Below are 286,486 nucleotides of genomic sequence, written 5' to 3'. Positions count from 1 at the left end.
AAACACTGCAGGATTTTTCCATGAAAAAACATACAAATAAAAAAATGCATCAAAATCACTTCAAAATTACAACACAGTTTTAGAAGTTGGACAACTTTAAAATATATTTATAATAAACAGGCATAATTAATATTCTCATATGGACTATTATATTGCCATTTATATTTTGCCTGCACTATTTGTCTCTGAAAGCAGCAAATCTCTCACTTGTCACTTGGTTCCCTGCATATCTACCTTTAATGTCTTTGCCATCATACTGCAATAAAAGTATCAGGGGTTCCTAAAGTCCCCAATCAATATCTCAGGCTTCATTACAGTAACTTAAAAAAATAGAGAGAAGCTCATGCCAGAGCCAGTGAATTTCTTGTCAAATTACATAGGCTACAATACTGTGCAAAAGTGCTGGGCCACCATACATTTCATGTTACCGGGAAAATGAGAAATAAATAGTGGCTTATTGAAATATACAAACAAAAATGGAATTACAATAAGTAAGGCAAAAACAGAGTTTTATAATTGTAACAAAGTCGATATTCTGTATGACCATCTTTATTCTCCAGCACAGCCTGAACTCTCTTAGGCAAACTTTCTTAAAATCTCTTTAAGTAGTTCTCAGCAATAGTTCTTCAGCATAACTTACAATAATTTATTTTGAGTGCTCCAGTAGATTTTCATAACGTACCAGCTGTGATCAGCTGACCTACTGCTCTTTGTGGATGTATGCACCTGAATTCAACCAGAAGTAAGCCAATGTTTCTTTAGTTTCTTTAGTCATTAGTCATTTTCCACACCGACAGTATACTTTTTATACTAGACTGGCACTGTTCACCAGTCACAGACTGTTTTTTTTCCATTTTTTTTTTTTTTTTACTTTAAATCCATCAGAGTGCAGCATACTAACCTGTTTATCCTACATTACCTGTAGATCATTTTCATGGAATCTTTAATTGACATAGTTAGTCTAGCTTAGTTTGTTTTGCAGCAGGTTTCATAATATGAAAAACATAATGTCACATGTATATATTTGATTTAAAAACATGAGGACTTACATGTAAGCTTGAAATTTCCAGTTTATCAAATCCCACCGAGAAGTCCTTACCTTTATGGAAACAGTCAAAACAAAGGAATGAACGGGACCATTTAACAACCAAGACAACCTAAAATACAAATACTGATACATGATATATACAAATAAACTAAAAGCACAAGCAAGTAGAACTAGTAAACATAACACAAACAACATATTAATGAGTAAACAAGACTCAAAACTCTATTAACAACAATCACTGTGGAAACGACCCTGGGACCATAGCAAACACACACAGTTTGTGTGTTTGCTGATGTTTATTGGGCTGATAGAAACGTTGCATTTTAAGTTGCCTGCATCTTTAACATCCTTTAACTTTAACGTCCCTTTATGTTCGCTACTCTTTTTTAGCGCTAGCTCAAATTCAAATACAAATTTTATTTGTCACAATCATACACAGTACGACATGTACATATTACTGTGCAATTTCCGAAAAGACAGAAGAAGAAAATGAAACTAAAATTAAATATCAAGTATAAATTTAAGTTAAAAATCACAGGTGTGCAAATCAGCAGTGTGCAGACCGAAACCGCAACAAACAAGTTTAACCCCTATTGGACACGATTGTGCCTCTTTAATCTCTTTTTATGCGAAATCCCCTGGTGATTAATAAACGAACAGGACTGCGTATCATGTGTTACTGTTTAGGCTTAAATCGGCTCGCAGTGACGTGAAATATTCCCAAATACGCACTAAACGTTTCTCTCCATCGTTTCGCCACTTCTTCCAAACTAAAACTTTTTCCTACTTTTTTTTTGTAAGAAATTTGATTGGGCAATCCAGTGTCAGTAATGAAAATGAAGAAACGGGCTGCTGCCTTTGCTTCCTGGTCGGTCCATAAGCCCGAAAGTGTGCCTGTCCACCAGGAAAATGCCCGGTATACCAGATTACCAGTCCAGCCCTGCCTCGGGCCGAGCAAGGTTAACATGTAGACTGAGAGTGTCGCCTTTCGGCTCAACTCTCGCTCCATCACGACAGACCGCTACTGATCGAGGTGGTCACTTTCAACCTAAGCACAAAACTTAAACACAGTTCATACTGTTATCTATTCTGTTGTCATTACAGTACTGTTTTACCTGCTTCTACTCAGTTGTTTGTCTCTGCAAATCTCTGACATCATCTCCGACTCTTTCGGGAGGATTTTCAAATCTTTCCAGCTGGAACCACCCACTTCACTGGAATCCTAGAAAGAAGTACAGCAGTCTTACAAACAACATACAAAAACATGATCAGGATAAGATGGCGGATACAAAAAATGCTTCACTGGAAATGGGACAGGGCCGTTTCTAACTTTTTTGAGGCCCTATACAAGATTCTGTTTGGCAGACTCTATTTTATAACATTACACAGGGGGGGTTACAATTCTTAAAGACATTGCTGTGGTGGTTGCTGTGGATGTTTTGGGTGAACTTGGCGTATACATTTCCTGTTTTAAGCTATCTGCCAAAGGGGGACTGCATTTCATTTCAGAGTAACAACAGTCTGCTATAACTTGAATTCAAACCCTATTTTATACTTTCACAAAAGGCCTGTTATTGACGTTTATAACACACACACACACACATAATTACACTCGTTGAAACTTTATCTCACCATGACAATGTAACTTCACTAAAACCTTTAAAATATGTGACATAAAAGAGAAAAATGGTGAAACTAATATATGATATAGACTCATTACATGCAAAGCGAGGTATTTCACGCCTTTATTTGTTACAATTTCGATGATTACAGCTTATAAAACCCCCAAATTCAAAATCGCAGAAAATTAGAATATTACATGAAATCAACACTTCAAAGACCAAGGAACTGGTTGTGAACTTCGGGAGGTCCAGACCATGTCCACTGCCGGTTCAGATAGAGGGAGAGGAGGTGGAGGTGGTCAGCACATACAAGTACCTCGGGCTGTCGGTGGACAACAAACTGGACTGGTCATGCAACACGCAGCACCTGTATAAAAAAGGCCAAAGCAAACTGTATTTCCTCAGGAGGCTGGCTCTGCGGTTGGCATGAAGCTGGACACTCTGGTGACAGTGACAGAGAAGAGGACATTGAAGAAACTGTTGGACATTACGGACAATGCTGGGCATCATCTGCACACGGTCATAAACAACCAGAGGAGACTGTTTAGTGACAGGTTGCTTCTCCCAAAGTCAAGGACCAACAGACTTAAAAACTCCTTTGTCCCACACGCCATTAAACTGTTTAACTCCTCGCTGGAGGGGAGAGGGAGGAGAAACAGGGGGACAATTGAGGGCGGGAATATCTAATCTGCAGTGCCCTTTTCACTGTGCAGTATTTTTCCATATTCAACGGTACAATAGACTCAAAATAGTTGAAATGTGCAATTCCCTGGTTATTCCTATTATCCTGTTTATCACTATTATATACTCTATATTTATATATGTGTATATCTGTATATATGATATATTTCTATTTCTGCTTACATTCTTTTGCAACTTCTGTCAGTGCTGTGCTACTGGAAACAGAATTTCCCAGAGGAACCCACCCAAGGGATTAATAAAGTTTTATCTAATCTAATCTAATCTAATCTAATCTAATCTAATCTAATCTAATCTAATCTAATCTCTAAATCAATAAAACAAGGATTTTAAATAGAAAAATGTCAGACCTCTGAAAAGTATAATCATACATATGTACTCAGTACTTAGTTTGGGTCCCCTTTTTTAAAAAAAAGGTAAATGGCCTATATTTGTATGACACTTTACTAGACCCTAAGGACCCCAAAGCGCTTTACACATCCAGTCATCTACCCATTGGTGATGGCAAGCTACATTGTAGCCACAGCTGCCCTGGGGCGCACTGACAGAGGCAAGGCTGCCAGACACTGGTGCCACCGGGCCCTCTTACCACCACCAGTAGGCAATGGGTCAAGTGTCTTGCCCAAGGACACAACGACTGGGACTGTCCAAGCTGGGGCTCGAACAGGCAACCTTCAGATTACAAGGCAAACTCCCAACTCTTGAGCCACGATCGCCAACAACTACTGGCTCAGTGCGCCGTGGTATGGATGCTATCAGCCTGTGGCACGGCTGAGGTGTTATGGAAGACCAGGATGCGTCAATAGCAGCCTTCAGCTCTTCTGCATTGTTCCGTCTCATGTCTCATCTTTCTCTTGGCAATGCCCCATAAACTCTCTATGGGGTTCAGGTCAGGCAAGTTTGTTGGCCAGTTGAGCACACTAATCCCTGTATGATATCTGTACCTGGGTGTTCACCTGAATAATAAACTGGACTGGAGCCACAACACTGATGCTCTTTACAGGAAGGGTCAGAGCAGACTCTACCTGCTGAGGTGGCTGGGGTCATTTGGAGTCCAGGGAGCGCTTTTAAAGACCTTCTATGACTCTGTGGTGGCATCTGTCATTTTTTACAGTGTGGTATGTTGGAGCAGCAGTTTATCGGCAACTGAGAGGAAGAGGTTTGATAAACTCATCAGGAAGGCCAGCTCTGTTCTGAGATGCACCCTGGACCCAGTGCAGGTGGTGGGAGACAGAAGGACAAAATAACATCTCTGATGGACAGAGTCTCCCACCCCATGCATGTAGATGTTGCTGAACTGCAGAGCTCCTTCAGTGACAGACTGCTGCATCATAGATGCATGAAGGAGCGTTTCCACAGGTCCTTCCTCCCTGCAGCTGTCAGACTGTACAATCTGAACTGCTCCCAACAAACATAGATGTTTACATCAATGCTTTAACTGCAATAAGTTAGTTAATTAACCAATTCGCACTACAACCTAGTTTGCCTCTTACCTGTAATTATTTTTATTTAATTTAATAACTGTACAGTACTCTCTGTTTATAGTAACCATTGTCCTTAATGTAAATATGTAAGAAAAATTGTGTATGTTTCTGTTCCGTGTCCTGTGTACTGTTTGTTTGTATATTTGTCTTTTTGGCTGCTGTTACAACCAAATTTCCCCTCGTGGGACAATTAAAGGATTATTCTATTCTATTCTATTCTATATCGCTGTATAACTACCTATATGATGACTTAGACTAATAATGCATGTTAGATAATAAAAGTTATGCATGAATTCAGCTAACACAATTATTTATTGCATATTTTCTTTGGATTTTCTACAATAACTTTATAAATAAATGCAAATCTCGTATTGTTACAGCTTTGAAATACAGAACTTTAAAACTTTCCCTCATGAAAGGTAATAACTCAGTCATCAAGACATATTTTATATGCAGTAAAAGACTGTCAAGATAATTCTGACTATAAAGTCAATGTATTAATGTGAATTTCCTTTGTCAAAACATGCTGCTGACAAAAGCTGAAAACATGACAACTCAATATAGTAAAGCTATGTGAACCCCCCCCCCCCCCCCCCCCCCAAACTTAAAGCAATGTGGTGAGTGACAAAAGGAATGTCATGTCACGCTATACATGGAGGGCAGAGTTGTGGAGCCAATATTGCAGGACTCAGGTGAGTAACTAGAGTTAAACCACAGCTTTATTGCTGGAAATCAAAGGAAAGGAAATTCAAGGAACTAGTGATGCTACGTCTGATACTGAAACCCCAAGACCTGTGTTGAGCAAGGGAGGCAAGTCCAAATGAAGTCCATGTCAAGGCCCTTATCAGGTTACAGAATATGGCATGACCAAACATAAATGAGGTCCCGTTTCACTGAAATGAGGGAACTCTTTATGTGATTCGATCTGTTGAAAATGCGGGAATTGATTTCTTGCTTAAACTGGATCCGAGGTGAAAAAAAGGCAAAAAAACATCAACTGTTAGGGAGCATTTTGGCACAATATCTCACAATGATAACATACATCTTTAATCAATCACAGATAGGCTTATTCAGGACATCATATGGGTATTCTGCAATTTGGTACATCTTTATGTTTCTATATCAACTGGCATGTAGCCCATATGTAATATCACAGCAGGGCTGCTGTACATTGAATAACCAGCAGATGTCAGTACTTCCAAATGAGCTGTTGAACGGGTCTTCATGTGATCTGGCTTTTGGCAAAGCAAAAAGGCAGATAACACGGCAAAAAGGCAAACTGTCATGAGAATTGGACATATTCTTGGAAATGCTAACTAAAGGAATACACAGGAAACCACCAAACAGACAGGACAGACACCTATAGGGAGGTTGCAAAAAAGAAAGAAGGAAACTAAGGACTTAAATAATCATTAGTTAATCGGGGAGATAGAACACACCAGGCAACACAGTTGAATTATATCACAATAACAAGACTAGGGCAACAGAATTGAAACACAATGCACACAGGACAAGAGACTACCAAAAGAAGACAGGACACAAACAGAGATAGACCCAGATTCCAGACACATAAACTTAAACACAGAGGGAAGGAGTAAACACAGACATGTGAATAACAGGAAGACCAGACAACCATAGAGACAGGGCACAGAGTAGATACGGAGACATGACCAGGGCCAATGATGAAGATAACTAAATATTGCAAACTAAGGAGAGATCAGGATATAAAAAGATTATAGTTTCATGTTTAGTTTGTAGTCTGTAAACTAGACACAAACCAAAGGTAAGTCAACACCGAAACAAAGACTGACACTTCACAGACCCAGAGAAACCATACAGGGGATATGACAAACTGGAGAAACTGAAGGTAAACAAGCACAAAGATGCTGAAAACAGGACATGGAGACAAGGACAGACTGGTCACAAAAAGAAGAACCAACATATAACAAGAAATCAAGAGCTATAACTATCAAACATAATATACTCAAGAACAAGAACATAAATACTTTCTGAATTTCAAGACAATTTATCCATAAAAAACTCAGAGTCAAAGGCAGCAGCTGAGTATAAACAATGAATTACAATCAATTACAAAGAAGGGACAATGGCAGCAAATAAACTGAGGGGAATAAGATATGACCAGAGATTACAGAATAAATCACAAATTGAAGTTAACCTTTACCTGGATTACTTAAGGACTTTATAAGTCACAGAATCAACAGTTTCCAAGAAGTTTGGTTTCTTAATTGCTGTTTGAGTGTGAATTAGAGAGTGGCTAGTGAAGTTAAAAAAACAAACAGAATGCAAAAAGTCATAGTTTGCTCCTAATAATCATTAATAAATAGAACGCATCAAAAAACAGGCGCCAGGCGCAGATTTTTACAGTCTTAGTTTCTGTTCTGGCAGGGGCTGTCTCTGGTGATGTCCACATGGATGGCAAGAACAGCATCTGGCACATGTTGGTGAAACATCACAGTACACTGGTGCAGCCATGGCAGCTATTTGACACACTGGATGGGAAAACCTGTTACACCACGCTGCTATGACACCCAGCCTAACGGAGGGTGGAGACTGCTGGATATCATTGGAGCATTTTGTGGAGGGGCTTCCGGGAGGATTGGCAGACTGGGTCAGATGTCACTGGCCAGCGAATCCAAGGGCCAGATATAATTGTAATCAGCCAGTGGGCACTATGTCTGCCACCCCTGCTCTACGCCTTTGACCATTTGATAAAAAATTATGGTCAAGCGGCCTGCCCTTCCGTATTTTGTAAAGATTATAAGTAGTTGTAAGTTGATCCATTTTTATAAGTTAACAGTTATATTGTGACTGATTATTGTCACCGTCCCTCTGTCCTTGCTGGCTGAACCTGCCATTTCTGTTTGTTTCCCTACATCCCGGAGCTCCCTGTCTCTCTCTCCCTTTTATGTGTGTTTCTGTGTTTGGCTGAGTCCTAGGTTTTGTACAGCGCTGGGGTCTGAGAGGTTCCCTCTCTGGAGACAGCCACACCTGCTGATGATCATACTCACCTGTTGCTGATGAACCGATCACAAGCGGTTGTTGATCAATGGTCATAACAATTTGCATATTAATGATTGTGTTATTGAGTTATTGTGCAAATGTACTATTTATAACAGGAGTCTCAAACTGCAGTCCTCGTCCTCAGACCTTTCCATGTGTCCCTGTTGCAACACACCTGAATACAATTAGTAGGTCATTAGCAAGAGTATAGAACTTGACTGCATGGTGAGGTGGCAATTCAGCCATTTGATTCATGTTAAAGCAGCTCATGAATGAATGAACATGTTGCAATAAAAGTACTTTCAGAAGTACTTTTTTCTAAACACCTACATTTACTTAAATTTACTTGAGTAGGGTTAGGGGTTGCCACTTCAGCATGCAGTCAAGTTCTATACTCTTGCTAATGACCTACTAATTGTATTCAGGTGTGTTGCAACAAGGACACATGGAAAAATGTTTCAGGACATCGGCCCTCGAGGACTGCCGTTTGAGACGTCTGGTTTATAAGGTTGGGGAAACCTGCAGTTTTCAGATGAACAGAATCAACTTATCATCAAAGTAAATTCAAATTTTTATAAACATTATAAGTGTTTATAAACTACCATGAGTATCAATTTTTTAGAAAGGTTTTAACAAAACTCAAGTAATGTCATCACTCAGAATATAAAGCATGAGCACGTTTTATCATGAGCATTCTGCAGAGGGTCTGTATACAGGTAACACCGATCAACCAATAATGAAGCAACTACAGTCTAAACAGTTTAAGGTTTGAGTTTCAAGTAGTTAGTTTTCCATTACTCATGACTCTGTTAAGACTACAGATGATCTTTAAATACATCAGATTTTTATAGTAATCTTACTTCCTCCACACAAGTTGACACACACAGACTTATAGTGAGACAAACAATTGTCTCTGTCTTGTGATGTAGTGGCATCACAGGGCCTGTTTTCAATAACCCTTCCCTCTTCACAACTGAGTATCTTCTTTTCAATCTCATGTGCTGATCAAAATCTCCACATTAAAATTAGTCATTACTGTTCGTCTTAAAATATGACAGATCGCATTTTGATTCTCTTTAAAAGCTTTAAATAGCTCTACAATTAGAATTAAAATCCATCTTTAACTTTAGAGTGTCTTTGTTTCCCAACATTTTTCATAATTTCCCCTTAATTATATTCATTAATGAAATGGAGTATGAATGTGTGTGAATGCTAGACAGAAAGCACTTAGAAGAAGGTGCTTGCGCGAATGGGTGTGAATGGGTGTGCAAGTCATGTTGTATAAAGTACTTTCAGTGATCCAGGAGACAAAGAAGACAAATGAAGATTTATTCTTGAAAAATAGGCTTACAGTATTGATACATCTGTTTAGAAAACAGGAAGTGGTGGGCTTACATTGCTACATGCTCAGTTAACATTTCTGGTATAAATCATCTATCACATGATAGCGCATCCTTTCAAGCATGAATACAAAGAGAAAGGATCATACTAGTTAATAAAAAAGGGTAGAAGCAATCTGCTGAAGAAAAAGCTTTTTTATATTACATTTTTGTGTGTTTTTTTTAAAACATTTTTCTAACATATTTTCCTGAAGCTGATATGCAAATGGAAAGCAGAATGTAACCATTTGCATTTGGTCCCATTCTTGATTTCATTTCATTGTCTGAAAAATAAGAAAATACAGGTTTGAAGTATATACGTGCGATTTTAAGTTCAAGCAAAGGAACAAGATACAGACACAGAAGGGAACAGGACTATTCTGTTTCTGTCCTTTGATCCAGTAGGCTGGAAGCCTTCAAAGATGTGAGGAATAACAAAGCACGAGACTCAAGGAACTTTCAAAAGTGACAAACAACTAAGAAGAAAAACAAAATGCATAATGTGTCTCTAACTCTACATCAGTTTCTAAGACTTTGTAAAATGAAGGGGAAGTGAAATCAACCACTGCAAAGAGGACTCCTGCAAACCTAATTCGACTCTTATGATCAGACTGTTTTACTTGTATTTAATTTTTATAATTTTAAAAAATATGATGAAATCAGGACTGTAAATAATGCTGAAAAGAGCTTTAACTTCAAGAGAAATGAAATTCAAGAGTAATAACATAAGTAATTAAGCAATAACATAATAAATGTGTCTTAAAGAAGCATTCATTTTTCATATCTCACCTTCAGCGTCTTCCCCTGATGAAACCACAGACAAACAAGAACAGAAAATGAGATATCATTTTAAATTTAGTATCAAAAACAACAAAGAAAAACAAATCTGCCCTGTTGCTTGAAATGACTGTGAGACCATTGAGGCATTTGTGCACGGAAAGTTCGTGGTGAAGTAAGTGGAGAACCAAAAATCCCTTTGGCCTTTAATCAGAATGGCTTGAATGATTTAATTTAATTAGAAATGTAATCTTGAAGACGTGTGTGGATGTACAATTCCAAAGATTTTGCAAAAAAAAAAGATACATGTGTATTTAATGCTCCAAACTGTAAAAACAAAAGAAAAGAAACATTTTTTTCTCACCTGCGAGATAATCTGGAAAGCCTGTTCCACATGCTGTGATAAATAAAAACAATATTGTTATCATATATGATGACAGGCTCAGAAACCAACTGCATCTGATCCAAAATATTTTTCTACTTACGTTCCTTCTTGATTTTGAAGCTCTGCAATGCGGTTTCTTAAACAGAACAAAAAAAACGTATATTAAAGAGCGTACTGTAGAACAGATGAGAGGAAAAATGTCTCCTCCTTGTTAACATAAAGCTTGATTCTCTATAAAATGACTCACTTGTATTTTTTTGCCATGAAAATGCAGAAGATGCCAAAGAGTAGAGCTGTACCAATCCCCACTACAGCAGGAATGATGATGAGATTATAGTTCTCAATACCTGGAAATAGACAGAATTTATGACATCATTAAGAATACATACAGTCATTGAAAGATACTTTTAACAGTGATGTTAACATTTTCTTAATCATGCAAAGTTAAGGTGAACCAAAATATTGGAAGTGAAGAACTGAAAGGATCTCACGTTTTACATTCAGTGTGAATTTTGAGGAGGATGTTTGCCCTCCATTAAAATCAGCTGTGCATGTCAGCTCTCTGTTGTCATCCTTCTCCTCAGGAATAAATGTCAGGATGGACTGTGTCTCCCAGTTGCCAGAATGAATTAGTCTATGGTACACAATGATCCTTTCTGTCTTCCAGTTCCATATAAGTGTAGGTACATGGGTTGGACAGGTGTGCATGACTGAACAGATGACAGTGTAGGGCTCTCCTTGAATGGCTGCCATTGGCTGAATCAATGTAGGCTCTGCAGGGTCAGCTGAAGATGAAAAAGGCAGACATACAGTAAGAGGCAAAGTGATTTAACAGAAAACTGGTATAGATATTTGGAATTGGAAGGTGGAAAGTCGGTGACATACTGATCATGTTCAACTCGACGCAGTCTTCAACAAAGGAGAACATGTCCGTTGTGGGTTCATTGTCTTCTCTTTTTACTAGTTCAACTCTGAAACAGAAAGGGCCATTGTCATGATCTTTAACTCCAGTTATTTCTAAGGTGCAGTTGTTCTGGCCCAGTTCTCCCAACATCTTTGTTCGGCGCTTAAAGTTGTCCTTAATCAGTGTAGCATCACTATGAAAGATGTTGTTTCCTTTAGTATCTGGTGTTTTTCCTTTATAGTGCCACATTGCTCTGAGTCTGGACGTGGGCAGGTTTCCTCCAGTATGGGAGAATGAACATGGTACCACAACACAGGATTCGACCAGAGCGTCAATGCTTTTTACAACATTGGCCTTCCATTCAGCACTGGACGCGGAGCTACAGATGACTGAAAGAGAATTAAGCGAATGTCACTTATAAAGGTATAGAGCACTTATAAAACAATTGTAAATAAAAAGCTGGCTCATTACCTGCAGAAATCAGACAAGTTATCATAAACTTTGCCTCTTTGTCCATGCTTCTCCTTTGCGTAACACACTGGAAAAATAAATGAACTGAACAAATTAGCTGTCAAAAATGAAGCAACTTGAAAAATATATTCATATGAAATTCAAATAATTAAGATTTTCATATGTATTACTATATATACTCTCTGTATTTTATCACTGCCTTGCCTCTGTCATTTATATTTTGCCTGTTTTATTTTTACTTGTATGCAGCAAATCGCTCACTACCCTCAGTAGTTCCTTATCTTTGTATATTTAAAGTCTTTTCCATTTAACATCAAACTGTAAGAAGTTATCAGGGGTTCTTAGAATCTTCAGTGACTATAAAATATATAAAAAAAATAGACATGACCAGGTCAGAGCTTCAAATCTGGCAGTATCTCTATGCATGCTTTGACATCATTCATTACTGTGAAATTCTTAGTAAGTTACATAAGCTACAGTATTGCACAACAGTCTTGAGCCACTGTTCATTTCTCTATATTTTACTAGGAAAATGAGAAATAAGTGCAGATATTTACTAAAATATTTACCAACACATGGAAATACAGCACATAAAGCAAAAATAAGTTTTTGCAATTCTAACAAACTTAAAGTTGATATTTGGTTTGAACACCTTTATTCTCCAACACAGCCTTTACTCGTTTATGCACACTTTCTTGTTATTTCACTAAGAAGTCTTAAGCAATAGTTCTCAAGGATTCTTGAAGGACACTGAATGCTTTCTTTTGTTCCTTCCTCTTTCAATGCCCATTTAGCCAATGTCCAAAGAAAAACTTTGAAAGACCTTCAGAGAACTATTTTTCAAGACTTGTTATCTAATAATCATATAATCATATAAATATCTTACCTGCTGTCTGGCTGATTTATATAAGGCTGGTTTATATAAGGCTACAAAACACTTGTGTTGTCTGTGTCTGAGTCTTTCAGATTTTTACTTTCAAATCCCCCTCAAAGGGACCACCCACTTGCCTCTGACTGCAGACAGAAGCACAGCCTTCTAATTGTTTTTTCTTTAATAAAATATGCTTTTCTTTGTGACATGTTAGTTAGTTTCAGTTCTCCATGAACACTTTATCTCACTACAATAATCTGTACCCTTTTTTCTTCCCAGTTGAACTAACAACACGTAAGATAGTGATATCTTAATATGATTCCATATTTTTTTCAAAATATTGTTTATTTGTAAAACACCAAAACATCTGTGGAGAATAGATCAGTGTGCCATGGAGCAAAGGCTCATTTCTGAGAAGTATTACCTGAAATTAATAAGGATACCAACATATTGCACATTACATTTAATATGTAACACATGGATTTTATTTTATATTTACCTTATCTAGGTTTTACTAAACTCTAAATTAATAAATAATAATGGGTGGGACAGTTATTGGTATGCACTATACTACCACACTAGTTTCAAATCCAGTGGCTGACCAGGGCCTTTGTGTGTACAGTGACATGCGCTCCGTGTTTCCTGTGTGACTTCTGCGCCTTTCTTCCACAATCTAAAGACCTGCATGTTAAGTTAATTGGTGATTTTAAAATTGACTTTAGGCGTGAATGTGAATGTGAGCTCAAATGGCTGTTTGTCTCTCTATGTTAGCCCTTTGATAGATGGGTGAACTGTGCAGTTTTCAGCCCACCTCTATCCCCCAATGGATGGAACAACAACAACAACAACAATAATAACAACAACAACAACAACAACAACAACAACAACAACAACAACAACAACAATAATAATAATAATAATAATAATAATAATAATAATAATAATAATAATAATAATAATAATAATAATAATAATATAGGGGCAGCACGGTGGCACGGTGGTTAGCACTGTTGCCGCACAGCAAGAAGGTCCTGAGTTCAATTCCACCATCAGGCCGGGGTCTTTCTGTGTGGAGTTTGCATGTTCTCCCCGTGTTTGCGTGGGTTCCCTCCGGGTACTCCGGCTTCCTCCCACCGTCCAAAGACATGCAGCTTGTGGGGATAGGTTAATTGGATAATCCAAATTGCCACTAGGTGTGAATGTGTGAGTGAGTGTGAGCGCGAATGGTTGTCTGTCCCTGTGTGTTGGCCCTGCGACAGACTGGCGACCTGTCCAGGGTGTACCCCGCCTCTCGCCCTATGACAGCTGGGATAGGCTCCAGCGCCCCCCGCGACCCTGAAAAGGATAAGCGAATGGATGGATGGATGGATGGATAATAATAATATAGTCAAAACGTTTCTGATAACTCTATCCATTTTGAGGAACCTAAATTTTATTGTCAGAGTGCAATTTTTACTAATTAAATGCAATTAACCAACTCATCATCATTTTACTTCCAGAAACAATAAACTTGTCAAACAGACACAAACGCAATTTACATTTTCACTTGTTTAGATTTAATTCAATGTCTACTTTAAAGATATATGTTGTATTTAACTTGTCTTTGTGCCATTTTGAAATGGCAGATTTGAACCAGTGAGCTATTTTTGATTTTAACAGCTCATTGTCTATGCACAGGAAGTGACTGGTTCACTGTGCAAGATCTAATCGTGGAATAAATGCACATGTTCTGTGTGGGTAAATTCGTAAAATCTGACAAAAGCAGGGCAGCTTCTTCCTGTGTTAAAGGAACAAAGTGCATTCAGGTACGTTTGAGGGTGCAATGATATTTTGAAAATATGCATGATGAAAATAAAATAACCTGGAATTAACTCAAAGGCAAAGGAGAAACTTGCCTGTTATCAGCAGATTATCCACCACTAAACATATGTAAATACAGTTTGTTGAGTTTCTTCTGCTGCTACAAGGTAAACAGTAATTTTCTATCTGATTTTAAAATAACTTTGACAACATCTGAACTAATAGTATAAAATGTATTAATAACTTACTATGCATTTTTTCTCATTTGTTGTGTTAAATGCTTGCTTCTGATAAGGCCATAGAGAAAGCAGAACAGAAAATTAGAAAGCGTGTTATCACAAATAAACACTCTATTTCTGGAAGCATGTGGGGAAATTACTGTGAGCCCAGTGATGCACTGGGGTGTGAAAGCTGAGGTTTAAATTCTCTCAGTTTTCAAAAACGGCTGCAGCACCCTAACCAAAGAGAGAATGACGTCAAGGTTGTTATTTTTAGTAAAGACAGATCTGTACGTCCTCACATCAACCCAAAGAAACAGTGGTATTCATCTATGAAAAAGTCCCATATGCTAAATGTAATCCATATATTACTGCATAAGTCACATACTCACAACACTGAAGCAACTGAGTGCACACTCAGAGAAAGACTATAAACTGACACTAAAAAAATATTTTGTAGCTTTGTAACCTCTGGAAGAAATCTTCTTTCATTCTTTTAATTTATTTCAGTATTGCCATAGAGTATTTATATTACATAAAAAGAAAAGGAACACATAGAACTAATTTGTCTTGATGCATGCTCAATCATCCAGGTAAGTAAATCCCAAAGGTTGATTCTGTTTATCTGGACATAACGTTTTCAGTGGGAGAAACGTTTAATCACTCATCCAAGTGACTTCTTCAGTCTCAGCTGACTGCAGGTTTCCCCAATCTTATAAACAGTACATTGCATAATAACTGAAACCAGCCCACTGAAGGAACAATGGGCTGGGAGGTCAGTTCCTTAACCTTAATTATGCACATTCTTATTACCATTGATCAACAACCACTGACCAAAACCCACTGATCAACGACCACTGATCAATGGCCATGAGTACCATTCACAGAGAGTTGGGGAATGGCTGCAATCACAGCATTGTAAGATGGTGAAAGATGTACCCTTAGGCCCCCTCCTCAATTCAGAGATGGTCTTTCCCTTTTCACGTAAATGGCCTCCTTGACTCCGCGCTCAAACCAGCGTTCCTTCCTGTCCTTCCTGGACCAATTTTTGGCGCAGCGTGTTTTGGGGTTTAAAAGCCACAGAGATGTGGTGTTTAGAAAAAATGTGTCTCAACTGCTCTGATACTCCTGACACATATGGGATCACTACAGGTTTTCGCTTGGGCAGCAGTTGTCCTTCTCTCCTGGATGAGCTTTCTTTAGGTGCCTTTCCAGCTTTGACAAAAGTCCAGCTGGGATAACCACATTTACTCAGGGCCTTCCTGATGTGCTGTTCTTCTGCCTCCCTGGCTGCTGTGTCAGTGGGGATGGTGTTCGCTCTGTGTTGTAGCATCCTAATGACACCCAGTTTGTGCTCCAGTGGATGATGAGAGTCAAACCTTAAATACTGATCCGTATGTGTAGGTTTACGGTACATGTCAGCTTTTAGATGTCCCCCATTACTGATGGAAATCTCACAGTCTAAGAAGGCTAACCTACCACTTTCATATCCTCCCTGGTGAATTTGATGTGTCGGTCCACCGAGTTAATGTAATCCTGGTTTGAGCGCGAAGTCAAGGAGGCCATTTACGTGAAAAGAGAAAGACCATCTCTGAATTGAGGAGGGGGCCTAATGGTACATCTTTCGCCATCTTACAATGCTGTGATTGTAGCCATTCCCCAACTCTCTGTGAATGGTACTCATGGCCATTGATCAGTGGTTGTTGATCAATGGTCATGGGAATGTGCATAATTAAGATTAAGGAACTGACCTCCCAGCCCATTGTTCCTTCAGTGGGCTGGTTTCAGTCATTATGCAAATGTACTGTTTATAAGATTGGGGAACCCTGCAGTCAGCTGAGACTGAAGAAGTCACTTGGATGAGTGATGAAACATTTCTCCCACAAAAATATTTAAATATTAGACAAAAATACTACGAAATGCTCTTTCTAAATGACAGAGCTTGTTATTAAGTGGAAAGAAAATTCAAAGCTACATGGCCCTGTGTGAAAAGTGATTGTCAACCTCTTAACCAGGTTGCTAAACCATTCACACACTTACACCTATAGGCAATTTAGAGTTACCAAATTACATAACCCCTCTAACTGCATGTCTTCAGAATGTGGGAAGGTCAGAGCACCTGAAGAGAACCCACGCAAACACAAGGGGAACATGCAAACTCCACACCCCGTCCCCCAGGGCATGAAGCAGGTATGGAGGAGATCCAGGCCCCAGACAGAGGCCCCAGAGTACAAGGACCCAAGGAGGACCACCAAAGGGGCAACCGTGCCACCCTCCTGGGAGAGGGGGTTGCAGTGACGTGCCCGCGGGCTCTGCCAGCAGCCAGCTGTGCCAGAGAGGACCGACCCCCGGGCCCAGAGGCCAGAAGCCTGAGGGCGCCCCACCCCCCAGAAGGGGCCCAGCTGGGCCAAAGACGCCAGGCCCCACCAAGCGGCCACCAGGAGTGAGCAGGTACATACATGAGCATCCAGCCCCAGACACCAAGAACCACCAATGCACCGACATCTGAGGGCATCAGCCACCGGCAGGGAGTATGGTGAGGGGAGATAGGTCTCCATACCTCGGAGAGCCAGAGATGTTCCCAGAGAGGTGGAGTCCAAGACCCAACCTGACATATAGACACAGACGAACAGGCGCACACAGACACAAACATGCATTCCCACACCCATATACACATAAGCAAATATTCGGCACTCACCCGATGTGGAGACAGACACAAATAGACAGTGTACCCAACAATCACACTCCCCAAAACATACTCTATATCTCAGGTCCAGGTACCCCTGCCCCCAGAGGGGCAAACCGTACCTAGACCCAAGAGATGTAACTAGGGCTGGGTATCGTCACTGATATCTAGAATCGATTCGATTCCGATTCACAAGGTCCTGAATCGATTTGATCCACAATTCGATTCAATTCGATTCAATTCGATTTGTATCTGGGAAATTTTGTCTCAGACAGTGAGAAATATTATAATTCAGATCAGTACATTTACATATTTTTGTATCTATAAAAAGGAAGCTGACACTTTCCAGACTTTATCAAAGCTGTAAGCATCACAGCAGATGCCTTTGTGTCAAAGTAGCTGAAGATAAAACACAGAAAAACATGAAGGTGATTTTCCTGGCCTGGGATTTTATAAAAATATTCTGCAGTACATCATAAACGAAAGACAACCATTAATCAACTTACAGTTACAGCAGTTTTATTAGAGACATGGCTAAGAGTTTTGCATTTTGTATCATTTTAAAAAGTTTAAATGTGTTCAGAAGCCTGTTGAACGGCAGAAATTAGGTTTTCTTTTCGGAAGTAAGTAAAAGGGAAAAAAAAAAAACATCAGTCGACAGCGCTGTAAATAACTGTAGTCTTGTGCGTAACAAGCAAGCGAATAATGCAGAAAACAGATTTCGGGGATAAACGGGAAACTGTTCTTGAAGTACAGAGAGAGAGAGAGAGCTGTGCATAAAGTGTGATTTTATTGTGGTTGGGCAAAATACATTTATATTAAAAAATCGATTCAGGATTTTAATGAATCGATATCACGTTATCCAAGCCCGAATGGATTTTAATCGATTAATCGATTATTAAAACCCACCCCTAGATGTAAGCCTTTTCCCTGGGGTGGAGGCAAGCAAACCGCCACCTTATCTTCAGTAGCAGGGAGGCCCTGCATCCCAGACCCCAATCTGACCACCAACACCTCCTCCCAGCCCCCCAGCCCCAACGGTTAACAGAGAACGGGGGTGAGAGAAGACCCCAAACTTCCCTCCGACCGCTCATATGTAGTGTTGCTGCGTGTTGTTCTAAAGTGCATTTAAAACAAAGGAGGGCATGGTGCTTCCTGCCAGAGAGCAGCACGGCTCCTCCCGAAAACCCTCAGTGTCTATATGCATTTAAGATTGAGGGTTGGTCACCAGCCCCAGAGGTGGGTTTGAATACACAGACCATCCTCTGGACACTGTATAACTTGTCCACCCCCAAGGCCCTGTATGTATGTGTTATGAGAGTATGAATATGAGTATGAGAAGACGATTTTTAACATTTCCCCTTTTGGAGAACAGTTATCAATGTCTGGCATATTTAGGTATATAGAACCAGATATTTTTGATAAACACTGACCCTGAATCATCACGTAGTTCTGCTGAAATAAGCTTTTCACTATTTTTCTCTAATAGTGTGTCTTTCATCCTGTTTCTCTCTGTGTTCGCTTCTATTTTCTGTCACCCCAACAAGTCATTGCAGATGACTGCCCACTCCAAAAGCCTGGTTCTTCTGGAGGTTTCATTTGGTTAAAAGTGTTTTTTCCTTACCACTGAAACAGATCAGATCCATGATAGTCTATACAACTGTCTATTTGTTCCAGTCTATACAACACATGAGGGACAGCTTGGCTGTGTTTGTCCCATATCTACTTCACATTGCACATACTTTACTGCTATTGGATCTAGAACAGAATGTAGACCCAGGAACATGGATGAATTTCAAGATGGCTGCTGAGATGAAAAGTTCAAAATAAGATTTAAAGACCTGATTTAAAGATTTAAAGCACTGATGTGCCCATCGGTGCACAGCTGGCAGCTGTGGCTACAACTGTAGTTTGCCTCCACCAGTGTGTGAATGTGAGAGTGAATGAATAGTGGAATTGTGAAGTGCTTTGGGTGCCTAGAAAAGCGCTATATAAATGCAATCCATTACGTGGCATGTCTCATTCCTTGGGGAAGACCATTCAGTTTCATCACTTTTTGACATCTATATTTCTCACCTTGCAGACTTGCAGTCACTCTCATCCTTGTCTTTAAACTGACTGTATGACTTCGGTTAAACAATACTGCTATAGCTCACCTGGTTGAGCAGGTGACCTGTTGTGAGCTACAAGTTGATGACCTCTGTTCTATCTAATACAGACAAAAAGGTTTCCATGAACTCCTCCTATTTCAAATCTTTGTCTATACTAAAATCATTGAGATTATCTGAGTAGAGAATCTTTTTGCTATCTTAAAGAAAATAAGGAGCAGCACATGCAAAGCTATTTATTTGTTGGGTCTCAACCCTGATTTGCACCAAGAATAGAAGGTAGAAAGGAGGAAAATATAGAATACCTCCTGCAAAACAGAGGGTAAACTGTGCAGGCAGGTATAGCTGCTTGTAATCTAACAGTGCAGGAACCTTTTGCGGGAAAGCAGGAGCAACAGAGAAAACACATACACATGTACAAGCAAATACCCACCTGTCATCCCACACACACAAACATCAGGCCACACAGGACGAGGATAGACTGAAGGGCCACAGCACTTCCCCACTTTTACAGACAGAGAGTACAGCAGACCTGAACAATGTTTGTATATTATTACTGCATCTGTTCTAAACATAAAATGAGCCAAAGGGAAGGAATTTGAGCTTGAAATAACAATAAATTGCATATGTCTGTGAAGGTTCTCAGTCATCCAGGTCATCGTAGTCAAAGGAGCTTGCAAAGAAAAGCGTCTGGACTTCTTTAAGTTACTTGAAGACGTTTCACCTCTCATCCGAGAGGCTTCTTCAGTAACGCCCACTCACACCCTGGGCCTTCTGACCTCAGGAATTCGCATGATAAGGTGGGGCCAGGTTTCACAATGAACTCACCCGAAACTCTGGCTGATTGGGACCCACACCCAGTTCCACACCTTGGCTCAGGCGATTAGAGGATCATCAGGGGGTCCTTTTGTCCCTCTGTGGGGGGACACTCCCACTAGGGTTATATCTGGGACTCTCCACCATTTGACCTTAGAACTGAAGAAGCCTCTCGGATGAGAGGTGAAACGTCTTCAAGTAACTTAAAGAAGTCCAGACGCTTTTCTTTGCAAGCTCCTTTGACAATAAATTGCATAATTATCCTTTTGGTAAACACTTAAAATGAGTGACTTGTAATGATGTTGTCCTATTACAGTGCCAAGCTAAAATTCAGTGAGCTCTTTAGAACAAGCCACTATTTCCTAAATACTTGTAAGATCCCATGGCAATGTGTTTAATTTTATGCACCTGTGGCAAACGGACTGAAAACACAACACATTTTTCATATGGTATATGTTTAAAGCAGCTGCATTGCATATTTTATCAACACTCTCACATGTTTTTTTTAATCCTGTGTCTGTACTAATATTTGTAGGTTACCAAATCATGCACAAACTGCTTTTCTGTGTAATCTGTCTTAACTGTGTCCTATTTAGAGTCCAACATGTCACTTCCCATCAAGATGAATTCTGCAAATATAGAAACAAAAAAAAAATACTGAGAAAAGCTAAATGACATTGAGAAATAAGAAGTGAAAATGTTACAAACACAACTAATGGCTAATCACCAGGGGAATGCCCGAGGTTAAATTTACTTAATTTTGTCTGTCTCTAGTAAAACCTTATCTTGATGCATTCTCAATCATCCAGGTAAATCCCAAAAGATTGATTCTGTTCATCTGGACTTAGCGTTTTCAGTGGGAGAAACGTTTTCGTCACTCATCAAAGTGACTTCTTCAGTCTCAGCTGACTGCAGGTTTCTCCAGATTTATAAACAGTACATTTGCACAATGACTGAAACTAGACCTGAAACAATCGCACAAGTCCTGCTGATTGGCTGAGGAAGAATAAAGTAGTCATGGCAAACCAATCACATGACCAATTTACAGTTTTTCCCAATTGTTTACACACAATTACTTATATTTCAGACACATGACTACAACATGTAACTGATGCACCAACTCCCTGAACCAATTTTGCAGACTACAAGCACAATTCCTGCTTTACTATGGAGGACCACAAGAGCCACGTGCATCTAAATAAAGAATTCTGTGTTGAAATAATGAATTGTAGAATAAATTCTCCATTTGTAAATTCATTTTCGAATTCCAATTTAATAAACTGATTTTTAAAATACTTTTTAAAAACTTCATTTCAAGAACATTTTTGAATTCCAATTTAATAAACTTCATTTCAAAAACCTTTTTCCAATTGCACTTCAATAAACTGCATTTCAAAATCCTTTTTTCAATTGCACTTTAATAAACTGCATTTCAAAATCCATTTCCCTTTCCTGTTCGCTCAGGGATTAACTTTTAGATTAGCTGTTGGATTAACAACTTAATTTTAAAAATCCTTCGGCTATTCAAATTAGCCACACCGTGGATGTAAGGAGCTCTCTGATTGGTTGGACAGACACAGACTGTCTGCGTGGATTTTTTAGCTCATAGCTTCGCCCTGCTAAGAAGCGTGTGTGCTTGTACAAAGGCCGTTCAGCCTCGGGATTTACATTCGGCTCGACACAGATATGTGAAGAATGAAGAGACCCTGCAGCGAAACGGAGAGCGCAACCTCTGAGTGCCTGTTTACGCAGTTTGACCACCTGTTGAAGGTAAGGTGCTAACATGGCTAACGTTAGCATCACCGCTTGTAGCCCCGTAATTTTAAGGTCATCTTAGCTTATGAAAATTTTACGCCGCAGCTGTACGAGCTAGCTACGTGTATTGTAAGCTGTTGTGCTCTTCACAATAGTGATGGGATTTCCGGCTCTTTTTGGAGAACCGGCTCTTTCGGCTTGGCTCACTAAAAAGAGCCGGCTCTTTCGGCTCCCAACCGGTTTTGTTGCTTTAATTAATTTATTATTAACAGTAATATAAAATTATGCACAAAAAGAATTACTAATGTAAAAAAAATATTTTTATATATGTTTATATATAAATATATGTGGTGGCCATCACCCTTGGGGGCATCTCCCATTTTGACCTCGGGACTTCCAGGTTATACTCGGCACAGATGTTCCTGTACACTATGGAACGCCATAGTGTACAGGCATTCCTGTACACATGGAACGCCACTTAGTTATGGCGTTCCATGTATGCCTTGCCTGCTAGCATCTTGCACCCTGCTGTTATGTGCTGGATTGTCTCTGGGGCATCTTTACACAGCCTGCACCTGGGGTCTTACCTGGTGTGATAGACCCCAGCCTCTATGGATCTTGTGCTCAGTGTTTGTTCCTGTGCTGCCATGATTAGTGCCTCCATGCTGTCTTTCAGTCCAGCTTTGTCCAGCCTTGGTATGTACCACCTCCGCTATCTCCCGGTGTACATACCGTGCATGGGCCTGTCCTTCCATTATGGTTCCTCGCCTTCCTCCTCTTTCTTGGGTTTCTGCTGCCTGAGGTATTCACTGAGCACGCTGTCAGTTGGGGCCATCTTCGTGATGTATCGTGGATGTTCCTTGTCTCATCCTGGACTGTGGTGCTGACACTCACCAGTCCCCGGCCTCCTTCCTTCCGCTTAGCATACAGCCTCAGGATACTGGACTTGGTGTGAAACCCTCCATGCATGGTAAGGAGCTTTCTTGTCTTTATGTCAGTGGCTTCTATCTCCTCCTTTGGCCAGCCTATTACCCCATCAGGGTACCTGATCACGGGCAGGGCGTAGGTGTTGATGGCCTGGATCTTGTTCTTACCGTTCAGCTGACTCCTCAGGACTTGCCTGACCCTCTGCAGGTACTTGGTGGTTGCAGCTTTCCTAGCGGCCTCTTCATGGTTCCCATTCGCCTGCGGGATCCCCAGGTACTTGTAACTGTCCTCTATGTCTGCAATGTCGCCTTCTGGTAGTTCGATCCCCTCAGTTCTGACTACCTTGCCTTGTTACCATCCGACTACACTTCTCCAGTCCGAACGACATTCCGATGTCATTGCTGTATATCCTGGTGGTGTGGATCAGTGAATCGATGTCTCGTTCACTCTTGGCATACAGCTTGATGTCATCCATGTACAGGAGGTGGCTGACAACTGCTCCATTCCGTAGTCGGTATCCGTAGCCAGTCTTATCAATGATTGCACTGAGGGGGTTAAGGTCTATGCAGAACAGCAGTGGGGACAGGGCATCTCCTTGGTAGATCCCGCACTTGATGGTGACTTGTGCTATGGGTTTGGAGTTGGCCTCTAGTGTTGTCCACCACATCCCCATTGAGTTCCTGATGAAGGCTCTCATGGTCCTGTTGATCTTTTACAATTCTAGGCATTCCAGGATCCAGGTGTGGGGCATTGAGCCATAGGCCTTCTTGTAGTCAATCCAGGCAGTGCACAGGTTGGTCAGTCTGGTCTTGCAGTCTCGGCTGACTGCTCAGTCTACCAGTAGCTGGTGTTTTGCGCCTCTGGTATTCTTGCCCATACCTTTCTGTGCCCCGCTCATGTATTGACCCATGTGCCTGTTCATCCTAGCCGCTATGATGCCTGACAGGAGCTTCCACGTGGTGCTGAGGCAGGTTATTGGTCGGTAGTTGGAGGGGACCGGTCCCTTCCGGGGGTTCTTGAGAATCAGGACTGTCCGGCCTTCGGTTAGCCATTCTGGGTGTCTCTCATCAACTAGCAGCTGGTTCATTTGTGCTGCCAGACGCTCGTGGAGTGCAGTAAGCTTTTTCAGCCAGTAGACTGGACCCTGTTCAGGGAGATCTCTATGGTCTGCCCTCAGATCCACTAGCCACTGAGCATTGCCGTTATGGGTTGCGTCCTTCTCCCATATGCTCTTCCAGTATTGTTCTGTCTCCAGCCTTGGTGGTGCTGTTCTCATATTGTTCCCCTGTCACTGAGAGTACACTTTGGCTGGTTCCGTGGAGAACAGCTGGTTTATTCTCCTGCCGTCTATCTCTCTGGTGTACCTCTTCAAGTGGCTGGCCAAGGCTGTGAGTTGTTGCTTGGCAGTTTCCAAGGCCTCAGATATGGACAGCTTTCTGTACTTCTTAGGCACCTTCTTCATTGTACCTTTCTGCAACTCCGATAGTTGGCTGACCTCCCTCCGTGCTAAAGAAAGAGAGACCTTTGAGATGTGAACGATTTGTGATGTTTAGTGTGTTTGCAGTGTGTATCTAGTGTGTAGTGTAGTCAATAGTTTTGTTTTGTGTGTCAGAACAATGAGGTGACTGGTCAATGTCACAGTTCCTGCCAAAAGGTTACTACAGGCAGACTGCAGTGTAAACGCTGTCTCCCGGTGAAAAAAACAGGAGGAGTGATACACCTCTCCTCCTCAGGCGTGCAGGTATCAGGCTTGTGATGTTCTCCTCTGTCTTATAGTGGACAGAAATTATTTTTTGGAGTTGCACACATAATTTGTGTGGCTAAGTAACTTGCTCAACACTGATGGTGACAGGAAGTGTGCTTAAATAGTGGAATTTATGAGCCGGTGAGGAGCAGGTGAGTTAACCAGCTGATCATTGAATATGTGAATGTGAATATCAGGCAAACATATGGAGACGCTGGGAAGGAGCACCTGTATGAAGAAACGTTTACCACTGACAGGGAAAAGAAAGAGAGAAAAATAAGACCCACACTGGGCTAAAGAGTTATTGATGATCACAATCTTTTTATTTTCTCCATTTTTTTCATTCATTCATTCATTTATTCATCATGTAGTGTGCATTTCATTCATCTTTTGAAAAAAATTTGTTTGTACAGTGGCTTTTTCTTTTCACAAGGATATTAACAGAAGTAGAGAGACAACGGCATCAATGTTTTTAGTCTTTACAACAAGAGTGAGTGTTGCTGATGTTTGACAATCAGTTGCCAAGCCCTTGGGATTTGTGATCATCGCCTTCTAAACAACATATTGCACAAATGGAGAAAAAACTGTGAGTCTTAGCCTTAAGTCACCAATAGGCAGATCCATAAACTGACTTATTATGAGATTTTGATCCAGTTTTACTCTGCACATCTGTTTTTATTATTACGGTAAGGTTATTTCATTCTGCACAGCTTTGCTGTCTTTATGGTAGTCAATGCAAGCACACATCCACATTAAAGCCACAGAACAGTCACGTTTTGTACTTATCACACATGACGCTACCCAGCGAATCAAGTCATTCCTTCAGAGTCGAAGTGCCATTGAGGAGACGAAACAAGGAATTCTGAAGTAGTAAGTGATATAAGAGGTTAAATGTTTTTGTGAGATTGTTACATTTGAAGTTTAGTTGAGGAAAAAGAAGAAAAGAGGGAAACTGAAACTACAACTTTTCCTTATGTCTTGTTTATTAAGTGATTTATTTGAAGACAACTTTCTCAAAAGTTCTATATTTTACTTTTGAATGCAAAAGGTACATTATTATTATTATTATTATTATTATTATTATTATTATTATTATTATTATTATTATTATTATCATTTTATCAAATAACCCTCCAGTTCATATAAATTAAATGATAAATGTTATTTAAATTGTTATTGAATTGTAGTTTCTTTCTTTGACTTGGCAGCCAGATGTTGAATAAATAAAGACATGGATTCAACGATTACTACTATTACTAACACCATTACTACCTCAAAATATACTGCATTGAATCATAATGCAGGTGAAACAGTAGAATATTCTGGACCTTTGTTTGGGCACATTTTCTCTGACTGGACAACTTTAAATCTTTATTGAATACACCTGTTAGGCACCCTTTCTCAACTCTGTCTGAATTGATTATTTTCTATAGTGACTGTATGAGTACATTTTGACCGTGTCTCAATTAGCCTGCAGTTTTTTGTGTTGCCCCCAGAGGTCAGAGTGGGTAACTAGGTCAGAGTATCTAATAGTAAAACAAAATGCACCCAAATATGGAAGACACAGAACAACAGAGACCCCTCCCAGCAATCTGCACAGACAAATCTGTTGCTACCACCTCGATATCTGCTTTCAGGGGTTTTTTTCTACATAGAGAAATAAACTGACTTTGTTTTCTATTCTGGTCGTTTGGTTTCTTCTTCTTTTCTTTTCCCCTTTTTTCCATTTGACAGGGAATCCAGTGCTAATCATCATCAGACCAGATTAGCTCATCATTATTCTCAAGAAAGAGTACTGAGTGAATGTTGCGTCTCAGATCAGCCAGGCAGCAGCTTTATCAGGTAAGTGAAAAAAAAGTCATCCTTTACAATATTATACACCTGTGTGTGGTGACACTAGTACTTAGATTTGATAAACATTCAGTAGATTTTTGTGTTCATTTTATAGGTTTTATCATACCTTTGAAATCAAAATAATGCACCTTAGCTGTTATGGGGTTTGTTTTTGTTTTGGGGGGGTTTCGTAAAGATTTGGGGTAATTGTAGTGATAACATATACAGTACAGCAGAGTGTATAAACATTATACAATAAATATGACTACACTACTGTGTCACAAAAATGTTAAAAATTATTTAGAAAGTTAAATATTAGTGTATATTGTGTGTAATCAAAATTGATTAACCTTAACACTATTAAGACCAAAAAAGAAAAACTAATTTAAAATGAACATAAAAAGAAGCCTAATGAACAGCAGAAAATTGCTTGGCTAGAAAGTGAAATATCCACTATGTTTGCTAACACGTTTGTCAGTCACTGCTTGGGGTTTTCAACCTCAGGTGAAAACTCGATAGGAGAGGCATTATGCGAAGACATGGCATTCATAGTTGTCAGTACTATTGAAATGTTGTATTCCCAAATGCTGAGTGGAACATTAATGTCAGTCTCAAGATACTTCAGAAAAAAATGTCTAACATGATTGTGATCCAAAAGAAACCGCAGCCATCCTGCAAAAGTTTTTAAGAGAAAATTAAAAAGAAAACTCTGACTTGGATGAGTATGTGCACAAAATTAAAACAGCCAACTGGCACAAAGAGTGATACACAATGTTTTATTCTTCAAATCTACACAAGACTGACATTCTATTCTTCCATTCAGAAATGTATTTAAAAAATGAAATAAAATTTTAACATTGGATTCTAAATAATGAAGGGTACGCCCTCTAGTGTTGCTTGAAGGTTTTGTTCCATGGCTGTATTTTTGGTATTGTCCGTTTTACCCATTTGTTTAAATTACACACATACATATAAGCAATATATGATACTTTTACTAAAATAATGCCATTATTTATTTGTGAAATATACTTTATTTACATTACACAGAGGGGAAATCCCTTTTCTACTGTGATGGCTCGTATTTGTCAGATAAAAAATGGTATAAATAATTATAAATAAATGTCTATTGGCATTAAGGCTGTTTGAACATCCACTTTGACAGCCATGGTTTATTTTGGTTATGATGATAAAATGTAGTGTTTTGATTTCTTTAGTCTCAATCAAACATCCCAACATTAGAGAAGAATGGCCAAGCAGAAAATTATGATGGGATTCTGTCTGCTTTTTGCAGGTAACATCACTGGTCAGCTATTTATTTCCAGTCTCTTTACGCTTAATGTGTATAATTAAATAATTTCCTTGTTATTTTCAAAATTCTCTTTCAGCCATCTGTAACTCCGTGTCAAGTGATGAATGGAAGGCCACTGTTGTAAAAAGCATTGATGCTCTTGTTACATCCTGTGTTGTGGTACCATGTTCATTCTCCCATACTGGAGGAAACCTTCCCACGTCCAGACTCAGAGGAATCTGGCATGAAAAAAATGACAAAAAAAGAAACATCTATCACGAGGATTATACACTGATTAAGGCCAGCTATAAGGGCCGAACAAGGCTGGTGGGAGAGCTGGGTCAGAACAACTGCACCTTAGAAATAACTGGAGTTAAAGATCATGACAACGGCCCTTTCTGTTTCAGAGTTGAACTAGTGCGAACAGAAAACAATGACCCTACCAAGGACATGTACTCCTTTGTTGAAGACTGCGTTGAGTTGAACATGATCAGTATGTCACCAACTTTCCATGACTTCAAACATCTATACCAGTATTCTGTTAAATCACTTTGCCTCTTACTTTATGTCTGACTTTTTCATTTTCAGCTGAGCCTCCAAAGCCTACATTGATCCAACCAAAGACAGCCACTCAAGGAGAGCCCTACACTGTCACCTGTTCAGTCATCCACACCTGCCCCACTCATGTTCCTAAACTCACATGGAATCTGGATAGTACAAAGGTCATTGTGCATCATAAAGATATTAAACATGGAAACTGGGAGACACAGTCCATCCTGACATTCATTCCTGAGGAGAAGGATGACAACAGCGAGATAACCTGCACTGCTGAATTTAATGGAGGGCAAACATCACCTGAAACTTTCACACTCCATGTAAAACGTGAGATATTTTTAATTAGTTGTTGAATTTTGTAATGTTGAATAGAAGTTATACTCTGCTTTAAAAATAAAACTATAAAACTAGTTTTACCCATATGGAAAAGAAATAGTAAAAACATATATGATTTACTCATGAAAGTGGCCACTTTCTCATTACTTTCATATATTTTTTTAGTAAGTATACAAAACATACAAGTTTCATTATATAATTTTTCAAGGGATCTTATATGTGTTTTCACTCTTGTATGCTTTTCATACAAGTTTCATACAAGACAGATAAAAACTTTATAAGATTTATATATATCTTTTCCATATGGGTAGTCTCATTTCTACTGTTGCAGCAAAAAAGAAGGGCACTAACACGACTATTTTTTTCAGGTGTAGAGAACTATAATCACATCATCATTCCCGCTGTGGTGGGGATTGGTACCACTGTGGCCTTTGTAATTGTCTGCATTTTCATGACTAAAAAATACAAGTGAGTAATACAATGTCATGTCGATCTTAACTGACAGCAAATATCTGATAGGCAAAACACCTTGAGGAAAAATAAGTATTTTATATTTATAAGGCATGTCTTCAGTTCTAATTTAAAACAATTATGGAATTTAACTTTTTGTGCACAGCATCTTAATTTGTGTGCTTCTTAATAAACAACTTTTTTTGTTAAAGGAAACGCATTGAAGAGCTTCAAAGTCGAGATGGCAGGTAAAAAAACAACACAGTGATTTTAAATGATTTCAAATGTATTCTTTCATTATCATAATGTAGTTTTCCCCAATTTTTAGCATGTGGAATCGGCTGTCGAGGATGTCTCGCAGGTGAGAAAATAGTATTTGTGGGAGAGGAAATAGAGGAAAAAAACAGCTGCCCTTACCCTCCAGTGTTGTTTTTTTTTTTAAAGGCTTAATGTGTCTTGCATTTTTGTCATATAAAATCACATGCTTAGCTTAGCTTTTTTGCTTAGCTCATTAGTACATTACAAAGAGAAACAAACGAGAGAAACAAACGCGTGCCACATTCCTGAGTAAGTCATCCTCCTAAGACCCAAAGAACCACTTTTGTCATCTGTGGAGGACATGAGCCTGAGACCTCTATGTAAAGGACCATTTCTGCAGATATTATGATTCTGTTGGTAAAAAAAAAGTCAAAAGGATTTTACTCAAAATTGTGGAAGGGGAGTCAAACTTGGAGCTTTAATGAAATGAGGCAGAGAAAGGCCAAACATTATAGCAGGAAGGTGAAACCTCAGAGCAAGACATATTAGCTTTTGTTTAGGAACAATATAATTGCACCCAGCATCTATAGTAAAACATGGTTTAATGTAGACCTCTGAATGCAAATTCACACATTACACCCCCGCTAAGGCCACAGATGGTTGATTCCCTTCATAGAGGCGACCTCTGTGGTAGCTGAGAAACAAAATCCCACCACTTCAGAGTAATAATACTTCTCATCAATAATGGACATCAGGTGTCATCATTTTGTCCCTCCTTAGAAGCTGTATGTCGCTATCTGAGCTTTTATCTTTTTGCTCTGTTATTTGTCCTTCCACCACCTCATCTGGATGACTAGGATGACTCTTCTTCTGCCTCACTCAGCCCTCTGTCACACCATCCATGGTCATTGTTAGTGCCATGGGTGACATGACTTAACAACCCAGGTTGAAGTGAGTGTTTGGCATGCAGAATGAACTTTATGTCTAGTACAGGGAACAAAATAAAAATAAAAATCATAATTTTGAAGAAAAAAAAGTAAAAATATGTAGCAATATATAACATGTTCCTTTCAACCACAATAGTTGAATTATCTAAAAATAATGTAAATATCAAAGATTTTTTCTTCTGGGTGTCAAGAGGATAAACACTTAACCATATTTATTTTTCATGTTGTAACTGTTAACTGAATTAACGAATAATTTAATTCGTGGAATCTCCAGGATTCGTTCTGGAGCAGGACCATCTCGTTCGGATCAAAGGCAAGAGTAATTCTAATGAATTTTAGTTCTCTGAATGCAGTAGATATTCTTAGTGTGTAGTTCTGTACAACCCCTTCCACAGTTCTGTAAAATGCTGCAGATGTTTGGCCTCACTGTAATTTGCATTTCTGTGCAGAAGTCCGAAGCCTTCTCTCATTTTTGATCAAATCTACACTTCTATTTATGTTTCTTAAAACATGCCTGTTTCTCTTCCTCTTTTTTGCGTACAAGGTCTATTTGGAGCAGATTTTCAAGGTAGGGTGTGAAAAAAACATTTATAGTGGCCAGCCTTGTCAGCTTCTTTTATAAGCGGTATATATATATATATACATATATAGAGAGATATAGATATAGATATATAATTTATTTGTATTTTTCAACAGAAGGCCTAAAGGGGACATAGTAGATTTTGGTCATAGGTAAATATGCTCTAAGTTCTTAAAGAAGAATTTGTCTATTGTATTTGTTTTTCTGACTGTCTAATTGTTGTGCAGTCCAAACAATGTGAATTCGAAATCCTGTGATAACCAGAAAGTCACAAAACCTCGTTTCCCATCTCCCAAAAGGTACTCATCTTCCTCCCCCTGAATTAACCATGTGGTAAACTGCAGGTGTTCATTTGCATTGTTCTAATGTTATTTTTCCTGTCTCCTTTGTATTGCTGCTGTTGCTAATGGCTCTTAGCCAGCCCAAATCTTACAATTACAAAGAGGTATTGTTAATTTGCCATCTATATGTTCCTCATAATTAAGTTCACTGATGCTATCATTATCTGTGACACTAACAAACTTCATCTCTCACAGGACCCTGATGAAGGTGATGACTACATTAATACTGCAGACCTCAACATCTATGGAAACATCTGAAAAACAAACAAAAAAAAGAAAAAAAAAGCCAACAATTAATGTTCTAATAAATTTAAATAAGCATAAAAAAATCTATGTGCACTCTTTATGATCACTTATCCTTGGGATTTCTCATGCATGTTTCTTGTGATGATGTCTTCTGTCCATTAATTACTATAATCCTGTAATTTATGTTGGTGTAGTGTAATAAATGCTTGTATCCATAATTCTGCAAAATAATATTTGTAAAAATGCTACTCATGTTTTGGCTGAATAAATCAACATGAACCTTTTTTTTGAATGACTTGAATGCTGTTTTGTTTGGCCCCAGGGTTTGGCTGAGGGAGTCCCTTTTTAAATCATCACTGCTTTTGTATATATGATGTAATTTCACCATGATTTCATATTAAATTACCTAGATTTTATAATTATTTTAATGTGCACATAGAAGGGAGCATAGAGAAAATTAATAAACAACAGTTGGCTGAAACAAGAGATACAAGAGATACTGAATGCCTTGGTGAAAATGTCAAAGAATGAATCAAACAGTCTAAGAGAGGAGTGAATGTTAAAATTAGAATCAAATCTTAGAGATTAAAATGCAGATTGTATCAACTATCCCCCCCAACAATTTCCAAACTAAGTTAAGCTAAACTAAACAGCTGCTGGCTCCAGTACTATATTTGTCTAACAGTTAGGATGGTATTTTTTTTTTTGTCTTACTCTGGGCAGTGTTATGACAAGATAACAAGATAACAAATGTAAGGTTCACCCACCACACCCCACCCCACCACAACCACAAACACCAGCACCACCATGCATCTGCACAAAGAAAACAAAACTGACTTCTAAAAATTTATGATCTTTCTCAGTTCCTTCAGTGCAAGCATAAAATTAGCCACTTCCTCCAACAATTATGAGAAGTTCCTCAAGTTACTCAAGAAGTTGGACTGACAAGTTTCACAAAGACAAGTCATACTTATCACCCTGAAGAGTTTAAAAGTGTAACTTATAAATTACTTATAAGTTACACTTATCGCATAAATCACACTTATCACACAAAGGGACATTTTGGGTTCTGGTCATATGTATTTATGAGCAAGAAAATTAAAAGACTTAATGTTTTTCTAACTGCACATTTGCACAATTGATTTTAAAAACCTTTTATCACAAGAAGGTCAGTGAGAAAGAGAACAAAGTGATAGTAACTGTAATTATTCAGTTATGCTTTTTTAAATTAAAATTAAACGCTTTTTAAATTCTGTTGTTTTGTTAAGAAAATAACCACAACTTTAATAGTTTATTCAACCTGACACACACCATTAGGTTTTAGAGCTTTTCCCCACTTGTGGGTGGAAAATCATACCCCCCGCCCACACTGGGTGCTTAAAAAGCTGCATTTTTAGTGTTACTTGTATCTTCATGACTATTCATCTGTGTTGGTAAGTAAATCACTATTTTTTTTTCTTTTTGCTGAAGTAATATAAACAGATGTCTTTTTTATTAGACAAAATTTGTTCAGAAAAAGAAACTCAGAATTGTAGTTTTAAAATGTAGCATTCTCCACTTCTCCATTTTACAAATGGGGGGGGGGGGGGGGGGGGGATTAATGTTATATAAAGAAAAAAAATTTCCCGTAGGATTGTTTATATATATAACAATTACCTTTTTTCTGGCGTGAAAACCTGTTCTGGTTTAATAGTCTTTCAGTCAGTAAGAAAATTGGTTGGGTGCTGACTATATCCATAATGCTTTCCAAGTATTACCCTCTTAAAACCTAATAAAACTCTTTTTTTGTTTAAGTGACCCTAGAAAACAATGCTGTACCTATTCCAGTCTGGAAAAACTCTGTAACAGTACCGTTTATATATTACTCGAAGACACCACTGTACCCCGATGCATACAGTAGTAGGGATGGGGCCATAATATAATAGAGATCAATCCCTTAATATTATATTATACTTAATTTTGGTGAAAATCAAGTGATGGTCAAGATCAAGGTCACACCAAACGTAAAAACTAGTAAAGACTTTATAATACATGCAATATCTTATGGATTGTATTCAAATATAACAAGAAATACTAAGCCTAGGGAGTCATGAGTACATGTATTGGCTAAGCATTTGATCTTGATCTTCATTGTTAGTGTCCAAGGTCAAAGTTGACCTTGAATTTTTTTTTTTCAAGAAACCACATCAAGTAATATTTCACATGGCAGAACGTGGAGAGAGTAACACAACACACATTTTATTTTTTCAATATGATACCCTATGACTTCACAAAGACAAGGTAACTGACTGATGTCATCATATTGTAATAAAAGCATCATAAAATGTCAAGGTTTTAGTAAGTTTTAATTTCATATATTTGTTTCAGGAATGCTATACCATTAATAAGATGTCTGGGTCTGGACCATTTTTCCTGTGCATCTATAGCCTAGGTATGGTCACTTCAATATATATATATATATATATATATATATATATACACATATACTCGTGTGTTTGTGTGTGTTTTATATTTCAGTTTCTCTCATTGCATCATGATTCTCTTGCAGGATATATTTTGTGCAGCTCCAGTGCTTGGCAGGTAACAATGCCAAGAAATATCAAAGGATTGTTGGGTTCCTGTCTTGTTATCCCTTGCAGTTATGATTACTATCAGTATCCACCTAGAAGACCAGATCGTGTAGTGTGGTATCAGTATGTGAGAAGAGGATATCCAATAGTATATGACTACTGGAACTGGAATGATGTGTTGGACATATTTAAAGGAAGAACACGTGTATATACTTCTTCACACCATCGGACATGTAGTCTGTTGATTGACCCAGTGACCTTGGCTGATCACAGTCAGAAGCTTTATCCCTGGGTGGATCCTGAAAATGTTGGATGGAGAACTTACCCTTTCTATGACACAACTGTAACAGTTGAAGTAGTGGGTAGGTCAATAATTTAAGATTTCACTATAAATTGATCACTATGTTGTTATATGATTATGTAAATCTTCACATTTTATGATTTAAGGCACAGCAGATCCACCGGTTATCGAGATCTTTGGAAACACGGTGGTTGGGCAGTCTGTAACAGTGCAATGCAGTGTTTACCACACTTGTCCCACTTATCCCCCAAGTCTGAGGCTCAACATCCCCCTGCAAAACGAATGTCTAACTCATAGCCGTCTATCTAATGGAAGATCCAAAACTATGGTGACAGCCACTCTGTTCATAGAGAAAGAATATCAAATTGTGGAGTGCTATGTGGAACACCGTGGTGGTCGCTCTGCATCAGCATCTAAAACCTTAACCTCAAATTGTAAGTGGTGAAAGTAAATTGCATTTTATCCTACGCCATCTTTGATATTTAACCATTTTTAATTGTATCCCAGGCTCCATTTCAAGGCTGATTGTCAGCTCTGCATCATATGAATTTCTGGAGAGAGATCAAAGTACAGTAACTTGCACTGTTTCATACACATGCTATCGAAATATTCCAACTCTGACATGGAATTATGGTAATATGCCAGCCTCCTCTGATACTAGCAAGTTATCAGGGGGGGCTCTGTGGAGGACTGTCTCCATACTGACATTTACAGCATCAGCTAATGATGATGGAAGATCGCTGATATGTTATGCACGTTTTGCTGGAGGTCAGACACGACGAGCAACCATCACTCTCCGGGTAAAGAGTAAGTACAAATATTTATTAAATTAAATTCATTAAATGTAACAGCTAACCATACACCCAAAACTCTTACAGCATTTATAGGATTGTCCTGCATTTGTTTTCTCTCACAAACTACATCTGCAATAAAAGTGATAATACCTAATCATAGTTTACATATATGCTTTTGAAATGTATTTCATAATAATGACAATAATAATAGGCAGATGACCAAGTTTTCCAGTGGTGCCTGCAGTCATTATCAGCAATTAAGCATTTTTTAACCATTCATGAATACTCAAATGCATATCTCAGAAACCCCCAAAAGTTGATTCTGTTCATCTGGACGTAGCCTTTTCAGTGGGAGGAACATTTCGTGACTTCTTCAGTGGCTCGTCACACAGAAGAGCTACCTCAAGGACTTCACGGTCTTTCATTTTGTAACGTATTCTGTTATGTTACTCAATGACAGTAGAATATTCTGAATAGTCTAAGGAGCTTGGAAAGAAAAGCATCTGGACTTCTTTGAGTTGCTTGAAGACGTTTCACCTCTCATCCGAGAAGCTTCTTCAGTTCTAAGGTTAAATGGTGGAGAGTCCCAGATTTAAACCCAGTGGGAGTTTCCCCCCAAAGAGGGCCAAAGGATTAATTAATTAATTAATTGATTAATTAATTGATTATAAAAATCAGTTGGAAACCCGTCTGGACCAGGGGCTTTTCCACTCTGAAGGGACGTTATTGCATTTTTAATTTCTTCCAGCGTCAGACTTTGTTCCAATTGTTCTTTCCAGTCAGAGTCAATTATAGGAATATTCAGATTGGCAAAAAAAGCGTTGAACTTATTTTGAGCTGGTGCTGAATCTCAGGAATATAATTTAGCATAAAACTCTCTAAAATAGTTGTTAATAGCTTGATGATCCTCAGTTGATGAGCCATCTGATGAGTTGTGAAATAACACGAGATGCTGCTTTTTGGCAGAGCTGGCTAGCTAATAATTTGAATGGTTTATCTCCCTCTTCGTACAATCTACTACGGGATTTCAAAATGAGTTTCTCTGCCTGGGTACTAGTTAATAGATCAATTTCAGTTTGTAAGTCCACTCTCCTCTTAATCAAATCAGGGGTCGGAGAGCCAGATATGAGTCCGTCCAGGTTCCTGATTTCTAAGGATAACTCCTCAATCTTCCTATACTTCTTCTTCTTCATATATGCAGAATGAGAGATAAATTGTCCCCGGAGATACGCTTTAAGCGTCTCCCAGAGGGTCGAAGCTGAGATGCCATCTGTCCTATTTACCTGTAGAAAAAAATCTATTTGTTCTGTAATGAACTTCACAAAGTCTGAATCAGCCAGTAAGAGTGGATCCAGCTGCCATTTCCGCTTTGTCCCCGGAGTCGGAAGAGTTACCTTAATACTAATCGGGGCATGATGAGAAATGATGATTGGATCATATTTACAGTCTGTAATAGCACTCAGTAAGTAGGGGTGAACCTGAAAAAAATCTATCCTAGAAAATGACTTATGCACATTAGAGTAAAGCGAATACTTCCTTTTAGTGGGATATTTAAATCAGCAAGGGTCTACAAGTTTATGTGCCTCTACAAATGACTGAATTGTTTGCACAGATTTAGACAGTCTTTGTCAAGATTGGGAAGAGCAATCCCAAACAGAATCCATTACCAGGTTGTAATCCCCAGACATAACCAAATGATAACTATCCAGATTGGGAATGGCGTTTGTTATCAACAGGGATATTATTATTAATATAGGCCAGCGCCACTGCAGGGTCGGGAAATCTCAAGCGTTTCCCGTTGTGTGTGAACTGCAGAGTGGCTGGGTAGAAGAGACCGAACTTGACCTTTGCAGTGTGGACCTTCCTTTTGGACTCAGGCTGCACGTCGTTTGTTGAGCTGTTCTGGGCTGTAGTCAGGAAATATGTGGAATCTCGATCCGTTGAATAGGAGCGGGCCCTTCTGTCTGGCGAGGCGTAGGATCAGCTCTCTGGTTTGGAAATGGTGGAGTCTGACAATGAACGGACGTGATCTGTTGTCACCATCTGCTGGTTTAGGAGCCAAATTTCTGTGGGCTCTATCCACCGATGGCGGCCTCTCGAAGTTGTTCTCCCCAAGCACATCAAAGAGTAGTTTGGCGATGAATTCTGTTGGTCGTGGGCCCTCCGTATTCTCTGGTATCCCCACAATGCATATATACTGCCGTCTGGTTTAGTTTTCCAAGTACGCCACCTTCTCTCTTAAAGCCTCTTTCTCTTTAACTAGCGAGGATTGGGAGGTCTCCATGCTGCTCAGTCTCTTGTCAACGTCATTCGTTCCTTCTTCCATGTCGGTAATTCGTTGGCCGTACCCACTCAGGATTGAATGCAGAGAAGCAATAGATGCCCAGTTCTCCTCCCGAAATGAGTCGATAGAGGCTTGTACCGCCGTAACTGCATTTGCTAGCGCGTCCATGCTGTTAGCTTCTGTTTCTGTACTGGTCGAGGAGTTTGAATCGCCCCTGCGCTGAGTAATAATTAAAAAAAAAAAAAAAAAAATATATATATATATATATATATATATATATATATATATATATTTTATATCCCACTGGTGTGGAATTACCAAAAATAGAGAGGGTACAGCCTAATATATGAAACAGGAAAAGACCTCCGTGTAATCCATTTATTTCAACAAAGTAATTGTATTCTGATTACCACCTTTGTAAACGGTAACTGTAACGGAATACAGTTACTCATATTTTGTATTTTAACCCTTTAAAGCCGGTCGGAGCGGGCATGCTCTGTTTTGCGTAACCATTTTTAAATCCCTGTAGAACCGGAACCATGTAAGCTAGCGCAATAATTTTTTTTTGCATAGGAAACCGGAGGAGTTGTACTTACATCTTATGCCCTCAGCTTGTCCTAGGTCACAGTTTCTTTCCACATAGCTTTGCAAAAATTGCATAAAAAGCACTTGGTGCAACAAAAACATGATATTCCAGAAACACGCTTTGCCGATCTGATCAGCTGTTCGTAACACTTCCTACATTGAAATAGACGTCAACGCGAACTATAGCATGTCCGCCATTACCTGCCCGAAAGCGGAAGTGATGATTTTTGCGGAAAATGTAGTTTTTACTTGCAGGCCTTATAAGCCTTTACTTGGTGTTTTTAAAAGTCATGTTTGACTTTATGCTTTTCTGAATAGTTTGTGGGATGCTTAGACCTTAAGTTGCACTGCTTTAAATAGTTTATTTTGATGCACATGCTGTTTTCTTTGCAAATTTGCATTATAGGATTTATTTTTTCTGCAGTATATAAAAATTGGTGTATCTCAAAAATAAAACTATGAAGACACTCAAAATAAATTTCCTGTTGTTGTAAACTATTTTTTGCAACTTTTTTGTATTTAAAGTTTTGAGGGATAAACCTCTTAAATTTCTCTAAGTAGAAATATATGTAAAAAACAAAACAAAAAACGATTTTCAATTTTTTTGTAGTTTATTGCACTTTTTTGCATGTTCTGTAGTTACTATGGACTTAATGCAAACATATTATTAAAATTTGGGCTATAATGGTTGTATTGATGTACAGCAACTTGAAATGCTCTGCAAAATGGCACTATAGCATGTAAAAATATAAAGTAAGCTCTGGCGGACTTGGTTCTATGGTAGGTCTTAAAGGGTTAAATATATAACGCCGGTACATGTATTCCGTTACTCCCCAACACTGCTCATGGTCATTGATTAGTGGTCTTTGACCAATGAGCTTTGATCAGTGGTTGTGGATCAATGGTCAGGGGAATTTACATATTAATGATCAAGGAACTGACCTCCCAGCCGATTGTTCATGCAGTGGTGCTAGTTTCAGTCATTATGTAAATGTTATGTTTATAAGATTGGGGAAACTTGCAGTCATCTGAGACTGAAGAAGTCACTTGGATGAGTGACAAAACGTTTCTCCCACTAAAGATGCTATGTCCAGGTAAACAGAATCAACTTTAGGGGATTTACTTACCTGGATGATTGAGCATGCATCAAGACATATTATAGAAATACAATGACTGACAGAGGACTTGCATCTATTATGATACTAGACCTGATGCAGAGACTGAATTGTAAGATTTTCAGGGTTAGAGGGAGTAATGTGCAAGTCCTGGCAATGTCAGTAGAAGCAAATAAGGAAGTGTATACAATGTGCCATTCAGCACATAAGTAATCAAATAGTTTCTTCAGCAGTGGTGGAGACCAAAACAGAAGTAAAATGACATGGAACATTTAGGGATACAAATACAAATAATGGAGGCTAATATTGTTCTCTGTCTTTGAGATGTATGAAAAGAAAACTTCCATCATGTTTCCCAGATTAACTCCAGATGCACTTGGGTTGTAATAATGTGATCACAAATGTTTTTCCGTTATTATTCCTCAAAGTTGCAAAGAGATGTTTTGTCTCAAGTTCATTTAATTTCAAACAGAGTGTGAGCCCTTTTTAATCGTTAGGCATAAAAGGCTGAGGGTATTGTTGTTGCTCCACCATTGAGGGCACTTGAGTTTGAGAATGCAATAACTCAAGAATTAAGTCATCTGGTTTAAGTTCAAAGGACAACTTTTGGAAAATCACCTGGGGTTTTCAAATTTATACCATACCTGCAACATCTAGGAGGCAGGGGTTAGCACTGGTGGCTGCCAATATTTATTTATTTTTTGTTAAGATCCAAAGTGCTTCAAAAGCTTCTTCTCTTTTACAGGAAACATACTCAATCTGGGTTGGTCCTTCACTGCTCCAGCCACCATAACTGGGTTGAAAGGGTCATGTTTCACCATTCCATGCAAATTCTCCTACAAAAATTCCCAGCCTAAAGACCTTCAAGTTATATGGTACTTGTATCAGAGGAATGAATACCCAGCTGTATACAACCAAGGAGGGAGAGTTATTAGAAAGTTTGATGGTCGAACAAGCTTGACTGGATCAGTGACTGAGAAGAACTGTAGTCTTAAGATTGAAAGGCTGGAGATGTCAGACAACCGTAACCGACTTTATCCATGGATAGATAAGAACACAATTACTTCCTACCACACCAAAGGTCACTCATTTTATGATGGATCTACTGAACTTATTGTTTCAGGTAAGCATTCATTAATTTCTTCAATTCAACTTTAATTCCATTGATAGACATCCAAGTTACTACAGAATGTAACCCTTACCATGACAAACTGAGTCCTCTCTGATTTATTTTTTATTTATTATTTATCTGTATTTTAGTTTTGTGCATGTATAATTTGATTTGCCTCAGCATATAAATTGTAGTTAGAATCTTTAGCTTTTTCCTGGCACAGTGTTGTCTAAACCCAATAAATGTATTTCAATAACACTTAAAACTACAATACTTATATCAAACCATTAAGAGAGACACATAAAATAATGTGAAGAAATATTTATTTTCAACTATCTGTATTTTTTTTCTTCCCTATCACTTTTAACTAAGTTTGTTTAATTGCGGTTATTACTTCCTGCAAATGACTCAAAAGTTGCTGTGTTGCTGTAGCTCTCAATTTTTGCTTTGAATTAACAGAACATGCACCAGAACCACAGTTGAGCATTATTGGTATCCTCAGAGTGGGAGAGCAGGGCACTGTGTCCTGCAGTGTGCAGCATACATGTTTCTCTGCTCCCCCAACCTTAACCCTAAAGGGTTTACCTGGAATTGATCAGAACATGGACAGTCTGGTATCTGAAGGGATTTGGGAAAGGAAAATTGTTCAAACTTGGACAGTAGAAGAAGAGCACCAGAGTGCAAGTTGTGCTGTTAACTACCCTGCGGGTCAGAGTGCCGAAAGGTTGATTCCACTGAATGCTGAATGTGAGTACCATGTAATATATTCAGTGTGCAATATATTTCATGTACTGAATTTAATGTGACATGAAAATGTAACATTTTCCATTTATATCTCAGGCTCCATTTCGCCATTGAATATAAGCTCTACATCAGATGAATTTCTTGAAGGGTATGATAGCAAAGTAACATGCACTGCTTTATACACATGTCACAAGAATACACCAACTCTCACATGGAACTATGGCAGTGTGGCAGCATCCACTAATACAGAAAAGGTTCCAGGGGAGACTCAGTGGAAGACTATCTCCATACTGTCATTTAAATCTTCACCCAGCGACAACGGGAGATCTGTTACCTGCTTTGCAAAATTCAAGGGGGGGCAAACACAAGAAGTGAGCATCAGGCTGCGGGTAAAGAGTAAGTGCAAATAGTAATTATCTTCATTTAAAAGCTCAGCCAGACAGACGAAAAGTTATTAGAGTAGATATATACCAGAAAAAAATGAATGTTGTTAGTGTGGTAGGAATGACCGTCATTCGGCAATGTGATTGCAAAGTCTTTATTTACAATGTGCTTTTAAGCAGCTTTTCAGTTCCCCATAACTTTACAGCTTATTCATCTTGCTGCTTCTGCTACTGCTGCTCTTCTCTTTCTTCCCTGGCCATGGCAGCTACGTCCATGTCTGTTTTGTCTGTTAAGATTTATTTTTAAGATTAAATAGTTCTTCAAAAGTTTGTTTGTTTGTTTTTTGCAGGAAACATACTCAGTCGGGGTTGGTCTTTCACTGCTCCAAGCACCATAACTGGGTTGAAGGGATCGTGTCTCATCATTCCATGTAAATTCTCCTACAAAAACTCACAGCCTAATGACCTTCAAATGATGTGGTACTTGTACCAAATCAATGGATTTCCAGCTGTATTCAAACAAGGAGGGAATGTTATTAGTAAGTTTGATGGTCGAACTAGTTTAATTGGATCAGTGGTGGAGCAGAACTGTAGTCTTAAGATTGAAAGGCTGGAGATGTCACACAACCATGACCGACTTTATCCATGGATAGATAAGAACGCAATTACTTCCTACCACACCAAAGGTCACTCATTTTATGATGGATCTACTGAACTTATTGTTTCAGGTAAGTGTCATTGAACTCCCATTTACAGTCACTTCAACTTAAATCCAAAAAATGATTACAGAAAGCTTGAGTCAGGACTTCACTTGTCACTACATTCAGTCATTTAAAATTTATTTTGTTGGTTTGTTGCTTTTCTATAAAAAAAAACAAACTAACAAATGTGCAGTAAAATATTCAGTATAACAGAGCAACCAATGCATTTAATTCCCACAAACTGGCTGTTAAACAAATACTACAATTATGTAAACATTCATATTTCTGTAACATAGAACTCAGAAGTTACTGTATCACTATAGCTCTTAAATATTTCTTATTCACAGAACATGCACCAGAACCAGAGCTAAATATTATTGGTACTCCCAGAGTGGGAGAGCAGGGCACTGTGTCCTGCAGTGTGCGCCACGCATGTATTTTTGCTCCCCCAACCGTAACCCTAAATGGTATACCTGGAAAAGACCGGATCACGGACACACTGGTATCTGATGGGATTTGGGAAAGGAGAGTAGAACAAGTTTGGGAAGTAAAGGAAGAGCACCAGAGTGTGACTTGTACTGTTAGCTACTCTGGGGGTCAGAAAGCCACCAAGGAAATTCTACTCAATGTTGAATGTAAGTTTAATGGGAGGTTTTACTTTAATTAAACAACAATTGCTATCATTAAGCTTCACTCTAACGTTTTTGCTCAGGTCCATTTCAGGAAATCACTATGAATGAACTACCAGGGGAGTTAACAGAGGGCATGGCGAAGAATGTCACTTGTTCTGTGATCTTTAAGTGCAGGAAAAACACACCAAGTGTCATCTGGAACTACAACAACATGCAAAGTTCATTAAACACCAAACAGACTCCCAACAATACATACACTATAGTGTCAAATCTAACTTTTATTCCCTCCCTAAGTGATGATGGTAAACTTTTGACTTGCACTGCTCAGTTTATTAGTGGGGAGTTCTCAACATCTGCAACTCTTACTGTAAAACGTGAGTTCCTACATGTCGCCCTCCTGATTGTTTGATACTTTACAAAATATACCTATTAGCTTTCTGTTGGAAAACTGATTTTGTTAAATTGGTAAAAAAAAATAAAAAATAAATAAAGCCAGCCGCCAATTAGCTCAGGTTAGCACATACACAAGAAGAAGAGGAAGCCATTAGCTTGACTAGAATTAAAGCTAGCGTGTTTGATTTGGGCATTATATATGAACATATAGCTGAGTCATAAGGTGGAAGTCACTGAGAAGGGAAAAGAGGGAGAAATACAAAACTTTTAGATAATGTATCCAGAAAGACATTTTACATGTGCATTAAAGTGCCAGACCTGTAATAGATGGGCAACTTGTCCAGGGTGTACCCCACTTTTCACCCTATGAGCGTAAATTGGATCAGCAGAAGAAAATTGAAGGATTGCTAGATGGATGAAAAGTGCCACAATACATTTGTAAAGAGAAAACTAGAAAGAAAAGTATAAAACTTGCCTCCATCTAGATTTAAATGATTGTCTCCATTATTGCCCAGGGACCAACAATTTTTATAACACTTTATAACTCTTATAACTGTTTCTATAAATCTGAACCAATAGGCTTATGGCTTACACCTTACATATGAGACCTACTTTCATCTAACTTTCCAAAAACACAAAAATACTCCCCCAGATGTTGAATTGTTATTAATTGGTTGTTATCATTTTCCCAGAATATGAGAGAGATCCATTTGAAAATTACAGTAAGTGCACTTGTCAGCACTCTCAAACTCTTTTTATTTTCATCATGTCACATCTCAAGAGGATTAATTTAAACCAGCATCTAACATTTTTCCCATTACAGCAACCTCTTCTTTGCCTGCCGACGTCCCTTTAAGATTTAGTGCCTTGATGCGCTCCTGTGTGGTGATTCCCTGCAGTTTCCAGTACAAAGAGGATGAACCGATGACCCGTGGCATCTGGTCCAAAAAAAGCGGAGACATTGTATTCCATAATGGCCAAAGCTATGTAATTGACCATTTTAAGGGCCGAACCAAAATGTTAGGAAATCTAAATGAGGGAAACTGCTCACTGGAGATTGACGACATCAAGCCCTTTGACAACGGACCCTTCTGTTTCTATGCAGAGAAAGGACATGAGACACATACATTCAACAACAGCTGTGTATTTATTATCATGAAAGGTTTGGAGTCCCACTGTAGATCACTGAAATGTGACAAACACATTGCTTTCTAAGTATCAAGTATAATCTTCTTTGTGTTTGTCATGCTCAGCTTCTCCAGAAAAACCATTGATGACCCCCGTTCCAAAAGAAGTTGACGCTGGTTCAACTATAACTGTTTCGTGTTCTGTTACACACACATGTTCATCACATCCTCCGGTCTTCTCATGGAGTGTCTCTTACCTCACCATTGAGGTCTCAGAGATCATGATGTCACGAGGCACCTGGCAGACAACTTCCACAATCACTTTTATTGTTACTGAAGGAGATGGAGTCAGAAACCTCACCTGTAACGCTATCTTTTGGCGTAACAGGGAACAAGCCCACACAGTCAGCTTAAATGTGAAGGGTTAGTAGACACACTTTATCTCTACTCTATATGTTATTGAAGTATTTCATCTGTTGAATTGTGTTTATTAACCTCAAATGTATCTACATCACCAGGATCACTGATGTACCAGTTTACAAGTGCTGCTCCAGTGGCCTTTCCAGTCTCATTTGTGGCTCTCATCATAATCACCTTAGCTGCAGTGTTTGCAGTGTTCATCTGGAGGAAAAGGTTGAGGAAATATAACATTAATTTATATCATATCATATTTCTGATATTGATTGCAGCTGTCTGTGTAACGATGTTACAATGTGTTGACTCTGAAGTTGAAAATTTTCTCCTCCAACCAAATATAGGAAACACACAGATGAATCACTGAAACCACCACCTCGACCAGAAAAAAGGCAAGTTATTTTAACATAAAAAGTGAATAATAATGACATAATTCAGTCATGAGTCAAGACCTCTCATCACAACTGAATACAGGAGTTTGCACTTTAAAGATGTTCTAAAATGATTCAAAAGAATCTAAAAGCATCCAGAGCCTGCTTCAACAACATATCCATATTAATTAAATGTAAATAGGTTTTATCAGTCATATCATATCTGACAGAGAAGAATGAAGTTGAGATGGTCGAATGAACTGCATGAGCAACATGATAAAAAAAGTCGATGGTTGCAATTGTTGTTTTAAACACCTGATGTCTATAAATGTGATGTTTGAGCTAATATTTGTAAAAGCATATGTGAAAAATGTCACTAATTTGTTAATAACTCTTACTTCTTATTTTTTTAACGTCTCCACCAAAACAACCCCGTAAATATTTCTCCCTGTAATTTCACAGAAGATCACTTTGGGATAGATTATCCAGGTAACCATTTTGAAGGATTCCTTTGTGACTGTTCACTTCATTGTATCATGTCATATGAAATAAAGTGACTCATGTGATTTATTGTGCATAGACTGTGCCTTGCATTTTAAAAAAACTGACTCCTAATTGTCTCACAAAACATTTAGGAGATACACTGATGACAGAGACAGACCACCAAGGCCAGAAAAAAGGTATATCATCAGTGTTCTGCAAACTGAAGAAATACAGTAAAACAAACCAACTAACAATGCTTTGCTTTCAAAATAGGAGGTCCATTTGGAGTCGATTTTCCCGGTAAGGAAAACAAAAAAAGCCTTCATTTGTAACCCTGATATGAATGCTTAACTGGAAATATCCTGTTGATTGTACTCTTAATAGAAAGGAAGAGGATCGCATGGCATGGCAACATGAGAGGAAGCCCAGGTGCTGTTGGATTTTGATTTTACAATTTTTTACTGTTAAAATTGTTTCTCCTTCTTTTTCTTAAGTAAAACTGCAGAAATGTCCTAAAGACCTATATGGCCTCTAACCACCTGCATTGAAATTCAGATAAAACTGAGGTTATTGAACACGTCCCTAAATTATTTAGAAATATTGTATCTAATCAGATGCTTAATCTGGATGGCATTACATTGACATTCAGTAACACTGTGAGGAATCTTGGAGTTGTTTTGACCAGGTTTTTGACCTTTCAATGTGCATATTAAAAAAAATTGTAGGATTGCTTTATTGTATTTACCTAATATCTCTTAATTTAGAAACATTCTGTCTCAGATGCTGAAAAACTAGTTCATACATATTTTACTTTTAGGATGGAGTATTGTAATTCATTGCAATTGGGCTCCCTGAAAAGCCTTCAGTTGATCCAAAATGTTGCAGCAAGAGTACTGACAGAGACTAGAAAGAGAGGGCATATTTCTCCCCTTTTGGCCTCTCTTCATGACCTCCCTGTTAATTCCAGAATTAAACTTAAACTCCTTCTCATGCCATTCACGGTCTTGAAGAATTAAGCTCCATCTTATCTGAAAAACCTCATAGTACCGTATAACCCCAAGAGAGCACTTTGCTCTCAGACTGTGGGCTTACTTGTGGTGCCTAGTATATTTTAAAGTAGAATGAGAGGCAGAGTCTTCAGCTTTCAGGCTCCTAATCCCAGTTTGGATTAAGAAGACACTCTTCCTACTTTTAAGATTAGTCTTAAAAGTTTCCATTTTAATAAAGCATATTGGTAGAGTGGGATTAGATGACCCTGAATCCTTCCCTAATTAAGCTGCAATAGACCAATCGGACTTCTTTTTCGTTGACCTTTTTTCACTCACTTTATGTTTATATGCCACACTATATTTAATTATTAGTTATTATTAATATCTGGCTCTCTTCCACAATGTGTCTTTTATCCTGTTTTCCTCCCTGCACCCCAACCTGTTAGTGATGGGTCGTTCGTGAACGAAATGGCTCTTAGAGCCGGCTCTTTGAAGTGAACAACGCGAGCCGGCTCCTTATTGGGAGCCGTGAGGTTTTTTTTTTCTTTCTCTCACCCTCTCTCTCGCCCTTTTTTCCGCTAAACTCCGCACGCGCGGCCTGTACTTTGCGCTGGACAGAGGGGGGAGGGGCGTTAGTTACACTCGCAGTAGCACAGGAACAGAGCCAGAGAGAAAGAGAGCGAGGGACAACAACGTCACATTAGAAAGGTATAGTAATCATCCACTATTTTCAGTTGCAGATGATAAAGGATTCAGAAATTATGCAGGCCCATATGACAGAGAATGTGCATCTTCTTTTTGTTTTAATATTTTAATTTATATTTAATTGTGTTGTGGTTTGCAGTGTTTTGTGTTGTTTCACGTTAAATTTCTTTAAAAGGAAAAAGCTGAAAATTTAAATAGTTAAAAGTTTAAAATGTAAATAGTTGTTTTTTGTATTATATGATTTATTTATTACATTTTATGTGGAGTGAATAAATAAAGTATATTTATGGTGGCCCTTAGAGACAAAGCACGTACAAACTCCAAAACACGTACAAACTCCTAAGCATGTACAAACTCCAAAACGCGTAAAAACTCAGAAGCACGTACAAACTCAGAATCACGTACAAAAGACAACAGAAGTGCTCCAGGATGCTAGGGCGCAGTGTTTGTTACCTAGTGGCTACACAAGCCAGGAAGTATCAACAACCGGATTTGGTGTGTGGTAGTAACAGGTAAATTAATTTTTTTTTTAATTATTTGAATAAATATGAGTGCTTGTCTATAAATACACAAACAATACACACATGCTTTCAATTGTGTAATTTAAGTGATCTAGGTAGCTCTGTTTTGGAAGTTCAGTTAACACTAGAAATGTGTTTTGGAGTTTGTACGTGCTTTTTGGAGTTTGTATATGCTTTAGAGTTTGTACGTGCTTTGTCTCTAGGGGCCATATATAAACATATATAAATAAAACCACCTTTTTTACATTAAGTTCAAGTTCAAGTTCAATCTTTATTGGCAGACTTCATGTCCATAAAAACAAGACAGAAACACCCCCCCCCCCCCCCCAAACACAAGGTATAAACCATTAAATATATATAAGTATATAAATAAGTATATAAAGCATTTGTAAAAATATAAAACCATAATATACATAAAACACAATTACTTAAAATAAATCAATAAATACACAAACACTTTAACCAGTGCTTTCTCAGACTGGATGAGTAACGGGAACCACTCACTGTCGGATCTGTAAGTGCTAAAATTATACTGTTACTCGAACCATCCAGTCGTTCTCTAAAATTGAACATTAACTTTCTTAAAAGTGCTTTAAAAGTCCAAACACCCACAGCTACAAACATCTGGCTGGCACTACCACTTCTAGGTATCCTGCAAAGGATTCTCATCGCATCATTATATGCAACATGCAACTTCAGCATGCTACATTGTTTGTAGGATGACCACAAGGGGGCAGTATATAGCGGTGTGCAATACGCTTTAAACAAAGCCACTTTAACTGGAAGTGAACAAAAGCTGAATTTGCGTGCAATAGTATTTGCCTGCACATAGAGCTTGCATCGTTGTCTGTACATGTCATCATCATCATTCATTTGCTCAGTAATAAAGTGACCGAGGTATTTCACCTTTTTATGAACTTCAAGAGTTTTTTGTGCCAGTTTAAACAAAGGGAAATTTAGCTGTTTATCCTGCTTGGTTCTACATATCAAAACAGCACTTTTAGCAGCATTGTACTCAATGTCATATTGCACACCATATTCAGTACAGACATTAAGAAGACCCTGTAATCCAGCACTGCTTGGACTAAAAACAACCAGGTCATCTGCATACATAAGATGATTTATCAATGTTTTACTTAATATACACCCAGTGTTACAGGCTGTCAGCTGTATGGACAAATCATCAACATATAAATTAAATAAAATTGGAGACAAAATCCCACCCTGTCTGACACCATTACTGACACCAAAGGGGGCAGAAATACTGCTTCCCCATTTAACCTGCATGTTCTGATGAGCGTACCAGTAAGAGAGAATCCTCACGATGTATTGAGGAACTCCCCGTGTCTTCAATTTATCAAAAAGTTTTCTGTGGTTCACTCGATCAAAAGCCTTAGAGGCATCAATGAAACACATGAGGACAGATTAATTTTTAGCCCTATACAAACTGACTATTTCCTTGAGTGCATATATGCACATGTCAGTGCCGTGCTTTGGTTTGAAGCCAAACTGATTATCCAGAGAAGAGATGAACACACTAACTCTGTCAAACAAGATTCTTTCTAACACCTTAGATAAAATACTGGCTAGTGCAATTGGCCTGTAATTATCCAAACAGCTCACTTTTGCAGCTTTGTCCTTCATAACTGGTACCAGTAAAATACACAGCATTGAGTCTGGTAATATGCCATGAATCATAAACCCAGTGAAACAGAGTGCTAAAAGAGGAGCTAGCCTTAAACTAGCATGTTTTAAATGTTCTGCAGTGATGTGATCCAAACCAGAAGCTTTATTATCAGACAACCTATGAATGGCTTCATATACTTCATGTGTCCCTACACTTATTGTGTCATTACTCATGTCAAGATTGTCCTCATATGGATCACTTTTTATACAGTTAAACAACGCACTGTAATGCTGTCTCCATAATGCTGCAATGTTATCTGCCCCAGAAACACCTTCAACAGTTGTAATTACATTAGTAATTCCTTTTCTGCATAATTTTATATTATTGTTAATGATTAAATAATTAAAGCAACAAAACAACCTGAAGAGCCGGTTCGGAGCCGGTTCGGAGCCGGCTCTTTTTAGTGAGCCGAGCCGAAAGAGCCGGATCTCTAAAAAGAGCCGGAAATCCCATCACTACAACCTGTTGCAGCAGATGGCTGCCCCTCCCTGAGCCTAGTTCTGCCAGCTGTTTCTTCCTGTTAAAAGAGTTTTTCTTTTTCCTCTGTTGCCAAGTGCTCGCTCTATTTTAGGTCTCTACTGTGCAATGTAAAGTGCCTAGAAGCAACTGTTCCTGTGATTTTGCACTGTTTAAATAGTAACTGAATTGAAGTGACTTGAACTGAATTGAATTCTTTCCTTTGTCTTGTCTTTTTCTTCGTCTTCTTATTATTATTATTATTTTCATTCTATAGGCAGTCATTTTGGAGCCGATTTTCAAGGTAGTATTTGTAGTTTTCTTGTTTGTTTTTATATAATTTTTAAAATTTCCCTATATAAAAGAAATATACATACACACATTAAGTAATATTTTAAAAAATGTTTATACATTCTGCAGACGCCAAGACCGCACTGCGTACATCAGTGTTGCCTATACGTAAGTATTCATAGCAGTACGACAACCGCCATAATGTCATAGTAAAAACAGTCATAAACTAACTTGTTATTTTCTTTAACTCCCATAGTAAAAACAGCAGTAATGTAACCTGTGGAGCTGTGTCCAAACCACGCTGTCCATCCCCGAAGGAGTGAGTTTTATTCATGCACTTTTTCTTTAAATGACATACCAATGTGTTTTATTTCTTTATGTTTGAACAACCTGCTTCCATTTCTATGTTGTTTGATACAGTAAGAGGAGACGACCATCCCCTTTCAACCCTGAGGTTAGTGGTGTTGCAGTGAATGACAAAATCCAAATCAACCAAATTTAAGACTTTTTTCATTAAATAACATTACAACATCCAGACTGATTCCCTTGCAGATTATTACTTAATCTGTTAAAAATGTTATACTTTCTCTAAAGTAATTTATTTTGTTATGCTTGATAACAATGCCAAGGTTAGTGTAAGGAACTTGAATTATTTATATGGATGATTTTTTTTTTTAAACAAATCCCTGCTAACTAGACTTTGATTTATTTAAAGTTAATTTAGTTTGTTTTGTTGTGTTTGGAAAAAAACAAAAAAGCTAATTATTTAAGAATCATTTTAGATTAAACCTAGATAAATTTTTACTCAAAATTCTTGCAGAATCAACTGTACGGCAACCTTTGACTTCTTCAAAGACATCCCAGAGACATCTTAATCTTTCAGGCTCATGTATCGCAAGTCTCCTGTTTCAAAGGTTATCATCTAGCTGAACAGTCATTATCAACTGCAAAAGACGCCTGTGGTGGCTTCTGTTATGAATACATGCTAATGCAAACTGTACTGTTGATGTTGATGCATGATATGTGGGGGAAAGTTCTTAATGATACTGCAGGATCTAATGTTTTTATAGTTTAACTTTCACTTGGCTTTCTTTAAATTTCATTTAATTCAGTCACTTACAAAATGATCTAGTAACTTGCTTTGCTTAAATCTTCTCACATGATAAACAGCAATAAACATGTTTTTTTTCTGATGTTGCCTCAGTTATTTGTACTGTTGAGTATTTTATTTTCAAAATTGCTCAGTTTCCAACTACTGTCTCACAGTCACTGTGAAAAAGAAAACGAAAAACCGAGAGTTCACATTTTAAGGCAGGCAAGAATAACAAACGTATTTTTATTCATTGTACGTCGCTCTGTTTGATCCCAAATAGACTAGACTACTAAAATTATTGCATAGTAATCATTTTTTTCGGTAAAAATACATTCTGAAAAAAATACATTTAATAAAACATATATTTACAAAACATGATTCACAATTAGACATAAATGTTTTATGAGAGGTGTGTTATAATTCAAAGATGCTCTACAAAAGCACAAATACATGTAGATTTGTTGGAGGGATACCCTGGTTGGTGGCACTGCACTTAATTGGTTTAGGTCTTATTTGGCCAATAGAACTTTCTCTGTCAGCTTTCTCAGTTCTGAATCATCTTCTCCTTCTCTGTCATGCAGCATCCCACAGGGCTCAATTTTAGGGCCACTGCTGTTTTTACTGTATTTATTGCCTGTGGGTTCCATCCTTAGAAGGCATGGGATCTCTTTTCATTGTTATGCCGATGACTGCCAAATTTATTTGCCACTGAAGCAGAAGGATGACATCTCCATAAAACCTCTCTTGACATGCCTAGATGACATTAAAGCTTGGTTGGCTCTAAACTTTTTACATTTTAATGACAAGAAAACAGAAGTGTTGGTGTTTGGACCTAGTGGTCCCTGTGAGTCCTCCTCTGTTGATTTGGGACCCCTGGAAGTTTATTTTAAACCTGTTGTTACTGACCTTGGTTTTAACTTGAACAGTGATTTTAAATTGGACAACCAAATCAGAGCAGTGCTGAAGTCCAGTTTTTATCATTTAAGGTAACTGGCAAGAGTGAAATCTTTTCTTTCTAGGCAGCACGTTCAAACAATGATCCATGCTTTTATTTCTTTCCATGTGGACTACTGTAACTCACTTTATGTGGGGGTCAGTCAGTCGCTGCTTTCACGTCTGCAGCTGGTTCAAAATGCAGCTGCATGACAGGAACTCATAAAAGAGAGGATAAAACCCCTGTGCTAGCCTCTCTGCACTAGCTGCCTGTGTCTTTTAGAGATCATTTTAAAATCCTCATGTTTGTTTTTAAATGCTTTCACAATCTTGCCCCGCCTTACCTCTCTGAGCTTCTTCATCTCCGCACACCCTGTCGGTCTCTCAGGTCAGCTGACCAGCTGCTCCTGGAGGTACCGAGATCCAGGAGGAAGCTCAGAGGGGACAGGGCCTTTTCTATCGTGGGTCCAAAATTATGGAATAATTTGCCCTTGAACATTAGAGAGGCCCCTTCACTGTCCACTTTTAAATCGCGTCTTAAAACCCACTTTTATTCTTTGTTTTTTAACCTCAGTGAGACTTATTTTCTCTTGTAATGAAATTAGTTATTTAATTAATTATTCTTTGCATCAAAAGCAGGGCAGAACTGGTAATATGACATTATGGGATTTTTCCTTGTGGGCTGGTGCAATTTTGGGCTGATGGGCCAGGAGGAAGGGATGCCGCGCACCAGACAGACAAGCATTGACAATCTCTTAATGTGATTGGCTCTCCACTCCATATATATATAGAGAGAGAGCTTTGCTCTCAAGGTTCTTTCTGTGAAGCTCTAACTGTTTAGCAGTGAGGAGTCCTGCATGACTAAGAAGTCCTTCGCAAGCTTCAGATGCAGGAAGAGCTGTATTGACTTTGATCGACAGCTTCTTGATGTGAGGAAAGCCATACAATAGATCCACACCTCCAGTGAATGGACATGAAAGGTACCTCTCCAGCTCCCCTGCTTCTGGCTTTCCTGACTGCATGGATCCATCATCTTCGTTGAATAGGCTGCTGTTTGTGCTGGCCTCATCCAGCTCTGTGTCTAGGTGATGTCTGATGAAGTGGAGACCAGTGGAAAGATGTAAGGTTTTCAAAAGAATTAGGTCTGGTCATTATGGTGCTGTATACACTGCCAAGCTGCAGATGTTTCTTTGGAGCTAGCCTCCAAAAGCTGGCCATACACTGTGTGATTTTTGGCCCATTTTGAGCCGATTTTTCAGTCGCGCAACCGTTTTGGGGATCGGCCTGTGTCTTGCCTTAATCGTGTGTGCATCGTGTAGTATACATGGGGTAACGAAAAGCAGTTAACACCTCACGACCAGCTCCCAATCATCAATCGTATGGTCGCATGATAATCAAACCTGTTTGAAATCCTGTCGACCCTCAACGCAGCCTCTCACACTGCGTACACACAAACACAGAAATGAAAGAGAAAAGGTGGAGCAGCACGGCAGTGCAGCGTGTGATCTGGACACAAGAGATGGAGGCACAACTTGTAGGATGAGGCAAGCTCATCCAAGTACGTAAGCGTAGAGCTGCCACCCAGGTAAAAGAAAAACAGAGCTATATCACGTTATAACGTGAAAAGTTTATTGTTCTAACATGTTCGTACAATATAATATTTATATTGTACGAATGTGATAATTATGTATATTGTACTAACATGATATTATATTGTTCAAACCTGAAAGGTATATTGTTAGAACAATATACTTTTCACGTTATAACGTGATATAGCTCTATTTTTCTTTTGCCTGGGTGGCAGCTCTACGCTTCCATATCCGAGGCTTTTCAATGTGGCCTCACAAAATTATCACGACTACAACAACCTTGAAAAGAGTTGGATGGACATTGCTGCTCAATCACAGCTGCCTGCTCAATGTTTTTCATTAGTAATTTAGCAAAGTTGATGTTGGTGGTGTGAGTCTGTAAGACAGAGAGAGGGAGAGCGAGGGACAGATTTTGTATGATAAGCTTCATGTTATGGACGCACAGTTTGAGCACTCAGGTCGCATCAGAGCATCAGGCCGTCTAGTGTGAGACCCTGCATCGTGACCTATGAACTTCTAACCCCTGTGATTCAATTGTACAGCTTGAGCAGGAGCTGAATAACGCGACTGAAAAAAATTGCAGTGTTTGCCCAGCTTAATGCAGACTGTTTAAACTAAACAAGCTGCTGTTTCACATAATAAACCCTGTTACCGCAGTATTGCCTTCTGTTTTAACAGTTAAAGCAGTAGAGACGAGCTGTTTGCATGTGCGTGGAACTCTAGCGTCATTAACCAGGCTAGCTGTTAGCTTATAGCTCACGCTAGCTAACCAGCGAGCAGTTAAAAAGACAGCTGAAGCTGCACAAAACACACACAAACTTAACTCACTACAACATAGCGCCGAAAATATGACTCGCAGCTCGAGCTCGACACAGCTGCTGTAACATAAGACTGACATTCAGCTAACCACAGCTAAAAAGATATTTAGAGAAAACTTACCGTTTCTTCAGGTTACGCTGAAAAGTTGGTTTGTTTTGGCTCTCAATGAAGACACCGACACTGAAGACATAGCTGTTCTTTTGTACTGCTTTTAAGCGAAACATTCTTTGTATGTGAGCAAAATGCTGTTCATCCTCTTCAGCTCTAGCGTAGACTCTGCCATGTTTTTATGTTTCTTCTTTCCGTGTGTCCGCTACTTTGAAATGCTTGCGCCGCTCTGCCCGCCACAGTTTCAAACTGGTCATGTGACTGCATGGCCACATCTCATTGGTAAAAAAGTTACTGGAAACTCTACTGGCGGCATGTTATCTAATGTGTTAAACGAATTTTTTCTTAAAGTAACGAGTCAAATTTTGCAAATGTAGCGGAGTAAAAGTACGGTTTCTTCTTCATAAATGTACTCAAGTAAAAGTAAAAAGTATCGTGCAAAAAAGGTATTTTAAAAGTAAATTTTTTTCAAAAACTTACTCAAGTAAATATAACGGAGTAAATGTAACTCGTTACTACCCACCTCTGTCAGGAGGATACATCATCTTTTCATTTGTATGCTGTTTCATCCTTTGTGTCCCCTTGTGAAGTCAGTCTTGTCAGTTTACTCAGTTGTCTGTGTTTAGTTAGTGTGTTTGGTCTTTGTGTTCTGCTACTTCCTGTTTTTTTTTCTTGGTGAGCTCATGCCCCTTGTGTGTTGTTTCCGGTGTTTTCTTTAATGTAGGTTTCAGTTCCCCCTTTATTATACTACCTTTGCAATCAGTCTCAATAAAAGGCATGTTTGCTGTTAAGCTCAATTCCTGTCTGCCGTGTTGTCCTGGATCTTCACTCACTGAATCTGCACATCTTGCACACTTTTGACAGAAGCGGATAATTAAATTTTCATATTTCACACATTCTGCAACTTGTGGGGACCAAATGAAAGTCCAGAGTTTGTGGATGTTGCAGATTCACCACCACATTTGAACCTGTGCAACTAACCTGCAAAGAAGGATTGCCACAGGTCACATGATAGGATGCAGCCTTTCTGCAAACAGTCACAGTCTGACTTGGACTGACTGCAGTTGCTTTTAGAGAGATTGTCAAACATTTGTAAAGTAATTGCTGTCAACTTATAAAGAAAGACAGATTGCTAACAGGGCTGGATTGCAACAAAAAATTGGCCCGGGCATTTTGACTAGAGACCGGCCCACCAGGTATTATAGGAAAAACCAAAAAGCCTTTGAATGAAAACAAACGCTGTTGTCACAGTGATGTACACTGTCTTGTTGGTATGTATCAGTAGTAATATACTGGCACTTTTTTTGCCCCCCCCCCCCCCACTTGCGTGTGCGCATGCGCGTTCAGGTGTGAAAAACACACCCTCTGGGCGGTAACGACTCCTCCTAGTGGGATGGCTTAGGTTATATAGGTATAAAAGTGATCCTTTCACATTCTAAGAGCATCACTGCCACGGCCTAAGGAGCACAGACACATCGCGCTAAGGACCCCACCGACTCATCGACCTAAGGAGCACAGAATACCATCTGTATCAACCATGACACCCAGCCAGGACATCGCCCATGCCTCAGCCGCTCTAGGTATGTCTACAGGAGTATGCAGCCGGGGTCCTCAACGTAAAAAGCAACGCTGTGAAAATGCCGTAGATGGGACTGTATTTAAGTTAGAATATCGCGGCGCTGAAGGGTATGTGTATACCATTAAATATACCGAAGGGACAGTTGTGCTTAGTGTAGATTGTGGCGAGGGATTGTTTTGGGGGGAACCCCAAAGCATGTCTACCAAAAACTGGAAGCTCTTCCGCACCGTAGTGTGTGCGGACCTGGACAATGTGGGCTTCCCAGAGGTGCTGTATGTTTCCCAGTGGAACAGTGCATCAGGCCCTGAGCTTTACAGGGTTGAGGCTGATCGTTTCAATCGCAACCCTGAAGACTTTATTTTTCTCAGTGTGTGTGATGACAGGGATAGTCTTATTGCTTCCAGAGGGCTTGAAAACTGGAGGTTAAATCCTGGAGAGGTTTGTCGCGTCTGTTTAGCCAGATTGACAACGCGATCAAGAGGGACAGACTCAACACTGCGTACGAGAGTATTAGCAAACGCCTTGTTTTTGACGATCTGGCGAGTTGTCCGAAGACTGGTTTGCCTGCTACCCTGTGCAAACCTAAAATCATAAGACCTTCCGACAACTAAACAATAAACTGGTAGGTTTAATGTGCGGGTGCGTGTGTGGGGTTGCGTGTGTATCTATGTGACAAATTAAGAGCTTGTGGTTTTCATTTTACAGAGCATGACACGCCGTCGTGGGACCTGTCAGAGTCACCATCAATAGGGCTGCTAATCCCGACCCCCCAGACTCCACCACCCTCACCATCATGCTCGCAGGACCCCCTCATATCAGACCTGTGGGAGGAAACTGTAATCGACATCAAACTCGCAACTCTCCACCTGTTGATGTTGGTGCTGAATGAGTTTCTACAAGAGACATGTTACGGATGCCAAACAGGCCACCCCAGTCAGGTGCAACACAGCTGCTTGCAGGAATTGTCTGAGTATTTCTTCGACACCTACTATGACGATGTGATGATAAGGCTCAAGACTGACCGATTCATCCCAGCCATCCGGCTGTTTGTACGCTCATACACCACAGATGGGACTGGAACACAAATCCGCAGAGTTGCAGAGCACCTCATGTGTGAACTGAGATCAGAGCGAAATATAGTATGCGCCATTAATGACAACATTGTGAACCTGCTAGAAGCAAGTACTTGCGCCCGCCGTGTTAAACCAGCCATGCTCCGCATGATTGGAAACTACTGGGGTGGGAGACACCTGGTTTAATGTGTGCTGTTCAAGTATCCATTGTGTGTGATTGTGTCTGTGTGAAAATTAAATAAAAAGACGTGTTAACACTAACTTCTTAGTCATTTGTGGTTTGCACAGTCATGGAAAGCACATTGCATAAAATATATCATGATCCAGCCCATCCTGCGGGGTTGGCCAGTTTAAATAAGCTACGTATAGCGGCAGGGGAGGCATCAGGTGTAACACCTCCAATATCTCAGGTCAAACATTATTTAGAACAAGACGACACTTACACACTCCATAAACCTGTGAGGATCCATTTCCCCAGAAATAGAGTATTGGTGACAGGGGTCGACAAACAGTTCCAAGCCGATCTGGTTGACATGTGTGAATATGTGGCAGATAATGATAATGTGAGATATCTGCTAACATGTATAGATGTATTCTCAAAATACGCATGGGTTAGATGCCTAACAAACAAGACAGCGAATGTTGTATCAGCTGCTTTTGAGGATATACTTAGTGAGGGTAGGATCCCTGTGAAACTACAAACAGATGAAGGCAAAGAGTTTTATAATACAACCTTTAAACAGCTAATGAAGCGATATAATATCAAGCATTTCTCAACAGCTAGCGAGGTTAAATGCAGTATTGTCGAGAGATTCAATCATAGCTTCAAGGGTAGAATGTGGAAGTACTTAACATCAGCCAACTCCCGGAGATATGTAGATGTCATACCAGATCTCACACAAGCATATAACAATGCTTATCACAGATCTATCCAAATGGCTCCGGCAGAGGTGAATAAGGATAATGAGAAGTCGGTCTTTAACGCGCTGTACAAAACGAGGCCTCAGAAGGAACTGTGCTTTAAATTTAATATTGGCGACACTGTACGAATATCAAAACTGAGAGGAAAGTTTCGAAAAGGATACGAGCAGACCTACACCGATGAGATTTTCACAGTCAAGGAACGTATAGGGAGACAGCCCCCAGTGTACAGACTAGCGGATCTAGCAGGAGAGGTATTGAAAGGGTCATTTTATGAGCCTGAGATACAACGTGTGGTTGTTGATGAAAACAAAACATTTAAAATTGAAAACATATTGGCTAGAAAAAAAGTGGGTCGGAAAAAGCATGTGCTAGTGAAATGGCTAGGATGGCCCGACAGCTTTAATTCGTGGATTCCAGAAAAAGACATCGTTGAGGCGTAATTAACTCAGATGACGCAGCTCTACACACATTCATTCAACACTGAGCATAGACGGAGAAAGCATGAATAAAAAGAACAACAACAATGCAGGCTTCTATGTAAGCCTCTTCTCGAATGCTTCGGCGCATGTTTACCCGGGTAATAAGATATCTAATTTTAGAACAAAGCTAGCAAAACCTATTGTTTTGGATCAGCCGTATGAGGTCGCTGTTATAGAGATACAGTACCCACGCATATGGATGTCTTTTCCACAATCAGATTCGCAAGTGGAAATTCATGACCCAGTCAAAGATGGAACCATCGCCGTAACCATGATCGAACTGTCTGTGGGTCATTATGCATCTGTGGAACAGATAATAAAAGAATTTAATTTTAAATGTCAGCAGTACCAAACCACTGGAGACCTTAAAATGCAATACAACACAGTTACTAACCATGCCTGTGTTATGGGACCTAGGGGGACTATTCTCACATTTAGAGGGAGACTGGCGGAAATCCTAGGATTCGAAACAGGAGAACCGTTTGTACTTCATTATAAAAACACATATGCCCCGCACCCCGCAGACAACTGAGATCACAACACAGTGTGAGCATAATAGTGATGTGGGAATGTGAATGGGCTGCCTTGAAGCAGACAGACCCTGCAGTTGTGGTTTTCATGCACACATACAGAAAGCCAGAACGCATGAATCCCCGAGACGCCCTTTTTGGAGGTCGCACAAATGCTATAAAGCTGTACCACAAGACTGGTTGTGATGAAAAAATATTTTACTACGACTTCACCAGTCTCTATCCCACAGTGCAGTCTAAAAAAGACTATCCTGTAGGACACCCTCAAGTCATTTACACCAACTTTGACAAGCTAGAAAATTATTTCGGCTTTGTTAAATGCACAGTGCTCCCCCCTAAGGGTCTTTTTCACCCCGTCCTTCCCTACAGGTGCCACGGAAAACTGATGTTTCCACTCTGCAGCATGTGTGCTGAAGACCAAAACCAGCATACTGCATGTGGGCACAGGGACAGTGAGCGGGTGTTGAAGGGCACGTGGGTCTCATTTGAGCTTGAAAAAGCTGTTGAGAAGGGATACAGGGTTCTTGCTATTGATGAGGTGTGGCATTTCCCCAATAAGACCGACACATTGTTTAAAGACTATGTGAAAGCCTTCCTAAAACTCAAACAGGAGGCCTCGGGGTATCCTGAACACGTCAAGACACCTGACGAACAGAAGAAGTACATAGACGAGTATTATGAGAAGGAGGGAATAATGCTAGACCCATCCAAGATTTGTGTAAATAAAGCTGTTAGTAACTGTAACAAGCTGTTGCTAAACTCGTTATGGGGTCGTTTCAGCATGAGGTCAAATATGGCATCATCTGAGCTCATTACAGACCCATCCAGATTTAGCCAGCTAATGTTTAGCGACCAGTACGACGTGCGTCAGTTTTGTTTCATCTCTGACGACGTCGCAATGGTGCAGTGGCGGCATGCTGATGGTAGAGCTTCCCGTGTGAAGGACGTTAATGTCTTTGTCGGGGCCATGACCACTGCACACGCCAGACTCATGCTGTATGATTTGCTAGACAACTTGCAGCAGCGCGTGCTGTATTGTGACACGGACAGTGTCATTTTCACGGCACGCCCTGGCGAGTGGATGCCTCCTCTAGGTCCGTTTCTGGGGGATCTCACAAGTGAATTAGACTGTGGAGAGGGTGGTGTGGAGGATTACATAGCGGAATTTGTTTCCGGTGGGCCAAAATGCTACACGTATCACACATCGCTGGGCAAGACCCAGGTCAAATGTAAAGGCGTGACACTGAACGCACTAAACTCAAAAGTTGTCACCCATGACTCCTTGAAAGGTTTAGTCCACAAGTTTGTAACCAATCAGACATCAGACGCACACCTAGTTGCCGTGTCTGATAGCATCAGACGCGATAAAAAGAAGCTTCATTTGAAGAATAAAACCATTGTGAAAAAAGTTAAAGTTGTTTACAATAAGCGCCGTGTGCTCCCAGACTATACAACCGTACCTTATGGATTTTAAATTAGAACAGGGGTTTGACGCCCGGTTGCAGCACCCGTTCAGTATGGTGGTCAGCGGTCCCAGTAACTGCGGCAAGACTTTTTTTGTTAAAAGCATAATTGAAAATTCTTCCAGGATTATATCATGCAGCATTGACAATATTGTATATATATACTCATGCTGGCAGCCATTATATGACCAGCTTCTTAAGATAAGAGACATAAACTTTGTTAACGGTATACCCGAATCTCTTGCTGATGACACCCTTCTTCCTGCAGAAAAGAACAATTTGTTAATTATAGACGATGTAATGAACGATGCAGCTAACAATTTAGAAGTACAAAATGTGTTCACAAAGTATGTGCATCATAGGAATTTGAGTTGTATATATCTGGTTCAAAATTTGTTTATTCAAGGAAAATCCAGTAGAACCATTTCCTTGAACACTAACTACCTAATATTGTTTAAAAATCCGAGAGATAAATATCAGGTTATGCTTTTAGGTAGGCAAATGTTTCCGGGTAATACTAAATATTTTATAGAAGCGTTTAATGATGCCACATCCACAACATACGGGTATCTTTTAATAGACTATAAAGCTAAGACCCCGGACTATTTAAGACTCAGAACAAATTTACTATCAGAGCGTCCGGTTGTTTACATTCCAAAACAAAAATCAGCAAAGAGGTGAAAGGATGTCATCACGCATGCGGAGGAATCTGTCTCTGTTGGAGATGATATACAGGGCTCCTCCTACTCTACGCAGAGTTATTATTAGTAATTCAAACTTAGATTTTATCAATGCGCTGTGTGAGATAGCCTTTAATGTATTGCATGGTAACATTCCACTGACCAATCAGCAGTACAGACAGCTGAAAAAGAAAAAATAAATAATCAGACTGATTGCAGACAAAAAAATAAAAACTTTGAAAAAGAGAAAGACAATCAACCAATCTGGAGGGTTTTTACTACCGCTATTAGGGGCTGCAATCCCTTTCATAACCAGTCTGATAGCAAACAGGTGAAAATGGAACATGTACAAAAGATGTTTTTGGTACCCCAACACCAGTTGGACTTAATAAAGCAACAGCAGCAGCAGCAGCAGCAGCAGCAAACAGGCAGCATCAGACAACAGTCTCAGAACGAGTTGGACAAGGAGATGTTACAAGTGTTACAAGATTCTGACATAGATGTGTATGACAAGGCTAAAAAATACAGCGATATTCTCCAAAGATACCTTACCCTTGTGAGACAAGGTGCCCGTGAAAAGAATGTATTGTCTTTATCATTACCTGAACAATTTAACAGGGATGTGCAACCCCAGTCGGCGGACACATCGCCTGTTCATGGTGATGCAGGGGTGAGGGATCTTGTTGCGGAGAATGTTTTAACACACATACCTAAAAGGAGTAGGAGGAATGCAGAACTTATTCTATCAGCGGTGAGCCGTTCGCCACACTTGATCTCTTACAACGACAAAGGCAAAATTGTTGTTGATAAACACACCATCCATGGTTCACACATTTATGATCTAATTAAAGGCGTCACAACCACACACACACCCTCTGAGGGTTTGAGACCTATCGGCTGGACAGAGTTTTTAAAAGCTGTCTCAGATTTAAACGTACCATTATCAGCCATATCTAACACAGGCATACGTAAGACCGTCGCCATGTATAAAACCGATCACACAGTGTCTGAAGACCCTGGTTTTTTAAAACACACACCAAAAAAGATCACCCCTGGCGGACCGCTGCGACATAGTACACTAAAAAAAATAAAGAATAAAAAAAACAAATTAAAGGGGGGTCCTGTAGAGTGGTTGGATTTTTGAATTCAGGTTTTTTCTTATTGCACCTGAAATTGTTTTTCTGCTAAAAATATTTGCTGTTTGGTGTTTTTCTACTGTAATGTTTTTTTCACTTATTGCTGCTAAATTGTTTTGTTTTGTTTTATTTTATTACTGTTAAATATATTATGTCTTTATTACTGTTAAATATATGTTTTTCTTTTTTTATTACTGGTTAATGTTTGATTTCTTTTATTTATGTTTAAACAATGTATGTTGTAAATCTATATATTTATATACGAGATTTGATAATAAATACCATTGACTCGATTATCATGCTCTCATGTTGTTTTTATTATTCTCATTAGTACATGTCAGTATCACTTTGCACACACACGTAATCACTGCATACAGCAACAGGTTGTATGTTGTTGACAAATCGACACACCATAGCATCATTACAAATTAAATCAGACCCATACATGTTAAGCAGACGCTCATAAGATACACCATTTTGCACATGATATAAAAAAAATACACAATGTTGACCGCATGTGATGGAGAAGTCGTTCTGCACTTGTTTTCCTGAATATAAAACAGTGGAACAGTTTTTTAGAAGAAACATCTTTATTGCTGGGGGAAAACTGTCTAACGAGTGACCAAAACTATCAAAAAAATAACCGCGTCTGTCTCTCGAAATATAAACAGCAAGCCAATGTTCCCCGGGCATCGTAGAAGGGTGGGTGTTTACAATACCCATAGCAGGGAGTCTTTGAAGCCGTTCAGTGGTTAGCTGATCATAGGCTAACACGCCTAGGAAATGTGTGTTTTTATTGATAATGCTGCCGATCACGGCTGATAGTTCTATAGTGTTCATGACCGTTTTTGTCTCAATAGTAGTCCAAGAGCACCTGTCTCATGTTAGATATTTCAATGACTGAATCAAATACCGAATAACACAAGAGGTTCACTGTACGGGGTAGTGGATTTCTGAAACGGGTTTCCAATCTCACGTTCCCAGTTTTAATTAACGACACATTCCCTGAATGTCCTTCGTCAGCTTCCAGATTGAAACAGAATAAAGTGTAGCCGTTACCAAAGTCAGCACGTGTAATAGCTAAGGATCTGTCCTTTAAATGTCTTCCTGTGGTTTGTATCAGCTGGTAAAATTCTCTGGTATAGTGTTTTCTCTGGAAATTTGGCTGGAATGGTTTAGCAGGATAAGCCTGACTATCAGCATATAAAGACATAAATTCTATATCGCAGTTTTCAAAATGAAATGGATTACGCTGGTAGGAGCCAGTGTATGCTTCATTGTCTATTAATGCAATGATCACAAATTTAGGTATCCTACCCATAAATAAATTGTCATTTGTTGATATTCTAGCCCCAGCAGGTATGGAGAATGTCTTTAAAGACACTCTGTCTACCGTGTATTTTGCGTTTGCATGGTGCAATGCCTTGCTGTGTGCAAGTCTGACGGTCGGTGATACACTAACTTTCTTGACAAAGAGACTGGCTGAGACAATTTTAACTCTGTATGCATTGGCATCCGCTGTCATGAGAGCAAATTCGTCTTTAGAGCGCACAAATTTCAGTGACAGGTCGATTCCATTAAGTAACAGTTTTTCTTGAAAAAACAGGTCTGCATGTACTGGTGCAATCAATTCAACAATACTGCTATTTGCTGTGTAGCCACCTCTGGTCACCAGGCCCTGGTTCTCTCCTTCTATAGATGTGTCATTCATGTGTGATGATGTATCCTTACAGAATAACCCGGTGCTGAACTGTGTGTCTAAAGTGTCCTTATTATAATTGATAAGACATTCTATCACACCTCTGTATGGATATGTGTTGGATGATTGACTAATGAGTCGGTCTCCCAAATTAACATCAACTTGACTAAATATGCTGCATCCAGGATAATTAATAAATCCTACATTAGCGTCCCTAGCCAGGTTTGATCCATCAGCGTTTGTGATTCTCACACGTGTGTAGATATATGAGTCATTTAGATCCAGGTAATCTTCACCGCACGATGAGATGTAAAACTCGATCGGCCCTCCATCAGTGATTGCAGATACAGGTGGGATTTCGATAAATGTACTTTTCTCAATGCTAGTCTGTGTGTAGGGAACAGTAAACAGGTCCAGCTCTGTTTTTACACATTCTCCAGAATGACTGTGTAACAGTGCCATTTAGAATATGTCAAACGCTGCAGTTTTTGAACGACTGGTTCTGGGTCTTTTCACTCTGCGTGGCGGTGTCCGTTTGCTAGCTCTCCTGCTAGGTTTTGTGGTTTTACGCTTTTTAGACAACGGCTGCCCTGGGGGTGGGGTCTTAGATGGTCTGGGCGTATACACATACAATCCGCTACCGTCCTGCTTAGTGGTTGAGGGTCTGGTTATGTTGGTTATGACATCAGACACTATGCCCGATGCGGCTGTTTTTAGGTGTGGTTTGACTATGCTAACTCCTTTTTTAAACAGTGGTACAGCAAATCTAAACAAGCTGCGGAACAACCCACCCAGCCCTGACCCATATTGCGTACTGGTCCCAACATACCCTCCGAGCTCTCCACCAGCCTGTGATAAGTAGTATTTTACATATTTTGAGTCATCAGTGTTGTAGACGGCCATCCTTTTTTTTTCAAAAATGGTGGGTTATCGGTCGGAAGTGTAACTTGACAAACACCTTGCCGTATAAAAAGGGTATGTGTTGATTTCGATCGTCTTTCAAATCAATTTCTATGTCGTCGATCAATGTCTTTGACACAGGTGTGTAGTGTGGGCTGTCAAATTGTAGAATAGGCAAGCGGCGGTCATCGTCCGTGATATTTATAGCTCTTAATAGTCTCGCGTGGGCGTCACCCACAAGCTGGTAATCAACGATATCTGCATAAATAAAGATGTTATATTTTTCCCCGTATATGTCTGCGGGGTGTGGGGCATATGTGTTTTTATAATGAAGTACAAACAGTTCTCCTGTTTCGAATCCTAGGATTTCCGCCAGTCTCCCTCTAAATGTGAGAATAGTCCCCCTAGGTCCCATAACACAGGCATGGTTAGTAACTGTGTTGTATTGCATTTTAAGGTCTCCAGTGGTCTGGTACTGCTGACATTTAAAATTAAATTCTTTTATTATCTGTTCCACAGATGCATAATGACCCACAGACAGTTCGATCATGGTTACGGCGATGGTTCCATCTTTGACTGGGTCATGAATTTCCACTTGCGAATCTGATTGTGGAAAAGACATCCATATGCGTGGGTACTGTATCTCTATAACAGCGACCTCATACGGCTGATCCAAAACAATAGGTTTTGCTAGCTTTGTTCTAAAATTAGATATCTTATTACCCGGGTAAACATGCGCCGAAGCATTCGAGAAGAGGCTTACATAGAAGCCTGCATTGTTGTTGTTCTTTTTATTCATGCTTTCTCCGTCTATGCTCAGTGTTGAATGAATGTGTGTAGAGCTGCGTCATCTGAGTTAATTACGCCTCAACGATGTCTTTTTTCTGGAATCCACGAATTAAAGCTGTCGGGCCATCCTAGCCATTTCACTAGCACATGCTTTTTCCGACCCACTTTTTTTCTAGCCAATATGTTTTCAATTTTAAATGTTTTGTTTTCATCAACAACCACACGTTGTATCTCAGGCTCATAAAATGACCCTTTCAATACCTCTCCTGCTAGATCCGCTAGTCTGTACACTGGGGGCTGTCTCCCTATACGTTCCTTGACTGTGAAAATCTCATCGGTGTAGGTCTGCTCGTATCCTTTTCGAAACTTTCCTCTCAGTTTTGATATTCGTACAGTGTCGCCAATATTAAATTTAAAGCACAGTTCCTTCTGAGGCCTCGTTTTGTACAGCGCGTTAAAGACCGACTTCTCATTATCCTTATTCACCTCTGCCGGAGCCATTTGGATAGATCTGTGATAAGCATTGTTATATGCTTGTGTGAGATCTGGTATGACATCTACATATCTCCGGGAGTTGGCTGATGTTAAGTACTTCCACATTCTACCCTTGAAGCTATGATTGAATCTCTCGACAATACTGCATTTAACCTCGCTAGCTGTTGAGAAATGCTTGATATTATATCGCTTCATTAGCTGTTTAAAGGTTGTATTATAAAACTCTTTGCCTTCATCTGTTTGTAGTTTCACAGGGATCCTACCCTCACTAAGTATATCCTCAAAAGCAGCTGATACAACATTCGCTGTCTTGTTTGTTAGGCATCTAACCCATGCGTATTTTGAGAATACATCTATACATGTTAGCAGATATCTCACATTATCATTATCTGCCACATATTCACACATGTCAACCAGATCGGCTTGGAACTGTTTGTCGACCCCTGTCACCAATACTCTATTTCTGGGGAAATGGATCCTCACAGGTTTATGGAGTGTGTAAGTGTCGTCTTGTTCTAAATAATGTTTGACCTGAGATATTGGAGGTGTTACACCTGATGCCTCCCCTGCCGCTATACGTAGCTTATTTAAACTGGCCAACCCCGCAGGATGGGCTGGATCATGATATATTTTATGCAATGTGCTTTCCATGACTGTGCAAACCACAAATGACTAAGAAGTTAGTGTTAACACGTCTTTTTATTTAATTTTCACACAGACACAATCACACACAATGGATACTTGAACAGCACACATTAAACCAGGTGTCTCCCACCCCAGTAGTTTCCAATCATGCGGAGCATGGCTGGTTTAACACGGCGGGCGCAAGTACTTGCTTCTAGCAGGTTCACAATGTTGTCATTAATGGCGCATACTATATTTCGCTCTGATCTCAGTTCACACATGAGGTGCTCTGCAACTCTGCGGATTTGTGTTCCAGTCCCATCTGTGGTGTATGAGCGTACAAACAGCCGGATGGCTGGGATGAATCGGTCAGTCTTGAGCCTTATCATCACATCGTCATAGTAGGTGTCGAAGAAATACTCAGACAATTCCTGCAAGCAGCTGTGTTGCACCTGACTGGGGTGGCCTGTTTGGCATCCGTAACATGTCTCTTGTAGAAACTCATTCAGCACCAACATCAACAGGTGGAGAGTTGCGAGTTTGATGTCGATTACAGTTTCCTCCCACAGGTCTGATATGAGGGGGTCCTGCGAGCATGATGGTGAGGGTGGTGGAGTCTGGGGGGTCGGGATTAGCAGCCCTATTGATGGTGACTCTGACAGGTCCCACGACGGCGTGTCATGCTCTGTAAAATGAAAACCACAAGCTCTTAATTTGTCACATAGATACACACGCAACCCCACACACGCACCCGCACATTAAACCTACCAGTTTATTGTTTAGTTGTCGGAAGGTCTTATGATTTTAGGTTTGCACAGGGTAGCAGGCAAACCAGTCTTCGGACAACTCGCCAGATCGTCAAAAACAAGGCGTTTTCTAATACTCTCGTACGCAGTGTTGAGTCTGTCCCTCTTGATCGCGTCGTCAATCTGGCTAAACAGACGCGACAAACCTCTCCAGTCGCACCACTGTATAAAAAACAAGTCCTTAAACCATCTTGTGCGCTCTTCAAGGTTTAGAGGGTAAGGATTTAACCTCCAGTTTTCAAGCCCTCTGGAAGCAATAAGACTATCCCTGTCATCACACACACTGAGAAAAATAAAGTCTTCAGGGTTGCGATTGAAACGATCAGCCTCAACCCTGTAAAGCTCAGGGCCTGATGCACTGTTCCACTGGGAAACATACAGCACCTCTGGGAAGCCCACATTGTCCAGGTCCGCACACACTACGGTGCGGAAGAGCTTCCAGTTTTTGGTAGACATGCTTTGGGGTTCCCCCCAAAACAATCCCTCGCCACAATCTACACTAAGCACAACTGTCCCTTCGGTATATTTAATGGTATACACATACCCTTCAGCGCCGCGATATTCTAACTTAAATACAGTCCCATCTACGGCATTTTCACAGCGTTGCTTTTTACGTTGAGGACCCCGGCTGCATACTCCTGTAGACATACCTAGAGCGGCTGTGGCATGGGCGATGTCCTGGCTGGGTGTCATGGTTGATACAGATGGTATTCTGTGCTCCTTAGGTCGATGAGTCGGTGGGGTCCTTAGCGCGATGTGTCTGTGCTCCTTAGGCCGTGGCAGTGATGCTCTTAGAATGTGAAAGGATCACTTTTATACCTATATAACCTAAGCCATCCCACTAGGAGGAGTCGTTACCGCCCAGAGGGTGTGTTTTTCACACCTGAACGCGCATGCGCCGAGCACACCTGAACGCGCATGCGCACACGCAAGTGGGGGGGGGGGGGGGGCAAAAAAAGTGCCAGTATATTACTACTTGTATCAGTCTAATAAACTTAAGCCTACACCATCCTCCCTATTCTGGTATTCTAAACAGTACCCGAAAGTAGACTGCTTGGTCGAGTTAACCTCCTGAACTATCTACAACACATGGTGAAAACCTGAAATTAAGACAGAGAAGACTAGAGGTGAGACATGATCATTACTGATTACTGATGACAGATTTAGATATATTTTTATAAACCATTCATTTGCCACATCAATAAACAGCATGGCAGGGCAAAATATTTTTTCTAACATGGCAACCTTTAAAAAGTGAAAGGAGATAGAAAGACAGGTGAGAAAGAATAAAACTTAATTGACTTTTTGATGGCATTTTACACACAGTACTGGTACAGTATCTAGAAAATGTGGGAAAATACTGGTATCATATACAGGACTTAGCTACTTCTGAAGAAATTATGATGGGAAAATTACTATGTACAATAATGGATTTCTATACATTTTACATCAGATGAAAACGTTTGTTGTAAGATTCAGATAATTATTTGTTAAAAGCTAGACATTTTAAATGAGAAAAAGAAAGAAAAGTATTTCTTTGTGCCCCCCTTTCCCTGTTAATGCCCTACCTGGCCCCCTGGCAAAACTTTGCTAGATCCACCCCTGCACAGTTGCCAGCTGTCAGCTACACAAAAAAGGATCCTGGTGTTATTTGTCTCTCAGAAACAGTTCATAACTTCCCTTCAACTCATTCATGTCACATAAAAGGTAAACCTGTTTCTCCATCACCTGTTCAGCTCTGATGATTCAGTAAGGACATCTCCTGGTTTCATCTTCATATTTCCCTCTCACCACATATCCAAACTGATATCGTGACCAGCAGTTTTTACAGCTGTGACTCCAGCAAACATCAGCTGACACTAGAAATTAATATTAAATAAATTCTAACAGCTGATCAAGCTTAAACGTGCTGCTGTTGTTTAGCGCGACAACCGCTGGTTTCATCTTTCTGGCGCAAAGTGGGCCATAAACAAACAAGAGAGAAAAGCTGATCAGCCTATCATTGATTGAAGTAGAAACAGTGGAGGGAGGGGGGAGAATGAGAGAAGAGGCAGCTGTGCAGCAAAGACACAGAATAACTCCAGCTTTGTGTCTTTTTCATTGTAGCTGAAGTCCGGGACAAACTGTGTTCCTTTTCACCTCAACACAAAACGCGTAACATTTTCTCTGAATATGAGACCATTCAATTTTTTACGGGACGGTTGGAAACTCTAATAACTAACCTTATGAATAAAATAAGATTCAACATCATTAACATCATAGCACTCGCCCAGCTCTATAGAAACTCCGTCATGCTAGCTAGCACACAGTACGAGTTATTGTAACTGACTGTAAAAAGTCAGCATAACGAAAATAAACTCCACCTAAACTTGGTTTACATCTGACCCGGATAGACTGCAGGTCATAACTTCTTACCTGAAGTTCAGTTCACCGCCTCGGGTCTCTGCTCCTCCTGCCTTTCCCTCATCCACCTGCCAGCGTGTTGCACCTGCTGCCCTCCACCACTTGCTAATGTTACTGAATCTGTGGAAGCTCCGCAATAGCCACCACCAAACAATTGAGTTATTTTTATACATCTCCCAGCATCTGGCCAATTCACCACCTTTCAGTGTTTATACCATTACGGGGAAAAAAATGAAAAAAAAACCAAAAACATCAGCCCATAAAAACGAAAAATCCAGCCAGTCCAGCTATGGTTAGGAACAGACTGAGACAGCAGGCGCATCACGCACCACTGCCCAGCATCCTACTGGCCAACGTACAATCGCTGGAGAACAAGCTTGATGACCTAAGAGCAAGAGTCACCTTCCAACATGACATGAGGGACTGCAAAATTCTGTGCTTCACGGAGACGTGGCTGACCCCCACCGTGCCGGACCAGGCCGTAACTCCGTCGGATTCATTCTTTGTGCTCCGCGCGGACAGAACGGCAGAGTCAAACAAAACCAAAAGTGGAAGAGTGTGTTTCATGGTAAACAGAAAGTGGTGTGATGCCAGGAGCATTTCTACTCTTTCCAGCGGCTGCTCGCCACATCTGGAATTCCTGAGCATTGAGTGCCGCCCTTTCTATCTGCCCCGTGAGTTCACCTCGGTCATCGCCATAGTAGTCTACATCCCACCCCAAGCGGACACAGGTATGGCTTTGTCCGAACTACATGATGTGCTGAGTTCGCTTCAAAACAAGGACCCGGGTGCAGCCCTCATTGTAGCAGGAGACTTTAATAAAGCGAACCTCGGACAAGTCATTCCAAACTTTTACCAGCATGTCTCGTGTCCAACGAGGGGGGATCGAATTTTGGACCACTGCTACACACCATACAAGCAGGGCTACAAAGCTATCTCATACCCGGCTTTTGGGAAGTCTGACCACAACGCCATCTTCCTCATTCCCCAGTATAAACAAAACATACAGAGGGAAGAAGTAACCACGAGGGAGGTGAAACGTTGGTCTGCCCAATCAGAAGCTACGCTACAGGACGCACTCAATGACGTAGACTGGGACATGTTCAGAGCATGCGCAGTCGACATCGACGAGTTTACGGAAGTAGCAGTATGCTTCGTCAATATGCTAGCGGAGGAGATTATCCCCACTGCAAGAGTCACCACATTCCCGAACCAGAAACTGTGGGTGGACAGATCGATCCGCGCTGCAGTGAATGCCAGGACCGCCACCTACAACGCGGGTCTTGCCACTGGCGATATGAGCGCCTACAAAGCGGCCTCATATGGCGTGCGGCACGCAGTGAGAGATGCCAAACGCCGGTACCGGGAGCGCGTGGAGTCTCGCTTCCACCAGGGCGACACACGGAGTATGTGGCATGGACTACGCACCATTACGGACTACAAAGCCAGGGACACTGCGTCGATCAACGCCGACTCTGCATTCACCAACGAGCTGAACCAGTCCTACGCCTGTTTCGAGGTTAGCCAGGTGGCTAATGCTATCTACCGCCTGACTACCGAGGACAATGACGTCATCAGCAGTGACCAGCATCGCGGAGCATGACGTCCGAGCGGCATTGAGGACAGTGAACACAAGGAAAGCGGCGGGGCCAGACGGCATCACCGGCGGTCTGTTGCGCTGCTGTGCTGACCAGCTAGCAGGTGTGTTCACTTCCATCTTCAACGAGTCCCCGGTGAAGTCTATGGTCCCCACATGCTTCAAAATAACCACCATCATCCCTGTGCCCAAGAACAGCAAACGCTCATCCCTGAACGATTACCAGCCAGTTGCACTGACCTCGGTAGTAATGAAGGTGTTCGAGGGGCTGCTGAAGAACATCATCTCCTCTTCCATTCCAGACACCACAGATCTGCTCCAGTTCGCCTACCGACCCAACAGATCCACTGAGGACGCCATCGCCCACGTCCTGCACACCACACTCAGCCACGTGTACAAGAAACAGGGTAACTATGTGAGAATGCTGTTTGTTGATTACAGTTCAGCGTTTAACACAATAGTACCCAGCAGACCATTCACAAAGCTGAGGGATCTAGGACTCAACAGCCGTCTGTGTGTGCATGGGTGTTGGACTTCCTCACTGGCAGTCCACTGGTTTGGGAACAGCTGTGTTAAGGACCAAAAAGCTCTTCAGAGAGTGATCCGTACAGCAGAACGCTGCCGCAGGATTCCTCTCCCCCCGCTTCAGGACACCTACACCAGGAGATGCCGGACTAGAGCAGCGCAGATCCTGAAGGACCCGTCGCATCCTGGCAACAAACTGTTCCATCTTCTGCAATCCGGCAGAAGGTTCCGCATCATCCGGGCAAGGACAGAGAGACTCAAGAGGAGCTTCTATCCCCAAGCCGTCCGGGCCCTAAACCAATTTTATGTTTATTTTACTTTTGTCTTGTCTCATGTAAACTGTATATGTTATTAAATACTACTATAATGCTGGTCATGCCCATATGGAAAAGAAACAGTAAAATTTTATAAAAGACTTGCATAAGATGTGGCCTACTTCATATGGTAAATCATATAAGGCTTATATGATTTACTCATGAAAGTGGCCACTTTCTCATTACTTTCATATATTGTTTTAGGAAGTATCCAAAACATACAAGTTTCATTTATATAATTTTTCAAGGGATCTTAAATCTGTTTTAACACTTGTATGCTTTTCGTGGTGGTGGTACTCATTGTGAAAAGTTTGAGAACCACTGCTGTAAGCAAAGCAGCACTTCTGAGCTGCTTCAGCAGGCAGGCCACACCTTTTTCTCATCCTATAATGTGATTTATTCTCAGAAACATTATCCATGCTTGACTACAATATCTTCCCAGTACAGGGGCAGGACTATCTGTCAACCAAGGTCAATTTGTTGGGGAGGACAATTTGCAGGTTACAGAAAATGCTTCTTCTCATAAGGTAAAACTAAAGTTGCTTCTCGTGTATTGAGTAAAAAATATATTAATCTTAGCATGTTGTTGTCATGAACTAGCTGTGTGGAGGCAGATGAGGACCCAAACGCAAAACTAACGGAGACAGGAACTGAACTCAAAATCACTGCTTTATTGCAGGCCTTACAACGAAACAGAACTAAACTGGGAATACTAACAGAAGACCGAGGGAATACAGAAAGACACACAGGTTCGGGGAGGAGACATTGACGACGCGACACCAAACTGAGGGAGACATGCACATAAATACACAGAGGGTTAACGAGGGAAGTGGAAGCACACGGGGAATACAGCTGACACAGATAAACATAACGAGACATGGCAAGAGTAAACCACACTGACGGGAGACTGTCAAAGTAAAACAGGAAGTACACAGAGGACCAGACAGGAGGAGAGAGAGAGCACGGGCATAGTGGGCTGGGGAAACATGGAATGAAACACAAGGAGGGGAGACGAGGGCTCACAGATACATAGAGGGGCACACAGGGGATAAAAGTCACAAGGGGAAATCAAATAAGGAACAAAATACAAAAATACATGAATACTAAGACTGCTGGGCCAACATGGATCATGGATCATGACAGTTGTTTAGGGTCAGGAACATACCCACTGTTTATCCTGGTCCCCGGCTATAGAGGACACCCTGCCTTCTCCACCATGGTTTCAAAGCTCCGCAGCCAAATACTATTGTCATTGAGAAACACTGGTAAACATTATAAACTTCTTTTCACATTTAAAATAATATATTCTGTCATTTTATTCATATAACCATTCATATAACCTGTTAAAAAAACAGGACAAAGCCATCATAAACATCTTTACCCATTGAGCTCCCACAGAAACCATGTCTAATCCCTGTGTGTTACACCCTCTTCCCTGTGAAATTCTGGTGTTAGTTTCCCTATTTATGTTGTGGCTTTTGAGCCAGGTCATAACACTGTGGAACAAGTGCAAAATTTCCAGGGTAGAGGAAAGGGTCTCTCTCCTTCCATTTACTTTTATACGGCAGGGGCAGCAGTGAGTGCAACCTGCAATGTGCAACTAGTCTAGTAGAATAAAATTCTACTAGTAGACTAGTAATATTTGTACAGCATATTTGCACAAGAGTTTTGTACCTGGATTTTAATTGACTACATTTCATTAGTGGCTTTTCCAGAAGGTAGTCAGTCATTGAAGTTAACCAAATCATATTCAAAGCATGCAAAGTGTTATTGTTGGACTAGCCTTCTCCTTTAAATAGAGACTGATGGCAACTATGCTTCAGTTTTACCAGCTTTCACAGGATCTCAGAAGCATGTCTAAAAAGTTCAGAAATTGAAATAACCAAAAGTGTGTGAAATGCAAGTGTTTACCAATAAGATAATTTATTTACAAATTTAACAAAGGCTAATATTTGCTATGCAAATAAAAAAAAATTTGATTGTCAGGTTCTTTCACTGTCAAAGGAAGGGTTAAGTTGTGGTCAGAGAGAGAGAGAAACCACTCCCCCAATAAGAATTACTTACAACCTGAACAGAAACTAAACTAAATTTCACTTCTATCTGACCATCACAGAATGCAGATCCTTGTGCTGATCCTTGGGATCCTGCTGCTCCCTAAAAGCAAGTTTTTCCTTGGTTATCTGTTCTTTAACATTTTAAAGAAACTTTTTTTATTGCTTTTACATCATGTTATTTACAACCCAGCAAAAAATGTGTCTACTTCCTACAAATGATTGTACTATTTATTGTACTGTTAGCCTTTTGTTTGAATCTATTTATTTTAGTTGGAGTTTCAGGATTTGTACGGTTAATGCAAGAAAAGTTGATTTAACTCCTTATTTAAATGTCTTTTATCAGCATGTCCATTGGAATGTTATGAATGCATACCAGGACCATCTGGAAGCTACAATGAGACAACAAAAGAATGTCCATCCAATACTCAGTGTGGTTCAGTCAGAATGATTTCAAATATGGGTAAAATGGTATTTTATAGTTCTTCTATTATTTTTTGAAGTGACCGAGTTTACAATGGTTCCTCTTTGGTTTCAGGTGGTTCAGAATTTAAATTTATGGGGAGAACTTGTGTTACGCCTGATCAGTGCTTCAGTGGCTCAGTCAACTTTGGATTTGCCCAAGTTGTAACTAACAGCAAGTGTTGCACCTCTGATCTGTGCAACTCTCAAGATGTCCCTGGTAATTTACAACATGTTTCTTGGTATTTTGAAATAGTATTTCCTGTTGTGATAAATAAGTAGATTTTATTAATATTGTGGAAAAAGTTACAAAGTGAGCCAGGTTTAGGAAAATTTATTTTTTCTCAATAACTGAGTTCTCCTGATGGATGAGGATTAAAGTATCCAGTATTTGCATATCTGATGTTTTTTTGGCACTTTGATAAAATAATCAAGGAAACAAATATGACATATATATTTGTGCTTCATAGATTGGAGCATACCCTCGCCAAATGGGAAAAAATGCTCGCAATGTGATGGAAATGACTGCACCAAAACTCTAAACTGCAACAGAAATGAGGACTACTGCATTTCAGCAGCAGGTAACAGGCCTAGAACATTAAGTTTCTGTATGTTTCTTTTCTGCTTAGAGGAACATTCAGTGATTCCTTTTTTCAAACTTGCAGCACAGTAGAATAATTTTTGTTTTCTCAGTGAATGCAGGAGGGGAAACTACTAAAGTAAAGGGCTGCGCCTCCAAGATGATTTGTTCAAACACACAAACTGCACAGCTCTCAGGAATCATTGGAGGAGAAGTCAGCTGCTGCCAGGGTGACCTCTGCAACAGTGATACAACAACAGCGTCACAGCCCAGCAACACAACTGCTGGCACAACAACAGCATCACAGCCCAGCAGCACAACTGCTGGCACAACAACAGCATCACAGCTCAGCAGCACAACTGCTGGCACAACAACAGCATCAAAGCCCAGCAGCACAACTGCTGGCACAACAACAGGATCACAGCCCAGCAGCACAACTGCTGGCAAATCAACAAGTACCATCCTTGTATGCTTTGTGGCACCGCTGATCGCTTTGGTCTTGTTCTCTTAGCTGATGAAAAAAATAGCACAGCCCAGTTTTTCTTTAAACTTTCACAATACTTCCAGATATTCACCAAGAGTTCGGTCAAAAAATATAAAGTTTCATAAAAAAGTATTTTTATTTTTTCTCAAATATTTTAAAATTTGCTCCTTTAAAAAATGTACTTTATGCATTTGTGTTTTCTTTAACATTTCTAAAACATTTTGAACTGATACTTGAAGGTTAAAATGAAAAAAAAAAAACATCAGGCAAATCTTGTAAATGAAACAAATGCATAGAAATAGTGTCAGAAAGTGCAAAGTGTGTATACTCATTATTATGTCACTTGAAATCTCCCAGCAGCTTGTGTCCTTCCATGAATGACACAAACATTGATGATGCAGATGTACAGTCAGTTTTCATTTGAACGTGACAACTTCAGTCTTCCTTTAGATCTTGGTGACACATCAGAATAACCTGTATTTAAATACAATTGTTTTAACTGATCTTGGACCTGTAGAACCTTCAGCACCACTTCTTAAAATATTTATGTAGATATTTAAGCCATTATAATTTTGGTGCTGTGTATATATATATATATATATATATATATATATATATATATATATATATATATAAAAACACCCAGCACGCCCCTGCGGGCGGTTTATCCTTCAAGCTCGGGTCCTCTACCAGAGGCCTGGGAGCTTGAGGGTCCTGCGCAGTATCTTAGCTGTTCCCAGGACTGCGCTCTTCTGGACAGAGATCTCCGATGTTAGTCCCGGGATCTGCTGGAGCCACTCGCCTAGCTTGGGAGTCACCGCACCTAGTGCTCCGATTACCACGGGGACCACCGTTACCTTCACCCCCCACATCCTCTCGAGCTCTTCTCTGAGCCCTTGGTATTTCTCCAGCTTCTCGTGTTCCTTCTTCCTGATATTGCTGTCATTCGGAACCGCTACATCGATCACTACAGCCATCTTCTTCTGTTTGTCTACCACCACTATGTCTGGTTGGTTAGCCACCACCATTTTGTCCGTCTGTATCTGGAAGTCCCACAGGATCTTAGCTCGGTCATTCTCCACCACCCTTGGGGGCATTTCCCATTTTGACCTCGGGACTTCCAGGTTATACTCAGCACAGATGTTCCTGTACACTATGCCGGCCACTTGGTTATGGCGTTCCATGTATGCCTTGCCTGCTAGCATCTTGCACCCTGCTGTTATGTGCTGGATTGTCTCTGGGGCATCTTTACACAGCCTGCACCTGGGGTCTTGCCTGGTGTGATAGACCCCAGCCTCTATGGATCTTGTACTCAGAGCTTGTTCTTGTGCTGCCATGATTAGTGCCTCTGTGCTATCTTTCAGTCCAGCTTTGTCCAGCCACTGGTAGGATTTCTGGATATCAGCCACCTCCTCTATCTGCTGGTGGTACATACCGTGCAGGGGCCTGTCCTTCCATGATGGTTCCTCGTCTCCCTCCTCTTTCTTGGGTTTCTGCTACCTGAGGTATTCACTGAGCACGCTGTCAGTTGGGGCCATCTTCGTGATGTATTCTTGGATGTTCGTTGTCTCATCCTGGACTGTGGTGCTGACACTCACCAGTCCCCGGCCCCCTTCCTTCCGCTTAGCGTACAGCCTCAGGGTGCTGGACTTGGGGTGAAACCCTCCATGCATGGTAAGGAGCTTTCTTGTCTTTATGTCAGTGGCTTCTATCTCCTCCTTTGGCCAGCCTATTACCCCAGCAGGGTACCTGATCACGGGCAGGGCGTACGTGTTGATGGCCCGGATCTTGTTCTTACCGTTCAACTGACTCCTCAGGACTTGCCTGACCCTCTGCAGGTACTTGGTGGTTGCAGCTTTCCTAGCGGCCTCTTCATGGTTCCCATTCGCCTGCGGGATCCCCAGGTACTTGTAACTGTCCTCTATGTCTGCAATGTTGCCTTCTGGTAGTTCAATCCCCTCAGTTCTGACTACCTTCCCTTGTTACCATCCGACTGTATAGCCTGGTAGTGTGGATCAGTGAATCGATGTCTCGTTCACTCTTGGCATACAGCTTGATGTCATCCATGTACAGGAGGTGGCTGACAACTGCTCCGTTCCGTAGTCGGTATCCGTAGCCAGTCTTGTTAATGATCTCACTGAGGGGGTTCAGGCCTATGCAGAACAGCAGTGGGGACAGAGCATCTCCTTGGTAGATCCCGCACTTGATGGTGACTTGTACTATGGGCTTGGAGTTGGCCTCTAGTGTTGTACGCCACATCCCCATTGAGTTCCTGATGAAGGCTCTTAGGGTCCCATTGATCTTGTACAATTCTAGGCATTCCAGTATCCAGCTGTGGGGCATTGAGTCATAGGCCTTCTTGTAATCAATCCAGGCAGTGCACAGGTTGGTCAGTCTGGTCTTGCAGTCTCAGCTGACTGTTCTGACTGCACCTCTGGTATTCTTGCCAATTCCTTTCTGTGTCCCGCTCATGTATTGACCCATGTGCCTGTTCATCTTAGCCGATATGATGCCTGACAGGAGCTTCCATGTAGTACTGAGGCAGGTTATTGGTCGGTAGTTGGAGGGGACTGGTCCCTTCTTGGGGTCCTTGGGGATCAGGACCGTCCGACCTTCGGTTAGCCATTCCGGGTGTCCCTCGTTAACTAGCAGCTGGTTCATTTGTGCTGCCAGACGCTCGTGGAGTGCAGTCAGCTTCTTTAGCCAGTAGGCGTGAACCATGTCGGGCCCTGGTGCTGTCCAACTCTTCATACTGGAGACCCTTTCTTGGATATCTGCCACTGTGATGGTTACTGGACCCTGTTCAGGGAGATCGCTATGGTCTGCCCTCAGATCCACTAGCCACTGAGCATTGCCGTTATGGGTTGCGTCCTTCTCCCATATGCTCTTCCAGTATTGCTCCGTCTCCAGCCTTGGTGGGGCTGTTCTCTTATTATTGTTCCCTTGCCACTGAGAGTACACCTTTGCTGGTTCTGTGGAGAACAGCTGGTTTATTCTCCTGCCTTCTATTTCTCTGGTGTACCTCCTCAAGCGGCTGGCCAAGGCTGTGAGTCTTTGCTTGGCAGTTTCCAAGGCCTCAGGTATGGACAGCTTGCTGTATTTCTTATGCACCTTTCGCACCTTTCTGCAACTCCGTTAGTTGGCTAACCTCCCTCCGTGCTACTTTGATCTTGCCCTCTACTGCTCCTTGTGGCTGTTCAACTTGTAGCCAAGCATCTCACTGATCACTGCTGCCGTATTGTAGATCAGCTTGTTAGTCTCGGTAATTGTGGTTGTAGGTATTGTCCGTAGTGCTGCATTAACATCCTCTAGCAGAGGATGTTAATGCAGGTCAGTTTCAGGTCAGTTCCTCTCGCACTCAACAATCCTTCTCCTGTCGCACTTGGGGCTATGTACCCAATCTCGGGTGGGGGTGATGATATCTCCCCCCTGACCTGGCGTCCTGACTCCTCCTTGCCGTAGCACCAATACTTCTTACAGTAGCATAAACGAAATAAACCTAAACAAAAGTGTGATTCCCAGGTCTGAATTAACTGTGATTACAGCCCAGTACAGGTAGACATCCACCACAGTGCCACGAGGTTTCCACACGAACTGGCAAATTAGCTCGAGCTGCTAACCGGTAGCTTCATGGCTAATCTACATTGCTAACAATAAATATACACTAACCACACATAATGGGAATTAACAGCCAACTTTCCCACATTCCCTGCAACCATGTGGACTTATCTTAAGACCAAGGTCAAATTATTTACTATTTTTATCTGCTTAAGTGCAAATATATAGCCATAGCAGTATATTGTTACACGCTTGTACACACTTTCACACAGCTTTTGTTAGGCGCACTGCATTAGGTTAGTGGCCTGGCTCGTTTACTCCCACTTCAGCTGCTCATATCAGGAGATACTCCCTCTTGTGATGTAACAGAGAATAACTACTCTTCCAGCGCTATGTCTTGTTGGAGACTGGCGCACACATTATTTTACAACAACAAAAGAAAATAACGTGTGAACAATCAGAACATTTTCACCAAATACAATATTGTAAATAAAAGATTATGGGGGAAGGGTGTCTTTTTTTTGTTAATGTCTTTTTTTTTTTGTCATTTCTTGTCCTCACATGTACAATTTTTTCTCCTGCTCATTAAATTTGATTGGTGACAGTCCCTGGATAAGCAAAAGAAGATGGATGGATTAAATTTGGTTAGTGACTTATCCACAAGTATCCCAAGATATCCACTGAGTGCTTAGTCATTCAAGTTAACCAAATCACATTCAAAATATGCAAAGTTTTATGGCTGACCTAGCGGCCAAAGGCTCTCAATAAAAAACATTACAGAGATCCACACAGATAGAAAAATCCCCAAAAGCAAGATGACTTAACTACGAAGTTAGCAATAACTGGAGCTGGGGGAAGAATTATTTATAAACTAGCAAACAATATTTTTCAAAATCTAATACTTACACTTTATTCAGTATGTAGAAAGGGCAATCATAATTAAGCTGTTCAGTACAAGTTGTAGATTCAAGCTGCTCTTCATATTTTTGGCCACCAGGTGCCACAGAAGAGGACTGAGGTTTTTATCCTTTAAGACTAATTTGACTCACTTATGATCGGCACAGGGTTTTATTTATTTATGTATTTTGCTCAAATTCACCAACTTATCATGTTTATATTACATTGACTTCATGCAAGGTCCAGTTTTTGGTCTCTTATTATTGAATGTCCCTCTCTGTCTGTACACTGCTAAAAAAATAGATTCAGTTGTTGACATTTAGATCAATGTCCTATAGTACATGCAAATGCCCCCAGTTTCTTTCAGAAATCATCATTATTAACATCTGTGTAGTGTTGTAGCATGCATCTCACTAGTGTTAATCTTAATCAGGGCCTGTCTCATCTTCGTAAAATATGAATTATGAGCAGTGACGGGTTACAAGTAACAGCGTTACTAACAGCGTTACTTTTTTCAGTAACGAGTAATCTAACTAATTACTATTTCTATCGTTACAACGCCGTTACCGTTACTAACAAAAAATGTGGTGCGGCTGCGTTACTATTTTTCAACAAACAGCTGAAGCTGTCTTCAGCTTACCGCACCTTATATCAGTTGTACGGAAATAGCTGTCTATGTAAGTAATCCGGGCGCTGCAGCTTTAAGCAGCAGCGTGCGCTCCCGCGGGCAGCGATCACTTTCTGCCCGACGATCACTTTTTGGCACAGCACCTGGAGCTCAGGGGGAAAAACAATCACATGAGTGCTGCTGTTTGACTGAGGAAGAATATAGTAATCGTGGAAAGCCAAATAAAACAACCACTTTAAGATGACAAAGCAACAAGGTGATATATACCAGTTTTTAAATTGTGCTGATAGGCCACGTAAAATCAGAGTCATGATAAACAATATATATGCGGCGTTTTTTCCTCAATAGTTTCGTCACCTTTACTGTCTAAGGACAGCGCTAGCAAGCACTCTCTGCTTATGAGCAAAAAAACAAAACAAATAACAGAAATGTACAGAAAAATGTACCATGTCAACCAATCAAAAAATGATATGGCAACATGACATTGGTTGTTTAGGGAGAGGGGGAAGTTTTAGGAGTGACGGCGAGAGAGAGAGAGAGAGAGAGAGAGAGAGAGAGAGAAAGACAGCAGAAAAAGAGAGAAAGCGAGTTTTGAGATGTGAGAGATTTGTGACGTTTAGGGTGTTTGGAGTGTGTAGTTAATGTGTTGTCTTGCGTAGTTAGTGTGTAGTGTTGTGGATAGTTTTGTGTTGTGTGTCAGAATAATGAGGCGACTGCTGTCTCTAGGTAGAAAAAAGGAGTGATACACCTCCTGCTGTCAGACCTGCAGGTATCAGGCTGTGAGGTTCTCCTTTATAGTGGACAGAAATTCTGTTTTTGGAGTGGCACAAATAACTTGTGTGGCATAGTATTAAATGCAAAACACCTGATTGTTATGTAAATAATTTGAAATGGTTATAAAAAGAAGGGTAAAAGGTAAATGGCTGAAAATAACTTTGTTGTTTGCAAAACTTGTGCATATGATTTTAACATTGACAGTTTTTATTTTCATTTAAAGTTATGAAATATGATTCATTAAACATGTGTGTGGTTGTTACAGTACAAAAATATAACTTTTTCTACACAGATTTCATGTTTTTTGTCTGATTTTAGATCAATTGTGTTAATACAGTATGTCAAAATAAAAACATAACTGTAAATTCAGACACGTGAGGTTGTGCTGAAAAGAATGATACCAAACAAGGCAAAGTAAAGAGTTTTTAAATCTGGTAACTCAGTTACTAACTCAGTTACTTTTTTATTGAAGTAACTAGTAACTATAATTAATTACTTTTTCAAAGTAACTTGCCCAACACTGATTATGAGTTAAGCAGTGTTATAACTGTGTTGTGAAGTCTCTGTGGTGATGAAGAAGAAAAAAGGATGAGACTTGATTTGAAGTTAGTTTTGAGCCACAGGTTTTCTCTTCCTCCTCTTCTTATTTATAAAAAAGTTTATAGATATTTTAATCTTTCTTTTCCCAGAAGGTCAATTACCAGCAGAGGGAGAAAATATATTTTAAAGCCACAAAATCTGTGCCACCTCGCATGTGTATTTTGCTGTTCTTTCTTGCAATTTGACATTCAGAAATATATTTTATGGGATAAATTAAACACTGTCTTAATATGAGTAAATTTTAACGTGTCAAAAAATCAGCCAGATAAGTGCCATATAAGTGATGGTAGTGTATATGACTGAGACCATTACACTGACTCCACAGGCTGAGTGAGTTCAGAAAAACCAATCAGTTCAATCAGACTAAAGTTTTGCCACTATTAAATGTCCTCCAGCAGAACTTTATGTATCAGGTTGGTCCTGACATATGCACAAACATGTTTTGGATGGACTCAGTTCAGTTCAGTTCAGTTCAGTTCATTTTTATTTCAAACATTTCAAACATGAGCCTTCACAATCATTACAATATATTATTCCATTATTTGTTTGAAAAGGAGTAGGTAGAAGTATTTACTTATTTGTCCCTACCCCTTCAAGTTTTACCTCTCATTCATTTAATTTTTTTTTTTTATAGTCTTAAATTAAACAAACAACATATGAAACAAAAGTAAAACAAAACAAAACATACATAAATCAAAACCAAGAAATTAGCAAGCCCCACCACAGTATAGTTTCTTTCATATGAAAAATACAGAAGGTGTATATTTGCAGATACACAAATTATGGAAAAAAAAAAGAAAAAAAGAACCACAACACCATTACCAGCAACATTACCGTCCTGGGTTAACCCCGTTTTCTTCATTGTTATACTTATTTAAAATCAGGTTTTTATATTTTACTTTAAACTGTTTTATGTTTTTACTGTCTTTTATTTCTTCTGTTAGACTGTTCCATAATTTAACTCCTGCAATTAAGATAGACATCATTCTTAAAGTTTTTCTAGCACTTTGTATTTTTAAATTCCATTTCCCTCTTAAGTTATACCCACCTTCTCTTTCTATGAACAATTTACAGATTTCTTTTGGAAGCAATTTATTTCTTACTTTATACATTATTTGCGCTGTTTTAAGCTTCACCAAGTCTTGGAATTTAATAGCTTGCATTTTGACAAAGAGTGCATTTGTATGGTCCCTGTACCCCACATTATTTATTAATCTAATGGCCCTTTTCTGTATTACAATTATTGTTTGTGTGTTACTTTTGTATGTGTTTCCCCAGACCTCTACACAGTAGCTCATATATGGCAGTAGTAAAGCACAGTATAAAATGTGCAGTGCTTTCTGATCCAGCATATGCTTTGCTTTCCCCAGGACGGCAATGCCCCGTGCCAGTTTCCCCCGAACATAAGTAATATGTGGCTTCCAACAGAGCTTGTGGTCAATGATCACCCCAAGAAATTTTATTTCATTTACTCTTTCTAAATATACATTGTCAACACATATTTCTACTTTGATGTTTTTCTTTTGGTTTCCAAACAACATAAATTTGGTTTTATCTAGATTCAATGATAATTTATTTATATCAAACCACTTCTTTAATATAGTTAATTCCTGTGTGATCATCTCCAAAACCTGTGGCAATTCCACACCTGAACACAGTATATTTGTGTCATCTGCAAATATTACAAACTTTAAAATCTCCGATACTCTGCAGATATCATTTAAGTACATAATAAACATTTTTGGACCCAGTACTGAATCTTGAGGTACTCCACAAGCTATATCCATCAAATTAGATTTATATTCATTTATTTGTACATATTGTTACCTATTCCCAACATAGCTTTTTAACCATTCCAAAACCACTCCCCTAAACCCGTACTTTTCCAGTTTTTTTAATAGAATTTCATGATTAACAGTATCAAATGCCTTCTTTAGATCTAAGAAAACGCCGAGCGCATACCTCTTATTATCCATACATTCCGTTATCTTTTCCATTAAATCTATCAATGCCAAAGCTGTTGATCTGTTGCTTCTGAACCCATACTGACTATCTGTCATTAATTCATATTTTTCCACAAAACTGTCAAATCTTTTTATGAAAAGTTTTTCCAGTATCTTAGAGAACTGGGAGAGTATTGACACTGGTCTATAGTTTGTAAAATGATGCCTTTCACCGGTTTTGTAAATGGGAATAACTTTAGCAACTTTCATTTTTTGTGGAAAAACCCCTTTTTGAAATGACAAGTTGAATATATATTTTAATGGTTTTACAATACCATCAATAACTGTCTTTACTTTTGATTATACTGTTTAATACATTCCATATATCTCTTGTGTTATCTTTATTGTGTTCTAACCTTTTAATGTAATACTCTCTTTTACAGGATCTCATTATATTAGTTAATTTATTTTTGTAAGTTTTATACTTCCTTTCAGTTTCTATTGTTCTCTTTTTTATGAATTCTCGATATAGGGTATTCTTTTTTTTGCTGGCATTTTGTAGTCCTTTAGTCATCCATGGTCTTCCTGCATAGTTGTGTTTCCTATTGATTTCAATTACTGGGCAGTTTTTATCAAGTAATGTGTTAAATGTTCTTAAAAATCCTTCGTAAGCTTTATTAACTTCTGTTTGTTCATATACAATATTCCAATCTTGCTTTAAAAGTTCATTTCTAAGACAATTTAATGTCTTCTCTGTTCTTATTCTTTTGTAAATAATCTTATGTCCATCATTGTTCACTTTATAATGGCAATTATAAGATGCAAAGACTGGTAAATGGTCACTTATATCATTGATTAACAGCCCACTTTTTATATTTCCTTCTATTATATTTGTAAATATATTATCTAATACAGTTGCACAATGAGATGTTATTCTGGTCGGTCTTGTTATCAGTGGAAATAAACCCATGCTGTACATGGAATCAATAAATTCTTCTGTACTCTTATTATGATTTGGATTCAATAAGTCAATATTAAAGTCCCCACAAATAAACATTCTTTTCTGATTTATATTTGTAAATAAGTCCTCCATTTTATCTTTAAATATCTCAATCTTAGATCCTGGTGTTCTATATATACAACTGACAATTAGGTTTTTCCTTTTTTCCATACTTATTTCCACTGATAAACATTCCATCACTCCATCAAGTTATCATTCTTCCCATTCTTTCGTACTTTAGGTTTTTATCAATGTAAAGTGCCACCCCACCTCCTTTCTTGTTGATCCTGTCTACATGAAGGAATTCATATCCATTTATTTTAAAGTCTTCTTCTTTTCCAGGAGTTATCCAGGTCTCCGATATGGCTATCACATTGAATGGCTGTTCAAACTGTGTTATGTAGTCGTTGATGGATTGAAAGTTTGCATATAAGCTTCGACTATTAAAGTGAACCATTGTTATACCCTGATCTACCTTGAATTCCTTTTTAAGTTGCTCCTTTGTATAATAATTGCATTCATTTGTCTTATTGTTAAAGAAATTACAATCAGGATCTATGTTGCTGTCATACATCAATGTCTTATTTTCAATATCTATATGAGTTGTTAGTTGAAAATTGTCAGACATCTACGTTGGTTGTGCACTTGGACGGTCCCATCATATTTAGCACTGCTTTGCATTTATCAGTTATATTTACCTAGTTCCGTCATCTCTTTGATGACTAGAACCTTAGCCTGCTCTGGTGTTCCATTTAACTTAATGAATATTTTACAGTCTGACGTCCAAGTTGACTGTATTTTCTTCTGTTTTCTTAATATTCTTGCTTGTCTTGCAATGTCTGCATTTTTCTTGATTAGGTGTTCATTTAAATAAACATTTGTACCTTTTAGCTTTCTTCCTTGCTTGAGCAGTTCTTTTTTCTGTTTTCTATTAACAAAACGAATGATAATGGCAGGTATTTGATTTTTGTTTTTCCTCGGAAGAGGATGGCATCCCTCAATATTTTTATTGTCCATTTCGATACCTTTGCTTTTAAAGAAGGCCAGTACCTGCTCTTCCAAAGAGCGTAGCTCTTGCTCGGGTGGCTCCCCTCTCTCTGATGCTGCTACCCTTGCATATGTCTGATGCTTGGTTTCCAGTCCTGTCACCATCACATCATTTACTCTTGAATATTGTTCCAGATCTGACACCCGTCCTTCCAGCATAGCAATCTTCTTGTCCTTTTCCTCGCTCTGCCTTCTTAGTTCTTTAATATCATCCATTAAATTAAGTATCAGTTTTTGTTGTTTTGAAATTGTTGTTATTTCTTCTGACATAAAGTTTAGGGATTTCTTTATGTCCTCCAGTTCCTCCTCATTAACGGTGCTCCTCTTAGGCGGCATCTTAACAGCTTTAAGGCCCGCTGGTTGCCAACCACCTTTGAGGGTTGCCAAAACCTGGCCTGTCCTGGCAATTAACCTCGCTGGCTTTTTGTTGGTACCAGGCGTGGCCTGGCAGCTAGCCTCGTTAGCTGGTGGTGGAGCCCTGCGTGGCCTGGCAGATAGCCTTGCTGGCTAGTGTTGGTACCCGGTGTGGCCTAGCGTGGTCTGGCAGCTCGCCTCGTTAGCTGGTGGTGGAGCCCGGCGTGGCCTGGCAGCTTGCCTCGTTAGCTGGTGGTGGAGCCTGGCGTGGCCTGACAGCTAGCCTCGTTAGCTGGTGGTGGAGCCCGGCGTGGCCTGGCAGCTAGCCTCGTTAGCTGGTGGTGGAGCCTGGCGTGGTCTGGCAGCTCGCCTCGTTAGCTGGTGGTGGAGCCCGGCGTGGCCTGGCAGCTCGCCTCGTCAGCTGGTGGTGGAGTCCGGCGTGGCCTGGCAGCTAGCCTCGTTAGCTGGTGGTGGAGCCTGGCGTGATCTGGCGTGGCCTGGCAGCTAGCCTCGTTAGCTGGTGGTGGAGCCCGGCGTGGCCTGGCAGCTAGCCTCGTTAGTTCTCAGCTTAGTCTCTGTTCTGAATTGTGTGTTTTCATGCCTGACTTTGTCACGGTCTGGCCGGCAGACCGTGGGGATGAAGGGGAATGAGGACCCAGGTGCGGAGCTCTCCAGGAGGGGATACAAGGTGAGAGGACTTTAAGAAGATGACATCATAACTTCTGCAGCATGAACCCCGCGCTTAACCTCGTTTCGAGATACTACGTATTTTATAACAACGTGAGAGGAAGTCACCTTTCAGTCTTCGTCAGTTGTCACCTCCTCCTTGCAGGTAACATGATAAACGTGATTGCCAGCAGCAGCCAGCAGACTCTGTGGCATAACATTAAGCTTGTTATTATGAAAGAAAAAAAGTTTTGCTGTGACAGCTTTTCTGAGATTTCACAAGAGTAAAGCTGAGATCTAATAAGATCCCATCCATCCATCCATCCATCCATCGTCATCCGCTTTATCCAGGGGAACACCAAGGCATTGCCAGGCTAGCCAAGAGATATAATCTCTCCAGCATGTCCTGGGTCTGCCCCGGGGGCCTCCTCTCGGTGGGACATGCCCGGAACACCTCACCCAGGAGGCGCCCAGGGGGCATCCTTGTCAGATGCCCGAACCACCTCAGCTGGCTCCTTTGTGGAGGAGCAGTGGCTCTACTCTGAGCCCCTCCCGGATGGCTGAACTTCTCACCCTATCTCTAAGGGAGAGGCAAGCCCCCCTTCGGAGGAATCTCATTTCCACCGCTTGTATCCACGATCTCGTTCTTTCGGTCACTACCCACAGCTCGTGGCCATAGGTGAGGGTAGGGACGTAGATTGACCGGTAAATTGAGAGCTACGCTTTTACACTCAGCTCCCTCTTCCCCAAGACGGACCAGTGCAGCGTCCGTATCACTGCGGCCGCAGCAGCAATCCGTCTGTCGATCTCCAGCTCCCTTCTCCCACTGGCGAACAAGACCCCGAGATACTTGAACTCCTCCACTTGGGGCAGGAACTCATCCCCGACCTGGAGTGGGCACTCCACCCTTTTCCGGCTGAGAACCATGGCCTCAGATTTGGAAGTGCTGATCCTCATTCCTGCTGCTTCACACTCGGCTGCGAATCGTTCCAGTTTGAACTGGAGGCCATTACCCGATGAAGCCAACAGAACCACATCATCCGCGAAAAGGAGATTCTGAGGCTACCGAAGTGAAAGCCCTCCGCCACTTGGCTGCGCCTATAAATCCTGTCCATAAAAATTATGAACAGAATCGGTGACAAAGGGCAATCCTGGCGGTGCCCATCACCCACCAGAAACGAGTCCGACTTATTGCCAGAAATGCGAACCAAGCTCTTGCAACGGTTGTATAGGGATCGAATGACCTGTAACAATGGGCCAGACGGTGGGTCATCCCCCTCATCCCCAGACTCTGCTTCCTCCTCGGAAGACGTGTCAGTGGGATTAAGGAGGTCCTCGAAGTAGTCCTTCCGCAGCGCTCCCCGAGCACTATACACAGTGCAGGTAGAGCACCGTTTTTTCCTCCTGAGATGCCTGACGGCTCGCCAGAATCTCTTGGAGGCAGTCCGAAAGTCTTTTTCCATGGCCTCTACGAACTCCTCCCACACCCGAGTTTTTGCTTCAGCCACTGCCCGAGCCGCTTGGCCTTTTGATACCAGTCAGCTGCCTCCGAAGTCCCACAGGCTAACCAAGCCCGATAGGACACCTTCTTCTGCCTGGTGGCTCCTTCACCTCTGGTGTCCACCATTTGGTTCAGGGATTACCACCATGACAGGCACCAACCACCTTGCGGCCGCAGCTCAATGCAGCAGCGTTGGCAATGGAGATGCTGAACATGGTCCATTCGGAATCAAATTTCCCAGTCTCCCTCGGAATGCTGTTGAAGCTCTGGCGGAGGTGTGCGTTGAAGATCCCGCAGACCGGGGCCTCTGCTAGACGTTCTCAGCACACCCTCACTTAGGTGCACCGGGTCTGCCTAGCGTCCTCCCCCACCACCTGATCCAACTCACCACCAGGTGGTGATCAGTTGGCAGCTCAGCCCCTCTCTTTACCCGAGTGTCCAAAAAATATGGTCGCAGGTCTGGTGATACGATTACAAAATCGATCATCGACCTGTGGCCTAGAGAGTCCTGGTGCCACGTGCACTTATGGACACTCTTATGTTCGAACAAGGTGTTCGTTATGGCCAAACTGTGATTTGCACAGAAGTCCAATAACAAAAAAACGCTCGGATTCAGATCAGGGAGGCCGTTCTTCCCAATCACTCCCCTCCAGGTCTCGTTGTCGTTACCCATGTGAGCATTGAAGTCCCAGTAGGACAACGGAGTCTCCAGGTGGAGCACCTTCCAGCACCCCACCCAGGGACTCTAAGAAGGCTGGGTACTCTGAACTGCCACTTGGCGCATAAGCGCACATGACACTCAGGATCCATTCCCCGACCCTAAGGTGCAGGGACTAAGGACTGTGGACTAAGGCCCGGCCACCAGATGCTTGCCTTCGGGCACCCTCCCCAGACCTGGCTCCAGGGAGGGGCCCCGGTAACCCTATCACGGGCAGGGTAAACTGTTCCCTCGATGTTTTTGTCATAAGGGTCTTTTGAATCGCTCTTTGTCTGGTTCCTCACCCAGGACCAATTTGCCATGGGAGACCCTACCAGGGGGCAAAAGCCCCGAGACAACATAGCCCCTGGGATCCCTGGGACACACAAACCCCTCCACCATGATAGGGTAGCGATTCACAGAGAGGCTAATAAGATCCCAGACACATTGATCTCTTTGTAGTAAATTATTAAATAAGCATATTAAATCTTCCTAATGGACAGGTTTGAGGAGACAGACCTTTTCTACAGATTTTTATATTTCAGACATATTTTATAATCAAATGCTACTGCTGACATCAACACCATCAATGGCAAAACTTTAGAGCAATACACAACTGGTCTCAGTCTGTCCCCATGGATCTAAGCCAGGGGTCGGCAACCTGCGGCTCTGGAGCCGCATGCGGCTCTTTTGTCCTTATACTGCGGCTCCCGGTGGTTTGGGAAAATAAATTAGAAGTATTTAGCTGAAGTGTATTTTATTTGTGTTTAGTTCTTTTTTTAACTTGTAGTTCTAAATTGGAAGATTATTGTGATTTTGAAATATAAAAATTATATTATATTATATTATTTTTTCACCGCTCAAAATAAGCGTCACACTCGCGGAAGCTGGTGTACCCGGCGAAACGCTGTGCATTTATCGAGACTTTCGACCCCAGGTAGGCCAGTTATGGATCCACATTATGTCAGCAGCTCCACCATGAACTATGTTAAAACAAACACCGCTCACGCCTCACAGATGACAGCTTACAGTCCTGCGTAAAGATGAAAGCCCCGATTTGCAGATGCTGCGCACAGGTTTGGGACCATAAGTCTTATTGTAAACATATCACGGCAGACCCGACAATGTTTGCATGAACATGCTTTTCAGCATCTCTTTATTGACCACTTTTCACACACGGTTGCTGTACATACAGTCGGCTGTAGCTTTTCAGCTCACAGCCCGACAACACAACAGCAGAGAGAGCGCAGACTTTAAGGTGGCGAGGCGTGATTGCGGTGCCGCACAGGTGCGTCCGCCTCCCAGCGGCGCTGCAGACCACGCCCCGCCACACACATTAACCAGGTAAAATACATATTTAGGCAGAATTTTGCAAATATCTATTTTTCCTTTTTTAGCAGCATAATGCTTTTTTCCAATTACTTTTTAAAAGTCAGGTCAAGGCTCCAAAAGCCCAAAGGCGATATAAGGGTGGCGACTCACAAGAGTTTTTGTTTGCTGGATCATTTTAGTTTAGCTAGGTGTCATTCCTTTTGTTATATTTATTTAAGAGTTCAAAATGTGTTAATTACATAAATAAAATGTAATTTTCTCCGTAGCACTTCATGGAGTTCATAAGCAACACACCTTATTTGCTCTGTGGATTCTTTTAAAAAGCAGTTAAAAACTTTTCTGTTCAAACAAGCCTTTTGTTGATCTACGTATTTTACATTCTTTACATTATTTACATTTGATCTTTTACATTGTGTAGAATGTCTATTGATTGTATTGTTTATTTTAATCTTTGTGTACAGCGCTTTGTGACTGCCTTTCTGCGAAAAGCGCTTAATAGATAAACTTTACTTACTTACTTTAGTTGTTCACACAAAGCATAAAAGTAAAAAACAATATATACAGTGTTATCTTCATTTTGGATTTCAAAAAGTATTTGCGGCTCCCAGTGTTTTCTTTTGCGTGGAAACCGGGTCCAAGTGGCTCTTTGGGTGTTAAAGGTTGCAGACCCCTGATCTAAGCCAATACAACAGAGGCGACTTATCCAGTTTTCCCCACATATAGATGAAGAAGCAGCGTATAATCTGGTTGCAATTAGAAGGGGAGTAGTGCAGCAAAGACATTTGGGCTCTAGCTCAGGAGGTAGAGCAGGCCATCTACACAATGGAAGGTTGTGTGGGGATTATATCATTTTATATCATTTTATATCATGTTGATTCTTTTTATTAAGCTTTGAGCAATGGCATTTGATTAAACATTTATTCCATTTATTAAACACACAGTTTCAATCATGTTATTAACAAACATTGCATTTGTGCTGATGATAGAGTTAAGCATACAGTCTAATGAAGGTTAAAAGTGTCGTTCAGCGTTATGTCTGAACTGATATATTGATGAAATGACTTGAATGCTGTGAATGAATGCCTAACATGCTTACATACACAGACATGAAGTATAATTTCTAGGGTAAAGGTGAAAGACATCTTACTTTGTCTTTGCGTGGCAACTAGTGATCCGGGGTCTACAGGAAGCATCTGGAGGAGCCAGACAACCATATAGGGAAAAATGCTGTTAAACACGGAAACTTGTTGAACTGTCATTAATTATAACCTATACATGTGATGTTTTGTCTAATGCGAGAAGGGGCGTTAACCCTGACATAATAAAACCATGCTGAAAGTATGTTTTGATTGGAAATATGGGGTGACAATATAGAGCTGTGTATCTTTCCACACGTGTTTAATAAAATCATTGTTTTGACGCACTTGGACCAGAGGTCGTTTGTCTCTCACCTCAATCATGAATCGGGACAGTTGGTAGTTCCATCCTTGGTTGCTCAGACTGCATGTCAAATAAACCCCAAGTTGCACTCTGATGCATCCATCAGTGTTCTATCTGACATTCAAACTCATGTGTGAATAGCTACTAAATGACCTTGTATAAAGCACTTTGAGTGCTCAGGTGGAGTAGCAATGTGCTATATAAGACCCAGTCCAATCCATTTGATGTGCTGAAAAGTGTGCTTTAACTCCTCATCCCATTGAACAATGTAAAGCATATTAAGTTTGGCCTTTCGTAGTACAGCATCATGAGTGGCATAATCCATGTTAAATTCTCCCAATTCTTTCATCTTTTGGCTGAAGGAAGGACAACACTCGGTGTATAAGTGCTCAATCAACAATCATTTTATTCCATAAAAATCGTATTATTCCATACAACACTTTTGAGCATAAACCATCCGGAGGGGAGATGAGCGCGGGAGGGTGTCTGCCTGATCTCGAAGTGTCTGAGCGTTTCTTACATTCTTATAGCTTCAGCCCCCCTCCAAAGTCATAAAACCTAAACATCCACATTTTTTCTCTCTCTCAGTAAGCCTAAGTTATGACCTTGGCTTCCTGTGCAGTATGTTCTGTTCTTTTCTCATCAGACAAATAAGGCCATGACTCTCTGAAAACAGTATTTCTTATAACTCAGCAGTATAATGCATCATAAAACAATATCATTCATTCACCATAAATTGGCAATCTAATGTAATACAAATCAGTTTAATAAATGTAATAGTTATCACCTTCTAAGTCAGGAGAATAATGCAAACTAAAATCACATAATGATTAATCTTAATTAGGGGTATAACGTGGCATAAGGTAATATAATAATCTCACATCCACCAATCATGGACGACAATAATTCATAAGCCCCAAAGATGACAAAGACCCAGTCTTTGTACATGGCATTTTAATGTCCTTAATTGCCTGCAGTCTCTCAGGTGACAGGTGTTGACATCCCTCTTTCAGCACATGTCCTAAATAGCTGAATGATGGATGGGAAAACTGCAGCTTATCCAATGATGCTGTGTAATTTGCATCAGCAAAGGAAGAAAATCTCTCAGGCACTTATATGTCATGGGAGATGCCCACAGCATATCATCCACATATAAAAGCTTTGATGGACCTGGAAAGACCAACTAAAACTTGTGCGTATTAACTCCAGCTAAATAAAGAGCGACTTCATCTATGAAATCCATCAGCAATCATGACCACACATACTCTTTATCTTTGTATAGAAATATGAACAGCCCTTGGATGTTTTCATGTACAGAGACTGAGTAATATGCCAAACATAAATCCACTACTGTATAAAATATAGAGTCATCTGGAAGCACTGCTTGGATGGAATTAATATTAGGCACACTTGGAGACAAAGTAAAAACAGACTCCTCAAAGTAAAAACAGAGCCTTTCCGGCCCACTGTTTACTCTTTTAAAAGCTGGTAGTACAAAACACGGTGACAACATTTGTATTAGAGGCCCTCACTTAAAGAAAGAAAAAAAAAAAGAGGTTGGTGCTCGGTGGGTAAATTACTTCAGAAAAGAGAAAGAAATACACAACCATATATCTTTTAAAAAAAATGGCATACTGGGGTTGTTACAGTGAAATAGGTAAAACTCACAGGTGAATTTTCATCTGAAAATGTTGAATTTGCATAAAAACCAACACTCCATAATGCAACACTATCATTACAGACAAATTAGATGTTTAAAAGCCTTTGGGTTTGCATTTGAAATGCAATATGATTCCTAATAGGCAGGAAATATTAAAGCCAAAAGTTACTTACAACACAAAACTTATAACATCAATGTTGGGCCTGTTCCAAAATTTGAATGCACATGCGTTGAAATTACAGGTCTTCTTGAGTCAATAATCATACAGTTCTTAATTTGTAGAGGCACAAAATTTTTTAATTATTGTCTGCTTGAATACCAGTCTAGTTCTAATTATCATTACTGCGTCATTTGTTGTTATCTGTTTGTGTTACTTTTATAAAGAAAGACTGGAATGTTTATAATTTCCAAGAGTAAATTTGTTTGTTTGGTTACTTAAGCAGGAGTAAAGTGGAATGGTTTGTAAAGACCTGCATGTACATCCATCTAACAGTACAGGAGAGGCATGACTCAACAGGTTGTGGGGTAGCTTATTACAAAATGTTGCATCCTATCTAAAGATTCTTTACAATTTCACATCGAGAAACATTCTTGAAATATTTGACTTGTATTAAGTATTAAGGCCATCGCACCATCTTTTTCAAGTGTTTAAATAAGTAATGTATTCCACATGATTCACTTTTGAATCACAAAATAAGAAAAATCTGGGCCATCATAACAACCTGGAAGGTTGGACTTAAAATTATTAACCAATTTAAACACTGTGTTGTGAATAGAAGCTGGCAAAACCAAAACCAAAACAAAGAAAAAGCAATGTGGCACACAAACTCTTTAAAGGGGACCTTAATGTCACTTAGCACATGGTGTGCATTATTATATATATATTATACACGATACCACTTTTTTATGTCCGATACCGATATCATAAATTTGGATATCTGCCGATACCGATATGAATCCAAAATAGTGTGTTTATTAATCAATAAAACTTTTTTTGATATCTTGCTGCATTTTGTATAAGTTCATACTCAAGTTTAAATAAACAACAACACTAAAGCTATTCTGTTATACCTGTATGTAAAAAATTCACTGCACCCAAAATATTTCATAGTTCAGCAACACTGATCAATCTAATAAACTTAAACCTACTCCATCCTCCCTATTCTTGTATTTTAAAGAGTACTTAGCAGAAATATTAAGCAACCTAAATAATAGGATTGCAAACTCCCAGCAAAAAAAAAAAATAGGGAACCACCCTCCACCTCATGATGCTTAATCGACGTAATCAACTTTAATTTGATGCAGTGTGAAAAAAAATGCACAGAAATAAATCATTTTTCAAGAATAATTAAATAGATTCAACATCTTTCTTCAACAGACTTGCAGACTGCACAGATGGTATCTTCCCAAATGAAAAAGTAGTATAGCTTACTAGGGTATATTAGACTTAACAGTTACTATATACAGTAATGGACTTCTATACATTTTACATCAGATTAAAACTTTGAGTGTAAGATTCAGATAATCATTTATTAAAAGCTCGACATTTTAAATGAGAATTAGAAAGAAAAGTATGTCTTTGTGCCCCCTTTTCCCTGTTCATGCCCTATCGGCCCCCCTGGCTAAACATTGCTAGATCCGCCCCTGCACAGTTACCAGCCATCAGCTATGTAGAAAAAGATCCTGGTGTAGAAAGTAATATTAAATAAATTCTAACAACAGCTTATCAAGCTTAAACGTGCTGCTGTTGTTTAGCCGCTTGTTTCTTCTTTCTGGTGCAAAGTGGGCCAAAAACAAAGAAGAGACTCACGACAGAAAAGCCGATCAGCTGATCATTAATCAGTTTCACGATTGAAGTAGCAGCAGGAGAGGGAGAGAAGAGGCAGTCGCTCCTAGTGGTGGGATTTCCGGCTCTTTTAGAGAACCGGCTCTTTCGGTTCGGCTCACTAAAAAGAGCCGTCTCTTTCGGCTCTGAACCGGCTGTTTTGTTGCTTTAATTAATTTATTATTTTTTTTATTATTAATATTTAATTAATTTATTATTAACAATAATATAAAATTATGCACAAAAGGAATTACTAATGTAAAAGAAAAAGTGGTTTTATTTATACATGTTTATATATAAATATATGCAGTGGCCCCTAGAGACAAAACACTACAAACTCCAAAAAGCACATACAAACTCCAAAACACATAGCATGAACTGAACTTCCAAAACAGTGCTACCTAGATCACTTAAATTACACAATTGAAAGCATGAAAGCATATGTGTATTGTTTGTGTATTTATACACAAGCATTCATATATGGTCAAATAATAAAAAATAAAAAAAGTTCATTTACCTGTTATTACCACACACCAAATCCGGTCATTGGTACTTGCTGGCTTGTGTAGCCACTAGGTAACAAAAGTTCAACACTGCCCCTAGCATCCTGGAGCACTTCTGTTGTCTTTTGTATGTGTTTTGAGTTTTCATGTGCTTCGGGGTTTTTACGTGTTTTTACGTGTTTTGGAGTTTTTACGTGTTTTGGAGTTTTTACGTGTTTTGGAGTTTTTACGTGTTTGTATGTGCTTTGTCTGTAGGGGCCACCGTAAATATACTTTTATTTATTCACTCCACATAAAATGTAATAAATAAATCATATAATACAAAAATCAACTATTCACATTTCAACTTTTAACTATTTAAATTTTCAGCTTTTTCCTTTTACAAATTTAAAGTGAAACAACACAAAACATTGCAAACCACAACACAATTAAATATAAATTATAATATGAAAACAAAAGAAAATGCATATTCTCTGTCATATGGACCTGCATGAATAAACTTTCTGAATCCTTTATCATCTGCAACTGAAAATAGTTGTGGATGATTACTATACCTTTCTAATGTGACGTTGTTGTCCCTGGCTCTCTTTCTCTCCCTCCCGCTCTGTTCCTGTGCTACTGAGTGTAACTACCGCCCCTCCCCCCTCTTCCCAGCGTAAAGCACTGAATGAGGGTGGGGGAGGTTCAATTTGCCATGTTGCAATGAGCTTAGCTTCTGTCTTGCTAGCTTGCGCTGCGCTCAGTGGATCTACGCTCGACAGTGCAGCCTAGGCAGAGTAGATCCACGCAGATCCACTGAGCTCTCAACACAGACAGCATCGTCAGAAGAAAAGTTGATAAAATAAATGAAAGATTTTGTATTGTTCGATACATATGCATACCGAACCAAAAGCACTGTATTGAACGGTTCAATATCGATACGAGTATCGTTGCACCCCTAGAGATCATATACAGAAATGAAACAGTGTTTGTTTTTCATCTGCAAAGAAAACTTCAACCTTGGTCACATCAAGCTGCTCTTTCATAAGAACCCGTTGTTAAGAAGTTTTTCAGTGTGTGATATATTTTTCCTGTTTATCATTAAATCCATCAACCCATGTTTCCCAATTTATTACCTGTTTCTGTAAAAAAAAAAAAAAACCTCATCCCCAGTGTTATTAGGGATTGAGGCACACATGCCTCACCAAACATCACACACACTCCTTTGTGCCATTTGCTTTGCCCTATCCAGATGTTTGTCATCAAGGACAGTGAATATGTCTGAACCTGCAGGTAAATTAATACCATAAACATATACTAACACTGATGTTAGTGCTTCTCGAGTTTTAGAGTGCTTCTCGCTGGGTCTCTGAAGACTTCTGATCAGCACAGAGTCTCAGTCAGGAGATTCCACCCTTGGGATGATTTCTTACAGCAATACTCTGGCTGCTGCACCTGTATCTCTTTACTTGGAGGAAAAACTTCTAACCATTTGGAAAACATATCAACCAACATCAATCCACATTCTCCTTTCAGTTCAGTGAAGTTTACTTATAGGTCATCAAAACCTTATCTGAACATGAACCCCCTGTAGAGGTTTAATACCTGTACATGAACTGTTAATCCCACAAATCACAGTAAAAAAGCATGGACAAAATCATCATGAAAAAACTCATGGAAAACATAGAAAGCATTGCTTCATGTTAAACCTGGAATGCCTCCTTTTGACACATGGTCTCTCCCATGAGTCAACTCATCAGAACTAGGAGAATAACAAAAGAAAAGGTTAGGTTAGATCATTTCTCAGACAACATCAGGGGTTCTCCTCCGGAGTAACTTCGTTCTAGCCCTGTAAACCTGTGTTAGAGAATAAAATTAATATTATTAATATTAATGTCATGTTAAGTGGGTCTAACTCTTGGCTCCGCCTGGAGTCATCCACACCACAATTACCTAGAAACCAAAATCGGTGAGTAAATACAAACTTCACACTTGCAAACAACTGTAGGGTCATAGGAGTAATAAGGTATCCAACACCACAGACACAAGTGTGCCATGTGTAATTATTTATTTCCCCAAATAATTAAAAACACTACTGTTGCCATAATTTACCCAAATCATGAATCATCCCATGTGTTTAATCAAAACTACTGTAACCAGTGACTTTTCTTAAGTAATGTCACTCACTTGTTTTTCACACTATGAGCTGAACAGTGATATGATAATGAGCCCAACACTAAGATGTTCTGTAATCACTACACAACCTGCTTCATTTCACTCACGTCTGTCTGTGTCTGTGTCGAATCCTCCACAAAGACCCTCAGAGAAAAAAAAAAAAAATAGCAGCGGAGCGTCCGGAGGTCAGGTCTGAATCAACAGATTCCAGAGGTACTGCTGTAAATCATGTGGTCGACCCTCCGTTTCTGTGAAAGGAGTGATACTGATTTTAACATAGTATGTGTTTCACATTGAATACACATTTTCCCACTGTACAGTGTGTTACTATAACCAACAAGCAGCCAGTAAAAACAGTTTCCTTCACACAAAATCAGTAACACAGAAAAGTGGCAGCTAAAGGGTTAAGTCTGCAAGGCCCGCCCACAATCATGTGGACCTACAGTCTCCCCTCCTCTGGTCTCTGTCATCCTCCTGCTCCTGCAAAAACAAGCAAACAAAAAACACATACATCCACATTTTTTCACTGTTTGGGATGGATTAGGCATTAGAAGTGACTGATCCTAAAATAGTTACCGTCTTCTTAATTTCAAGTCAGTTCACAACTTAGTCCACATCATCAGTCCAGCAACAGTCCAGTCACATGCATTCATACCAATCACATGCATTTGTACCAATCATTGCTGATAGTGGAAAACCGTGCACTAATTTAATATCCACTAACAGCAATATTACATCATTCCAAAAATAAAAACAATTCTTATTGCTTTTGAAATGGATTGAATCGCTACAATCCTTTTAAACACAGGACTTACCATCTAATATGGTCAGCATCCTAGGTAGATGTACTTCTCCTAAGCCATTGTAATCTGGAGAAGCTCACCTTGTATTTGCCCTCAGTAAAGTATTTTATAGCGCTTTTACTCCCAATCTTGCAGGCCTGTTTTTAAATCATCAACACACAAAATATCACCCCCAGAGGGATGATACCTGGCAGGTTTTTTCCTAAGTGCACTGTTACAAAAAAAAAACAAAAAAACATATTAGGCCTTGTTCAAGAAATGTCTAAATATATATAAAAAATAAACCTGTGTTTCTCTTACAAAAAGAAAACAACCCTAACCTAACTTGGCAAAATCAGCCTGGTACTTTCAACCCTCTGCTACATCTTATTCACTTGTTTTAGAATCAGAATCAGAAAGGGTTTTATTGCCAAATGTTGAGCAGGTTTACAACATTAGGAAATTGCTGCGGTACTTAGTGCAAACATATGTGCAAACATATAGGTTCCTAGAAACTTTCTAGGAACCTGCACCCAATAATTGCAGCTGTAAGGAAGCGAGGCTTTCCCTGTCGGTCTGATTGAAAATCCTCCCAAATCAAACAGCTCACTGTTGCAGATCCTTTGCAGTGCCTCTCTTGGTTCTTTTAAAAATTCCTGCATGTGTGAGTCGCTGAAGCACACCCCACGGTTCCCCCTTTTTGAAAACAACGGTGGGACTGAGGCAATTTTACCTCAGGATGGCCAGTCACCGCGTGCCTGTGATTCAGCGAAGCTCACCGGAGGAACTCTGCCAACAACGCCAAATTGTTGTGGAAAATTTAACAATAACCTGCAACACACCCAGTGAGCTTGATTTGAAGTGGGTTTAATAAACACATTGCAATGTGGAGAGAGCATCCCAGTGAAACACCAGGACCATCTCTGAATTGTGGCCACCGCCCTTACATCTTATATACAGAGACACAGACAAAGAACATTCCACAAACTTTTACACGTTGGCACCTCTCACTGGGGGGCTATACGTTCTCCGTCACAGAGAGAATTATGACCTTGTTTTCTGCTTGGCCGTCACCCAAGGATTTACATCCCTGATAAGCAGGAGTCCCACTATCTGTTTAACGTCTCCCATTACAATGGCCTCACTGTGTTAACATTCCACATGCAACTGGTGACAGGAGTGCTCTTACTATAGTAAAGTGAGAAAGTGATATTACTATAACTAATGTGATATGATTAAATATGTGATTAACACATGAGAAAAGAAATCTGCCACCACATACTGTAAGCGATCGGCGTGAGTAACGGGCAGAACAATTACATTCTCTTCCACTAATTACATAGGTTGCCAACTGCCAGAAAAACAGAAGAAGATGAAGAAGAAATTACATTATAGTCATGCTGTGAGACGACGCAGCGCGTAATAGCAATAGATAAATATTTGAAAAGAAAAAGTAGTCAATCTGATCTCGGTCCTGGAGAAAATTCAGACCCAGATGAAGGCCCTAGCATTAGTAGTGATCAGAAGAAAGCAAAATAGGTACACTGGAGACAAACCGAGCAAATTCCGCTATACCTGGTGTGCAGGGAAAAATTATAAATATGCTTTTTGTAACATTTTGTTTGGTGTGCTGTGTGATTTTTCTAATGTGGAATATACTCAATATAATACTCTATATTTGTCTGATAATTACAGATGCATTACTTTTTTTTAATGGTCAGTGTGATTACTTTAATCATTGATTTGAAAAAAATCACTTGAACAGTTCTTTGGAGGCGATACTGAGTAAAAAAGTGTGTTTGTTTGAACAGGAGTTTTGTATTCAGACCACAGACCCAAGAAATCAAGGAAAGAGGTGGAAATCAGAGCACAGGAATTGATTTCTTCATCACACAGGAGAGTAGGGATGCACCGATACCGGTATCGGGTATCGGCCTCGATACCACATTTTCTAAAGTACTCGTACTCGTTAAAAGTCCCCCGATACCGAGGACCGATACCACGGTCTGAGACCTGTCTATGTTTGAGCGGCATGTAAGGGGTTAATCACAGGCACCGAGTGCCCGCCCCCAGGCCCCGGCTGCAACTCAGAGCTGGGAGAAGGCGAGGCAAGACAAGTCAGCCGTGTGGAACTATTTCAAAGTGAATGAAGACGCGAAAACAAAGGCGGACTGCAAATTGTGCTCAGCGAAATTGTCCAGAGGAGGCTCAAAAGGTAGCGCATTTAACACAAGTAATTTAATCAAGCACCTAAAATCCCAACACGACAACGAGTACAAAGAGTTTACCCACACTTATTTGCCCATGCTTATTAGCACAGAGGAGCATAGCTGATGCTATAGCAGTGGGACGGAAAATAGTTGAGCATTTTAAACATTCCGCCTTAGCCTACTCCCGCCTCGAGGACATTCAGGGACAGCTCAACCAGCCAATAAAGAGACTGCAGCAGGACGTACAGACGCGCTGGAACAGCATGTATTACATGCTCCAGTCCCTCATTGAGCAAAACCGAGTGCTGGGCATGTATGTGTCCGAGCACGAACTCCCTGACTATCTCACCACTCACCAATGGCCTCTTATGGAGACGACTGTTGCCATCCTCGCCCCCTTTGAGAAACTAACTAAAAAAGTGAGCTGCTACAACACACTAGCCTCTGATGTCATCCCAGCTGTGACTGTGCTAGTGAGACTTCTAAACAGAGAAACAGATGTGGACCACGGCGTCAAGACAATGAAAGCAACCTTACTGGCAGCTGTCAAGAAGCGCTTCAGTGACGTCGAGACCAACCTACTGTACTTCATCTCCACCATACTCGACCCAAGGTAAAGTCTGTGTGTTATAGGTATTCAATGAGTATAGCTACAGTACTAAATGTAAGATTATTTTACATCTGAAATATTATATATTTGTAACTAAAATACACAAATACAAATGTATGCTATATATATATAATATAAAATACATTTCCCTTATTATTACCAGAAAGTCAAATGGCTGGCATTTGTCACAGTGATTTAGGGGAAACTAAAATCAGTCCCATTTTTCCACATATTAATACATTTATGAATTTTGTGCAGGTATAAAGATGGCTTCTTCTCCAACAACACTGCTCCAGAAGCCAAGCTGCACCTGAAGCAGGAGCTGCAGATGATGTCCAGAGCTGAGGCAGAGGGGAGTCGGGCAGAAGCTGCAGAACCTCCTGCTAAACTGTTCCTCAAGGCCCAGGCCAGCACTAGCAGCAGTCTGGACACTGTATTTGATGAAATCGCTAAGGAGCAGCACAGCCGCTGGCAGCAGGTGCTGCCATTGAGCTTGACACATACCTCGGAGAGGCCCCAAGCCCTCGTGAAGACAGTCTTCTGAAGTACTGGGGTGTCAACAAGCCCCATGTAGCAGTGTGGAAAGTGAAAGGCTTTTTAGCTCAGTATCACACATTATAGATGAAAACAGAAACAGTCTGACTGCTGATAATGCAGAAAAGCTACTTTTCTTAAAAATACCCTGCCACTCACTTTTTCTCTCCATTAAGTGAGTCATCTTAGACTTGATGTTAATACCTACCTCAGTTGCACTGACTGCCACAGTTCTATGTCGGTGGATGTTGTTAGTTTATTCAAATATTGTGCACTAAATGGCAAAGATGTTTATTAATGCCCCTTGTGTTGTCCAAAGGTGTGTGGTGCTGTGCGGCAGAGTTTACAATAAACTGAAAAAAATACTTGAGTTGCACTGTCACTGTTTAATTTTTTTTTCATAATTATTTATTCTGTAATAATAGAACATGCTTTTCATTTTAAATAAATGTTCTTAATTCCAAACCAGTCCCTTGTTTTGTTTTGTTTTTTGTTAAATTATAGAACTAAAGCTGTTACCTGTTAATTTAAATCATGTTTTTATTAAGTACTCGGTATTGGTATCGGCGAGTACTGAAATGCAAGTACTCATACTCGTTTCCAAAAAAGTGGTATCGGTGCATCCCTACAGGAGAGTTATCTTCTTGGATACGCAGGTATGATGAATGAAGTATTGTGATTAGACTGACAGTTTCTACCGTTTACTGTAGTACAGTGGAACCCCAACTTACGAAATTAATTCGTTCCAGAGGGTCTTTCGTAAGTCGAAATTTTCGTAAGTCGAAGCACCTTTTTCCATCGCCTTTTGAGTGAGGCGATGCTGGCTGAAGACGAAGTTCTTGGTGGAGGAGGAGGTGGCGGAGGTTGAAGAAAGCATACGTATGCATGCATACATACGTACATGTACATGTACATAACATTATGGAATTTAATTTATTTTGATTTTCTATTTTATCTATTTTGTTACACGGGGATTACCACGGGCAGAAATATTGCAGTTAAGTGCCTTCGTAACTTGAATTTTTCGTTAAATGGGGTCTTTGTAAGCCGGGGTTCCACTATATTTTCTTTTTGCTGTCAGAATGCAAGTTGGTCACAAACTGTCTGTAATGTTAACGCAGTCGGGCACAGGTTTAGCTCAGTTGGATGAGCATGTAGTCATATATCGCATGGCGGAGAGCGGCCAGCCCAGGTTTTTTTTTTTTTTTAACTGAATTTCCATCTAGGATTAATACAGTTTGTCTGATTCTGATTGCTGGGAACCCAAATAAAACAATAAGAGGCTCTAATGTAAGCATCCTGTTAATGTTGGTGGCGTCAGTTACACAATGGACTCAAAGCCAGCAGATCACGGGCAGGAATGCATTTCTGACACCACTTCATAAGAAGATGGGCGAAACTTCAGTATCTTCGATGTACTATTGATGTATGATTTTTTTATTACTATTAATGAAGGATACTCACCACCGAGCTAACATTGTTAGCTGGCGTTAGTTCATAGACTGCAGACTGTTAGGCCATTTCTCAATGTTCAATGTAAGAGAATACGTTAGTCTCATTGAGTAACTTAATGGAATACGTTACAAACTACATTTTGGGGCATGTATTCTGTTATCTGTAGTGGAAGTCTACACCAAGTCTGTATGGTTTACCGAAAATACATAAACAGGGTGCACCTTTAAGACCGATTGTCTGCATGATCAACTCTGTCACCTATAACATCTCCAAGTTTCTGGCTTCGATCCTCAACCCGCTGGTGGGCAGCTCTGAACACCACATCCAGAAAACCCTCGATTTTGTTGAGAAGGTGAGAGATGTCATTATGTAGACAGATGAAACCATGGTCTTGTACGACGTTACATCTCTCTTCACTTGCATCCCAGTCACGGAGGCGTTGGAGGTAGTCCGTAAGAGATTACAGGATGACACCAACCTCAGCAACAGGACCACTCTCAGCATCGACCAAGTGTGTTTGCTTTTGGAGCTGTGTCTTCATTCTACCTACTTCACATACAAGGGTCAGTTCCACAGGCAGAAACATGGGTGTGCCATGGGCTCCCCAGTTTCACCCATTGTGGCCAATTTGTACATGGAAGAAGTGGAAAAGAGGGCTTTGCTATCCTACCCTGGAACACTACCAAGCCATTGGTTCAGATATGTGGATGACACCTGGGTGAAAATCAAATCTCAGGATGTACCACATTTCACGGATCACATTAACTCGGTGGACCGACACATCAAATTCACCAGGGAGGATATGAAAAGTGGCAGGTTAGCCTTCTTAGACTGTGAGATTTCCATCAGTAATGGGGGACATCTAAAAGCTGATGTGTACCGTAAACCTACACATACGGATCAGTATCTAAGGTTTGACTCTCATCATCTACTGGAGCAGAGCGAACACCATCCCCACTGACACAGCAGCCAGGGAGGCAGAAGAACAGCACATCAAGAAGGCCCTGAGTAAATGTGGTTATCCCAGCTGGACTTTTGTCAAAGCGAGAAAGGCACCTAAAGAAAGCTCCAGCCGACAAGGACAACCACTGCCCAAGCGAAAACCTGTAGTGATCCCATTTGTGTCAGGAGTATCAGAGCAGTTGAGATGCATTTTTTCTAAACACCAGGTCTCTGTGGCTTTTAAACCCCAAAACACGCTGCGCCAAAAATTGGTCCACCCCAAGGATCGGGTCCCCCGTCACGAACAGAGTAACATAGTGTACGCTGTTAAGTGCCAGGAGGATTGCCAGGATTTATACATCGGGGAAACCAAACAACCTCTGGCGAAGCGGATGGCACAACACAGAAGAGCTACCTTGTCAGGCCAGGACTCTGCAGTCTATTTACACCTACAGGCAAGTGGACACTCTTTCAATGATGAGGATGTACACATCCTGGACAGGGAGGAACGCTGGTTTGAGCGCGGAGTCAAGGAGGCCATTTACGTGAAAAGGGAAAGACCATCTCTGAATTGAGGAGTGGGTCTAAAGGTACATCTTTTGCCATCTTACAATGCTGTGATTGCAGCCATTCCCCAACTCTCTGTGAATGGTACTCATGGCCATTGATCAGTGGTCTTTGATCAGTGGGTTTTGGTCAGTGGTTGTTGATCAATGGTCATGAGAATTTGCATAATTATGATTAAGGAACTGACCATTGTTCCTTCAGTGGGCTGGTTTCAGTCATTATGCAAATGCACTGCTTATAAGATTTGGGGAAACCTGCAGTCAGCTGAGACTGAAGAAGTCACTTGGATGAGTGACGAAACATTTCTCCCACAAAACGCTACGTCCAGATGAACAGAATCAACTTTTGGAGATGTAGTGGAATACATTTTAAAAGTAACCTTCCCAACACTGGGGATTTATTGTTTGATGTTGGTTTAGTGATCATATTTATTCTTTTCTACAAATAAAGCATGTTTGTACTCCCTGTATAATTTCTCTACAGTCTCTTTAGATCGCTGCCTTCCTGTTTACAGTGTGCCATGTTGTAATTGTGGTTCAAGACTGGTTCACTGATTTGAACCTTTACAGGTAAGTACTTTAGGTCTGCGATGGACCCGTACTCTAAGATGGTTGTGATTATAATTTTAAAGCCCCATACTCTCAAAGGAATGCTGAGCATTTCATGCTGTATCTTAAAAGGATATTTGTTTTTGCTTTTTCATAAGCTCAGCAATGTGGTTCTTTTAGTCGGTCTGACATTTTAAACAGGCAAATCCAGACCTGTTTAAAATGTCAGACTCCATGCCCATCTAACATGTACTGACATTTATTACTTTTAGTACACCACAATCCATTTGGAATCAGTTCATGACTCATTTTCTTCACACAGCATTATAAAAAAAACCCCAATCTGAGCAACTCTGGCTATGTGATTAAAAACCTTTTCCCTGTGCATAGCATTCTTGCCTAATGCTGAAAAAAGCAGGTTTTTAAAAAGCAGGTTTTCACTAACTTTGTACATAGCTTAAAATTATATCTCTGTAGCAGAAAGCTACAGTTTTAATCAGCACAAATATTGATATGAATATGTATTGTTTTTGCTTCCGTTGGTGAAAATGATCTAATTCTCACTAGTATTGATTCTTGTGACACAAATTGATTCCACAGCTGAAGTTATATTATGGTGTCACCTTTATGGACAGGTTTCTTCGGACTGCTGAGATGCTGAAACCTTCCACACCGTCTGCAAGCCACAACAGCACTGGCTTATTTTTATTCTTTTCTACAAATAAAGCATGTTTGTACTCTCTGTATAATTCCTCTACAGTCTCTTCAGATCGCTGCCTTCCTGTTTACAGTGTGTCATGTTGTAATTGTGGTTCAAGACTGGTTCACTGATTTGAACCTTTACAGGTAAGTACTTTAGGTTTGCGATGGACCTGTGCTCTCAAGATGGTTGTGATTATAATTTTGAAGCCCAATACTCTCAAAGGAATGCTGAACATTTCATGCTATATCTTAAAGGGATATTTGTTTTTGCTTTTTCATAAGCTCAGCAATGTTGTTCTTTCAGCCAGTCTGACATTTTAAACAGGCAAATCCAGACCTGTTTAAAATGTCAGACTCCATGCCCATCTAACATGTGCTGACATGTATTACCTTTTGTACGCCACAATCCATTTGGATCAGTTCATGACTCATTTTCTTCACACAGCATAAAAAAACAATCTGAGCAACTCTGGCTATGTGATTAAAAACCTTTTCCCTGTGCATAGCATTCTTGCCTTATGCTGAAAATATTGCCATTAAAAGCAGGTTTTCACTAACTTTGTACATAGCTTACAATGATATCTCTGTAGTAGAAAGCTACAGTTTTAATCAGCACAAATATTGATATGATTATGTATTGTTTTGGCTTCCTTTGGTGAAAAATCAATGTCAGATTACCAAACAATGTTTTTTACCAGGGTTATCGCCAAGTAGCATCTCACATTGGCACAGCAGGAAAATGGCAGATTCTGTATATTTACATATGTAAATATCCAAGCAAATTTTACCTGTACTCTTTCCACTCAGCAAAATGATCTAATTCTCATTATTATTGCTTCTTGTGACACAAATTGATTCCACAGCTGAAGTTATAATATGGTGTCACCTTTATGGACAGGTTTCTTCAGACTGCTGAGATGCTGAAACCTTCCACACCATCTGCAAGCCACGACAGCACCGGCTCATCAGGCAGTGATGACGGAGCAGAGTATTATCCATATATAGGTGGCTGTTTAATGCTGACGCGCTATATTTGACACACAAACCAAATTTAAGCATGTCAAAGTTTAAATTTCTTTCTCCCCCAGTTTTTCTCCAGAAAAAAGCCAGACTGGATGATTTCTGCCCAAGAAATCTGAAGAACATGCATATGGTGGTTGACAAATTAATGGCTCATTCTCACCTCAAATACATAGGTGCAAAACTACAACAAATTTATGTTTATGTTTTATGTGTAAGTAGCAATGAATGCCAGTAAGGGATCTGGTAGAAGAAAATGAATATGATACAGTGGTAAAAAAAAAAAAAAAAAAGTAAGTAAATGCTAAGAAATTATCTACATTTACAGTACTGTGCAAATCTTGAGTCACCCATCAAAACATGAAAAATAAAAACATAAATGGAAATGCAGTAGTGATGCGCAAATCATGAACGAATCGTCCAATTAGGGCTGGGCGATATGATATGAAATCTAATATCGTGTCATTTTTAAGCTATATCACAATACACAATATATATCGCGATATGTTTAAATAACCACCAAAAACACGTTATTTTCCACCATACAGTGCCTAAAATTAGTCATTTAAATTGACCATTCAATATGTTTTTTCTGCAAAAAATCTGAATGAATTGAAATGCACAGAAATCAATTATTTTTCAAGAATAATTAAATAGATTCAACATCTTTCTTCAACAGAACTGCAGAAATGGTACCTTCCCAAAGGAAAAAGTAGTATAGCTTACTAGGGTATATTAGACTTAATAGTTACTATATACAGTAATGGACTTCTATACATTTTACATCAGATTAAAACTTTGGGTGTAAGATTCAGATAATTATTTATTAAACGCTAGATATTTTAAATGAGAATAAGAAAGAAAAGTATGTCTTTGTGCCCCTTTTTCCTGTTAATGCCCTATCGGACCCCCTGGCTAAACTTTGCTAGATCCGCCCCTGCACAGTTACCAGCCGTCAGCTACTTAGAAAAAGATCGTGGTGTACAAAGTAATATTAAATAAATTCTAACAACAGCTTATCAAACTTAAACGTGCTGCTGTTGTTCAGCCGCTGGTTTCCTCTTTCTGGCACGAAGTGGGCCAAAAACAAACAAGAGAGACGGACTCGCAAAAGAAAAGCCGATCAGCTGATCATTGATCAGTTTCACGATTGAAGTAGCAGCAGGAGAGGGAGGCTCTCTTTGGAATGCTTTACAAACATTCAGAGATGAACTTACACACACTTGCTTTACATCTCTCTGGGATAACTTCCTCGGAGATAAAATGCCGGTTTGGTAGTGAGGCTACAAATACTCAACCAGACCACCGTGGTGCATACTGCTCGGTTATGAGCCAAGTTACGCCGTGTCGCAAGTTTTGTGAGATGCTTGTTTGATATTTAATGGATTGGATTATATTTTTTATTTCTCTCCGATATCCGATCCAGTAATTTAGGTCAGTATCGGACCGATACGTAATATCGGATCGGTCCATCTCTAGACTAAACCCCAATTCAACCACACCCAGAACTGATCCGGAATTAAAACAGTAGAACAACAGTTCAAAATCAGGACTACTTTAGGACTTAACCAACAAAGAACCAAAATCAAAACTAGATGACAGTAGCACTGAAAATCATCATAGATCTGCACTACACTGACAACACCTCTTTATTGTGGTAACATGAGATTGCATCTTCGAATTTTGCAAACCTATCAATGACATTTTCAGGGTCAACATTATCCAAGTACTCCTTTTCAGTAGATAATATGGCCAAATCATTCAGCCTCTCTTGTCCCACGGTTCTCCTTAGCCACATGTGGAGACGACGCAAGGCACTAAAAGAGCGCTCACAGCTGCAGCTACTGACAGGAATGGTTAGTGCAATTCTAAAGATGACCTTCAGAGTTGGGAACATGTCCTTGTCAAGCAAGTGGAAGGCAGTAGTGATGTCGCAAATGTCCTCTTTTTCCATTTTTCTTTTCATGAATTTTTTTGCCACAACAAGTTCTTCAGGCTTTATCGTCACATGGTAGTGTGCTGCAATGGGTTTTAAGGCATCTTTGGAAAGGAATGTTGGGGAGGATGGATTGCATGATGCCCTCCATTATTTTCTGTCCTGCCCCATCTGTCTGCTAGCTCCTGCAACATTCGGTCCAAACAAGGAAAAAATATCTCGCACCTAAACTCTGCTGAGCTTGCGAGATTTGGTGTTGCACCACAGCTGGACTCAAGTACAAATCCTTCGAGTCTTTTCTGTTTGTGTCGTCCTCCCTGAGGAATCTGGATGTTGTAGCTTCCACAAATGTCCATGGCCTTCTCAAATATTTCCTCAGCAGCAGCCTCTGTCCGCAGTTTACTTAGTGTATCAACTACCAACATCTTGTACTCCACAGCTTTGCCCATGTCTAGCCTTTCTCCCTGCAGGCGCAGGCCTTCAGTGGTGCCAAGCAGCTGTGAGAACATGATTAACATGTACACATTCTTGGGGTTTGACAGCTTGGACAAGATCCCTTTAGCAATAGGAGTATGTGTGGCCTCGAGAGTTGCTAAAACTGCAGAAATGTTTTTGAGAAGGGCTTTGACGGAATTTACTTGGCAGGCCCATCTTGTGTTAGAGAGCTGAACAAGCTCAGATGCAAACAGTCCAAGGTCCTTTTGCAGTTCCTTAAAACTTTGTGTGGTTTACCAGGGAGGTGTTAAAAAATGTGTAGACATTTTCCAAAAGTCCAAAGAAGTCAGAAGCAGCTGGAATAGCCTTGCATGTATGGCAAAGGACAAGGTTGAGGTCATGTGCATAGCAGTGCACATATACTGCTTCAGGGTGTCTCTGTCTAAAACGGGCCTGCACACCACCCACAGCACCACTCATGACAGATGCCCCATCATAGGATTGAGCAACACAAAGTAAGTCACTGAGCGTGTGATACTGCAAAAGCCCCTTAATAGTGTCTGTAATGCACTGTGCATCAAACCTTTCTAGTTTCCGTAGACCAAGAAAACATTCTTTGACATGGCCTTTACATGACACAAAACGTACACACACTGCAAGCTGTTCCGTGTGCCCATCTCTAGCCTCATCAGCCATAACAGAGTACATCTTAGCTTCCTTCATCTCTTTAACTATATTTCCAGTTATTTCATGTGAAATACTGGTTATCATCTCATTTTGTGAAAAATGAGACAGATAGGTAGTATGTGAGACAGGACTGTAATTTTTCAAAAATGGATCAAATGTTTTCAGCAGCTTCATGCACTAAAGAAAGTTCCCTTGATTATGACTGGTGGATTCCTGCTCATCGTGGCCACGGAATGGTATTCCTTGTTTTCCAAGGAAACTTGTTACAGCTAAGATCCTGTGGAGATTCTGTCGTCTCTCTGAAATCTCTGCTGCACTTGCTGATCTAAGTTGCTCAACAACGTCACCTTGGTGTTTTGTGGTCTTAAAGCTGTGCCAGCAGATCATAGAAGACGAATGGCTGGAACTCTTTTCGTGCTCCCTAAAGGCATTTAAAGCCCTCTTCCAATTGCAGAACCCTGAATGACTGAGGCCACCTTTTTTTTAAAGTATTCTGTTTCCCAAAAATGCGACATGAAAAACAGAAAGCCAAGTTCCTCACAGCAGAATACTCCAGCCATGTAAACTGTTCAAACCAACTCTTATTGAATGCCCTCTGCTGGCCTCCAATCTGTGGGAGGACATTTTGTCTTGGACCACTTTCTAGAGTTCCTAAATCATCTCCTGCTGCTCCTTCCAGTAAACCTCCTTCAGCTGTCCTTAATGATCCACCTGCTGCTTCCTGCTGTGATGCTGTTGTGTTTTGGTTTTCTCTTGCTTTCCTGATTTCCCCTGACCTCTCTGAATGATCAGAAAGAGAATCATTACTAATTAATGATCCCTCTGTATTTGTCTTTGTGAGTTACACATTTGTGCCATATTATTTTTAATTCTACCAAAGTACTTTATTTAGATTCAGAAAAGTTTATATAAGTAATTAGCCTTGTTGTGCAAATAAGTCTGCATAACTTAATAAATATAGAATTTGAAAAATAACAAACCTAAAAAGATACACTAGGTACTAGATACATGTTCTGATGTTTTGGCAAACAACCATTTGACATGTCTGTCTCACCTGGTTCTTGTTCCATTTCTCTTCTGTCCTCATTCTCCTCTCCATCTCCCTCTCTCTCCCTCTTTGTGCTGACAATCAAACTAAACACCAACATCATCAAATATACAGTTGAAACCAGATATTTACATGCTCTTCAGATAAAAACACAAACACTTATTTAAGGTAAAACCTCAAATTAGACTAAATGTTAAATTTTTTTTAGATTGATAAATATAAAAAACACATTTGTTAAATTTAAGAGTAAAGAGAGAACTTGTCTGTATTTCTTAATTGCAAATGACACCCAAATTGCATTAAGAATTGAGCCACACTTATGGAGCTCCACAATTCTTTTCCTGGTGTTTTGGTTGCCATCTCTTGATTTTCCCATTTCAAAGAAACAGGCTCTGTGTTTTGCCTTATATGCATCCACAGGTGTGCCACCAATTTACTCACATGGACTCTACGAACCTATCAGAAGCTTCTTAAGCTCAGAATGGAATGTCTGGAGTTTTCTTATTAATTAACAATAAACTTAGTGTATATGTACTCCTAAATTTGATTAAAGTGATAAAAATAGACAGCTCTGTCTCTCTTTATTCTGACATTTAACTAATTCAAAAGATATATCAATATTTATTTATCTAAAACAAAAGTTTACTCTAAGATGATGTTTAACAGTAAAAATGTTTTTATGTTTTCTCCCCAAAGTGTATGTAAATATCTGGTTACAACTGTGAATATACTGTTGTGTATTGAAATTCCTCTTGTTTTGAATATAAATATACTGAACAACATACAAAGCTTAACATATAAAATAACATCTACCAGAGTTTTTTCTTTGAAAGAACCCTCTAATGTCCATTCTTATATTTCAGTACATAACTGAAACCGATTTAGTCGGGGAGGGTAACAACTGAAAAGATGAAATAAACACACATGTAAGCTAAGACTCTAAAAAAACAGCATTGTTGTTGTTCGGCTTTTCATTTCGCCATTTGTTGATTCACTTGAAGAACAAGTAACGTAATATGGGTCAAGTGATCAGTTTGACATCAATCTTTTTTGATACACCGTCATATTTACATTATTTGTACAGTACGAATGATTTGCTTTTGGTACCTGGTCAAACTTCAGGTCTCCTCTGTCTGCCTGGCTCCGTTTCTCCAACAGGCAGCAGATCCCCCCGCCCCCTCGCTCAGTCGCTTAGTGCCTGAGCTCGGATCATACCAATATTAGGGGGGATTTACGCACAGTCGTAAATTCCCACAGTGTGCACTATGTGCTTCGAATATTGTGTGTAGTTTTTGTTTTATAAAATTGTCAGCCAGGCATCTAACTATGAAAAAATTACACTCCAAAAGACCCCGTGTTGTTTGTGACAAAACATCTCTAATAAAAATGCAAGAATAGTTTTTAAATTCAAGTCATTCTTGACTGTGTTTCAGTTTTGATGCACTGATAGTTGAAAATACAGATTTCTGTCTTTTTATTACCTTTTTAAAAAGATTAGGGGAAATATGCTAGTGAATAATATACCACTGAAAACTGGTGTGTCTGGTTTTTATTGACATATGCTGTAAGCTGAATGCATGTGGCAATAACGGTTACATCAGTTTGTGTGGTGGTCGGTAACTTTCATTTCTCATGAATCACAGTCAGTTTTGTTTTTCATTCAGTGCAAGAAATGAAGCTGTCTTCAAGAACTACCACACAGAGTGATTACATGGTTAAAGCATACTCTGCTGACATTTGAAACAGTCACTGGTCATCAAAGACAAAACAAACATTTTACGTCTGTTCTTAAAGAAAATGATTTGCAGCCTAAAATATTTTAGCAATAGAATGAAACAACTTCACAGAATATTCCATTAAATATATGATACAAAAATCCATAAAGCAATTTAATAACACTAAAATTTCAAACAAATACACAAAATTAAAACTAAAACAACACATTTTCAAACTAGTTTTAATAGAATCCCATCAGGACTAAAACAAAAATGCAACATAGATGTTATTCTTATTTAACAGTGGAGATTTCTAACTAATACCAATTTAATTAATTAGACTCAAAAACATTGAGTTATAGGTTCTTTGATGTCTTTGCCCAGTTGGTTATTTCACTTTGCAAACAAAAGAAGAAAAGCTACATGGAACACAGAGGTCATATTATAACCTTTAAGAAGCAAAATACAGATGTGTTATGATGTTCACATGAAGAATTCTGCAGATTGCAATTCTGTAGTAGATTAGTGATGTTGGTACAGTATATTTGCACAGCAGGTTTGTATCTGGATTTTAAGTCATTAAAAGCTAGTCAATCATTCAAGGTAACCAAACCATATTCAAAGTATGAAAAGTTTCATTGTTGGACTAGCCTTCTCTTTGAAATAAAGACATGTTTGAACTATGCTTCCATATTACCAGCTATAATGAGATATCAGAAGCATCTCTAAAAAGAAATCTAAAAATCTCATTGACGTCAATATGTTCTTGCTTACTGTGCAGAAAGATGGGGAGGATAATTTGACCGAAGTAGGTTAAAAACAATTTTTTTCTTCTAATAAGGTAAAACTTCTGAGGCCTGGTGTGTGACAAGTAGTGAGTGATATGAGTGATATGTTTTATTGATTAGCATTCAAATATCTCAGTGAAGACAGAACAAAGATTTACCACAAAGCAAGAAAGCATGAGACAAGGCTAATCAAAAGGTATTGGCTGAAGCATTTGCTTATTACGCCAACCCTTTTAACAAAAGATCTTTTAGCATGCAGCTCCTGTACACAGGGCTCGAAGCAAATAATAAAATTCAATTCAATTCAATTTCATTTATATAGCGCCAAATCACAACAAATGTCGCCTCAAGGCGCTTCATAGATACAGAGAAAAGCCCAACAATCATATGACCCCCTATGAGCAAGCACTTTGGCGACAGTGGGAAGGAAAAACTCCCTTTTAACAGGAAGAAACCTCCAGCAGAACCAGGCTCAGGGAGGGGCGGCCATCTGCTGCGACCGGTTGGGGTGAGAGAAGGCAAACAAAGCAAAAACAAAACAAACAAACAAACAAACAAGAAAAAACAAAAAAACAAAAAACTTTCCACCTTAGTAAGTAACTACATCAAAGCAAAAGAATCAAGAGGTTTTTTTGTTTTTTGTTTTTGTTTTTTTTTGCTCTTTTCATTCTTGATATATATATTTTTCTAATACTCTATTTTTAAACATATTTTTAAACAAGGAAAATGAACTACACCTTTTTAAATCACTGTCATAACTATTCCACAGGTTAACTCCTCTAACAGAAACACATCTCTGCTTTATATTTGTCCTTATCTTGTTTTTTTTAAAGAAATCTGTTCCCCTTAAGTCATATTGACTCTCTCTGACTTTGAACAGCTTCTGAGTACTGGGGCAAAGCAAGTTATTTTGTGCTTTATACATTATCTGTGCCATTTTATATTCAACTAAATCATAAAATTTCAGGGTATTCAGATTAATAAACAAAATGTTAGTTGGTTCTATATAGTTTGATTGGTTTATAATTCTTATAGCTCTTTTTTGCAACTTGAAAATAGGAAGAGTGTTCGTTTTATATGCATTACCCCATATCTCCAGACAGTAAGTCATATATGGAAGCAACAGAGTACAATAGAGTGTGTATAATGATTTTTTGTTCAGGACATGCTTTGTTTTATAGAGAATAGCAATGGTTTTTGACATTTTTGTTTTCACATGGTTTATATGAGACTTCCAACTCAGCTTATCATCAATTATCACTCCAAGAAATTTATTTTCGTACACTCTTTCAATTTCAATTCCATTAACCCTGATTTTAGATACATTTTTCATTTGTCTAGTGCCAAAAATAATCAATTTTGTTTTCTTTATATTTAATGATAACTTATTTACATCAAACCAGTTTTTTAATATATTTAACTCCTTTTCCGCTGTAGTCAGAAGCTGTTCTAGGTTTTTACCTGAGCAATACAGAGTGGTATCATCAGCAAACAATACACATTTTAACAGTTTGGAAATGCTACATATGTCATTTATGTATAATATAAATAATTTAGGGCCCAGCACAGAGCCCTGAGGAACACCACAAGTTACCTTCAACTGCTTAGATTTTACATTATTGAATTCGACATATTGATATCTGTCATCCAGGTAACTTTTCATCCACTTGTATGCTAACCCTCTTATGCCATATCTCTCTAGTTTATTCATTAATATAGAATGATCAATCGTATCAAACGCCTTTTTTAAGTCTATAAAAACACCAACAGTATATTCCTTATTATCTATAGCATTAGATATCCCTTCTACAAGTTCCATCACTGCCATCGAAGTGGACCTTTTCACTCTAAAGCCATATTGGTTATCACTTAGGAGATTATGCTTCTCAATATATTTATCAAGTCTATTAACAAATAACTTTTCTAAAATTTTTGAGAACTGTGGGAGCAGTGATATTGGCCTATAATTGGTAAACTGACTTCTCTCTCCGTTTTTATGGATTGGAATAACTTTTGCTATTTTCATTTGTGAGGGAAATACACCAGTTTGAAAGGACAGATTACAAATGTATGCGAAAGGTTGCACTATATATTCTATAATACTTTTAACTAATATCATGTCAATACCAAAACAGTCAGTGGACTTTTTATTTTTAAATGTCTTCACAATGTTAATTATTTCTCTATGAGTTACAGCACCAATAAACATGGAGGACACATTCTGAGTAATATGTTTATTTAGGTCGTTATTATTTCTTGACTCTGGAATTTCTTTTGCTAAATTAAAGCCAACATTTACAAAGAAATCATTAAATTAATTTGCAATGTCTTTAGTTTTATCAAGCACAATATCTTTATCTTTTTTAAAATAATCTGGATAATTCTTATTTTTTGAGCCCTTTTTGATTATACTATTTAATATCCTCCATGTTTCTTGTGTGTTACTTCTACTTTGCTCCAATAATTTGTGGTAATATTCTTTCTTACTTGTTCTTATAATATTTACTAATCTATTTTTATATAACTTGTACTTTATTTCAGCATCTTTTGTCCTCTGTTTTATGAATCTCTTATATAGATTATTTTTCTTTTTACATGCATCTTCTATCCCCTTTGTGATCCATGGCTTATTTGATCTGTGATGCTTTCTAGTGATTTTCATTAAAGGACAATGTTTTTCATATAGTGAAATTACAGTTGATAAGAATGCATCATATGCACTATTTGAATCTTCATTTGCAAAAACCTCATTCCAATTGTGTTCCTTTAAGTCCACCTGGAGGGCAGCAATGGCTCTTGTTGTTCTAAGTCGTATCATATCAAATATTTGATTCTTTTGTTTAGTTTTAATCCCAAAATAATTTTGAAAAATTGCAAAAACAGGAAGATGATCGCTTATATCAGTTACAAGAAGTCCACCTACTATTTCATGGTCAATTTTATTTGTGAATATATTATCTATCAATGTAGCTGTATCAATTGTTATTCTACTTGGTTTTATAATTACAGGGAAAAGGGAGTTACTATACATTGTATTTATGAAATCTGTTGTTTTCTGATGTCCATTTGGGTTTAGCAAATCTATATTAAAATCACCACAAATTATTTGCACTTTTTTATCATTTAGGTTGCTAAACATAGCAGCAAGTTTTTCATTGAATGTCTCAAGGCATGAACCTGGTGTCCTATAGATGCAACTTATAATTATATTGTTAGCTTTTTCAACATGGATTTCAATAGTGACACATTCCAATACGTTATCTATGGTGCTTGACATACATTCAATCAGACTACATTTCAAAACTTTATCTACATATAAGGCAACACCGCCTCCTTTTTTATTCACCCTGTTCATTGTAAATAATTCGTATCCTTCCAGTCCCATTTCACTAATTTTCTCATTATCGAGCCATGTTTCTGATATTGCAATTATATTAAACTTTTTTAACTTACTTAAACATTCTGTAATTTTAGAAAATTTTTATACAGGCTTCTACTATTGAAATGTATGACCGACAATGCATTTGCCATTTTAATATTCATATTGAATTGGTCATCTGTATAGTACTCACAAGTATTATTGGTGTTATTGTAGAAGTGGGTATCTGGGTCAATGTTACTTTCAGGGTCATGCATGTTGTGCTCTGCATAGTTAAACGTTTTTGAAGTTCGTTTTCTCAGCGTGTGTGGCAAAATAACCACCTTGACAGTCCTTTTCATAATCAAATTCTTCCTCTTCAATATCTCTGAATGGAAACGTATAATCTGTGTCCAAACTTGTCATTTATGTGTTTTTGTTTTTGTTGTTGTTTTTTGAGCCGTAAGGCCAGAAACACTTTCCATACCCATTGTTCATTATCCAATCGTCACTTTTCCAATAGATTCCAGAGCAGATTCCTGATTATTTATATTGCTCTAAGTCTTTGAGTTCTCTTATCATCACAACTTTCGCTTCTTCGGGATTGCCATTTAGTCTTATCATTACTCATTACATGTAAATAAATATTTGCATGTTGTTTAGGGTCAGGAACATACCCACTGTTCTCTCTGCTCCCCGGCTGTAGAGGACACCCGACCTTTTCCACCATGGTTTCAAAACTCCGCAGCCAAATACTGGCCATGCCGCTGTCAGCTGTTACACACTATTCTCACTGAGAAAAACTGGTAAACATCATATCAGTACTATTTATACACAAACGAATAATTATTTTATTTTTATTCCAGTATTTAAAAAGTGTAGGTAGCTAATCTGAGGGGAAAAAGCAAGATAACCAAGTATAATTAAGGAAATACATCCTGCGCTCAGGATAAGAATCAATTTTACATTTTAAACTGGTTTGCTCAATAAAGCCATCATAAATATCATTATTTTTGAACTCCCATAGAAACAGTTTCTAATCCCTGTGGAAGAAATGCCGAATTTCTATTAGAGACGAAGGGGTGTCTCTGTTCCCCTTTACTTTCAGTGACACAACATGCTGGGGTTTTTTTACAACAGGAAATGAGCGGTGGTTGTTTGTTGTGAAATAGTTTTCTCAGGTATGGTGCAACCTGCTGCATGTACCTACAAGCGCAACACATTCAGAGTGTTGAAAAATATTTCTTTCTGTGGGATATCAGGTTTTTTTTTTCAACATGCTTAAAACAATATCAGTTGAAAATGAAATACTACAGTGAAAAGAAACATATATTTCCATGCCATATAAAGAAAGTAAACATGTTAATAAGTAAGGTTGGTGCAGAAATGCATACAATTTGGATTTTTTTTCTTCTTTGTACTATGTCACCATAATTTTGTGAAATCTTGAGACATTATTGGGATGTTATTGAAGTTTATCCCTCTGTTTCCTGTGTTAACTTTATTTGTTTTCACAGGTTTCACTATGCAGCTCGTATCTGGGATGGTGTGAAAAAGTCCTCGGCCCTCTCTGAATACAGTCGTCTGCTCTGCTGACACGTGTTGAACTGCTGTTATGTACAGTTTTATTTCACTGATCAGATCACACAAAGACAAATGAAGTGCAGCCTACATGCTGAATGGGATGTTTGAAATAAGATTTAACATTTTTTTCCTCTTGTATCAAGATACTTTATTTATTCTTTTTTGTTTGTTTGTTTGTTTTTGTTCTTGTCCTGTTCCTGCAATCAGAATTGAATCAGAACCAACATATGCATAAAAAACAACAACAACAACGAAAGAAGTGCAGCTGAAAGGGATATTTGAAATAAGAGTCAGTATGAACATCACTGGGGCATAAAATAAATATAATTATTCAGACATTGAGTCCTGCTTGTTCTATAGTGTCCTGGGAATGTCCTCAGGAATTTTGACAGTTACAGATCAAGTTACAGCCTGTGCAGAGGTGATGAGCGGGAAAAGAAAGTGTCTTGTCTCAGCACATCTCTAATAAAAATGCAAGAATAGTTTTTAAATTCAAAGCATTCTTGACTGTGTTTCAGTTTTGATGCTCTGATAGTTGAAAATATAGATTTCTGTCTTTTTATTACCTTTTTTAAAAAAAATAGATATCCTCCAAAGATCATTGTTACAAAAGCCTAGTCCTGATAGAGAATTAAGCAAGTCAAAAACTTTACCATTCACTTAACTTGAACCATGTGGAAAATAAAATAAATAAATGGACACAAAGAATTGCTACAAAAGTAGGAAACAAACTTAAATTCTGTTTCAAAGGCTTGTTTTTGATAGTCAGGTTCCTTCACTGTCAAAGGAAGAGTAAAGGAGTGGTCACAGCAAGAAGACCACTCCCCCCAATAAGAATTACTTATAACCTGAACAGAAACTGAACTAAGATTCACTTCTATCTGACCATCACACAATGCAGATCCTTGTGCTTATCCTTGGGATGGTACTGCTCCCTAAAGGCAAGTTTTTCTTCAGTTATCTGTTCTTTAACATTTTTAAACCAGTAGGTTCTGTAATATTCGATGAAACGATTTTTTTAATGCTTTTACAACAAGTATTATTACATCTTTATAAAGGGTTGTCTATGTTCTATAAATGATTGTACTATTTATTGTACTGTTAGCCCTTTTTTTTTAAACTGTTTGTTTTAGTGAATATTTTAGAATTTGTCCATGCACTGGAAGCAAGAAAAAGTTGACTTATCTTTATCTTTGTTTTATCAGCCTGTGCTTTGAAATGTTACGAATGCACACCGGACTTCTCTGGAAGCTGCACTCAGACAACAAAAGAATGTCCTTCCAACACTCAGTGTCGATCAGCCAGAGTGACTTCATATGCAGGTTTTAATATTTTATAGTTTTTATTTTATTCTTCTTTTTGAACTGGTTCAGTTTCCAGTGTTTCCTCTTTTTGTTGCAGGTGTAAACAAGGTTGAGGTTAAAATGAAAAGTTGTTCTGCAGCTGAGGAGTGTGTTCAGGCCTCAATCAACTTTGGAGTTTCTCAAACTCTAATTACCAGCAAGTGTTGCACCTCTGATCTTTGCAACTCTCAAGATGCCCCTGGTAATTTCTATCATGCTTCTTGGTATTTTGAAATGTAATTTCCTGTCCTTGAAACTAAAAAAAATATATATTTTTTTTATTTTTATTAAATATGTTGAGAAAGTTTTGAAGTGAGTTAAAACCTTTCTCTCAATCATCGTATTCGCTTGAATAGATGAGGGGAAAATAATTAATCTGTGAAAGGTTTGTGATTGAAAAATCTCAAACAATAAACATACTATTAACATAAACGTTTTTTCTTTTGTTTTCTGTTGTTGGTTTTTTTTTTTTCATGTTGATGTTTATATGGCAGTTAGCTAAAATAAGCAATGAAACAAATATTACAAATATTTCTGTATTCAACAGAGGGCATCTCCTCTCCAAATGGGAAAAAGTGCTTCCAATGTGATGGAAACAGTTGCACAAAAACTCTAAACTGCAACGGAGATCAGGACCACTGCATCTCAACAACAGGTAACAAGCCGACAGCATTCAGTGTCTGCATGTTTGTTCTTTTCTGCTCAGAAAAACGTTCAGTGATTCCATCTTTTCATTTCCTCAGTGACTTCAGGAGGGCAAAAGGTGACTCTAAAGGGCTGCGGCTCCAAGCTGATTTGCTCAGGCACGCAATCTGCACAGATCGCAGCAATCACTGGAGCAGAAATCAGCTGCTGCCAGGGTGACCTCTGCAACAGTGCCAGCAGTACAACTGTTGGCCTTCTGCTCTTTGTCACACCACTGATCTCTCTGGTCTTGTTCTCTTAGCTGATGGAAGCAACAACATCACAGCCGAGCTTTTCTCATGACTGTCACAATGTTTCCTCCCATTTCACCACAGCTTAAATTTTTTTTTGAAATTTTTGTAACTAAACATAATTTTCAGTTTGTGGAAAAAATAAACAAATACATTTCTTAAAATCCTGTATGCATCTCTGTTTTCTTTAAGTCCATTTTGCAAACATTTTGCATGCACATTTAAAAGTTATGGTAAGATACAAGGAGTCAGTGAGACATTTTCCTAAATTAATTGAAAAGTAAAATACAAATATGGTGGATTTTTACAGTGCAAAGTGTACTCATTATTCTTGTCTTACAAACTGTCACCTACTAACTGCCTTTCAAGTTTGTGTGACTGACACAAACTTATGCTGATGTAGAGTCAGAAGTGTAAATACACTCATCGTGGGCATTAATGGTCCAGCTAGGTTTGGGTGGTTTGCATTTTGTTTGCAGTTTGTATTTACTCTGATAATCTAATATAAACTAATATAAGATTTGTTTGATGGTTCTGACATAAACACACATGTAAATACATTCTAAAATGTATGTGTATGTGATAGTCAATATTATGGGTTATCAAATTAATATGACATATAACGAAAATATGGCTGAATCTACACTTGCCTAACTTTTATCATAGATATTAGCTTGTTAGCTCAAATGTTGCTCACTACTTTAAAGGCTAATGTTGGAAGTGAGTAGAATTACATTTTATATTTTCTTCATGTAATGGACAAATAGTTTTATAGTAGGCAGGTTAGACATATTAACCCCACACTGGGGAAATTCACATGTTACAGCACCACATGTGTCAGGAAGAAAAGCGAATTAAAGATATATTAGACAGATAAAAAATTACAAAACAAATAAGAAAAGATAGTGTACAAATGAAAAAGTATTGTATTTTTCCATGTTCTCACTCCTGGGTGGAGCCTCATCACTGCACCTGTTTGCTCACCTGTCAGTGATCCAGGACTAAAAACAGGCAGTATTTAGGACCTGCGTCCTTATGTGTTTCTCAATAGCTTGTCAGCTAACCTCTATTGGTAACAGGCCACCTTTGCTCCTTGTAATGTATGTCTATGATTAATGTACTTCATTCTCCTTGTGCTCAGAGTAGTTCCTCAGTTCAGAACTACCACTGTCTCCCCAGCCTTCTCCTTTCTGCGCCTCCTCTAATATCTCTGTTCACAGTGCCACCTGTTTGAGACCTCCATGCTCTGCGTGTGGGTCCACGTCCACGTTTGGCCTCCAGGCCCTGTTGTGACAGTTTCTCCTATAACAGAATCAGTCTGGATTTTCACTTTGGGCTTAAACTGAAAAATGGAAAATTAAGTTTTTGTGAATCACCACACAAACTGATTGCATGACTCTGCTGACATTTTGAACAGTGATTGGTCATCTAAGAAAATCATTTACAAGTCTGTTCATAAAAATCCAATTATTTGAATTCCACTAATGATTCAGTGGCGGAATAATACAGTCTTGTCGAGGTGTCTGTCAACTATCTGACATCAAAATAAATGAAACATTTTAGTCAAGCAAGAACTGTTGCAGAGTCTTAGCTGACAAGAACAGCTCCTGGTGTGGTTTTCTGCTGCTGTAGCCTTTCTGCTCCATATCTGCTGTCAAGTGCCTCAAAAAGAACTAAACATATGAGATAAATATTAGTATCTTAACATGCTTATGCCTTAATGCAACTTTCAGCATTCGTTGGTGCTATCAAATCAGATCATCACCATAAAAATTTTAATTAAAGTAATTATCTTGATAAATATGTGTCCAAACCTTTGTTTATAAAACTGTAGCACTAAATCTACAGTTCACTGGTTGATTTGGCCTAATAACTATATCTTTATAATGTATTAGTTTAAACCACTCAGTATGTCTGAAGAATTGCAGTTATAATGTGTGGTTTAGTAAGACAGGAAACTGTTTTTGAAAGTGTATACATAAATCTTGCTGTGGTACTGTGATATTTCATGAGGCTATTTCATCAACCTGAAACCTTCCTAAAAATTATTTGCTTTTCTCACAGCACAGATGCTCCAATACAGATTAAAGCTTAATACTTAGTATTGCCAAGTTTTCTGTTGAATCTGCAGTGGACACTAATGATTGCTTGAAATAATTTATTGTTTGGCAAAATTCAGTTCTTTTGACCTACTTGAGAATTTTCTCTGCCAAAGGAACTTGCAAAAGCAAACAGATGAAAAAACCACAACCAATCTGACTCTGACTGACATTGTGGACAGCAGAGTAAATGCACTGAAGCTGGGGTATGTACAGGGCTGAAAATGAATGAGCATATGAAACATTTATTTTAAAATATTAAGAATTTGAGGCTTTAGACATAAGCTGTTTAGAATAGCTCACAAATTATAAGCTGATTAAATAGAACTAAAATTAACATTCACATTTTAAAGTTTTTTAATGTTCTGTTTATACTTGAGATAGGCAACAATATATCTTATCAATGTTATAATACAATTAAAGAACATATGACTGGACTAATCTACTCTTGGCTCATAAAACTTGATTGAATGTTTCTATAATATTTTCTACCAAAGGCTTAATGCCAGACAGGGCCTATAAGACAGTGGCCTAAGACCCAGAGGATGGTCAAATAAATATACAGTAAAATATGCAAGTGGTAAAAATCCTGCACGTATTTAGAGAAGCGGGGAAAAATCTGTTAAAGCTGTAGCTGAATGAATGAAAAGGTTACACATTTTAAAATATGCCAACTATGAAAGTCCAACCACATTTCTGTGTTCCTCTATCCATCATACAGGCAGCTCCTCAAACAAGCTCCCCCAGTAAGTAAAATTATTAAAGTTTGGAGTGAAGAGACTGATTTGGTGCTTCATGGCTGCTTTCATGCTACAAACTGAGATGTGTTTAAGACTGCTACCTCAAGAGAGGACTGTTCTGGGGCTTTAGAGGAATATGCATCAGTGGTTACCAGCAACATCAGCACATGCATTAACAATATTGTCTCAACCAAGTGCTATTAAACAAATCCAATTTAGAAACCATGGTTGAACTGTGAAGTATGTTCCATGCTGCATCCACGCTCCACTGCATTTGCCTCTGGTGACATAGAGGGCTACAAAAAGGCCAGATATGACCTACATAGATCCATGAGGGAAGCCAAGAGGCAGTACAGATTGAAGCTGGAAAGATACAACAACAACTCAGAGTCCTGATGCATGTGGCAGGGCCTGCAACACATAACTGATTTCCAGAGTTACAGTCAGCTGCAACATGCTACCAGATGAGCTAAATGAGTTCTATGCTTGCCTTGACACCCTCAACACCAACCAACACAGAGGTATTCTACCAGCAGAGGCAGCTCTTCACTCACTGTGACTTCGGCTGAGGTACATAAAGTTCTGAGGGGGCCTAACCCCTGAAAGTAGCTGGACCTGACAACTGTAGAGGAATTTCTTTCACTAAGGTATTAATCACATTATTTCATTGTTTTAACATGTCTGACACTCATACTTAAGACAAATGGTAGGGGGTGTAGCAAAGATGTTGGGGGGGAAAACAGGAACTCCAGAGGACCAGTCTTTTGTCTCTTGAGGACTCTGGGAAGTAGCAAGGGAGTGTGAACCTTAAGGTGTGAAACAGCTGTGTACTGCCTTTTGTTCCTGAAGAAGGTATTTAACTGAGAGGTTGACTTTGGCTCAGAGAGACTCTGCTGACCCTGCCCCGTGGTCATGCAGGGGCTTCACAAGCTTGGTTGTATGTTGTGTGCATGGGAATAAAAGAATGTTAGCTACCGCTCACCGCTCGTCTGCAGACTTTATTTAAGTGGAAAAACTTCCACAACAAAATGGCGCTGTGAGCAGGGTGGTCCGTGTGGTCGCTGAACAACGGTTCCGTGGACGGGCTGATCACCCCTGAGGGAAAAGGTACCTTTGTCCTACCAGCTGTTGAAGCAAAGGAAATGGAGGAGTCACGGAGCCGTGTGTTTCAGTCACCACCGAGATCATCGATTTTGAGGGGACTTCTGCAGATGGGTGAGTTGTAGCTAACTTGTATACAGTCATGGAGAGTTTTTTGTCTGGCCGAGGGGGGGAACGCTGGCCGACCCCGGAGTTCGAGTCTCCGGGAGGAAAACCTGGTGGTTTGAGGCCCCAGGCTTGTGTTGGGTACGGCTCATCACAAGGACAGTGGCTCGCGCACGTTGTTGGGGAGAAGCCGGCCCAGACCTGTGTTCAGTCCAAGTACGTCACAGGAACGGCGGTCCGGGTACACTGTCGGGATCCATCTCTGTGTACTATAGTGCACGGAGTGGCGGTGTACGTTCCTTGGTCCGTAGAAGGCAAGGGCCTCACGGGGGACGCCTCGTGTAGTAAAATGGGATCTAGATCCAGTAGATCGGCAGACGTTCCACCAGGCGGCCAGAGACAAAACTCAATACATGACTGTGGTAAGAATTGAGTAAATGTGTAGTGTGTAAGATTGCAGAGAATGGTTGTGTGGGAAAAGTTGATGTGTGTGTAAAAAAAACAGTGAGAAACGGGGTTACAAAATGTTGAAAATGGGGAACAAAAACAAAAAAAAAAAAAAAAAAAGAGAGAGGAGTGTAGAAATGTGTGTAACAGTTGTTTCCAACTAGAGGGAGAAGGTGGTACTGCAGGCCACCAGCTCCCCTAGGGTGGACACACACGAATTTTTTTTTAGCAGAATTGTTGATAAAAATAAGCAAAATAGGAAGAGGGTTTGGTGTTTTTCAACGTAAAACAACTACAATCTCTCTGGGTTTTTAAGAAAGGGGAGTTCAGAACCAGAGAGGGGAGATGTGTTGTTTTAAGCAATGAGAAGAATGATCAAAATGTTTCAGTGTGTCACTTGCAGGTGAAGAGCAGACCTGGATCAATTTTCCACATGCAGCAGTCGGAAGAAAATTATAGGTTAACATGATTAGAAACACTCAAGCCAAGTTTTGGCTGAATTGTTTTACAGCTTAACTTCCACGTGTTTGTCACCCTGAGAACACAAGCTCCAAGAATCTCTCCCTGAAGACAAGAAATGCAGTTCCAGAACAACGAGATGGATCTCAAGAGCTCACAGCAGTATCCTGAGCAGTGAAGAAAAGGTCCAGCAGCAGCTGTGCAAGACAGCGACAGCAAGGAGAAAAATGGCATCATCATGACTGGATGGATGGATGTGCATTTCCAACGAGCTGCACCTTCACTGTGTGTGAATGGACTTTTGAAAAGACTGCTTGAGTTGGACATTTGCCACTTTCGGCGCAAAAATGGCAAAATGAGACCGTGGAAAACAGGACAAAGCTGAAAGACAACTGACTCTCACTGGACTGCTGCAAGGGGGAGAGATGAGATGAGACCACAGTCAAAGGAGAAGGGGACAACATGGAGGAAGGCTGTTGTAGTGTGGGAATGAAATTTGGGTTTAGGAAAACTGGGAAGGAAAAAACGACTGCCTTGCGTGGAGAATTGAAAAGTGTCTGGAGCACCGCAAAGAGGAGAGGTACACAAAAAATAACACAAACAGAAAAATGCATTAATCCTACTAACACAAACACACATGCAATGAAGCTCATGAAGACCAAATAGCATTTTAAGCATGCATTTCTGTTACCGTCATCTTGTCCGGTTCACTTAGTGGGTTAAGCAGTGATACATAGACTAGTGAACTAGTATTATTTTTGGGGAAGGATGATTGAATCAGCGGTGAACAGAATGCTGCGGGAGGGTCAGATGAGTGGGGACTAATAGATTATTGAGTTTCTGGTTTCTGATGTGTGAGGGAGGTCTTATCATGACACACATCTGGGTACATGGGGAAAACCAAAACTCATTTTCTAATAGAATATTGCTGTTGTGTGAGGTGTGTGACTGGTGGATGAAAGTTTTGGGGATTTACTGATGCATTTTCTTTTGGTACCACTTTGAACCTGCCAATTAGGTTTTTTTTTATCATTCTAAGGGAGTATGCTTAGACAACTTCTAAACTAGGCCTTCATATTTTTTGATTTTTAACAGTGCACTGAGATTTTTGTTTGGCAATTTTCTCTTTTTCAAGCAGGCCTGCAAGATCGGAAACGAAAGCGCTATACAACATGTTGATCAATCGCAAGTGCGCTTCTCCAAAATTAAAATGGGCTCGGGAGAAAGCCACTTATTTGGGACAATCAGAAAACAAGTCCCTGGCAAAAAGGATTCAGCGAGGTAATCCAGTCTAAATTCTTTTTTTCTTTTTTGAAATGACGTCATTGCTGGCAGTAGAAACTTATTGCGTCACGAGAGGTTCTACTGTCAGCAAATAAAAATGGGAACTGACTATGCAAGATTGCACCTCCACCCAGAGAGACAAAAGGGTGGATGTATATATGTATGTTTCTTTTTACAGGAGCAGAAAGGTGATAGCAACGGGTTGCATGGGCTTTTGAACCGTGCTGACTTAACCTTTTAAATGCCACTTTCTGTGTCTTTGTAAATTTACCAGCAGTGTGTTATTCATGACCTTGTATTGTTTACAGTGCAGAGGTCACTGTGAGAAAGTGTGCATACAGACGCGCTGCGCTAACATCTATATCACTTTTTCCACAGCAGAGGGCTAATCATATGATCTAATCACATGATTTACAGCAGGACACACCACTGGCTAATGTTTTTTTTCTTACGACAGGGCCTGGAGTGAAGCTACTTCAGGGGAGAAGCCCTGAGAATTTTTAAGAGACAATGCACAACTTTATTGTGCATGTCTAATTGTGCTAAGCTAACATAGGGCAAAAGAGGGTTTTTTCCGGGGAAGTTTTCATTTTTAAATTGCAGGAACCATGACATGAGGGATATGGAAGGATTGACTGAGGCGCAGATGCAAACTATGACTAGGAGAGAACGCTTCAAGAGGACCACTGAGAAGCAGGGACCATCTGCAGGACAACAGACAAACGACAGTGGGCTTCCAAAGGATTGTCATGAGGAGATTTTGAACAGCAAAATCTTAAAATAAAATGAAAGAGTTTCGACGTTGACGCTGAGGAAGACAACTAAGGTGTACGACGTGCTCTGCCTTAAATCTACAGCTGCGTTGGAACAGAAATCGAGGGATGGAGAGAGCGTGCCAAGCTCCAAAAGTGACAGCGCAAGGAAGATCAGCGTTGGAATTATGACTCTGTAAATGGCACAGACACCAGGAGCCATGACTGTGACAGAGAATGACCACCTAATGCTGTTTCACTTTGCCATGCAAAGTACTTTGACACTCTGGAGAAGACCTTTCCTCTGTATCATTGTTGTTTCCATTTGCATGTGAGAGCTTAGATTGTGGGGAAGATTAAAGATGAACAAAGGGTGGTGGGAGAACAGTGAAGTGAGGATACACAGTGTGAAACTCCTTTAAGTGTACAATAATGTTGATGTAATATACAGAATGTCAGGAAAGAAATTCTGGTTTTAATGTGATTCTTGATTTTAGAATCAAAGGGTGGGATTGTAGAGGAATTTCTTTCACTAAGGTATTAATCACATTATTTCATTGTTTTAACATGTCTGACACTCATACTTAAGACAAATGGTAGGGGGTGTAGCAAAGATGTTGGGGGGGAAAACAGGAACTCCAGAGGACCAGTCTTTTGTCTCTTGAGGACTCTGGGAAGTAGCAAGGGAGTGTGAACCTTAAGGTGTGAAACAGCTGTGTACTGCCTTTTGTTCCTGAAGAAGGTATTTAACTGAGAGGTTGACTTTGGCTCAGAGAGACTCTGCTGACCCTGCCCCGTGGTCATGCAGGGGCTTCACAAGCTTGGTTGTATGTTGTGTGCATGGGAATAAAAGAATGTTAGCTACCGCTCACCGCTCGTCTGCAGACTTTATTTAAGTGGAAAAACTTCCACAACACAACATTCCCGGCTCTGCTTTGAAGGTCCACTCTTAAGAGCTGGCTGAGGTGTTTGCAGACATTTTCAATTTGTCCCCTACCCAGTCAGCTGTGCCCACATGCTTAAAGTGAAAAAAAAACAGCATAACCTGTTTGAAAAACTATCTCTCTATCACACTCACTTCAAATGTAATGAAGTGTTTTGAGAGTTTAGTTATGTCCCATATCAATGAAGCCATCCTGGACACATTAGATCCTCTGCAATTTGCATATCGTAAGAATGATCGTAAGAATGATCAAAGAACTGACCTCCCAGCCCATTGTTCATTCAGTGGGCTGGTTTCAGTCATTATGCAAATGTACTGTTTATAAGATTGGGGAAACCTGCAGTCAGCTGACACTGAAGAAGTCACTTGGATGAGTGACGAAACGTTTCTCCCACTGAAAATGCTACGTCCAGATGAACAGAATCAACTTTTGGGACATAAGAATCATTCTACAGAAGACGCCGTTTATGCAGCCATCTACACAGCCCTCTCACATCTCAAAAAAGGACAACTATGTTCGAATGGTTTTTATAGACTACAGTTCAGCATTCAACACAGTCATCCCAAACAGACTGGTGGGAAAGCTCTCCACTCTTGGACTAGCACCCCCCCCTCTCTCGTTGGGTCTTGGACTCAGAGTTGGTACCAGGACATCATGCACAGAGATAGTGAGCAAAAGGACTCCCCAAGGCTGTATCCACTTCGCCTTCAACTGCATCCCCTCCCAAAGCAACACCTCAATCATTAGGTTCGCTGACGACGCAACCATCGTCGGGCTGATCACTGGTGGAGAGGGGGTTGCTTACACAGAGGAGGTATCCTGGTGCCTGGAGCAGCATGATGGCACGGTGGTTAGCACTATTACTGCACAGCAAGAAGGTTCTGAGTTCAATTCCACCATCAGGCCAGGGTCTTTCTGTGTGGAATTTGCATGTTTTCCCCGTGTTTGTGTGGGTTCCCTCCGGGTACTCTGCCTTCCTCCCACCATCCAAAGACATGTAGTTTGTGGGGATAGGTTAATTGATTAATCCAAATTGCCCATGGGAGTGAATGTGAGTGCGAATGGTTGTCTGTCTCTGTGTGTTAGCCCTGACTTTTTTTGTGTGTGTTTCTTTTGTAATTTGATATACGATTGTTTGGACCATTTCAGCTGTGCACTTGTGAGTGGGCCCTAAACAATGCATGAGAAGTTAGTATTGTGATATTTTCTGTCTAAGAACTATAACTGGGGTGTGCTTCTTCTAGTTAATATGAATTTTATATAGGGCTACAGCTATTGATTATTTTAGTAAATGATTAATCTTTCAATTATTCCGGCAATTAATTGGATAAAAATACTTTTTTTTTTCTTATTGAGCAATAATAAATATTCAAAAGACAAAAAATACAGGTTTTTCAAAATTAACTGCTCATTGGTTTTCATTTTAGAAATCATAGTGTCTGTTGTTTCATCCATCATCTGTTTAAGTTGTCAAAAACAACCCTTTTGTCAAGGTCTGGCAGGCAGACCGTGGGGATATGGGGAATGAGAACCCAAAACGCAGACTCTGCGATGCAAAAAGTGCTCTTTATTTACAGTTAAAAGCTGTAAAGACAATAACTCCCCGTTGTTCCCTTGAACCCCGTGTGTGTGCTTCCCTCCGACGTCTGTGCTCGTGCTCGTGCTCCCTGCTGTTGTGTTTCCGCACACCCCGTGCGTGCTGCCTTTCTGGACCACTCTTCCTCCTGCAGAAAAACCATAGAAGCAGCCGTCAACACTAACTCTGGCGGGCATACACGAACAGCACTGACATATGCTGAGACACACACTAACTTGGTAGGATACTCAATGAACCCGCGCCGGTGGGAGCTCCAACACTCTCCTAAGTAGCTCCCCGACGAGCCCTGATCGCCAACAGGTGTGTGGCAGGAACTTCAGGTGTGGCCAGTCCTTCTGCCGGGCCACACCCATTAGGCCCGCATGTGGCTGTTCTCCATCCTCCAGCCACACATGTACACACCCACACCCTGCCTCTACATATAGTGAGTGGAACACAGAACACAGCACAGTGCAGAACGACACACATCCCTAAATAACAACAACAACAACAACAACACTAATAATACCAATAATGGTCCATCCTGCTCACGGACCCCCCCCGAGTTCACCAGAGCCGGGTCCGTGACAGTACCCCCCCTCTAAGGGTCGGCTCCCGACGAACCTAATACAAAAAGCAAAAACAAGAAAACCAACCCAGGGCGGGCGGTGGGGGGTCCAGGACGGAAGGCCCCAAAACCTCTCCGACAACACCACTAAACAACAAAAACGAAAAACTCAGTACATTAGTCCAACCCCCCGCCCTAATGGCAGCAAAACATAGTTCTGGCGGCCAACCCGGTGAGCGGCAAAACAGGTGAGACCCGCTGTGGGTAGGCAGAGGCCGACAACAGTTCAGGAGGCCTACCTGTAGTCCATCGGTGGGAACGCTGGATCTCTGGCGGACGGCCATGGGTCCGGCAGCAGTGACGAAACGGTTCTGGGGGCCTGCCACTAATCCAGTGGCGGCGGTGCTGCATCTCTGGTGGCCTACCCGGCGTCCAGAGATTACGGCGCTGCAGCGCCGGCGGGCGGCCACGGGTCCGGCGGTGGCGTTGCTGCTGCGGCGGGCGGCTATGCGTCCGGCAGCCGCTGCGAAACGGTCCCGGCAGGCAGCCACGGGTCCGGTAACGACAGTGTAGCAGCTGCGGTGGGCTTCCACGGGTCCGGTAGCGGCGGCGTGGCAGCAGCGACGGGCAGCCACGGGTCCACGGGTCCGGTGACGACAGTGTGGCAGCTGTGGCGGGCGGCCACAGGTCCGGTGGCGGCGGCGTGGCTCCGACGAGCAACCGCGAGGTGTGGCACCTGATCTACGATGTGCTGGTTGCGGTCGTGCGGGTCGCGGACGTGCTGACCCCTCCGGCTCTCCAAGGTCTTGCGTGGGCAGCACGGGTTCCTCCGGCTCGCCGGGCTCCGCAGCTGGCGGCGCGGGCTCCCCCCGCTCTCTGAGCTCCGGCTCGCCGGGCTCCGCAGCTGGCGGCGCGGGCTCCCCCCGCTCTCTGAGCTCCGGCTCGCCGGGCTCCGCAGCTGGCGGCGCGGGCTCCCCCCGCTCTCTGAGCTCCGGCTCGCCGGGCTCCGCAGCTGGCGGCGCGGGCTCCCCCCGCTCTCTGAGCTCCGGCTCGCCGGGCTCCGCAGCTGGCGGCGCGGGCTCCCCCCGCTCTCTGAGCTCCGGCTCGTCGGGCTCCGCAGCTGGCGGCGCGGGCTCCCCCCGCTCTCTGAGCTGCTCCTCCGGCTGCGGCGATGGCGACACGGCAGCAGCAGGCGGTGGATGTGGTGGTAGAGCAGTGGACGTGGAAGGTGGAACAGATGACAACTGAGTGACTAGCTGGGCAGCTAAGTGAGTTGAGGGTGATATGGCTATCATGAAGGGTGGAGAGGATGAAAATGATACAGCTGGCTCAACAAATACCAGGGGTCCAGAGGCAGCTGAGGCCTCCAGTTCGGCCTCTGGGGAAGCCCTGGGGAGAACCTCCGTCTCCATGTGGCCAGACTGGGCCAAAACGTCATCTGGGTCTGCATGCTCTGAGCTCCCTAGCTCCAGACTCACAGTCTCAAAGTGAACGTTTTCAGAGTATTTGGAGGTAAAGCAAACAGTTTCTGACCCCACCGACTCTGAGCTAACGACTTTAGGACTGTCTATGCAAAATTCTGCCCCAGAATTAGCGCTCAGACCACATTCGTCTGTCAGTGGACCAAAGATCTCCACTGGGGGTTCAGTTACACCTTCTACAGTTTTTCCATTGTTAATTGCCGTAGCGGCTATAGTCTCTATTTCCATGTTCACAGAGAAGGAATTTACAACACCGGCAGAGTCCATTTTACTCACTGTGGCGTCCAGAGCCGCTGGTCCTGAGTCTTCAACAAGCACAGGAGTGAGTGTAGACGAGGCTGAAAGATGCTTGCGAGGACGCCTTCTCCTCTGTGAAGGCAGGGCCGTGTGCATGGAAATCCGCTGTTCATCTGTGTTTTGATTTTCAATGACAGGATTTATTGACACAATAGAGTCTGGTTTACTCACTGCGGTAATGAGTGCTGTCCGACCGTCGCCAGCTGACCGGGCTGAAACCGCAGGAGTGGGTTGAGGTGTAATGGGGTGATGATGGCGAAGGCAATATCCCTTCTGTAATGGAGGGCCAAACAATTGTGCCGCAAGCATCGACGGGAAAGCCCTCCGCCGATGCGTGAAAAACCAAGCGACTAAAGCCTCTAGGAGAGCAGCCGAACTTCCCTTGCTCGGGCCACCCAAGCCAAATAATTCAAAACTTGAGCTCTCCCTTAAACTAGTGACCAATTGCTTAAGTTTGTTAATGTCCAAAAAGTTCATGGTGAAGGTAGTGGATGAGAGATAATTGTCAAAGAACACTACCTGTATATGTCTCTTGTGTGGGTCTACAGCCTGGGTTACGCTCCGGCAGTAATACCATAGCTGCGCGAGCGATCTCTCCTCCGTGGCAACTCCTGAGTTTGCTGGGTCCATGGTGGTTGGCGGGTTCATTCTGTCACGGTCTGGCAGGCAGACCGTGGAGATATGGGGAATGAGGACCCAAAACGCAGACTCTGCGATGCAAAAAGTGCTCTTTATTTACAGTTAAAAGCTGTAAACACAATAACTCCCCGTTGTTCCCTTGAACCCCGTGTGTGCTTCCCTCCAACGTCTGTGCTCGTGCTCCCCGCTGTTGTGTTTCCGCACACCCCGTGCGTGCTGCCTTTCTGGACCACTCTTCCTCCTGCAGAAAAACCATAGAAGCAGCCATCAACACTAACTCTGGCGGGCATACACGAACAGCACTGACATATGCTGAGACACACACTAACTTGGTAGGATACTCAATGAACCCGCGCCGGTGGGAGCTCCAACACTCTCCTAAGTAGCTCCCCGACGAGCCCTGATCGCCAACAGGTGTGTGGCAGGAACTTCAGGTGTGGCCAGTCCTTCTGCCGGGCCACACCCATTAGGCCCGCATGTGGCTGTTCTCCATCCTCCAGCCACACATGTACACACCCACACCCTGCCTCAACATATAGTGAGTGGAACACAGAACACAGCACAGTGCAGAACGACACACATCCCTAAATAACAACAACAACAACACTAATAATACCAATAATGGTCCATCCTGCTCACGGACCCCCCCAGTTCACCAGAGCCGGGTCCGTGACACCTTTGTATTTACATGCCTGTCACGGTTGCTAAAGAGTGGACTCAGACGCGGAGCTCAGAAATAAAGACAGTGCGTTTATTTACAGTGCAGCAAGGTGACAACAGTTCAAATGTGCAACAATGGTGATAGTGCGTCCTTCCTTCCGTGTAAGCCCGTGCGTGGTAGTGAGTGCCCGTCTCTCCTCCAAGTGCTTCCTTTGTGTCCGTGAATCCTCCGTCAATCCCTGGGTGAACACACACACGACAGCAAAATGTGTACGTAGCTCAGACAATACTTCAATCACGCTAGCGGCTCGAAAACACTACCAGGCTTAGTGCAATACTCCAGCACTGTCTGTCGCTCAGCCACACCATTAAGTAGCCCTGCCGAAGGTGGTAGTAGATTGGCAGCAGCCGGTGGATTGATTGCAGGTGCGACAGCTCTGGGCGACAGCACTTCCGGGTCGGAGGTAGCCTGTTGCTAGGTTACCTCCTAACACACTCCTCTTCTAACACCATAGTGAAGTTTGCTGATGACACTACAATAGTGGGAAGGATTTCAGACAACAATGAGTCTCACTACAGAGAGGACGTCCAACATCTAATCAAATGGTGTGGAAACAACGACCTGGTTCTGAACACTGCCAAAACAAAGGAGATCGTTGTAGACTACAGGAGAGCCAAGAAAACAACATTACCACCCCTCAACATAAATGGTGAGGAAGTTGAGAGGATGAATGACATTAAATTCCTGGGCCTACACATAACAAAAGATCTCACATGGACTATTAACACATCCCACTTAGTGAAGAAAGCACAACAGAGACTCTTCTTCCTAAGAAAACTTAAAAAAGCAAATGTGCCAACCCAGCTCTTAGTGAACTTTTACAGGAGCACAATAGAGAGTATCCTCTGTCACTGCATCACAGTGTGGTACTTCAGTTGCACTGCAGAAGACCGTCGAGCTCTGACCCGGATCATCAAAACTGCCCAGGGGATCATTGGAACCAAACTCCCAAATCTTGACACTGTTTATGCTAGCCGTTTACAGAAGCGAGCTAGCTGCATCATCAAGGACCCAACCCATCCAGGTCACAGACTTTTTGTACCCCTCCCATCGGGGAAGAGATATAGGGCAATCAGAACTCGCACAAACAGACTAAAGAACAGCTTTTTCCCCAGAGCTGTAGCCTGTGTCACCCCCCCCCCCCCCCAAACACACAATAGCTAACTCTCCCTCTCTCTCCTTTACCCCATATCATGTCTGCTGCTAATGTATGAAGTCATTTACTGGGCATTAATGTTTGCACTAAATTACCACACTGTAAATACTGTTATACTTATTATCTTAGACACTTTATGGGACATTCATGTTTGCACTCAGCTACCACATTATAAATACTGTTATATTATCTTTGTTATTTACAGTGCTAAGTGCCTTCCTTTTACTTTATATCTTATACTTTTACTACGGTTATTTATTACTATGCTGCTTCTTGTTTTATTGCTGCTGGCCTCTGTGAGCTACTAAACAAATTTCGTTGTATAACTACAAAGACAATAAAGTTCCTCTTTATCTTTATTGTCAGGAAAACTATTCGACTGCAATATCTTCCCAGGCATATGGCAGAACTTTCTGGCAACCGAGGACGACATGTTCTTGGTTTCTGTGCAGGAACATGATGAAGAAGATAATTTGACCAAAGCAGGTTACAAAAAAGTTTGCTTCTTACAAGTTAAAACGTCTGAGGCCTCTTGTGTATTGTGTGAAAAGTAAATTAATCTGCATGTTGTTTAGGGTCATTAACATGTCCACTGTTCTCCCTGCTCCCCAGGTATAGAGGACACCCTGCTTTCTCCACTATAATTTCAAAACTCTGCAGCCAAATACTGGCCAAGCCCCACCATCAGTTGTCTCACACTACTCTCAGTGAGAAAAACTGATAAACATTATAAGCTATTAATTATATATAAATTTTTTTATATAATTAATAGCTTATATTTTATTCACATTCCACTATTTTAAAAAATGTGTCTGACAAATCAGTCAAAAAAGTGTGACAACCAACTATGAATGAGAAAACATATCACACTCAGGGTAAGAATCTCTTTTACATTTTAAATGAGCTTGGTTACAAAAAGGTTACAAAAGTCATCATAAAGATCTTCAGTGTCGTTGAGCTTATCTGTGAGCTCATGTTTCTCATCTGTGTGGTGAAGTGAAACAAAAATTCCACTGGAGAGGAAGGTGTCTTTTTGTTCCCCTTTACTTTCATACACTTAAACGCAACACATTTTATACAACAGGAAATGAGCACTGGTGTTTTGTAGTGTAAATGTAAATGTTCTGTGGCATTGTGCTATTGCATTGTGCTATTGCTATTGCAATGCTATTGCAATATAGCTGCTATTGTGTGTATTTGTTACCTCGTGACTATGCTAATGTTATCCTATGCTAAGTCGCTATGTAAGCTACTAAGCTAGTTAATGCTAGTTATAAATCTTGTGTAATTGTTGAAGTTGTTATAGATGTGAGTGTTGAATACAGTTCCTTGTGCTATCTCTGTGCTAGAATGAAGTCTGGGCATGTTGAATGTTTTATGTGTGCTGTACTGATAGTTGCTTTATGTATCGTTACTACAGACCACAGCTGAATAAATCTCCTAAACTTGGAAGCTGCCTCCGTGTTCTTTAACCGGAACACACCCACCATACCTTGCCGCTCTAAATCAGCTAAACTCCCGGAGACAACATTCTCTCCATTTTAATGTTGATATGTATAACTCTGCTAGGAAACACGCTGTATTTACAGACCATTTTTACATAATACAGATTACTGACAGAATACAACAATGATGTCACGGTGGCTTTCGCCCTCGACTTTTTGGATTTTAAATGTCACAACTTTATGCTATCCTTGCTATCCTATTCGATATTTATGACTCTCGGATTACAGTAAAGGAATCCCAAGAAAGCAAATGAAAAAATAACCCCATGAACCCCTCTAGCTAATCCCTTAATAAAACAAAAAACAATAAAAAGGTTTCTTACACATTCCACAAAATAAGCATGTTAACATATAAGCAGTTAATATAGTTGTTTGCAATAGTCTGAGATAAACAGGCATACTAAACTTCATCCCTTGTAATATTATATTTCATCTTAAGTCCAGGTTTGCTCTGTGAGGGGCAAACTTCATCTGTTACCAAAAATCTTGCACACGATGTATACCTATACAAACACCAACTGTACAATGGTCTCCCGTGTTACGATGGCAGGATGAAAGCAGAAATATCTAACTTATCTAGGACCCAGTAAAACTAATGTAGCACAAGCGCACACAAACTATATAACATGTCTTGTAAGACAAACGCAAAATATAACCATGCTCAACATGTAGATACTGAACAACGTAGTCAAAGAAAAAAGTGGTCTTACCTCTCAAGGAAACAGCAGCTTGCCGCCATAAACAACGTTTTTAAGTTAAATTTGAAGTCTTGCGCATGAGCAGTCCCAAGCCGTGAAACCTTGTTGTTCTTCGCGGTTTTATTACAACTGTTTTTGCATTACTGCCGCCTTGTGGATATACAAAGTGTATCGATCCTAATTAACTTAACTTAAATGTTATGCCATCAAGTAACACATTAGTATTCTGTATAGACAATAATAGAGACAATTACATAGACTTTATTAGAAAAACATATTTTAACTTAACAATAACATATATTTTAAGTAAAATAAAAATAAATAATTTATATAGACTGAACAATCCACCTCATTCATTTTTTTTAGTGTGTGTGAAAAGTGGTCAATGCTGAAAAGCAGCGGGTCTGCCGTGGTATGTTTACAATGGAACTTCTGCTCCTGAATCTTTGTGCACAGCCTCTGCAAATCGGGGCTGTACGAAGTCACTTTCAACTTTATGCAGGACTGTAAGCTTCTCCTTGCTACCATCTGGCAGACGTTACAGTCTGTCTGCTCGGACTACAAGACTTAAAAACAGTTTTTACCACCAAGCCATACGACACCTCAACCACAACACTTAAACACACACAACACAGTCCACAGGACGCACTCAGAAGCTACCTTGCAGCTTCACAAGTACTCTGTTTAATCTGCACTGGTCACTCCACTTTATTGTTATTTATATTTAAAAAGTGCAATACTGTAATTTTCTGCTGCTCATTCCTGTGCAATATCCCATCTGCCCCCCCACCCCGTCATATTTCTTTTCAAGATTTTCTTATTTAATCACTAGTGTACATATATTTATATTTATAGATACGTATATTTAGTCATCTTTTCTCTTTTACCACGTCTCTCTAATATTTTGCTCTTTACTATTTTTTCTATTTATTTTTTTGTTATTTTATTTTATTTTCCTCTACTGTACCTTGCTGCTGAGTGACTGCTGCTCGTCAAACACATTTCATTGCAATGTTGACCCTGTGCTAACTTGCATATGACAAATAAACTGAAACTGAAGCTGTCATCTGTGAGGCGTAAGCAGTGTTTGTTTTTAACATAGTTCACGGTGGAGAATAGCTGCTGACATAATGTGGATCCGAAGATCCATAATTGGCCTATCTGGGGTTGAAAGTCTTGATAAATGCACGGCGTTTCGGTGGGTATACCGGCTTCTGCGAGTGTGACGCTTATTTTGAGCGATGAAAAATAATAAAATATAATTTTATTTTTTATATTTCAATACCACAATAATCTTCCAATGTAGAACTACAAGTTTAAAAAAGAACTAAACACAAATAAAATACACTTCAGCTAAATACTTCTAATTTATTTTCCCAAACCACGCGAAGCCGCAGTATAAGGATAAAAGAGCCGCACGCAGGTTGCCGACCCCTGCTCTACGGTCTGCTAACATGGAAACTTTAAATAAAAACAGCAGCATGTTTCACTTTTCTTCCTGACACTTGATGCTGTAACACGTGAATTTCCCCGGTGTGGGGTTAATAAAGTCTATGTTTAAACTGTCTACTATAGAAAGATTTGTCCATTAGATGGAGAAAACATAAAATATAAAATATAATTCTACCCACTTCCAACATTAACCTTTAAAGCAGTGATTAACAAATGCAGTTAAATATGGGGACAGAATGATCTACATTCTAGAAAAATAAATCACTGGCTAATATCTATGATAAAAGTCAGCCAAGTGTAGATTATTTCAACCATATTTTTTGTATATGTCTTATTAATTTGATAGCCCATAATATTGACTTAAAGAAAATAGAGACATGTACAGGACTTTAAGAAATTTATTCATTTATTTTCTCCACAAACCAAGAATTATGCTTAGTTACAAAAATTTAGGTTTTTTTTAAGCTCTGGTGAAATGGGAGGAAACATTGTGACAGTCATAAGAAAAGCTCGGCTGTGATGTTGTTGTTTCCATCAGCTAAGAGAACAAGACCAGAGAGATCAGCGGTGTCACAAAGAGCAGAAGGCCAACAGTTGTACTGATGGCACTGTTGCAGAGGTCACCCTGGCAGCAGCTGATTTCTGTTCCCATGATTCCTGCAATCTGTGCAGTTTGTGTGCTTGAGCAAACCACCTTGGAGGCGCAGCCCTTTACAGTTGCCTTTTGCCCTCCTGCAGTCACTGAGGAAATGAAAAGAGGGAATCACTGAATGTTTTTCTGAGCAGAAAAGAACAAACATGCAGACACTGAATGCTGTCGGCTTGTTACCTGTTGTTGAGATGCAGTGGTCCTCATCTCCGTTGCAGTTTAGAGTTTTTGTGCAATCCTTTCCATCACATTGGAAGCACTTTTTCCCATTTGGAGAGGAGATGCTGCCCTCTATGGAACATTAACACATTAACATTAACACACATTAAATTAATTATTTATGTATTTCACATTTTAATTAATTATTGACACATTTAATTAATTATTTATTGACACATTTAATTAATTATTTATGTATTTCACATTTTAATTAATTATTGACACATTTAATTAATTATTTAATGATATATTTATTTATTTCATTTTGGCAGTCCTGGCGCCTGGCTCTCATCATGAAATAATTTTATCTGTCAACCTCACCCATCAAACTCAGGGGGCGGGGTTAACGCTGATCGACTCAAAACCATTGCTTTGGCCTGGTGGCCATTGTTGTTAGCACACAACAACCAGCATGTGGAAACTAACAGAACTGAACTTTGAAAAACCCTGTTTGTGTGTGTCACCAAATACAGTTTTAATATTTTTTTAGCCGAGAATGTAGTGGTTTAATCTTCATGTGTCTGGTCGGTTTCTCAAGATACAGCCTCTTTGCAAAAGTGCTTCGATGATTTCGGAGATGTCTGCCCAGTCTCACAGCAAAGCGTGGATAGACCCGCTCGCCTCGCAAGCAATCGAGCTGTTATTACCACCGACAAAGCTCAGGCTCCGGTACACAGCTGTAATAACCCCCGCTGACACGGACTTCTTTTACTGAGGTTATATTTATCAGGGTTTTATTTCCTGATGTTCTTATGTGTCCTACGTGTTTCAGTCGCCAATTCTGAATTATAACTAACATTAAAAACATGTTTAAGGAGGAGAGAGAGCAAATAAATTCGATTAACAGCTGATCTTTGGGTTTTTGTTCAGTAATCAGCGTGACCTGCGTATAAACGCATAAAAGAAATAACGTTGGTGTTTCCGTCATGTAGTAACTGCTGGCTTTAACTGTACAAAGGTTGTTCGAAACTATGACACACATACAGACTTCATGATGTTCGGCTAATATTTTTATTGTGAATATTAATCATGAGGGTAAACGGACCTGTACACCACAGAGCGAGGTCAGCATGTCCACGATATCTTCAGCTCTCTGAGTTAACCCAGAGTTTCCCAGCTGACTAATCTAACTGTCATCTACAAATAATTCACGGGTCATATCAATATGATTTTACAGAAAAGCATCCTTAATACTGCCAACTATTCCAGAGACGTGAAAATCTACAGCATAAAGAACACAAAAATATAGCAGTCTAACGCAACACTGTAACAGAGATGAACGCGTCAGTTTGTCAAAGTGGAATGAAAGCGATTGGTTGAACAGGTGTTCGTGATCTGTGTTTTCTGCATTTTCATCAGCGTAAGAGACTCAGCAGTTATAACAGTTATACATTTAATAAATTACCAAATGAACGCAAGAAACGATCAAACCTGTTCCGACAATTTGAGTTTGTATTCCCTCAGCTGCAGACTCGCTGCTGTTTAAATGTTTGAGAGGAAGATTAGATATAAAGCAAACGTCAAACATAGACTCAGTCTGCGTTCACATTTGATATGAGGCCAGGATGGATAATGGCTGTGTCCTGTTTTAAGATCATACATGTAAAATTGTTGTCTGACCTCCGTCGATCCAGCCGCTCAGAGTTAACTGAAGTTAACCTGGATAAATTATAGTTTAGGAGTATCACAGATAACACCCACGTGAGCTGTGTGACTGTTCACCACTACACTGAAATCAGTAGGCTATTACTGAAATACACGTGCTATTTCATAAACTATGATATAAATACTAAAGTCCTACTAACATGTTTAGTTTTAAAGGACACCTTCCTGCCTTTAGTCTAATTCATTAGCAGTATTAGTTTTCTTCTAACATCCAGAAGTCTGCACCATGTGTTTCATAGTTTGTAACAAACCTTTGACAGTTAAACATAACTTGACCGAAAAAGCAAAGAAATAAATAAATGAATAAAAAGAGAGAGAGAGAGAAAAAAATCACACAAATTATATGTTAACCTCATTTATTTTTAGTTAAGTAAACTCTAAAAATTCTAACAGATCGCTGGTGCCTAGAATACAGTTGAATAACTATTAAAAAACAGATGATATAATATTTCTGTCCAGGTTGCAGTCTGCATTATGAACATGTAACTGTGCTCCTCTCGGTGGAAATGCGCCTTCTCTTTCCTCGTTGTATAAAAACATTTTAAAAGTCAGTTTAATCTCAAAATTCACTGTTAAATCCAAAACACACCAGATAAAGAAAAGCGAATAGTTCAGTCTAACACATGTGCCAGTGAACCATTAAACGTCTGTAAAACTGTGCAGTTATGAAACGTAACTTTAACCTCAGCCAAACCGATTTGCTCAGTTGTAAATAAAACAGCGAAGTAAACGTGACCCGACAGACAGAACCTGAGTGAATTAAGTCCAGCGTTTAACCACTGAGAGCTAAAACTCAGGTGAGGTTTCAAAGCTGTGTGCCGATGATTGGACATCAGCCGCTGATGAAGTGGGTTCGCCTATAAAGTGCTCTGTTGGGAAACAAGCTCCAGCAGCTCTGCGCTCGGGAAAAACTATATTTACTTATCTTGTGCAGAAAAATGTGCTGACGTTGCGTAATATCGAGCACCGGCTGCCCAGTTAAACTGTGACTATCACCAGGTAACGTGGGCGTGTTTCTTGAATTAGCAGCAGGTGTTAAACAGCTGACAGGTGAGGAGGAGGATGCATGCAGGTAAACTGAGGGCCTGTTGAGCTGATCGCTGGTTTCGTGAGAAAAATGTCAGCTCGTTCTTTATGTTACAGAAGCACAGAGACACAAGACCAGGCGGAAAGAGACAATCGTTCGGTGAAAATGAGAATCTGCGAATGCAACACGTGGAACACGGAAAGTGGAATATGTAAACAAACCGGTTAACGTAACCCCCTCGGTGCACTCTGCATGCTGACTGTTAGCAGAGCTACTGAAATCTCTGAAAACATCTGAGCACCTTTGCAAACATGTTCTATGTTGACAACCTGACCCGACATGTAAAGATTACAGCGCGACATTCGCAGCTAAAACACTGTTAAAAGTGTAGGTTGGTGACAGAAAAACGGGGTATTTTAAAACTACACCACCAACATTGCTGCCTGTGATTTGAAATCCATTCTGGGATACCTGGCTGCCCCAAGTCTGCACAAGCAATCGATTATCTAGGATCGACCTGTTTTGACTTACTTTGCACGGCAACCAATCAAATGTTAGAGAAGCTGCATGGGCAGCGTTAACCCCGCCCCCTGCGTTTGATGGGTGAGGTTGACAGATAAAATTAATTCATGATGAGAGCCAGGCGCCAGGACTGCCAAAATGAAATAAATAAATATATCATTAAATAATTAATTAAATGTGAAATACATAAATAATTAATTAAATGTGTCAATAATTAATTAAAATGTGAAATACATAAATAATTAATTAAATGTGTCAATAATTAATTAATTACATGTGTCATAACTATTTATTTAATTAATTAATTCCAATTTTAATTAATTATTGACACATTTAATTAATTAATTATTGATACATTTAATTAATTCATTATGGCAGTCCTGGCGTTCCATAGCCCTCTGTTGAATACAGAAATATTTGTAATATTTGTTCCCCTCCTTATCTTTGCTAAGTGCCAAAAACATCAGCATAAAAAAAAAACTACAGAAAACAAAAGAAAAACCATTTATGTTATTAATATGTTTATTGTTTGAGATTTTTCAATCACAAATTTTTCACAGATTATTTTGACCTCATCTGTTCAAGCGAATACGACGACTGAGAGAAAGGTTTTGATCCACTTCAAAACTTTCTCAACATATTTAATAAAAGTAAATAAATTTTTCTTTTATTTTTTTTTTTAGTTTAGTTCAAGGTTATTATCGTTAACGAAAACTAACGAAATAACGAAAACTAGAAGTGAAAAAACATTTTCGTTAACGGAAATAAAAAAAAAGGAAAAACAAAAAAAAGGAAAACTAACTAAAACTGGAATGAGTGTTCACAAAACTAACTAAAATTAACTGAATTTATAGCAAAAATGTGTTTAGTTTTCATTGATGTGTGCGTGTCATACAGTAGTCAAGGGTGAAAATGAAGTTTAGTTGCCAGATTTTTTTCTTGCTGTGTCTCATTATGCCAGCAGGTGGCAAGTACGTTAGTCGAGTCGTCTGTGTTGCTGCTCCATTCACTCGCAGAATCATGTCAGGAAAAGTCGGAAGAAAGCGCCAGAGTCCAGTTTGGGATTAATTTGAATATGACTGTGTTTTGGATAAAGCAAGTGTCTTGTAGTGGAAACAGACAAATTATGAGGGAAATTTCTAAAGGGAAAGAAATCCCACAAACCTTAAAGTGCACTTGAAAAGCTCACACAAGAAGGCTAACCTAGCTTACCTTGAGAAGGTAAGGGAGCACACTAATCCCTCATCCCCAGAAAACAGAAGCTAACCCCAGGCAAGGCAGCGTGATGCATCCCGAGACAACAGGACTGGGATATCTACACAACTGTGTGAGTCAATTACCTTCAAAAAGTTTATCAATTCACTTGAACCAAAATTACGAACACCCGGTGCTGCAAGAGTTAATAGTCTCATTGGGGCCAAGGTATACATTTTATAGTTGCCTGGTATCAATGGTTGTTCATCTGCCTTTATTTATTTATTTAAAGAACCCATAGGTGGGAATGTGAGTTGTCTGTCTCTGCGTGTTAGCCCTGCGACAGACAGGCGACCTGTCCAGGGTGCAGTATGGTAGCTGGAATAGCAACATACCCAAGGATGAGCAGAATGACTGATATGATGAAACTGGGATTTTGTTACACTTAATTATTGCAAACACAACTAAAACTATAACTGAAACTAATCAAAACTAAACTGAAACTAAGGATTTTCAAAAAAATAAAAACTAAACTAAACTAGCAAACAATTGGTAAAAACTAATTAAAACTGATATAAAATTGAAAATCTGAAGTCAAAACTAAAAAAAAAAAAAACTAATGAAAATTGCAAAACTATTAAAACCCTGTGTCATACTTAAGCTGGAAACAGAGAAAGTGCCGCCGGGGCTCCTTAAGAGATTTGGACCTGTGCCTTCAGACGGCGAGGCCTGTGTCGTCGGACACCCAGGAGGAGGAGTGAAAAAAATGAGTCCTACATGCGTCATCGAGAAAGAGAGGCGAGAGAATAATGAAAATGTAGAAGACTGCGAGGAATTTTGCAGTCTTTGTGAAATCAATCAGCAGATCAAAAACGACCCCTTTGAAAATATCTACGTCACCTACAACACTCTCATGCACCACGGTTCTTCCGGCTCCCCGGTTTTCGATGCAGAGGGACGAGTGTTTGGTCTGCACAGTGGCGGGTTTTTCTACGGGTTTCCGAATCTTAACGAGTATGTGATTGAGTACGCCTTTCCTCTGCTCACTATATTTGAAAACTTTGTGGATAATCTGAAGAAAGATGAGTATGGGGAGGTGCTGGAAAGAGTTGAGCAGGAGGCAAAGGGAAATCCTCACCTAGAAAACATTATAGCCTCTGTTGTGGGGTCAAAGCAAGGCAAACCTGACGCGTTGTTGCAGGAAGTTGAGAGTAAAACAGATTCTGTGGAGGTCGGTGATGCGTGAGAATCTCCGGTCAAAGCACACACGGCTGTGTAGAGACAGAATGATCGCAGTAGTTTGTTTGCTTGTTTTGTACAGACAAGTGTTGAACTCTTATTTTACAAATTCTTAGTTTTCACTCGTTATCATTATTATTACGACAAAGGAGGTATGGGGTTCTTGATAACCATTTTCACCATTGGTCGATAAATGTCACCATTTTTGGAAAAAACGAGGACAATTTGTGTTTCCTTTCCTGTTTTATCGTAGTTTTGTTTTTAGTTTTACAGACTCAATAGACTTTAAGACTTTAACTTTGTCATAAACTTTTTTCTTTTCTGAGCCCTTAAGATTAGTTGAGTGACCGCATGATTTTTCAATGCTCAACTAGTGTGATGAAATCAGTTTTTCTACTTCTTTTTTTTTTTTTTTTTTTTTGGTGTGGCTTCACTGTAGATGCTTAAGACGTTGTAATTCTTATCACTTGTTACGTATGTATTCAAGTAAAGTTTGGGATTTATTAAAGGCTGTTTGGATACAGCTTCTGTTTTGAGGCTGCAAACTTTTTATTTATTTCACAACCCCCAAAAACACCATTTTTAAAGTTATGTTCTTGCATTGTATTTTTATTTTCTGAAGTAATATACCCAGTCTCGTTTCTTCAGGCCACGCCCTCTAATACTCACGCTGTCTCTGCGTATCTACCTCTTCACTGAGATCACAACCTGTCAGTTTTTGGCCGGCGGTCATGGGTTCCTTCCAATAATATGACACGAGACTGACACTTTATTAAAGAAGGCAGGTATTAACAGCACAAACACTAAAAACAAAATGGCTTCCTTTTATACTACCTATTCGGGTGCGCATCCGGACTAGCCTGAGTATGAGGGTTAACTAATCAAAATGAAAACATTAACATACAATAACATTAGAGCACATAACAAACATATACTATAAACAAATCAATAACATATGCTTCAACCATTACTATCTTAAACTTCATACTCCCCTAACCCGACACACTGGTCTGCTCCAGGAGCACTTAAGCAGGTGATTGAGCTGCTTCCACATCCCGCAAGAAGCAACCAGGACATGTGACTACTTTTACAAATTCTCTTTTCACATAGGTTACCGACAAATGATTGAATGTAAGCTGCTCTAACTTTGGCTCTTTTCTGACACAGGTAGGATTGACCTTGTCGCTTCACCTTTACAAGCTGTCAATTTAATCCTACATGAAAAAACCTAATAAAGAATTCATAAGAACTAGTGTGCTGTCTTTATTATATTATTTTTAATTCCCAATCAATCAATCAATTAATAAAAATGCAAACTAGGTAATAGAACCCCTGGTCTCCATTGCAGCTTCTAAAATTCCAAATACCTGAGTTTAATTATGAGGTGCTGTTTGAACAAGGAAACCAAGCCTTCTTTAACAATGGTACTGTTCTGCATCCAAGTACCAAACTCAAATCTGATATATTGCAGAATTTGGTATCAGAAATGGTCAAATACGAAATGTGTCCTTCCAGTGCAGAATTATTTTTGTTATTTTTGTGTTTTAAGTTATAAGCACGTGTCAAAACTTATGACTCCCATTGCTGATGTCATCCTCCTTTTTTTGTTCCCTATTAATGATCTACAGTAATTTGTCCCCATAAAATACTAAGGCTTTAACGAAATCGTTGTGATACAGAGATTCGATTTCTTGTGCATGCATTGGATAAAAAAGTAATTTTGTCTACACTGAATGTAGTTTACCAACTGCTCCTCAGTCCAAACTGACTTTACGGTTCATACGTGTCAACTCAGGGAACTCCTGTCGTGACCTCCTCTCTGTGAGCACACACACACACACGCAGAAGGAGAGAAACAGAAAGATCATTAATGCAGAGGATTGCAGCTGCTCTTGGATTTTCACTGTGTCGGATTTCAGAAGAACGGTCACATAAATTTCATTACAAATTTTTTACTTTTGCTTCAATGTGTCTTTAAATCCTTTCTCGTTCAAATTGTTTATTCACATAGTAAAGAAGTAGCTAGTAAGTAGGAACAGCGATAGTTTAAAGACATTTTCTACAATACAGAGGATTTCATCATCCACAGTTTGTGAAAACTGCGGTTAAAAAATAAATCTGTAAATTCACAAATGATGGACTCTTTTTCAGAGGTACGCTTCATGTACTGAATAGCATACACTTAAAAGATGTACATTAGGCTGCACACTGGTTATGCCATTACGGATTTTGCTCAAGAGTCTGTTTAAGCTAAAAACTTGAAATATATATCTATATTTTAAATCAGTAACATAGATAAAATGTTTTTGGATAACAAACGAGTCACAATTTAAACACTGTTTGAATAATCAAAGAGATATTTGTAAAGGGCAGGCTTACCGGGAGCAGAGAAACACGCTGTATTGTCTCTTTTGCATGAGACACACCAGAAACGCTCTGTGCGGATAGCAAAGTCTGCGCTGTGGGAGTGTCTGAACCCTCCACGCCACACAGCCTCGCACTGGTCCCCAGGGCCACGGCAAACTTGTAAGCCCTAGTTCGGCTCCCGAAAAATATGCTCGAGTTGTTCTTGTGTCCAACAAAAATGAGTTCTGCTATGTTTTTTAAAAAAAATGTTACTGCGTTGAAGTTAGCACAATTTAAAATGAAAAAATTATTAGTCTCTTAAATGAATGGCATCTTGTTAGACCGGGGACGGGGGCTTATAAAACTAATACAGTGTTTTACATCTTGTGCACTTGGGCACACTTCAATGAAACTCGAAAAGTGGGATACACAATATGGAGATGATGACTTGGCATTTGTTAGGGAGGAGTGTAAGTATAGAGAGGAGGAATTCACATTCATGTACTCTGCAGTGTGCATTGTGTCCTTGTAACGTGTTTTACTTTTTTCTAAATAAATAGCTGTGAAAAAACCCATCAAAGTTGAGGTAAGTATTCACCACAGTATCGTGTTTTTTATTATTAGGGTCAAATTTCTCTTTGTGTAAAAAAATTAAGCCAACATCCAAGTGTCAAAGGTCGGTTCTAAAAAACAAGTCAGTCCCTGAAGCTTATTTGTGCCACAGATGCTTATACAGCGACTACGTGTAAGGAATGTTTTGCGACCTGTCTGATCTTAAAAAACGAACTTTGTTGTTACATTACAGCAATATTGAGGAAAGTTTTAACGGCTGATCATGGAGCAGGATGAAGGTCAAAGGGAAACTCGCTGTCACGCTTCCGGTTATGTTTCCATCCGGCGTAGTCATCCAGCCGATCCGTGCTATATCGCCCCCCTGGCCCGGAGTGGTATAACGTTTTGTAGAAAAGTTTGATCAATTCGCTCTCTCTCTCTCTCTCTCTCTCTCTCTCTCTCTCACTCTTACCAAAATAATGGGGGTTTTTTCTCATACGCTTATGGTACGAGACGGAGAAAGCATCCCGATCTCTCGGAGGCAATTTACCGGGATGAATCGACGGATCTTATTCAAGTTCTCAATATGTGCACTGTGCTTTTTTTCACACGTACAAGCAATGGTGTAGCTTGCCTCCACCCGGCACTATATATGTGTATATATGTATATATATGTATTCCGTTACTAGTCAGATAATCTTAAAGGTTTTTTATTGCGTCTGTAATATAAGAAAGTAAAATACATCCGCTATTGTAAAAAGAAATAGTTCTTTACTGAGAAAAAAGATCACATTGTTATAATATTTAAACAGAATTCAAACTATGAGTTTGTCTGTGGAAAACTAACTGCCGCTCTGTCTCTCTATACAGCACTGACTCAACAGACACCTGATGCGTCACCCCCAGGAACCATACCCCTCCCTCTTTGATCCCCAGATCTCTTCCCCGTACAAGTACAGAGGAATGCAGGGCTGCAGAATGAAGGGCTCCATGTTGCTGTCTGTGCATAGAAAAGTGCTGGCCCCTCTCTGTTTTTATTCTCCTCCCTCCACAGACCCCCCTCCCTCTAAGGGAGTAAACTTTTTTTTTTCACAACAGGTGTGATTAGTCACGAGTATGGAATCCGATACACACTTCCGGAGTACCCCCCCCCCCCCCCATAACGCGGCAAATCTCCGTTAACGAGTTACCGCGGATCGGTAGATTAGTTCAGCCATATTTTCTTTATATGTCTTATTCATTTGATAACCCATAATACTGACTATCGCGTACACATACATTTTAAGAATGTATTTATATGTGTGTTTATGCCAGAACATCAAACAAATCTTATATGAGTTTGTATTAGATTATAATATAATATAATATAATATAATATAATATAATATAATAAATTAGATTATAATATATTATAATATAAATACTCTAAATAGATTATATTAGAGTAAATACAATCTGCAAAAAAAAATGCAAATCACCCAAACCTAGCTGGACCAATAATGCCCACGATGAGTGTATTTACACCTTTGACTCTAAATCATCATCTGGTTGTGTGTTAGTCACACAAACTTGAAAGGCAGTTGGTAAGTGACAGTTCAAGAATAATGAGTACACTTTGCACTATAAGCACTCCTTCACTAACTCTGTGCTATTCTGTTTACACATAATTGTCAAAATCCATCATATTTGTATTTTACTTTCCTATTAATTCAGGAAAATGTCTCACTGACTCTTTACGATAACCTTTAAATGTGCGTGCAAAATGATTTTGAGATTTAAAGGAAACAGAGATGCATATAGGATTTTAAGAAATTTATTCGTTAATTTTTTTCCACAAACCGAAAATTATGTTTAGTTACAAAATTTTCAATTATTTTTTAAGGTCTGGTGAAATGGGAGGTAACATTGTGACAGTCGTATGAAAAGCTGGGATGTGATGCTGTTGTTTCCATCAGCTAAGAGAACAAGACCAGAGAGATCAGCGTTGTGACAAAGAGCAGACGGCCAACAGCTGTAGTGCCAGCAGTTGTACTACTGGGCTGTGATGTTGTTGTCATCCTAGCACTGTTGCAGAGGTCACCCTGGCAGCAGCTGATTTCTGCTGCAGTGATTCCTGTGATCTGTGCAGATTGTGTGCTTGAGCAAATCAGCTTGGAAGCGCAGCCCTTTACAGTCACCTTTTGTCCTCCTGCAGTCACTGAGGAAATGAAAGGAAGGAATAACAGAACATTTGTCTGAGCAGAAAAGAACAAACATGCAGACACTGAATCCTGTCGGTATATTACTTGCTGATGAGATGCAGTGGTCCTCATTTCCGTTGCAGTTTAGAGTTTGTGTGCAATCGTTTCCAACACATTGGAAGCACTTTTTCCCATTTGGAGAAGAGATGCTGCCCTCTGTTGAATACCGAAATATTTGTAATATTTGTTCCCCTCCTTGTTTTAGCTAAGTGCCAAAAACATCAGCTTGGAAAAAAACCCCAACAGAAAACAAAAGAAAAACCATTTATGTTATTAATATGTTTGTTTGAGAATTTTCAATCAGAAAATTTTCACAGATTGATTATTTTGCCCTGATCTATTCAAGCGAATACGACGATTCACCCACTTTTAAATTTCTCAACATATTTGATAAAAAGATTTTTTATTTTTTTAAATTTCAAGGACAGGAAATTACATTTCAAAATACCAAGAAGCATGATAGAAATTACCAGGGGCATCTTGAGAGTTGCAAAGATCAGAGGTGCAACACTTGCTGGTAATTAGAGTTTGGGCGCCTCCAAAGTTGATTGAGGCCTGAACACACTCCTCAGCCGCAGCACAACTTTTACCTTTAATATCAACCAGTTTTGAACCACCTGCAACAAAAAGACGAACCATTGAAAACTGAACCAGTTCAAAAGAAGAATAAAATAAAAACGATAAAATATCAAACCTGCATATGAAGCTATTCTGACTGATGCACACTGAGTGTTGGAAGGACACTCTTTTGTTGTCTGAGTGCAGCTTCCAGAGAGGTCCGGTATGCATTCGTAACATTTCAAAGCACAGGCTGATAAAACAAAGATAAAGACAAGTAAACTTTCTCTTGCTTCCAATGCATTGACATATTCTAAAATATTCACTAAAACAGTTTGAAAAATAGATGGCTAACAGTACAATAAATAGTATAATCATTTGTAGAATAGACAAACCTTTACTAAGATGTAATGACACTTGTTGTAAAAGCATTAAAAAAGAAAACATTTCATTGAATATTACAGAACTTGCTGGTTTAAAAATGTTAAAGAACAGATAACTGAACAAAAACTTGCCTTTAGGGAGCAGTACCATCCCAAGGATCAGCACAAGGATCTGCATTGTGTGATGGTCAGATAGAAGTGAATTTCTGTTTAGTTTCTGTTCAGTTTATAAGTAATTCTTATTGGGGGGAAGTGGTCTTCTTGCTGTGACCACTCCTTAACTCCTCCTTTGACAATGAAAGAACCTGACTATCAAAAACAAGCCTTTGAAACAGCATGTATGTATATATGAATAGACTTCATAGAACCTATATCTAGACAATTAAATTGGTATTAGTTAGAAATCTCCAAAGTTAAAATAGAATAACATCTATAGAATACCTGAATCTCAACATATCTATGAGGAAGAATAATATCTATTAAAACTAGTTTAAAAACCTGTTTAGTTCCAGTTTGTTTATTTGTTTGACGTTTTAGTGATAATAAAATGCCTTATTGATTTTTGTGGTGGCTATATATATGCTTCTTTTCACAGCTGAAGTTTTAGTGTTATTAAATTGCTGATTTTTATATCATATAATTGATGGAATATTCTTTAAAGTCGTTTCATTCTATTGCTAAAATATGTTTAGGCTGCAAAACATTTTCTTTTAGAACGGACGTGAATTGTTTTTTTTTTCTTTGATAACCAGTGACTGTTTCAGTTGTCAGCAGAGTATGTTTTAACCATGCAACCACTCTAGTGGCACTGAATGAAAAACAAAACTGACTGTGATTCATGCTACATGCGTTCTACAATACAACATATCTTTAAAAAACCAGACCCACCAGTTCTCTCTTTCATGTTTACCGTACTCTTTTTACAAAGGTAATAACAAGACAGAAATCTGTATTTTCACCTTATAAAACAGGTTAAGTATCAGTACATCAAAACTGAAACACAGTCAAGAATGACTTGAATTTAAAAACTATTCTCGCATTTTTATTAGAGATCTGCTGAGAGAAGACATTTTCTTTTCCCGCTCATCACCTCTGCACAGGCTGTAACTTTATCTGTAACTATCAGAATTCCTGAGGACAGTCCCAGGACACTATAGAACAAGCAGGACTCAATGTCTGAATAATTATATTTATTTTATGCCCCAGTGATGTTTTTTTTTTTTTCAAACATCCCATTCAGCTGCACTTCTTTCGTCTTTGTGTGATCTGATCAGTGAAATAAAACTGTACATAACAGCAGTTAAACACGTGTCAGCAGAGCAGACGACTGTATTCAGAGAGGGCCGAGGACTTTTTCACACCATCCCAGATACGAGCTGCATAGTGAAACCTGTGAAAACAATGAAAGTTAAGACAGGAAACACAGGGATAAACTTAAACAAAATTCAAATAATGTCACAAGATTTCACAAAATTACAGTGACATTGTACAAAGAAGAAAAAAATCCAAATATTATGCATTTCTGCACCAACCTTAATTATTAACACTTTTACTTTCTTTATATGGCATGGAAATAGGTTTCTTTTCACTGTAGTATTTCATTTTCAATTGATATTGTTTTAAGCATGTTCAGAAAAAAATTAACCTGATATCCCACAGCAAGAAATATTTTTCACTACTCTGAAAGTTTTGTGCTTGTAAGGTACATGCAGCAAGTTGCACCATGCCTCAGAAAACTATTTCACAACAAACCACCAGCGCTCATTTTCTGTTGTTTACAAAAAACAAAACAAAAAGACAGCAGGATGTAGTCACTGAAAGCAAAGGGAAGCAGAGAGACCGCCTCATCTCTAATAGATATTTTGCATTTCTTCCACAGGGATTAAAAACTGTTTCTATGAGCGTTCAAAAACAATGACATTTATGATGGCTTTGTTGAGCAAACCAGTTTAAAACATAAAACTGATTCTCACCCTGGGTGCAGGATGTATTTCCTCATTTATACTTGGTTGTCTCACTTTTTTCCCACGGATTAGTCACCTACACTTTTTGAATAGTGGAATATGAATAAAATAATTATTCATTTATAAATAAATAGTACTGATATGATGTTTACCAGTTTTTCTCAGTGAGAATAGTGTGTGACAGCTGACAGCGGGGCATGGCCAGTATTTGGCTGCGGAGTTTTGAAACCATGGTGGAAAAGGCCGGGTGTCCTCTATAGCCGGGGAGCAGAGAGAACAGTGGGTATGTTCCTGACCCTAAACAACATACAAAGATTCATTTATTTTTCACACAACACACGAGAGGTCACTTGAGTTTTACCTTATGAGAAGAATAAATGTTTGTAACCTGCTTTGGTCAAATTATCCTCCCCGTCATTTTCCTGCACAGGAAGCAAGAACATATTGACCTCGGTTGTCAGATAGTCCTGCCCCAGGCCTGGGAAGACATTGCAGTCGAGCATGGATAATGTTCCTGAGAATAAAACACATGTTATAGTTGTGGCCAGCCTGTTAATCCACTTCAGAAGTGATGCTTTGTTTACAGGACTACAAAACCAAACACATTCACTAAAAACCTTTGAACAGTCACAAAATGTCATTTTGCTCACAAGTACAAAGCAAACAAAAGGTTTTCATCTAGAAACACCATAAACCTGATGGAGCCTTTTACCACTCCTGAATGAACATCAAGAACTATCACTGATATGTATGGAGGTCAGAAGAGAGGCACAACAGTGATTGTCTACAGCCATCTGTATAACATGGTAGAGGGTCATAGTTTGGGGAGGTATTTCAGCCAGTGGTGTTGATAGAGTTATGAACGCAGAAAAGGATTAATTTTGACATTGATCATGGGAGAATGATCCCAAACACACTGTCAATGCCATAAAAGCATACCTGGCTAGAAAAACACTCACAGGAACACTATCAGTCTGGGGGTGGGCGCTATAAACGCCCCACCCAGAAATTCTTCTACCCAGCAACTGCGTTGAGGATATGTCTTTATATACTCCTGGATAAGGAAAAATAGCAACAGCATGAGTATCGGATGAGCGAGGGAATGAGACTCGCTGTTGTTTGACTTTCACAAGGAGGATGCCAAACAAAATGGGGTAATTTGCGAAACATGCTGTAAAATTATGCCCCTAAAAGTATCAGTACCACAAGTTCAACTGCAAAATTAAGACCAATTTAAACTCTGCATGTCAACGTCTCCCCACACCAAAGAAAACCTCAAATAAACCATCTGTGATAACAGTGACTGTTCTTGGTCAGTCGTTTTTATAGTCATTATGTAGACTTTTGTCTCTATAATTTGAGGTCATCACATTTTTTTATATGTTGTAAAGCACAAAGGAGCACCTTTTTAATTTCAGTTGTTTTGTCTCGTGAATTATTGCTCAAAGTTTTTTTTGTGTTGCTTTGATCTTTATTTGTTAAAGGTCTAGTGTTGACCACAGAAAGAGACTTACTGTGACAGCATAGTCATTTGTGAAAAATCCTTGTATGAAACTGATGGTTACTGTTAAAATAAAACATTTCAATTCATTCAGATTCTTTGTAGAAAAAATTTAAATGAGTACACCAGTGTCATTTTTGGTACTGCATGATTGAAAATGACACTTGTTTTGGAGGTGATTTAAACATATCGCGATATATATCAAGTATCTTGATATAGTAAAGAAATTACACAATATTAGACTTTCCTCATATCGCCCAGCCCTATATCAGTCATGGATTGGCCTCCCCAGAACCTGGACATCAAAAATAATTAAAACTGTTTGCAATCATCCAGAGAAAATATAACAAAAGTCAGCCAACGTCGAAAGAAGAGTTTTGACTCTCCTTCAATAAATGTGGAGAACAGTTCCTGAAGACTGCTTAAAGAAATGATAACAAAGCTTGCCTAAGAGAGTTCAGGAGAGAAAAAGTAGTCATTCTAAATACTGACTTTAAAGTTTTGTATTTTCCTTATACACTGCATTTCCATTCATGGTTTGGTTTTTTTTCATGTTTTGAGGGGTGACTCAAGATTTGCACAGTACTGTAAATGTAGATAATTTCTTAGCATTTACTTAACTTTTTTTTTGCCACCATATCACATTCATTTTCTTCTCCCAGCTCCCTTACTGGCATTCATTACTACTTACACATAAAACATTAACATAAACATAAATTTGTTGTAGTTTTGCACCTTTGTATTTGAGGTGAGAATGAGCCATTAATTTGTCGACCACCATATGCATGTTCTTCAGATTTCTTGGGCAGAAATCATCCCGTCTGGCCTTGTTCTGGAGGAAAACTGGGGGAGAAAGAAATTTAAACTTTGACATGCTTAAATTTGGTTTGTGTGTCAAATATAGCGTGTCAGCATTAAACAGCCACCTATATGTGGATAATACTCTGCTCCGTCATCACTGCCTGAAGAGCCGGTGCTGTCGTGGCTTGCAGATGGTGTGGAAGGTTTCAGCATCTCAGCAGTCTGAAGAAACCTGTCCATAAAGGTGACACCATAATATAACTTCAGCTGTGGAATCAATTTGTGTCACAAGAAGCAATAATAATGAGAATTAGATCATTTTACTGAGTGGAAAGAGTACAGGTAAAATTTGCTTGGATAGTTACATATGTAAATATACAGAATCTGCCATTTTCCTGCTGTGCCAGTGTGAGATGCTACTTGGCGATAACCCTGGTAAAAACATTGTTTGGTAATCTGACATTGATTTTTCACCAAAGGAAGCCAAAACAATACATAATCATATCAATATTTGTGCTGATTAAAACTGTAGCTTTGTACTACAGAGATATCATTGTAAGCTATGTACAAAGTTAGTGAAAACCTGCTTTTAATGGCAATATTTTCAGCATAAGGCAAGAATGCTATGCACAGGGAAAAGGTTTTTAATCACATAGCCAGAGTTGCTCAGATTGTTTTTTATGCTGTGTGAAGAAAATGAGTCATGAACTGATCCAAATGGATTGTAGCGTACAAAAGGTAATACATGTCAGCACATGTTAGATGGGCATGGAGTCTGACATTTTACACAGGTCTGGATTTGCCTGTTTAAAATGTCAGACTGGCTGAAAGAACAACATTGCTGAGCTTATGAAAAAGCAAAAACAAATATCCTTTTAAGATATAGCATGAAATGTTCAGCATTCCTTTGAGAGTATTGGGCTTTAAAATTATAATCACAACCATCTTGAGAGCACAGGTCCATCGCAGACCTAAAGTACTTACCTGTAAAGGTTCAAATCAGTGAACCAGTCTTGAACCACAATTACAACATGACACACTGTAAACAGGAAGGCAGCGATCTGAAGAGACTGTAGAGAAATTATACAGAGAGTACAAACATGCTTTATTTGTAGAAAAGAATAAATACGATCACTAAACCAACATCAAACAATGAATCCCAAAACTAAAGTTCACAGGTGTTTACACCAGCATTCATATTATTATTATATACTGTCCTCCGCAGGCCAGCCACATACCTGCATCTCAACATATGTATGAGGAAGATTGTATTCTGGAGGTAACTTCCGATCATTGTTGATAAGATGATCCAGAATTGATGGGCTAAGCATTGGCTGAAGAACGACATTTAAACACAGTGAAACATGTTGTTGCTTCAGCACAACAAATCCTTAACCACAGTTAGACATCTTGCAGTTCCAAGGTTAACATTACAGACAGTTTGTACCAACTTACATTCTGACAGCAAAAAGAAAATACTACAGTAAACCGTAGAAACTGTCATTCTAATCACAATACTTCATTCATACCTGTGTATCCAAGAAGATAACCCTCTCCTGTGTGATGAAGAAATCAATCCCTGTGCTCTGATTTCCGCCTCTTTCCTTGATTTCTTGAGTCTGGGGTCTGAATACAAAACTCCTGTTCAAACAAACACGCGTTTTTATTCAATATCACCTCCAAAGAACTGTTCAAGTGATTTTTCTCAAATTAATTATTAAAGTACTCGCATTGATCCTTTAAAAAAAGAAATGCATCTGTAATTATCAGACAAATATAGAGTATTATATTGAGTATATTTCACATTAGAAAAATCACATGGCACACCACCAAACAAAATGTTACAAAAAGCATATTGATAATTTTTCCCTGCGGGAGTGGAACCACATAATCTTACATGACACACCTATGTGCCACGGCTCAGTGGTTGGGAACTAGATGTGCTGTGTTTTGATGGGAGGGATAAAATGTATTCAGACAAGTTCTACTGTTGTATTACCTCATTCCCTCTTAACTTAAGTAGGCATTTCACTTGAATAAGGGAAAGTGCCTCCTGGGCACCTCCTGGGTTATGTGCGTCACACTCTGATGGATGCATCGGAGAGGAATTTAGGAATAAGTATGTTGCCCAAGGATATTTGGCATGCAGACTGGAGCACCTAGGGTTTAAACCAATAACCTTCTAAATAGTAAATGAAATGCGCCACCTCTTGAGCTTCAGCCATCACATCACATCACCGTTCCCTACAGTTTGTGTGTTGGATCAATTTAAGTGAATGGCAATTATAGAGTCCTTTTCTATTATCAGTGACCGCTCAACGTGCTTTAAGACAAACCAAAGACCTTTTTCCTGTCTTTTTGTGTAATTAAGCACTTTCATCATTTCAAATCCAAACCTTCTGCAATTTAAAAATCACCAGTTAAGCCTATGTGAATGACAGTTTGGCCCAAACCAAAACACTACTGAGATTTCTCACGTGAGTCATGCGGATATTGCTCAACAAGGAGGTTTTTGCCAAACCATCAGGGACTCCAAATTTTTAAATGCGAGTCATGAAATAGTATCTAGTCCGGTGTGACTGAAACTTTGGCAATCATTTCAATGCAACTGCCGCCAACCTCCATCCAGGAAATACAGATTTTTCCCAGTGGGTGCTATACAGGTGTGGAATGGTCTAACTGGTGTCCCATTCATTTCATCCTAACCCATCAGCACGATTGTCACAGGTCCAAACTGAACACCGTATATTTAGTTGTCACGTGTCTGCAAAAACCTCAGTAGTGTGTGTAGTGCAGAACACTTTACATCTTGATCTTATTCTTTAACCTTACCTTTGATCTTCCTCAGGAGCGTTGGCAGATAACAGCGACATGATGGTGGATTTCCCAGTTCCCTGCAAGCCAATAACTCCCACCACCAACATGTCTGTCTGGTCCCTCAAATACTGCAACACATCACAACAACATCACTCAGCTTCCTTTGACCACATATCATAAAGTAAACTGAAAGCACTGTTTAAATCTGCAAAATCAACTAAATGTATTAAATGCTATGAATTTACCTCCATGGCACTGTCACACCAATTCATCTGATCATCCACAAGTTTAATACTGTGCTTCATTTTCTCCGGAGGAAGGAGTTTGGACTGCCCAACCATGGCTGGAAGTCACATGAAAGCTTGTGGCCTTAATTATTGCACATGAACATACTTTTGCATTTGGAGAAGAAAATAAAATGTCTTTTTGTAGAGTCTATAACAACTCACGGTCCAATGCACTGCTCGATGCAGAAGCACTCATTCCTCTGTTTTGGATCTGGTATACAGGCTGAGTAGGTCGCTGCCCTTCCCTCTCTATCTTAGAGGGTGGACCAGAGGACTGTGCAGCCGACTCAGTAGGTGTCCCTGGCTTCACTCCATCGTCCCTGGCCTTCATTAGCATGATGGGCTTCTCAAGGACTGGTGTTCCACTGGCAGGTGTATTCTGTGAGGGCTTAGCCTTAGAATATATAAACAACAGCACGAATTGGAGATGGAAGTGCTTCGTAGGCACAAACAAGCATGGCTCGTTTTGTTCTGGCATTGTGAATATTCTTTGATTTTGGCTATTCTTCCTATTCGGTTAGGGTAAGCAAAATGATACCTCACAAATTTTAACTGTAGACTATAGTTTATGGTCTCAAAGACAAGCCCACCTACCCTTTCTCCGGGAGGTTTTGCAAGAATGATGGGGGTCTTCTGAATTAGAGGACCTGGTGGATCCTCGCTTCCATCCTGGAAAGAAAATGATTCGAGTGAGTATTTTGATGTAGAGAAGATAAAATCAGAGGCCAAAGCAGCATATCGTTTGAAGTACCCTTCGCTCTCTCGGTTGGTAATCCCGATCTCGACTGGGTCCGGACAGATTTTGTCCCGGAGGGCCAACATCTCTGTCCCCTCGGCGTCGCCTCCTCCTGCGCCCTTGGCCATACATGCCGGGTTGACTGTGACCGGACTCGGACATATCGCGACTCACCTGAAACAGCTGATGTTTACAGAAAGCTTGTAAACGACGGGTAGTAGAGCCGAGATAAAGCTATTATTTATAATTAAAATTCTGTTTCCTAAAAGACAGACCTCTAATACCGACGTCTCAAAGTATGGCTTTTAATATCGTTAACATTTAAACGTAAAAATTAGCTAGAAGCTATCATTATAAGTCAACCCTAACGGTGGTTATAAACAACGCTAGCCAAGGCTTCCTGGTGAAGTGTTTGTTTCGTGGCTTGGCGTTTGCCGTGTACGGTTCAACTGAGCGGATAAGAAAAGCGATAATGTTCCACCCGCCTGGAAATCTCTTTTGTACAAAACAAATGCATCTTGTTCGTCATGTAAAAGAAGTCGATTTGAAACACAGTTAAAACATGACTAGTTCCCCTGTCAGGAACTATTCTATCACACATATAATATAATATAATATAATATAATATAATATAATATAATATAATATAATATAATATAATATAATATAATATAATATAATATAATATAATATAATATATAAAAGTTTTAATCATTGTTTTAAAATCTGAAATTTCCCCAGTAATGAAAGCTGTATCAGATTGTTTCATAGTTTCATCCTAATTTAAAAATGAAGTCAAGTCAAAGTCAAATTAAACTTTATTGACTTGACTTCATTTTTAAATGGATGAATGAATTAAATCTGATAAAGCTGTTACACAAGAACATTTTAATCTATATTTCAAAAAAGAGTCACATTTTTAAAAATTTGAATAAAACTTGACTTCGACTATTTAATTATGCAATCATTTGGATTGATCTCGGGTTAAGTAAACCCGCAGTATTTTGTGTTTTGTTTTGTTTTTCTCTCTTCATAAAAAAACAAGAAAAACGGCATGCTCAGCTCCTAGCCAAAAAACCTATTGAATTGTTTAATTTATAAGTTAATCTATTTATCGTCAAGGACTTGCAGCACAATCTCAATTTCAACTAGTAATTTTTTTCATGTTATTAAAAAAACCCACTGTTTTAATATGACACTGATCTAAACACATCTGGAAGGATAATATTATAAATGAATAAGGAAAATATATCTTTATGATCTTCTCTACCTGGTGGAGGTAGTCTACCTTGACTACCTCTACTCTTTGCAACTTCACTCTTACACCTGCCTCTCGCTCTTTCGAACATGAATTCCATCTTGCTTCTACAAACTTTCATTCCTCTTGTTTGCTGTAACACCCTGCCTTAAGGCAAACATCACATCCGTAGTGCTCCTTCTATGCATAAATTCTTACTTCCGCTCACTGACCATCACTTCTCTTCTTAACCCAGCTTAAAATACTATTTGCCATATCTTCCTGGTATAAGCGTTATCCCTCTTTAGTTACTACAGCTCTAACATCACCCGGGTTCTTCAAATCTTCTCCATTGTTCAGGCATGCACTCACTCTGCTTATTTAACATAAAATGCATATAAACATATATGCATAAAAAGAGATATTTAGAAGATGCATGGGAATACGTTTCTTAGTGTATAAGCTTGATTTCAGAAAAAAAGTAAGGTGTCTCATAATTTTCTTTCAATAAAAATTGATGAAATAAAATAAAATAAATAATGGGCTTCTTCTGTTAGCAATTTAGCATGAGATCGCTTTGCATTAAAGATTTATTTTTAAATAAATCTGTGGATTAAAAATTGCAGCAGCAAGCTGCAAAATATTTATATTTATAGTAAGAATAATTTAGAGTTGCCTTGGCTTGTCCACTCAGTGGGTAAAGCACATCGATGCATTGTGGGAGATGGAGGCTCATCTCTTCCGGTTCAAACCGGATGTAGATGAGTTCGGAACAGCGATCTTGGACGCCATAAAGGACAGGAGGATTTCCCGATGTAAAAGTGAATTGTTCTTTTTCTCTTTGAAATATGGAGACCTGTTTTTTTTATCCCACCTACAGCTGGATTTGCTCATTATACCAAGTTAAGCTACTTATATTTTCACAGTAAATGAGTTGCACGAACCGTCTGCTGTTACCGGTATTTGTGGACGGGGTAAGTGCATCTAGTACAGTATTAAGTCAGCCACAAGAGAGAACGTGTGTTGTTTCTTCCAGCAAATGTTGATAGTTCAATGGAAAAGTGGCACTGTGATACTGGAGTGTGGATGCCTGTGAGAAGAGTAGTCATTACTAAACAAAGTATGTTTATTTTAAGTATTGAAAATTTTTATTGAATTATTCTTTTTATTTTTGTTATTAACCTGTGTACTTCGAAGAGCATCACAGGAGAGAGGTATTATCTTGAATTTTAGGGGGTAATTTTAATTTCTTTGTGTTTGTTTTGCTTTGTTTTTTTCTAGCCAAGACCTTGGTTTACTCAACAACAAAGCTTCCAGATAATAACAGATATTAAGCTATGTAGATGACATTTAAATGTTTGTTCAGTTATAAATATTAATCGGTTAACTTATTTAGTTGTGGAAGCCAATAGACTACACATAAAAGATGGATGTGGAAGCAGATGCCTCTTCTAGCTCCACCCGATGTTGAGTTACAAAAATATTCATATTATTTTGGAGTTGCAGTAAACAGGGGAACTAATGGAAGTCAAAACAGTTTTTCTCTACCTGTCTCTTGAGAACAAATTTAGGACTTTTAATACCAGAGTGTTTGGAAAGTGGATCTAAAAATAATCCAGTTTCAGCTGGCAACAAGAGTAACTTTAGTTTTTAGCATTTCCATGACGACTTAATTTTTCTGCCTCACAGATTGCCACTTGACTACCTTAGGGTTCGCGCTCTTCTTGAAATAAAGCTTGCAAGTTGGTTAACTAACTTTAATTCCATTAGGGCATAAAACTGCAAGTACAGACTACCAACTTGTGCAAATAAAATAAAAAATGCCATAAATACTTTAAAAGTTGGGCAGCTTTGCTTTACAATAAGATTTAAAAACTATACACTATATTTTTGCCATATCAGAAGCTCTTTAACTGAATATAAAAGATAGATGTAGCTAAGTTCCTTAATCATTCCTTGAACCATCTCATCTAATGGCCAACAGGGGGCAAATCACCTGATTTAAAAAAAGTTAATTTAGTTAATTCTGGTTTCCATTAGTGCCATTAACATTTACCATTTCACATCAGTCTGGTTTCAAAAAACTAAAATGGCTACTGTAAAAACTCTAATCTTGTGGCCTCATCAATGGTTAATATTTCAGTGTCTTATTGATGTATTTTTCTGTCTCTTCTATACAATGTTTTATGTCTTCACACATCATAAATACAAACGAAAAGCCTGCAGCCATGTGAGCAGGTGTGTGAGGCTGAACTTTAGCTCACGGTCACTGATGTGCTGTGAGCTAACCATCAGTCCATCTTTTATTCACCAGCGTATGGTTCATTAGAAAATCTGGTTCAACCATTTGTTTTTGAGCCATTTCAGACAGTGTTTGTAAATCTTAGGAGCATGTTCACACTTGTGGTTTGTTTTCTCCGGTCCGAATCAGTTGATGAGTTGGTAAACTTGTAGCTTTTCCCCATGATTTGGTTTCATGCTAAATGGCTAACAGAAGAAGCCCAATTAAAGAGAACTCTGAGCGAAACAAAGTGTGTCACTACAAACCATGTCAGAATGTTTAATCCACTCATTGTCCACATGTCTCTGGGGCCACAGGTATAAAAGTAAATGCAGGAACAAGGTGCTATATTCTGGACTATTTCAACTGATTTTTGTCTTTTCTGTTCAAAATTCACAGACTGTTATGTCAGCAGACTCGAGCAGCGACGAAGATGTGCACCTGGTATCAAAATGTTGGGAATGTGGGCAGAACATCCACAACTTAAAGAAATTGATTTCACATTATAAAAGCCACAATACCAAAGCCACATGTCACATCTGCAAGGTTAGTTTCCGTCGCCTGACGTCACTCTCTACACACTTGGATAATGCACATCTGCCACCTGTCTGCAACAAATGCCATCAGTCTTTCAGCAATGTCTGGGAGCTGAACAAGCATGCAGAGAAACACTGTACGGACTCTGAGTTTATCCAAGAAGATTCCTCTTTGATTTGTAAGAGGCAGAGCAGTGACAGCTCTCCTAATGAGAAGACAATGCAGCAAAATGCAGATACTGTTCAACATGACTCACTGCCAGCACTGAGGTCTGAACAGAGAGCTGATATAAAGCCTGAGATGCCTAAAAACAGTGTGGCGTACATACTGGGTGCAGATGATGAAGATCTTAGCACTGAAAGTGATTCCGACATGGCAGAAGATTCAACAAGCTCTGCTTCTGAAGATGAAGTCATGACACACTCTAAACCTAATAAACTGCCTCCAGATCACTCTGAAACAAATGGTCGCTCCAACTCCAGTTTGCCCAATGATTCTGGTCATTTTTCAGACTGTCCAGATTCCCAAACGACATGTGCACCCTTTCCTGCTGCCAATAGTGTAATGTGCACTGTGTGCGGCAGAGGTCCGTTTAAGTCAATTAAGCTCCACTTGCTGCACTGCAGTGGCGTAAGAGTAAAATATCAATGCTTTCTGTGCAAGAAGGCCTTTCTAACTGAGAGTGCTGTTAAGAAACACCACTTGGCTCTGTATGCCTGTGACATCTGTGGCCAAGTTTTCAGTCACAAAAACTTGTACTATAGCCACCAGTGTCCCAAAGGGAGAAAATCGCCTTTGGTGCTTTTCTGCTCTGAGTCAATGCCGAAAGCATGCAACATTTGCAAATTCCTTTTTACCTCTGAGAAATATTTAGTAGAGCACGTAACCAAAGTTCACACGTCAGTGGTCAGCACCAAGGCGTGCACTGTTACTACTCCATCACTGTTGGCAAAGAATAACCGAGGAGCCCAGAGCAAAAAAATCCAGCTCCAGTCAACCAAGTTCGTGAGCAAGGCCATTAATGGAACACACAGTGATGGCCAAACATCAGGGACAAATGGTGCCCTAGCTCAGCCAAACCAACCGCCTTCAAGTAACCTTCATTCCCCTTTTCCTGTGCTTTCAAGACCCCGGGACACATACCAAGAGGGTGCGCTCTTTAACCCCCCCTCACAACCAATGCCAACCATCCTAGCCATGTTTGAGAATGACAGCCATCGCTTGGCTTTGATGAAACGCATGAACACCAGCTGGCGCTCCAAGGTGCCTTACCCTTGCAGGCAGTGCGGCGCTGTCCTGCGGCAGCCCTCGCTTATCATCAGCCACCGGTACCTCCACCGAGGCCGCCGGTTGCACAAGTGCCCATGCGGACGAGCTTTTAAACACAGGCTGCACCTCCTGAGACACTGTATTCAGCACGCGGAGGCCATAAACTACATCTGTGTCAGCTGTGGGGACACTTTCACAGGAGCCAAACTCCTGGCGCAGCACCTGAAGGGCGGGTCTCTAAAAAAATCTCCCTCTGGCTGCACGTGGAAAAGAAAAGTCAAGAGAACATGCAGAATGCCCTTCACGTGTGACTGCGGAGAACTGTTTCTCAGGCCTTCAGCATACATATGGCACCAGCTTAAAAACAGGACAAGTAACAAACCGAAGAAGCCTACGGTGTGACAGAAGTACAAATAGATCAGTTTTTATTTCTTCAAGCAACAAATCAAAATAGATATGCCACACATGACACCTGCTTGTCACCAGTCTGTTTAATTCATGTGTCCTCCAGTGACAGAAATAAAGCAAAAACATAAACACACTCATTCTAAATGACTTTGAATTATAAGCATGTTTTAGATGGTTATTAACATGTTTTTACCATGTGCAAATGTTACACATTTAGTTTCTCATACATTTTTCTGCTGCTACACTAACTACTGGAGTTAAAAAATAAAATAAAATAAAATGGAAAAAAAAATAAAGGTAGCCAACAAGGAGGCTTTTTTCCAGCGCTGGATTAAGTTTAAACAAAACTCCAGTTAATCCTCCAGAGAGAGAGAGAGAGAGAGAGTTGGTCCAGTTTTGCAGCTGTTCTCACAAAGTGCTTTCTTATTAGTGACATTTGTACAGAGGTTTGATAAAATCTTGTTTTCTGTTTTAATACAGCTGAAAATGTTATGCTCCTTTGAGATGCTGAAGAATCCGCAATTATCAGGAAGAAAATTGTGTAGATTTTATTATTATGATTATTGTTGTGTGTTTTAATATTGTCCACTAGATGGGGCAGTTGGATTGCTAAAAGATGAGCTTATAAGGCCGCTGAAGTTTCTTTATTTTCAACAGGTGTAAAGTGTTGCCGACGCAAGTCTGCAAGTTTCAGTTAATAGCCATGGGATCCCTTCGACTTACAGTTTGCAATAAAACTTTCTTTTCATCAAGTTTAATTTGACATTCACTTCATTCTCTTCACTCACCAAAGTCTATTTACCGTTAAACACATTTTCATTCAAGATTTACTTAAACGGCTACAGGAGAGCACAACAGTGATGAATTATTGAGACACTGTGTGTCTCAGATGATGGAAAATGATTGGATTAACACTGAAATACTGCAAAAATTAAAACATGCAAATTGGCTTATTCCACAGGAATAAGCTAGAAATGTAGAGCATCAATAATATCTTGCAAATAGCAGTTTACAGATCTGTTGTTATTGCAGATTAAAGGATCCTCCACAGTCCTTGACTGAGATCAGGTCAGTTCTTGGGCTCTGTCACCAATCCTTTTGCTTGAAAACCCAGCAGATTTCCTGAAAATGCACTCGGATTTCCCAGCAGTGAATTTAGGTCTTATTTTATCTGTATAATTTAACAGCAGTGAGTCACTGTGCAGTACACTCAGAATGGGGCCAAAAGATGATCTTTAGTGAGTATGCCAGTCCTCCAAGTGGTTCAGCATGTTAAGAGTCTAAAGCAGCTCTGGTTGGAGAGGATTCGTGGATACTTCAGATGAAAACACTATGGACTGTTTTTAACAACTGCGTGCAGTCGTGTCACCTACAAAAAAAACCCAACAAAATAATTTTGTTATTCTCCAAAGCGAATATACATATTATATATGACATCCTACAGTGTGTTTTTAGCAGATCTGTGCAGTGACACTGGCATCTGTAAGTATTGTTTACCTGATCTCTGGGTTGCGGTGACGTACAACTTGAGACAGCAGATCAGACGTTTGTTGGAAGCAGCGACTCAGCTCGTCCAGCTTCTGCTCCATGGAGAGGATTCGCTGCTCCAGCTCCCGATAGGAGTTATTCCAGTTGGCACTGAGGTCGCACATAATCATCTGCATCTGTTGAAATCCACCACACAACACAAATATTTTGGCTTTGAAAAGACAACACACTTGGAGTTCAAACTAGAACCAAAAATCTAACGTTACTGAACTCTGTGCAGATACATTTTAAAAGTATGTTGCAGAGTTTGTGTGGATTACTGACTGATTGACAGTGATTTTGAGGGAATCAGACAAAAACATTTGGATCGCTTTTTGTTTTGTTTGAAGCTGTTTGTTTTTCATGCTGCGGCTCAGCTGCACTCAGTCAGTAAGCAGGAGTAGATTGTTAGACCGTAACTGACTGTAAAGTAACCATAGAACGGCTTATTTAGTGAAACTGGGCACATTTTCATATAATTCCAGCAATTACAGCGCTCCAGAATCACATTTGTGACTCTCACTAGGTGATGTCTTTTTAATGTGTTTTTTCCTCATGGAAACCTTTTCTGTGCCTGTTCACTTTTGACAAATTAAAATCTCATCATCCATTTTTTTTGGTATGCATTTATCTGCTATATCTAAGAAACCCCAAACAGCAATATTTAATTTCGGATTCCTCCTCATAGCTGGCAGATGTCACTCCCAGTGTGGTCTTCTGTTACTGTAGAACATCTGCTTCAAGGTTAAACATGCTGTGCTTTCATAGATGCTCTTCTGCATAGCTTGGTTGTAAAAAGGGGTTATTTGAGATTTGAGTTACTGTTGCCAGTCTGCTCAGTCTCCTTTGACATCAACAAGGAGTTTGTGGCCAGGGAACTGCTGGTCACTGGATATTTCCTTTTTTCAGAGCATTCTCTGAAAACCCTAGACATGACTTTGTGGGAAAATCACAGCAGATTTGTGAAATATGCAGACTATCCCGTATGGCATCAACAACCCTGTTTTAAAGTCACTTAAATCACCTTTCTTCCCCATTCTGATGCTTGGTGTGAATTTCAGCCGGTCGCCTGGACCAGACGTACAAGCCTAAATGCACTGAGTAGCTGTCAGGTGATTGGCTGATTAGAGATTTGCATTACAGAGCGACTGAACATGTATACCAAATGTAATGGCCTGTAAGTGTAAATAAATGGAGTTTTACAGTGAATCATATGTGCTGTTATTTACCTTTGGGAGATCCACCATCTCACTGACGTAATCTCTTAGTTTTCTTTGTTTAAGGCGTAAATGCCGAAATCTGTGAAGTTAAAAAAAACAACAACAAATGTAAATGTGATTTTTGAGACACGTGGAAAAATTCAAACTGTATTTTATAAGAACTTATTTTAAATGCTATCCTGAGGCACAGGAATGTAAACAAAAGAAATGCTGTGAAGTGTTGATCGTCCAATATGAGTGACTACACTGAGATAAAACACTTACAGAAACTTTGATTTGAGGAATATTCTGACAATCAAGTATTCAGTTACTCAGTATTAAAGGAGTCACGCTGAGTTTGTTGAAATGCTATAAAACATTGCTAGAAGGTTTGCGGCGAATGTGGAAAAGGTCTAAATTTAGTACCTTCAATAGACAATCCAGACAATCAGCTAAAAAAGACATATGAAAACCAATTTTGCAATCAAGCACCTGGTCTAAGACAGCAGAAGGGTCTCATTACAGTATATACTGTAACTCTTAAAGTAGAGAGGTGCCTTCTTCTCACACTTTCCACACAGGGTTTATTTATAATAGTTTAGAACAGTTCAAAGCAGGAAGTATGACCCCGTTCACACAGGCTGACATATTCTCACACATGTATTGCTGTTGTCAGGATAATGTACCACATGATCAGCGCTTCGGACATCCTGTCTTGTGTAATCCACTTGTTCTTAGAAGAGAAACTTGTTCAATTACAAGCAGACACAATTTATGGAGGAAAAAAAGCGATTCTTCTTAAAAGTATCTCCCGAAAGGTTTGCACAATAGCTGTCAGTTATTGTCAAACACTTCAAATAATCATTTAAAAAAGGGGCCTTTTATTTATTTACTTGCCAGGAAGAACTTTGCATTGGACTCTGAAGAATAATAAAGCAGACACTTGTTCACACATATCCTGTCTACATAAAAGAGGCAAACAAATTAATTAGTAATCTAAATTAATCATTAAATTGGTGACTCTGTGGTTAAGCATGTTGACAATTAGTTAATGACCCATAAAATACACATGTAAGGCGCACAAACCACCACCCACATACTGTACACCCCTCACACAGACTGAAACACGCACGCAGACACCCTGCCTGAAGGTATTATTTTGCAATACAGTAACTCACACTCTGATGGCTTCCAGAAGGCATCTCTGGTGTTTTCTGTGCTCACCGCTGTTGCCCTTTGTCACGTTTGCACGATGAAGAAGCCAGCATTCTCTTAGCACATTAGCAGCAGCATGGCGGATCTGGGAAAAGAAACATTTGAACTGACTGCTTAAACATACAGAAATGTGGTGACAGCACATATCGATCAACTTTGGATGTTCGACCGATAAAATTCGTGCAGAGCCGCTAACTGTTAACTTTTAAAGATTTTAGTACAGCACACATCGTCCAGGCCAGCTGATGAAATCCAGATAACCTTTCCTGTTCCACCCTTTTGTACAATGATGCTGTTTTCAGATAGTGGCTGTTATGGTCAGTGAGTCTTATATACAGAAATTTATAAAACAGGCCATAACGGCTAAACTAGGAACTTGAGATTTCTAGATTTCGCTTGTATTCTCCTGTTTTGTTTTGTTTTTTCTTTGATTCTATTCATGTCTGTTTACCTTCCTGCTCAAATCACTGTAACTACCCTGTGATGATGTCACTACGACCTTGTTGTGAGGGTTATTAATAGAGGTTGTCAGTGTTTTGCATCCAGATGTCTTCCCTTGTTCCCATCAGTGTAAATCTGGACTGCACCAGTAAGCTCAGGAGGATGCATGCACATGCACACACACAAACCAAAACAACCAAAAGCGAGGCATAAAGATGCACTTTGTGACAGGATGCAGCCACCAGGAGAGAGGAAATGGTTGTATCCTCCAAAGCAGTGCTTCTACTTCAGGCAGACATTGCTACACGGTTTGGGGGGGAGCTGTACTGCTCTATACAAAACACAGCTTTAAACCAAGACTGCACAATCTGTCAGTCATTACATATTTTTGCGTATTACCAAGACACTGAAAATGATTTCTTGTAAGCTTCCCTTTTTCCCATCAACAAGCAGACACTTGAAACTTCCACACTTCTCTCCTACTCACTTTCAGACACCCTTAAAAGCAAAACACACGCGTAAGCAGTTTCCTGCCCACTGCTGCACAGGCCTGAAGTGACACAAGTTTCTTTCCTGACAGAGATAAGATTATTTCCTCTGTTTGACGCCTTGAAAAGGACATCAAGAGCCTGGCAGTTCTCCCTTCTCTCTTCCCACACAATCTTGTAGTAAAGGAATCAAACACCAAAGCGTGCATGCAACATGGAAAGCAGTGACTCATCCATCCTGACATCTCTATCCGTTTTATCCTGTCTCTTGTTTGGCTTACAACACTGCAGCTACCAGTGATGGGAGGGAGGGTAATTGATGGTTACAACATGTTTATTGGATTGTTGCACAAAAAGTTTCATGCAAATGCTACAAAAATTAGAGCCACTATTTATGAGAACTTCAACACAGCTCAGAAAATGTATGTGTTACACTTTTATATTAACATAAATTGTTATCAAGATTATTTTTTGTTGGACGAGAGAGCTGTTGATGTCATTTATATTTAGCTATTAGTAAACAATATTTTCTTTAAACTTTCACAGAATTTTGAACCATAAAAACTCAAATTCTCCTTTTCTTGTGGGTTCCTTTTTATTGCCCAGAATACCAAGTATACAAAGCATACCAAAGTGTATTAGTTTGTTGTATCAATGCTGTGTGGCAATGCAGCATAGACTTCCATTTGCTCTGTTCTTACAACTGCATTACCACACATTGTCCCATTGACTCTGACAGCAACAAACACGGACATGGTGTTCATTGTGAGGGATTATCTAAATTAAATGGTTCTCAAATCTGCACACTGAATGTGGGTATGAACAGTTACCGATAGCTGTCCGGACACCTACTTCATGTAGCCCAAAGGATATATGATTTGCAGCGATTCCAGGGGGAAAACAAGCAAAACCACAAATATCAACTTTGAAGTAAAAGAATAATAAGCAGGAAAAGACCCATACATGCAAATGTCACATGACCCACTACAGAATATTTCAAATGGAAGCAATGAAAAAAACAAAAAAAGAAAGAACTTGATAAAAAGGCATGCCGGCTGATTACTGTGTGTTTATACAGGTTTGCAGAAAATTGTTGCATGCTCTTACCCTTTTAGAAATCTGGATATCCATCATGAAGAAGTGCACATGTTTCTCTCCTTTGTTCAGCGCCAGCTTTTCTGTAACGATTGCAACCAGCATGGCGGTGCAGGCAACACCCTAAAACCCAAGACACACAGAGCTTTTAGTATTTCTGTTGTCGCCTCAACAGATCGTCAGCGATTATGTAAGACTGATCCAGAATACTGAGGCAAAACTGATGAGCCTGAATTTGCAAGTTAAGCTCAATGACAGTGGCCAGCGTGTCTTTTTACGTGTCCATTACCCTCTAAGGAAAGAACTTCTTCAAAAAACTCAGTGTTGATCCTCGTTCTTCCATCTAATAAATCAAAACTAAATTTACACAAAAAGTTCAATGCTTAGACAGGCCTCAGTGGCACTAAAATAGTGTGGGTTTCCTCTGAGAATAGCTTAGCGCTATTCCTGGATAGGGAAATACAGAATGATGGTGAATATTCGAATGGGTCTCAAAGCAAAACACATCCACATCTATAAAAAGATGTATCAATGGAGACAGAGACAAAACACTGCACTCATATCCATTACGAATAAAGATAAAAGTTGACCAGTTTTTACCTGTTTTCCACTTTTCAGCTTGCATTAGAAAGAGAGGAGAGAGAGAGAAAGAGGGGAGAGAAAGACCAAGCATGAGCAATAAAGCTTGAGCCAGAGTTCTGAAAGATATATTTATCCTTCATTCCACCAGCCACAAAATATCTATCATTACATCGTCTGCTAAACCTGGGAGGTACAAACTCTTTCCTTGGATCCATCCTCACACAGGGATGGGATACAAAAAGTGGTGTCAACTCCTTAAAACAGCTGCAAATTGAGTTATAGCTGGACAGAGGCCAAAGTGCTGAACATTGAGGCTTTCAACCATATTACAGGTGTGAGTATCACCCCAAGTTTCTAGCTCCCAGAGCTGCCCTGATGGGAGTGGGAAATCTATTTTTTTTTTCCAAACCCTGGGCACAGGTTGGCACACCCTCCTGTTGTAGTGGTGCCAAAGGCAATAAACCACCTAAAATGGATATGGTGGAAAGTTTTGCCTTATAAGGGGGGAACTTAATGAAAACAAGGGAGATGGAGAAAGAGAGAGGGAAAGATTGGGAGGACTGTTTTCCACTCTGTCACAGAGGTGTCTAAACCGGACTTGTGCCCACATCCAGAGCCATGGCCGAGATTCTTATCTGCCTGTACCAGAATTCAAGGCAGCAGCAAAATGTGTTGCCATTTCAAACACGGAGCCACTCCTTGCTTGCCCTCACTTGACCTTTCCCTCCAGCTTTTTTTCAGTCTTAACTTACCAACATTTTTGCATTAACATAAAAAACTAACTTGTTTTAGGAAAAACATCTCACTTTAAGATGTTCATATATGTCCTTTTTTGCTCTTTTACACATAAAAAACCTTAAACCTGGCTGTAATTCTCTGAGACACTATGGCAGACTCAGCAGAGCCACCACACTTCACATAGATCTTTGTGCAAACTGCACAGGGTACACTGCATGCTGACAGCTTCCCTCCCTCAGTCTTTTCATGTGAGCGCCTGGTAATATCAAGGTCTTGCAGAAGTACACTGTGTCAACTTACAGCTGCAATCGAAATCACACACACACACAAGGGAAGGAAGGCATTCAGGCAAGAAGAATTTAATGTATCAAAGATAACTAGTGGAACAGTGCAGAATAGGCTAGATTGCAAACAGCGGAGAAGTGAACTGAACCAAACTGAACTGACCTGAAAATGAAATAGGAAAAATTAAATAGGAAAATGGAGGAATAGTTGTTGCAGTGGAACAGAAGGGAATGAAACAAACACGTGGAACAGAACATTAAGGGTGAGAAGGTAGAATGAAATAGAACAAATGACGCTAAAATACACAGAGAAGGGATTCGATAAAACATAATAAATCCTAGCAGACGATAAAAGATGCTAATAGATCACAGCACAGGAATGAAATCAATTGCACAAAAAGTCCTCCAGTGAAATCAACATGGATAGCATGTTGATTTCATGCTATTCATGAAATCAACACGCAATACAGTGTTTTTTTTTTGTTTTTTTTTGATTGATTGATTGATATGTTTATTGATTAGCATTCAAATATCTCAGTGAAGACAGAACAAAGATTTACCACAAAGCAAGAAAGCATGAGACAAGGCTAATCAAAAGGTATTGGCTGAAGCATTTGCTTATTACGCCAACCCTTTTAACAAAAGATCTTTTAGCATGCAGCTCCTGTACACAGGGCTCGAAGCAAATAATAAAATTCAATTCAATTCAATTTCATTTATATAGCGCCAAATCACAACAAATGTCGCCTCAAGGCGCTTCATAGATACAGAGAGAAAAGCCCAACAATCATATGACCCCCTATGAGCAAGCACTTTGGCGACAGTGGGAAGGAAAAACTCCCTTTTAACAGGAAGAAACCTCCGGCAGAACCCGGCTCAGGGAGGGGCGGCCATCTGCTGCGACCGGTTGGGGTGAGAGAAGGCAAACAAAGCAAAAACAAAACAAACAAACAAACAAACAAGAAAAAACACCACCACCTTAGTAAGTAACTACATCAAAGCAAAAGAATCAAGAGGTTTTCTGTTTTTTGTTTTTGTTTTTTTTTTTGCTCTTTTCATTCTTGATATATATATTTTTCTAATACTCTATTTTTAAACATATTTTTAAACAAGGAAAATGAACTACACCTTTTTAAATCACTGTCATAACTATTCCACAGGTTAACTCCTCTAACAGAAACACATCTCTGCTTTATATTTGTCCTTATCTTGTTTTTTTTAAAGAAATCTGTTCCCCTTAAGTCATATTGACTCTCTCTGACTTTGAACAGCTTCTGAGTACTGGGGCAAAGCAAGCTATTTTGTGCTTTATACATTATCTGTGCCATTTTATATTCAACTAAATCATAAAATTTCAGGGTATTCAGATTAATAAACAAAATGTTAGTTGGTTCTATATAGTTTGATTGGTTTATAATTCTTATAGCTCTTTTTTGCAACTTGAAAATAGGAAGAGTGTTCATTTTATATGCATTACCCCATATCTCCAGACAGTAAGTCATATATGGAAGCAACAGAGTACAATAGAGTGTGTATAATGATTTTTTGTTCAGGACATGCTTTGTTTTATAGAGAATAGCAATGGTTTTTGACATTTTTGTTTTCACATGGTTTATATGAGACTTCCAACTCAGCTTATCATCAATTATCACTCCAAGAAATTTATTTTTGTACACTCTTTCAATTTCAATTCCATTAACCCTGATTTTAGATACATTTTTCATTTGTCTAGTGCCAAAAATAATCAGTTTTGTTTTCTTTATATTTAATGATAACTTATTTACATCAAACCAGTTTTTTAATATATTTAACTCCTTTTCCGCTGTAGTCAGAAGCTGTTCCAGGTTTTTACCTGAGCAATACAGAGTGGTATCATCAGCAAACAATACACATTTTAACAGTTTGGAAATGCTACATATGCTACATATGTCATTTATGTATAATACAGTGTGACAGAACAGAGAAGAAATGGAACAAACGGGAAGAGACAACATAGTGTGACAAAGTGAAAACAGTGACAGAAGCTCTTGGTTTTGTCCGTTTTTGCACTCAAAAGTGTGTCGTGTGGTTTCAGTGGTAACAAAGACAAACTCCACTCCGTGTGCCTCCCTATTGAATTGAGGGTTTTTGTCTCACAGCTACTGTAAGGAGATAACAGTTTGTACAATGAGACCGTTTTTATCATTTTGTCTCCGTACATCACCACAAAGGACTTTGATTCAAACAGTCAAGATGCGACTGAAGTACAAACTTTTAGGAGTATAACAAAAGTATTCAATTAAGGAATTTAGGAATTACAATATACACATTCCTTAATTTTCAGAGGCTCAAAAATAATTGGAAAATTGAATGCCAAGTAGTTTCAGATAAATTAGGTCTTTTCCCTTTTTATTCCATGACAAAATAAGCAGATAACAGATTTGAAATTGATTCAAATTGTTGAATTTGCATTTGCTGAATGCTTCCTGTAAACAGCAAACAGGAGGCCATCATTGGGCTGAAAAAACATATTAAAGTAATCAGGGAGATAATGAAAGCTGTGAACATCCTGCTACAGTCTTAAAAAGAAGGCACGACCTGGTCGTCTCAGTAACAAAGCAAATGCCCTGAAAGACCACTAACAACTAAAGTGAATGATTACAGAATTATTACCATCGATAAGAAAATCCTCTTCACAACATCTAGAGCAGTCCTCAGGAGGCAGACACTGACAAAGTCTAATATCAAGACTCACTGAATGGAATTACAGAGGATTTACAACAAGGTGCAAACCACTGGTTAGACTCAAGAACAATAAAACCAGATTAAATTTTGCCAGATTAAACATCTAAATGAGACTGCACCCTTCACAAACACCAAATTTTGAAGGCGACAGCAGTCCATGGGTGCTAGAATTTAGGCAGTCTTTAACTTCATCAAGTTCATCAAGTTGTATATAAATGATTGTGATTCCTCATGGAATACCTTTGTTAAACCTCTGGAATTAAAGCTGAAAATCTTCATGTTTGTCTTTGTCCTAATACTTCTGGGCCTTACTGTACACAGCAGGACTTATTGATGTCTCTTAATATGTTTGTTATCAATTATATAATTTTTTAAGTTTAAGGTATTCTATATGTAATTTAAACTGTTTTCTCTTTGCTTTATATTTGTAGCACTTTGGCCAACATTGTTGGATGTAAAGTGCATTATAAATAAAGATGCTATGCTAAAGATGCTACACTTTTCCCTTTTTCATACACTGTCTGATACAAGGCCAAAACAATCATTTGATGAAGAACAAGCATTGTGTGTTTTATTTTATTCAGTATGCCCTAAGTTTTTATGTGAATCTAAAATCATTTTCAGTACTACATTTTCTCAAATCAGCTTAGTTACCATGACTCCAGTGAAGAGACACACTGCCTTGCCACAGTTGGTTTTGGGTGCCACATCCCCATAGCCAACTGTGAGGAAGGTGATGGCTATGAGCCACAGCGCCGTATCCATATGGCCTGTTGATTCTTTGGTCTGCCTGCAGGGGAAACAACGTAGCACTGAGACTGAAGTGTAATGTAACATATTATAAAGATGTATTATTCAAGTTAAAAAATAAACATTACCACAATTAACCCCACCCCCCAGTTGTGAAACTATATGAGACAGAAAACTTTTTTTTTTGTATGTATGGTTGTTTCTTTGTTTGTTTTCTAATATCAGTTGTTGAATAGGATTAGTTCTCTAATCCTATTCAACAGCTGCTCTGGACCAGCTGAGTATAAGTAGCAGCTGATAATTCTGACTAATATCAGTCTAATCCAGAAACCTGTTTATAGATACAGTTACAGGCTATATCACTTCTTATATTTAACTATTTCAGTGAATCACCAAATACAATTAAGAGCTGAAGTGATGCAATGCATACGTTTATTTGTGACACTCTCCCTGACTCTCTGAGGTTCTTCATTTTGTTTCTTCACATCTCAAACACAGTCTGTTTGATGAAGGTGTGGCGTACTAATCAAACTGCCTTATCAGTGCAGATTTTTTTTACAGCACTCAGGAATTCGGGAAGTCGAAACCAGTATAAACTTGTAAAACATCAAAAGTACACGCCCAATATAAACTTTGCTGAAGCCTCACAGCTAGATAACATATCATTTTATCCGTCTGGCTCACGGATCTAGTAATCAGCTAGCATAATGGTTGCGTATTGACAGATTTGATGAAATTATCTGCTATCAGTAATAAGCTCTTTTATTACTTCTGACAAATCAAAATGTCAAAATATACACGAATGCGAGAAAGAAGCGGAAAACTGAAGGTAAATCTCCCATTAAGGTTCAAACGAACAAATGACCTCACGCTGTTTAAACAGCCAGGCAGATTGCAGAGGATCAGGCTGACATTTAGCTGGCAGACGTCTAAAAGAATTTTGTTAGGGGAGAATTATGAAATCATTTATTGGAAATCCATTTTGAACCAGAAAGTCAAACTGACTATCACACCCTGAAGAGGAATGTTAAACTACTGGAGAGCGTTTTGAGTTTTCTGTGTATACCCATTGACATTTGGGTGAAGATGGAAGAGAGATTAATCGTCATGTTCACAGAAAATGTGAACATGACGATTAAAGGTGATAATAAAGACAACAAGAATTCTTTTAGAGTGACTTTTTTGTTGTGTTGTCTTCAGGTACAACTTGTTGAACAGGCCCTGCTCTCTCATAAAAGTCAAAGCAACAAATAAAAAAATGACACTACTACTCTATGTCAAAGCATTGTTGAATTATAAGTCCCTTAATACAGATCCTTTTATTACTATACAGTTTTTCCCCTAATGACTTTTGTTTTGGCCAATTATTTTAATATTTTCTATTAAAACAGTATTCAAAATGTATAGAAAATTTATATCCTTAAATCTGTACAGCATATTGGTCCTTTTACGATATTTTTCTATTGTAATGCCTGCATTCGTGCAAATGAAAAATCCGTTTAATGCGATTCTGAATCAGTTTGATTACACAAAGTCTCAGTTGTGCTTCATACCTCTCACACAGTGTAAGCATCCAGGACACAGTGAGCCAGAAGAACAGGATGAAGACTAGCAGCATGCGTGCCGGGTGTTTGTTCATCAGTACCTTGAGAACAAAGCGAAAGGTGAAGTTGATATTGTTGAGCGAGCCTATGCTCCTGTAGGAGGCACTCAGCAGCACTTTGCTGTGCAGCAAGATGGCTCTGTGCACCAAGTACAAGCGGAGGAACATCAGCACTGATAACAGCAGCTCCATGTCCATCAGGGCCTCGCCATGGTGGCTGGAAACACAGAGTGGAGATGGAGTGGGAACGGTGGAAGAGGAGTTCACATGGAGGGCCACCCCCCAGTATGATCCAACAGGATGGATAACACAGACTAACAGCTCCAGGGTGATGACAATAATCCTGTGGCTGGTCATGGCGATACGCCAGTCCACCTGGTTGTGGTCAATGATGAACAGCTGAGAGATGAGGGAGGACAGTAAAGAGTAAAAATAGAAAGGAATTTGATCAAAGTGCAGTTGGAGATGGAAGACAATAACATTACAGTTGCATCTTCTTCTCATACTGTGGATATGATATGTAATTAATGTAATGATGGTATGTAAATATGGTGTACATAAAATCTGTGATGTGATTTTTCTCCAAAGCTTCTGTCATTAGCTTCATCTTCCATTTCTATTTCACTTACTATATGTTTATTCATCACAATGCATTTAATCATTAGTTAGCATTAGTTACTGTTCATCTCTGGCTGTCTTCCACAGTCTGTTTTTTTTTCTTTTCTCTTCTGCCTGGTTCTGCCGGTGGTTTCTTCCTGTTTAAAGGGAATTTTTCCTTCCCACTGTCGCCAAGTGCTTGCTCACAAGTGGTCGCCCAATTGTTGTGGTTTCTGTGTATTATGAAAGTGCCTTTATCTTAGAATATAAAGCACTTGAGGGTGACTGCTGTTATAATTTGGTGCTATATGAATAAAACTAAACTGAATTGAATTTGCCTACAATATTTGCTAATGACATTAGCAGGGTGCTTTCATTTTGCTGATGTGTTTTCAACTATATGACTTCCATTTCTATCAATTTCCTCAGCAAAGTTATGATGGGGAATAAAAAGTTGTTAGAAAGAACAAAATCCTTTGGGATACGCATAGTATAATCTCATTATGTGGATTACTACGACATGCATACTTTGCATTATAAGCGGGAAAGATTGCAAGTATACGATAGTTGGGCTGTGCTAAAGGGGAAATGATAAGAAAATTATTTTTGGCCCGCTAAAGATTTGAACCAGAAATATTTGACAGAAGCCTGTGAGATAAACTATGAATGTGTATTGAAATTTTGACTCAGATATTTCCACTTCTTCAATCTGCAGCTTTATTTTGTTTAAGAAAGTGAAACAGGGACATTCTTAGAACTTCCTCTTTCATCATTTTGTTAATTATTACTTTTTCTTTAATCCACCAACTAAGACACTTTGAGACGGTCTGAATGATTTAACCTGCCACTTCTGACACCAGTTACAGCATGCATCACTGCACACTGTCTCTATATCAGTCCCCACCCTAAGCCTGTCCTTCCTTATCTCCTCTACACACTTGGACAGTACCCCTCTTGTATCAGATACACGCGACTTATGACCAAACTAAACACTCTGTAGGTAAGAGCAGGCAGCCCAGCAGGCAAAAATAAAAGAAACTGTTACAAAACAGACACACAGTTCTTTCTGCACTTGTTGTTGTTACCACTCTTAAACATGCATTCTGTGACTGTGCAAGAGGGGAAATGAAAGAATGTTTACTCTGTTTAATTTCAACCAAATCCCTTCATGTATATTAAATTCCCACACAAATCGGCAGCAAGCCACGTAGACTGGAAAAACATTACAGCTGCAATATTGCGCATGCCTGTGTGGGTTGAGATTTTTATTTGGGGTTTTCCTGCATGCAGCAAATATCACAGATAATCAGTGTTGAGGCTACCAGACATGACCTGAGAGGGGCTTTTTAAAAAGCTGCCTTTAAGTATCTCTAAAAAAAAAATAGAATTTTAACCAAACTAATGCTGTTACATTGAATTACAATAAGTAATAGTTCAATAAGCGATGCAAAAAAACATAAAAAGCATACTCACCTGGATGTCCTTATAATGGAAAGCTATAATGAGGATCAGAAGACACCCAGTTGACAGGCTGATGGAGCAGTTGATGATCAATGCAATGTTTGAGCCCTAAGAAGAAAACAGATAGAGTTAGAGAAAACAGAACCGTGAGTGATGAAAACACAGCTGTTCTTCTGCGATGTCTAAAATTTCACTGCTTTTCATGTTTTCATATATCAAGGTTTGATATAGCCCAAGAACTGGATAGCTGCTAGTCCCTTCTGTATCACTGAGTGAAAACACTTACATGCAAATCAAGTCCTTCATTCAGCACGTACTTTATTACCCTAAGACCCAGCAATTCAATTTTATCCTTTGTGGAGGACATGAATCTGAGACTTCTACGTCAAAGGCCATTTATGCAATCTATACGAGTCCTGCTGCACTGTCAAGAGGACATAATGCACTTTCTTTTGATGCTATATTTGTGCCTAACAGAGCAAATGGACTTTCTTTTCAAAATAACAGGAATTGCAGTTTCTACATTTTATGACCACAAGGGAGGTTAAGTGATCATTTTTTGCAGATATTGTGATTCTACTCCCATAAACGAAATTATTTCATCAATTAGTCTTAACTTTGATTTAGTAGAATTTCAGAAATGCCCAGTGATATTATCTCTTCTGAAACAAAGCATTTTGTTTAGTTTCCTTTGAAGTGGACAGCAGGACTTACTACCTCACATTTTCAGCCTATTTCAGGAAGAAGAGGGCAGGGAGAGACAGAAAAGATTAAACTCAAAATTGTGGAAGGAGAGTCAGATTAGAGCTGTCAGGAGATGAGGTGGAGGAAGGCCAGATAGTGGAACAGGAAGGTGAACGCTCAAATTAGGACATACTCTATCAGCTTCTGAGGAGCCTGAGCAGGCAAAATGACGGCACCCACTGTCCATAATAAGAAGTATTTTTTAAAGTAAGTACACACACACACACACACACACACACACACACACACACACACACACACACACACACGTCTCCAAAAGTTGATTCTGTTCATCTGTTCAACAGAATCAACTTTTGGAGATTTACTTACCTGGATGATTGAGAATGCATCAAGACATATGAATATACGCTCTCTCAGACACACACACACCAAATATATGTTTGATTTTTTCTTTTACCCCATTGATTTATATCATTAATAACATATATGCAATGTTAGTGCATTAAACTCTTTATCAACACTTTATCAATTATATTTAAATGACACGGAAATCAGGTCAGTTTTTTTCAAAAAGCATGAAAACCCACAACAAACAATCTGAAAAACATGTCACAGCACACAAACCAGTGTGCCAGGGGTGCCATGTCCAGGCCAGGGTGGGTATTAAGTGTGCAGAATGAAGTTTAGTTAAAAAAACCTAGAGAATGAGAACCCAATAAGTGGATTCTTTTCATGTGGACACAGCGTTTTCAGTGGGAGAAATGTTTCTTCACTCATCCAAGTGACTTCTTAAGTCTAGAGTATGAGAAATTATTTGCTGAAATTATGTTTTAGTGTTCCTTCATCCACCTATTTTATGAAAAAATACATTTTACTAGAAATCCACACTAAAATAAAAACAATATATATATATATATATATATATATATATATATATATATATATCAGAACATTCTTTTCTTCTTGGTCTAAATATGCACAAAAAGATTTTAAAAAAAGACACAATAAGAGCTCTCAACAGACAGAAACTTGCTACATATGGTTACTGTTAGCCAGTATGGGTTCCAGACTGTTAACATGCTCCTCAGGTAGAGTCAAATTCTTCCATTTGCAGTAAAAAAGTTTGTCCTTGGTGCAGTCTGTATATGACATTTTTCTTTTGATTTCAAAACTGGAATTGGCTTTGTTTCATCTAAGGAAAATTCATTTATCCTGAGGCACTGTGAAGAGAACATGCGTCTTTGTCTTGGTCTGCTGTGTGACACTGTAAATTTTATCCTTTCATCTTTCTAAACTAAAGAATCCACTGAAAAAAAATCTGAAAAAAAATCTATCAATATATTGTCTTAAATGCTTGCAGAGCTCAGGTTTGCAAGGGAGCCTGGGACCTATTGCAGCTCTCACAGGACACCAGAAGGACATGTCACAAGTCCATCACAGTGGAAAAAATACATAAATAATAATAAAACACAACCCCAATTCCAAGATTGGCCCTGTAAAACTTAACTACAAACCGAATGTAATGATTTGTAAATCTCATAAACTGATATTTTATTAACAATAGATAGATAGAATGCTCTGTCCCCTAAGCACAGATATTTCTCCAGATTCTCACATTCTTTTGATGACTGTACATGCTGCACATGATGAGATATTCAACATCCTTAGAATTTTATGTTGAGGAACATTATTCTGAAATGTTCAAAACATTGTAGCCACTCTTTTTTGATTTGTAGACAACTGCCCATATTTATTGAAAAACTGTGCCTCTCTAAGATTAAACTTGTTTTATGTCCAGTCATGTTACTGACTTGTTAGTGGTTAACCTAATTAGCTGCAAAATGCTCCTCCAGCTGTTTTTATGCCTGCATCCCAACTTTTCTGAGATGTGCCATCAAATTCAAAACGAGGTAACATTTTTCATGAAAAAAAAAGTTTCATAGTCTTTGTATTCTGATTTTATTTACATATTGCACAACATTCCAGCCTTTTTGGAATTAGGATTGTATTCACAAAGTATAATTTAAAAAAAAAGGTTTCATGCCAGTGGAGGGATCGATCAATTGCTTTGTTTGGAAAAAAGTGCCAAATTGTTCAATGATCAAAAACAAACATAAAAAATAAAATTCCCCACTATTCTTGGGAAAGAGTAGGAATAACCATTTTGCTTTTGTATACAATGGCTGTCAGTCAAACACCTGCCTTCCAGAAACTGCCCAGATGGGAGTATTTCACTCACCAGGTTAAAAAATAACACTAGACCTAAGATATTCAACTTTATAAAACACTAAATGCTATCCACAACTACAAAATAGTAAAAACAAATCAAAAAGCTACTAGCTTAACTGCATGTATTTTACTACTGCCCAATAATGGCAGCACTTCTGTTACTTTGCATGGTCACCAATCAGTCTCTACAATCTGATGTTTTCTCAAATGTACATTAGCCCCCTTTTTGTTTATGATGAACGTATTGTTGGAATTTCTCTTTCCATAATATATTATATTGAACAATTTTTTGTCTTTCTGTTACATAACAATACAATTGCAGGCTACTTTTTGACTCTTTCCAAAATGAGCTTCACATAATTTACAGTAGTTAGTCCTAATGAAAAAGGAGTTACTGATTCTACAGTGAACTCCAAAAAATACATACAAAACCACTTAATTAAAGTAATGTGTGCTTGTAATTAAATACTTTCCATTCCACTGAACAAGCAGTTACAGGCTCAGATAACCACACCACAATGCTTTGCTCCATCGTAAAATTGAGATGGTGTCACGTGATGAATCAAAAACCAAATCACCTTGGTCTCAGCAGTTTTAAAAGGCCCTATATTTGTCTATAATGCTGAGCCATACATGTCAGTGCAGGTGATGTATTAGTGGAAGCTTTTTTGCTTTTTCACAAGAAGCATAGTTCAGTGTGGTTTTACTGACAAAAAGATAATTACAAACTTTCAAACTTGAGGTGAGTTGAGTGTGTAGGTGGTATGGTGTGACGTCCATTGGCAAGGTACATTGTTTTCCACAGTCTCTCCCGTAGCATCCACATCACGTCTGTGATTCATCCAGCACTAATTAGAAGACCCCGCAAAAGCTCAACATTTCACCACACACCATAACACAGAGCTCAACAGCATGTTTTGTGCCGAGTTTCTAAAATTATTTCTGTAACATTTTCCTGTTTAACCTACTTTGGGTTAACAATCTTGGATAGATGGTCTTGGACAAATGAGGATCCAGTGTCACCAGAACAGGCCACCCAAGGTATGGCAAAACAATATAAAAAAACAAAACAAAACACTATATCTAGCGCAATAGTCAGCGGTCTGGGTCGAGTTTTGTAATAAATAAATACTTTCCAAAGTAATAATACATGCATCTGACTTTAGTTTTCGAGATTGGTTTGTTAGCCACTGTGGTTTCATTAATGTTCATGTACATTCTCTGCAATAAATTTAAGTGTGGGTTTACAAAAAATATCAGACAAGATCAAAAGTAGTGTAGTGGAAAAGGTAAAAAAAAATGAAAACCTTGCATTCTTAACATCAGAGAGACGCTGCTTTGTTTTAACTGCCTCTTCATCTCATTTTGTTTTTTACATTCCTGCTGTCTGGTTGATGATATACATTGAAATCTCTCTGTTGTACCATATGCCCATATGAGTTCAGAATATACTATTTACAAACAGAAAATTATAAAGTGAATGTTTACTGAGTAAGTCTTAAATCAAGAGTAGGCGAAAAAATTAAAGCATTTGCTAACAAATGTTTAAAGAAATAATAGTAATTACCCCAAAACTTTCAACCAAATGAAAGGGAAGCATCCATTCATCTTCTTCAACTTGTCCAGTTCAGGGTTGCAGACAATCACTCATGCTCACATTTATACCTACAGTTAATTTAAAGCCACCCCATGCCCACCCTGGATCTGAAGCAAGGACCTTGTTGCCATAATGCAACACTACTAACCTCCAAACTACCATCCCAGTAAAGGGAAGCAGCAAACAAAATAAAATCCATCCTAATCAAGCTGCCTCCTTTGTTCAGTGTCTACATTATACCTACCAAGCCTCAGGCTCACCACCAGCTCATCCTGTTGATATACGCATGCTGTGTACTCATATTTTCAAAGAATGCCAGTGACTGCCCAAGTTTCTTAGTGCAAAGGGCATAATCATGCAAACCTATGTTCACAATCAGCAGCTACTTTGCAGGCAATGTAGATTCATAAAAGTGAAACAGGAAAAGCAACCACCGAAACATTAAACTCATCATTTTTAAGAACAGGATGTGTAATACTTGCAGCACACCCACACATCTGGCTTGCACAGCCTACATTTACATAAGTCAAATTCAAAAAGAGAAAGATTTACATCACTTTTGACCCATATCAAGCAAAAGCAAAACTCACACAGAAGTCATTTCCACTATGGGGATTGGGGCACAGATACCAAATGTGGCTGCCCTGCGTGTGTGAAAAAAAAATGTTCTCCCCATTTTGTTTGACCTTTGATCAGATGATCCATTTCTGCTGATTATTTTGCTGTGATGAGTTTAAAAAACAAAAGTCTGTGTAGTCAGTGGATGAAATATAGCCATGTTAAAGTTGTGATAATGGTATTGACATTCATTATCAGGACTTTCACCTGCTTGGCACATGGAATGCTTTTCACTAAGTTTAAATATAATCTGCAAAGTAATGATTAGTGAGAGGTGCTGTTTGATGCAACAATAGGATGCTATAAAAATGTATGGGCTGTCTACCAAATGATGTTTTCTGTATGAGACAAAAATCTCCCATTTATGTTCAGGCGGACCAATCAGTCACAAACTTTCTTTTTGACCTGTAATCTCAGAATCACTCAAATGCCTGCAATAATGATCGAATGCTCATATTTTCAGTCTCGGTGCATGTAAATTGTTTCAAACTGTAAAAGCCGGTTAATTAAAAAAGCAGCAGAAAAGATGAAGCAAGGTCACATTCAAGTCAAAGTGCATCCCCCTGGCAACTAGAAGAACCTTAGTCAAGACAGAGAGACCATTAGACTGGCCATGCAAACGCTCTAATTATACACTAAATGATGTGGAAAGATCGCCTGAAGTACTGTTAACAATCATGCTGCAGGGGAAGAGGTGAAATGTGGAAAAACGTTCCATAAATAGCTTTGTTCTTGTGCATAACCACGAAAAAGGTTTGCTTGAATATAACTTTGTAGACGATTGTTAACTTTGATAGAGCCGCTCCAAATATATGCTGCAGCATACATAAAAATGACATAAAAACAAATAATATTATATGGTGCACTTCCAGGGAAAGATAGAGACGCTGCTATGTGATAACCCCCCCCCCCCCCCCCCCCCCTCCATGGTGCAGCTCACATTCATGACTTTGGCACTGCATGAAGTTACAAAAAATAGTATGAATCCTGGCATGAGTTATATAAGCTATGGTTAAATCAGAACTGAAGCCTCTCCAAAATAATATGCTTTATATGCTTTTACTGTGGGCAGAGAACACTTTTCCAGTGCATCAGCATTTCCATCACACCAAAGCCGATGCCTGCTGTTAGGAGCAGTTGAACAGCACCTGTTCTTGGTTCATGTTTGTAAACTGAAATTCTGAACTCATATTTATGCCAGTACATTTAGTTTCACCATCATAATTTCTCCAGGTCAACCTCATTGAATGTAACAGACAGAGCGGTGTACCTGGTGTGCATTAGAAATGTGAGACTCTCTGACAGCATGATCAGCATGGATGTGGTCTGATGTTCTGCAGCACGTGTCTAAACTTTTTTCCACATGTGGAACTGGCATGTGCTGCAAGAGGGGGGGTCAATCATTCGCTGATTGTGTAGACTGGCATTGTTATCCACTGAGATCTGCATCTTAATATCATGAGTCTGTGCTACCAAATAGACTGTCTGGAAATGAACTAACTAATTAGCGGGTCACGGAGGTTCAAAGACCAGGTGCAGATTATGCTGCTGAGCTGCAAGCAGTTAGTGTTGTTTGCTAACCAAGAAATTAGTCATGAAAAGCTGTGTCCTGAAATGTGCTTCTAAGAAAAATCAGATCTAGGTGTGTATTATTAAAAGGTTGCCATTGATTTGAGGTGCTGCTTGCCAGCAGCGGAACAAGTCTTTACAGGCTTTAGTTCCTCTGAATTAAGGTAGAAGCAGTAGTGTTCATTTGTTCATTTATCATTTGAGCATGAGTCCAAGAGCAAACAATAAAAAAGTAAGCTCCTGAAAATAGAAAGTGAGCTTAATGTTGCTGTCAGAGCTTTGTCTGCTCTTTCCAGAGAAGGGCTGAACAAGCGGAGGACTAACTTTGCAGATGCAAAGTTGTTATCATTAAAGATGCTATCATTTAAACGCTTTACAACATGCGCAAAAGAGCAATGTCTCACATCACTTCTAGCGTAGACCTTAAGAACTTTTAAGAAAAATATTCACATGAATCCACATAATAAGAGGCGGCAGCTGACACAGAAATGACGAAGGTAGCGAACTATACAAGATAAAGTTTTATGGTTAAATATTTAATTTAATTTCAAATGTAAGCTGTGCATTTCGGTGTGGAGATAATGTCTGAAAGACACTGACGTGTTTCGTGTCTTAAACCTACCGGAGTGTAAACATAGGGACATATTTCTGCGTGGATTATCATGAGCAGTATCCCAAAGAGAGCGGTGCCCAGAGTCCACGCGCACAGACGCTTTTTATCCTCCAGTAATAATTTTCTGTCTCGGAGTCTGTAAAGGTCGTCTCCCTCCATGTGAGTTGTCCGTTTCCCGGGGAGTGTCAGTGGCACCGACACGTCTGCGGAGTCCCCACGGTTTCGGCTGATCAGGCCATCGCAGCTCACGCAGTCGACTTTGGAGTCGCCGTGCAGGCTGCGGTTTGTCATCTCCATCTCCGGAGCGCACACGAGACGCCCGCCTGCTCCCCTCTCCTTGTCGCCTTGTGCTGTCCCGTCCTATGCTTTGCCTGTTGCTCTCCTCCAGAGCTGGGTAAGGCATAGTCCGATGGCAGAGTCGAGTAGCAGGCCCTTCTCACGTGCGTTCCTCATCCACGATGCGGGTTTACCAAAACTCTCGGGTCTCCACAATCACCGCTCCAGCCCAACCTGCGCGGAGCGGTTACGCGCACTGCTCGCGCGCACCGCCATCACACTGTCCACACTGCAGCGGACTTTGCGCTCTTATTTGCATGTCTTATTATTTAGGAGTGTGCGCTGGTCTGATAAGCGCTTTCTTTGTGCGCGGGTGGATGCGCTCGTCACGTGCGTGGCGCACTCTCTTTGCAGTGAAGCACAGGAAGGTTGGAGGTGCAGTGAAATGACATAAACTTTCGTACATTTCTTTATTTGATGATGTGTAAGAAAAAAAATCCAATCATTGTTATTTTAATTGAGAGAAAACGCCAAACGGCAAATGTATGGAAATTCAGTTATGTAACCCCCATGCTTTTATTTTAATCTTTCAATTTGATGCTGACGCAATGCAATCTGGACTGCGCAAGTTTCACAATAGCTACAGAGCCGTGGCGGGGATGAGTTGCAGTAGGTTATATTCAATGCAGTAGTCAGGGTTCACTAACATCGTTTGCTGTCACTATTCCATTTCTACCTGAAAATGTTTTTCTTGTCATTTTGAAAACATTCATGTAACTGTGCCCTCTGATTTCGATGTCTCCATATTTCCTGTTATTAAATTGCACAGGTAAGTCCCCAAATAGACTACACAAAAAGTGAGAAAAAAAGCCTTTCTCCTAAACCCTTTCAACTGAGGCACAGCGTCATGACCTTGGGCAACGTGACGCATCCAACACACTGGAGTGCTTCCGCTAACCAGATTCTGCTGTTCCGCTGACGGCAGTAAGAGTTCTACCCGAGGATACACTTTATACAGGTGATTTCCCAGCCAAGTGAATAAAAAAAGAAGAAACACAAACAGAATTTAAACGCAACAGCAAAGACTTTACTGAAAAGTACGATTCATGTCAGAACAATGATTTCAGAAAAAGCTGCATGGATTAATCTTCTGCGATAAAACAAGCGGCTCAAGCAAGAACAAAATCAATCAACGCGTAAGCGTGAAATGTAAATAAATAAAAAATGAAAAGTAACAATTCATGGTTTATAAAGCTGTAGCAGGACCTCATAGCAAGCAATGAACAATAAAAAAGTTACGACCTTAAGCAAGCCTATTTTAAATTAAAAAACAAACAAGAACAGTGACACAAGCGTTCTGTATATTACAGCAGAGAGCATTTAAGCTATTAAATAAACATGTTCACGTTTGGTATAGTTTCTAAAGTAAAACCAAAGTTTGAAATATATATATATATAAAACTGACTGTATGTGACTTGACTGCCATCCATTGGTGGCTGAATAAATTACAACAAATATACGATTATAAAGTGCTCATCGGATGTGGTAATATTTACAAGCAGCTTAGTAAAAAAAATAGCCTCTTCTACTTAATATACAGATATTGTCACTATTGCTACAGTGGTTTAAAAACCCTGAATCACATTTCACAGTGATTAACTGTGACTTTTACACCCTGCAAAGATTTACAGATGGTAAAAAGATTTTTAAAAGACATATTTTCGGCATCAAACATATTGCTGAGAATTCCTGAGTTCAACTTCAAGCACCCAGTGACTGATGTTGTTCTTGTTGAGTACAGTTCATCAATACAAAAGCAGCAGTGCAAACACAACAGATTCAAAGAGCAGTTTTCACTTGAGCTGTGGGGTATCCCTGTGCAGAGTAATAGCTGTTGTTGACAAAGAAAAATGAAAAAAAAAGAGTTTTTTTCAGATTATAAAAAGAATAATTAAACTGTACAGCTAAACCTTTTGGTCCAAGTAGATCTGTACCCAGGCCTGACATCAGACGGCTCAGCTTATAATGCTTATAATGCCCCCAAAATGCCCTCCCCATAGTTCACAATTGGTCTACTCCTTCCCTGCTCGCCATGGCTGCAGGGGAGCCTGTGGGATGATGAACTGCGGAAAGGTCCGCGGCACAACGTAGTATCCAACGACCTGCTGGGATGGAGGTGGTGGCACGGTGCTGATGAAAACTGGAGCACGCTTCTTGAACTGAGGCCACACTGGTGTAGGGTGGTAGATGACCTGAAGGTTAGGAGGCACCTGAACAGAGACAAAGATTGGATTGAGTGAAATCTGAAAGGATGGGAACAGACACATTTTTTGCATATGTGATGAATCCTTTCTAAAGCACACGACAACAAAACATAACACTGTAATAATATAGCAGCAGCTAACATCAACAACAGCCTGCAAATGAAACTCAAAATAGCTGTTCATGTATCTTACTTGTGTAAAGGAAGAAATTGCAAAAAGTGTGAGTCAGTTAATCCAAAAGAAATAAGGCCAGTTTCTTATAACAACAACAAATCCAATGAATCACAACACTGGGCCTATACGGTCGCTAACAACAAGGCCATAAATCCTTAAAACTGGATAACGTATAATTCACAGATAAGTCACACTTATTTCATACAGAAATTTTCAGCTGCATAGGTTATTAAAGCCATTAATTCTATATAATAAGCAAATTAACTAAGAGGGAAATAATCTTGCCTTCAGTAGCTCAGTTGCCCAGATTTATAGTCGCGCAATGCCAAGGCAGTGATCTGACCGTGTGAATTGACAACCAGATTTAAGAAAACAACAACTTAAGACAGCAAGTTCAATTCTCTGCTACACCACAACAAAGGCAGGCTAGGATTAGCTTTTATGTAGACAAGAGTCCTTAAAGCTCATTCAAACCTCATTCAACTCTCAGAGGTCGTTCCATTATTGGAAATTATCATCAACAAGACCTCATGAATGGCCAGCTAAAAATTTTTACAAAAGGTATGGAAAGAGGTTTCCTGAGTTTTTCCTTCCCACTGTCACCAAGTGCTTGCTTAAAGAGGGGTCATCTAATTGTTGGGGTTTTCTCTTTATTATTGTGGGGTCTTTACGCTAGGTGTTTGCCTTGAGATGATCAACAGATGTTGATCACTGCTGCTGATGAAGCGCTATATAAAACTGAATTGAACTGATATGTGATGAGAATCTGTAAGTGTATATTTGTGGCAGCTGGATGCTGCATGTGGGTTTTTCTGACTACAGACTACTGTACTCAGGTTCATTGTAACAAAGAAGTCATTTCCTGTAGCACTATTGTTAATTAGTGTGCTTTCTTTTACTAACATAGGCACAGGTTTCGTCATATAGATAACTGCTCTAAGAAGCATTGTGGTAAAAAGATGAAGAAAAGAAAAGAAAAGAAAAGAAAAGAAAAGAAAAGAAAAACAAAACAAAACAAAACAAAACAAAACAAAACAAAACAAAAAAAAGCAAGAAAAACGTACCATATTTCTTGGGTATTTGACCCTGTTTGAGCCATCTTCGTGTGGCTTTCGAATCCTGGGCACCATGGTTATTTTGCAGCTTTCATCCTCCATCTTTCCCTTCTCAGCAATCTGCCCTTCTTTTTCTTTTTCTCCCTGCACATCCTCATCCTTTGCCTCCTCTTCCGTGTCGCTCGATGCAGCTGAACCACAATCCGAAGATGTGGCAGAGTGATAATCTGAAGTCTCCTGGCTTAGTGAGTCCAGCGAGGACACAACCAGGTCATCCTTCACACACTCTTCATTCTCCTCTTCCTCCTCTTTGTCGAAAGAAGCAACTTTAAAGGGACTGTTGTTCTCTTTGGATCTGTGAAGAAGGGAGTAAATGATTTTTAAGTTATGCCACCCATTTTCCAGCCTGTGACTTCCTACAAGTTTGCACTTGTTGTTTCACATGTTGCATCACAACTGTCACTCGTTCACAACAGAACAGACTGAGAAACGGCTGCGTCTTTGTCTGCCTTTGCAGGCACCCGGTGACTCACCTTGCAGACACCTCCAGCGGATCAATCCACAGAGTCATCTCGGATGGAAATCCCAGGCTGGTGGGCATGATGTTAGTCTCTTTGCAGGCCTGCAACACCACTTCATCACAGGGCATGCTTCTGTTTATGCGAATGCATCTGTGAAAAGTTCAGGAATTAAAAGTTAGGTGCCTTCTTTCTTTGCAGGACAAAGTCACTCACTGACCACTGTGTAAATGTTTAAACAGCAATGATTACCTAAATGCTTGGCCTTTGCTGGGACAGTCGGGGTACCAGTGGTCCTTGTATTTTTCACATAGAAGTTTTTGAAGATTTTCTGCAAACAACTCTGCTTTGGCCCCATCTAAGTTACCACGTGTCACAGCCATTCGTTTGAGGAAGTCCACCCCGGCCTTGATCTCTTGCTTCATGGTGACTGTAGACAAAGAAAGAAGGAAAAAATAAAATTTATCCATGTGATTCTGTGCATGTGTTTTGCTATGACTTCAGTGAGGTGTGGAAGACCGTGAACTTCAGTTATCACACTTCCCTGTGCAGTTGTCCCTGAAGTGTATATTTATTTTTCTTTGCCTTCAGGGGAGTGTTGAGCATGGGTGAGATGTCCTGAGTGAATTTTACATATATTACCATGCTCTGTGCCAACAAAAAGATAAAGTTTGTACACAGGTAAATCAGATGCAAACTATAGCTGCCAGGTTAACATCCAAGTAATTTGACTATGCAAATTCATTGAGGTCATTGTGCTGTTTATTTTCTGATAGCATGTCTGTTTTGGGTTGAGTGTCAGTGTCAACTTGATCAAAGAGAGAAAAAATGTGCTTAATTAGGCCAAGGCTTTGGCCAACTGCAGACAAACCAGCTGACAGTGCTAACATCTTCCTGTTATCCCTGACTAGAAAGTCCATCCTTGAACTTTTGAGGTGCAAACTGTACTTTGTTATTGTGGCTTGCAACGTGCCACTCTTGCTTCAGTCTGGGTAATGTGTTGTCACAGAAAATAATCATTTTCTCTACTACATGGAGCCACAGCCTTCCCTTAAGGGTAGCTGTGATCCTGTGACACAAGCAGCAACTTTAAATCCCTAACAAATGTTTTGCTGTAGCATGAACTATGAGAGCATCGATGTGTTATCCCCCTCAGACACCATTTTGGACTTACAGTTTATAATTTGTCCGTGAGGTAAACAGGGGTAGGCTAGAATCTGCAATGAAGAGTCAATATGGTTTGGGTGACAAGCGCTAAGAGACATTAAAGCCATTAAAAACAGCACAATATCTTAAGAATTGCTTCAAAGATTGTGGTACATGCGACCGCAACAGCTATTTAAACCACACATCTGCAGAATTGAATATAAATATTGTTTTCTTTTTATAGCAGGCCTACACCTTCATTTTTAGACACTTGAACCAGTGATTTTAGTTACTGTTGAACAAAGAGTAAGTAATGCCTGTAATAACGCTTTGATATATTTATAAAAGATATTTATATTTATAAAACTGATGTTCTTATTTTAAATCCCTGGTTTATCTTGAACTTTTGTCATTGTAATTGGATGATTATTGACAAAATGTAACAGCATGTTACTGAAGACAGATGGTCTTACACACTTTCATTTGGAATTATACAGATGAATGATTTACGTTTTGAAGGAACTTAAACGCATCACTGGGGGTGTTTGTTTTCTCTGATAATTTTCTCTATAATCACAAGTTAGGTGAGCTCGAAAATGAGGTAGCTTCTCAGTCTGCACACCATGTTTACTGTGCTCGTTTAAAGGCGAGCGGCTGTCATTATACGCAAACCTCTGATACAGGTTTGTTTGGAACAACTTGACCTATTTTCAGGCACAGGCTTGTTCCAGCTGCTTATACTGCGGTCTTTAATGTTTAACTACGAGGGCAAAACCCTGTTAAAATGTCACCCTGAAAAGGAAAGATTAGTTGAGCCATTTTTTAGGAGCGGTTTCGTCGATATTCCCCCCGCGCCTGCAGATGAGGACACGGCGCAAAGCGTGTTCAAGTGCTTGTGGACCGTTGGGATACTAAATAAAAAAGCCAGACAAAGAATATAAGAAAGCGAAAAATGTATATCCTCCAGCCAGCTGTGATGGAGGGAACGTCACACTACTTAGTGGAAATAACGCGCTTGAGTTTTCAGGCGGTGCGGAAACCCCCAAATGGAAATTCAGAAAGTTTGTGACGACAAGCGTACAGCTGTAGGCAGCTCACCTAAACAACGTATTAATTAACAATTAATAAACAATGTATTTGGGTGGGGGGTATTTCCGGAGATGAGATTAGATAAATAAATAAAATGTTTAAAAAACATTAATCGACCGGATAAAATACAATCAAATAAAATTTACAACAACAAACAGACACACAGCCGACAAAACATCAACACATTACACAACTAAACGCGATAAAATTAAAGTTATTAGCACAGAAGTGAGTACTCACATTTTAACGTAGTTATTGTCGGTGCCCTCCTGCTGTATTTGTCTGCCCCTCGGTACTGATGCGCTGGAACTCTCGTGGCGGCACGTTCCTTCCTTGTTCTCTTCGGCTGTAAAGCAACAGAGACGTAGGATTACCGTCAGCGTGACTCACTTCCTTCGCAGTGAGCAAGCGGTGACTAGTGCCCGCCCGGCCCAAATATGGAATACCGGAGTAAACAGCTGATGAGTGTGAAAGAGAGCGAAATCCCTCACTCTGCTGCTTTTCTAGGCGGAAGAGGGTGTGGGTGGGGGGATATCTAATAGTGTCCTCACCTCTTAAAGGTGTGGTTTCACCCAAACTGTGAAGCGCTTAGCAACTATGTGCTATACAAACAAACCCATGATTGTAATTAACTGTAACCCACAGCTACATACATCTCACATAGGGAATGCGTTCCTATGAATCATATAATCATATATCATTATGAAGTTACGTTTTAATGGATTTACATGCTTGTTTGTTACATACCTGAAGCTTCACTAGCAGCAGACTTAATTAACTGTTCGTAGGCTAATTATTACCATATAACCGATTCTAACGGCGGGCTGCATTGCTATGGTGACCATTTGCATAAGTAGTACAGTACTCCCCCACGCCTACCACCTCTCTCACGCTCTCTGTTGAAGTCTCGGGAAACTGGAACTGAAGGCCGTGCTACATTTGAAAATAACTTAATTAGTAAAATGATGAGTTTATATAAGGTGAGATGAACTTGACGAGTAAATTTGAAAATTACCTTAATAGCCCAAGACCCAGTCACTGGGTTTGTTAAGTAAACGGGTCGCTTAAGACTGTTAAAGTGTTGTTGCTGATAGATGCTGATTTATCTTGTAAATTTGTAGAAATTTTAAGTCTGTGTTAAATTTAACTTACAGTTTAATGCCAACGAGGGCTAAAGGCTTGTGATTTTGGAAAGATTATTGTGGCTTTACATCTGAGATTTTTATATAATACCATTTTTATATATGTCACGGTCAAGTTTTACTGCTATTGAAATCCTGGACAAACCTGGACAAGAGGGCCGCAGTTTGTAACAAATATAAACACAAATTAAGTTGGAATACATGTAATTACCCTGGCCAAGATAACTACTTACAATGGACTGAGACACCCCCATAATGACCAGTTCTGCCAATTTCAGGTCCTTACGGAAAGTGACATACCCATATAACATATAGAACCAAATATAAAGACGCGCATGTCTTAATGTGGCTTAGACTAAAAAGTCCGACAAAGTGTGAACGATAACGCAAATTCATGACTAAAGATTTACAGGAACAGAGAAGAAGTATTGGTCTCTATTGGTCTCGTGCTAGACAGTAACAGGGTTGCTGAGACGAATCTAAAAAACCTGTACACGGTTCACACGGACATGAAATGAGGACATTTTCAAAAGATAATCAAATGAAAGATACCAATTTAAAGTGTTTATCAGAACTAACGATGGAAATCAAATTTTACTTACAATAGGGAGCAGAGATTCCTTCTGTTTGAGGTGAGTGTTGTTTGTCAGTGTTCCTCGAAGTGACTTGGCCGGTATCCTACAACTATTTAAGCGCTCAAGAGGTTGATTTGCATAACGGTTACATACCAAATAAACTAGAATGAATGGGTGGTGCTATTGTGCTGAACTCACTTTCACTGAAGTCAAACGTGGATTTTTTTAACGGTCATTTACAGACTAAAATTGTTATATATTATATGCACACATATTATATTATCTTATATATTCATTTTATACCAAACAGTTAGTTTCTTTAGTTCTTACACTTTAATTAAAAGATTATTGCCTCGAGTCTATGAGGGCCAAAAATTGTTGTTCTTTTTTATTTTATTTTATTTTATTTTATTTTATTTTATTTTATTTTATTTTATGTTTACATTTCTTTATTATTATTATTATTTTTTTAATTTTCCTTAAAGGAACCCTGAGGAGGGAGATCTATACTAGAAGTTTATTTATTTTTAGGGTGAAGTTGTCAGTAAACTCCTGCAAGCCTGGTTGTTTAATAAGCAGCATCTATAAAGTGCATGGATTCACTGAACAGAGACAGATAGATGCTAATTAGTGCTAAGGGAAGTACAAATCTTAAAGTATAAGCTTAAACAAAAATCTAAGTTTTAAGACTGATCTGGAGAAAAAACAGAGTTTCTGTCTCCCAAACCCAAAACTGGGAGTTGGTTTAGTGTGTGTGTGTAGGAGGGGGTCTTCATGAATTTTATATAGTGAAGCCATTCAAACAAACAGCCTTCAGGTTTGTTTAGGTCATTAGAACAGCCCATTCTAACAGCTCAAGGCTGGAAGGACTTCAGTGTATAAAATTCATGAAGACCCCCTGCTACACACACACACACACATGCACACACACAACTCAGTCATAGCATTTCTAGCTGCCAATAATAATAACAGTTATCTCTTGAGTTTGTTTCAGTTCTAAAAGCTAATGGGAGGTCTCAGGTATTTAGCCTTTAAAGGGACAGTTGTCTTTAGAAATTGTCGTCTTGAGAGTCGTTGACCCACCCTGTCATCACTAGGGGTCACAAAGCCAGTCAAAAGGTGGGGTAGCATGAACCCAGGTGTGAATTATCCATGAGACAATTCACCACCCTGCTATCACTAAAGTCAATTCAATGTGTGAATGGGGGTTAGGAAACACATAGAAAGAGATGTTAGAATTCTTTTATAGGTGGCTGGTATTTGGTGTTGTAGACTATTAGCTTCAATTATTTCAAGTGGATATATAGTTAGGTCCATAATTCCTAAGACAAAGACAAAATTTATTTTTGCCTCTGCCCACCATCACAGAGGATTTTAAATCAGCTGTTCAACATGTGATCGAAGTGCAGATTTTCAGCTTTGATTCAACAGATTTTTATTAAAAAGCAGTTTCATGGAAGCAGCCATATTAATGAAAAGTGATGAATTTGTATTTCATAGAATTTCACTGTAAGTTTAAATATGAAGCCCAGAGTGATGCCATTCCAGGTGAAGGAGGCAAAAAAAGGAAGGCTAAAAATCCTGAATAAAACTACCATAGAGACAGCAAAAACTTTAGGAGTGGTCAAAATTACAAAAAAAGAAGGCATGACCTGGTCATCTCAAAAACACCAAATGGCCGAAAGCTCACAAATGACATACTAAAATGGATAATGACAGAATGATTTCCAACATCTAATCGAGTTGAGAACTCAAGGAGGTTGAATATATTTGGTTACACTTAAGAACATGAAGATTTTTGCAGGTAAACATCAAAACATATCAGAAAAACATATTTGAAGAAATTAAATCAAGACTAACTTGAGAAGAATGAAGTACGCAGAAAGAATCAACTCATTATCCAAAGGATACCACATCATTTGGCAAACATGGTGGATGCAATCTTATGTCATGGGCAAGTATGTCTGCCAGTGAAAGTATTCATTGATAACAATGTTGTTGATAGAAGTAGCAGGATGAAATGTGACGTGTACAGGGTAATAGTCGCTGATCATACTTTGTCAAATGCAACAAAAATGACCAGATAGAGCTTCACAGTGGAAATATCTAATAACCCAAAGCATACTGCAAAAGCAACACAAGAAGGGTTTTTTTTTTAGGGAATGAAATTGAATATTCATAAATGGCTAAATCTTTGATTTGATCTCAACTCAACAGAACATGTTTTTCAGTTATTAAATAGAAATCTGAGTGCAGATAAACAAGCATCCACTGAAGTTAAAGGCTTAGCAGAATATCTCAAGGTAGGAAACAGTATTTGATGTCCATGAGTTCTAAATTTCAGGCAGTCACTGATTGCAAAGGATTTTCATTCAAGTGATAAAACAATATTTACATTTATATTGATGTTAGTTTGTCCAAATATGTTTGAGCCTCTTAGAATAAAGGACTATGAATAAAAATGACTAAAGACTTAAATCCTAAGTCCTGAACTAATTTTTTTTACTAAAAGCTACTGATTTTCTACTTAAAGCAGAAAATCAGTACTTCAACTACATTTTAATTGTTTTATACAGAAGCATATGGCAAAACTACAAACATTGTCACTTTGTCTAACAAATTATGAACTGTAGATGGACTCCTTTACTCAAACTCAAACCACCTACCTTCTCTGTCCATGTATCCCTTTTCCTTTAACCCTTAGCCTATCAACTGGGGTCGGTGCAAACCCCACAAGTATATATTTTTGTCATAAACTTCAAGGAGCTTTTTAAAATTCCAATTTAAATGTCTTTGTTCCTAATCATGTCACAATATTGTTTTCTAGTTCTGCTTTGATTAGTACTTTAAAAATAAGCATTAATCAAAAAAGAAAAAAAAAATCAAGTTCCATCCATGTAGCATTGATAAATTGAACTATTTATTCAGTTGAAGTTTACTATGGGTCCTAAAAGAAGGCACTGAAAGTATATTGAAAGGGCTGTGGTAGTTGGGGAGAGTCCTCTGAAGTGATGACCAATAAGGGGGATGTCTAGACCTGTTGTATTATGAATGGTCAAGGTGGTGAAATGGGAACATGTGTGAAAAGTACTGGGTGGAGGTTGGGAGTCTTTCGGCCCTTCAGTCTGTTCGCTAGATGTGAATTGTTGCTTGTGGAGTGGGGATTTAGGCTTGCCTGCTTGAGACCTTTCCAGACATGAGTGGAAGTCGTTTCCCGAGAACTGGTGTCACTTCTTTGAGCAGGCCTAAAGATAACGATAGGATTAAACTGGACTGGCTGTACTTTGAAACTCCCTGTGTGTCCCCACTTCACAACACTTTCTCCGTTCCCAGTCTCTGCCTCCCCAGCTTAGCTGTGAACCAGTGCTTATTAATATTATAACTGATTCTTGTGTGTCATGGTATAGAGCTTTCCAAACATAATCTAATATATGATGTCATACCATGACTGTTGGTAGCATTTCTGAAAACCTCTCAGTCAGTGCACTCTGTGCATTGCAGTTCAACCTCCCAGTTTCTGTCTGAGTGTGTTACTGGGTCTTAAGCTCAGGACCACCACAAAGTAATAGCTTCATTAGAAGTTAAATACCCTGGATCAGTTTTCAGAACTGAAGAAGTCTTTTGGATATGGGATGAAGCATCTTCAAGAACCAGCTGCCTTCAGTTCAAGCATTCAAGACTCTTAAGATGACTATTTTATCAACAGTGTTAGTTTACCTATAAGGCCTCAATTGTATTCCATTGTAGGCACGGACACAGACAGCAGGAGACCCAGGAACCCTGTAGTCATTTCTGTTATACTTCATTGAAGTCCCTTTGAAGTAACCTGCCTGGGGCGCATGCATAGTTTGTTAATTTTAATGTAGATATGTCATGCAGACCTGAATGAGTCTGCATGAGAGCCAGGGACCCAGAAAATATAATCCCAGCTTTACTGAGAACCTGCACTGACACACAGTCAGCTTGAGAGATTTTTTTCAAAGAAATAAAAATTCCTATCCCCTGAAATGCAGATACTTGCTTAAAAAACAAAATCTAAACATACATAGAAAATACATCTAAAATGAATTAAATTAAAAACACCAAGTAACAGGTTGAGCGTCACGCATTTGAAAAACAAATATACCAACCACTCTTGGAGCAAAAGCTGTGGAACAATACTATGTTACTATGAATCACAACTCAGAATGAGTTCATTTTTGTTTGACTTGTTGTTTCATGTTGTGAAAATGTATTTTTAGCTAGGCAACATGAAGAGGGCCACCCAGAGTGTTGTTTCCATTCCTAGCATGAAGCTTGATCAGTGTCTGCTCAAGCCTTGTGAAGACGAGCCGATCAGTGGGCTGATGATCACACAGCTTCTAATCCAGAGAGAAATCCTTTGGGAAAATTCGAGAAGAGAGTATGAACAGAGAAGTGTGATGAAAAGTGCTTACTCGAACTTATTCTTGCTGATGTATATTGGTCGTTATAAAAGTTCAGTAGGATTACAGAAAACACATTATTTATTTATTTTTTAATTTCAACATATGTGGATGATGCCTGTAGCATTTTGGTGTTTTTGGACACACTGCTTGATTTGATTGAATCACTTGTTCAGCCTTACACATGCATGATCCACAACAAAGTCAGCTACAGTGACTCTGCTTCAATCAGTTACACAACTGTGTTACTGATTCTTAGTGATCTTCATTCCATCTTATTATACATCTTCCTTCTCCTCATCTTTCTTCAGGTGTCCCTCTTTACTATTTGTGCAGTTATCCAGACAAAATGTTTGATTGGTAGGTAAAATCATGCTTTTACATATGGTAATGTGGAAGAAAAGGCCTGTAATTCTTGCAGTTTTGCTAAAACTGTAGGCATGGGCCAGCAGTGTTTTTAGTTTATACAGTCACTGCATAATTTGAGCTTCAAGTGCTAAGTTCATGTCACAGTCAGGTGGAAGCTGACTGTGTGGAGTGAGGTGGAGGACCCAAATGCAGACACGCAAAAACTAAACTTGACTCTAACAGAAAATGCGCTATTTATTATGGCTGATTAAGCAGTAGAAAAATAAAAGGGCAAAATCAATTTGAAGCAAAACAATAACCTAAACTGGGGAAAACCAGAAAGATAACATGAAACATCCTAAACATGAAAAAACCTTAAATGTGACAACTTGACTACACGAAGACCCGGAAGCATGGCATGACATAGCAGACGACCGGACAAGGAATGAATGAAACTCACAGACTAAATGCACACAGGAGGTGATCAGGGGAAGTGAAAATAAATGGTGAAACAGCTGATGCAAATGAACATGACATCACAGGGGAAGCAAAACTAAACGAGGGAACACGGGAACATGGATAAACAAGATAGGCAGGAGACATGGAATGAACATAAGGGGAACATGGGAGTAGAAAAAGGGACATATGCACATAAACACAGGGAAACAGGACAGAGACACAAGGAGAACCTAAATGGACAAGGAGATTACACAAGACAAACGGGGCAGACTGAATGAAACACAAGGAGGGAAACATGTAAACAAGAGGAGAGGACGGGAGGAAGACAAAAACATCACTGAAACACACGAAGTGCAAGGGAGACTTAAACACAGAGGACACTGCACTATAAACAACATAGTGGGGAGACAGACATGAGAGGAACCTAGATAGAAAAAACAGAACTCAAACAGAACAAACTGAAGTTTAAACTATACAAACACAAACTTTGTAATACAAAGGCATGAAACTCAACATGCTGGGTCAAAAGACCCAGCCCATGACAGTTCAATTACTGTGCATGTATAGTAAAAAACAACCAAACACATTTTTAGAAAGAGTTTGACACAAGAATTGCATATAAGAGCTGTAAAAGCTTTTCTCTTTTTCTTAAAGGAAAAAAAATAAAGTGCTAAAAGCCTTATCCAACAATTGCTCATCAGTAAGACAAACACAAGCTCAATATTAAAAAAGTGAGTTATTGGGACAGTCTGCATAGATTAAAAAATATGTAACAAATTTATCCTTGGAGCCTCCAAAACAGACCAGTGCTGACTCCAACTGTTACAATGTTGAAAAGTAGACTTTTCCCTAAACTATGGTGTATAACAAACTAATCATAAAAATCTTTAGACTTTGAAAAACAGACCAAAAAATGTCATAAACTTTCCTTTTCCACATGAATCACAAATAGCAGAAAATCCACCACCCGATTCAATCTTGGTGGTTTATTGTTTTTTCCTTCATCATTTTGATGTAATGCAGTGACTATTTTCAAATCACTGAAGAAATGTTTGCCTTTGTTTTTATATTAAATTAAATATATATATATTACAAAGAGAGTATGAAGTGCTAAAATTGAGATTTTTGTTTATTTTCTATGTTTATACCAGCAATGCTAAAAAAAAAAACAAAAAAAACAAAAACAAATGTGAAACAAAATACTTAGAATATGCATATAAAGGTTATATTAATGCTGAAAAATATTTTAGTGAAGGTCTTGGTTATTCCAGCAATTTAAATACAAATATATGTACAATGTTTCTGACTATAGTGCCAAATTATGTGCAAAAAAGAAGATAAACTCAAGCAAGAAGTGTGCTTCAACACTTCAGTTTGTTTCTCTTTGTGACCATGTGAGGGCAGTGTGGTATTTTGTTTCAAAAGAAGAGTCACTGGCCTGTTTTGCAACACTGAGCCACATTTGAAATTTCTTGCCTTGCTTCCTTTATCTTCATTCTCACATATTACTTCCTGAATTATCCCCCTCAAACCTTACCCACCCATTTATCGTTTTCAATTTTTTGTGCAACCTGGTACACCCCACCCCCCGAACCACCCTTAATCAAATCAGATCAGGGTTGTTTTAAAAACAGTCCGCTTTATAAGATGTGTGTGTGTGTCGGTATGCGTGTGTCATGGGAGTTTGTCTCATTTGGGTTGATTTTTCTTCACTCCTGCCTTTAGTGGGTTGAACTCACTCACCCAGATACCATAAAAAGAGTCAATTATTACTGTGAGTATAGCCGAGAGAGAGAGAGAGAGAGAGAGAGAGAGAGAGAGAGAGAGGCAAGGCAAGGGTGAGAGCAACAAATCTGCTGCGTGGCGGTTGTGTTTTGTATTGATTAGCATTGTTTTGACAATTGACTGGAATTCAATTCTCTCTTTGTCTTTCTTTGTTTTTCTTTCGCTAACCTCTGCCCCACTCCATATTCTCCCATTAACCCATGCAGGCAATCGCTGAGACTAACTGAATTGTATCTTTAACACTGACTTTTCTCTGACACTCACAGGTCATTTATCTTTTCCTTTCCCTCCCGTATTTCTCACACACCTCACATAGTATAACTTTATCCAACTGAAAACTATTGATTTTTCCCCCTGCCAGTGTGTCATCTGGGCTCTTCAAGCATTGACTGATATTCTGCTGTGATAACAGGAACCCAAACTGGGACTCTTCAGACACACTTTGCCACCTTTTCCCGTTATATGGCTCTCTCAGAAGCGTTGTCATTTTGTGGAAGTATTGGAAATGAGACCACTTGACCTCAAAATGTGATTCTTTTTCAGGAACAGCTTCTCCCTGAATGCATCTGGCCGTATCAATGAAGCCCACACGCATACGCCACATGCAGCCTGCCTTGCCTTTAAAAACATATTGATTTCTCTCTTTCACAGGGAGCTTAATGCGATCGATCGTCCAGGCTCTTTCAAGATCAGCGCCAGTATAAGGATCTCTTCTTATAACACACATGCTGGCTCTTTCCCTTCGGCTAATGATTGTCCTTGGCCTGAGGGAAGAGTTTGTCTGCATTAAGACAGAGAACTGTTTCTCTGGGCATCCATCCCCCTCCTCCTCTTCTCTCTGGTCCCCAGTAATGTGGATGAGTATGGAACTTTTAATTTCCTTTTTAACAAAAGGTATGCCAGATGCAGCACACACATGCTTTGACCTTTATCAATCCTCACCACACCCCACTCCTTCTCCGCACCTGTCAGTGGATCGATACCTCTTTGTATTTGCAGTGCATTACACGCTTTCCCTCTTTTTAGATTAAAAAAGTTGGTCTTTCTCAAGTTCCCGTTGTTTTTTAAACACGGCATACAATAAAGCTCCAGTCATTAATGGACAAACATTTCAATACAGAATATCATTTTGAAAAAAACGAAAACCAAAATAACTGTTGATTCAGTTTGACTTTCTGTTTGGAGAAAAGCTCTTCTATTCTGGTTCTGTTAGAAAAAGCTTGCAAAATATATTTCCTATTTTTAAAAAATAACTTTCAAGAAACACCCTGTTGAATCCCCTAAAATTTCCTCCTGTACAGCAGCTCTCTGCTGATGGTTTGAAGCTCAAACGTGAATGTGAATCTTCAGTTCCCATGCCAACTTTCAGATTTCTGATGAGAGAGAAGGTAAGCTCTGGGATTTATACACACAAGATGTTATTTTGTGTGTATAAGTGCATAAATTATTTTTAATTCTGCATAAATACAACATGAATAAACAAAAGGCTAAATTAAAAGTAAATACGATTTTTGTTCAAAGCGTGCCCCTGTATCATGTAACTTCTTTGTCCCTGTTATGAGAACCTAAATGCAATTATTTTTCAGGAGACTTAAGTTATAAACCTATATCAGTGCAAAGTTTAAAGGTTTAAGATGTAGTTTATAAAGACTCTTTTTTTTATAATATTATAAAATGCTCTCCATATACATAATTATTGACATAATGTGCAAACTGCAGTTGCTCTAGAAAGGTATGTGAACGAGAATGTGAAAAAGGAAAAATTCTCATATACGATTTGCAGCAAGAAATAGTAGCAATAGTTTAAACCTACCTTCTGTCGTCCACACGGGGGCGGTGCTAACACTCTCTTTCCATGGTAGAGTTGTTAGCCAAACCATGTACACGGGTTTATCTGTAACGGATGGATGTGGAGTCGTCATCTGAGGTAAGTCCAGCATTTACTTGTTTGTTTGTTTTTAAGCTCCTGTCATTTGCTTGTAGTTCTCCTGTAGTTTCACCAGCTGGTTGCCTTATTTGTGTGCTCTTTGGAGATGACGGTGGGCTGTCTTTTTTTGAGAAGACCAGTGAGAGTAAAGCAGTTGGGCAGAAAAAAAAGCGAAAAGTGAAGACAAACCTCTTAAAATGAGGGAAATTGTAGAGCCACACGTGTTTGTTTGTTTGTTTCTTTTTAAATGGATAATTAATGTTTACTAATAAAGAGTTAAAAGCTAAAATTGTCTGGGACAGTAATAAAGGGAGCACCTGATATTTTAGCAAATTAGCTAAGTCCATTACAACACTATGCTGAAAATTTTTGCCTGTTTCAAGTGTGTTTCAGATGCTCAGAAGCATTATTTTGGTTGTGCAAGTAGTGGGGAGCTTTGGGGAATTTGACAAGAAGCTCAAACTTTTCAGAATTTGTTGGCATATGCACAGCCAAAATGATGGAGAAAGTAATACTAAATAAAAAAAAGTCACCAGTGACGTAGAGCAGTTAAAAAAACAGAAAGTCATATTTTCTGATTTTCTAATTAAAGATAGGAGGTCAAGGAGGTCGAGCGAAAATCAGAAGAGAATCCAGATTCCAGCAGATTCATAAATGATTTAAAGCTGTGAAAGAGCGAAAGCCTTCATCTTCTCCATGAGGGAGGGGCTGTGTGGCTCTCAACCTGTGGGTGTAAACGTTTTGGTCTTTGAGAGGTTTTAAAATGACTCATGATTTGAGAAGGAATGACAAAAGAAAAATGCTCTTAAAATGTCGCTAAAGAAGACAGGAGACATAATTAAACATATCTTTGTAAGCCACAAGGGGGCAGTGGAAAGAAACTCTTACCAGAACGCCACCATTAAGTTATGCGGTGAACTTGTTAGAAAAAGTTTGTTACCACATCTGACTGTAAGAGTGAAAATGAACGAATGGCTCATTATCTGATTACGTTAAGTTCAACAGCCCTCCACTATTTATTCATTTTTAATAGAAGGGTCTTTCACAGCAATCCTTGATGGTGCTGTAGTGCTGTGCAGGTGTATTAAACATAAGGCCCGGGGACCAGAATCGGCCCAGCCAAGACTCTCATCTTGCCCACTAGACAGCTTTAGAAAATGTGAAGGGGTGCATAGATTATAAACTTTTAACTGTCTTTTTATAGGCTTCGCAGCTTTCACAACTACAGCACCCCTCCCCTTAGTTCAATCCATACTACACAAAGTACTTAACTGATAGATTAACAATTAAATGACAGAAAATTTCCAGGTTTTCCAGCATGTAATATAGAAATATCTTTTTTGGGGGTTGTTTTTCTTACAGTGAGTCCAATTAATTAGGTGAATTAATCAAATCACTGGGTGTGTACCAGGACGGATATAAAAAATATCAAACCTGTGGAGATATCTGCTCTTGGGAATAAGGAGGAAGGTGAAGTAGCTGTTTTCTCTTCTTTAGCACCAGTTCTCCACAATATTTTCCGAGTGGTTCCTCAGTTTATTCCTTGTTTGTGGAAAGATAGTATTTAAATTTCAAGAGGTGTGGCAAATTAGGAGGATTAAAGTTGCTAAGTAAAAAAAGGAAAAAGCCCAAAAGAAGTAAGCTGAAAGGCAGTCCTGTTAAAAGCGAGTGACCGATGATAAACATAAGTAGTTCACACAAGAAACAATCTGAGAAGGGAAAATACTTCATGAATGAACATTTCCAGGTGGGAATTGTGGTGGGTGAAAAATCTACCAGCCTGCAAACAGCACTATTCAAAAAGCTTGCAAATTGCATTTCCTGTTTTTTTTTTTTTTTAAAATAAAATAAAATTTCAAGAAACACTCTCTTGATTCCCCTAAATTTCCTCCTAGCGCTCTGCTAGATGGTTTTTAGATTTACATGTGAATGTGAAACTCCAAGGTCAGGGCAGAATTTCACAAACCTGAGAAGTGAGTTGATAAGCTCTGGGATTTCAACTAGTTTGGTATTAAAGTTAGGAAAATAGGATTTACATATGGAGATTCGTCATTGTTTAAAATATGTTTGTGCTACTGATTCTTAAATGAACCCTATAACTTTTAAAGCACCCTCCAGTCACAGGGTGTATTTAGAACCTGTTATGCAAACTGGAAAATGCTGAGGGACAGCTGTAGAGCAATTACACATATGCAAGTCTGAGAGGCGTCGCGTAAGGTTCAGTTTACTGTGTGCCTCCATGGCCTACGATGGAGTCCATTATGTCCACCCCTTCCCCCTTTTTTGCTGTCTCAACAATTAAACCAGTGAAGGTGAGGTGACTGTACATTTCTTTAAAAAAATGGGCAAGTGGATAAAAGGATAAGCTGGTATAATAGTCCATAATAGTCCACTCTATGACCCACAGCACAAATGAGTTTTCTTATTATGAAACATTTCACCTGTATGTCAGCAGTTGCCATGGAGATTTTGTGGAGATATGCAGGGCTCTGCTTAATGGTCTGACCTTAACCTTGCACTTTCTCCACTGTATGCTTCCATGATGTAACAATCACAGTAGAATATTTCATATTGTAAATCAATATTTCAAAAGGCAGCCTGTTCTCCCACCTCTCCTTCACATGTTCACACATATCAATCGTTATTTTAATATCAGAGAAGCCCACGAAAATGAAACGAGTGCTCAGCCTCGTTTCATTTTCATGTCTGCACGCTTTACATGCTACATACTGTATTTCTTAAACTAAGTCTTCCATAGCCTTGAACCACCATTTAAAAATCCATTCCCATCCCCCATCTGCATTTGTCTTTCTGCCCCTTTCTGCCCCTCTGTCCTGCTCTCTCTCTCTCTCTCTCTCTCTCTCTCTCTCTCTCTGTGTGTGTCTCACTCTCTGTCTTTCTCTCTCTCTCCTGCAAGCTGTGTCTCTTTCCTGTGTGCTGGGGGCCAGCAGAGGGGAAGTACACAGAGAAAGAAAAGCACTCTCTGAGTTCAAGTGCACGGGCTTAAAGACACAGCTGGCCATAAACAAAGGGTTACAGGATGAGAAGAAAACAGGCATGGAAAGGTGGAATAATAACCCTGCTGATATGTTAGCCATGTACTTGAGGACAGTATAGGGCTCATTCGCACACACACACACACACACACACACACACACACGCACAAAAAGAAAATTTAAAAAATGTGAACAGGAAAAAGGGGAAAAAATGTCTCCTCCCCTTTTCCTCTTTCCACATACACTCCTCCTATTCCCTCCCACCTCCTTTCTCTCAATCTCCGTCCCTCCCTCTCGCTCTCCTTCATTCCTGCATGCACACACACACACACACACACACACACACACACACGCACACACACACACACACACAGCTACACACACTCACACGATGACTGATGCCTTCTCCCTCCTCTTCGTGCGTTCTCTGTTTTCTCAGCTCTCTGTGGCACCTCTGAGACTTTTGGCTTTTTGTCCTCTGGTTATAACCGTGCGGTGGAAGCCGTTCTGCACAGCTCCAGCACCATGCTGTCCCAGCTACAAACTGAGAAGCAGCCGCAGCAGGAGCGGATCAGCCTGCTTCTCACTTTACTGCCTCTGACTTTGTCGGCCGCCTTTCCGTCCTGCACTTTTTCCTCCTCATGGTTGGTGTTAATTTCCTTTGTCTGTAAGGCATGTTTCCCCTTACGTCCACAACGGGATAAAGAAAAGATGGGGTTTTTTTTGTTTGTTTGTTTGTTTTTTTAATGGTTTGTGTGAAAGACGAGGTGAGACAACAGTGGATAAAATGTGATGCGGCTGGAGTGACATAGAGATGCAGGGCTGCAAGTCAAGAGGCAAAGCACTAAGTCGAGAGTAAGGATGAGGGGACTGAGAGGAAGATTCAAGTTGGAAAATATACGTGGGAAAAGGTAAAAGAAAAATGGAATTAGATGTTATTATAATATTTTCTTATTTCCTTCTTTCTGCGTTTTATTTGGGAAGTAATCGTGTTTTTTTTCTTTCCTTTTTTTTGCCTCTTTCATTCCTGTTCTCGGATCTGCTTTGATTTGTGCACATAAAGTCATTTTCCTTCCTCCCACTCCCACTGAAACATTTTTCCCGTCTCCATCCTTCTCCAATCTTTCAAACATGTCTTTTATCATCTTTGTTTGCTTAGCAGAATTTAAAACCGTTTTTCCTTAAGTCTCGTTCAGTTACAGCTCAGGGCTGGTTTTGGGGCCCAGCTGGGAGGATAACGGGGAAAGAAGAATGGGGTTGGGGCACTCACTTTTGTGTCGTTTTTGTGTCTGTCGTTGTCTTTGTAAATCTTCAACATATTAATAATGCGTTAATAATGATTGTGTTACATAATGAATGTGTCTTCGGCCCAGTTTCTGATCTTCAGCTTCAGCTGATATGAAACTTGGATTGAATTTGGATTATTTGGTCATCAGGCTCCCGACTTTGGGACCGACACGTCCCACCCTCTACTTCCCCTCACTGTTTGTTTGTGGTATCAGTATGCATCCCTCTCATCTCGTCCTCACCCCGCTGTTTGTTCATGGCCTCGCCTTCATTAGGTAGTTTTGACAAGTTACTGTCATATTGGAAATCTATAATATAACCTCGTCTTTGAAATATATTCTTAACAATCCATCCTGTCCATTTTGAAGAAAATATGATCCAGGCGCTCATTCCAAAACGCACAGATAGTGAGTCTCTGTGCAAGGCTGTGCCATTTGACAAAGGGGAGTAAAAGGGTTTTCGTGACCAGGATTAGAGTTTGAATAGGGGGACGATCGCAGTTCCGAGTGTTGATCTGAATACATCTGATTTAAACCAAGACTTAGTGTTGGTACAAAACTAACAGGCGGCCGACCTTGGTGGCTGGTTTGTACAGGTTGTAGCAATGGAACAATGAAGAGCAATCACCAAATCACCATGCCCAGTTAAATTTGAGCAAATCTTTATTCATTTTCCTTCTAAATTCATAGTTGGGAGATGGATATAGAGTAGTAGATATGATAAATCCCTTTGATTGACCGGAAGAGAACCAAAACGGAGAGTGTGCTAATGGTTGCACCAAAAACTCACTGCTAGATACCCGATTTAATGCTTTGGAATACCAGTTTACGTACCATGCATTATTGGCCAAAAGTATAAAATCGTTTGTATTATCACAGAATGAAGGCACAAAATACCCCCATATTCAGGCATTTGACTGCATAATGAGAGTTAGATTTAGTGTAAAAGAAACACATAAGAGAATAGTAAATAGCTTATTTTCACATTAATTATTGTGGCAGGTGTTTTCCCAGTAGTGGATTTAAATATCAAAGCATAGTCAAAATGTTGCCTAAGCTGTCAACTGTATAGTGTGGCCGAAACATCTAAAACCACAACATACTCAATTTGCTATAATTGAAAACTTTATTAAACTCACAAATATTCATATCTAAGAAGTCTAATCGTTATCAGTGCAGTTACTGATTTAGTTTGTATTAAGCAGCAACAACTTCAACTCCAGTGTAACCATAACGTACAGCAAAATCACAGAAATCATTTGGATAATTGTACAGCTCATTGACCTTAATTCCTGCATTAGTGAGTGGCACTTCAGCTTGTACATCACAAAGTGTAGCTGTGCGGTATACACGGTGCACGGGGGATGATGATATTTGGGATCCGTGCATCATTTTGAATTATTATAGCGATTTTCTTTGTTGTTGTTGTTCTTGCCCTTTACGTAGGATTATTTAGACATTATTTACACTAATGACAAATTCCTTGGAGCTTGATTTACCCACATTTTGAGTTTGGTACTAATAAATCAGTGGGTTGTATATATATTTTTTTCATGTTATGCCAAACTAAAAAATAAGGCAACTGTAAAAAATTAAGCTAATTAAGCACTATCACTTTTCAACACTCAGAGCAAATAAGCAGTTTCGACACTGACTACATGGCCACAGAAGTGTCTTGCCATACTGAATCCTTTGGCAGAAATAATGGATTGCCATGGCTTTTTGAAGTGACAAAGAACCTATCAGTTATTTAAAACCTCTCAACTTGAGGCTGCCACTTACTGACCCGAGCACATCTAAATATTAGAGTGGAGAGGAAGCCATTCATGTGTTTCACTTTATAAAACATAACTTGGCCTTCGCTATCAATTATGTAGTTCTGGTGTGAAAGAGATAGGAAAAAGGGCCACACACAACAGGCAGCCAGGCCCAGCGTGAGAAAGCGCTGAACCACGTGACTGCTGTAGATGTACTAATGCTCTCTCACGGTCTGAGTGAGAACTATTCCCCCTGGACTCAGTGTTCCAGTTGCATCAGTGTTTGTCTGCCTTCTCTAGGATATGGGGCTGAAATGGGGCTGGAGCTGAGAGAGCTCCATCTGGACATCCATAGGGCCCTCCACCTTTATTGGCACGAAGCTGATAATGTTGCTCTCTGTTGCATAGGATGCAAAGTTTTTGCACCAGTTTAAATCTCTAACTGACCTTGTAAAAGAAAATTTTCCACCTCTAAAAGATGCATGGCTTGAATTATTTTCAGCTGCCTAGCAATGTTTCATATACATTCAAGCTGGCTTATTACTGCAGATGCTTTGTCTCTGTTGAAATGTGTAAATGTTCAAATGCCGTATATTGAATGCAATAAAAGGCTCAATCTTTTATACCATACACATTAACCAACTGCACGTTAATTACACATTAACACCTAAATATCCATCAGGCAATACTATACAAATTGATATAAATAAATACACTGTTAAAATATGTTGTACTTCCATGCAAGTAAAATCTTCAGTGCAGGGCTTTTTTTTTTATTAAGCGGGGTAGTGCAGTTTCTGTTTATATTCAATGCTTAACTGGAGCTGATAAATAGCACTTATTTGCTGTTATTTTTATAGCTAACATTGATATTTTGCTTAGAAGTAACAACAGATTAAAAAAAAGATTAATCAGTTAATTAACTGTACAGCTACAGTGAAAAAGCAATCATGGTGCCAGCATATATACTCCTAGAACATAAAGTACCTTCTTGTATTTTAGGGGGAACCATGGCTTGTCACTAGAGTGGCATTCTTTAAGGTGCTGCAACCGTACTTGCGTACTTTTACTTATTTGTACCTCACAGAGCCCAGTCTTCAACCTCTGGTGGCAAATTTGTACCTTAATGTAGCTGACCTTTAAAAATGTGCAGGTACAGGGGTTCTTTATTCATATATTTTATAATTATTATTATTATTATTATTATTATTATTATTATTATTATTATTATTATTATTATTATTATTATTATTATTATTAATTTGTACACTTTAAAAGGAACAGGTACAGGAAGTTTCTTTGAACCCAGGAGCTTGGTACAGGTGATAGTGCTGTACCCATTAAACAGTAAAGCCTTAACAAGGAGTGCAGTAGAGAACTGTAGGCCTAGAAATTCACTCCTACTGCACTCCTTCTTCTGAGATGTGCAGATAGTTTAGAATCATCATGATTGCTTTTTTTCTCAATTGCTTAGCACATATGTTAGTAACAGCTCTTTAAAATGTATGTTTAATTAATTTCAGAATCCATATCAGCCTCTAACTTCAGTGGCTACTGTTACAATGTTTTAGTGTTTGGTATAAGTCACCTCTTTTATGGCTTTTATAAAACACGTTGAATTTAAGAATTTAAGTAAAATATGATAATATGTAACATGACTCTCTCTCAACTCAATGAGACTAACAGAAAATTGTATACACTTAACATGTGTTTGCTTATTTAGCTCTTCTTTATATTCTGGTATTGTGAAATGAGTCTTCTGGTACATTTGCCTCCATGGTGTTGCCTGATTTTTGTGCATTGGAGTACAGAGAGGACAGTGAACCTGTGTCACACTGGGCGGAGGGTGTTTTCATTTTTTGTCCTCCCACCTATTAGTGTGTCAGAATCTTTTCTGAACCTGGCTAACGTGAATGAATAGTTTCCTCATATACGGGCCAGGTGGCTGCCTTCTGTGTTCAAAAGCAAGCAGAGGTGGTAAGGTGGGGGTTAATATTTGCAAGCTGTAGGAATGTGTTTGGAGTCAGCAGTGAGAATTCCTCAGTTCTGCATTAGTAGGTCACAGCATTGCTTCTTACCTCCCCTAACTGTCTCAATCCTCTCTTTCCCCCTCTTCCCCCTTGTCTGTCTCATTTTTCTTCCTATCCAGCTCTGTCACGTCTTTATCAACACGTTCCTACCACTGTCTCATTCTTGATGCACATCTTTATCTGCTGTGTTCTGCCTCAAGTTTTGATCCTCTGCACGTCTCCTCTCTGACTCTTTAGATGTGTGTGAGACATCTAAAGAGCCTCGGGAGTTGGGGGTTGGGTAAAAAGCAAGAGATAGTGAAACTGTGAGTGTTGATAATGCTATAGTGCAAGGCTCTCCTGCTGGCTCCTCTTCAGTACATCAGTCATGTATGATTTATGGAGTAGGTTCCTGAGGAACTGGCTTTGTTGATGTCATCCAGTATCATCTGTTCAAACAGTCATGTGAAAAAGAAAGTTTTCACAAGACTTTGTAAAAAAATAAAACAAAGTACACCCCATGATTCAGTAGCTCACAGGACCACCTTTAGCTGCAATAAATCAAAGTAAGTGTTTGCTGCATGACTTTATCAGTCTCTCACGTCATTGTGGATTAATTTTGGCACACTCTTCTTTACAGTGATACTTTAATTCATTGAGGTTTGCAGGCATTTGTTTATACAAAGCTCTCTTAAGGTCCTGCCACAACATTTCAATCAGGTTAAGGTTTGGACTTTGACTGGGCCATTACAACACCTTGATTCTTTTCTTTTTCAGGCATTTTCTTATGAGCTTAGCATCACTGTCCTGTTGCATGACCTAGTTTTAACCAAGCTGTAGCTGTTGGACAGATGGCTTCACATTTGAGGCTAGGACACTATAGTGTACAGAAGAGTTCAGGGTCAACTCAATGGCTGTAAGGTGCCCAGTTCATGTGGCTGCAAAACAAGCCTAAATCATCGCCACAGTGCTTGGTCATAGGGGTCATATGATTATTGGGGTTTTCTCTGTATTATTATAGGGTCTTTGCCTTACAATATGAAACCCCTTCAGGCAACAGTTGTTGTCATTTGACAATAAATAAATACAATTGGAATTAAAATCCTTGCCTTGTCACAGCTGTACCTAACAGTTATGTTGTTATGGTTGACAACATAACAGTTGTTATGCCAAACATGGTGTCATGTCCTTTTAAAGAAAAGAGGCTTTCTTCTGTAACCTTTCCAAGCAAGCCACAGTTGTCAATCTTTTTCTAATTCTACTGCAATAAACTTCCAAATGTGACATGCAGTATTGTACAACTTGACCTTGAAAAGATTTTGCTTTCACAATCTTTCCTGGAAGATTGTGGCATTGCATTAGCACACACCTGAAAGCTGCAGACCAGCAAATTTGCCCAAAATTATTTTTTTTATAGAAGTGATGACACTTGCAGATGATCAGTTTATCTAATTTACTTGATTAGCATCCATCTGTTCATCCTGTTCATCCATCCATTATTTCTCTTTACCACTTACCCAATTAAGGGTTGTGGAGGACTGTACCCTCTCCCAGCTATCATAGGGCAGTGGGATAGGTAGAACCATGACATTTCTATAGTCTATTAAAATGTTAATTGTTATGGAAGCGTTAAGGGTCTACTTAGTTTTTCACATAACTGCATATCACATGTATTGATTCAACTACAAACCAGGTTTAAAAAAGTGTAGTTGCACATTTTTGAAAATATAATAAGATACTTTTTTTCAAGAGATGACAAAACTGGCACCACTCTCATGGCTGTCCAATAAATATAATGCTAAAAAGTCTCGTCTGGCTCCTACCAGCACCTAATTGTATATAAATAAAATCAAATGGAACATTATGTTTACTGAGCCCTGGTATTATCTTGTGTGCTGGTATGTAATCTTTCTAACAAAGCTCGATTAGCTGTTTCCACTCTCTGTTTTAAGTTAATTTAAGCTAGCTCCCGTTTCATACTGACAAGAAGCGTTTAAATTCAAGTAAAAAATATGCATGAGACACAAATGCTAAAAGCATATGTTGTTTATTGATAGTGGTTTAACATGTCACTGTGTGTCCTCTGGAAGCATATTGATGGCATTCACAAGGCTCTTCGTTACACTTTGCAATGATACACGCACTCTGCAATGAGGTGTCGTCACACAACGACTCCCTTGAGCGTGCCAGTTCTCTGGTGCCAGGCAGGGAAGAGGAGAGAATACAACAGGGAGGAGGGGAGAGTACATGAAGATAGAAGGCAAAAGAAAGATGAAGGTGTAAAGAAACATGCTGTCTGAGAGGTAGAGACAAGTGGGTGATAAAGCGAGACAGAAAGCGTCTGAGGGGGAAGAAAGGGTTTAATGCTAGACAATGGGAGGAGGTGCAGTCGTTGAAGTGGTGGAAAACAAGAAAAATTTCAGTGTTGCTCAATGTATCATTAGAAAATGAACCTTGTGATTCCTTAGCACAAAGGGTGTCAGTTTAAGAGCCAAGTAGTAGCCAAACTAATATCCATACATTGAGAATTGTGTAAGTATAAAAATGTTTAGGATCAAGGAGTCTGTAGCTGAGTTAAAACCTGCAGTAGCTGCCTGTTCTTTGGTCAGTAGGTCATCAGGGTCACATCTGTAAGATGAAAGGAGAAGCTTTGGTTGGCTGCTTCCACAGAGAGATGGAAGGGTCAGGAAGTGGCCCCAGCACAAACACCAGACTTATTGTTCAAGTTCAAGGTAACACTGAATAGGGTTTTCATTCACTTAACTCAGCCCTCCATCCCCTGACAAGCTGCTGTTTTTCAAAAGGGTCGTAATTAGAGGAAATACTGCCTTTGGCATCATCTGATGTCAGTATCTTGGTTATAATTGCAAACTAATTATGTCAGTTTTATTTATTTAAATAAGGGTTTTGGTTCCAACCTTTGGCTATTTTTAAGGAATTATTGAAAGCGAATTGTTTAAAATATTGCTCGCACGTGGCTCATGTTGAGGGGTGTCCAGTCTCTGCCCTTTCAGACAGTGAACAAGGTCACAGTCAGAGGGTCAGATGTCAGGGCAGTGTTTGCCCCTCCTCCACATGTAGCTGCTTCCCCGCCTGCCTCCCGCTCTGTTGTGTCTGTTCACTCGACAGCTCCTCATTAACTCCTCACATGGGATTTCCTGTTCACCTCCTTCACTTTCCTGTTCATGTTCAAAATGGAACAGCATATTAGTTCTTTTTACAAAACATGAATAATTTAATCCTTCACAGTTATTGTGCTGACTCTATGACCCAACGGCCAAAAGTTGTTACTGAACACTAGGAATGCAAAGGCTAGTCGGAGCGCAGCTAGACCAGTAATGGTGCCAACCCTTTGGAAGTCGAAGTCTGTAATTGATGACTTTGTGCTTTCAGTGAATACAGTAAAGCCACGCTCACACACGCACGCACGCACACACGCACGCACACACACACACACACATACACACACACACACACACACACACACACACATACATATATAGGGACATAATTCAGAGTCTGACGCACTCCCTTTAACAGAAAGTCAATAACAATACAGGAATGATTAATCAGTCGCTCCATGGTCCCACCCTTTCTACTCACCACCTTCCACTCTCCCTTCGCAACCCCACTCACCCTCTCTCAGCTCAATATTGATCTGAATGCATTTGCCTCCCATTTATCCGTTAGCACCCCTCCCCCATCACGTATGCACTGCCACTGCATTGAGCGGTCACAAAGAACCTTTTACACAGGAATGTTTCCCATGCGCACAAATAACGCACACACTTAAAAGCGTGTGCACGTGCAGTCCGACACATCACTGCAGCATGCGCGTCATGTGACACTTTGATAGGTACTACACTTAACTGCATTGCACTGGGGGATTTGGCTTGATTATTCCGGGCTGTGGAGTGCAAATTAGGAGGGTCCATTTCACAGTGCAGGTGCATTACGTGTTTGTATGTTGCCCACACATTAGCCTAAACACAAAGCTGCATTTTAAGAGGTTTAACTGACAGCCCATTTGATCCCCCTCCTCTCCCCCGACATTCTGGTTGGTGGCACACAGGTTGCCATGACACCAGACTGTTTTGTCTGCCCTTTGACCTCTTTAAGGGGCTCTGTGGTCAATCAGGCATTACATGTGAGGGGCAAATAGAAGAGAGGAGAGTAAAGGGGGGGACTGCATTTCCTCTGTAAAAAAATTAGGTCCAAAAGGTTCCTCTATACATCCGCTTTGTACTGAACAGAAGGTGGGGAGCCTCCAAGAGGCTTGCAGTGAAACAAAGACACATGTGCACATACTGACCTGGCAGCGCTCTGGAAGGGTAAATGAACTAGGCTGGAGCTCCCAGGAGGTGGGGAGTTATTATGCTCATTGTGCAGTCGGCCAGCTAAAGCTGTTTGGCTGCTTCTTTTGAAGTTATATTTATCAAACCGGAGCAGGAGGCTTAGCGCTTCAAGCTGGTGCATTGCTTTGTCCATACTGAAGAACGCATGTGTGCACTGAGATGGCTTTCAAACATCAAGAAGCACCCTGATATGTTTATTTAAAAATAAAAGAAAAATAACCATAAAACACAATTTAGGTTACAGTGTTTCTAACAGTGATGCCTTTCCATAATAGCTGTAAGCAGTAAAACACTGATATGATAGCATCTAAAAGCATTATCCCTTTGTGAATAATTCCCTCATAGCAAAAACTCACAGTAAGCAAATATCAAATCATTTATTAAATGGAAGCATTCAAAAAGCAATAAACAGTTTTCTTTTAAATCATACTAAATATAATGAAATTAACTGAGATGCATGAATTGCTTTTTGCACTTCAAGCCTCATGTTTTCCGTGTGTTTTTCCATGTGTCAGAGTTATTGTAAAAATTAGATACAGGTTTGTGTCATGATGTTTTAAGTGGTAATAAACTGATGATTTGATTGTGTCATTTTGGTTTTACTCTCTCAGTTTATGCACCTTTTGATTTCCCCTGAGCTGAATAGTTGGATCACTTTTCCCTTGTTTTTTTATGTCTAAATACTGACATTAAAATCCTTAATGCAAATTAAAATTGTGTCAACATACACAAAAAATGGTGTGTTTTCCCTTTGTAGTTATTTTTGTTTGACTGGTGTAATTAAACTAAATAATTGAATAATCTTTTTTCAGATTTTGTACGGCTTCAGTAGTGACCGTGGTCATTTTGTTTTAATCTGCTACATTAAATTGGTAGGTTGTCCAGTCTCTCTTCAGCTGTTGCTGACATTGAACCTGTGACCTACTGTGTAAACAGTCTTTTAATTCACAAGGCCAGTTTTACTCACTCTAACCTTGATACCATCTGTGTTTTCTTTGTGTTTTTCAGTTACTTTTCGGTTCGAGTCTAAAGGAAGATCCAGAACACGTCGACATGACAGCGATCTCAAGTTAAAAATCTCAGTAGGATATTTTACAAATTTCTGTCGAGAAATAATGGCCTCTTGTGAATGGATGGCTTTCTAAAGCACTTACACACATATTCATACTCATATTTAAACAATATGTTATTGTACACATTTCATTTGTTGCGGTTCTTGTTCTTTTGTTATGCAGCCAAATTAAATATTGACAGATTTTTAGCTGATACCTGTAGCAGGTTGTAATACAAGTGTCAAAATATCAAAGAGAAAATAATTCACTTATTATCAGGCCTTTGATTATTCAGTCATACCAGGTAGTAGTCTCAAGGACATTTCTTTTTTAATTTGCCTTGTTATGTTTTTCTGTAAAACAAGCCCACACTTAACAGAATAAAAAGATGTTAACACTGCAGGAAAATGCAACAGAATTTCCTGTGTAAATTAAATTAAGGTTTTCAACTTAAATAAAAGATCTCTGTTAATAGCAGTTTGCTTTAAAGAATACAAATAAAAGATACTTTTACCTACCCATTAAAATGAAACTGCACACTGTCAGTGAAGGGCAGATCAATTAAAACAGGTGCAAACAGAGCCAAATAATTTGTGATCATGAATTCAAATTCTCTTTTCACCATGCATTCAAATTTTCTCTTTTCACCATGCTGAACTCTTCTTGATATTATCTGATGACGATAATGTGTAAAGTCCAGTTGCATCTATTTGAGTACAGGTGGGAATAGTGCCGATCTGATTGGTTTACACAGAGCAAAGCGGACACAGCTTTACCTCCTGCACGCTTCTATGACTAAGCCAGAGCAACATGTCCAGTAGTAGTAAAGTCAACCATCTCGGGTTGTGTGCCGTATGTGAGCAAAAACATATTTTCATACAACGTTCCATCCTGACACTCCTGACATTTTTCTAAACTCGTGTGAAAACAGCTGCAAAGTTACCAGTGAATTCATTTTTAGGGTGCGTTGCAAAGAGTTAAAGTGATAAACTAACTGAAAGATGTTTTTCAAAGCTGAGTATAGACCTCAAATCAAATCACTTTCAAATCACTTTTATTGTCACGTCACATGTGCAGGTACACTGGTACAGTACATGCGAGTGAAATTCTTGTGTGCGAGCTTCACAAGCAACAGAGTTGTGCAAAAATACAATAACATAAAACAAGCAAAATATAAGAATGGCTAAATCTGAGAGTAATAAATATATGTACAATATAAGAGTGTATGCATTACTGGATGTGTATACTAAATATGTTTTTCTACGTGTGTGTGTGTGTGTGTGTATATATACATATTTTACAAATTAAATAGAGTAAACAATAAAATAAAATATATAAAATATACAGAGGTTGGTAGTTGGCCATGTGCAAAACAGTGGCATTTATATACAGTGTGGAGTGCATAATGTTGAAGTTCCAGTAGTGAAGGTGAGGTATCTATGAAGTGTTCAGCAGTCTGATGGCCTGATGGAAAAAGCTGTCGCTCAGTCTGCTGGTTCGGGACCGGATGCTGCAGAACCTCCTTCCTGATGGAAGTAGTCTGAACAGTATATGGCTGGGGTGACTGGAGTCCTTGATAATTCTCCCCGCTTGCCTCAGGCACTGCTTCCTGTAGATGTCCTGGAGGGAGGGAAGCTCACCTCCAATTATCCGTTCAGAACACCGCACTACTCTCTGGAGAGCTTTGCGGTTGTAAGCGGTGCTGTTGCCGTACCAGGTGGTGATGCATCCAGTGAGGATGCTCTCAATGGCACAGCGATAGAAGGTCCTGAGGATGCGGGAGCTGATGCCAAATCTTTTCAGTCTCCTGAGGGACTTAGTAGTAAAAGCATCTTTGTCCAAAGCCTGAGTCATGTATAGTCTCACTGTAAAGTGTGTGGATTGAAATATCTGCACTCTGGCAGACTAATAGCTCTCTTTCATCATCTCTGTTATCTGTACAAAAAGATCCTCAATAGTCATTACATCTATTTTTTAATTTAGAAATGTATGGATCTTTAGTAAATTAGAGATCACTCAGATGGCATTGGCATTACTTACAAAATTAATTCATTATCATCATATTTCAAGTGACATTTAGAAAGGCTGTAAGCCAAAGGGCAGGCTTCACAGATATATTAACATACACTCACGCCACTTTGTTTTACAAATTTTAGCCCAGAAGCACAATGGATTGGAATAACTCCTTAGAGCTTTAGGAGTCTAAAATATTTGTCTTTGACTTATTAGACATTAAATAATGCTTGTCCTACAGTTCAGTTAAATTTAACCTGTGGTGCATTTTACCAGCAGCTGAAAACCCAACATCAAAATATTTTGTGATGTCTAAAAAGTGATTTTAAACCAAAATGCAAAATAAAATCATGAAACCTTAAGATGCAATCAGATTTCAAATGAGGATGCTTTTGGGGAAAAAAATGGACCAAGCTCATTTTCAGTTAAACACCCCTCCACCACCACAAAGCCACCCCCTTTAAAACCCAAGTACTTCATTTCCAATCAGATCCATTCTTTCATCAGGCATGTGATTGGAAACTTGGGATGGAAGGCATTATGAACAGCCACTCACACACCAATCCCAGTATACGTAGCTTGACAGCTGTGCCATAGCAACAGTTTGGCTATTTGCCAGGCTGTTAGAGTTGCCAGGCAAAAGGTTCCCATGGCAACATTCATTTTGCCATCTTGGTATATGTGGTTGGCGTAAACCAAAGCAGATTACTTTAGGTTAGAACTGCTTTTACCTGGGGAAAAAACACACATTACGTCAGATCACTGTTACTCTGTAACAGTAAAAATATCAACAACAGCGTGGAGATGGCTTCTGTCAGAAATAGTGTTGGAAATGCAAAGGGCGTGGCAGACGTTGCATGCTAATACATGATTTAGAAACCTGGTTGATAAAAATCAGATGGTACTGCACACTTTCAGAGAGGACAGGTATTTTCCACTTTACATTTTCCTAGTTGCATCATCACCTACAGCAAGAAATCATTTACAGTAAACTTGTTGTGTCAACTTGTAAATCAGGGAAGTTTTTTTTTTTTTTTAAAGACTGAGTGATATCACATTCTGCGTCAGCATTCGTGGATGATGCTCAAGTATGCGAGTAATTTTGAACTTGAAGTTACACCAACCCATTCGGGAATTACTGCACACATTTTTCATAGTGGAGTATTTTTTTGTTTTTACAGCTTAAATGCTCAATAGGCCTGCTTAAGGGTGGAGCGAGCAAGACAAAGAGGGAGCGGGTGAATGATAGCTGACACTGGCACAATTACACTGCATTTCTGCGTGATTTGACTGTTATATACTGCACACGGAGTAAAGTAGAGGAGCTTGTTGGTATGTAAAAATGCCGGCATGTGTGTGTTCAAAGGGCAGGAGGGGGGTATGAAGACAGAGGGTGGCTAAAAGGGTAAGAGGCGGGAAATGGGGACCCATGAGGGATGAAGCAAAAAAGAAAAAAAAAGCCAAAAAAGGTTGAGTGGGTGAGGGGAAGGAGGAGTGGGGGTGCACTTTGGGACAGAAGATTGAAAGGGAGTGGCAGAAAAAGAGTGGTTTGGACTATAAATGCATACTAAGAAAGAAACGAGGAAGAGGAGGAAGATGTGCACATATTAACCTAGCTTTTTTTCCCTTTAAGTTACACCTAACTGCAGCTCAATTGACTCAAGGCTTTCAAGATAGGCTATTCAGTTTCTTCTTTTCTATGTCTCTAATGCTTCTTTGTTGGAAGTCAGATTCCTTAAATCCTACATAGTGGTTTCATGCAGAGAATGCAGAGCTCCCACACATATAGCTCTCTTTTGTCAGTGCATGCAGAAACGTTTTAACTTCTTGATCACAGAAGTGTTTACATTTCTATAATCATCTTTACTTTGATATCATTTCTTGTTACATTGCTGCCCTGATAAGGGTCTGCTGGAATCCTTTAAACACCATTTGCACAGCATATCATCTTGCCCCAGTTATGTCTGAATGAGTGTTCAGAGTAGCCTATCACTCCTGGCTGGTCTCTGCTGGAATGTATCACTGTGCCAGCAAATGTAGCACCGCAGCACACAACAATTGCAATTTCTACAGAGAGCATCTACATCCACCTAAAAAGTTTCAGTTTAGCAATCATTTTGTAATGTGAAGGAAATTCCTGCTTGACTGTGAAGCAGAAGTCCCCCAGATTTAGATGTAACAGCTGACAGCAGAATTGATGCTTGTGACAGTGTTATGGCAGATGGCCTTTAACTCTCATGAAAACCTGTCAGCGCTTAAGTGAAATCGGACAGTTGATGTGGATGAAATGCTGCAGTCAGTGAATGTAGGAATTTGGTTCAACAATAGGTCGACGAATAATTTTGCTTCGTGACTTTTTTTTTTCCAAAGACAAAATTCAGGCTCTGATAGAATAGGAGACTGTGATTGAAATTCTGTGCATGTCGCTCTTCTTAGACAGTCAACCCCTGGAATCGTATTTTGTAGCTGCCAGTGCTGCTCTATTGCAGACTAGTGGCACTGATAGAACAAGGGCCAGAAGGGGAAGTGAGCAGGAGTTTGCCCAGTCACCAGTAGAGGGCAACAAGTCCTAAGAAATGGTTGGAAATACTATGAATGAATGGATAAATTGAAGTTTTTGTAGTACTCACACTTGCATGAGAGGCTTAGATGTCAGGAAAAGGATTTTCATAGTTCTGTTCCAGCATTGTCAAATTTCAGACCAGCAAGGTTTTCTCCTTCCTACAGTACATTTGATTACATAAGACATCCTCCAGCATCATACATATGCATGCCGAGTCTTTGTGCTTTTGTATACATGTGCTCTGTACAACATGTGCCACTGCAGCCACTTAACATCTTCCTTCCCGTGGCATCACTGCAGGACCGGAGATGAATTTTTGTGTGGTTGCAGCCGCCTCCAGTTCCCACGTTTCAATCATGATTGCAGGTTCAGTCCCCATTTATTACTGATCAGAAGTAACATGCATCTCTTATTCTTCTTTTCCTGCTATTCATAAAAAAAGAAATAGAAAACACGCCACTGAAAGAGCTCAATAGAACCCCCTCCACACACACAAAAAACAGCCCTTTGTAATGTCAGTGAATCAGTTTTTTTGCCCAAATCCAAGAGCAAACAGAGACGTTCCATAGCACAATGAAAAGTGCACAAAAGGAAATCAAAGGATGAATTCCCATTTGAGTTTGTGCGACTCAGTCTCAACACTTGCTGAATTCTGTAGTGAAGAGGGCACTTACACTATGAATGTATTGCTGAAAGAGTAAAGCGGGGCATGGGGTAGGAGGCAGAAAGGTGAGTATGTACACAGACGCCTACGTCCTGCTGTTGAAATCTTGTCTGGAGTCTCTACAGTCTGTGCTCTGCAGTGTGAGGTAGTTGGTTGTATGGTTTCGCATAATAAACAGCATGGAGATAACTGTACAACCTTCTAGCTTTCCCTGCGGAGTCACTTCTAGCCACGTCTAGTGTACCACCAGCAGAGAGGTAAGTATGCTTTGTTACTCTGTGAGCGGATCTCCTAGTGTTTAATGACACGGCACGTCCTTTTCAACTGCAGCGCCTTTTATCCCCTCAAGGTCTTTATCATGATGCTCTCTCCTTTGGGCAAACCCTCATGAAGTCTCTTTCCCGGGTCTGTGTCATTTCATGGGCAATATTTGTGGCAGTTGGATTGTAGTTGTTGGGATGACTACCCGCTGCTTGACAGGTTGTTGGCTGTACAGCAATCAGTGGCTCGTACTGCAGCAGAAATACCCTTAAGCCAGGACGCCGAACGTCCATTTTTATCAAGCAGCTGACTCTGACTTTGAGTAGAAACTAATACGTAAAGAAAGAAAAACCCTAGAAAATAATCCAACTGCCCTATATTGTGAGGAAAGGGGCTGCTTAACAAGCTGTTTGCATATAACCACACAGGTTACTTTAGGTGTTTTTAAAGCTCTAAATGATGAAATAAGACTTTTAATTAATATAAAAATGTAAGACTACACTCGTTAAATGAAAATACTACTCTCCCCCTCTTTCAGTTACCTCACATAAGTGACATTCATCATACACAGCCTCACTGTGACATTCATGAATTCCCTGCCTGTATTTTTGCACCATTTCACAGTATCCACGGACTGCTGTATACTACCACAGGTTGAGAAGCCTTGCGTGTCTGCCGTTGTACTTATACCCGTTTCATTACCCTGAAACCTTCCCTGCCTCCTCCCCTTCTCTTCCCCTCAGCAAGTCAGACTGGTGGTTCAAACAGCAGCCATCTGCAGTGCGTTACAGTCTCTCCCCCCACCCCCCCCCACCCCCACCCCCCCACGCGCCTCCTGGAAGGGGTGGAAAATAGGGGGCATATATCAGAAATGTGCTGATTCTGCACTGTCAGTCGTAGCCTTCTTTATCATCCACCGCGCAACACTGCTCTCTTGCCTGAGCAGACAGTTGAACATCAGACAACTGCTAGGTGTGTGGAGCAGTGATAATAATGTGCATGGGAGGAAGTGCGATTAACCTCGCATGTTGTTTTGTCTGTGTCACATGCTGACATAGTAAAGACTGTTTGCGTTCGCGACCTTTTGTACCTGGTTTCCATCTCCGCATATGCAGCAGACTGTGCATATGTGTGAGCAGATTGTCATGTGAACATATTCTCATGACGTCCGCATGCGCATATGCTCCTTACAAAAACGCCTGCAGGAGTTGTTGGGACTGTGAGTAAAATGCTACAATCTCTATATGAAGTGCTGCGAGTTCCTTGAAGCGCCCGCTCGCTCAGGCAGAAATTCTTACATTACTCTGCCTACATCAGACTTTGCGCGATACTTTGTGAAAATCGGCGCTGCCACAAACAGTGCCATGTGCAGTCTCGTGGGGTGCATCGGCGAACTAGAGCATCCTGATCCTAAGACAGACAAGGCAGACATCATCCCAGACTGATGATGTCATCCCTGTGGAGCACTCCCAGTGCTTTGTCTGTCAGCGGCACTGCAGAGTGCAGCTGCAGGCACACATAGACACACACACACCTGTCTGTGACTGTGACGTTATGCATTTGTGACTTGGGTTCGGATACTGCCGTTCTGCTAGAGAGGGACTTTTTCTTGGTTCTTCTGCCAAAATGGCGCCCACATTGCCTCTGTCTTGGAAAGAGGTGCTTTAGTTTACTGGCAGAGGAGAGCAGGCAAAGGCTCCTGCACTCTGAAATCCATCCACAGCCAGAATATGTGTGTTATAAACGCACACCCGTTTGTCTGTGTGACATTAAAGCGGGATTAGGTGGATTATATGTGCTGCACAAGACGAGGAACTCGCATTCGGTGCAGAGGAATTGCGCCGACCACTGAATGCACACATCCCAGCAGATTGTGTAAACACGTTCTGTAGTGCTGTTTCTATGCAAATTTATGTGTCTTGCCATTACAGTATGATTGCAGCTATGGAGGAGGATGTTAAAAGTCTGAAGAGTGTAAATTGAGTATATGTATAGAATACAAGCGGCAAAGTGACACAGACTACTATATAGCCTATATGCATGCAGGTTAATTAACCAAGTGTTATTAATGAATGCTCTTTTTCCTGCTTTGTGTATTTATGAAAAAATCCCTTTTGAAATAAGGTGAAGATGGATTCACTTCATTTGTTGTTGGTCAGTTCTTGCTTTTTAGTGAGAGGGCTTTTGAAACTTTCACCTAATGATACAAGCAATCAGTGTGCTTCTATTTATTCCTGCTGTTTTCTTTATCTCCTCGCCTATTTTATTTTTATAGTTGCCAAGGTCTTAACTAGCTTTTCATTACATTGAGGTTTTTTATCAATTCCTCACTGCAGCTACTTTGTGGCCAAAAGCAATGTGTTTTTGTTGTCAGTTTACCCCCATTTGCTCTAAATGTGTGAGGCACTGGTGATATGCTTCGTTGTAAAACATGGTCAGAACACTTTAGAGCCATTAATGACGCTTACCCATCAAGTGTAGTGTTTATGCTCGCTCTCGCTGAAGAGACAGCCAATCAGTGGGTCCAAATTGGATTTACTTTCATTTCTGAATTTCCCTGGGGGCTGTATGATTCTGTTACCCAACAAGCACAATGGCAACTCTCTTTCCTCCCGGAGACGAGCTCAAATATTAGAATCAAACTGCTTTAAGAGATGTGAGCTGATTGAACAAAGAGCGGAAATATTGATTGTATTTGTCCGTACGTGCAAAGCTGTTGCAGTTTTGTTACTTATGCATGCAACACGGGTGCAGGTTTTATGTTATTTCCTCATTCCTCCTTAAGCAGCTCCCCACATTTCAGACTCATTTGGATGAATTCGGCTGTACAGGATGGCTAAATGCATGTTGTTCACCTCTGATGTCAAGCTGTATAATCAAGACGCATTTTACAATTAGCAGAGCTTTCCACCACAGCTTTATTTAGTGTGTTTGAAGTCACTCCAGCTGCAATTTACAGCAGTGTTGGAGCAACACCATAAATCCTGTAATCAATTTGATGACGGTATGATTGCTGTACACATATGAGGAGGCAGTAATGTCAGCCTCTCAGGTTCATGAGACTCCTGGGCTTCATATTTTCTCTCTATTCTCATCCTATTAGAGATTCTGACCCTCCCCCTCCATCCCCACTTTCTGCTAGCCTCCCTGCTTCTCCCCCCCCTCCCCCCCCCCCTCACACATATACACACACATACACACACGGAGTTTGTCTCGTACACACACACACACGCCTGCATGCACTCGCGGCACTCACATTCCCTCTCTCCTTCCCTCACTCACACTTTCACACAGATATATGGAGCTCGCAGACTGGAGTGTGTGTGCGACCGTGTGCGTGCGTGCGTGCGTGCGTGTGTGCCTGCAAGCGTGTTGGGGAGGTTACCGGGTTTGTACGAGACTCGGAAATACGTGTGAGGAAAAAGAGGGAGATGGAAGGATGACGACCAGAGAGTGTAAAAGAAGGAAAGAGAAAAGGAGGAGAGGAGACTTGGATAGAGGGAAAGGAAAAAGAGATGGCTGGAGACCACTTATGCAGCATGGAGGGTAAATGTGCATGTGTCTGTGTGTGTGTCGTTTTTAACTGTTGGATAGTATGTGCACCAGGCGGGTTGGTGTGTACACGAGAATGTGAGCGCACAAGTAAGTGAGCTCTCTTCTTTTTTTTTTTTCACCCCTCTTTCTTCTTTATTTTCCCCTTGTTTGCAGCTCTGTGTGTTTGACAACAGCCCTGCAGAGACAAAAGGTGAAGTGTTGTATAGGTGCTGCTGTTAGTCAGGCAGATAGGCAGTGAGAAGAAGAATAATGGAATCAATACTATTGTCTGTAACCTACCTGCCACCGGGCTCCCTGTCTGGCCCCGGCAGAGACCATCAGAAAGAGAGGGAGCTGAGAGGAAACACAGAAGCACTCTGACTGGGGGAAGAAAAGGAAAGAAGAGGCTGAGTGTAAGGTGAATTTCTTTCTTTTCTTTTTTTTAAAACGCATTTTATGTCACAAGTTCAATGTAGAGTAAGAGTGGTATTCTTTTATGCCGCTTTTAAAATGCATTATAATACGAAACTTTTCTCGTCACTAATTCACTTCACATTCTTCTCTTTGACTGTGATAAAACATGGTGCATGAAAAAGCATGAGAGCCCTCCTGTAAGTGCCTTTATTTGTGGTATTTATTCTGCTCTTCTGTCTTTGTTGCCGTATGCTGAATAGCCTTTCAATTAGTGTCTAGAATCCATGCTCCATGCTGTCGAGGTCATGTCTGCATTTTGTGTCTAAGTTGCCCTTCATTTTAATTCACATTTTTTGTTTGCACCTTATTCGTGCATCTCTTTTTTAATTTATTCCCCTTCACAGCTGTCAATGAATTTCAGTGTTATGACAGGCAATAAAATGACACGCATTTTAATTAACCTGGATATAATCATTTCTGTGAGCTATGTAATTAACTCAGTTTTGTTCTCTGGATACTGACAAGATTTAAACAAATGTTCATTTCCACCTCTTTTGCCGTTATTCCAGTCATTTCGGCTGTTCCCTGTGGTCTGCCCCAGCTGCAACTGTTAACAAAGAAAACCTCAAAAATCGCACCTCTGTGTCCCAAAATGTGAAGGCCTGACGTTTATAAAGTTAACCTGTAGGTTTTTCGTGATGCATTAATATGCATTAATGGAGTTCAGTTTAATGCAGCAAACTGATGTGGACACAATGCGTCTCATTTTATTCAAATTAATGCGAATGTATTAAAACAAGATGAAACATTATTTCTCCACAGATGAGCTATAAAATACAAATATTTGCATTTTATTTTTTAAATGTATGGTCATATGCAGTCTTCTCCAGTCATTCTGTCTGTCTACCAGTGGGTGGCGTTGCCTTCTAATACTTCTACGCAATGACATTTATTTATTTCTTTGAAGTGTTTTATAGTGATATCACCATAGTTTAAGTGACCAAGCAGTGTAATAATGTTATGTCATCTACAGGTGGATTGATAATTTGCATGCCGCCTGTGTCCTGCTCGGGTTCTTCTTTTTTCTTCATAATGTTTGAAAACGAATTTCCTCTTTTGCTGGTAAGTCAGAAGACACATGCTGCCCTGCGTTCAGAAGTGGACGGACAAAGCATAGTGCGACGCCGTAATGATAAGAACTGCACGGAGACACCGTCGATCCTGAAAGATGCTTTGAAATGAAAAAGTCTCAGACTGGATGGAGTAATCTGAAGTCCTCTTTACAGCGAGTTGTGGAAAATTTAACAGTCGTATCGCCACAGTTACTAGAGAACAAAAAGAAAATGCGACCTATGCAAAGTATGCTTACATATTTAAATAATTATTTGTCAGCTTTGACAACTTTAAGATTTCAGTGTATGTGTGTTAAGTTCCAGCGTGTAAAATGGTCTAGTAACGTATTTTACACGAGCACAAATTGATTTATAAAACCTCTTCAGCTCAGTGGGCTCAGAAAAGCTATTAGAAACTGTAATTTGTCCATGCTAGCTGAGAAATTATGTTCAAAACTCCTGTGGCATTTACCAACAGTTTAGAATTAATTGTTTCCTCTAAATTAATTGTGTCTCCTCCACAATGAGCTCTCAGCGGCTGCGTTTCTGAGAGTATGTGTGCCTGCTGTTAAAAATGTTACTTTATATCTGATTTGATGAACTGCAGTACAAAAAGATTAGCGTGGATAAAACGTGGACAAATCTGTCATGATTATGCACCGATTATGTTTTAATTGAACTGATCAGCTTTGCTTCTAATCTGCAGCAAACCAGGAGACCGGTTGGTGCCGCAGAATCCAAATGTCAGATGAGGTCATTTCTTTGTCTCGGTGCAGTGACTCTGCAGTTCTCTCATTTAACTCGAATGAGTTTAAACTGATTGAAACTCTGCTTTGGCATTTTTGTATAATAACTGGATCCGTCTTTACACCCTCTCAGTGTATTTTAATTTTACAGTATGCCCCTCTGTCCCTGAGACCCTTAACCTGTGAGGTCAAAGCAGGTCACAGGTGAGGTCCTCGGGAACAGGGCTGCATTCAGTTTCAACATCCTGTAGAGGAGGGGATCATTTTAGCAATATATTCGACATGATACACTCCTTCTCTTCTACCAAGTATATTTGATACCACTTGCAGTTAAAGTGGTATGTTTAAAAGGACTTTAAGTGCAAGAAAAGTGACAGGCGATACCTGTCACTGTTTCTTCTGGATTTCATGCATCTCAGTATCTGTAAGTGACCGTCAAGACTTTTCAGGTTGAAGAAGACAACGGCTGCTTGTCCTGCAGCACAGACCGTCTCAGGGAGCCGACCCTTCTGGCTGACTTTGTGTTACAGACCCCAGTTGGGGGGCAAAATAAGAAGACAGCCAAGGGTTGTGACCCCGGCATATATGACACCTTCAAAAATCTATGGCATCATTTGTTTTTGATCATGTACAAGTTTTCATATTTTCCTGTTTGTTTGTTTTTAACAATTGTATGTTAATAAAATGTGAAAACGTACTCTGTGTATTTCTTTTTTCTTTTAATCAAACATGTCATTGGATGATGAACAAAAAAGCACTAAATATACTGTATCCCAGCTTTCCCCTAATGTTATCTAGACAGTCTCTGAGATTAGGGAATTCTCTGATCCTGCACTATTTCCTTCTTTTTTTTTGTTTGTTTGTTTTAACTGTCAAATCTTCCATATACATAAAGTCATCTTTTCTCACAGCCAGACATTTTGAAAGCTCTGAGTGAGTTTGGATATGTAGCAGCACAAATGATCAAAGTGTCCTTGTCACTAGACACAATTAAATGCCCTCAAACATACACACACACATTCATTTGGGATTTTCCATGTCCAACCATCTGACTAGCTGTCTGACTTTGGCAGTCCTGGAGCACACTCTTGCCTAATATTGATTGGCCTGTCTGTGTGGAGACAGATGAATGCATTAGTACCCAGCTCACCCTGCCACTGGAAATATATTAAGTTCATGTATTAGGCACCCTGTCTGGTTGCCATGGAGATGCACCAGGAGTGAGGGACAAGGGAGAAGGGGTGGTGGTGGAGGGGATGAGGAGGATGGGAGACGAGAGGGGGATACAGGATGCGATGAGGCAGTCGACTTGATTTGTAGTCCCGCTCCCTCTCTCCCTGCCTCTGCCTGTCACTTGCGTGTCCTCCCTTACCTCCTCTTGTCTTTTCTTTGTTTCTGTTTCTCTCACGTTTTTGTTTTTCACCAATTCTATTTTTTCTAAACTTCATCATCAAGAATGTGCACTGACTCCTTCTCTCTCTCTGCTACCCCATCGATTTTGTTGTCCCTTTTGTTCTTTATTTTCATATTTGGCTTTTTTTTCATTCTCCGTCTCGCCGTCCACCCCCCACCCCCACCCCACACCGCCGGGTAGACTTTCATTTATTGCATATTATATATTTCTCTTGGGTTTTCACGCCGGCACCCTTCCCACTCCATCCCCTACACGTACACAAGCATTTAACTCCATCTTCATCTGCCCCTCTCCCTCTCGCTGCCGCCACCTCCCTCCTTGGCTCGCTCCAGCTCTGTGCTCTGCAGTAAAACTGGTGCATTGAGGCAGCAGGAAATGGGGACTAGAGACAATAGAATGGTGGGAAATACAGAGAGGAGTCTGTGATGCTCTCCTGTCGTGTCGAGAAAAGATGAGCGTGATACACTTTCAAGACTTTACTTTTGTCCCCGTGTGGGATGTGAACATAAATACAGGGCTCTAATTCATCAAGCCCTGAAGAAAAAAGAAAGCAAAAACCTTAGAATTTGCACATTTTTTGTCACTATGAGACCAGGATTCGAATCAAAACACCTACAGAGAAACATTAGTTGAGTTTTTAAAGCTCATATTGAAAGATGCACACATCTGCTTTGCGGCTTGTGTGTGTGAGCCTGCTGTTGTGCCTGTCTCAAAGCTGCTATCAGTGTTTTGTGGATGTGGAAGACAGTCTCCGTCTGTGCTGGGGTCACGTTTTGACCGAGTACAATGTGAGAAACGTTGACGCCTGCTTCGAGAAGCTGGACCGCATATTCAACAATAATAAGACAGTGATTGAAGCTGGTAGAGTAGGTGCGAAAGAGTTTCTTCTTTGCAAATTTAGGAACAGTTTGTGACAGCATGTAAAAATCTAGGTGATATGTAATTTTTGATTTTTTTAGGTAAAGGCTATGACATCCAACTGAAGGAAATTCTGGATGCAGAGGTCCTCCCGCTGTTGGAAGAGTTTGACCAAAAGCTGAATAACGGTAGCTAAACACCTGTTTAAGCAGACTGTATAGCTGCATCGATAAAAGAGTAATACATTTGCTAAGTGAGGTCAGAAAAAGAGAAGTTAGAAAAAACAAAAAACGATGCCCCCAGCCACACAATTCCCCAGTATGAATTGAGCCAAATATTTCTGTCTTCCTCCTCCTCCTCCTCCCCTCCATCTATCAGACACTGTGTACGAGCAAAGGTTGCAGACAGCAGCAGACAATTTCATCTCAGCTGCCTCCAAACTGCCTAGAGGTGAGCCACGGACTTCCCTTTTCCTCCATTTTTCTGTCCATAATAGCTTATATTAGGTCATCACATCTTACAGTGATCTCTGTACTCTCTCTAAGATGACAGTTACATTTTTAGAGTCTTTAAAATACCATGAAGGATCCAGAAGGTGGTTTGCTTTAACTGGCTTTCACTCCTGGATGCTGTATCAGTAATATTTATTAATCAAAGTTTTTTATTCTCTTCACAGTCTCTGGATGTATCCCTCCATGTGGTTTGTCTTGATTTTATTGTATTTTTTTGACTCTACAACATAACAATCATTGCTTTTAGAAACCAAATAATATTGGCATCAGTATCGGTTTCATTCACCCATCAGGTTTTCAGAGTGCAGGTGCAGTGTACGACTGTGTTACCTGCCAGTACGACTCCTGTGAATTTCCTCTCGACTGCCCAGGTGAGCACTGATTCTGTTATGTCACAATTTCCAACTAAAGAAATCAGTACTAATCCAGATGTGACATATCCTTAAATAGCCCTATTTTCACCTCCATAAGCATCCACTCTTGATCCTTGAAATGCTCTTAGCAAAAAGTGAGGATTTGAAAGAGAGACAGAGGAAAGGTTTTATTTCCACACATTATATCTTTTGCACAGAGCCCCCGAGGTACTCTTTAAGTCCTTGGTTTCTTTATGCAAGGTGACAGTTGACTCCCACACACATGGTATTCGTATCAAGCCTTTACAGCACCGCCACTCTTCAGCATATCATCACTTTTACTCGACTCCTCTGAGACTGGGCTTAAATATTATCATTAAGGAGAGCTCAGGCTGCAAGAGCTGCAAATGTTATCTGAGTGTGTGCATTTGTCTGTGTGCATGTGGGTGGCTATATGTTTATTTCAGTGGAAGAAATTAAAGTTATGGAAAACAGCAGGATTCGAATGTGGTGCAACGTGCCATTTGCCTTGCCAACTGATATTGAAGTGATCTGGAGGTTTGCAGAGGAGGTACGCTCAGCATATGGTGAATAATTCAGGGTCACTGCCATACTGTTAAAAGTAACAGTTCAACATTTTTGCAAAATACACACGCTAGTTTACTCGAGTTAGAGTTAGATGAAATGAGCAACGTGATTTCAAATCTTTGAAATTTGAGGCTGGAGCTGGAAGACAGTTAGCTCTGCACTACAGACTTAAAGATGTCTCCTAATAACAGGTGTGTTTGTCAGTGCGTGATTTTGCTCAGTTGCCTACAAATCTTTGCAAATTTATAACCACATGAACAAAGTTGACTTCTTGTGACAACAGATTTAATAAATATAAAATGCAGAGCTGTTGTTATTAACACTTTGTTGTTTGTTTGTGTGAAGCAGACAAAAACTGAGAACATTTTAATCCTTCAGGTTGAAACGCAGCAATTGGATCAGTTTAAAGAAGTGACTGTGGGCGTTGACAGGCTCTACTCCATCCCCTCAGTGACTTTGAAGCATCAGGGCACCTACCAGTGTGAGGTGTACTCGGGCCAGCTCTCCTTTATCCGAGTATACTACTATGTCTCAGGTAAAACTGCTGACTTTAGAAGGATATTTGGAAATTTAAACTGATCAAGTGGAGAGTCATTGTACCAGGAAAAAGGCAACTTTTTCACATTTAAAGCAACATTACTTTGTACCAGAGAAATGTTTGAACACTTGATGAAATAAGTAAATAGGTCCAAACTTTGACATGTATTGAAACTATTTTAAAGATATTATATTATTTACATTGTAGTTTTACTTTTTTAAATGAGAAAGAACAGCTTAGAAATGTTTTTGAGGGTACATTGAACTTTCATATTCTTTTCTAAATTCGCCATCACCAGTCAAATCGTCTCCCATAAATGTCCAGAGACGTGAGTGCTGGCTCCTGTTTGTCTTGTTCACCACTTGATTGCACTCAGAGACACTCTAAGTAGTTGGCTAGAAAGTCTCTAAAGTCTCCAGTAAGTGCATTTAATTGAAAGCCTTCTCTGTCCAAAATTAGCATCCTCTGGAAAATCACTGTAAATTAGCCACGCACCTTTCTAAATAAGCTGGCTACTGTGTGTCACAGGGAGGCCTGTGACCTCCAAACATACTCCACAGTGTTTATATTTTCATTGTGCTGTGCATGTCCAGGCACTTTGGGACTGCTTTTCTTGGTCACCTTCCTGGAAGTGTGGTATGAAGGAGGGGGACTTTGAATTTTTTGACTTCTTAATTGAAGTTTAAGAAATAAATAGATGATAGATAAATATATTTGCTTTTATTTTTTTAAACTTAACTTTTTACCATTGTGTTTGACTGAGACACTGTGCACTGCTATAAGTTTAATATTTATTGATATTTAAGTATTATTTCCTGGGATGAGAGAAGTTATTAACTATATAGCCAGGAGTTTCTCTCAGGGATTGTTGCGTGTCAGGCTGTGATGCTGAGCAGGTCAGAGGGCTGTAAGGTCCCACTGATAATGGATTTAGCCTGTTGCAGAATTGTTCCTTAGAAGGTTGATTTAGTTTTGAAATATAATATTTAAGTTGAAAACACTAGCTGTTTTGTTTTCTCAAAAAAAAAATTTTTTTTTAGTTTGATTTTTCTTCAGTTTGTCTAACCAGTCTGCAATGTAGATACAGCACACTAATCCACTGAAGAAAAAGGGAATAAAAAGAGACTGGACTGTTGAGCTGCTGAGAAGCTTGTTATTTCTGAGTCTACTGCTCAGGTGCGCTTCCAAACATGTTCACATCCAGTAAAATAAAATTATAATTATGATGAACCCAAGGTTTCTAAACTCTATTCCACTACTACTGAGGGACCTTGCAAATAAAATATATTTTGAAAGTGTGTTGCTGCGAGGACGTGCTGCCGCAGGTATCTTAATACAGCTATTGGCTGGCAAAGCAAGCGCTAGCTGTTTGGAGTCAAGAGGGAGTGATATGCATGAAAACAAAAGAGGAACATATTGACTAATCTAAAGGCTAACCCATCTAAAGCACTAATAACTAACACGGAATACTAACTAATCTAAAGCACATCCACTTTGACTATACCCTTGCTTTTTATAGCCAAATTCTTCTTACAGGGAAATAAATCAGGCCTGCTGGATGTATGCCTTTGGTAGCAAAGTTGTTAACACATTTAAAGAAATGTGGAAGAATATATCAGAATGTAAATGAGCCCTGTGCAGACAATTCCCTGTGTACAGATAGTGTTTTACTGAAAAGTGGAGTTAAAGGGGATGTTAGAAAGGAGGAAAGAACAAAAATAACTGTTTGACTATATGAATGCATCTATTAGCATTCATGATTATGCATTGTTACACAGCTTAGCATGTGTAATTATGTATATGGGTATAATATTAAAAGCACATGTGCATCTCACCTCCTGAACATTATATGATTAGTTGAATAATTATTTTAGTTTTCTGTGTTAGCACATTTTTTCTTAAATTATACAACTCTTGAATTGGTGGGTTATTACCCACTAGTGATACACGTCAACTACTGTGTACAGAAGACTAACTACCTCTGTATTTGTGCTTAATAAACGAGGAAACTCCTACTAAGCAAATACAATTAAAACTGCAGACTTCCTCAACCATTACCTTTCACTTCATTCATCGTCGGTTCTCCTCTATATTCCCTGTCTTCATCCCTTCGTGTCTGTCTTAGTGACCCCCCAGGTTGTGGCAGGCCACACAGAGCTGCAGGAGACATTTGACCTGTGTCTGCTCCCAGGAGGGCAGTTTTTCCCCGCGTCTGGTGACTCTCCCCGCTCCTTCCTCGCCTCATTGTTACCGCTTCTCGCCGCCTGTTTAACCGCTTTACTGCTGCTGCTGTGTCTCTCCCTGGGGTAAAACAGAACTATTATTTGCACAGTATCAGCTTTAACAGATTTTAACCGCAAAGTCATTTAGACATTCACACCTGTTATATGAATACATGATGCTCCAGGGCGCACAGATGAGGTGGTATTCATGTTTTTATTTTCTTTTTCTTTGGTTTTTTCAGGGTTCTGCATTGGTCATCCATACAAGATCAAAGTCATACTGAAGAAACACATAAGGCTGAAGATTTAGGTTTATTCTAGAGTGTGTGAAAGATGTATCTGAAACAACAAAGGCATTTCATCAAGTCTGCAGAGTGATACGTCATAGTCCAGACAACATGTGTGTCTCTCCTTCCACCACTAGAGGGCAGGATCCACCTCTTTATTAGTAGTAGTACCTAGTAAACATTTTACAACCACATAGTGTAGAGCAGCTGGGCTTGCTTTCATATTGTGTGTGTGTGTGTGTGTGTGTGTGTGTGTGTGTGTGTGTGTGTGTGTGTGTGTGTGTGTGTGTGTGTGTGTGTGTGTGTGTGTGTCCTTGTATGAAAAAGAAAAATGGTCCTCATCACTCGTCATGAAGCAGGAACCACTTTAAACTGACCTTAGGGGGTCACTTTAAGGGCACTTTGACTTTGAGGGTTAGGGTTAGATTCTTTGGCTACTCCAGAAAGCAGCTGAGCTTAAAATCAGAGAGAGCAAAATATTTACACAGTCAAGGCATCCTGACAGAACATTTTGCCAAGACAGAATTTATTAACTATCAACACAGAAGAACCCGATATCTAGTATGAGTTGAGAAATACTGTAAGGAAAAGTGATGAGGTAAAACAGGTCATGTGTAGACATTGTGACCATGATTACACTCTGAGTGGCTGATGGACTCAGTTCTGTCCAGACAGTTGTGCAGTCAAAAGGGTAAAAGGAAAATCCTTTGTTTCATCACTCACAAGCAGAACACAGAAACAGAGAGGACAGAGAAAGACAGAGGTAGCAACAAGCTACCGACTACAGTCAGTCTGAATGAAACCACGAGAAGTAGTCAGTCTTGACATGTTTAAATATATTCAGCAGGAATTTGCATTGAACTTTGCTATTACATTGCCACAGTGTCACATTACTGTTGTGGGCCAAGAAACATTTGGTTGCGTAAACGACAGCAAAAGATAAATCACGACTCCCCCCCCCGTTGACTTAAGCTCAGCCACTCTACTAAAGTGACCTTTGATGGTGTGTGGATTATCAGCAGGTGTGTGGCTCAAGAGGAGGAACTTCTTCAAGGTCCCTATGCTGCACAAAGACAAGAACACATGCATACAAACATATACACACATACAGGAGGCAGAGAAAGAGCTAGAGGTGGAAGAAAAAACAAAAGAAGAAATGACAGGTTAGCCAAGCAAGGAAGGACCATGGCAGTATAACTGATGCCATTTAGCATTATGTAACCAATTCAGCCTATACTGTACTTTGACTAGTATGTAGTAGACTTGTAGTCAAGACCGCCTAATCCGAGACCAAGACAAGACCAAGACCAGAGGGTATCGAGACCAAGACAAGACCAAGACCAGAGGGTATCGAGACCAAGACAAGACCAAGACCAGAGGGTATCGAGACCAAGACAAGACCAAGACCAAGACCGAGACGAGACGAGACCAAGACCAAGACCGAGACAAAAAAGTCTTTAAACTGCAGCCAGATGCTGCTTCGTTTACGGGTCTCGGGCATATTTATGTGTTTTTGCTTTCGCACAGCCCTCCTCACCGCTGTCTACTGTCTCACTCACTCACTGAAAGGACTGACGCATGCTCCACTTGACTGTTGCGTCTCTCACCCTCTCTGTTTTTCACATAATGATATTATCCTATATCCTCGCATGTGATTGGCCACAATATGGAGGGATTGGAGCGTAGCTGAGCCACTGTGTGAGAGCTGAGCAGCCAAAGGAAATGAAGTGGGGGTAGAAATGACTGAAAAATTATTAGGCTCTGTTTTGAGCTTTGTTCAAAAAAGAATGACTTCATATGTGTATATATATATATATATATATATAGTTTTTTAATTAAGCAGCAAGGCAGAACAAAGTCGGGCCTGTATCAAGACACAGGGACTAAACCCCAATTCAACCAGACCCAGAACTGATCCAGAATTAAAACAGGACTACAACAGTAACCAAGACAGAACCAGAATCAGAACTAGATGATAGCAGCACTAAAAATCATCTTAGACCTGCACTACACTTATTTTTTAATTCTACCAAAGTACACTATTTAGATTCTGAAAAGTTTATATAATTATTCAGCCTTGTTGAGCAAATAAGCCTGCATAACTTAATAAATATAGAATTTTAAAAGTAACAAACGCTATCTAAAAAGATACAATAGGTACGAGATACATGTTCTGATGAGTTTTTGGCAAACAACCATTTGACTAACTTGTGTGTCTCACCTGCTCTTGTTCCATCTCTGTTCTGTCGTCATTTTCGTCGTCTCTCTCCCTCTCTGTTCCTCTCTCTCCCTCTTTGTGCTGACAATCAAGCCAAACACAAATATACAGTGGAAACCAGATATTTACATACTCTTCAGATAAAAACACAAACACTTTTTAATTGTAACATCAAATCAGACTAAATGTTTATTTTTTTAGATTGATAAATATAAAAAACATATTTGTTAACTTTAAGAGTAAAGAGAGAAACTGTCTGTATTTCTTAATTGTAAATGGCACCAAATTGTATTCAAAATTGAGCCACACTTATGGAGCTCCACAATTCTTTTCCAGGTGTTTTGGTTGACATCTCTTGATTTTTCAAAGAAACTTTCCCATTTCAAAGAAACAGGCTCTGTGTTTTGCCTTATATGCATCCACAGCTGTGCCACCAATTTACCCACATGGACTCTACTAACCAATCAGAAGCTTCTTAAGCTCAGAATGGAATCATCTGGAGTTTTCTTAATTAATCTTAATTAACAATAAACTTAGTGTATATGTACTCCTACATTTGATGAAAGTGATTAAAATAGACAGCTCCCTCTTTTTATTCTGACATTTAACTAATTCAAAAGACATTGCAACATTTATTTATCTAAAACAAAAGTTTACTCTAAATTGATGTTTAACAGTAAAAAAAAAAGGTTTTATGTTTTCTCCCTAAAGTGTATGTAAATATCTGGTTTCAACTGTGAATATACTGCTGTGTATTGAAATTCCTCTTGTTTTGCATAGATATATTGAACATACAACAACAACATACAAAGCATAATATATAAAATAACATCTACCTGAGTTTTTTCTTTGAAAGAAGCTCCTTATGTCCATTGTTGTGTTCATCAGTACACAACTGAAATCGATTTAGAGAGTTTGTTTAGCCGTGGAGGGTAACAACTGAAAATATGAGATGTAAGCTAATACTCTCTAAAAAAAATCAGCATTGTCGTTCGGCTTTTTATTTATCCATTTGTTGATTCACTCGAAGAGTAAGTAACGCAACCAAGTGATCAGTTTGATATCAATCTTTTGTGATACACCGTCATATTTACATTATTAGTTCAGTACGAATGATTTCCGTTGGTACCTGGTCAAACTTAAGCTCTCCTCTGCAGCAAACTCGCAGGCAGCAGCTTCTACCCCCTCGCTCACATGGGTGCTGTGCTCAGTCACCTAGTGCCAAAGCTCGGATCATACCAAAATCAGGGGGAATTTAGGACGGTGCGCTCTGTGCTTCGTGTGTTGTTTTTGTTTTATACAGTTGTCAGTCAGGCATCTAACAAACAAATTACACTCCAAAAAACCCCATGCTTCAGAAAAAAATGACCCGGGCTTAAGCCCAGTAAGACACCCCCCGCTCCGCTGATGGTTGACTCCAAATCTCCCGAACACTTGCTGTGTCCCAATTCGGGGTATGCACGCTTGAAGTACGCATTTTAAGTGCGGTTACGTCACCGCCACGCGACGACGGCTGTCCCAATTCGAAGTGTACTTGAAATGCATACTCCAAATGCGCCGTCGATTTCCCCAAATATCAAGCGTGGTCCGGTGCACGCTTCGTGGTCACATATATCCCACAATTCATAGCGCGGCGGTGGGTGTGGATAATTTTGCCGCAAAATACGGCAGAAGGGAGCGGCCGAAAAGTGAACTGTCAAAAGTAAGTACTGAATATGACGCCACTTATTCATGTGCGAATGTTTAATAATGAAGAACATTAAAACATTGCTGTTGGCCACATGTCGGCAAAGTTGTGTGACACTAGTGATGTTTGTACTTTCAGCATTAACTTGGTTTTAAAGCCTCTACTTGTAAATATACATATAGTCGACCTTAATCTTACAGAGAATCTGATGATTTTATGGATAATTAAAGTCAGTCATATATCCACAAACACAACAAGCTGAAAGTCAGTGATATATATATATATATATATATATCACTGACTTTCAGCTTGTCATATATATATATATAATCTGACAATACTATAATATTGGCCATATTATATTTACATTACCATAGTGAGATGACTTTAGTCTCATGAACAACATAACTAATTATTATTTACTAGCTACTCTTAAATGACTGTTCCAGTACAGAAATGAAGCCCAACAATCATGTTTTACAGTCCCTGTGGTCTCAGCCTCAGATACTCAACTAATCAAAGTGATGTCATGACAAAAATGAATGACCAACAAAACAATTTTCTCCTCATTTCTGTCAAACAAAGCTGTATGTAACGTGTCTCGCGGTTAGTATCATGGTTGCTAGGCAACCTGAACAGCGCGACGAAGCATATACCGTCCCATTTCACAAGCCTCTCACTTCCGCACTTCCCGTACTTATAGTACGCACCGTCCGTAGTACGCGTAGTGCGCGTACTTCAAGCGTGCATACCCCGAATTGGGACACAGCAACTATGTCAATTTGAGAGCGCAAGACCGAGACAGCGAGACCATGACCGAGACCAAGACAAAAGTCCGTCGAGACCAAGACCGAGACCAAGACAAAAGTCCGTCGAGTCCAAGACCGAGACCAAGACAAAAGTCCGTCGAGACCAAGACGAGACCAAGACCACGTAAAAGTGGTCTCGAGACCGGTCTCGAGACCAAGACCGGTCTCGAGACATCCAACTCTAGTATGTAGACATGTCTTATGATGGATAAATGTTATAAATCACCAATAGCCTATGATGAGAAAAGACTATCAATAAAAAAAATCAGCATTTAGTTATTTTAGTAACTATATTTTTTGTTTTGTTCTTCAAAAAAGCCACACCTGCCCTCAGTTTTATGCACACAGACATAAAAGCACATGACAACAATATAACCAGTGACCTCGATCCAATTAAGATGCATTTCTTTATATGATGACAATAAAGATAAAGCTCTTCTTAGGTGTGTGGACACCGAGGTTTGTGAATGTGATATCTCAAGAGTGAGCTGACATGGGAGCTTTAAATTAATACTATCAGTACAGCTACTAAAAATCTTTGATGAGTTCAAATCTCAGTGAGTTTGATCTCAAGGTCTAAGGTCAAGTCTTATAAAAATCTTGTGAATGCGATAACTCTAAAATTCATACCATGGATGTATCTACAAAAAAATCTTGGATGACTTTCAATCTCAGCAATCTTAAGCTCATGGTCAGAGTAATCTATCTGAAAAATTTGGGAAATCAATAACTTGAGAACAATGTGACGTAAGATTTTGAAACTGATGACACAGGTGTGTCTTCTGGAAGCTGAGGGTAGCACTGACCAGCATTTCTTTTGTTTTGTTGTTTGTCTGCCTGGCAGTCTCCACTTAGGTCCACAATTTGCAATTCTTGACACTTTGAGGATTTTTGCATGTAAAAGGAGTCCAATGATAGTATAAAACAGTGGTTCCCAAACTTTTTTTGCTAGGCCCCCCTTTGTTTTACAAGAAAAATGTTCGCACCCCCGCGTGCACATGCGCATGCACACACACGCACACATCCTCCAACCACACACACCCATATTTTGCTCCATTGCGGTTTATTTCACACCTCAAACATTTATTAAACAATTAAGAAAATACAAGTAATCTGCAATAAATTACAGGTAGTAAGAAAATAAACTACTAACTCTTTTACGCTATGTCTGCAACTACACGGGTATTTTTGAAAACGCAGCTGTACACGTAAATGGCGTTTCGAATCACCGAAAACTGAGATTTTTTTAAAACTCCTTTTTTGCGTTTAAGTGTGGAGGAGGAATACAGAGTTCATCATGCAACGTCAAAGGTATGTGCTGTGCGCCACGTTATTGTTTACATGAGATGAATTGCAGAATGGAAGATAGAGACAAAATACCCTTTCTGTTAATCTGACTATCTTCAGGTTTTACAGCTTACATCTATACACGCAGTTACTGTCCCTCCATGTTTGTTTTTTTCCTGTGTAATAATATTCAACATTGCTATCAAATCAAAAAATGCCTCTCTGTGTAAAATGGGTTTAAAAACATGAACAACTGTGGGATACTGGTTGTCCGTGATTTGAATCGGGGGACAAATCGTGGCAGGATCAGCCTGATATTATTTGTATCCCGCTGTAACTTTACTGTATAAAGAGCTCACATCTCCAAAATGTCAGGAGTAGTTACTCAAGAAGTGTTTGTGAACTAAAAATCAAGAATGTGGGATACTGTTTGTCTGTGATTTGAAGAGCCCAGCGCTGCTCCCGACGAAGGGAAAACCAATTCTGCAGGGGAGACCTAGCTTGGCACTTGTGCAGGTGAAGCCAAAGGGCAGATATGCTTCACCATATTTTCTAGTCCTTGGCTTAGAATGAAGTTGGTTTGGAAACATATTCAGCAATGCTTCATCTCCTGCTTTGCGTTTCTGTGGGCGCCCGTGCTAGCAGTGTCCAAGCGTTTTGTTTTTTTCCCCCCTGCCATGGCTCTGCGGGCCCCACACTTTGGGAAGGTCTGGTATAAAAGATGAATGTATGGTGAATATGAAGGCTTCTTGTTCTATAGAAGTCTTAAAAATGACCACCGGACTTGACCTCATTACATTTTGCTAACGGGTTTATGGGCCCAGTCACTCACTTTGGTTAATTTTTAAAAAAAAGGAGTCTAAAGAAGAAAAACAACGAAGCGACTTGTTGTTGTGATTTGTTGCTAATAAATAAAACTGAATTGAACTTTATGTTTTACTTCTCCTAAGCAAACTTCCACACACAATTTAACAGGGAGATCCACCCTTCACTCGTAACATCAGTTTCAATTCATCCGGATCAAGATGGAGAAATTGCACATCTTCATGTGTCAGAATTCATAAACTGTGGCTGCACATATCTTTTATTGCTGTCAATGAGTCTCAAAACCTGCATTCAAAACATGACATTTGTCCACAGCAGGTCATCCGTGCATGCACATTTAACCATCTTTTTTTAATTATTTATTTTTTATTTATAAATTAATTAATTAAGCGAGGAATAAATCTGCTTACTTTTTCTGTGTTCCAGCCTCAGTAACTTTGACACAGTAACACCTGCTGTAATATTTACACCTCTGATGAAATCTCACAAGTGTTCACTTTACTTTGATACCAAGAGTGTTTACACAGAGTTTTTTCAGAGAGAGGAAAATAATGGGGAAGATAATTTTTTAATGTGAATGCAAATATTTTCTGATATTTTAAAGGCTCATTATAATATAAAAATATCCGATCTTACATTGAAGAGATTTTTGTCTTTTTTGTGTTTACATGTGCTCCTTAAACAGATTCACTGAGAGTCAACTTCTGTATCTCTTTCCAGCAGCGCCAAATCTTTTTTTGGCAGTGATCATTTAGCCAAACAGTGCTGTAACCTAGTAACAACTTATCTTTAATGACTGTAATTTAGTTGGAGTTAACCTGATGGCTAGATCACACTGATATAAAAATTGTTTAATGCTTGTACAGCTTCAGCAATTTAGAACCACTGCACTAAAGATCATGCTAATCAATTTTAGGACATTATTCTCTAACTGCACAAGTCACAGCCACACTTTTTGCTCCATCTTTACAGAATTCAGCCACAAATTTTAATTCAGGATTCTTTTACTGCCATGTCTCAAGTCAAGTCCCCCACCTCCCTACAGACTTACCTTTGTAAGTAAAGTTAAACTTTCAAAATCAAGGACCAAAGGTCAGGATCAACATGGATCTTCAAACATTACTTCCTGTTTTGTTATCCTGTTGGATAAAAGGATGAATTTGAAACTCATTATCATTATTCTCTAAAAATTCAGATAAAATACTTTATTTCAGAAACAGGACTTTAACATGACGTTTAAAAGACCTGTTGTTGTTTAAAATGTTCTATAATACACTTTTTACTTTTATTCTGTTAATTTTTTTTTTGGTTAATTGCTTTGAGAGAAAGCTAGAGGAATGTTATTAAATCTAATTGTAAGATTATAACAATTGGTCCAAAAGAGAAATAAATCTGTTGAGTGTCTGTATTTTCCTAACATGAATAGTGTCCTGTTGGTGGAGAAAGACAATATGAAGACAGCCTGCAATCTCTAACCCTTATAAAGCTCTTGTGGAGATTCTAAATTTAGTCACACATGACTCAACATTCATCATGTCATCTAACAGTCAGATCACTTGTATTTTTCCACTTGCTTGCCTTGTTGCCAGGCCAACATTTGATGCAATCAAAATGAGAACATACATTTTTGCAGTACTGTGCAAAAAAAAGGCCTTAGTCATCTCTGAAATCTTGATATTTTAGTTCCAAGGAACAAGATTTCTTTGCAATTTGGGCTTTAGCAATAGTTGTCCAGATGTTCTTATACTCTTACATTTTCTCAATTTCTTTACTCAGTTTTAGTTCAGTCCTTGTACGTCACCATTTTCAGAGGATTTTTTGTTTGTTTGTTACAACACTTAACACATATCTATCTAAGAAAAAAAAAGAAAAAGAAAAAAGCCCCCAACTTAAAGAACCTTTTTGTCTCTATACATAACAGACAACTTAGCAAAGAACCTATTTTAAATTGTATGTTCAGGCTCTCTACTAATACCAGTGCATTGCAAAACAGCGCAATTTGTTTCCATTCCTCTGGTTTAATCTATGAAAAAGAAATAACACAAAAATAACACAAACACATGGTACACACACAAGGTGTGCAATGTGTTCCTTAAAACACAAATATAAAAGTCTGAGGAAACAAAATAAAAAACAAGTAGTAGTAGGATCTATTTACACAACATAAACAGTATCTGAAAGTCATGTCCTTAAGAGGGGAAAAGAATCCTGCAAAGAACCTCAACTGCTCCGTTTGGGGTTGCACTTCGGTCTGTGGTTTTGGTGATCTTGTCCGGTTTTACATCAACCATGCAATGCCATCTGGAAAATATCTGATTGGCATCAGCTTCATTTTTCAGTGTTCCAGTGATTCTAAACACAATGGCAGTGCAGCAAAAACATACCTGGATAGAAAAACACAATCTGAGTGGAACACACTCAGTCATGGATTTTCCTCCTCAGAATCAACATAAATGAAGCAATGTGAGATCCGGCCAACATCTAAAGAAGAGTTTTAAAATGTCCTCTCAGAAGCCTGGAGAACTATTCCTGAAGACGGCTTAAAGAAGTGACAAGAAAGCTACCAATAAGAGTTCAAGTTGTGTAGAAGAATAAAGATGGTCACACCAAATATTGACTTTCGAGCTTGTTAAAATTGTACCAACTCTGTTTTTGCCTTACATACTGTATATGCACATTTACATATTTTTCATTAAATCACTGCATCTATTTCTCATTTGACTCAAGACTTTTGCACAGTACTGTATTTTGATACTTATGCCAGATCATGAGAGAAAATGCATTCACATTCTGGATTATCTTTTTCCTTTTGACCCCAAAGTGAATCATATCTTTTGTCAGAGTCGTGTGGTTGTTTGAGCCATTTAGACTCCAACTCACTTCTCCTATCATCTCCTATCATCCAGTCCTGTATGTGGCCACTAAAGGTCACATACAGGAGTGGCAATGAAGTTAAATGCATTATTAAGGCTGAAATTTCCTTCAGCTATCGTAAAAGCCCCTTAGGCAGATCTCACTGTTGACAGAACCATAAAACGGTCTTTTCTTGTATAATATTTTTATAACCCTGCGACAGACTAGTGACCTGTTGAGGGCATACAATAGGCTCCAGCCTCCTTGTGACCCCGAAATGGATAAGTGGAAGAAAATGGATGGATTTTCTGTGAATAAAGTGTTAAGTATAACTCCTTTTGTTAACTTGTCACTTTGAATATTTGAGGATTTATGTTTACATTGCACTCATAATAATACTCAGAAACAAAAAGGCTATCTCATTTGAAATTTATCATCACTTTGTAAATAAGTAAATAAGCTATTACATAGAAGTGTTTTTTTTACTGCAGCTGACCTTTGGCAAATATAATTACTTAACCATTAGCTTGTTGCAATTTGCTGCCTTTGGCATATTTGTATGCACCGTATCACTGGTAGATATGGATTAATTTTGATGATGACAATAACTTTGGTTACAGACAGATACAACAGAAGAAGCACATAAAACATTTTAGAGAAAAAGAAGAAACAAATGATAGTGTAAGCATTTTAATTTAATAAGCACCCTGGAATTAAGGAAAAAAGACTTTCTGCTTTTATACTTTTAATTGGGGACTGTATTAGAGATTTTTATAATCTCTCCTGTTTGCATTGCAATATTCATTTATTTAAGATCCAAGCTTTATTGTAGAGTAGCCTAATATTTCCTTCTTACGTTGTAATTACACATTATTTTTGAAATACAAGCTGTGATACACTTTAGCTGAATTTACAGAAGAAGAGATAGGTTCCAAAGGGAAGAGCTCTGGCAAGCCCTCTCAGTGAGAAAGGTTGAAGGTGTATATGTCATACCTTAAAACAAAACTGAATTGAAACAGAGTCATAGCAAAGAAATTTGAAGGTAATTTAACATAAAGTTGCCTGTGTGTGTGTGTGTGTGTGTGTGTGTGTGTGTGTGCGTGTGTGTGTGTGTGTGTGCGTGTGCGTGTGTGTGTGTGTCCTTGTTGTTTGGCATCCATTTTTATCCTCAGCAATGAAAAGTTGATGTTGCTGGTGTAGCTGGTGAATACTTCTGTTCATTTGTTTCCTTTGTCTTTGGAAACCTATTTTGGTTTGAAGCTTATGTCATCAGCGTTGTCCCTCCTAAATAAAGCTACCTGTAAAGAAAATAATTTTTCCCAGATGGCTCCATTGCCATCTTAAAGCAACCATCCCATTTATCCAGGCTTGAGGCTGAGGCTGATTTTGTCTCATCCCAGTCTTGAACCAGGAATATTTTCCATATAAGCCAAATGCACTGCACCCTTTCTATCTCTCTCTATAGAACTAAATTACCAAGGCATCCTCCAGTCTGTGCCTTAATGAATTAAGCAATTACAATAAAAGTTAGAATCTTTTTAATCTAGTTAAAAATACACAAGGTAGTCTTTACATGCAAAAATTACTTACAGTAAAATTTGTGTCTGCTTTCTATTCTAAAACTATATTTTTGTTTCTTCTTTCTTTTAAAACTTCCTGTTGAAGTCTCTCTGTTTTGCTGAATTTTAAAAAAGGGGTAGCAAAAATTTTATATACTAAAAGGTTAATTTAACTGTTGTTTGACAGAAGGAAATGTCTGGCTCTAACCAGTTGCGCCATGAATCCAAACCTTCACAGTGGAGCTGGGACTAACTTTCTGGCAAACTGATATACAACTGTACCTTCCCAAAGGATATTTCATTATCTATCCATATTCTTCCGGTTATTCAAATCAGGTCGAGCTGGAGCATATCCCAGCTGCCACAGGAGGAAGCTGAAACACACCGTGAGAGAACGTGCTCCACAGAAAGGCCACAGCCAGATGGTGGATTCAAACCCGGGACCTTTTGCTGTGAAGCAATCACTGTGCTGTCTTACTTCATCAGAACTTTGTTAGTCTTTCGTTTGCTTGTTTTTTGATGATCCTGCATGACAAATGACTCTAAAGACCTCAGACTAGTCATTACACTGTTTGTGTCATCATGAAAAAAGAGGCTTTTTAAAAAAATTCACTGCTCCAGTAACTTGAAAAAGTTTTAGGAACAATTGTGGGCACTCATTGGTGTTTCATGGTATGCTGCTTCAAACGATGTGTTTTTGCGTAGTTTCCAGTACGTGACGGCTGCTCCACCAGCATGAGTATGCCCACTGCATGTTGACAGATTAAAGCTGTCTCTGCAGATGGGGAAACACCCTCGGTTTAATTTGTTCATATACTGTGAGCCAGAAATAACTAAATGAGCTAACAGAGTTGTCCATTCTTGTTCAAAATAACGGTTCTTTTCTCCCAGCCCATCTAATTTTTGTTTTCTTTCTCTTTTCCTTTTTTTTTTAAACAGGAAAGACTAGTATGGTAAAGAACTGGAGGCAATCAAGTTAATGTGGAAAATATTACAATGGTAATTGCAAGTACAAGACACACCAAACAAAAACATAAAAACCAGTTTCTGGGTGTTACTTTATCATCTTATTGTAGTAAGGAAAGTAATCATGTTGTAACAATGTAACATAACGTTAATCAACGTTATATCAGTGTACCTGCTATATATATTACGTTGGAGGTTACACTAATCATGATCACCATGCTGGTTTTCAGAGCTACAGCAGTGGTGAGAAAGGTTGGTGGGACAGCTTCCTCTAAAGCAACGTGAGCTGCTCAGATGGAATGAAACCGGGGGGTGAAACGCGACTTATGGCTCAGACAGATGGGAGGGAAGCTGAGACAGGGTGGGGGCGGACAAGTTAATTAAAAACAGACGTGAAGGGAAGTGATGTTTGGCTTCGTCATGCTTCTACATTTCTTTCTCTCCTTCTCCTTTCTCTGACTCATCAAAACTCCAGCTAAACTAAAAGTGATTTCCTCCAGTAAATCACCTCACAGCTCTAATTCCCACATTAGCTGGAGACCACCATATCTTCACAAACTCTAATGACTAACGCAGTGGGATCTCTAGTCACATGTACCGAGCATGAGAAAATGCTTTAGTCTGCGACCACTGGCCCTGGATAGCATCTGCTGAAACATCCTGGCAATACACCAGGTGCGTTTCTTTGACGTCAAATCTGTGACGCAGTTTTATTCTCTCTGTGAGATAGCTTCAAATGAAACAGAAGTGGGGCATTTAGTCTACATTACTACTACTACATACTATTGTCCATGATGTAAATGTTTTTTTAATGTAAAAATTGTGTGTGTTTCTGGCCTGTGTCGTGTTGTGTTTGTATACGTGCTTTTCTTCTGCTGCTGTTACAACCAAATTTCCCTTTGTGGGACAATTAAAGGATTATTCTATTCTATTCTACATGTGTTTTTTTATTTTTTAAGTTGACCAGACTTTAATTGCTATTCATTACTGATGTCCTTGCCCTCCTTATGTGCTCTGTGCACCATGATGTCAAAATCAGGCCCTATTCGTAACGACACAGAGCTGATTTTTATCTCATGATTTATCGAGTGACATCACTGAATAGCCAGTCGGTGGCAAGCAGTCCATTGACATCACATTTTAAGATTGTCTTCAATCACTTTGAACCCCAGCTGTGTACATACTAAAAAAAAAAGTACCTGATACCAGGTATCTAATAGGTATCTAATAGAAAGCACTAAGAATCGAGTTGAGCTGTGCCAAGCTGACCTGAGTAGGTACTAGTGGAAAAGGGCTATTAGATAAAAATGAATCCTAGCTTACCAGTTCTCCCTGGTTGCTTAGCACGTGTTTCAGATGTTACTGTTCAGTTCACTGCCTGCCTGCCCTTTAGCATGACTTACGAGAGGTTAGAATCCAAGATGTATAAAATAAAAGTATGATCTCTAGGCAGAGCTACACTGTAATTTGTCTTCTTCATTAATGCTGGAATCAAGAGCAGACTGGATGCTATAGGAACTAAGTGGTAAATAACAGCTCAGTTAGCATACTAACTTTAATTTTTTTGTTTATCTATTTTGTTTAATATACAAAGCAACACAGAGACTGTCTCTATTACTATATCTTCCCACTGAGTTCACTTTTGAATATTTTCTGCTAAAAATCTTACAAATTGTTTCTTTCACAAAAGCAGCTCTTCTCTGAGAATTAATGATACAACATAGGACATCATCTTTTTACAAAGATTCAATGTCCAAAAATGTTGTTTGTGGAGATAATATTGCCAGAGAAAATAATATTGAGTATCTGTTAAGCTTAAACTACATGCTTCCTCCCACATTGCCCTGTGCATTTCTTATCAGGGGCTTTCCAGTCTAATCACTCACACAGGCAATGAGGGGGTCACTTTTGATTTATTTTTTCCTCCTGCCTTTCAGATGGTGACAGAGATTTGTCAGTGAGCACCTTCTTTTAATCACTTCAAAGTGAAACTACGTAATATGGTGTTGCCCCAAGTTCTCTGTTACAAATCTTTCTTATTATGTTGCTCTATTTATTATGATAAATTTGTTCATGTAGTTAGTAATAATATGAAAAATCAACTGGTTCTTGGTCAAATACAACCTCTTGCATTAAATATCCAGAATAAACACAGGTTTTGCATGTGTCACTGTGTACATGAGCGGTTGTGTAAAGAGAATCCCACTTATCCACACCCACCGTCAGAATGCACAGAGTGATAAAGGTACACCTGATATTACTAATGCTATTTGTGTGTTCATATGTCAATAGCGTTTTCATATTTGTACAAGGAGAAACACCTACCTTTATGATGTTTCTCTTCTACTAAACACAAAGAATCGCCTGTTTACTTCATCCCAAGTGTTGATCATCAATAGGATAATTCCCCAGTTCAGAACTGAGTGACAGGTCACAATCCTCATGTTCTTTAAAAAGAATAAACAGGTACTGTATCCCACCCTGAATGTTATGTAAAACAAGTCATCTGTCAATATGTCAGTTTGACTGAATTATATAACTTGAGAATGAATTTCTCAAGTTATATAATTCTTGAAATGCTGGAATCGAGAGTAGACTGGATACTATAGGGACTAAGTGGTATTGAGCAATGTTTCTGCTTTGTAAATAAACAGATATAATGCCATAAAGTTATCCATCCATCTGTCCTTCAAAAATTAGCAGGGCTGGAGCCTGTGCAAGCTAATGGGTGAGGAGCAGGTCACACTCTTACAAACTGCTATGAAGCACAATGTCTTAAAAAACAAAAACAAAAAAATGGTTTTATAATACTATTTGAAAAGAATATTGACTTATTTTAACATTTTAAGCCCCATGAATAAACATTTTGTTATTTTCATATGGGATATATCTTTAGCAATAAAGCATTTCTATCTAACTTTACCACAAAAATTTACAATGTCATGCAAATATAGCTTCCCTTCCTTTGAGGATGTTTTCCAGTAATAAAGCCTGTAATGTCATTCATACTTTATCACAGCTACACACCTTTTGTTTAATCCGTTATAATGAGTTTCACCTCTGATTTGGTGTTTACGTCAGTGTTTATGGTGCTGTGCAAAGGTCTTGAGCCACCCTTCATTAATATTTGAAAAATAGGTGCAGAGATGAATTAAACTGCACTTTGAGTCGTTTTTACAGTATTTTCTCATCTACGTTCACTACATCTAATCCTTGCATCTTACTGACACACCTGTTTCACTCTCCAGCTCCATTTCTCTGCCTAGCCATCTGATACAAGCCCTGTTCTCCTTCCTCAGTTTCCAGCCTCACAAACAACTCACTATAAGCCTTTCTTTTTTTTTTGTTTCCTCTCTCTTTCCCATACACTTAGCCTTCCAGTACTTTGCCTCTCCCACTTTTTCTTTGAATACTTTCCTGTACTTCCTGTCCTTTTTCCTCTGTTCAGAGTTTACACCAAACACCTTCGTGCAACAACACTACAGCTGTACTTTTCCAGCTATTTATAGTAACTCTTCCCTACCACACAGACCCTGTCCCAACTTCTCCCTGAACCCTGTGCAATATTTTTCCTTATTCTTCCTTATTTAACTTCCATGTTTTTAACTTTGTCAGTCGCTTCCTTTTCATGAATTCCAGAGTGATCCTACAGACCACCAACAAACAAAAATGGTCATGAATAGGACTAGACCACAAATGAATTTAAAATAAAGTAGCCAATGTCCAAAGAAAAGCACTGAAATACCTTCAGAAAACCTGGAGACCTACTGCTTAAGACCACTTTAAAAATTACAAGAAAGACTGTCTCCTTGGAAGCAAACTATAAAGAAACAAGGGGTGTTTCCAGACTTGTAGTGTACACTGCTAATCTAATTTCCAGTCCGGGAATAGTCACCACGATAATCTGTTAATATGTGAAAAAATATATATACTACCTAGCCATATGTGGAAAAACTTTTGTTTGGTTTATATTCCTAAATGTACTTTGCACCATAATCTATCACTGTGTGAATGACTGATTTTCATCCCCTATAGTCGCACCCTGAATTCATGCATTTCCAGCACAGACATTTGAAGACTTTGGTTTTGTGCTTTGTGAATTATGTGGGAATGTTAGAAATGTTCTTGTGTTATGTAACTTTGTGTCCACTTTTCTTTCATTTACCAAGTCAGCATTTCCATAGTTTTCCATTGGTAACATGATTTGACCGGAGACAAAAGTGTCCATGATAAAATAAAATTTATTTCATCATTTCTTTTTCACATTTTCCTAAAAATTCCACCATTACAAACAATTGCTAAGGTGATTCATAAAAAATACATATGTTTTCTCAAATTTTCTCTCCAACAAAGCATTGAATAAAGTGCACTGTACAAAATACATCCCTACTTCACTTTTCTTGATACAGCAAACAATGTGATACATTATTTAAGTCCTTCTTGATTCATGTCGCAGTAATTTAACAGTTTTCTGCTTGTTTTAATTTCATACTGCAGTATATTGTAACATTTATTTTCAAGTAAGCTTGCAGTGCTGCAGAAAGTTGCATCCAGGATCCAGTGCAATGACACCAACAATGCTGTAGAAAGCTTACACACCTTTGAACTTGTTGTGTTGGTAAAATTAAAATTAAATTAAATTATCAATATAGACATACACAAACATTTAAAAAAAAAAAACAAATTCTGATAAATAAATATTATGCAAACGCATCTCCTCCATTAACCTCAAGAGAACCTCAGACAACAAAACATCTCAGTGTAATTTAAAAAAAGAATACCTAACACCCATCTTCATATAAAAAATTGTTTGTCTCTATATACAGATTTTTAATATTTTATTATTTTCACTCTAATTTGCATGTTTTTCACTGATTCATTATTGACTATGTCTATTCTTTTTCTGCAAAAGTTGATTCGGTTCATCTGGACGTAGTGTCTTCAGTGGAGAAACGTTTCGTCCCTCAATCCAAGAGACTTCTTCAGTCTCACATGACTGCAGGTTTCCCCAATCTTAGAAACAATACTGTTCTTCTTCTTTTTTGACTCTCAAAAGAGTTTTCAGTTTATTTCTTTAGCAGCGTTGTAGAACATCCCTGTCCTTCAGTAATGTGACACAAAATAAATACACATAGTGAGGTTTGAATTTGAATAAATTACTTTTGCTCTTCAGACTTAAGCTGAACATACACTGTGTGATTTTTGGCCCCATTCTGAGACGATTTTTCAGTCATGCGACCATTTTGGGGATCAGCCCAATTTTCTTTTTAATTGTGTGTCGTGCATCATGTAGTAAACGAAAAGCAATTAACACGATTAACACGACTAACACGACCATCTCCCGATCAGCAATCGTATGGTCACAAGAAAATCAAACCTGTTTGAAATCCTGTTGCGCCTTGTGAGGGTATTGCACTGTTGAAGCAGTGCTACGAGTGGATTTCACGCAACCTCTCACACTCCGCACGCGCAAACACAGAAATGGAAGTGAAAATGACAGAGTAGCATGGCAGTAGAGCGTGTGATCTGGACACAAGCGATGGATGCCCAACTTTGACACAACGACCGAGACTGTCCAAGCTGGGGCTCGAACCGGCAAACTTTTGATTACAAGACGACCTGCCAACTCTTGAGCCACGATCGCCCCAAGTTGGATGGACATAGTTGGATGGACATAGTTGGATGGACATTGCTGCTCAATTGCAGCAGCCTGGTCAATGTTGTCATTAGCAGTTTAGAAAAGTTGATGGTGGTGTATGTGTCTGTGTGACTGAAAGACAGAGAGCGAGAGACAGACTTTGTGTTATAAGCTTCATGTTATCACTTCATGTTATAGACGCACAGTGTGAGCACTCAGTTCGCATCACAGCATCGGGCCTTATAGTGTGAGACCCTGCATCGTGACCTACAAACTTCTAACCCCTGCGATTCAGTTTGAACAGGAGCTGAATAACACACAGTGTATGCCCAGCTTTATACGTTCACTTTGTAACTTCCAGAACGCTTTCTACATGCTCTGTGGAACCACACAAAATAGAGGAACATCATAAGAACCCAGTAGCATACGTAGGCTACACAGCCATAAATAAGAAATCTAGTTTCCATTTTTTTAGCCTCAGTTGACCAGTCCTCTTTGCTCTCTTTGTAGATGGTGTAACCGAGTCCACTTAATAAAATGGCAGCCCACACCGACAGGGGAAGGAGTGGAATGTAGTTACCAACAATTTTACGCCTGCCCGATGTTCCCCAGCTGCTTTTGTTCATTGTGAGAATGGCAAAGTACTTAGCAGGCAGCAAACTGGTCATGTAGAGAGCTGAGTAAAGTGACATAAATACCATCACCATGTTTCTCCGCAGGATGCAGGCGTAGGCTGCTTTCACCAGCCCGATAAGCTGGATGCAGCACAGAACCCAGAGGATGTCCCACAGAGTGCCTGTCCAAAACAGCTGGATTATGGTGGCCGTGACAAAGAAGGGGAAAATACCTGACACGATGGACTCATAGGTCATCCAGAGATGGTGCTTATGCCACCACATTGCATTGTAGAGCCACTCCCGGAAGTAAGATTTTGTCCAGCGAGTCTGTTGGTTGAGCCAGCGAAGGAACTGAGCGGGTGTTTCTGTGTAGCATTTTGAACGAGCAGTGTATCTGAAGAAAGGGGGTAAAAAAAATAGACCTTTAGAACCGGCTTGTTTGATGTTGTAGGATCATTATTGTAGCTACTGAGTTTTGTTGAGTCCTATTATGTAATTTCTGTGCCTAATAATATCTGGAAAACATACTTAGTGGCATAGCCCATGCTCAGCATACGGTTGGTGAGATGCCTGTCATCACCAAATGTACAATGAGTTCCCAGAAACGTCTGATTGTACCACGATTCCAGAAACTGCTGAAGGATATCATTTCTATACAGACCTGCATGAACAAGTACAAGAAATGACAAATTCAAAAGATGTTGGTTACAATGAGTTACATCAATGCTTTTAAGCCTTTAATATAATACTATTTAGCTAGAAAAGAGTTCCCTTACCTAAAGGGCCACTAATGCAGGACACACAGTTGAAGAAGGACTGGCAGGACCTTTCGATGTTGAAAGCCATCCAGTACCTGAGACTGCTCATGAAGCTGATGTAAGAGTCTTTAAGGTTGAGGATCATCACATCCCCTCCTACAGCCCCATATTTGGGATTACTCTCCAATACCTTGCACAATTCCACCGTGGCCAAAGGGTCCAGCTTCGTATCTGAATCACACACCTGAGAAAAGAGACATAACGTCATTGAAAATTGGAAACATTTCATTTTTATTTTCATAAAAATACATGAAAGAAAACACTTAAGTAAACGTAGATACCTGTATGTAATCAACCGATGACCCCAGGGCTTTAAATGCTGTGTACATCACCTCCCGCTTGCCTCCCCACTTCTGCATGATGCACACACATCTCTTGGTCTGGATCAGGCGCTCTACTTCTTTTCTCTGTGGATCCTCTCCTACCACATAATCAGCACCCCCTTCAATGCCCATTGCTGAGCCATTTTCTTCATCATGTTGGACCTGGGTGGGATCCCAGGTATGATAGTTGTTATTCCATACATAGTAGCCCGGATCCTGGTCTGCAAACACCTCTTTGAACATGTCCATCATATACTGGTCATCATCTGAATTCCCATCTATCACCATGATGATGCGCAGCAGCTCAGGGGGATACTTGAGGGCCCTGACTGAGTTCAAGCACTCTCTGAGATAAACAGGGTCCTCTTGGTAAGCCGATATAGTAAAACCGATTGTGTTGGTATAGGAGCATGGTTTTGTTCGAGATTTCATTCGCTGGTGCTCAACAAAGGCAAAAAAGCTCTGGACCAACACATGGAGTGAGAGTAGGAGTCCATAAATGCCAAAGGAGATGATTCCATACATGGACGACACCAGCTGATAGCCCTGAACGTAGGCCCACACCATCACACCCAGGACGGCCAAAGCAAAGACAAAAGTGAGGATGGCGCGGATTATTGAACCCAGCTTCTTCAATAAAGGTTTTAGCTCCATTTATTTCACCTAAGGAGACACAGACAACACATATCAGTAAAACTTTAAATACAGTCAACACATTGCAGTGAAAGATGTTTTCTGTTTAGCAGCACATGACAAAAATCGGTTAAAGACTGAAACTTTTCTGAGCAGATCTCTTTGTCATAGCTTTAAATTTATCCATTGGAATATACACAGACACTCAGACTGGGAGAAAAAGAATTCAGTGAAAACAACTGTTTTATGCAAAACGTTTGTGGGACTCATTACCAATCTAGTCAGTCAGGGGGGAAATACACCACAGAATTTATCTATAATTGCACCGTATTAACCAGTGATCAAGTTATCATGGCTGATAATCCTAGAAGGTGTTGTCGCAAGAACTGTGCCCTATTGTGCAAAAGCATACGGAAAAAAGTGATACAATAAATATATGTATATAGAAATAACAATTTGCTGAAGTAACTAATCATAATTTCTGTTTAAGTTTGGTGTATCTAATTCTATTTTATATATAAAACTTTCAATATAGGATAATACTATATACTATTATTATACCCCTTAAGTTGAATGTTATTGTAGTTTCCAAGCAAAAACAAATAATAATAATAATAATAATAATAATAATAATAATAATAATAATAATAATAATAATAATAATAAATTTTGGCCATGCATGAATAGGCTAAAACAATTTATAATAATAAGAGCATGAATAAAAATAATGAAACCACATATTTTTAACCCTACCTGATGTTAACACTGGCTTCATGTAGAATTATGTGATATCCACCAGGAGTTCTTCTTGTCTCAGAACTTGGTTTGAAATGCATGAGTTTTAAAGTGTACTCGTTTTAGGAGAAGAGGGGGACCTCCTATTTTTTCCACGCTCACGCAACCTCGCTGAGTCAGTCGTGCGTCAGGAGCAAGGCGGTGGTCCATTTAACGTGAGGGCATCACTGTGCAGATTGCATACAGCTGTTTTGTTTTCTTTCTTTACCATGGCGATATGTAGAGAGTGACCTCCGACCATGCTGCCGTTTGCTGTAAAGAAGGGAATTCCGGTGCTTTTCACAGATGCTCTGCGGAGCAAAGAACCGACGTTTGGTCGCGGAGTTCCGAACATTATTTATCTGTTTATAATTGTTGTTGTTTTTTTAAAATATATATTTAACTCTTTTTTATTGTTAATGTGTTATAAGTGTAATCCAAAATGTCATAAATCTAATGTATGAAAAATCGCTAGCCGTTTTATTATTGGTGACAATCAACATATAAATGTAATCAGTCAAAGCCTATCAATGAGACCGATCTTAACTTCAGTTACAATGACAATTCATCTTACAATGATCTGCAGCTTGCAGATATAAGCTTTCCATCCACTAACAGTGTAAAAACCATATCAGGCTGTTCGAAGCTGTAAGTATTGAAGCTGAAAATCCTTTTTATGTTTTTATGTTTTACAGAAGCTGTTGTTACCGTGTGTGTAGCATTTTCGCTCATTTAAGGGTTTGTTCACAGTTAGATGTTGCCCTCTTGTGGCTCTTTTCTGAAACTCCACACGTCAAGTTAAAAAAAAGGGTTGAGGCTGTGATTTTAAAAAAAAATGTATATGATACCAGTCACATTGCGCTATGTTTTCATATTAAAAGAACCTAAAATACTAAAAAACAAAAAAAACAAAGAAAAGAAAACAGCATATGTGATTATAAAAATATAGTTGCTGTTTGCTTTAACAAGACTACTAATGATGAATATTTGCAACATGTCATATTGACCTGCCTTTAAAATGAGGCTCCAAGGTGAGGATGTCTAATTTTGGTAAATGCTGCTGGCTCTCACTCCTCTCTCTCTCTCTCTCTCTCTCTCTCTCTCTGTGTGTGTGTGGTGCGCGTGTGTGTGTGTGTGTGTGTGTGTGTGTGTGTGTGTGTGTGTGTGTGTGTGTGTGTGTGTGTGTGTGCGTGTGTGTGTGCGCGCGAGTGTAGTGCTGGTGTATGTAGTGCTGGTGTCACAACTGAAAACAGTCTGCCTCTCTGAAGAAGAAAACTCTCCCAGAGGATTTACTCCACAGCTGCCTACAACTCTTGATTTAAACATGATCACATCCCTGGAGAGTTTCTTTAAGGGAACTCTGTTGACCACTCATGATGGTCCACACCCTCTGAGCTGGCTGTAGCCATCAACATGCCCAAATAGCAGCCACGGGGACGTTGATGTCACGCAGGGAGCCCATGCGTGCTTAGGGCTGGTGAACAGGCTTCACTTAATGGTTATGTTTTTGAATCTTTCCAACAATGTGCTGCAGATTTATTGGTTCAAACAGAAACTTCTTCAAACAATGCTCCTGATTTAAACTTCTCCTAAAGTCCAGCTGTATATGGCATGACTTGTGTGCCAGTGTCTCATATGATACTCATTTATGATATCAGTGTATACATTAAGTTGTGCTTTTATGGATTTGTCAGTTCAATTTATCATCTCTATTAAATGTTTTTGTTATTATATATCAAGATGCACACATTTAGTGTTCATAAAAGCTTTTCACATGTTACTTTTATTCCACTCAGCTCCTCAGTTTTTTCCTTTGCTTCCCATCCCTTTTCATAACTGAGCTTATTTGAAAAGATCATGGCTAAACTGGTGGTTTCTTCTATCATATGCCTGACTAATCCTTACAGTTACTGATGGTTAAACTGCATTAGTTTGTGGCCACATCAAAAATGTGTCCTCTAAAGCGCACTGCAGAAGGATGAAGATGCCTTTACCAACCTGCCATAACCTCTAAGTAGCTCATAAACATGGTTTCTGGAATTCCAGATGGATTCAAAACACAGACAGCTGTGTTGCCAGAATAAACATGTCGACCAGGATCATGTTTTCTAAAAAACATACCAGCCCCCACATGCCATACACCGTTTGTTTTTTGGGGGGGGGGGGGGGGGGGGGGGTTTGTAGGGAGGCTACGAGGAGGATAAAAGTCCTCAGAAACCTTGTTAGGTCCCGGTCTTTATGTGGTGGTCAAGCAAGTGCCTGGTGACTCACTCAGCTGCTCTGCGCCACACCCAGGAAACCGAAATCCACTTAAATCATTTCAGGATTTTCTAATCGAGCATTCCCATGTGTGCACCTGATGCTGTGCTGCTGTGACAGATGCTTACTTCTTTAGTTGATAGCTTAACATTAACGCTAAACCGATACATCATGAAACTGACTGTACCACATTTGCAGCAGCACTCTACTATAATCAGTGATTATGGAGTCGCCCTATGTGCAACATGCTTTACAGTTTCAACCCACGGAGAGGAGTGTGGCAGCGTATTTTGCTCTTTGTGATTTATTGTTGCCTGACTTTAAGTGCTCGGTTTGCTTCTTAACTACTAAGACATCCCTGAGCATGAAACTTGTATGCCTATTCATTGTAAAGCCATTTTGAGTCGGGGCTTGTAACTGCAAATGCTGTGGCGGCATGTGAGGCTGCTAGATGTGTCACACGCTGCATAAAATTCCTGCGTGACATCTTGATTTACGGTCTTACATACTAAAGTTTGAATTACACACAAGTGGGCTTTTCAAAGCCAAATACTTTGGACACACTTGTTTTAGCACATTGCCTGTCACTTTACTGCTAGGTAAGGTCTAAAAGAGAACTCGTATGTGTGGGAAAATATTAAGCACAAGGCAGACACGTGTTCTCTTTTTAGAAACTTCAAATGACGCACAAACAGACATGTATGTACACACCACACATCATGTAGATGACTTTACTGAAGTTAACCAGCTGGCATGAATCTTTTCTGTTCATCCAGATGCCATTGTGTTCTTAATCCAGGAAACATAATTGCAAACTTTTGTGTACACCCCAGGCTTGTTCCTCTGTGCACAGCCGTGCCCCCATGACACAACTCCCTGGAGCTCTCCGTCGCACATCAATGGGCCCCCTGAGTCACCCTGGAGTTAAAATAAATGATTTTTCAGTGGTTCTTTTTATCACGGTGCATAAACATTTCCTGTTTTGATCTTACCTGGCAGGAGTCCTTCCCTCCCTCCAGATATCCAGCACAGATCATGTTTTCAGTAATTTGGAAAGGATATGCGTTAAAGCAGGTGTCATCACTCAGGAGAGGGACCTCCAGGCACTGCAGGTTATCTGGGTATCTTGCTGCAAAGACACAAACAGATCAATATCTTTAAAAATACCTGAGTTGACTGCCTGTTCAAGCAATCTAACACAGATAGGCTGTATAGCACAGTTTAACTTACAGCCCTCATCGCTGGGACGAAGATTCCCCCATCCTGAGACCTGGCACACTGTCCCCTCACTGGCACACCTTGAAGGAAGCACAGCAGGACGTACGTAGCTGCTCAGAGCGGCAGGTCGACTCAGTTTGATCAGCATGATGTCACTGTCCTGTGTACGGGAATCATAGTCAGGGTGGCGAATAAACTCAGCAGACATGATGTGCTGTTCAGTCCCGTCAGGTTCCCAGATGTTGTGTTCCCCCAGACGAATTTCTAGATTTGAGCTGAAAGAACAAAGCCCACTTTGAGAGTTTGTCACACCCGACTTCATTTTAAACTTTAAAGCTGCTTGGATTCAGGCTTGATGGTGATTGTGTGCCTTACCTTGGTTTGCAGTGTGCAGCAGAGAGCACCCACTCATCAGAGATAAGAACCCCCCCACAGAAGTTGTACCCAGTGAAGAGCGACACTTGGTAGGGCACAGAGTTCTTGGGGCACTCATATCCTCCAACAATCTTGTCATCTCCTTCCAGCGCAACTGTCGAGTAAAAAATACAATTAAATAAGTGTCAAAATCAGAAAATTATTTTATCAGTGAATCGGCATCCTATCCTTAAGTGGTTAAGGATAGGATGCCGATTCACTGATAAAATAATTTTGGCACTTGAGTGTTCGTCATTTGAATCTATAAATTAGATTTTATACCTGCCCCTCCAGAGAGAATCAGGAGAAGGAAAAGCTTCATTCCTTCTGTTTTTCTCACTGGCAGATCAATGTACCCTAATTCTCCTGGTTTCAGGTATTTCAGTCCCTCTTATCTGTCTTTTCTCAAGGCCACCAGAAGCACGCCTCAGACACTAAACAGGTGTTACATTTCCCCAGTGATACTGTGCTTGAAGTACACTATATAGGAGAAAAAAACAGCAGTTCAATAACAAGTTAGAACATAGCTTGGATTAGGAAACAATGTGAGTGCTACACTTTACAGTCTGCATTCTTGTTTATTTCATTTGTGCTGCATTACGTGAGCATGTTTAAAGCTCACTTTTGCCTAAATACATTTTCTTCACAGAACAGTCACGTGACATTATACTTTTTATTGCAGGTTTATCATAAAATTGAATACTTTACATGACATGCACTGCCTTCAAGTGACCCACAGAGTGACGTCAATGGAAGTTATGACTGTGCATGTGGGTGAAGCTCATGTGGTTACAGATGCTCACGTACCATTTTTCAGCACAAAGACAGCAAAAAATGCATTTAAAGAGAACTAAGGTGGCAATATTTAACCTATAAATGTTAGCCTTTTTCATTTAAGATAGAATAAGAAAGTTGTTGCCTGGAGATGAGTGACTGAATGACAGCAGCAAGAGAGAAAGGGAAGGTTTACAAGATGGTAGTGATATTAGTAGTGGTATTGCATCTAAGGATAATAGCTGCATATAGGACAGAAAGAACTGCATTATCCTGCTAGCAGAGTTTCAGATCTTTGCAAACATCTGGACAGACAGCACGATAACACAAAGTTAGCAAAGGACCCATGGTGTGTGGTGCTGGTGTCACAACTGAAGAAACTGAGTGTACGCAGACGTTTCCACACTAGCATCACAGTGACAATCGCTTTGAAGTCCCTTTGAGCTGCTTTTCAACTTTGGTTGGGGTTTTTTTTTGTCAGCTTTGTGGTCACACATAGACCCCCAATAAAGATCAAAGGTGTGTCCTCATTAGAAAACGGATTTGTGTTTTGTTTGTGGGACTGGTTATTATGTTACAATGCATTTCAGGTCATGTTACAGAATACAGAAGGTAAAAGTAATCTAATAGGTAGTGTAACAAGTAACTTTCTCTGGGGAGCAATTAAGCTATAAACTCCATTACTTTTAAGAGAAGTATAAGGAATGTGTAATACACAACTTTTATTGAATGATGATAAAACCCCACTTCACTAATTCAATACCCCAATGTTGGTAGTGAAGGAGGACATGCAGAAGGCTGGTGGACAGAGAAAGATTCTAGCGATCGGGTGTAATGTGGGCAGATGGCCCCTAAAGGGAAAAAGGAAGAAGAACAAGTAGAAGAAGGACTGAAATGTCACCTTTTGACCTTGAAAGTATTCCTTTCATTGGTTCTTTTTTAGTAATATCTACTAACACAGCAAATTAAAGAAGTAAATCTAGAAAATGTAAAGTAATCTTGTCTTGAAACTGTACAGAGTAGAATTTTCTGGCACAACTTCACGTACTTCCATCAAGAGACACAACTACAAGTGCTGCTGGAGTATTAAGCTCTTGATACACAGTCTGTCTGGTACCTTGGGAAATCAGTAAATCATTTTAATCTGTCCAGTTTAAAATATTAAACAAAAATATTAAACCAACACTGCTAAATTATTGCTGAGTCATAATTTCACAATAGAGATATACTGAAGAGCACAAAGCTCTGTTACTCATGTGTGAGCGTAGGTGTTTATCAGCACCAGACAGGAAAACATTGAAATGTTAGGGACCATTTACCCAAACCCCGTGATTATACACTTAAGGTTAAAATATAATGCATTCCCATCCAGCACAGGCAAGTTCTTCACCCTGTCATTGCTATGAGACACTCGCATAGTCTGCTTCACTCCTCCTCCAACCTGTATCTTCGTTTCTTCTTTTTCTGACTGGAAACAGCTGCTTGGTTCTGTGGTAGACTTACTGGACTTACTCACCAAAGTCAAAAACACATCAGGCTGCTTATCTGTTCCCCGATATGAGCAGCACTTTACCTCTTCTCAGTCTAGATTTTACAAGACCTGCTGACAAATTTCATCGCAATATCAAAAGAAGTTACAACACTGCAAGACATCACAGCAACCCACAGTGGTATTTATTAGACTAAGTCGCAAAGTCGCTGATTTAACTGTTGGAAAGTTTCAAATCTGTGACAGTCTCACATATGATAGCCAGATGCCTGTTTAGTTGCACATCTGCAAGACATCATTCAGGATGTGATCAGCTGGATGAATTAAGTAATTAAGAAAGGAAAAAAAAAAGTTCACTGCTGCTTTCTCTGCAGCCTAAGACTGTCATTGACCTCCAGTTATTTCCAACACCGCAGCATCTGTTTTTCCACATTTGCTACCCTAACGCTTGCTTAGATTATATGGAAAGCATAAAAACTTCCATTTATTTCACCATCTGGCACTGCCTGCATAACCACTTCCGGTTCCCCTAATCCCGTTCCACTTTACCTCAAAATACTCTCAGTCGGACAAGACAGAGAGCACTGTGTCAGATCTGTATGACTTATGCAGTGCCATGCTTGTTTTCTGTCAGACAGAGCTGAGGTTGAGTATTCATATTCACTAGGTCTGCTGAGGGGGACTGCGGTTTAAAGTGGGGACGAATGTAAGGAAGTGGTTTGGGTTACTGAGGTGCAGCTTTTTTCCCTGTGTGTGGTTTATTTGTGGAAAAAAAAAAAACATTTCCTACCCTTATGAGCAAAAACAGTTGGCACGGGTGTTGACTCAAAAAACAAAATTCCTGACCTCTCCGCACAAGTGAGATGAGGGTTTGATTTCCAGTCAGCACCGCAATAAGATCAACAAACCTTTGAGGTTGCAAGACACAGCAGATTCCCACTGTTTGTGACTTTATGGCAGTGTAATGGAGGTGTAGAAGTTTCAACACTTATGTTCCCCCGTGAAACGACTAGGGAATTTACACATTTCCTTTTTAGAGTTTAGAAAAGTTGCAAGGTCACACTGTTTTGCACTGAAAAGCAAAATACTGGGTGTATTACAGTGACGCTGGAAGCTGCAGTATGTCATTAGTACTTCACTATCCCACACACAAAGGCGCACACATGCACAGACAGGGAAAGATACATGTATAAATGTACATATATGTTTGGTGTGCCTTCCAGAACAGTTGCTCACAGCTGCTGTATTACATAATACCCCCCCCCCCCCCCCCCCCCAAACTTCAACAGTGTGCATCACACTCTGCTAAATCTATATTCTGTTTAAACCTCCACTGGTTGTTCTACACACCCAAATTGGTATTTGTGTGGCATACACATAATTGCAGGTTTGGTTGGTAAATCAAGCCTTGGGCTCTGAAAGCTTCCCTCAAACTATAGCCCTGAGATAGCTATTAATATCCTCTACAGACTCTAGCAAAATGCCTTGCCTTTAAGTTCTGTAACAAAACAGCACAGCAGAAAAAATGGGGAAAACACACACACACACACACACACACACACACATTTTTGCAGAAAAATAGTGGATGTATTGCTCAAGAGAACCGTGATAAAATTAAACACTGTCTAGACTTCAGCTAAAACAGGCATGTACTTTAGTTTTGGAGCTGAACAGCTTAATGTCGTGTTTAAGGGAGATGAAAAGATGCGAGCAGTTTCCTGTAGCTAATGGAATGAGTTTGGTCTGAGCATCAGGTATCGCTCACTGGGGATTTTTTTTAACTTGCTAAATATTTATACACTCGGCTAGAAAAAGACAAAAAGAAAAGAAAATAGACTCATGGGTCCTCCCACACACTCAAATCAGGGTGTTGTTCTGAACACACACAGAGACTGAGAGCACATACATCTTCACATACACGCACACATGTAGTGTTTCTTCCTCCCTCTGTTCCTCCCACAACTTTCTTTCATTTCTTCCTCCCCCTCACATCTGGACTTCTGGCAGGACCCAGTTCCTGTGTGATGTGTGTACATTAGAGGGGGACCCAGTTTCTGGGTTGGGCAGGTTCTAGCAGAAGCTTGAACTGTGTGAATCTGATCGGTGCAGGAGTTAAAACTCGTTGTGCTTTACTGTGAGAACAAGTTCACTAATTATAACCGCCATTGTCTAGCTTGATGTTTTCATGAATTATTAGTGTCATCAGAGTTTCTTTTGGTGCTACAAATATTTGTTTTAGAGACTGATAATGTGTGGATAGCAGAACAACAAAACCAAGAGTAGCGGGAGCCCATGTGGGAGGAAATATGAGTATGAATTTAAACTCAGATGAACATTCCCCCACCCCCCACCCCCACCCCAAGGGAAAGGTAGGGCTTTACTCGGGGGATGTGGGACTGATTTTCATTGTCTGTGGCTAAAAGTTCCCTAGATCCACCATCTTGAACTTATTATATATATGTACTATTCAGCCCTCTTCTTCCTGAAACTTGATTAATTGGATATTGTCATAATGCAGTTTGATGGTCCAGATGTGGTTGATGTAAGCATAGAAAACAAGGTAAACTGATTTAAAGAATCGAAAATGACTGTTGATGAGTTCTCAGTTCTCGAAGCTCAACAGAACACACATAAAGTGCAAAGAAGAGGAACGTGCCAGATAGATGTCATGGATAAAATTGCTCTGGATTACAGTTTAGATTTGCTCCAGGGTAGTTGTGTGAATTCCTCTTTCTTTAAGGCATGTGATCAGGTCTAGAGTTGATTGCTGGTCCCATTCTTTCTTTCTTTTTGGCATATACACTAAATGTAAAATGCCTGAGAAATACATGGATTTCAGTGATGAGTGACCAAAAGTGTTGCATCCTACTCCAGTGTGTTTAACTTGAAAGTCCATCCAAAATTTACAGGTCAACAAACGGAAGTCTACTTAACAAGTAAAAGTTTGCTTATTTGATTCTAACAAGTTTACAACTGAAATATCCAAAATGCTTCCAGTATCAACTTAGATTTAAAATAAATGTGTTGCTAAGACTTCCTCCAGATGTTTTTTTTTTTTTTTTTTTTTTTTTTTTTGCGGGTTGTTATCTACAGAAGCACAACAGATACTGACAGATGCTGGAGGGCTGGAGATGCATATACCAACATGCAAAGATGTCAAATCAGTCAACAACACAGAGCAATTACACTTAACCACAAGCAAACATGAGCTCAACCCACGCAGAGAAAAACACATTACGCAGCAGGAGCCTAGGTGGGCGTATGAGAAGTCCAGGCTCCACTCCTTCTCAGGTAGTCATTTCAACAACCCACAATTTATACAGTAAGTTGTTTGGTTACTCAGGGTTTTCACTTTTGGAGTTTCCCGAAGAAATATGAAGACAATTTTGGCAGACATTTGAAGAAAATCTTGCAGAGGCAGGAGTTTTAGTGAAGCAATAGCGCAGTTCTTGCGGATTAGAGCATCATTTTCACTGTCGGGTTGGATTTAATGTGTGCAGGCAACAAATTTAAACACACACTTAAATCTTCACTCTGTGTGGACAGATTTAATAAGTCATCACTGACAAACTGCTGGTTTAGCACTGTGCATTAGAATATGTTGCGATGCATGGAAATCAAAAGTTCGAGAAGTTAATTTAAGTTCATTGTCGGCGAGAGTTATGGTTGGAGGGCGGGACCTCAGCACCCCCCCGTCACAGATTTGACGTCACTTATTTAACGACTCCGCGATCTGAGCTCCAGCTTTTTCAAAGCCCAGTCGGAGGTAAAGGACGGGTGTTCGACATAAGAGATCTGAGTGGGTCGCCGAGAGAGGTAGGATTGTAGTTTTTTCTGCTTTGTTATTCAGACGAAGAAAAATAAGGGGGGGGGGGGGGGGGGGGAGTAGGAAAAAAGAAAATTAAATGTAAGAAATATAGAGTGTTTCTGGGAAGCATCTCACATTAGAATGGTTGGGCTTTTTTTTCCCTTTTTTTTTTTTGGAAAAACGTCGGGAACTGGGCTTTTTAATTGTTTTGTAGAGCCGTGAACTATAATGTAACTAATGTAAGTATTATTACGTATAGCCATATTTTCATACGTGGGAACTGTTTCTTGCATGTAGTTCTCTGTGGTTAAACCTTAAATCCTCTTCCGTATTTTTCTCTCCTTTAAAAAAAAACCCAACTTACATTCATGTGATTTTAACACAGTGGGAAATTTGCACATGCACGCTGCACAAAACTTGAGGAGGTTTGAGCTTTTTTTAATTAAACTTTAAAAAGCATGCAGAAGTAAACTTTATTAAAATGCTTTTCATATTTGCTCTAATTACTTTTAGGGTGCACTAAATGGGTGGATAATGGAGTTGCCCTGTTTAGGGCATGTTGGAGTTATGTCATGTTTCGGTATGATTTGGGGGGGAATTGAAATAAAGGCAACCTTTCTTTCTTTTTATTTGACTGAACTGCTTTCTATGTTTCAATTTAAAGAGTTTTGCTTTGTTGGTCATTAGTAATCTCAGGAAAATCTAAAAAGGTTCATATTCATGTTTGTTTGTGTTGTAGGTTCAAAGACAATGATGGAGTTAATGACTGGCACCCCTTCAAATCTCTTTAATGGAACAGATGACTTTGGAAGTAATGGCTCTATGTATGATGAAACCACAGAGTATGACTACAGGAACGAGCACGCCGATTTGAGGCATTCCCTGAACACCATGTCTATTGTTGTGTACTCCCTGGCTTTTGTCCTCGGTGTGCTCGGGAATGGAGTGGTTATCTGGGTGACCGGGTTCAAGATGAAGAAAACTGTTAACACAGTTTGGTTCCTCAACCTTGCTGTGGCTGACTTCCTCTTCACTGCGTTTTTGCCCCTGAGTGTGACTTACACAGCTTTGGATTTCCACTGGCCTTTTGGCAAGTTCATGTGCAAGCTGAACACCACCATCAGCTTTCTGAACATGTTTGCCAGTGTCTACATTCTGGTGGTGATCAGTGTGGACAGATGTGTGTCTGTGGTGTGGCCTGTCTGGGCTCAGAACCACCGAAATGTACGCAAGGCATCCTATGTGAGTCTGTGTGTTTGGGTGGTGGCTTTGATTCTCAGTGCTCCATACTTCATCTTCAGGGACATTGGGCCATCGTACCACAATAAGGATATCATCAACTGCTTCAACAACTTTGCTCTTTCTGATGATGAAGACACATACGATGAGACTCAGTTGTTTCGTCATCAGGCCATGATTTTCACACGCTTCCTACTGGGATTTGTTGTGCCATTTACTGTCATTGTCTCCTGTTATGCTGTTATAATCCATCGTCTCAGAAGAAACCGCACACTGGCCAATCAGTCAAGTCGCCCCTTTAAGATCATCGCTGCCATTATCATCACTTTCTTTCTGTGCTGGGCTCCCTTTCACATCATGGGTCTAATTGAGATGGCAAATTACATGCCAGAATATTCAAGTGAGATATTAGATGATATCACCATAATTGGGTTACCAATAGCCACCAGTATGGCCTTTCTCAACAGCTGCCTGAATCCACTGCTGTATGTGTTCATGGGCCAAGATTTTAAAGATAAAGTCCGCAAATCCATCCTGATTGTGCTGGAGAGTGCCTTCCAGGAAGAGGTTTCTCGCTCATACACCTATACAAACTCAATGGTCACCACTCGCAGCAAAGATAAGTCATTTTCTGATGCTGAGTTATAAGGCTGTTAAAGACATGAATAAACTTTCTGAGTAGAAATAACTGTATAACAAATCACTTTTAAACAACTTTTAATCAAAGGTTCTCTTAATCAAAAGAGTTAATCTGTCATGTACAGGAGGATTTCCTCTTTATCTTCACTTTGTTGTTGTGACAGCAGAGTGTTTCTCAGCTACAGCCTCTTAGACTTTGTTTTAGTGATACTGTACAATAAGCTTGTAATTCATTTATGTGTTAAAGCATTGAGGATGGTTAAAATTGTTTCAGTAGCAACTATTTAGTATTTATAGCAACACTTAAAATGAGATGCGTGTTACTTCTAAGGTGTTCACAATCTGAGTTAAATTTATCCATCTGTGGTAGGTGTGGTGTTTTATTAGTTTTTCTGTCACACTTTCTCAGACTCAGGGTATAAAATAATCTCAAATTCATGCAACACAAGCAATACCAATGTACCATCTGTAGGAAGGAAGCATCTTTTGTTCACACTCCAGTAAATTTCTTCTTCTCTGCATGAGACATAAAAGAAACCAGATTAAAAGTGCATTACCAGTTCAAGGATAGGCCTTAACGTCTGGTTTTACTGATCACCGACATAGTAATAAAGACTGTGCTTCTTGCTAGACAATACATTGTCCTGTTAATTAACCTATCAAATTTTACCCAGTAAATAAGCACCTAGAGGTGACCCTTGTTATGATTTGTCACTACATAAATACAACAGAATTTAAATTAGATGAATCTACAAAACTGATTCTGCCCAGTATAAATGCTGGAGTTTGAAATAAAAGTTTTGAACCACTGAACTAACTGATAACAATTATGATTGTAAATGACAAAACTTTCTCACAATATTCAAAACAAATGGCACCTTTAGGTACATATGAAAGTAAAATGTGTAACCCTGTAATCAAATTCTCATTTGACAGAAATCTATTCTAGTATTCATTTATTTGAGTATAATGAACAACAGATCTAATGGATACATACTGACTATAGAACCACTGGAAAGCTGATAGGGAGTGAGAGGTCAATGTCTGTGGCCTCCATAAGTATTGCTATAATTCTTCAAATATTAATTAATTCTGTTTGTAACCAAAAAGACTACAAATCTACATTTTTTTTAAATTTCAGAGATAAAATCAGCCTTTTGGAGGTTTACCTCAACAACTAAACTAGAAGGAACAGTTATCAGCCTTGTTGCCAGTCCTCGATCTATCAAATGAATAATCATCCAATCAGTAAAAATGTTATGAGTATGGTAAGCATGTTGTCAACATTATAAAATCTTGATTCCACTATCAGAAAAAATTTATTTTTTTTTTATTTTTTTTTTATCCCAAATGGCCAAATCTACTTGTCTTTAAATGTCTATAAGTATTGTATTATTATTGTGAATATTTCTGTCAACATTATTTGCATCAATAAAATTGTTTGGCTTTAATGCTTTCCCACTGATAATGTCGACCTACATCTCATTTCATTATCAAAACATGAATGCAGAAAACAACTTATTTCCCTCTACTGAATATTTAACCCTCTCAAGGCAGGTGTTGCTGATTTGCAACAGTTAAAAACTAACAACCTGATTACCCCACATACATATTTTCAGAGTTTTTTTTACTCAGAAGTACCACTGCAGGACTTGGTTGTGCATTAGCAACAAAAAGTTTAATTTGAGCCTGAGAGGGTTAAAGGATGATTTGTGATACTGAGAAACACAGTAGTTATTAAAAGAACATTATTTTGCTATACCTTTGATGAGAAGTATCGCAGCAGTGTTGAAAGATAAAGATGAGCTCATGCTGACTGATTTGTAGCTTTTAATCGAGTGATTACTGCCTTAAACCACTTTGCACAATTAAAGGCCTTAAATCAGTCAGTAAGCTCCAATCTGTTTCCCCTCTTTAGTGTGTTACAGTGAAGTTGCCAGGCAGTGGATAAAACATTGGAAATATTCCTCAGAGATTTTGATCCATATCCTCCTGAACCAGGGAAAAAAGAATCTACTCTTTTTTCCTAAGACTTCCTTCCTCTTTGGAGCTAAAAGAAGCCACCCAAACACACAAGCTGTCAATGGAAAGCCCAGGATGTCCTCTATTTAGTAGATCAGGCCATAATAGGGTAGCTCAAATAGGACATAAATGAATATTCTGTTTCTCAGGAGGACATTGACATGATTGCATCACACAGTTGCTACACATTTGTTGGTTGCACATCCATTATGTAAAACCCAAAGGTGCTCTGTTGGAGCGATCTGGTGACTGTGGAGGTCATCTAATTCACTGTCATGTTTAATAAAGCTGTTTGAGATTATTTGAGCTTTTTGACTCAGACTCACAGGTAGATGGAGTAAACAAAAAACTGGCTGATGACCAAAGTACAAAAAAGGAACTAAAGGAAAAAAAGAAACTGAAACCTAAACTGAGAACTAATACTAGGCAAAGGAGTGCTGGAGCTGGAAAATAAGAGGGGAAAATGAACTGACACTCTGAAAAAGACCAAGGAGAAGACAATAACTATATATACTTAAAAAGGTGATTACAGCAGTGAAGATAACAAATAGAACAGAACAGAGAATAACAGACCAGAGAAAGGAAGCAAAATTTAAGACAATGAAAAAGGAACACAACCTCCAAAATAAAACAGGAAGTGACAGAACTAAATAGGGAAACCGCAGACATGTGAATGGACTTTTGATGAAACACTGGGAAAAGAGCTAAACTCTAAACCAACTGAGAACTAGCAGCAAACCTAATCACACTAAAGAACACATGAAGTAAATATAAACCTTTAACAAACCAGGGATCACAATGGATAAATAAAAAATAATAATAAAATAAAATAAATAATAACAAAAATATATTTACAAAATAATAAATAAATAAATAAATAAATAAAACCCCTGCCCAAAATATATACACTGGGTAAACTGACCCAGAACTGTCACAGTTAAGTCTATTTGCCCATGTGTGTTATGTTTCCCACCTATTTTTCCCTTAGCCTCATTACCTGCTGTGTATTTATTGTCTAAGCCTCCCTTTGTTCTTTGTCACGTTCTACCTCAAAGCTGTGTTTTCTCTGATCCTTCCTGGATTGTTAGTTCCTTGCTCCTGCTTTTGTATTGTTTTTGTATAGTAATTCCTGCAATACAGTAATTCATGACAGAAATTTAGATGAACAATTGGTAATCTTAAGTAACTAAAACATATGAATGCAAAAAACACCCCAAAAACACCCGTTTTCACACCTTGGCTCGTGTGATTAGGTAGAGGATCATCAGGGGGTCCTTTGTCCCTCTTTGGGGGGGATACTCCCACTGGGTTTAAATCTGTGACTCTCCACCATTTGACCCTTGAAACTGAAGAAGCTTCTCGGGTGAGAGGTGAAACGTCTTCAAGCAACTTAAAGAAGTCCAGTTGCTTTTCTTTCCAAATCAGGAAGTGTGCGAATGCTTTTTTCATTGCACTGTATATATCTAACCAGCAGAGGGACTCTTTACGCTTTTGCTTTACTGATATAGTGCAGCAGTCTTGAGAAGAAGACATGAGCACAGACGGGCTGATTTGCAGTTTTTAATGATGTAATGGCAGCAACATGCTTGGGTACAAATTAGCCAGTAAACCCCCATCTTTTTGTCACTGTCAGTGTATTCTGGTCAAGAAGTCAGGCTGCTGGTAAATAAATGGAGTTTGATAAGCTACTTTATATAATAAAAGTCAGTTACTACTATCTTTTACATATTTTCCTCTTTTTCCTTCTTTTTCCTCACTCTTCCATCTTTTGAGTTTAGTTGCTTTATGCGTCATAAAGAAAAGCACTTTTGGTCCGAGTCTCATAGAAATCAGGTGTCAAAGACTATTATTCAGTTAATAAAACGGAGATAGGCAAAGGTCAACCCTCTGACATCTAAGTCAACATCAGCGATGACCTTAACTGTAGCTCTGAATCCTAACCCCAACCTTCATGATTTATGGAAAATATATATATAATCTTTCTTCATTTCTTTCTTTGTCCACTGATTGAGAACTGGTTAAGAAAATGGATGGACGGATTATTATGTAAATGTCCCACTCAAAGTTAAACTGCAAACTCACATAGAATCAACTCCTTTGTAGCTCCAGGGATATCAATACAATATACCTCAAATTGAGCCGTAGGTGGCAGGGGAATCATTCTTGTTGATTAGAACCAGTGAATGTTTTTCTTCCACAGATTAGAAGTAAAATTCAGTACCTATTATTTGTTACTTACTTTATATACTAAATGCAATACTATTCCCTTAAAAGAGAATAGTCCAGAGAGTGCGCTTCATTATTATTATTATTATTGTTGTTGTTGTTGTTGTTGTTGTTTGTATAACTGTGTCATGTTGTCATGAAACTGCAGTTACATTCAGTTCCAGAAAATATGCTCTACTTTTACCTTAAAGTATCATATTGTCGATTTATAACTGTTTCATGCCTGACTGTTTCATGGGCGATGAGCTCATGTGGTCTGGAGCTTTGGCAGAGCTTGTGTGAGCCAACAGTGTAAATTTTACACCTGATAGCCTTAATGACACTATTATTAAATCTCCTGCTAGTGAGGAGACTTTCCTTTTGGGTCTTCAAGACAAGCAGTGTAATGCTGTCCTGCTATTATGTCGGAGGGCGAGCAGCAGCTGCTCCATCTTCTTCTGGACCACTGAGTGTTTGGCTCAAAGTACTCACAGATACATTTCATATAGCACTCTATATAGATACACTTTTCTTTTTAGGTTTTTAGGTTTGCTGGTTAGCTTCTACATTTTTATTTCAAGGAGTATTTAGTGACATTCTCTTGCCATGAAGACATTATAGTTTTGTTTTTTATTGACTGGGAAAGGATTCAACGACTTAAAGAACATATGCACATGTTTCAGGGTTAAGCAGAAATGAGTTGTAATACAACATCAGTAGAGGTGTTGTAACTGATGCAAAAAAAAATTTCTCTGTTTCAATTCTGATCATAAGTTAAAAGGAACAGAAAATCAGATTTCACCATACTCGCTCAAAGGGTCAAATTTTGGTAATTGTTAGAGTGAGTTAAGTTTCCTTTAAATCCCAAATGCAGGGCAGATGTAAGAAGGGTGATGATGATGGTGATGATGATGATGATGATGATGATGATGATGATGATGATGATGATGATGATGATGATGATGATCTGAAGCTGTTAAGAATGTACAGTCCAGAAAAAAGGTATGAGCATCTGGACACAGATGGTAAACTGTTGTCAGACCCTAAATAAATTATCCTCTGTTGTTACAGATGCTGTTTCAGCTGCTATTCCTTGAGAAGTTGACATATTGGTTACATTTCCACATGGAGTTTTTTTTTTTTTTTTTTCGTGAGAATATTGTGAAGACACAAGAAAAGGACAGCTGGCCTTCAGTGTAAGACGTAGTTTATCAAGATCGCAAAACCGGATGCTGATAAGAGCCCCATACTGCATCACTGAAAAGAAATAAAGACATTCTCATTTTAAATGTTGTGCAAACTTCCTGTAGATCTAGTTCTTCATAAGGGCTGACATATCATCCATTAACTGTTTCATTAATCTTCAGTGAATTCATCCACAAAAAAAGAGCTTTGCTAAATTACTAAATAACATATTTGTAGAACTCCAGATACATCAGATATTTTTCTATAAACCTAAAGAACTTTAAAAATCACTAATCATGAACATAAAGTATTTTTATGTTTCTTGCAAATAAAACAAAAACAAAATAAACACCCAAGGCATAGGGACAATAAGTTAGAAAGTGCATATTTTGCTTTTATTTACCGAATTATATTATATGCTACTGATTATGGAAACAGGTTGGTTGCCCTCAGAATATTTCATGACTTGATACTCACCAAACCCAAGGTTGCAACAGAAAGATAATGGTGTTAAATAGCAAAACAGCCAGCTGTTAGCCGTGTTACACTGTGGCCGTCTCACAAGAATATATATGTTCTAATATTACATGTCTTTTGCTTTTAGAAAGATAATGCTGTATTCTTGATGCAATATGTTGCAGTCCAAATTTTGCAATTTGCATGAGGGCATTGCAAACCCTCATGCTCCCAACCATCATACAATGCTCTCTCATGTTTTAACTTTTACAAACTTCCTGTGGATTTGCATGTTTATCAGCAGCGACATACACCCCACACGAGTCTCAGCTAAGCTGTCAGAGTTGGATCAGACATTCTTCTGCAGAGGATTCATTAACAGCCAACAAGACAGCTTCACAAGGTATTTACTTCATTTTTCACCAAGCATGAAAGATTTCCCAGGAATATTGCTCTAAATATGTATATGTGCATAAAAAAACAGGAAATTCATTTTCTTACACTGTCACATGATGTAAAAACACTAATTTAGTGTTATTTCACAGGACTAGTGCTAGTTTTCAAGAACAGGGGTGATGTGCAAAGCTGTATCTAAACTACAGAGGGATAAAGTTGTTGCCATACCATGAGGATATGTGAAAGAGTTGCTGAAGTCAGGTTAAGAAGGGAGGCGATGTTTGATAAGCAGCATTATGGCTTCATGCCAAGAAAGAGCACTGCAGATGTAATGTTTGCCTTGAGAATGTAGATGCAAAGTATAAAGAAGGTCAGAATTCATACAGGAGCAGCAGAGAAGTATGTGATGGTGGTGCTGGACATGTATGAGAACAGCGAGACAGTAGGAGTGGCAGCTGGATCCAAGGTGAGGGTGGGATTACATCAGGGATCGGCTCTGAGCCCCTTCTTGTTTGCAACATTAGGTTGACAGATGAGGTCAGCAAGGAGTCCTTGTGGACTATGATGATGACTATGATGACATTGTGTTCTTTAGTGAGAGGACTGAGCAGGTGGAAGAGAACCTGAAGAGGTGACTGTATTCACAGAGTAGCAGGGAAATCTAGAGAAATTTTGTTAGCGTGGCTTGTGAGTGACATGGGATTCAGATGGGGTGGCAAAAACAATACCATTTTGAGTACATAAATTAGAAATGAGTCCTTCAGAGGAACACCTCAGGTGAACATTAGAGGCAAGACTGTGATGGTTTTGACATGTGCAGAGGGATAATGGATAGATATTGGACAAAGGAAGTGTAAGGTGGGGAAAAAAACAAAATCTTAGTCAAAGTTCCTAGATGTACTGTATGTCTTATAACATGAACATGCAGAAGGTTTGTGTGACTGAGGATTATGCTCAGCATCCCAACTAGTAAAATTGGTATGGCCCAGATCTGACCCACACAATGTACTTACACATGGCCCACATACCACAAAGAATGACGGCCCTTTGGTGGCCCAGATCTGGTTTGCCAGAGGTGGCCCACACATGGGCCAGCACAAGGCCAGTTGCAGACACACTGCTGGCCCTGTGCTGGCCCAGAACAGTTTCAGCTCTGGCCCCAGATGTCAGCCTAATGTGTACCTTAATCAAGCCATGTAATAACAACATGTGCCAGAACATGCAACACGCGTTACTATTTGTCAACAAACAGATGGTTGAAGCTGTCTTCAGCTTACCACATCATATATCAGTTGCACGGAAGTAGCTGTAAGTAATCTAGGTGCTGCAGCTTTAAGCAGCTGCGCGCGCTCCTGCGGGCGGCAATCACTTTCTGGCAGACGATCACTTTTTGGCACAACACCTGTTGCTAGGGGGCAAAACAATCAAATGAGTGCTGCTGTTTGACTGAGAAAGAATAAAGTAGTGGCAAGCCAATCACATGACCACTTCAAGATGACAAAGCAGCGAGGTGATATATACCAGTTTTTAAATTGTGTTGATAGGCCACATAAAACCACAGTCATGATAAACAATATATACGCTTGTTTTTTTCCTGAATACTTTCGCCACGTTTACTGTCTAAGGACAGTGCTAGCAAGCACTCTCTGCTTATGACCAAAAATGTAAAAAAACAAGACAAAAACAGCCCTTTGTGTTGGTGGGAAAATGTACCATGTCGACCAATCAAAAATGATATGGCAACATGACATTTGGTTGTTTAGGAAGAGGGGGAAGTTTTAGGAGTGAGAGAGAGAGAGCAGGAAAAAAGAGAGAGTTTTGAGATGTGAGAGATTTGTGACCTTTAGCGTGTTTGGAGTGTGTAGCCATTGTGTAATCAATGTGTTGTCTTGTGTAGTGTTGTGGATAGTTTTGTGTTGTGTGTCAGAACAATGAGGCGACTGCTGTCTCCAGATAGAAACCAGCAGTGATACACCTGCTGTCAGACCTGCAGGTATCAGGCTGTGATGTTCTCCTTTATAGTGGACAGAAATATTTGGAGTGGCATAAATAATTTGTGTGGCATCTTACTGAATGCAGAACACCTGATTGTTATGTAAATAGTTTGAAATGGTTATTTACAGTAAAAAATATAACTTTTCCTACTCGGATTTTATGCTTTTTGTCTCAATGTAGATCAATTGTGTTAATACAGTATGTCAAAATGAAAACAAGACTGTAAATTCAGACACGTGAGGTTGTGCTGAAAAGGATGATACCAAACAAGGCAAAGTGAAATGTAGAGGAAACATCAAAAGTAGTTAAAAATGGCCAATTATACCCTGGACCCCACTTCTTCTTTTTTTTTTAAAGTAATGCAATAGTTACTTTTCAAGTGAATAATTTCTTTTAGAATCTTGTAACTCAGTTACTAACTCGGTTACTTTTTTGAAAAAGTAACTAGTAACTATAATTAATTACTTTTTCAAAGTAACTTGCCCAACACTGCTGCTATGTGGGATAGTGTCACATGAAGGCAAATGATCCACTCTGGTGACCCTTAAAGGGTGCAGCAGAGAAAAGAAGAAAAACTAAATCACACTTTACAACTTTACTTACAACACTTGATTACAGAAAAGGTGTGCTTTTTTGAGGATTTCAAATTTTGAGATAATGTCCTTTCATGTTTGTCTAATTGTCTGGGAGCTATGCTAACATACTGCCTTAGACTGAATGTCACCATAGCTTCAGTTTCAGTTTCCTATTAACTTTGACTGGGAGCTGAACTTTTTACTTGACTTTACTTGACTTTACTTTACTTTACTTATTGTTTTTCTTTGCAGGTCTAAAGTCAGTGAGGAAGATGACCAACAACTCTTTCAATCCAATCAATACAACTGCTGCACCTAATGGAAATGGCTCCAAGAATAGTGACAGTAATGGTGGGCTTAACATCATGTCTCTCATAATTTATTCCCTGGCTTTTGTCCTCGGTGTGCTCGGGAATGGAGTGGTCATCTGGGTGACCGGGTTCAAGATGAAGAAAACTGTTAACATAGTTTGGTACCTCAACCTTGCTGTGGCTGACTTCATCTTCACTGCGTTTTTGCCCCTGAGTGTGACTTACACAGCTTTGGATTTCCACTGGCCTTTTGGCAAGTTCACATGCAAGCTGAACACCACCATCAGCTTTCTGAACATGTTTGCCAGTGTCTACATTCTGGTGGTGATCAGTGTGGACAGATGTGTGTCTGTGGTGTGGCCCATCTGGGCTCAGAACCACCGAAATGTACGCAAGGCATCCTATGTGAGTCTGTGTGTTTGGGTGGTGGCTTTGATTCTCAGTGCTCCATACTTCATCTTCAGGGACACTGAACAAGGCTCTAACAAAATGATTTGCTTTGACAACTATGCTCTTTCTGATGACTATGAAACACCATCGGTGAAAAATTTAGGGGACTTTCGTCATCAGGCCATGACTATCACACGCGTCCTCCTAGGATTTGCTGTGCCCTTCACTTTCATTGTCTTGTGTTATGCTGTCATAATCCATCGTCTCAGAAGAAACCGCACACTGGCCAATCAGTCAAGTCGCCCCTTTAAGATCATCGCTGCCATTATCATCACTTTCTTTCTGTGCTGGGCTCCCTTTCACATCATGGGTCTAATTGAGATGGCATATCACATGCCAGAATATTCAAGTGAGATATTAGGTGATATCATCACAATTGGGTTACCAATAGCTACCAGCCTGGCCTTTCTCAACAGCTGCTTGAATCCACTGCTGTATGTGTTCATGGGCCAAGATTTTAAAGATAAAGTCCGCAAATCCATCCTGATTGTGCTGGAGAGTGCCTTCCAGGAAGAGGAGGCACGCAATTACACTTCCACAAAGTCAGTGGACACCAGTCAGAACCAAGAGAGTTCAGATTTGAATACTGAGGTATAAGAAACAAAATAATTAAGCTGTAAAGCATATGTCAAATTGCTTATGGGCTTTTTACTACCTTAAGTATGATTCAGATATGTGACTGATGAAGTTGTGCTATGCAGACTTGCTGTTGGTTTCTTTGATTCACAGCTGTGCATTCAGGCTGCTTGTTTTTGAAATTCAATGGAATTGTAAAATTCCTTTTTCACTATTTGTTATCATTATTATATCCTTACGCTCATCTGCTTTGTATAATATTTTTCTAAAATTTTAACAAAATGAACTCTTTGTAAACGCTTCTATGTCTATGTAAAGAATATAATACATATGTACTTTTTCACTTCTTCTCAGCTATGGTGGCATCAATAAAAGATGACAATGATGATCATTCTTTCATACCATCATTTAAATTTTGAGAGTATATTTGGACTTAACTGTTTCTCCACTTATACATCCTATAATCACCACATGTGGGCTCAAAATATATATATTTTGTATTGTATTGTATATCTATAAATAAATCCTCATATGTTTATCAATTAATCCAACATCTAATAAGAAGCATCTAATTACAGCAGCTTATCACTATTCAAAAACAAGTAACAGAAAACACTGATTATTATAATATCAACCAGTAGAGGGAGCTGTTTGCATACTAAAACGTCATTGCACCGCCACGCATGATTGAGTTGCAACTTCTAATAACTAAATTAAGAAAATCAGACAAAATGTGCTTTGTTTCTCTTATGTGTTGACTAGACAGGAAGTGCATGGTTAAATCTGCCATTTATAAGCATAATCATTTTTGGTGCACTTCTTATACCAAAGCTATTTATTAAAAGTAGGCAAACAAGTGAAATAAAGGGTGAATTAAGACAATACAGTGTTTATAAGATGACATGTAATTATCCTGTGTAAATAAATAAACAAACACACAACACAAACAAATATATAAGATTCATGAAACATGCATTTTGAACAGTTTTGTTTTCAGCACAGTTTTGTGTTGAGCCACACAGTTGCACCTGAAAGCAAATACAAATGCATATTCTCAAAGACATTTATTCAGATTAAGATAAAATCTAGTCAAATAAACATAAATATAAATGGAATAAAATGAACTTTGAATATATTGAATAAAATTCAAATACATGGAATGAACCTTGAATATATTGATTCAATTTGTAGTAACTATAAATACTATATTTGTATTATAATTTGCCTCTAGATAAATTTTTGATAACTTTGAACATTTCAAATGTTTAATTAACCTCATAACTTGACATTATTACTTATCTAATTCACTTTTAGTTATTTATTTTTACTCATTACTACTGTAATTTTTGTAATTTGGCATAGTTTAGTGCCTTAATCCGGATCACTATTCGTGTTGTTTTAGCACTGGGGGCTCATGTCGACAAAATTCATTTTCTTTGTAACTTCAACTGTATTTGACATCAAGTAATTATTTGGGGGTAATTAATTGAGTATAACCAAACTATAACTGACTTTGGCAAGAAAATGATGGAGACCAACAATAACTCAAACCATTAACTCTTGTATTAACACCAGTACAACCACTAGTGAAATTAGAAAGTCTTTCATTGTTGTGTCTAACATTTTTCACTTCCTGATATTTCTCTTTGGTGTGCTCAGGAATGGTACTGGTTATCTGGACAACTGGATTCAAGATAAGGAAAACAGTAAACACATTTTGGTACCTCAACCTTGCTGTGGCCAACTTCATTTACTTTGTAGCATTTATACCCCTTAATTTAATAAATCTTGCTTTAGACTTCCACTGGCCTTTTGGCAAACTCATGTGTAAGCGCAACACCATGGTACTTATTCTGAACATGTTTGATAGTGTCTACATTGTGGTGGTGATTAAAAAATGTATGTAAGGGTTGTGACTCTGGGTGTTTGGGGGGTGGCTTTGATGATCGGCTTTCCATATTCCATCATCATGGACACGGAGCAAGTGTGTAAGAAAGAAAGCAAAACTCTCTGCTTAGAATAGAATAGAATAGAATAGAATAGAATAATCCTTTAATTGTTCCACAAGGGGGAAATTTGGTTGTAACAGCAGCCAAAAAGACAAATATACAAACAAACAGTACACAGGACACGGAACAGAAACATACACAATTTTTCTTACATATTTACATTAAGGACAATGGTTACTATAAACAGAGAGTACTGTACAGTTATTAAATTAAATAAAAATAATTACAGGTAAGAGGCAAACCAGGTTGTAGTGCGAATTGGTTAATTAACTAACTTATTGCAGTTACAGCTTTGATATAAACATCTATGTTTGTTGGGAGCAGTTCAGATTGTACAGTCTGACAGCTGCAGGGAGGAAGGACTTGCGGAAACGCTCCTTCAGGCATCTATGATGCAGCAGTCTGTCACTGAAGGAGCTCTGCAGTTCAGCAACATCTACATGCATGGGGTGGGAGACTCTGTCCATCAGAGATGTTATTTTGGCCAGAGTCCTTCTGTCTCCCACCACCTGTACTGGGTCCAGGGTGCATCCCAGAACAGAGCTGGCCTTCCTGATGAGTTTAACCAACCTCTTCCTCTCAGCTGCCGATAAACTGCTGCTCCAACATACAACACTGTAAAAAATGACAGATGCCACCACAGAGTCATAGAAAGTCTTTAAAAGCGCTCCCTGGACTCCAAATGACCTCAGCCTCAGCAGGTAGAGTCTGCTCTGACCCTTCCTGTAAAGAGCATCAGTGTTTAAACAGCTATGCTATTTCAGATGACTATAATGCAGAATCTCCCAATATACAGAGACAATTTCATCATCCACCGATTATCATCGCCCGCTTCCTTGTGCTTTTTGCAGTCCCATCCACTGTCATTGTCTCCTCTTATGTTGTCACAATCAAAACTCATCTCAAAAGAAACCACTGGCCACCCAGTTGAGTCGTTCCTTCAAGACCATTGCTGTTATCATCAGCTTTTTTTCTGTGCTGGGCTCCTATTCATATTATGGATCAAATTGTGATAGCTAAAAAAAATGGATACTTCAAATTGTATCATTGGCATCCCTTTGGCCACCAATATGGCCTTTCTCAACAGCTGCCTGAATCCACTGCTGCATGTGTTTATGGAATAAGTCTGCAAATCCATTATGAATGTATTTGAAACTGTCCTCCAGGAGGAGGAGAAACACTCTCACACTTACAATAAGTCAGTAAACACAAATACAACTCAGTTTTAAATGCTAATGTTCAAGGCTTGCAATGACTTAAAGAAACAAAGAAACAAAAGAAACATTACTCCAGAGGAAATCTTTCTAAACCTGATTGTTTGAATTGTATAAAAATATAACTGTTCTTATAATGTTAATTAGATGGCAGTAGCTAAAGTTGTTCGTGTCTCTTTAACTCACAGTTGCAGTTTGTGCTATGTTTGTACGATTATGGAACTAAAAGTGGTTGCAAAATGCCACTTCCTGGAAAATAGAATGAGTCAGTAATTTCAAAATAAGTATTACATTTGTTTCTGGTCGACTTTGTGTAACACAACACTTGGACATGTGACTTGTTCCACAAATGCCATATTAGGTAAGAGAGGTGGGCATTTAAACTATTAACTATATAATAAAGATAACACATTCAGTCAATATATTTATTATGACCGGAATACCACTGAGTCTCTTGTAAGACCATCATGTGAATTTTCATATTTTTTCTTACTTATTTAGCATAACAGCAGTCTGGCATATTCCCTGTTAATATATGACATAAGAGTTATGGTTGTTGTGTTTTATTGTGTTTAACATTTGCAGCTTTGTATAATTATTTACTCTTTATTTTTACATATTATTATATACTGTATAACTTAAATTCAATTGCACTCTTCTCACCTTAGTCTTTTCCACCATTGTTAATTGTGACATTTCCCTCTTTTGCCTAAAATGCCATTTAGTTTTAGTCTTAATTTAGGCATCATAAAAAAAGAGAGAGAGAAAATATTTTGCATATTTGCTTGCATATGTTAGTATTTAGTTTTACTAAATATATATCTATTTTTAGTTTTGTTCAGTATCTGATCCCATCTTTTATGATCACAACAACATTTAAGACTTTGTTTCCTGTTTTAGATGTTTATCAGGCATTCAGTATCATAATCATTTATGTTTGTTTATATTTTCTTTTTTCATTAGAGATTACTGAAAACAAACTGCCTTGGCTCCATCACGATAAGGGTCTATGCCCTGCAGCCTTTGCTTGTGTTTCTGTTATCTTTTCTTTCTGTCTGGGAACTACAGATAAAAAATTGGCTCATAGCTAAATCTGGTACATTTAAAGCAATGTTTATTAAAGTGCATTGTCCCTGTTACAAATAAAGAATTATGGTTATAAAGTCTATATAGTCTCCACTTCTATCACATCTTGAATGTTTGATTTGTAATCATAAAAAATATTATAGAAGGGGTGTGACGTCAGACTGCAAAATCTGCTGGAAGCCTCATGCTAGAAATCTAAAAACAAAAATAGCAAAGAGCATCCCAGTGTTGGGGAAAACAAGGCACATTCTGAACCAGTAATCATCGGATATTTAAAACTGTTCAATGGTTTGATCTCACTTAAATTGTGTTGAGTGTTTAAACAAGAGAGAAAGGTGTGAAAATGTTCGTGCCTGAGTATAAAGTGTATAAAGTGTCTAGTGAGGGGTTTTACAGCCTCAAAACATCTATAAGAATTGTAAAAAATAAAGTTGGCTACTTCATGGATTTCACTTATCACGGGTTATTTTTAGAACGTAACTCCCACGATAAACGAAGAACCATTGTACGTCCATCTAAGACATACCTAAGATAGTATATATAGAGTCCTGATCAAAAGTTTAAGAGTACTTGAAAAATAAAAAATCATATTTTGCATAGTTGGATCTTAACAAGGTTCGACCTTCAATATGCAACAAGACGAAATGGGAGTGAGACAAAACATTATTTTGAGCATGCAATTTACTGAAAACAACACTTAAAATGAAACAGGTTGTTTTACAGCTGATCAACTGTTTTACAGCCTTTAAAAAGCCAAATCTGTGCAAAAACATGGATTCATTGTCATTTTCTGTCAGGTAGTCACATTGTCATGACATTCTGATGGCAAAGGCAAAAAAAAATTCCCTTTTTGAACGCGGTGGGGTTGTTGAACTGAATAATCAGGGTCTCTCGCAGCGCACCATTGCTGCTAAGGTGGGATGCAAGTGAGAGTGAGACAGTCATTTGGAATTTCTTCAATAATCCTGCAGGTTATGGAACAAAAAAGGCAAGTGGAAGACCTGAAGAAATTTCACCAGCACTGAGTCTGAGGATCCAACTGGCTGTCCGTCAAGACACTGAACGATCTTCAACACAAATTAAGACCATTACTGGTGCCGACTGCAGCCCCACAACCATCAAAAACAAAAAACGTCTTCAAAGGCATCGTCTCCTTGAACGCCACCGAACTGACTGTTTGGTCTTTGCCAGAAAGCACCAAACATGGGACACTGAGAGGTGGAAGAAAGTTTTATTCTCTGATGAGAAAAAATGTAACCTTGATGGTCCTCATGGTTTCCAGTGTTACTGGGATGACAAGTAGATCCCACCTGAGATGTTTTCTATGTGCCACAGTGGAGGGGATGCCATAATGGTCTGGGGTGCTTTTTCTTTCAGTGGAACAATGGAGCTTGACGAGGGGAGGTGCAGGAGCGTCAAATGGCCGCTGGCTATGTCCAGATATTGCAGAGAGAGTGCCTCATGACTCAGGGCCCTCATCTGTGTGGTAATGACTGGGTTTTTCAACAGATCAACGCTATATTACACAATGCTTGCAGGAGAAGGGACTTCTTCCAGGAGAATAAGATTACTCTTTTGGACTATACTGTGTGTTCCCCTGATCTAAATCCAACTGAGAACCTTTGGGGATGGATGACAAGGGAAGTTTAAAAAAAATGGACAACAGTTCCAGACAGTAGATGCCCTTTGTGCGGCCGTCTTCACCACTTGGAGAAATGTTCCCACTTACTTCATGGAAATGCTTGCATCAAGCATGCCGCAACAAAGTTTTTAAGTGATCAATAATAACGGTGGAGCTACTCATTACTAAGTTCATGTTTGGAACTTTGATT

At 39.5% G+C, this 286,486-nt stretch overlaps 19 protein-coding genes, 1 long non-coding RNA gene and 2 pseudogenes across 46 annotated transcripts in view; 10 read left to right on the top strand and 12 right to left on the bottom strand.

Annotated features, from left to right (window-relative positions):
* LOC146508067 (myelin-associated glycoprotein-like) overlaps positions 1-2,392 on the bottom strand; it is a 5,280-nt gene extending 2,888 nt beyond the window's left edge. The window contains exons 1-3 of one of the 2 annotated variants that reach the window (XM_085177832.1): positions 2,164-2,392; positions 1,050-1,099; positions 1-5 (exon numbers count right to left, since the gene is read on the bottom strand). The exon at positions 1-5 is cut by the window's left edge and continues 65 nt beyond it. Coding sequence is in view for 1 of the 2 variants with exons in the window: in XM_085177831.1 (XP_085033957.1) it covers positions 1-50 (50 nt within the window). In the remaining variant the exon portion in view is untranslated. Of the gene's footprint in view, positions 1,100-2,163 lie in introns of both variants that reach the window. The other variant, XM_085177831.1, reaches the window with a different exon arrangement.
* A 6,795-nt stretch (positions 2,393-9,187) lies between these two features.
* On the bottom strand, positions 9,188-12,775 carry LOC146508066 (myelin-associated glycoprotein-like). Of its 5 annotated transcripts, XM_085177833.1 has the most exons (9): positions 12,677-12,770; positions 11,791-11,857; positions 11,301-11,708; positions 10,907-11,200; positions 10,663-10,762; positions 10,516-10,551; positions 10,395-10,427; positions 10,043-10,057; positions 9,188-9,537 (listed from the first exon to the last, which is right to left on the bottom strand). In XM_085177833.1, the coding sequence occupies exons 2-8, from the start codon at positions 11,834-11,836 to the stop codon at positions 10,045-10,047; spliced, it is 930 nt and encodes a 309-aa protein (XP_085033959.1). In that variant the 5' UTR covers positions 11,837-11,857; positions 12,677-12,770; the 3' UTR covers positions 9,188-9,537; positions 10,043-10,044. The 5 variants fall into 5 exon arrangements, with proteins under 5 accessions (XP_085033959.1, XP_085033962.1, XP_085033963.1 ...); XM_085177836.1 differs by lacking the exon at positions 10,395-10,427 and having other exon boundaries at positions 12,677-12,775; XM_085177837.1 differs by lacking the exon at positions 10,516-10,551.
* Positions 12,776-25,490: 12,715 nt separating this feature from the next.
* LOC146508065 (myelin-associated glycoprotein-like) lies at positions 25,491-31,841 on the top strand. 3 transcript variants are annotated; one of them, XM_085177805.1, is made up of 14 exons: positions 25,491-25,585; positions 26,450-26,557; positions 27,763-27,839; positions 27,934-28,329; positions 28,425-28,718; positions 29,096-29,195; positions 29,390-29,425; positions 29,506-29,538; positions 30,657-30,695; positions 30,927-30,950; positions 31,079-31,114; positions 31,190-31,261; positions 31,380-31,407; positions 31,499-31,841. In XM_085177805.1, exons 3-14 carry the CDS (start codon positions 27,794-27,796, stop codon positions 31,559-31,561), a joined length of 1,167 nt encoding a protein of 388 aa, XP_085033931.1. In that variant the 5' UTR covers positions 25,491-25,585; positions 26,450-26,557; positions 27,763-27,793; the 3' UTR covers positions 31,562-31,841. The 3 variants fall into 3 exon arrangements, with proteins under 3 accessions (XP_085033931.1, XP_085033932.1, XP_085033933.1); XM_085177806.1 differs by lacking the exon at positions 25,491-25,585 and having other exon boundaries at positions 25,929-26,557; XM_085177807.1 differs by lacking the exons at positions 25,491-25,585; positions 26,450-26,557 and having other exon boundaries at positions 26,911-27,839.
* A 1,284-nt stretch (positions 31,842-33,125) lies between these two features.
* Positions 33,126-53,385, top strand: LOC146508064 (uncharacterized). Of its 3 annotated transcripts, none has more exons than XM_085177803.1 (24): positions 33,126-33,980; positions 34,098-34,481; positions 34,567-34,854; positions 34,928-35,227; positions 39,944-40,321; positions 40,769-41,056; positions 41,150-41,449; positions 41,787-42,164; positions 42,485-42,772; positions 42,850-43,143; positions 43,855-43,884; positions 43,986-44,324; positions 44,416-44,712; positions 44,808-44,922; positions 45,048-45,095; positions 45,537-45,563; positions 45,710-45,754; positions 45,831-45,857; positions 45,942-45,986; positions 50,193-50,219; positions 50,336-50,374; positions 50,472-50,525; positions 50,627-50,660; positions 51,027-53,385. In XM_085177803.1, exons 1-24 carry the CDS (start codon positions 33,938-33,940, stop codon positions 51,048-51,050), a joined length of 4,092 nt encoding a protein of 1,363 aa, XP_085033929.1. In that variant the 5' UTR covers positions 33,126-33,937; the 3' UTR covers positions 51,051-53,385. The 3 variants fall into 3 exon arrangements, with proteins under 3 accessions (XP_085033929.1, XP_085033930.1, XP_085033928.1); XM_085177802.1 differs by having other exon boundaries at positions 33,127-33,980; positions 50,463-50,525; XM_085177804.1 differs by lacking the exons at positions 42,485-42,772; positions 42,850-43,143 and having other exon boundaries at positions 50,463-50,525.
* Positions 53,386-53,496: 111 nt separating this feature from the next.
* On the bottom strand, positions 53,497-56,021 carry LOC146508063 (uncharacterized). Its single transcript, XR_014876907.1, has 2 exons — positions 54,646-56,021; positions 53,497-54,613 (listed from the first exon to the last, which is right to left on the bottom strand). It is a non-coding gene; the product is annotated as an uncharacterized LOC146508063 (long non-coding RNA).
* An 18,981-nt stretch (positions 56,022-75,002) lies between these two features.
* On the top strand, positions 75,003-81,844 carry LOC146508062 (urokinase plasminogen activator surface receptor-like). Its single transcript, XM_085177521.1, has 4 exons — positions 75,003-75,278; positions 75,354-75,497; positions 75,748-75,858; positions 75,971-81,844. Exons 1-4 carry the CDS (start codon positions 75,263-75,265, stop codon positions 76,366-76,368), a joined length of 669 nt encoding a protein of 222 aa, XP_085033647.1. The 5' UTR covers positions 75,003-75,262; the 3' UTR covers positions 76,369-81,844.
* Positions 81,845-85,245: 3,401 nt separating this feature from the next.
* LOC146508061 (uncharacterized) lies at positions 85,246-87,620 on the bottom strand. Its single transcript, XM_085177520.1, has one exon. The coding sequence runs from the start codon at positions 87,122-87,124 to the stop codon at positions 86,426-86,428; it is 699 nt and encodes a 232-aa protein (XP_085033646.1). The 5' UTR covers positions 87,125-87,620; the 3' UTR covers positions 85,246-86,425.
* A 10,402-nt stretch (positions 87,621-98,022) lies between these two features.
* Positions 98,023-119,975, top strand: LOC146508058 (nonsense-mediated mRNA decay factor SMG9-like; annotated as a pseudogene). Its single transcript, XR_014876946.1, has 8 exons — positions 98,023-98,038; positions 101,489-101,709; positions 106,513-106,589; positions 107,229-107,414; positions 108,169-108,275; positions 108,359-108,526; positions 118,903-119,063; positions 119,775-119,975. The product of XR_014876946.1 is annotated as a nonsense-mediated mRNA decay factor SMG9-like (transcript).
* LOC146508060 (zinc finger BED domain-containing protein 4-like) lies at positions 101,710-103,369 on the top strand. Its single transcript, XM_085177523.1, has 2 exons — positions 101,710-102,525; positions 102,781-103,369. The coding sequence occupies exons 1-2, from the start codon at positions 102,176-102,178 to the stop codon at positions 103,064-103,066; spliced, it is 636 nt and encodes a 211-aa protein (XP_085033649.1). The 5' UTR covers positions 101,710-102,175; the 3' UTR covers positions 103,067-103,369.
* Positions 106,238-113,757, bottom strand: LOC146508059 (zinc finger MYM-type protein 1-like; annotated as a pseudogene).
* Positions 119,976-120,665: 690 nt separating the features above from the next.
* LOC146508057 (urokinase plasminogen activator surface receptor-like) lies at positions 120,666-122,283 on the top strand. The gene is made up of 5 exons (XM_085177524.1): positions 120,666-120,782; positions 121,047-121,163; positions 121,243-121,386; positions 121,732-121,839; positions 121,928-122,283. The coding sequence occupies exons 1-5, from the start codon at positions 120,737-120,739 to the stop codon at positions 122,128-122,130; spliced, it is 618 nt and encodes a 205-aa protein (XP_085033650.1). The 5' UTR covers positions 120,666-120,736; the 3' UTR covers positions 122,131-122,283.
* Positions 122,284-132,699: 10,416 nt separating this feature from the next.
* LOC146508056 (uncharacterized) lies at positions 132,700-135,766 on the bottom strand. The gene is made up of 3 exons (XM_085178118.1): positions 134,941-135,766; positions 132,981-134,852; positions 132,700-132,901 (listed from the first exon to the last, which is right to left on the bottom strand). Exons 2-3 carry the CDS (start codon positions 134,618-134,620, stop codon positions 132,700-132,702), a joined length of 1,842 nt encoding a protein of 613 aa, XP_085034244.1. The 5' UTR covers positions 134,621-134,852; positions 134,941-135,766.
* Positions 135,767-140,511: 4,745 nt separating this feature from the next.
* LOC146508055 (uncharacterized) lies at positions 140,512-153,142 on the bottom strand. 2 transcript variants are annotated; one of them, XM_085177852.1, is made up of 5 exons: positions 152,870-153,142; positions 152,491-152,607; positions 152,267-152,413; positions 140,973-141,083; positions 140,512-140,884 (listed from the first exon to the last, which is right to left on the bottom strand). In XM_085177852.1, exons 1-5 carry the CDS (start codon positions 152,913-152,915, stop codon positions 140,682-140,684), a joined length of 624 nt encoding a protein of 207 aa, XP_085033978.1. In that variant the 5' UTR covers positions 152,916-153,142; the 3' UTR covers positions 140,512-140,681. The 2 variants fall into 2 exon arrangements, with proteins under 2 accessions (XP_085033978.1, XP_085033977.1); XM_085177851.1 differs by lacking the exons at positions 140,512-140,884; positions 140,973-141,083 and adding exons at positions 151,354-151,753; positions 151,842-151,952.
* A 610-nt stretch (positions 153,143-153,752) lies between these two features.
* Positions 153,753-161,361, bottom strand: smg9 (SMG9 nonsense mediated mRNA decay factor). 2 transcript variants are annotated; one of them, XM_085177850.1, is made up of 14 exons: positions 161,119-161,361; positions 160,859-161,026; positions 160,702-160,776; positions 160,270-160,501; positions 160,066-160,163; positions 159,836-159,948; positions 158,533-158,644; positions 158,242-158,337; positions 157,988-158,073; positions 157,129-157,235; positions 156,938-157,045; positions 155,090-155,215; positions 154,854-154,998; positions 153,753-154,127 (listed from the first exon to the last, which is right to left on the bottom strand). In XM_085177850.1, exons 2-14 carry the CDS (start codon positions 161,003-161,005, stop codon positions 154,049-154,051), a joined length of 1,524 nt encoding a protein of 507 aa, XP_085033976.1. In that variant the 5' UTR covers positions 161,006-161,026; positions 161,119-161,361; the 3' UTR covers positions 153,753-154,048. The 2 variants fall into 2 exon arrangements, with proteins under 2 accessions (XP_085033976.1, XP_085033975.1); XM_085177849.1 differs by having other exon boundaries at positions 160,859-161,361.
* A 1,427-nt stretch (positions 161,362-162,788) lies between these two features.
* On the top strand, positions 162,789-166,873 carry LOC146508053 (uncharacterized). Of its 5 annotated transcripts, none has more exons than XM_085177622.1 (3): positions 162,805-162,901; positions 163,007-163,054; positions 164,761-166,873. In XM_085177622.1, exons 2-3 carry the CDS (start codon positions 163,010-163,012, stop codon positions 166,567-166,569), a joined length of 1,854 nt encoding a protein of 617 aa, XP_085033748.1. In that variant the 5' UTR covers positions 162,805-162,901; positions 163,007-163,009; the 3' UTR covers positions 166,570-166,873. The 5 variants fall into 5 exon arrangements, with proteins under 5 accessions (XP_085033752.1, XP_085033751.1, XP_085033748.1 ...); XM_085177623.1 differs by having other exon boundaries at positions 162,830-162,895; XM_085177626.1 differs by lacking the exon at positions 163,007-163,054 and having other exon boundaries at positions 162,789-162,895.
* kcnn4 (potassium intermediate/small conductance calcium-activated channel, subfamily N, member 4) lies at positions 166,576-189,213 on the bottom strand. 4 transcript variants are annotated; one of them, XM_085177627.1, is made up of 10 exons: positions 188,620-189,206; positions 181,292-181,387; positions 179,172-179,620; positions 177,523-177,658; positions 173,141-173,158; positions 172,553-172,663; positions 170,480-170,601; positions 169,332-169,401; positions 168,073-168,239; positions 166,576-167,944 (listed from the first exon to the last, which is right to left on the bottom strand). In XM_085177627.1, exons 1-10 carry the CDS (start codon positions 188,905-188,907, stop codon positions 167,941-167,943), a joined length of 1,461 nt encoding a protein of 486 aa, XP_085033753.1. In that variant the 5' UTR covers positions 188,908-189,206; the 3' UTR covers positions 166,576-167,940. The 4 variants fall into 4 exon arrangements, with proteins under 4 accessions (XP_085033753.1, XP_085033755.1, XP_085033754.1 ...); XM_085177629.1 differs by lacking the exon at positions 173,141-173,158 and having other exon boundaries at positions 188,620-189,199; XM_085177628.1 differs by lacking the exon at positions 166,576-167,944 and having other exon boundaries at positions 168,069-168,239; positions 188,620-189,213.
* A 769-nt stretch (positions 189,214-189,982) lies between these two features.
* Positions 189,983-196,896, bottom strand: LOC146508051 (protein BTG3). 4 transcript variants are annotated; one of them, XM_085177634.1, is made up of 6 exons: positions 196,878-196,896; positions 195,374-195,479; positions 193,151-193,328; positions 192,914-193,051; positions 192,390-192,735; positions 189,986-191,157 (listed from the first exon to the last, which is right to left on the bottom strand). In XM_085177634.1, the coding sequence occupies exons 3-6, from the start codon at positions 193,321-193,323 to the stop codon at positions 190,960-190,962; spliced, it is 855 nt and encodes a 284-aa protein (XP_085033760.1). In that variant the 5' UTR covers positions 193,324-193,328; positions 195,374-195,479; positions 196,878-196,896; the 3' UTR covers positions 189,986-190,959. The 4 variants fall into 4 exon arrangements, with proteins under 4 accessions (XP_085033758.1, XP_085033759.1, XP_085033757.1 ...); XM_085177632.1 differs by lacking the exon at positions 196,878-196,896 and adding an exon at positions 195,881-195,896 and having other exon boundaries at positions 189,983-191,157; positions 193,151-195,479; XM_085177633.1 differs by lacking the exon at positions 196,878-196,896 and having other exon boundaries at positions 189,983-191,157; positions 193,151-193,546; positions 195,374-195,529.
* Positions 196,897-205,624: 8,728 nt separating this feature from the next.
* spaca6 (sperm acrosome associated 6) lies at positions 205,625-239,065 on the top strand. 5 transcript variants are annotated; one of them, XM_085177764.1, is made up of 10 exons: positions 205,625-209,433; positions 209,552-232,839; positions 232,929-233,015; positions 233,206-233,277; positions 233,504-233,527; positions 233,633-233,710; positions 234,160-234,263; positions 234,659-234,815; positions 236,944-237,124; positions 237,283-239,065. In XM_085177764.1, the coding sequence occupies exons 2-10, from the start codon at positions 232,626-232,628 to the stop codon at positions 237,359-237,361; spliced, it is 996 nt and encodes a 331-aa protein (XP_085033890.1). In that variant the 5' UTR covers positions 205,625-209,433; positions 209,552-232,625; the 3' UTR covers positions 237,362-239,065. The 5 variants fall into 5 exon arrangements, with proteins under 5 accessions (XP_085033890.1, XP_085033886.1, XP_085033887.1 ...); XM_085177760.1 differs by having other exon boundaries at positions 205,626-210,661; positions 210,695-232,839; XM_085177761.1 differs by having other exon boundaries at positions 205,626-211,241; positions 211,278-232,839.
* Positions 239,066-252,476: 13,411 nt separating this feature from the next.
* has1 (hyaluronan synthase 1) lies at positions 252,477-258,406 on the bottom strand. The gene is made up of 5 exons (XM_085176236.1): positions 258,314-258,406; positions 256,886-257,590; positions 256,563-256,788; positions 256,315-256,447; positions 252,477-256,180 (listed from the first exon to the last, which is right to left on the bottom strand). The coding sequence occupies exons 2-5, from the start codon at positions 257,579-257,581 to the stop codon at positions 255,505-255,507; spliced, it is 1,731 nt and encodes a 576-aa protein (XP_085032362.1). The 5' UTR covers positions 257,582-257,590; positions 258,314-258,406; the 3' UTR covers positions 252,477-255,504.
* A 2,828-nt stretch (positions 258,407-261,234) lies between these two features.
* On the bottom strand, positions 261,235-262,619 carry LOC146508048 (trypsin-3-like). The gene is made up of 5 exons (XM_085177600.1): positions 262,508-262,619; positions 262,187-262,340; positions 261,824-262,086; positions 261,586-261,722; positions 261,235-261,511 (listed from the first exon to the last, which is right to left on the bottom strand). The coding sequence occupies exons 1-5, from the start codon at positions 262,545-262,547 to the stop codon at positions 261,362-261,364; spliced, it is 744 nt and encodes a 247-aa protein (XP_085033726.1). The 5' UTR covers positions 262,548-262,619; the 3' UTR covers positions 261,235-261,361.
* A 5,227-nt stretch (positions 262,620-267,846) lies between these two features.
* fpr1 (formyl peptide receptor 1) lies at positions 267,847-272,660 on the top strand. The gene is made up of 2 exons (XM_085177595.1): positions 267,847-268,304; positions 269,036-272,660. Exon 2 carries the CDS (start codon positions 269,047-269,049, stop codon positions 270,181-270,183), a length of 1,137 nt encoding a protein of 378 aa, XP_085033721.1. The 5' UTR covers positions 267,847-268,304; positions 269,036-269,046; the 3' UTR covers positions 270,184-272,660.
* A 126-nt stretch (positions 272,661-272,786) lies between these two features.
* Positions 272,787-281,369, top strand: LOC146508046 (chemerin-like receptor 1). Its single transcript, XM_085177596.1, has 2 exons — positions 272,787-276,445; positions 279,261-281,369. The coding sequence occupies exon 2, from the start codon at positions 279,281-279,283 to the stop codon at positions 280,364-280,366; it is 1,086 nt and encodes a 361-aa protein (XP_085033722.1). The 5' UTR covers positions 272,787-276,445; positions 279,261-279,280; the 3' UTR covers positions 280,367-281,369.
* The last annotated feature ends 5,117 nt before the right edge of the window (positions 281,370-286,486 follow it).

Source organism: Neolamprologus multifasciatus, chromosome 11, assembly GCF_963576455.1.
Source record: "Neolamprologus multifasciatus chromosome 11, fNeoMul1.2, whole genome shotgun sequence".
Classification (NCBI taxonomy): Eukaryota; Metazoa; Chordata; class Actinopteri; order Cichliformes; family Cichlidae; genus Neolamprologus; species Neolamprologus multifasciatus.
Note: the sequence above shows the minus strand (reverse complement) of the source record. Positions and strands in the feature narration are given on the sequence as shown.

Excerpts from the sequence above, each read along its gene's own strand:
- has1 (XM_085176236.1), bottom strand. The coding sequence starts at position 257,581 with ATGGAGCTAAAACCTTTATTGAAGAAGCTGGGTTCAATAATCCGCGCC. Across the intron at positions 256,448-256,562 it reads CTGCATTAGTGGCCCTTTAG|GTCTGTATAGAAATGATATC; the intron begins GTAAGGGAACTC and ends TTGTTCATGCAG. Across the intron at positions 256,181-256,314 it reads AGCATGGGCTATGCCACTAA|ATACACTGCTCGTTCAAAAT; the intron begins GTATGTTTTCCA and ends CCCTTTCTTCAG.
- LOC146508065 (XM_085177805.1), top strand. The coding sequence starts at position 27,794 with ATGGCCAAGCAGAAAATTATGATGGGATTCTGTCTGCTTTTTGCAG. Across the intron at positions 28,330-28,424 it reads CGTTGAGTTGAACATGATCA|CTGAGCCTCCAAAGCCTACA; the intron begins GTATGTCACCAA and ends TTTCATTTTCAG. Across the intron at positions 31,262-31,379 it reads CGTTTCCCATCTCCCAAAAG|CCAGCCCAAATCTTACAATT; the intron begins GTACTCATCTTC and ends AATGGCTCTTAG.
- LOC146508057 (XM_085177524.1), top strand. The coding sequence starts at position 120,737 with ATGCAGATCCTTGTGCTTATCCTTGGGATGGTACTGCTCCCTAAAG. Across the intron at positions 121,164-121,242 it reads CAGAGTGACTTCATATGCAG|GTGTAAACAAGGTTGAGGTT; the intron begins GTTTTAATATTT and ends TTTTTGTTGCAG. Across the intron at positions 121,840-121,927 it reads CCACTGCATCTCAACAACAG|TGACTTCAGGAGGGCAAAAG; the intron begins GTAACAAGCCGA and ends TCATTTCCTCAG.
- LOC146508053 (XM_085177622.1), top strand. The coding sequence starts at position 163,010 with ATGAGTTGCACGAACCGTCTGCTGTTACCGGTATTTGTGGACGGG. Across the intron at positions 163,055-164,760 it reads TACCGGTATTTGTGGACGGG|ACTGTTATGTCAGCAGACTC; the intron begins GTAAGTGCATCT and ends CAAAATTCACAG.
- smg9 (XM_085177849.1), bottom strand. The coding sequence starts at position 161,005 with ATGTCCGAGTCCGGTCACAGTCAACCCGGCATGTATGGCCAAGGGCGC. Across the intron at positions 160,164-160,269 it reads ATCGAGCAGTGCATTGGACC|CCATGGTTGGGCAGTCCAAA; the intron begins GTGAGTTGTTAT and ends TGTGACTTCCAG. Across the intron at positions 155,216-156,937 it reads TTCTCACCTCAAATACAAAG|GAACATTATCCATGCTCGAC; the intron begins GTGCAAAACTAC and ends TTTTATTCTCAG.
- spaca6 (XM_085177764.1), top strand. The coding sequence starts at position 232,626 with ATGCACACATCTGCTTTGCGGCTTGTGTGTGTGAGCCTGCTGTTGTGC. Across the intron at positions 233,528-233,632 it reads TGGATGTATCCCTCCATGTG|GTTTTCAGAGTGCAGGTGCA; the intron begins GTTTGTCTTGAT and ends TTCACCCATCAG. Across the intron at positions 234,264-234,658 it reads TCTGGAGGTTTGCAGAGGAG|GTTGAAACGCAGCAATTGGA; the intron begins GTACGCTCAGCA and ends TTAATCCTTCAG.
- LOC146508061 (XM_085177520.1), bottom strand. The coding sequence starts at position 87,124 with ATGCCGCCTAAGAGGAGCACCGTTAATGAGGAGGAACTGGAGGACATA.
- LOC146508048 (XM_085177600.1), bottom strand. The coding sequence starts at position 262,547 with ATGAAGCTTTTCCTTCTCCTGATTCTCTCTGGAGGGGCAG. Across the intron at positions 262,341-262,507 it reads GATTCTCTCTGGAGGGGCAG|TTGCGCTGGAAGGAGATGAC; the intron begins GTATAAAATCTA and ends TTTACTCGACAG. Across the intron at positions 262,087-262,186 it reads GCTGCACACTGCAAACCAAG|CTCAAATCTAGAAATTCGTC; the intron begins GTAAGGCACACA and ends TTGTTCTTTCAG.
- LOC146508055 (XM_085177851.1), bottom strand. The coding sequence starts at position 152,915 with ATGCAGATCCTTGTGCTGATCCTTGGGATGGTACTGCTCCCTAAAG. Across the intron at positions 152,608-152,869 it reads GATGGTACTGCTCCCTAAAG|CCTGTGCTTTGAAATGTTAC; the intron begins GCAAGTTTTTGT and ends TTGTTTTATCAG. Across the intron at positions 152,414-152,490 it reads CAGAATAGCTTCATATGCAG|GTGGTTCAAAACTGGTTGAT; the intron begins GTTTGATATTTT and ends TTTTTGTTGCAG.
- LOC146508066 (XM_085177833.1), bottom strand. The coding sequence starts at position 11,836 with ATGGACAAAGAGGCAAAGTTTATGATAACTTGTCTGATTTCTGCAG. Across the intron at positions 10,552-10,662 it reads TTCATGGCAAAAAAATACAA|AAACCGCATTGCAGAGCTTC; the intron begins GTGAGTCATTTT and ends GTTCTGTTTAAG. Across the intron at positions 10,428-10,515 it reads CTTCAAAATCAAGAAGGAAC|CATGTGGAACAGGCTTTCCA; the intron begins GTAAGTAGAAAA and ends TATTTATCACAG.
- kcnn4 (XM_085177628.1), bottom strand. The coding sequence starts at position 188,907 with ATGGAGATGACAAACCGCAGCCTGCACGGCGACTCCAAAGTCGACTGC. Across the intron at positions 181,388-188,619 it reads GTCCCTATGTTTACACTCCG|GGCTCAAACATTGCATTGAT; the intron begins GTAGGTTTAAGA and ends TTTTCTTCTTAG. Across the intron at positions 169,402-170,479 it reads CTTCTGGAAGCCATCAGAGT|ATTTCGGCATTTACGCCTTA; the intron begins GTGAGTTACTGT and ends TTAACTTCACAG.
- LOC146508060 (XM_085177523.1), top strand. The coding sequence starts at position 102,176 with ATGTATTACATGCTCCAGTCCCTCATTGAGCAAAACCGAGTGCTGGGC. Across the intron at positions 102,526-102,780 it reads TCCACCATACTCGACCCAAG|GTATAAAGATGGCTTCTTCT; the intron begins GTAAAGTCTGTG and ends AATTTTGTGCAG.
- LOC146508046 (XM_085177596.1), top strand. The coding sequence starts at position 279,281 with ATGACCAACAACTCTTTCAATCCAATCAATACAACTGCTGCACCTAAT.
- fpr1 (XM_085177595.1), top strand. The coding sequence starts at position 269,047 with ATGATGGAGTTAATGACTGGCACCCCTTCAAATCTCTTTAATGGAACA.
- LOC146508056 (XM_085178118.1), bottom strand. The coding sequence starts at position 134,620 with ATGAACCCGCCAACCACCATGGACCCAGCAAACTCAGGAGTTGCCACG. Across the intron at positions 132,902-132,980 it reads GACCTTGGAGAGCCGGAGGG|CCACGCCGCCGCCACCGGAC; the intron begins GTCAGCACGTCC and ends TGCTCGTCGGAG.
- LOC146508064 (XM_085177802.1), top strand. The coding sequence starts at position 33,938 with ATGTCTGGGTCTGGACCATTTTTCCTGTGCATCTATAGCCTAG. Across the intron at positions 43,885-43,985 it reads AGATCCATTTGAAAATTACA|CAACCTCTTCTTTGCCTGCC; the intron begins GTAAGTGCACTT and ends TTCCCATTACAG. Across the intron at positions 45,755-45,830 it reads CCACCAAGGCCAGAAAAAAG|GAGGTCCATTTGGAGTCGAT; the intron begins GTATATCATCAG and ends CTTTCAAAATAG.
- LOC146508051 (XM_085177632.1), bottom strand. The coding sequence starts at position 193,368 with ATGGATAAATTTTATTTTTTCCTTCTTTCTTTGTCTACAGTCACCATG. Across the intron at positions 193,052-193,150 it reads AGCAAAGGCCAAGCATTTAG|ATGCATTCGCATAAACAGAA; the intron begins GTAATCATTGCT and ends AACTTTTCACAG. Across the intron at positions 192,736-192,913 it reads CCGCTGGAGGTGTCTGCAAG|ATCCAAAGAGAACAACAGTC; the intron begins GTGAGTCACCGG and ends CCTTCTTCACAG.
- LOC146508062 (XM_085177521.1), top strand. Across the intron at positions 75,498-75,747 it reads CAACTCTCAAGATGTCCCTG|ATTGGAGCATACCCTCGCCA; the intron begins GTAATTTACAAC and ends TGTGCTTCATAG. Across the intron at positions 75,859-75,970 it reads CTACTGCATTTCAGCAGCAG|TGAATGCAGGAGGGGAAACT; the intron begins GTAACAGGCCTA and ends TTGTTTTCTCAG.